Consider the following 247,847-nt stretch of genomic DNA (forward strand, 5'->3'; position numbering starts at 1 on the left):
TACGACGTCAAAATCACCATATTTGAAGCGTTGAAACCACTCACGACACGTTCTTTCACTAATAGCGCCCTTACCATACGTACCTGAGAGCATTCGATGAGACTCAGCCTCTGTTTTCTTCATATTGAAACAAGACAGTAACACCTCCCGGAAACGACGCGAATTAGGGTCGTAAAGTGACATTTTCAATCAAGAAAAACTTCATGATGCAGACACAAATCGACTAATGTTTGAACGAGGTTATGTTGACCGAGGTCCGAGCAAACTGCCTGACATCTGCGATCTGTTTGTTTCGACCGCTACTTACCGTTGTCGCCACCTATCGGCAAACGGCGGAAGCAAAGTTGTACACTTTGTATATATTTCAAAAATGCACTTGAGTATGGCTGTAAAGCCAAAATCATGATTGTGTCAAATAAATAAACTGTAACTTACAGTCAAATGGCGGAACTTTCTTCCAAAAATTCTACATGACCGTGGAATCCTTGAAGGAGAAACCAAACCATTCCATCGGATTGCCGCAAGGTACAGCGTGATTCGTCACTCCTTTCCAATTATCCACTGTCCAGTTTACACCTACTCAAACATTGCTTTGCACTGAATACAGGAATGTGTGGCATATGAAGAGCTGCTTAATTATTGTACCCCATTTTTAACTCCCTACGCACAGTCATTTGTTAGCTAGACTGCTAGTAGCACTTTTGAACTCACGGGTGACTCTTTCCGCTGATTCCATACTATCGTTTACAACCACCCCCCGTAATGCTCCACGGTCACAGTCCGTCAGTAAATGTCTGCCTGGTCCTGGTTTAGCAGTGGTTGTTCCTTTGTGTTTCCACTTCACATTCCCATCCTCAACAGTCGACTTGGACGGCTTTAGAAGGGTTAAAATCTCGCTGACAGATTTGTTACTCGGGTGACGTTCAATGACTAGTTCATCTTCTAAGTTGCTGCTGTTACTGCTTCTCTATTGACAACACAATATTCCTCACCTCCTTCTACACTGAAGGGTCCGCCTCTGATGACATCTAGTGGTCAGTTCTGCTTTGTATAGGCATGTCTGGGTAATTTTGATCAGATAGTGTGTGTTTCCCCGTTAGTCATGGCTAAGCTGTAGTAATTACTTGTCATGCTTTTCCTTTTGCTTGTACACTACTGGCGATTAAAATTGCTACACCAAGCAGAAATGCAGATGATAAACGGGTATTCATTGGACAAATATATTATACTAGAACTGACATGTGATTACATTTTCACGCAATTTGGGTGCATAGATCCTGAGAAATCGGTACCCAGAACAACCACATCTGGCCGTAATAACGGCCTTGATACGCCTGGGCATTGACTCAAACACAGCTTGAATGGCGTGTGCAGGTACAGCTGCCCATGCAGCTTCAACACCATACCACACTTCATCAAGAGTAGTGACTGGCGCGTTGTGACGAGCCAGTTGCTCGGCCACCAGACGTTTTCAGTTGGTGAGAGATCTGGAGAATGTGCTGGCCAGGGCAGCAGCCGAACATTTTCTGTATCCAGAAAGGCCTGTACAAGACCTGCAACATGCGGTCGTGCATTACCCTGCTGAAATGTAGGGTTTCACAGGGATCGAATGAAGGGTAGAGCCACGGGTTGTAACACATCTGAAATGTAACGTCCACTGTTCAAAGTGCCGTCAGTGAGAACAAGGGGTACCGAGACGTGTAACCAATGGCACCCCATACCATCACGCCGGGTGATACGCCAGTATGGCGATGACGAATACACGCTTCCAATGTGCGTTTACCGCGATGTCGCCAAACACGGATGCGACCATCATGATGCTGTAAACAGGACCTGGATTCATCCGAAAAAATGACCTTTTGCCATTCGTGCACCCAGGTTCGTCGTTGAGTACACTATAGCAGGCGCTCCTGTCTGTGATGCAGCGTCAAGGGTAACCGCAGCCGTGATCTCCGAGCTGATAGTCCATGCTGCTAGAAACGTCCTCGAACTGTTCGTGCAGATGGTTGTTGTCTTGCAAACGTCCCCATCTGTTGACTCAGGGATCGAGACGTGGCTGCACGATCCGTTACAACCATGCGGATAAGATGCCTGTCATCTCGACTGCTAGTGATACGAGGCCGTTGGGATCCAGCACGGCGTTCCTTATTACCCTCCTGAACCCACCGATTCCATATTCTGCTTACAGTCATTGGATCTCGACCAACGCGAGCAGCAATGTCTCGATACGATAAACCGCAATAGCGATTGGCTATAATCCGACCTTTATCAAAGTCGGAAACGTGATGGTACGCATTTCTCCTCCTTACACGAGGCACCACAACAACGTTTCACTAGGCAACGCCGGTCAACTGCTGTTTGTATATGAGAAATCGGTTGGAAGCTTTCCTGATGTCAGCACGTTGTAGGTGTCGCCATCGGCGCCAGCCTTGTGTGAATGCTATGAAAAGCTAATCATTTGCATATCACAGCATCTTCTTTCTGTCGGTTAAATTTCACGTCTGTAGCACGTCATCTTTGTGGTGTAGCAATTTTAATGGCCAGTAGTGTAGATCCACTTGAAGGGGGGCTGCTCTCATAGTTATCTTTTGCAAATTCAATATAGGATTGATTTATTTATTTGTGCGCAACAGAATTTATTTTTTTTATATCGCCCTGACTTGATCATTCGTTACAGCACGCCCCAACCTTCATCACGTACTACCAACCTCATAGTTATTGAAACCGTAAATCTCTATTTGATTACGTTGACTGAAATTCTGACCTAAATATTGAGGATCAATCAAAGCAGTGGGGATACGTGCATTTGGCCAATGAAAGATTTTTGTTCAAAACACCCAAGAAAATTATAAAATTTTTTTTTTTTTTATTGCTGCGTACTGTACAGCTCCATTTGAAAGGAAAATACATCCTCATTCAGATCCAAATGAAATTTCAACTATCATGATAATTTGGCTTTTTTTTACCATACATGATATTTCGTAGTGGTCTCACTAGCACACAAATCTACTTTCAATTACTTGTTCATTACGAAATGAATAGGAAATGAGATGGATTTTGTACATTCAGACTTGCTTACTAACAAATCTACATGCAGTATGCCTTAGCATGCACTGATCCCAATTCAAAATTAGTTTTTTGTAAAACTGTGCAACCTTCAGATAGCGGATGAGTTACTTACGCTTGTGGACACAGCAAGGCTCTAATAAATACGTAGGTAGTAATCGGTGAGCGTACACCACTGAGAGTAGGACAGGGCTGGGAACTGACTGTGTCACATGCAGACATTTAAAACTAATTACTCTTAACTTCGTGCAAACAGAAAGGGAATACAGTGATTGATTTATTTTTAGTCGATTACATGCAGCTACTGCGCACTGTGGCGGCTAGTACTCAAATACGCGTATTACCGTACTGAAATTCGCGACCACGTGGACGGATTTCCTTAGCAAACAACAAAAAATGCTACAAGTTATTGAAATCAAACCCCCGAATATGCGTGGAAGGAACAGTAATTTAGATTTGATACAAATAAACTGAATACTGCCCCCCCCCCCCCCCAAGACACTACGTTAATATTTGTCTGTGTCCCGCACTGAAGAATACGTCCAAGTTCCTCACAAACGAAAGCCCCAAAAAATATTGAAAAAATTTATCGTACAGCTAATACTACACTTTGTCACGAATAATTACTGAAATGTTTATCGTGGATTTCACTGTAATAGGACAGAATCTGGCAACAAAATCGCAAACGAAAGTGAGGCCTCCGCCCAAGTTATCATAAGTTCTTTTACCAAAAATACACGAAAATCTTATCGAACTCCTTTACAGATTTGTTAACGCACTTCGTTTGCTTCGGAAAACACACGCACAAGTAGTGAGCCTTTATTGGTAACCACACTTTTCATCGCTATAGTAATTTCGCGCCACAAATATTCTAAGTCCGAATCGACAAAGAAACGACCGAAATTATTGAACTGAACCCCATATAATTTACATCAGATCATTCCTAAACGAAAACACAATTAATTTTCAAAAGCATGACCACAAATAGCGAGCCTAAAAATTTAAATCGAACATTTCCTTTGCCACCCGCACACGCTATCATCACTGAAGTTTTATATCCCTTCTTATGACTCAAAAATTGAAATTTACACTTTATACCTATTGTCGTGGAGCATTATGGTATTCATACTCACATTTATTTCCAACAAAACACAAATGCACCACAATTTTTGAAACTGTTACCCATCTTTGAGCGATACTGCACAGGCACCGTCGTCCAGCTCTGCCCCAATCAGTGACCAAAAGCTCGCCAACCACTAATCGTTCCGCGACTTCAAAAGACAACCCTCCAGAGCGGGAAGATACCCCTCTAGCTGTTGCCAACTTGTCTACATGCTGACCGACGCTATCTTTGACTCTCCAACAAATGACAGTCACCTCACGCTCTCTCTTAGGTTGGCACAGCGCACTACAAGTCACGTCTACCATACGAAACTACACCCGCAAAATTTGACTTACCCCATTCACACAAGTTCATCCACACGAACTGGATGGGATGGGAATGGTAATGTAAAAATTGTAATATGATAAAAAAAGTAAGTCAACACATTGTTTGCCACCATTCAGAATAGCCACAGGGGTGATTACCGTAATGTTCATTGAATATAACAGCTTGAGAAAATTAAGAAATTAGTTAAACGTCTGACTAAAGTTGTCAAACATCATTTTAACACACATGAAGCGGCAATTAAGCCACGCTTCACACTGTTCAGCTTAATATGAAATAAATTCAAGTTGCCAGAAGCACCCACTTCCGTACTGGCACAGTTTATACTCTAGCACCCCTGAGCTCATTTGAGGCTTCCCCCAGTCTTACTTTGGCTCGTACGTCCCTCACGTCTTAACGATCTGTAAACCGAGACGCGACGCCACCAACGCGGCCTCGTCGTATTTCGGAGCTGTTGCACCATATACGACAGCCGCAGCGTCGGCGAAAGTCTTGAAGGACGTGCCGTGTTTGCAAATGGCGCTTGGTTTACTTCCACTTCGTGCCGCCCGGGCGAACTCATTTACAAGTTGACAGGAAAACTTTCGTTATTATCTCGCGCCAAAGGAAGATATCTGAGGAAAAGGGCGCACTCAGACAATGCCGCTACCCCACCACACTGGACCGTGTTCTTCGGTGCGTGTTCTAATTTCTGCGTTTGACAGAAAATCACACACTAGTGTAATTCAGTATGTGACGCTTTCTTAATGGCTTTCATTCGGTTTTTTTGCCGAAGAAAAAACAGGGTGGCCAACGGGAAGTAGTATATTTTCATTTGGTTATTACGAGTTCTAGCGTACATTTACATCAACATATCTCGTAGATAACTGTTCTACACACATTGTCGTTATCATAAAGTGAAACAGAAGTTTATTTTTTAAAAAGTACGTCACATAAAGGGCTTTCATCACTGTCGATGAAATGCTGAACACGTTCGCGTAGCTTTCCCATTACGCTCTCAGTAATTTCTTGAGCGGTGGCCTTTATCTCTTCTCGGATTACGGCTTTCAACTCATCAGTTTTATGCAGCCACCGAGCAAAAACTTTGTTCTTGAGGTGAACCTACAGAAAAAAAATCAGGGGCTGAAATATCAGATGGTCTCGCCGACCATGAGACATCACCAGATCGCGAGAGTTACTGACGTGGAAAATGTTACCTCAGTGGAGTTATTGAATTACAGACCATATGGGCTGTAGCACCATCTTGCTGAAACATTATCACGTTTTGACGGCAACGTTCCTGCAACTGTGGAATGAAGAGATTGTTACTCACGAACACATACTGCTTGGAATTGACACTCACTGGCAGGCCATTGTCTTCAAAAACGATTTCAGTGGACTATCCAGTACCACATCAGACGAAGACCTTCGGGTTGCCAGGTGCCTTTCCAAGAATGAGCTGTGTGCTTGTGCACGAGAAATTTCAGGGGGTTTGTTTTTTGACAGACACTTTCAGATGAAACTTAACCTCATCAGATGTCTAAAGATTTGTCAGAAATGTATCCTTGTCATCGATTGTTTCCAGTGATGTTGTGCAGAAATGACGCCTACTCCCTTTATTTTCCGAGCATAACTATTGAACCGCTTGTAGCTTATAAGGATGAAACTGTTTCACAGTCCTCTGTAAAGATGTGTGAGAGATTTGTAACGTTCAGGAATGGCGACGGACACATTGCTGTGGGTTTCGTTGTAGAGCTGCACGAACTCGTCGGATATTTTCTACCGTTCGAACTAACATTTCAGGTCCCTTATGCACAGAATTCGTCTCACACGATTCTTTTGTCCACTTTGATATTGTCGTTAGGTCTGGAACGCGGAAATGGCCGTCTCTTCCTCAGCGCGTAGCGCGCTGTAAGCACGCAACGATCTGCACACGACAGAACTACTCCACTGCTTCAATACGCAGCTGCACTGGTCGACGTTCCTACTGATCTTACTGGCTTACTTTGTGGGCCCAATTAAATGCGGTAGACGGCACGAGCGTGTCTGCATTCTAGCAGGCTGGCCAACTGAAAATGTACTATTTCTCGTGGGCCACCCTGTATAAACTGCTCGATGAAGTTTTGAACCACCTACATATCTACGAAGGTATGTGAGCTTAGATAAAAGCAGACCAGCGCGTAAAAGAACAAGCTTTATGAAACTGAAAGGGCAGCTTTACTGTGAAATAGAAACAAAACAATAACCAATGCAGAGGCAGTCTGTTCGAAAGTACGAATCTGTGGAATCAAAATCTGCCTACTGGGTAACACTGAAAACCATATTGCTCCGTTCCATACGTCTTACCATACCTGAGTTCTTCTTGACCTCTTGTACACACTTTGCTGCTCGAGCCAGTCACGCCGGAACGGCACCCCTCCTGAAGACGTCCACTGTGTGAAGGGGTCTCGCGACGATACACTGCATGTTTCAACTCGTCGCAAGCGTATGCAATCGAGTTCGTGTCAGTAGATACCAATGAGGGCTATTCGGGGGTAGTAGCTGAAGGGGTACTTCACCAACTTTTTTTCCTGCCACACTTACTATGACTGGTGGTTTTTATTCCAAATGTATTTCCCTCTTTTGTACTGCGCGGAACTCTTGCAGCAGCAAGCGCGCGAGTCTGAGTGGGTCAAGTGAAGTAAACTTTCTCATGGGCGGAGCCACAGGCCGAGCACAGCTATATGGCTGCTATAGCAATGTGACGACACCTGCTTGAGTTTGTCAGTGGAGGCGGAGAGAAGTAAGGTAGGCAGAAATTTTATTCCTGGCTACTTCCAGTTTCAGGCTGTAAAGCAGTGGTTGTGGTGTGCTTGGAGCTTTCTTCTGCCTGTAATACGTTTTGTGTTGTACGTTTTATTAGGTTGGTGCCTAAGTTGCTGGCGTTTTTGTTTTGCATGTTGCTACTCAGGTTGCTATGGGTCTGTTTATCGATTGCCGTTTTTTATTTGTAGTTCACTGTTGCTATACGAGTTTACTTTTTGTAATTTTGGCATTTGGAGATAATGAGTGGAGCTGTGGATGCTAAGAATGGAGTGCTGAGTGGAACATCTCCGACACACTCTTCTGGTTGAGTTCAGTAGAGGGATGACAGCAGAGGACGAAGCTAGGAAAATTTGCGCTGTGTGTGAGGATAATACCACTGGATAAAGCGCGGCAAAAGAATGGTTTTCTCGTTTTGAGGAGGATCGTTTTGACATTAGCGACTCTCCACGTTCAGGAAGATCTTTGACGTTTGATGAAAATGGTTTACACGCATTAATCCACACTGATACTGTACATGTCAGTATACTCGAGATTGGCATATGTGATGAACTGTGATCATTCCACCATCGTACGACATTTGCATGCCGTGGGGAAGGTCCAAAAATCGGGTGTATGGGTACTGCATGTTCTAAGCCAAAATCACAAAAATCTGTGGGTGGCCATATGTGAATCTCTGCATACTCGTATCCACTGGCTTGAGAACAACACCGGCCATTCCCATCCTGTATTGTTATTGGTGAGGAAAAATGGTTTTTGTTCTAACATAAGGAAAAGAAAGTAATGGTTGACCCAAAATAAAGCAGAAACGACCTGTACGAAGCTAAATGATAATTTTATGCATCTGGATCACAGCCGACATTTATTGTCAACAACTAAGACGTCTTGCAGATGCAGTCCAAGAATAACCACCAGCGAGACTGCATGTAGTGATGCTTCTCCACGATAACGGCAGCCCGCATTCTGCAGGCTGACAAAAAACGCTATACATGAGTTGGATAGAGAGTCATTCTGCAGTCACCTTACTCACCTGATCCTGTGGCCTCAGATTTTTGCCTTTTCCGCTCTCTACCGAACAGCCTTCAAGGAACTTCCTTGCCGGATGAAAATGTGCTCCGAACATGTCTCGACGAGTTATTCGCCGCAACACCACGCGATTTCTACTGTCGTGGAATCGAAAAATTACCCCAGCATTGGCAGACTGTTGTAATTCATGAAGAAGAATATATTACTGGTGACTAAAGTATCTAGTATGTGTAACTGTTGTGTTTATTAACCTTAGGGAAAAGCGCTACGACCTTATACACCATACCAATATATGCGAATCCTGCTTATGATATGCTGTGTACTCGTATCTTACTAGAAACACCCTTTCCACATTGTAAAGACGAAGATAGCGAAGTTTTAAATTGTGGGCTCGCTACCGAATCTTTCAAATATGTTGCACGAATGAAGCAGTGAAACGAAGCTTTTCATGCCCGAAGCGTATAAAAACACACTTGAGGAATGCATTTTCAGAACACTGACTTTCTCGTTTAGCGAATATATACAGATAAGAAATACACAGCCATTCTATGAAAACGTCACCGACAAGTTTGCAGCCTTAAAGGAACAAAGAATTGATTTGTTGTACAAGGAACAGTTAAATTCAGTTATTAATGTAAGCTTGTGCAAATATAATTACGATTTCTTTCCTGCTAGCTCTTCACCGAACTTCCCAACCACAAGCTGCCACTGGTAGGTACCACAGGCCATTCCATTGGATCTTTTCCCGCCTCTTAGACGAAGGTGTTCGCGAGGTGGACGCTGTGTGTTAGTGCATTGTGGTTTTGAAAGAGAGACCCATCACCAAAAGGTCTCCACACGATTAGTTTGTCCTCTACGTTAAGATAGGCAATAAAATGACAAAGTTTCCAAGTAGATACAGAATTAAGACAAGGCGATTTGTTACCACCTGTCCATTTCAATCTGGCACCAGAAAAGATAGTGAAGGATTTCAACACGGAGAATTTTCATCGTGTTCAAACCCAACAATGAAAATATTACCTGTCTGGTCCGTTGCAGATGACATTGCCGTAGGCCTAATAGCATTCACTGTGAAATAGTATTCATACCTTAAATGAGTGACATCAAGGTTTGGGCTACAAATTAGTATCGAAAAACACTGAGTACATGACCATAGGAAGAAAGCTTCGTAACTCACAAGATCTAACAGTGAACTGTCCAAGCTATAACCATGAGAAAGAATTTAATGTCTTGGGTCGATTTTTCCTGAAGCAACAACTACTGAAGCAGAGATTAAGGTAACATTGCATGCAGGCATCATATACCATTATTCACTATCTGGTACTGTAAGGTAGAAACATATTACAACTGTATCTAAGCGTACATAAAAAGTAATAATGCCAGTAACACTGTATGGCTGTCAAAGTTGGACCACACGAAAACAAGACCTTAACCAAATGCTTGCATTTGAGAGAAAGGTCCTCAGGAAAATGCTGCACTACAATACAGAAGTAGAGGAACTATGCAAGGAGCCTAATACCGTTCGAGTAATGAAAAGAAAAAAAATGCAGTGGGCTGGACACGTAGTGAGAATGGGAGAAACGAAATGTCCCACACTTGCAGTGACTGGATCCCAGCAGGCAGAGACCAGTGGCAAGATCTAGGAAGAGATGAATAGATGGGGTAACACAAGACTTACTGCAGCTGGGAGGCTTGGAGAACTGGAGACAGCAGAATACAGAAGCAGATGGAGAGCGTTAACTGACATTGTGCAATTCTCTGCAACTGATTACATAAAGTAAAATAAAGTAAATGTAAGCATAGGGTTCTGTAGCGATTGTCACAGTCAGTAAAATTCTTCTGAGTGTTAGCAAAAACACCCTGAGGCATTTGCAACAGTGGTCAAAATGTCAGAGAACTTTACACATTGACAATGCGGTGACATACCCTAAAGAATTTTATCGATTAAAGTAAAGTAAGTAAGCAGGTGTCCATTACCAACAACAATAGAAACTCCATATGCCATGGTGCATTAAGAAGGTTGACAAGAGAAGGCTTGGAATGGAACCTGGGTCAGATGCTGTTCACTGATGAGTAGGCCTACAGGAATGGTTTAACACCTGATGACTGCCATAGTATTGTCTGGATAGCAACAATGTACCAGTCCACGACAGAGGCATGTAGTATCATGGATTTAGGAGGACATGGGTTGGTCACCTTCTGTGCTGGTATCAAATATGACTGCAAGACTCCCTCCATTGCTAGCAGCGGTAACTTGAGGGCTGTGCAGTATTGGGATAGCATCTCCAACTTACTGTCTTTCCCCACCATGTGTTCTCAGTACATGAATATATTTTTGCCATTACTTCTAATTGAACTCCACAGTGCACCTAGATGTGACCAATCATTTCTCTTTATAGCAAACAGTCTGTTTACTCTAATATGAACGATCAACAATCTCAAATAGACGATTCAAAATCTAGTATAATCTGTTATTTCACTACCTCTGCAGTCCGAATCACAAGTATTTTGTTATGGAAATAAGCCACCAGTCTCCTTTTGTACTTCTACTGGCAAGCAGTGCTTGAAAACTAAAACTATACAGTATGCTATCTAAGTTTGACCCCTTCTTTGCTCATAAAATTAATAAAAATAATAGTAATATTTTTGAGGATATCACATACAGTTCCTAAAATAAAACAGTTTCAGAACATCACACAGGTTATTCTCAATAATATAATATAATAATAATTTATAACAATATAATATATAACATATTAATGTGAATATATATTTAAGTGTAGGATTTACCAAAGCAGTTATGCAGTTGTAATAATAAAGTTTTAAGTTAACAATATAGTTTTACCTTTGTTAATGTACAAGGACATTACTACTATTTGTGTATATATGTAGCTATAATACAGGTGTGAGCTTGCAATAAATTTCACATTAGTTAATGTACAAGGAGAGCATTAGAGTTTGTGTTGCTTTTATCATCTTAGATTAGTTGTTCAACAATGTCTCTACCTGAATGAACCTTACCATTCTTAACACGAGCTGGTCCACATAACATACCCATCAAGAAGATGGGAATTACAAATAAAAGAAACTCAAAAAATTGTTTTGTCAAGTTGGCTTTATACATAATAAACGCAATACTCCTTCTAGAATGTGGATATGTCTGGATTAAACAAAATGTAAACTGTAAATTGCACTGAATGATTCTCAACTGTAACAAATATGTTGAGTAATAAAAACACAGGGGCATCTTCAGATGCAAATCTGTATATAAGTGGAAAAACAGTTATGTAGAAAAATAAATAATCCCAAATCTAATATGAAACTGTAAAGAAAACTTTACTCACTAGAGTCAATTAATGATATTCATAACATATAATGGGAAAAAGCAGTGTTCGTAGTCAGTCTCGTGCAACAGATTCCCCACAAAAAGGTGTATGTTCACAAGTATAGTAGAGACTGCTCCCATAAAGTATCTGTTTGTGCTAAATGTACTTAACTATTTCTGATTTTATTTCTTTAAACTGTTTTTATACACAAACCTAACTTTACAATTCCTAGTATTGGGTGGACGACACCAACCACCCTACTAATAAAACAAGCTGACTGGGAATGGCTGTATACAACTCTGAAAATTTGAGACTGCTGGTGTTGAAACAAAATTGCCCCAACTAACCAACTCATATAATGTGGTTTTTCTACTTCAAAAGGCTTTCCTACAATAATTAATTTCTAACACATATTTTGTTATGTAATTATAAGTTGTTGTTGTTGTTGTTGTTGTGGTCTTCAGTCCTGAGACTGGTTTGATGCAGCTCTCCATGCTACTCTATCCTGTGCAAGCTTCTTCATCTCCCAGTACCTACTGCAACCTACATCCTTCTGAATCTGCTTAGTGTATTGATCTCTTGGTCTCCCTCTACGATTTTTACCCTCCACGCTGCCCTCCAATGCTAAATTTGTGATCCCTTGATGCCTCAAAACATGTCCTACTAACCGATCCCTTCTTCTAGTCAAGTTGTGCCACAAACTTCTCTTCTCCCCAATCCTATTCAATACCTCCTCATTAGTTACGTGATCTACCCACCTTATCTTCAGCATTCTTCTGTAGCACCACATTTCGAAAGCTTCTATTCTCTTCCTGTCCAAACTGGTTATCGTCCATGTTTCACTTCCATACATGGCTACACTCCATACAAATACTTTCAGAAACGACATCCTGACACTTAAATCTATACTCGATGTTAACAAATTTCTCTTCTTCAGAAACACTTTCCTTGCCATTGCCAGTCTACATTTTATATCCTCTCTACTTCGACCATCATCAGTTATTTTACTCCCTAAATAGCAAAACTCCTTTACTACTTTAAGTGTCTCATTTCCTAATCTAATCCCCTCAGCATCACCCAATTTAATTTGACTACATTCCATTATCCTCGTTTTGCTTTTGTTGATGTTCATCTTATATCCCCCTTTCAAGACACTGCCCATTCCGTTCAACTGGTCTTCCAAGTCCATTGCTGTCTCTGACAGAATTACAATATCATCGGTGAACCTCAAAGTTTTTATTTCTTCTCCATGGATTTTAATACCTACTCCGAATTTTTCTTTTGTTTCCTTTACTGCTTGCTCAATATACAGATTGAATAACATCGGGGAGAGGCTACAACCCTGCCTCACTCCTTTCCCAACCACTGCTTCCATTTCATGCCCCTCGACTCTTATAACTGCCATCTGGTTTCTGTACAAATTGTAAATAGACTTTCGCTCCCTGTATTTTACCCCTGCCACCTTCAGAATTTGAAAGAGAGTATTCCAGTTAACATTGTCAAAAGCTTTCTCTAAGTCTACAAATGCTAGAAATGTAGGTTTGCCTTTTCTTAATCTTTCTTCTAAGATAAGTCATAAGGTTAGTATTGCCTCACGTGTTCCAACATTTCTACGGAATCCAAACTGATCTTCCCTGAGGTCCACTTCTATCAGTTTTTCCATTCGTCTGTAAAGAATTCGCGTTAGTATTTTGCAGCTGTGACTTATTAAACTGATAGTTCGGTAATTTTCACATCTGTCAACACCTGCTTTCTTTGGGATTGGAATTATTATATTCTTCTTGAAGTCTGTGGGTATTTCGCCTGTCTCATACATCTTGCTCACCAGATGGTAGAGTTTTGTCATGACTGGCTCTCCCAAGGCCATCAGTAGTTCTAATGGAATGTTGTCTACTCCCGGGGCCTTGTTTCGACTCAGGTCTTTCAGTGCTCTGTCAAACTCTTCACGCAGTATCTTATCTCCCATTTCATCTTCATCTACATCCTCTTCCATTTCCATAATATTGTCCTCAAGCCCTTGTATAAACCCTCTATATACTCCTTCCACCTTTCTGCCTTCCCTTCTTTGCTTAGAACTGGGTTTCCATCTGAGCTCTTGATATTCATACAAGCGGTTCTCTTCTCTCCAAAGGTCTCTTTAATTTTCCTGTAGGCAGTATCTATCTTACCCCTAGTGAGACAAGGCTCTACATCCTTAGATTTGTCCTCTAGCCATCCCTGCTTAGCCATTTTGCACTTCCTGTCGATCTCATTTTTAAGACGTTTGTATTCCTTTTTGCCTGCTTCATTTACTGCATTTTTATATTTTCTCCTTTCATCAATTAAATTCAATATTTCTTCTGTTACCCAAGGATTTCTATTAGCCCTCGTCTTTTTACCTACTTGATCCTCTGCTGCCTTCACTACTTCATCCCTCAGAGCTACCCATTCTTCTTCTACTGTATTTCTTACCCCCATTCCTGTCAATTGTTCCCTTATGCTTTCCCTGAAACTCTGTACAACCTCTGGTTCTTTCAGTTTATCCAGGTCCAATCTCCTTAAATTCCCGCCTTTTTGCAGTTTCTTCAGTTTCAATCTGCAGTTCATAACCAATATATTATGGTCAGAGTCCACATCTGCCCCTGGAAATGTCTTACAATTTAAAACCTGGTTCCTAAATCTCTGTCTTACCATTATGTAATCTATCTGATACCTTTTAGTATCTCCAGGATTCTTCCAGGTATACAACCTTCTTTCATGATTCTTGAACCAAGTGTTAGCTATGATTAAGTTATGCTCTGTGCAAAATTCTACAAGGCGGCTTCCTCTTTCATTTCTTCCCCCCCAATCCATATTCACCTACTATTTTTCCTTCTCTCCCTTTTCCTACTGACGAATTCCAGTCACATATGACTATTAAATTTTCGTCTCCCTTCACTAACTGAATAATTTCTTTTATCTCGTCATACATTTCATCAATTTCTTCATCATCTGCAGAGCTAGTTGGCATATAAACGTGTACTACTGTAGTAGGCATGGGCTTTGTGTCTATCTTGGCCACAATAATGCGTTCACTATGCTGTTTGTAGTAGCTAACCCGCACTCCTATTTTTTTATTCATTATTAAACCTACTCCTGCATTACCCCTATTTGATTTTGTATTTATAACCCTGTAATCACCTGACCAAAAGTCTTGTTCCTCCTGCCACCGAACCTTCACTAATTCCCACTATATCTAACTGTAACCTATCCATTTCCCTTTTTAAATTTTCTAACCTACCTGCCCGATTAAGGGATCTGACATTCCACGCTCCGATCCGTAGAATGCCAGTTTTCTTTCTCCTGATAACGACGCCCTCTTGAGTAGTCCCCGCACGGAGATCCAAATGGGGGACCATTTTACCTCCAGAATATTTTACCCAAGAGGACGCCATCATCATTTAATCATACAGTAAAGCTGCATGTCCTCGGGAAAAATTACGGCTGTAGTTTCCCCTTGCTTTCAGCCGTTCGCAGTACCAGCACAGCAAGGCCGTTTTGGTTAATGTTACAAGGCCAGATCAGTCAATCATCCAGACTGTTGCCCCTGCAACTACTGAAAAGGCTGCTGCCCCTCTTCAGGAACCACATGTTTGTCTGGCCTCTCAACAGATACCCCTCCGTTGTGGTTGCACCTACGGTACGGCCATCTGTATCGCTGAGGCACGCAAGCCTCCCCACCAACGGCAAGGTCCATGGTTTATGGGGGGAGGTAATTATAAGTCTGATATTAAATCTACAAGTCCTTCATTAATATTACGGTAATATTGATTTGCTTTTCTTCCAAAACTTGGACACATGTTTTGATGTATTTTATGAACTTGAAATAAACTGATACACAAATCACAATTTACATATTTGTTCTATAAAATGTACTTATCTGCAGTTTGCAACCTTCCCAAAAATGTCAGTCAGTTTGGATACTGTTAATATTTATCTTTGTTTATCCCTATCTAAAACTGTTAAGTTGTAAGGTTTTTCACTTCTAGACAAATTTGCACAAAAATAAATTTTTTTTGTACTAATGAACATCTATTATTTCTTTTGATATATGCAGATAATTTGGATAATTATAACAGAAATAGCAATGTATGGTTTTGGTTTGCTTTTGTGATTGATATAGTTGTTTTCACTTTATAGTGCACAACCTTTTGCTAAATGTGGACATTGATGATTTTGTACAGTGAAATTAAATGAAGACATTCGCGGTTTTAATCAGCAATTTATGGAGGTAAAAGATAAACCCATAAATCATAATAATCAAAAAGTGAAAATGTTTACATCAAATCAATAAGTACTGTATTGCTGTCTCTAGTTCCTAACAAATGATGTGACCAAATTCGTAATGGATGAGACAAGACACACTGGTTGGTGAGACTTCAACCTGGATCTTGAAAATTCAGCCACAATTGAAGGAATATTTTGTAAATGCCTCAGGAAAAACACGGTATGGCCTGTAGGTTCAGTAGATGGAAGATACCAGGAATTAATGCCCTATTACTACACTATTTGCCATATTTAAAATACTGTTCTGGAAGCTGTTTAATAAAGAAAATATTAAAGTTTATAGAGGAGAGTAGGACATTAGGTACATGCTTCATGAAGTGCAAGTCTGCACACAGGAAATAGTATACTTTGTAATGGCTTGCAGAAATATTGGATGAATGAGAGAACATTTGCGGCTTATTTACACATCTTTTTTGTCATTGGACTGTATATGCCAGTGTGCGCTATAACAATTACTATGGTATGAAGAGCAAAGCTGCAGATTTTATAAAACCATATGTGGAAAAAGTAGCACAGACAAAGCATAATATCAACAATACACACACAAATATATGTATTCTGAATTTACACTAACTAAGTATGGAAATCCACATCAGTTCTGTAGCCATTCCTATTAATATCGGATGTAAATTATTTGTTTCAGCAACTAACAAGAATGTAATAAATTATGCAGAGACAACATTATGTTAAGAATATTTATTTAGAATAAGTTTAATACTGTGGTGACTGCAAGATTGATCAGTCGACTAAGTGCAGTACTGGTGTTGTATGAAGTGATATCTTTCTCTCAGTTTGCTTTTTCTTGCAGTCTTGTTAAGTTGCATATTATTAACAATCTGCTGAAAGTGTACAAATCTTCAATAAATTGCTATTAAGTTTTACATTTGTGATTAGAGTAACAGTAAAACTTAAACCCTATATTGGTGAAATACCAACTAGAACATGCAAAAAATTTAATGGCAAAATCAGCATCATCATTGGCACCAATAATGGGGAAACCATCAGTGCCACTTATTACAGCATGTAAAGAAGAAAATACATTGTTTTTCACTCCAACCATTTCAGCTAAGACTTCTGATGCACCACTGAGTTTCCAGAGCAATCTGGACTGGCAACGTACTTTAGTTCCTATAAACACTGGTGACGTGAAACTTCCACCATTCTGATCAACAAACAGTGAATTGCGGTTTCTTCAAATGGAGTAATTTTTCATAAACACCTAGTGCACAGCGACATCGACAAATATGTGTGAGTACTGTCAGTGATCACATAAAAAACATTAATGATATGTTACTTGAGCTATGATATACTTGTGTGAACACTGTTTCTTGCAACATAAAATTTGAAAAATCTACTTTCATTCCAAACTTATGTCCAACTGAAACCATATGACATGCTGAGGGAACTGCATCTGTTTGAGCATAAGAATCTCTTGACAGAAACTGCGTTATGTCTGACATGGTTTAAGAAAATTTCTGTACGAATATGATCCTTATTGGCAGTGGATACTAATCTGCCATTGGCAGACCTAGCAAAGAAGGTACACATAATGCCTAGTTACCTAGAAGGTAATGATTTTAGTGACCAAATTTCTTCATCTCTGAGAGCATCCCCATAACATGCATGCTGAAGAATGAAGTTGCTCCTAGCCCCAGAACGTGCATGACAACCTCAGCAGATGCTACCAGTGCTGCATTGTGTGACTTTATGAGGAAGATGCTGCAACTGCTATTAGCCAGCATCTCACATAGCAAAAGTCAGTGGCAGTTCACACATAGGGCAATACCTACAAACAAAGCTCATGTGCACAAAGGACAAAGCTGTGATAACAGTACAATTGCTTCACACAAAAAGACAAGTTGGTGTTGGGTCCACAAAAAGTTTGCGCACAGTGCCAATCAATGTACAGTGCCATGAGATTACCCAAATGGGAACAATGAGTGTTAGCAGATATCCATGCTCGTTCTACAGATAAACACTGCCCTGGCAACAACAAAAACAATCACAGTGTACAGCACAACAACAGTACAGTTGCAGTGCTAAGACATTCCAACTGGCTGTGTGTTACAGACACTACTGGATGCAGATTCCTGGTAGATTCCAGGGCAGAAATTAGTGCTTGTTCGTGCCACAGGTGCTCTGAACCAACATCAGCCACTCAAAATAATTTGACAGTAGCACACAATACCTGCATCAACATGTACAATGAATGGGAGATTTCATTACATTTCTATCCTACTTTCCACTGATGTGGAAGTTCCACATTTTGATGTCAGCAGCCCAGTCAAAGGAGCTGACTTCCTAATATTTTTCTATTTGATGCCAGATTGTGTTAACAGCTCTTTAGTGAGTTCTGACATAAACAGTTTCCTACCTGTCGTGTCAACCATGTCTGTTTTTAAAGAGTGCACAGAGCCTGCTCTGCCCCACATGAAGATTACTGTGATGTGTTCAGTGGATCCAAGAGTCTCATTCTTTAACAAATGCAGACCACAGACACATGTGGTATGCGAAAAGTAACCCATTCCTTCCACTACAGCCTGCATATGACCAGTGAACTGCGTGCCATCTCCAGTGACACTATCTCTGCACAGTTATTTAATGAATTTCTTGCACTGAAAGGCCCAGCTAATGCATGGGAAATATGCTGTCACACTATACAGCATCATGGCAAGACCATACCCAGACAGTCTGTATTTTGCTGTGCGTATTATCCATCTCCAGAGAAACTTGCAGCAGCACAAAAAGAAATGAAAGATGCCACCATGCTCAGATCACGAGAGAGGTCATGCCAGACTTAGTGCTCTAGGCATTGGGTTAATTAAACTGTCAGTACAACTGCTTCCTCCTACTTCATAATCATGCAAGGATAAACTATGGTTGGCTAACCAGGCATATGCTATTATTTGACATCACTGCCTACTTTCCTTGTGCAGGGCGTCAGTAGCTTATACTTCCTGCATCAGCTGGTAGAGGTTGGACACAGGCTCAGCTTGAGCAGTGTAACTAATTGCAGGCACCTAGTGGCCAACAACATGAACCACCCGTTACTTCTCACAGAATTTCACTGACTGCAGCCAATCCATTGCAGAACCCCTCTCCACTTACCTCTCTCACTGTTGCAGGAGCAGCAGTGATCCCAGCTGACTCATTCACACTCTGTGGTCGATGATCTTTGGGCTTGCAACACAGAACTGAAGCACACCATCTCAATGGCTGCGCAAACCCTTGTAGATGTGCAACACTTCATATGTAAACTGTCTACACTGCTGCACCTTGACAGAAGTGATGTGCCCGTTATGGCTCCAGCATGCCACCCTACCCTGCACCAACAGCATCTCAGGTTAGTGACCCTTGAGTGCTACCGACTCCTGCTCGAAATGTCCCCTTGTCATGTTTATTGGGTCAAATTAATACTATTACAAATGGGACAACACATAAAATTGTCATGACAGATGGCCCCCAGTGCGTCATAAAGCATGTCTCCCTCAACATAAATTTGTCATGCTAAGCTGCAGTGGATGAACTTCTGTAGGTACGCATTTTCAATGGTTGGACTGTAATTGATCTGTACCCATACACTTAGTCTGCAAGAAGGACAGTGCAGTGGACTTCTGTGGAGACTACCATTGTCTTAATGTATTTACTGTAATAGATAGTTCTTCTGTCCCACATATTCTGGACTTTGGCCAGTTATTTAGTGCAGCATGCATTTTTCAATGTTTTGGACTGTTGTCAGGTATGTTTACAAATACTCTATGGAACAGAGTTCCATACCCCAAACAGCTTTGATTACCCCCTTTGGCCTTCACAAATTTTGTTAAGTGCCTTACAGCCTCAAGAATGCAGCTCAAACTTGGCAACATTTCATTGACTCTTTAACTGGTCTTACTGCTATGCATATCTGAATGACATTCTCATTTTCTCCCCCTCTGATGAGGAACATGAGCTACACCTGGCCACATTATAGGGCTTGCTGGCTTGTAAGAGAATCAAGATCAATCACGATAAATCATAACTGCAACTCACCTCTGTTACCTTTCTTGTGTACACTGTCTCCTCTGAGTGTATATGTTCTTCACAAGATTGGATCAACTGCATTTGTGGTCTACCACTCCCTGTGACTTTTCGCAAATTGCACCAGTTTTTGGGAACTATCAATTTTCACAGACACAGCCTGCTGATGGTGGCAGCTATCCGAGATATCTAGATCCGGGTGTCTTACATTCATCACCACTGATCAAGGTAGGCAGTTTGAATCAGTGTTATTTAACAAACTCCGCTTGTTCTGTGATGTGGATAAATTTTGCTCTACAGCATACCGCCCTCAGAGTAATGTGCTCGTTGAGCGTTGGCGCAGGACTCTGAAAGCAACCCTTATATGGCACAGCTGTGAGTGGGTCAATGCCCTCCCCTGGGTCATGTTATGAATCTTATAAGACATCACTTGCTTATAAGGCGTCACTTGCAGAGGTCCTATATGGCTAGAGATTAGTCCTCCTAGCTGAGTTAGTTGACGATGCTGCAATCGTTGACCTATCTGATCTCCCCACTCTTGTTGAGTATGTCTGCGCACACATAGCTGCCATCCATATGCTTTCTCCATGACCACATACCTGCCTCCTCCCCCCCCCCCCCCCCCCTCCCCAGTTTCTTGCATTCAGCCTTGGCCTCATGAGAGTTTATTATGTTACAGAACAACATGGTCAAACCAGCACTACAGATAACTTACTCTGGGCCATAGAGGGTATTGGCATGCATGGCTAATAATGTGAACATCCTCATAAATAGCTGGCATCAGACTGATTCTCTTCAGCAATGATCAAGTAATCCATCCCACCACAAACTCTCGAGTCAAGTTCCCCACCATCACACAATTACCCCTGAACCAGTACATACTACCCATGCCTCAGGTTCAAAAACACATTGTATGTAACATTACATCATCACAAGTGCTGTTACCTGCTGTTCCATTCAGTGTGTTCTAGTGCTTGTCCTGAGAGACAATATCCCCTTCCCTTTCTCCTACTGCACCCCCTACTACTACCATTGATGAGATATCCTTTGCTTTTCCATTAATACTTCTGAGTGCCTACCAGTGAGCTTTCCTAATGGCTCCAAGTTGGATCACTCTTCATCCTTTGTGTGAGGGACACTCCATCCAATGACACACCAACTTCACATATGACCATCCCGTGCACAGTCTCCATTCCAGATGCAGCTGGAATAACAGTGGTACTCAACACCAACAGGATGCTCAAGATATGCATCCCACTCTTTGCTGCTCCATGACACTGTCACCTGTGTTGGCCCAGTTCACATGTGTAGGGTGACTGGTCTGTCATCCTTACTGGATGGGCTCTGTGGTGACTACTAATTTCCAATGATTCTAGAATGAGAGTGCTCTATCTTTGGATTAAGTGAACTTTGGATCATGTTTTGGACTATGTTTGTTTTCACTCAATGTGTCTGATTTTCTGGTTATTGTAAGAGAATAAAGAGTGTTTGATTGTAACTGTTGGTTATTTCCATCCAGAAACTCATCAACATCGATAGAAAATCCACAACACCAACAATATTATTGACCAAAAACTAAACAGACAAATGGACAAGGAATGTGATGAACTAAGTTAATGGAAATAATTATTTGAGACATTGACATCATGGACAACAAAAAATATAAATACTGTAACCTTCATTTTTTGTATGTGTGGCTTAGTAAGAGACAGGAATTACATCATGTGTATTATTTTATTCTTGGTGTGTTACACAAAAGTGTTCGAAATGGAAAGTCAAAACAAGGAATTTAGTCCATTTCCAAGCCAGTTTTACAATGACTCTATCGAAAAAGTTACAAAGTTTTTGAGTGAAAAAATTGATAAACTAAATAATGATTTGAGTAATGAGAATAAAGATCTGGATAATGAGATATCAAACTTTAGTAACCAGGTAGCAGAAAAAAATATTGCGGCAAAGCCAAGGCATAAGCAATCACATACATGATTTGGCAGATACATATGTGGTGTGTGCAGGGTGCACCCCTCCCCCCCTTGTGAGACCATCCTCATTACCACACGCACCACCCCCTAGTCAGCTGGCACACTATTCGTTGATTTTTTTCGTTAGTCAACATGACCGAATCAAGTTATTTGGTAGTTGTACTTTCCTATGTAGCTCTCGTGTCTCTGTCATTGTATTTTATATGATTCTGTCTGGCACATAGGGATCGACTTAATGGCTTAGCTCTGTTGAACACTCACCCTGACATTGATTTCCTATTGGTGATGTAATTAACCAATTTGCCAGGAAGAATAGGTGCATAGAATTCATCAGTTAAGGAAGAAAACCACAATTGTAACCTTTTTATATCATAAGATGGCATTGTGTTGTGTATGTGTATAATCAGTTTAAATAAAATTTTCTTAAACTTTGCACAGGACTTTATTTTTTATAATGGTAAAAGTAAAAGTAGCTCACGATATTTTTAGTGTCCGCTCCTTGAGGTTTTTCTGTACCCACCACTGGCAGGCATACACACAACATACTTAGCAAATGATATGATGTCAGTCGCAACCGATGTGAAAATTTTTAAAGAAAAATTTTGTTTGACTACTGTTTGTAACAATAAGTGACAGTGAGGTTAAGGACAGTGTGTTAGGTACTGGCAGACGGGGTAAACAGTTTGAATGCATATGAGGAGCACAGGGTTCTTAGGTACAGAACGGAGGAATTTAACAGTGTAGACAATTACAAAGCAGTAATTAAAGATGAACTTGAAAATGACTGTGGGCTTATATCTTATCTAGACTTAACATTGTATGATGAGGTGAATGACAACCAAGTTATGGACAACATGTTAAGGGCTTTACCCAATGTCTCTTGTAATGTGAAGGAGGAAGACAGTTCCAGGTTGATATGGCAGGTTGCTGTTGAATCAGAAGTGCATGCAGAGAGTTAAGGAGTGCAAGAGTGATCAGTGGTTGAGGACATTAAATTTGTATTGGTATTTGTAATTCAAAAAAATTAAAAATTCAACGAAATTAGTAAAGACATTAGTACAGCAGATTCAAAAATGGACAAAAATAATGTTGGTAGCATAAAGGTTGAAATGAAAGAACTAAGAGAGAAATTGATTTGATAAACACTGCCCAAAAAATCTTGGATAGGAAAACAGAATCTATAAAAAACAGTTTTTAAAATAGGTTAAGGAAACTGGTAAAAAATGTGGAGGCAAATTTAAATAATGTTAGCAGAACTTGTAAAGCCAACGAAGAAGGAACAGTAAATATATGTGAAGAGAGATTGTAAACTGTTGCTAATTCACATTATAACAATTTACAAGTATCAAAGATATTTTTTTCTGGCCATAGGGAAGAGGATGAAGGTCAAATTGATCAAATTAAGTCAGCTGAAAGCAAGTGTGTGGCCATTATGGAAAAGAAAATGGAAAAAGTTAATGAGGATGCACATTCTAAATTTACTGTAATTGAAAATAAAGTCAGAAAATTCAACGGGTTAAACAAGATGTTTCTACAGCATTTAATGAATCTTCTTTTGTTATTTATAAATTTAAATGTTAGCAGAATTGAAAATAAAATCAGAAAATACGAAGTGTTAAACATGGTGTTTCTACAGCATGTAATGTAGCTTGTTTTGTTATTTATAACAAATTTAACAATTTGAACCATATGGTGATGTACACTCCATTAGAGAATTTAAGATTTGCCTGAAAATAAGAGTGATAAAGAGAAAATGTGTTTTGTGAGTGGATTTTTTAAAAGAAGATTCTCATAGTTGTGCATTTGAAGTTGCAGAATCTTGTAGTTCATGGTAGGAGATTAAGAAATTATTTTTGAATGAATATTGGTCTACAGATGAACAGTAGAGAATTTTAAGTGATTTTTGTGGCAGGGTATGAAGGAAAGTACTATTGTAGGTTTTTGTCAGTTTTGGATTAATAAACTTAAATATTGGACAAAGAACTGGGTAGTGAATAAATAAGTATGAGATTACAAGATTAACTTCCTTGGAGGGTTAAGGAGCTGCTTTTTCTTGCTCCTAGGAGTAATATCAGTAATTTTCTGTATGATGTGGGAAATGTAAAAAGGGTCAGGTCGACAGTACAAGATAGGAGTATAAATTTTAAAGATAAGAATTACCTGAGGAGCGATTATGATATTACCATGAAAACAGAGTGAACAGAGTAGACTCTGGAAAGAATAGTGAAGGTCCAAGGAATAATTGGGTGGCCAGTAGTTGAAATAGAAATAAAAATGGCAGGAGGAATTCCAGTGACAGAAGTGTGGGGGATAATAGTAATTATGGACTCAATCATTTAAACTGGAAGCCCTCCAGTTGGAGTTCACACTTGGGCAAGACATAGTAAAAAGTCATCTGTAAATAAATGTACTTTAGCTTCAGAGCTTACCAGTGTAATTAGACATTATAGGGTAAGTAATGAACCTAAATCATTTAATATGGTAAGTAAAAGTATTTCCAGTAGCATAAAACCTAAAACATTGAAGAAGTAGGTATAATAACAGAGCAGATTAATTAATGAGGTCAAAAGTGTTTCAACTGTGCAGTCCACAGAATATTATGAGAAAAAATGTTAGGATATCATGAAAAAGTGTAACAACTGTAAAAAGCAATGCAATTTAACTGTCTTCCTTTATGGCTAAATAGTGATAGTAGAAGAGCTGATTAGCCAACCCTTTGAGGGTAGTGACATTGACAATAGTTCTGATCCAAATACCAGTTTAAGAGGTGGAAAAAGCAGTAAGGAGTCAGGTAGTAGTGAAGAGGGGGAGAAAGAGGAGATATTTGAACTTTTCTGTGATAGTGAGAGCAATATAAAACGTAAAGAGAGAATAAATGAGGACCTAACATACTAATAGTACTAAGGACAAAATGTAATGTTTTGAGATATAACAAGATAACAGTGTTGTATGACATATGAAATTAGCAAGCATGTCTTCATAGTTTTAAAATTTTTTTTTTTATGACCCAGGAAATATAAACTGTACTGCAGTTCCACAGAAAATTGCACTTAATTGTCCAGAGAAAGAAAATGAAAAACTTGAGAGCACAAAATGTGCCTTGCACATTACCTTGCCCAGGCTGAATGGGCTAAGTCCAACAGAGATATCATACCATAATAATATATTAATAAATGTAAACAATACAAAACAAAAATCATCAGTTTGCAATATCATTACACAAATTAGTAAAAAAACGCTGGTGGTGATATGATATAAAAGGTAGCAAGCAAGTCCTTCCTTTTTTCAGAGGACGATAAGGTAATATTTTGCTCTACTGAAAACTGTGTATGAATGAAAATTACAGTAGTTTTGCCTTTATTTAGGGTGTTTACACTGTCCCATGTTAGTTTAGCTACTCATTACTGTAGATCTGTTATGGAAAAAGGTGGTGTTGCAATATTTATAAAAAATAATATAGTGTATAAATCCCTAGATTTAAGCAAATACTGTGATGAACAACATTTTGAGGTGTGTGGCATTGAGTTAACAGCAGATAGTGCAACTGTTATTGTTCTGGCTGTTTACAGGGCACCTGCTGGAAATCTAAATGTATTTCTAAGACAAACTGAATCACTTCTGGTCCACCTATGTAGGAAAACTAAATCTATCATTGTTATGGGTGACTTCAATGTGGACCTTTTAACAGAAAATAGAAACAAGACAGATTTTGAACATTTAATGTACTGTTACAATTTAGTACCACTTGTGAACACTCCAACTAGAGTAACTGCCAGCTCTAGCACTTTAATAGATAATGTATTTGTAGATAAGGATATTTGCAATAATTTAACCATGAAAAATATTATAAATGGTCTCTCTGATCATGAAGGGCAATTCCTCACTCTAAACCAAATGAATGTACGAAGAAAAGAAAATTTCATTTGGAAAACATTTAGGATTATAAACAGACACACCACTGAAACCTTTAATCAGCAATTACAGCTTGTGGACTGGTCTCCTGTATATGCTACAGTTGGTGTTAATTCAAAATTTAATATATTTATCAATGAAGTTACAAGCCTTTTTGAAGAAGCATTTCCTAAAAAATCAGTGAGAGAAAACCTGTGCAAATCTGGAAACAAGCCTTGGATTACTAAAGGCATCAAAATCTCTTGTAAAACAAGAAGAGAACTATATGCTGCAGCCAGGAGTTCAAATGATAACAGTAGGATTACACACTATAAAATCTACAGTAAAGTTCTGAATAAGACAATTCAGGCAGCAAAGAACATGTGCTTGAAGGCAGAAATTGACAACTCAAGCAATAAAGTAAAAACTATCTGGAAATTTGTAAAGAAGGAAACCGGGAAAAATGCAGTTTGTAGTGAAAATATCCAAATCAAAAGTGAGGGTAATCTTGTTAGCGATCCAAAAACAGTTGCAGACACATTCAACTACAATTTTTTAACAGTAACAGAAAAAATAGGTTTACAAGGGTCCATGAAGCAAGCCATCAATCTTTTGAAAGCTAGAGTACCTGGTTTAGTGCAACACATGAAGGTAAAAACAGTCACTGTTCAAGAAATTGAAAGAGTTATTAAATCCCTGAAAAGTAAAAACTCTGCTGGAATTGACAACATTTCTAACAAATTATTAAAATACTGCTCCAGCCATGTAAGTAAAGTCCTTTGCCACATTTTTGATGCATCACTTAAGCAAGGAATAGTTCCTGAGAGGCTTAAGTATGCAGTTGTAAAACCGCTGTATAAGAAGGGGGATAAGACGGATACTGCTAACTATAGGCCAATATCACTACTGACAAGCTTTTCGAAAGTTTTAGAGAAACTAATGCATGCCAGGATAGTTAAGCATCTCAGTGAACACAATAGCTTCAGCAAAAGTCAATTTGGGTTTCAGAAAGGTTTGTCAACAGAAGATGCAATATTTGCATTTACTGGCAAACTCTTGGAATCTATCAACAAAAAACTGAAAGTGATTGGCATATTTTGTGACCTAACAAAAGCATTTGACTGTGTAAATCACCAAATTCTTTTACAAAAAGCTGCACATCTCGGTATAAGTGGTGCAGCAGGGAAATGGCTCGACTCATATCTGTCAAACAGAAAACAAAAAGTTGTAGTAGATAGTCAAGTTGGTGTCCCTATATCTTCAGAATGGGGTACCATCTCATGTGGAGTGCCGCAGGGCTCAGTTCTGGGCCCCCTACTTTTTATTATATTTATAAATGATCTTCCTCTCTCTACGGAATATTGTAGATTCACCATTTTCGCGGATGACACTACACTACTTATTGATAATTCGGAAGATAAGCTTGAGGTAACGGCAAATAAGATTTTAAATGAAACGGTGAACTGGTTCAACATTAATGGTCTTATTTTAAATTACTGTAAAACAAACTACATTCAGTTCCACAAAACATCCAAAGATGAGGAAATATTTGTAAAGGTAGGTGAGCAGACAATGAACAGGGTAGATTCCTCAAAATACCTAGGCTTGCATATTGATAGCAAACTGAATTGGTCCAGCCACATCGTGGATCTGTGCAAAAGACTAAGTTCAGCAACATATGCATTGCGCATTGTTTCTTCTTATAGAAATATGGAAACCATGAAGTCAGCATATTATGGTTACTTTCATGCAATTATGGCATTTGGAATTATATTTTGGGGAAATCAGCCACTGGCTAAAAAAGTACTGTGTGTACAAAAAAGAGCCATAAGGATCATGTGTGGAGTCAATCCTAGAGCCACATGCAGGAATCTTTTTAAGAAGCTTGAAATACTTACATCCACTGCGCAATATATATTCTCATTGATGTGCTTCATAAGGAAAGGAAAATCCATCTTTAAGCTGAATAGTGCATATCACAGTCACAATACTAGAAGGAAACATGATATCCACTATGAACAGCCAAATCTAAGTATGGTGCAGAAAGGAGTCCATTTCAGTGGCTGTAAGATTTTTAATGCCCTCCCTTCAAGAATTAAGTGTTTGATAGATGATGATCTCCTGTTCAAAAAAACCTTAAGGCAGTTCCTATTGCAAGGATCATTTTATACATTAGAAGAGTTCCTGAACTACAGTGTTTAACATCTCTTGTATTGTGAAATGCCCAAATTTGTGTTTGTAATACCGAATATTTTTATTGTGAACATATATTTTGCAATATTTATTTCTTTGTAACACTTATTATTTTGTAATCCTTATCTCTCTCTAAAATGTATTTTTGTAGTGGGACCTAAGTTACTGTTCACTGTTTTTTGTTTTGTAATCTCTATCTATATCTAAAATGTATTTTTTTGTAGTGGGACCTAAGTTACTGTTTACTGTTTTTGTTTTGTTTTATGTATTACCATAAATTCTGGCCAAAAGCTTGTAAAATTGACACGTTCCATATCCTGTGATACTGTCACAACATGGATCACCGGAACAAGAGATAAATAAATAAATAAATAAATAAATAAATAAATAAATGTCACTGAATGTTCTTTTGGTGTGCATTATTCCAGTTGAGGTGATTTTAATAAGTGCAGAAAAACTGATGTGTAGCTTTGTTGTGTTGATGACTTTATCAGCGGCAGCCTGGAAGTCAATAAAGCCCTTATCCTCCATTCTGAGGGCGTTGAATTGTAAACAAGGGTGTTCTGAAGTAATTACTTCTTGTAAATCATAAAGTACATAACACAACTACTTTCTTAAGCTTTTCTAGTAAGGCAAAGTTCTGTCACAAGAGAGGAAACTGTGGCCTAAAACCAGATACTTATGCTCTGCACAATCAAATGGGCCATGAGACACTATGAACACATATGTATTCAGTAGAACGTTGATTATCCGAAGTAATTGGGGGACATGGTTTGTTCGGATAATCGAACTGTACATGTTTATTTGCCAAAAAGAAGTACTGTACAGTAAATTTATTCATAAAAACAGGCATCTCTTTTAGTATTACAAAGTAACATACAAAGGCAACTTCAGTAGAAATGTATAGTATGCGGCACAGTTTATTAAACAAAAATATATACATATTACATACGCATTTTGCATGAACAATGCACACAGTATACAAAATTAAAATTGGATAAAGTGGTTGCAGATTCACCTTCTTCTAACCTTTTAATAATCTCGTACTTGTCCCTCATAGAATCTCGTGAAGAGATCATGAGGGTAAAATGAGACCATGAGGATAAAATTAGAGAGATTAGACCCCACACAGAAACATACCGACAATCCTTCTTTCGACGAACAATATGAGACTGGAATAGAAGGGAGAACCGATAGAGGTACTCAAGGTACCCTCCGCCACACACCGTCAGGTGGCTTATGGAGTATGGATGTAGATGTAGATATAGAAAGGACAACACGTTTACATTTAAGCATTTTGTATCGTCAAGTTCACTTCTTCACGCAGCAGCACACAAGTGGTCGTAACAGAGAACAGAAGGTGACTTTTTGCACTGTGGGAAGCTCTTATTGGGGGCACACAATCCTTCAAACTGTGCGGAGCGGCACGCCTCAACTCTAAGCTGGCGCAGCTGTTGCTGTGAACAGCTTTGATACTACCACTATTTCTACTGTCAGTGCCAAGCCGACAGAAGTGTGCTGATCATTGAAACACAGTGACTGGCAGCTTGGCCGGTCAGCAGCACCTTGTGAAGGCCCCATTAGAAGCAATGTTCCACCAGCAGTGGCCCAATGCGGCGACTTCTGTGGGAAACTTGGTTTGGGAGTGAGGGGGATGATGGACAGTAGGGTGGGAGAGTAACAGGTGAGAGCGAGTACACAGTTCGGTTAAGCGGTCGTTCGGTTGACCAACGTTTGGATAATCAATGCTCTACTGTACATATAAGTAAATGTTTTTTTGGTCCACAGTAATTATCACTCCAAACCACTAGTTTCCTTTTGTTACCACTTACACTAACAGTATTTTTAGTGCAAGTCAGGCTATGGAAGAGACATGATGCTATGTTGTTAGATCCATAAGACCCTTCCTTCATCCTCATGCCACAAATACATTATTGCCTTACTATTGTCATGAGCATAAACACAGAAGTTGTAACATGAAAGCTGGTGTAAGTATAACATATTTTCAAAATGCAAATAAAGGCAATACGCATAACATGTAACCTAAGACATAACGAATCATGCAGACAACATTTCAAAACAAACGACATTATGACACTGCCCTCTGCTTACATTTATAATATCGTCTCATTTGTCAAGTCATACCTGCTAAACAATGACTGCACATTAAAATTCAATGGAGATATTCATAACTACGCAACAAGGCAGCAATCTGACCTACATATAATTCAGTCCAGAACTACCTGCTACCAAAAAAGTGTTTTAAATGTTGGGATACAAATGGATAATATTTACCAAATGAAATCAAAGCAACAAAGAACCCAAGAGCCTTCAAACATAAGTTAAAAAAATATCTCTTGGACCAATACTTTTATGCAGTTGATCATTTTTTTGAAAGGGGTTAAAATTGTAAACAATTTTATAACAAATGTTCAGTCAGGTCTGAAAATTATATACTGTGCATGTCTATGAAATATACTGGATTATTATACACTGTGCATGTCTATGAAATATACTGGATTATTTTACTTTTACATTTGTATTGGCTGTTTGTATTTTACTATACAACATTTGTATTTATTGTTTTGTTAAAGATAGGCAATTTCCTCATTACAAAATAATCTAAAATCAATTTATTAAAAATTACCTGCAAATATTTTCTCTTGACCTGTCCAATATCATATGTACAACCATACATTTCTACGATTTGTATTGACTGTTTTGTTTAAGATAGATAATTTCCACACTACAAAATACTGTAAAAATCAATTTGTAAAAATTACTTGCAAATATGCTCTCTTGACCTACCCAGTATCATATGTACAGTTGTACAATACTATGACTGCCTGGATCAATAAAATACAATACAATACAATACATATTCAAGTTTGTAAGAGTTGGAACAAACAATACTTGTTCTCTCCCGATACAGACATACAATGCTTTCTGAGTAGAATATTGTCCTCAGTATATTTGGGGTTGTATGAATAACAATTACAATCCTCCTCCCTGAAATACAAAATATGTCCATGAATGTTTTACAGCAGGCTCTGAAATGACCACTCTTTCCAGCAGGAAACAAATATATCTCACTTCAATGATTATGGCTGTTCTCATGTTCATTACATTTACCACTGAGTCATCTGGAGACTGGTAGTATTTTTATTAAACCCATTAGAAATATGCCTTCAGTAGTTTCATTTTGATTATAGAAGATGTGAAATAACTTTCTTCTTCATGGATTTCACAAGGACTTGTGTTAACAAGCTACATCTGCAGTTCAACTGAAATAAATGCGGCACAGTACAGCTTTACTTTAGTTTCAATATATTTAAAAACAGTTTCTTATTACACTAAATACATCTCCATTGTAGATGTTTCACTAAAATAAACACTTTAATGCATATGTTCTACATTGTTTCCTTGTCACGTTAGTCAAACATATGAGGGCTGTTCAGAAACTGAGGACCGAGTGAGGTGGCGCAGTGGTTGGCACACTGGGCTCGCATTCTGGAGGATGATGGTTCAATCCTGCGTCCGGCCATCCTGATTTAGGTTTTCTGTGATTTCCCTAAATCGCTCCAGGCAAATGCCGGGATGGTTCCTTTGAAAGGGCACAGCCGACCTCCTTCCCTAATCCGATGAGACCGATGACCTCGCTGTTTGGTCTCCTCCCGAAACTACCCAATCCAACCCTCAGAAAGTGAGGTCCAATCAGTTGCAAAATGGAAACCACTGTGCATATCAAAAAGGTTTTATTTGCAACAGTTAGCTACACCTTCCACCTACTTCTCTACATAGCCACCAATATGACTTAGACATTTGTTGTAGCATTGTACCACCTTTCCAATACACTCACCACAGAAGACAACCACCTATGATGTCCACCAGTTCTCTACAGTGATCTACATCTCATTGTCTGTGCCAAAATGTTGTCTTCATAGCCAGTGGTTCATGTGAGCAGAGATGAAACTCAGGGGTAGCCAATTACAGGCTGTATTGTGGATAATCAAACAGTTCACATAAAAACTCTGCAAGAGCATCTTCATTGCCCTTGCAGAGTGTAGCGAAGAATTGTCATGAAGCAGTAAATACATGACAGTTATGTTATGTGGGTTGCATGACATCATGCAAAATTTCTCACCAGGCCCACATACTTGGTAGGAGATGCTATTTTCTGGGCATTTTTATGTGCTCACTGTGCACTCAGATCTGAAAAGAGTAACATGACCTGATTGATGGGTGTACTAGAGACACTGATTAACACATCTGTGCAAAGCTTTATTGGATTTTCACTATGACTTCCAATTGATGCCCGATTGGACATTACTTTCTGAACAGCCCTCATATTTCTGATAAGAATGGAACCATACATCATATAAATAAAATGTATACCTGTAACAATACTAGAGAAGGAAAGTTGCTACTCACCATATGGCAGAGATGCTGAGTTGCGATAGTCACGATAAAAAGATTCACACAATTAAAGCTTTCAGCCATTAAGGCCTTTGTCAGCAGTAGACACACACACACACACACACACACACACACATAAATGCAACTTGCACACACATCTGCAGTCTCAGAGAGCTGAGACCACACTGCGAACAGCATCACCAGTGCATGATGGGAGTCGTGACTGGGTGGGGGTAAGGAGGAGGCTGGGGCGAGGATGGGGAGGGATAGTATGGTGGGAGTGGCAGACAATCAAGTGTTGCAATTTAGATGGAGGGCAGGAGAGAAGGTGTGGAGGGGGGATGGGGTAAGTAGCGGAAAGGAGAGAAGTAAAAGAAATTAAAAGACTAGGTGTGGCGGTGAAATGACGACTGTGTAGTGATGGAATGGGAACAGGGAGGGGGCTGGATGGGTGAGGACAGTGACTAACGAAGGTTGAGGCCAGGAGGGTTACAGGAATATAGGATGTATTGCAGGGAAAGTTACCACCTGCGCAATTCAGAAAAGCTGGTGTTGGTGGGAAGGATCCATATGGCACAGGCTGTGAAGCAGTCATTAAGATGAGGGATATCATGTTTGGCAGCATGTTCAGCAACAGAGTGGTCCACTTGTTTCTTGGCCACAGTTTGTCGGTGGCTGTTCATGCGGACAGACATCTTGTTTGTTGTCATGCCTACATAGAATGCAGCACAGAGGTTGCAGCTTAGCTTGTAAATCACATGACTGGTTTCACAGGTAGCCCTGCCTTTGATGAGATAGGTGATGTTAGTGACCAGACTGGAGTAGGTGGTGGTAGGGGGATGTATGGGATAGGCCTTGCATCTAAGTCTATTATAGGGGTATGATCCATGAGATAAGGGATTGGGAGTGGGGGTTGTGTAAGGATGGACGAGTATATTGTGTAGGTTTGGTGGACCACAGAATACCATGGTAGGAGGAGTGAAAAGGATAGTGGGCAGGACATTTCTCATTTCAGGGCATGACGAGAGGTAATCGAAACCCTGGCGGAGAATGTAATTTAGTTGCTCCAGTCCCAGATGGTACTGAGTTACAAGGGGAATGCTTCTCTGTGGCCAGACTGTGGTACTTTGGGAGGTGGTGGGAGACTGGAAAGATAAGGCACAGGAGATTTGTTTTTGTACAAGGATGGGAGGATAATTATGGTCAGTGAAGGCTTCAGTGAGACCCTCGATATATTTTGAAAGGGACTGCTCATCGCTGCAGATGCGACAACCACGGGTAGCTAGGCTGTACAGAAGGGACTTCTTGGTATGGAATGGGTGGCAGCTGTCGAAGTGGAGGTATTGCTGACGGTTAGTAGGTCTGATATGGACGGAGGTACTGATGTAGCCATCTCTGAAGTGAAGGTCAACATCTAGGAAAGTGGCTTGTTGGATTGAGTAGGACCAGGTGAAGCAAATGGGGGAGAAGTTGTTGAGGTTCTGGAGGAATGTAAATAAGGTGTCCTCACCTTCAATCCAGATAGCAAAGATGTCAACAATGAATCTGAACCAGGTGAGGGGTTTGGGATTCTGGGTGTTTAGGAAGGATTTCTCTAGATGGCCCATGAATAGGTTAGCATAGGATGGTGCCATGCAGCTGCCCATAGCTGTACCATGGATTTGTTTGTAGGTAATTCCTTTAAAGGAGAAGTAATTGTGGGTGAGGATATAGTTGGTCATGCACATGATGTGAAGGATCCTGCGAATTGGGGGTGGGTGCATCCTGTAGGTCCAACTGCGTCCGCACAGAACCAGCAACAGGAAAGGTGCAAGGTAATCCATGCATGAGCCAATTCATCAGAGGCAGTAGCAATGCAGGAGCATAACTCTGGGTTATGAGTGTGTAGTCCATCGATCTGTTTGCAGACATCCGATAAATCAGAGAGGTGAGCTATAATATCTTTGAGCAGAGAAGCACATGTAGAAAGCATGGCCAAGGACGTCTAGAGCAAAGACATCCTGTACCCATTAGAGCACGGAACAGTAGAACCAGACATGTGGTGGAGTGTAGCAGACTGTAGATGGTGTAACTGCGACCAGGACGGTCGCGGGGTAGAAATGACGGAAAGTGTGGCGGGACCCGCGGAGGGGCCCGCGAACAACAACACAACGGGAGAGGACGGACATGACCAATAAAGGACAGGACGAACAACAACAAGATTGAACAATGGAGTCACAAGGAAACCTAACAAACACGTCCACTCGTGCACAGAAGAAGTAAGTAAGCTGTCTAACGTGAGGCGATGTGTCAACAGACGTACACAAGATTAGACTGGCTGGCTGAGCGAGAGGCAGGGCTTAAGTATGCTATCAGGGGTGCCGTTATTGGCCACTGGAACCTCGTGTTCCACTGTGGTGCCCTCACACAAAAAGCGGGCCAGGAGCCTCGCGCTGCCACAGCTTACGGCGGGATGGTGCAGAGACCTCTATGGGTCTTCGACGTCAATAACGTCTGGTGCGGATTCAAATTCTGTGGCGTGCGGTACCACAATAAATCCAGTAAAAGCTCACAAGGGAGTAGAAAGTCCAACCTGATCACAGGTTCATCCGCAATGGTGACATGGAAGGTCCAAGGAAATGTCGTGCCCAGGGACAGATGAAGCGACATTTTGATGAAGCTGAGGACCGTGATATGAGAGTGATTCACGGTGACCAGTGTGAGGTTAGCAGGAGAAAGCATGTTGCCTGCATGCTTAGCTGGGATAACACTGACATCAGCACCATTTGTGCAAGTGGTGCAGCGTCTCAAGGTAGGAGCCATTGATGGTCATGGCAAGACATGGCACCTAAACTTGCCCACTGGAGTCATTTGGGTATGTACAAGGCTCGCGGCAGTTGTGAGCAGCATCCCCGTAGGTTGCATGGTACCAGCAAAGCAGGTAAGCTTGGAGGCGAGGTGTTGCAGGGCGAGAGGGTGATGCAGCTGGCTGCGACGTAGCTCGAGAACACTCAGGCAAGAACGGCTGCTGTCGGGAGGGCACAGGTAGTACTTCCTGTAGGCCGCCAGGAGGCAGCTCCTGGGAGGTCTCTGAGCTGCTGAAGCATATGTGCTGACCTCTGCCAGCAGTGTGTGGAACCGGTGAAGCAGTGGTGCCAACAGAAGGCGAAGGCGATGTCGTCCTTGACGGGTGGTGTTGGTGACAAATGATTGCATAGGTCCGATCGGCCATGCGTAGACAGACCTTGAGAGGGTCAGTCACATATGATATCAGGTGAAGCTGTAGGTCTGATGGTAGTTTGATCATCCACAGAGTCTACAGCATGGCGTCAGGTAGTGCTTGGTCATCAATCAATGTATGAAGGCGCCGCCAGAGCTACGAAGGCATGCAGTCATCGAGATGCTCATCATGGATAGTGTGGTGGATGGCCTTGGCATACAATAAGCGAAGTTTTCACTATCACATACTTGAGCGAGGTGGGCAGTGAGAGCAGCAGATCACTGATTAGGTCAGCATGGTCATGGAGGTGGTTCACCAGGCAGACAAAACATGTGTCGTCATCCAAGATCCCATGGATATTCAGTAGATGGTCCACCAGGGCAAACCAAGTCTTAGGGTTGTCCTTTTGCAATGCAGGCAGCTTAGGAAATCTGCTGAGTAATACCTGTTGATGTAGCACAGGCAGACACAGATCCATGTCGGCGGTTGAGGGAGCCCCCCGACACCAGGAGTGCAGTAGTGGCAAGCAATTCATTGCCCAAGGTCTGTGTGGGGGTGCAGCCTCAAGCAGCACATGAAGAGGCATGGGCTGGCACAACCAACGGCACAATGTGTCCCAACTGCAAGCCTGGAGGCAGATGCGGCACGGTCGTAACAGCCGGTGCCAGTATAACAGTGGACGAAAGGCAGTCGCAAAACAGCCGGGGGGGGGGGGGGGGGCGATCCTGAAACCAGCACAGAAGAAACAGCCAGTGCTGTTATGGGAATGGGCAGAAAACTATCTTGATGTGACCATAGTGCGATGGTCGCAGCACCTGGAGTGGCTGAGGCAACCAGTGTCACCGATACAGTGTGCGGGGTGGGGGTGCAATGATGTCAGGCAAGTAAGGATGTGAGACCACATACATATGAGCTTTCAGAGTACAGCTCTCGAACTGTATCTGCACATCGAACCACCCTGAAAGCAACTGCTTAACTGGAGGGAGAAACACAACGCCCATCACATAATTATCGTTCACCATGTCAGTGAGCGGCGTGCACTGTCTGAGCAGCAGACCCGGCTGTGTAGTAGCATTTGACGGTGGCCATGTTGGGCCGGCAATGGTTAAGTGGTCACTGGCACGACAGGGGCCGGAAAATTGTTCACCAACTGTACATTAGGCACACTATTAAAAACACAAGCACAACTGATAGGGTGCAACACACTTGCACAAAATGACACTGGTAGATTCATTGTTTTCAATACAATGTGGACTGACACATTGAGTCCATTACTGATGAAAGTAAGCACAACATAATTCCCAAATGCACGATGTTGAGGACAGGGTCACCACTGTGGGTCTTACATGGCATAGAACTGTAATATACACTTTTAGAGTCAAAATGTACATTTATTTCAGCACTGAACAGAGTGAATACAGAAATTGACATTGAACATGGCGCAAGAGCACAAAGACAGAATGTAAATCCAAAGAGAATAACCAAAGACGTGTCACTTTGCATCAGAGATGACACACTGTCATTCAAGGTAAGACAAAGGCTTGGTATTTATTTGCCTATAGTCAGTCAAATGATGTGCAATTAGATTCAACAGCAAGAATAGGCTTTCCAATGTCGTTTTTCTTGTAGCACCTTTCAGTAGTACATAGTATTCCGTGTTAACAACCTTGTGCTACACAGAACACTCTCATAGAAAGTAGCAGCTATCTTACTGTGCATGAATCCCGCACTAAAAAGTTTCCAGTGTAAGGAATAATTATGACTCACAGTAATATTACTGTGTGTGGACATTAGTTTAGCTATTAAAATTGGAACCAACAAATAGGAACAATTTAATGCAAATATTTTAAATAATCAGAAATAGTAAATGTTAATGTGCCAATGCAGACAATTGATATGGTATGTCATCAGAATGGTGACATCATTAATGGCAGTCACAATATGGATATGATGGAATATATAAATGAGAGAATTTTCTGAGGTTATACTTCAAAGCAGACAGTTGACAGAATACCACCACATTCAACACCTGAAAGTATTTTTTCCCAGAGCAGTTATGAAAGGGGTATCGCAAAACAACAGGAAAATTCAATAGTCCAGTGTCATGTAAACAGGGAATTTTTATGAGTGGAGCAGCATCACAAACATTAGGAAACAGTGACTCAGCTGATGCAAACAGTTTGAATGGGATGGTGCAGTTACAATGGGATATGTTTCAAAAATTAGATCAAAAATTTAAAAATGTTGATCAAAAATTTGACCATAAATTTTCCCAAACATCAGAAGAACCAAGAGAAAACTTCAGCTGGGTAAGATGAGCTAACTGCAAAACTAGACAGTTTGCAAACTGTGCAAAATGAATTAGCAAAATCTGTGATGAAGGTTCAGGCAGAGGTTCCTGAACTGCAAACTGTTTGTCAAGATACAAAAACTGTCAGAGGAGGTTGGATTTATAAAGCATGAACAAAAACGTGTTAGTGCTGATGTAAAGGAATGAAATGACTCTGTAGAAGTAGGAATGTTTGACAGTGATTCCACACTTGCACAAAAAATTGTAATACAGCACAGAACTTAGTAATGAGGTGATTGCCACCTCATATTTGAGAAAAGCTAGTCACTATACTGGAGGCAGACCTGGAATACTTTCTTTCCACATTGTATGCTTGTGATTTAATTTACAAGGACAGTCAAGGCCAAGTGAATAATTCAAGTGGGTACACAATAACAACAACAATAATGGTCATGGTTGGCATCCATATGTGCTATCACAAGACAATACCGTGTTTACTCGATCTAAGCCGCACTTTTTTTCTGGTTTTTGCAATCCAAAAAACTGCGCACAGCTTAGAATTGAGTGCAAAGTAAGCGGAAGTTCTGAAAAATGTTGACAGGTGCTGCCGCAGCTAACTTCTGTCGTCTAATATATGTAACTCTACACGCATGCTTTGCAGGCACAAAGATAAATACTGGCACCAAAACCAATGCGTCAGTAAATAAATTAAAAGAAAAGGTAGAAGAATGTAAACATTATGCCGTGTATTCTTTCGTGTCTGCTGCTATCTCATTTAAATCCTGTCTGCCTAACGAACAACAGCAAACGCGGAAGAATATACATATAATGTCATGTTTATATTGGTGTTATAGTGATACAGTCAGAAATGAAGCATGAATCTAAGACGACTAATTTCTGTACAGAATATAACGTACTAAAGAGGCGTCTGCAAAGATTTTCAAACGCAAAAAAATTTTCGCTACACTCTCATTCGGAATAAATTCTATCATATGCAGTCTATTATTTGATTCTTGTTGATCATTATCAAAGAAAGCAGCAGTGTAAGTAAAAACAAAAAAGCAGTCTCTTGCCGTTATTTGCTTATGAGACAATTCCTCTATTTTTTTTTATTATGAGCGGTGGCAGCGTGCACAAAAGCAAGCCATGCCGCGAGCAGCGACACGTCATAAACATACTTTATCAGAATGCGACAAATAATGCGTGACACAGTACAATAATGCATTTTCAGCTTAGAGTGACATAAACCCCTATAACAAAGAGAACGGCATTTATCAGATCAAAGCAAAATAAGCAATCGATTCAAACCAGACGAAGCACATGAAAAAGGAAGGGTACCCATATAAATACGGACGGAGCGCCTGACACATAGCAATGGCCACTTGGTAAAGCTTAACTGTTAACTGACATGAACCAAACTACTGTAGCTGTATCTTCATCTATTCGACCTCAATAGTGTCTCATGTTACAATGGACCAACTTTGTTTCTATTTGGAGTGGCGGTCTAAAACTTTTCTCCCCCCTTGAATTTCGAGTCTCAAGTTTCAAGTGCGGCTTAGATTTGGTAAAAAAAATTTTTCCTTGATTTCGAGTCTCATTTTTCAGGTGCGTCTTAGATTCGAGTGTGGCTTAGATTCGAGTAAATACGGTAGGTACAGAAACCATAACCATCAATAAAATAATCATTATCACAGGAAAGGAGATTGTAGATATTATCCTGGGTACCCACATTCACCCAATCATAATAGGAAAAATTGGTGCAACCAGTGGCAAGGTAATATAGATAATAGACAAAGAAATAATGAAACACATATGAGTACAGGCCAATGAATACTGGCGCAATACAAGGCAGAGAGATTAGGCAACTGTACCAAGGTTTCCATAGCAACCAAGTAACAAATACAGAACACACTTTACATGTAGGAAGGTGGTTGACAATAGTAACACTGTTCCACCACTGCCAATGGAAAATTCCAATTGGTAATAGTAGGCTCTCCGACAATAACTGATAAAAGTAGTGGGGGCATATGAAATGAACATATACATTTTTTGAGACATGACCACGCTAAAGATATGAGAGATGAGTTGTATTCTGATGTAAGAGGTTACAGGGGGTGGGCAGATGAACTGATACATTCAATAATAAATGCAAAACTTGGGATTTATCTTACACATTATTCCTGACATGGGCACTTCAACAAATATAATGTCAGTTACTTTATTCAAAAAATCAAAAGAAATATATACGTAGCTATCTTCCATGTGGAAAACTGCAGAATTCTAACACCAATGGGCACCAATCACAAGTAGTGAAAAGAACAAGTACATATATGTATTAGGATAAATTATACTACAATAAGGTGTGATTTTCTTATCATCAAGAAACTAATAGTCAGCTGCCTTCTGGGTATGAATTCTTTTCAACAGTGTGGAGTGAAAATAGACTTACGTAAGGACTAGTGTTATTTTAAAGTTGAAGATCATACAGTCTCTCTTGATTTAGTCAAGATGAGGACAATTCAAGAAACCAATCAACATGAAACAGATTTACAATTCATTCTTCCAGATATATTTTCTCATATGAAACATATACTAACCATTCATCAAATACACCTACTGATGTGCGAGTCATACAGGATACCTATCCATGGCTCAAAGAAATGAATTAGGTGAACTACTCTTACAATACACGCAAGTTTTCAAAAAACATCCTGGTAATACAGGGTGATTCAAAAAGAATACCACAACTTTAAAAATGTGTATTTAATGAAAGAAACATAATATAACCTTCTGTTATACATCATTACAAAGAGTATTTAAAAAGGTTTTTTTTTTCACTCAAAAACAAGTTCAGAGATGTTCAATATGGCCCTCTCCAGACACTCGAGCAATATCAACCCGATACTCCAACTCGTTCCACACTCTCTGTAGCATATCAGGCGTAACAGTTTGGATAGCTGCTGTTATTTCTCATTTCAAATCATCAATGGTGGCTGGGAGAGGTGGCCGAAACACCATATCCTTAACATACCCCCATAAGAAAAAATCGCAGGGGGTAAGATCAGGGCTTCTTGGAGGCCAGTGAGGAAGGGCTCTGTCATGGGCTGCCTGGCGGCCGATCCATCGCCTCGGGTAGTTTCATAACTAACCTTTTTCGTAGGACTCTCCATACAGTTGATTGTGGAATTTGCAGCTCTCTGCGAGTCGATTTTCCTGGGCTGCGAACAAATGCTTGCTGGATGCGTGCTACATTTTCATCACTCGTTCTCGGCCGTCCAGAACTTTTCCCTTTGCACAAACACCCATCCTCTGTAAACTGTTTATACCAACGTTTAATACACCACCTATCAGGAGGTTTAACACCATACTTCGTTTGAAATGCACGCTGAACAACTGTCGTCGATTCGCTTCTGCCGTACTCAATAACACAAAAAGCTTTCTGTTGAGCGGTCGCCATCTTAGCATCAACTGGCGCTGACGCCTAGTCAACAGCGCCTCAAGCAAACAAATGTACAACTAAATGAAACTTTATAGCTCACTTAATTAGCCGACAGATAGAGCTTAGCTCTGCCTTTTGTCGTTGCAGAGTTTTAAATTCCTAAAGTTGTGGTATTCTTTTTGAATCACCCTGTATTATAGATTATGTGTATATGACAGAGGTGTACCCCCACCAAAACTTTTGTCATTCTTTGTATGCAAGGGACGAATTGTGTAAATAAATACAGTGATTAATAAATTGGGAAATAATTGAATCTTCATAGTCACAATACTGTAGCCCTCTTTTGGCAACTGTGAAAGTAAAAAATTTTTCCAGCACCCTGAAAGAAAAGTCAACTCAAAGTGTTCTTAGGCTTAAGATCCTGTTTCAGGAAGTTCTTGACAAATCAATTACTAAACAGTGATGCTCTAATGAACCTATTGAGGAAGAACAAAATGTGGTTGTGGACAACAATGCCAGAATGATTTTGATACAATTAAAGAGGCCCTAGTCAATGTTAACTTGTTACATCATCCTGATGTGAGCCAATACTTTCGTCAAAGCAAGGATACATCATTGCAGTGATTGGGGGCATGCCTATTTGAAATCAGAAAAATTGACGGAAAATCTACCATGTGCATGATTAGTTCCACAAGTAGAACCCTGACAGAATATGAAAGATTTCATTCAGTAACAGAGCTCAAAACTTTGGCAGTCATTTGGACATTTAGAAAATTTCAGTACTATTTATAGGGTAAGCACGCAATAGTGCTTTGCAATCATCAAGCCCCGTCCTTTCTACTAACCTGCAAACTGTTGCAAAGGAGTATTGTCCACTGGTTGGTTGGTTGGTTTGGGGAAGGAGACCAGACAGCATGGTCATCAGTCTCATCGGATTAGGGAAGGATGGGGAAGGAAGTCGGCCGTGCCCTTTCAGGGGAACCATCCTGGCATTTGCCTGGAGTGATTTAGGGAAATCACGGAAAACCTAAATCAGGATGGCCGGACGCGGGATTGTCCACTGGTGTCTTTTATAGCAAGAATTCAGTTTTGAGACAGTATACATAGAAGGAGAGCAGAATATTATATCAGATGCCCTTTCATGATTTCCATAAGGTGTAGGTGAATTTGGCAAGTAGACAAAAGAAACTTACAATTTTTGCATTTTTATTATATATGATGGCACCTACTGACTATATTACTTAGGGATGTGTCACAATATCAGTAAATTCGGTAAATTACAGGAGGAATATGCACACTGACTGAATGTAAAATAGAGACTACAAGAATACAACAGTGAAGATCTGGTAAGTATTATAATCTGTACCAAAAAGTACTGTTTTATCTCTGAACAATAGAGTCATCCCAGTGGTGCACATGTTTACTTTATCAAATACACCTACCACACTTAGGAACACTATTTGGTATCAAAGTGCACAGACAAGATCATTTTGTACTGTTGTTTTCCTAATGTCCACTACAGCATACACTGAGCCCTAAGAAAATATGACATTTGTCAAAAGGTGAAACACCCAAATCAATCAAGTTTAACAGACTTACATTCAATTATTCCTACTTAACATTGTTGGTGTCCCTAGATGAATCTGGCACCCTACTGCAAATAGACAAACGTTTGTGTTGCTGTTCAAAAGATAGAGAGATCATTACACTGAGGATCATGTATTCACATGTACTGAAAGTATTAAAAGTTGAGAGGTGCAAAGAATACCACTACCATAATGGAAAAAAAAAACATTTTTGGCAGAATGATGTGAGTAACATTGTCACCTCCTATATGAAGCCACATGTATATAAAGCTGTACATAGCATAAATAGTAATTAGCTAAACATTAAATTTCAGTTCAGTATAGAACTTTAATTTTTGTCTAAAATGGCACATTTCCATCATGTTTAAGCAAAATGTTTTTCCACTAGTAGTCTGTGTATCTATCTTATGTTGATTCTCATCTTATCCTTCTGATTCTGAAGAATAATTTAGAACACAAAGGAACCCATCTGAAAAAGGAAAGAGTTACGATTGCAACAAATGTTTATGAACAAGTTTGTGTAATAATATGAAATTCTGATGAGGTGCGAGAAGAGGCAAGTGAGACTGAGTGCGTATAGTGTATCAAAAGGATGATGGTCAATGCTATAAGGGAAACTACATCAATGTGAATTCCAAACATGTAGCATACTTACCAAACCATTTTCTTGCCAACAAATGCTGTGTCTTGTGTCATGTTCAGTTTCCACTGTGCCACAAGTGAACCATTGTAGCATGATGGGGATGCAACTGAAAGGCACAGGACAAAATGCTGTGCTTAGGTTGAGGGTACTGCTGCACACATTCAATTACGTTACTCAGCGAATTGAAAATGCCGAGAATTCCAACAGCCACCTCAAACAATGCAATACATGAAGACCAACCTTGAAACCAATGTGGCTCAAAATATCATAACTGAATTGTTTAAGTGACATGAACTGACCAAAACATAAACAAGTCAAAAGCATCAAATATGACAAAGAAGACTGAATAATAAAAACAGTGCTTGGTATAAGTCAGAATAAACATAACAATAATGATGAATACCTAATATTAAGCATTTTCTTTCACTGTATGGAGTGCTTTGTATAATTTCACTTTCTGTGCATATAAGTTTTATTTTTTAACTGGGTAAACACACAGCTCTCATGAGAAGAAAAATACAATAAATTGTTCATACCCTATCCTCTCCTCTGCTCCCATAGTAATAGTTACTTCACTGGAGCATATACATATACTACCCAAAGTTAAAAACCTGTGATTTTCAAAACCATATACAGGGTGAGTCACCTAACATTACCGCTGGATATATTTCATAAACCACATCAAATACTGATGAATCGATTCCACAGACCGAACATGAGGAGAGGGGCTAGTGTAATTGGTTATTACTAAACCATAAAAAAATGCACGGAAGTATGTTTTTTAACACAAACCTAAGTTTTTTTAAATGGAACCCCGTTAGTTTTGTTAGCACATCTGAACATATAAACAAATACGTAATCAGTGTCATTTGTTGCATTGTAAAATGTTAATTACATCTGGAGATATTGTAACCTAAACTTGACGCTTGAGTACCACTCCTCCGCTGTTCGATCGTGTGTATCGGAGAACAGTGATTGCGTAGGGATCCAAAGGGAACGGTGATGGTCCTTAGGTACAGAAGATACTGGAACAGCACATTATGTCCACATGCTAACACCTTTTTATTGGTCTTTTTCACTGATGCACATGTACATTACCATGAGGGGCGAGGTACACGTACACATGTGGTTTCCGTTTTCAATTACGGAGTGGTATAGAGTGTGTCCTGACATGTCAGGCCAATAGATGTTCAATGTGGTGGCCATCATTTGCTGCACACAATTGCAATCTCTGGCGTAATGAATGTCGTACACACTGCAGTACATCTGGTGTAATGTCGCCGAAGGCTGCCACAATACGTTGTTTCATATCCTCTGGGGTTGTAGGCACATCACGGTACACATTCTCCTTTAACGTACCCCACAGAAAGAAGTCCAGATGTGTAAGATCAGGAGAACGGGCTGGCCAATTTATGCATCCTCCATGTCCTATGAAACGCCCGTCGAACATCCTGTCAAGGGTCAGCCTAGTGTTAATTGCGGAATGTGCAGGTGCACCATCATGCTGATACCACATACGTCGACTCGTTTCCAGTGGGACCTTTTCGAGCAACGTTGGCAGATCATTCTGTAGAAACGCGATGTATGTTGCAGCTGTTTGGGCCCCTGCAATGAAGTGAGGACAATGTTTCAAGCGTGAACTTTAGGCTACAATATCTCCAGATGTAAATAACATTTTACAATGCAACAAACGGCACTGATTACGTATTTGTTTATATGTTCAGATGTGCTAACAAAACTAACAGGGTTCCATTTAAAAAAACTTAGGTTTGTGTTAAAAAACATACTTCCGTGCATTTTTGTATGGTTTGTATTAAACAATTACACTAGCCCCTCTCCTCACGTTCGGTCTGTGGAATCAGTTCATCAGTATTTGATGTGGTTTACGAAATATATCCAGCGGTAACGTTAGGTGACTCACCCTGTATATGCAAATTGTAAATTTTATAACCACGATAACATCTACTACTGCCTCCTGTCATATGCAAGAACTAATATATGCCCTTCCAGCAGACATGAGTGGAGGTAGATGCGATATCGCTTAGAAGGTGATAAATATTTTGTGAAAAAAGGTCATTCTGCGAATTTGTAAGAAGAAGCATGCATTTATTACTGAAACATAATTACAGTTTTATATAAGAAACTCAGTATAATTATCAAAATGACAGACAATCACTATTAGAAAATAAAAAAATGAATCTTTATGATATGTTTTGATTACCTTTCTGAGGTGGGCTCATCTCTTGTTCTGATGATAGGGATGTGAGCTGTAAAACCTCTTGCTTTGTATGAGAAAACTGAATAATTTTTGTATAGTTTACTTGCAAAGTATACAGTTCAAAATACATAAATACAAATATAATAGAGGGAAACATTCCACGTGGAAAAAATATATCTAAAAAAAGATGGTGTAACTTACTAAACGAAAGCGTTGGTATGTTGCTAGAGACACTAACAAACACAAACAAACACACAAAATTCAAGCTTTCGCAACTCACGGTTGCTTCACCAGGAAAGAGGGAAAGACAAAAGGGTGTGGGTTTTAAGGGAGAGGGTAAGGAGTCAATCCAATCCTGGGAGCGGAAAGCACAGGTATATACTCGCACACACACACACACACACACATATCCATCCGCACATATACAGACACAGACAGACATATGTAAAGGCAAAGAGTTTGGGCAGAGATGTCAGTCGAGGCGGAAGTACAGAGGCAAAGATGTTGTTGAGAGACAAGTGATATACAAGGGGTGGCAATTTGAAATTAGCAGAGGTTGAGGCATGGTGGGTAACGGGAAGAGAGAATATATTGAAGGGCGAGTTCCCATCTCCGGAGTTCTGATAGGTTGGTGTCAGTGGGAAGTATCTAGATAACCCGGACGGTGTAACACTGTGCCAAGATGTGATGGCCATGCACCAAGGCGTGTTTAGCCACAGAGTGATCCTCATTACCAACAAACACTGTCTGCCTGTGTCCGTTCATGTGAATGGACAGTTTGTTGCTGGTCATTCCCACATAGAAGGCTTCACAGTGTAGGCAGGTCAGTTGGTAAATCACGTGGGTGCTTTCACATGTGGCTCTGCCTTTGTTCGTGTACACCTTCCAGGTTACAGGACTGGAATAGGTGGTGGTGGGAGGGTGCATGGGAGAGGTCTTACACCGGGGTCGGTTACAAGGATAGGAGCCAGAGGGTAGGGAAGGTGGTTTGGGGATTTCATAGGGATGAGCCAAGAGGTTACGAAGGTTAGGTGGATGGCGGAAAGACACTCTTGGTGGAATGGGGAGGATTTTATGAAGGATGGATCTCATTTCAGGACAGGATTTGAGGAAGTCGTATCCCTGATAGAGAGCCACATTCAGAGTCTGATCCAGTCTTGGAAAGTATCCTGTCACAAGTGGGGTACTTTTGGGGTTCTTCTATGGGAGGTTCTGGGTTTGAAGGGATGAGGAAGTGGCTCTGGTAATTTGCTTCTGTACGAGGTCGGGAGGGCAGTTGCGGGATGCGAAAGCTGTTTTCAGGTTATTGGTGTAATGGTTCAGGGATTCAGGACTGGAGCAGATTCGTTTGCCAAGAAGACCTATGCTGTAGGGGAACGACAGTTTGATATGGAATGGGTGGCAGCTGTCAAAATGGAGGTACTGTTGCTTGTTGGTGGGTTTGGTGTGGACGGATGTGTGAAGCTGGCCATTGGACAGATGGAGGTCAACGTCGAGGAAAGTGGCATGGGATTTGGAGTAGGACCAGGTGAATCTGATGGAACCAAAGGAGTTGAGGTTGGAGAGGAAATTCTAGAGTTCTTCTTCACTGTGAGTCCAGATCATGAAGATGTCGTCAATAAATCTGTACCCAACTTTGGGTTGCCAGGCTTGGGCAACCAAGAACGCTTCCTCTAAGCGACCCATAAATAGGTTGGCATACGAGGGGGCCATCTTGGCACCCATGGCTGTTCCCTTTAATTGTCGATATGTCTGGCCTTTAAAAGTGAAGAAGTTGTGGGTTAGGATGAAGCTGGCTAAGGTAATCAGAAAAGAGGTTTTAGGTAGGGTAGCAGGTGAATGGCGTGAAAGGAAGTGCTCCATTGCAGTGAGGCCCTGGACATGCAGGATGTTTGTGTATAAGGAAGTGGCATAAATGGTTACAAGGATGGTTTCTGGGGGTAACAGATTGGGTAAGGATTCCAGGCGTTCGAGAAAGTTGTTGGTGTCTTTAAAGTATGGGAGACTGCATGTAATGGGTTGAAGAAGTTGATCTACGTAGGCAGAGATATGTTCTGTGGGGGCTTGGTAAACAGCTACAATGGGGTGGCCTGGATGATTGGGTTTGTGAATGTTAGGAAGTAGTTAGAAGGTAGGGGTGCGGGGTGTCAGTGGGGTCAGGAGGTTGATGGACTCAGGTGAAGGGTTTTGCAGGGGCCTAAGGTTCTGAGGATTCCTTGAAGCTCCACCTGGACATCAGGAATGGGATTACCTTGGCAAACTTTGTATGTAGTGTTGTCTGAAAGCTGACACAGTCCCTCAGCCACATACTCCCAACAATCAAGTACCACGGTCGTGGAACCCTTGTCAGCCGGAAGAACGACGATGGATTCGTCAGCCCTCAGATCATGGATAGCCTGGGCTTCAGCTGTGGTGATGTTGGGAGTACGATTAAAGTTTTTTAAGAAGGATTGAGAGGCAAGGCTGGAAGTGAGAAATTCCTGGAAGGTTTGGAGAGGGTGATTTTGAGGAAGAGGAGGTGTGTCCCGCTGTGATGGATGACGGTACTGTTCCAGGCAGGGTTCAATGTGGATAGTGTCTTGGGGAGTTGGATCACTAGGAGCAGGATTAGGATTATTTTTCTTCGTGGCAATGTGATATTTCCAGCAGAGAGTACAAGTGTAGGACAGTAAATCTTTGAAGAGGGCTATTTGGTTGAATCCGCGACCATGGTACTTGATAGTTGGGAGTATGCGGCTGAGAGACTGTGTCAGCTTTCAGACAACACTACATACAAAGTTTGCCAAGGTAATCCCATTCCTGGTGTCCAGGCAGAGCTTCAAGGAATCCTCAGAACCTTAGGCCCCCTATAAAACCTTTCACCTGACGCCATCAACCTCCTGATCCCACCAACACCCTGCACTCCTACCTTCTACCTGCTTCCTAAAATTCACAAACCCAATCATCCGGGCCACCCCATTGTAGCTGGTTACCGAGCCCCCACAGAACATATCTCTGCCTACGTAGATCAACACCTTCAACCCATTACATGCACTCTCCCATCCTTCATCAAAGACACCAACCACTTTCTCGAACACCTGGAATCCTTACCCAATCTGTTACCCCCAGAAACCATCCTTGTAACCATTGATGCCACTTCCTTATACACAAACATCCCGCATGTCCAGGGTCTTGTTGCAATGGAGCACTTCCTTTCACGCTGATCACCTGCTACACTACCTAAAACCTCTTTGGTACAGATTTATTGATGACATCTTCATGATCTGGACTCACAGTGAAGAAGAACTCCAGAATTTCCTCTCCAACCTCAACTCCTTTGGTTCCATCAGATTCACCTGGTCCTACTCCAAATCCCATGCCAGTTTCCTTGACGTTGACCTCCATCTGTCCAATCGCCAGCTTCACACATCCATCCACATCAAACCCACCAACAAGCAACAGTACCTCCATTTTGACAGCTGCCACCCATTCCATATCAAACGGTCACTTCCCTACAGCCTAGGTCTTCGTGGCAAACAGATCTGCTCCAGTCCTGAATCCCTGAACCATTACATCAACAACCTGAAAAACAGCTTACACATCCCATAACTACCCTCCCGACGTGGTACAGAAGCAAATAACCAGAGTCACTTCCTCATCCCCTCAAACCCAGAACCTCCCACAGAAGAACCCCAAAAGTGCCCCACTTGTGACTGGATACTTTCCGGGACTGGATCAGACTCTGAATGTGGCTCTCCAGCAGGGATACGACTTCCTCAAATCCTGCCCTGAAATGAGATCCATCCTTCATAAAATCCTCCCCATTCCACCAAGAGTGTCTTTCCGCCATCCACCTAACCTTCGTAACCTCTTGGCTCATCCCTATGAAATCCCCAAACCACCTTCCCTACCCTCTGGCTCCTACCCTTGTAACCGCCCCTGGTGTAAAACCTGTCCCATGCACCCTCCCACCATCACTTATTCCACTCCTGTAACCCGGAAGTGTACACGATCAAAGGCAGAGCCACGTGTGAAAGCACCCACGTGATTTACCAACTGACCTGCCTACACTGTGAAGCCTTCTATGTGGGAATGACCAGCAACAAACTGTCCATTCACATGAACGGACACAGGCAGACAGTGTTTGTTGGTAATGAGGATCACCCTGTGGCTAAACATGCCTTGGTGCACGGCCATCGCATCTTGGCACAGTGTTACACTGTCCGGGTTATCTGGATACTTCCCACTGACACCAACCTATCAGAACTCCGGAGATGGGAACTTGCCCTTCAATATATTCTCTCTTCCCGTTACCCACTAGGCCTCAACCTCTGCTAATTTCAAATTGCCACCCCTTGTATATCACTTGTCTCTCAACAACATCTTTGCCTCTGTACTTCCGCCTCGACTGACATCTCTGCCCAAACTCTTTGCCTTTACATATGTCTGTCTGTGTCTGTATATGTGCGGATGGATATGTGTGTGTGTGTGTGTGTGTGTGTGTGTGTGTGTGTGTGTGTGTGTGTGAGTGTATACCTGTCCCTTTTTCCCCCTAAGATAAGTCTTTCCGCTGCCGGAATTGGAATGACTCCTTACCCTCTCCCTTAACACCCACATACTTTTGTCTTTCCCTCTCCTTCCCTCTTTCCTGATGAAGCAACCGTGGGTTGCGAAAGCTTGATTTTTGTGTGTGTGTTTGTATGTTTTTATTGTGTCTATCTACCAGTGCTTTCTCGTTTGGTAAGTCACAGCATCTTTGTTTTTTAATATATTTTTCCCATGTGGAATGTTTCTTTCTATGGGAAACTGTCCTATGACTATAATATCAAAGAGTCATAGCTGGAATCAGCCAACTCACACAAATACCAGAGTGTAAAACTTAGTTGTGATATGAAATGGAATGATTACATAGGCTCATTTGTGGGTAAAGTAAGTGGCAGACTTCAGTTTATTGCTCAGAATACAGGGGAAGAGCAACTATCTACAAAGGACATAGCTTACACTCTAGAATATTGCTCAAGTGTGTGGGTCCCATAAGAAAAAAGGTCTAACAGAGGATATATATATAACATGCACTAGGTGTACAAGTATGAAATGTGGATTTTTTGTCTAAAAATATGTTAAATTTAGAAGAATGATGAATAATTCTTCATTCAAAATATGCTTTATTATACATTTTTCCCATCTTTTGGGTAGTTTGTGAATATCGTGACAGAGAAATTTTCGCCTTTTGCTGCAGACTGTACAATGAGCCATTTTTTCACATCTTCATACAAACCAAAGCACTGCTCAGCAAGTGCTGACCCACCAATGCAAACAAGTGGTAACTGGAAGGAATCAGACCTTATGAGTAAGCCACATGGGGTAGAAATTCCCAGCCAAGTGTTTCCAACATGTCACAAACCAATTTTCCAGTACGTGAAGAAGAAAAATGACTTTGTGTTGCCTCTTTCAGTATTGTGGGATTTTTTCAAGAAGCAGATGGTTCAAATCAGTCAAATGTTGTTGGTAACATTCAGTATTAACCATTTCCCCAGGTTTTAACAGCTCATAATAGACCAAGTCCCTCTGACCCTGCCAAACATAGAGCATCATCTTTCTGCCAGAGCAATTCGGTCTTGCAGTCAATGTGGATGGTTTGCCTGAGTCTACCCATAATTTTTTGCACATGAGATTCTCAAAATAAATCCATTTGTCATCTCTATAACTATATGATCCAAAACTGACTTCCTTTTCTGCAGAGCAAGCAAACTCTCACATATGTCTTTGCACTTTTCCATTTTCCTGTTGTTCAACTCATATGGTATCCATCTACTGATCTTCTGAATCTTTCCCATCTCTTGTAGCTGATTGGAAACAGCTTGTTGTCTGATGTCCAATGGTTCAGCAAGCTGTTTGTGTTTGCGAGTCATCTTCATTCAACAATGCTTCCAATTCCACGTCTTCATATTCTTGAGGCAGTCTTCCACATTCCTTGTCTGCAACACTGAAGTCATTGTTTTTGAAATACTTGATCCATCATTCACATGTATCATATGATGAGCATGTACACGATAAGCTTTTCAAAGTAACTGATATGATTTAGCAGCAGTTTGCTTTTTTTTTTTCTTCTAATGAAATCTAAAAATTAATGCTGACAATGAATGCTCTTTGTTTGGTATAAATTTCGACATATTGAACACAATAACACAACACTATGCACACACTTTTCCAATTCACCACTCATGCATGTCTAACACTTGATGATGCAATAAGTCTTTTGTTACTTTGTCTATAAAACTGCCATACAGTATTCATTAGTTAACTTAGTTACTAATTAATAATGTCATGTAATTGAATATATTTTTTCAAGATGGCACTCAATCACATGAACACAGGGATTCACTCTGGAGTGAAGATAATAGATCCATGCATTTTTCTAAATTTCTGACTAGCAACATTTTCTATAAATCAGAACCATATTAGTTCTTGCAGTTCATCAAAAACAGTAAATTGCAACCTAGCCAAATTTCAAACCCTTGTGCAGTTCTAAAAACAACAGATCTTACACCTTTAAATGAGCAGTTGGACATCACCCAGAATGGCCAACCCATGGTCTGAAAGTGAACAAGGAACATCTATGCTGAAGACACTCACACTGCCATCATGAAACTTTTGTGTGTGAGAATACACATTCATGTCACTACGGAACTCAAGAACTTTAATATTTAGTCTCTTAAAAGTGATTTCTGCAACCTAAATAGTTTTTTGAACTGAACTCTGTTTAATTAGTAGGAGAAAGTGATGTAAATGTCATCAGACTTAACTGTTGTTGGACTTCGTGAGTCACTTTAAGGATTGACTTAAATGAACACTGAAAGGCAATCACTTTTAATAAGTTACTAAATGACTGTCCCAGATGTGAACCATGTCATTTTAAAATAAATGTGAACTGTTTAAATTGTCCCACTATCAAACATTAAGTTTGTCACTGAATTGTGCATGCTGGCCTGAAGACTTGTGTCAATAATTAGTGTGTAATGTAATAACTGAACTTTGAAGGGAATAAGATGAGAATGTTCATGTCATCTAAAATATGGTGTCATGTACACCACTCATGAACACCATAACACACTCAATTAAACTTTCAGCTTTGAAGCAGTCAAGATTGGTGCTACCAAGGTCAAGACTACAAAATTCAGGTCAGCTTCATTGCATGCTTGACATTGCACTAGAAATCATCCCTGTCTAATCCAACTAAGGCAAGCATTTTTAGTGAGCCATAGAATGTCACCACACTGTAGAAGAAAGGCACAGAGCACGGATCACGTGGAACCAGTGTGAAGATGAGCACAACTACCAGCACTTTTTTAAGACAAAGGAAAATAACTGTGAACACTACTCACATACAGGAGAAACTATACCAGATCTCTGACACAATAGGCAGAGGAGGACTTTCAGAACAACATCCCAAGAGAGCTCTGTAGAGGACCTCTATAGCAGACAACTTTGTATGCAGCCCCCACTCTTCAGCTTTGTGGTGCTGATTGGAATCTTCATTTAAACAATAAGGACTGCACCATTACCTTTGCAGGGTATTTCAAAATGCTCCTGAATACAGAGGAATCTATAAAGAGACTTAACATCCACGAGCTCCCTTCTAGGAATCCAGATTGCACACCACCAACCAGGGATATTATCAAGAGCCTCAAGAACAGTGAGGCTTCATGTGAAAATGGAATAGTAGAGGAGATGTGAAAATGTGCAGATGAACAATTTGTATTGAGCATCCACCAAATACAGACACATGGGTAACAGAAATGTTACTGGAAGAATGGATCTCAGCTGTGATCTATCTTCTTCATAAAAAGGGTAGTAAGACTGACCTTGACAACTTCAGAGGCATATCTTTAATATCAGTCACCTACAATATTTTCTCTACACTGCTACTAACTAGAGTCACCAACCAATTTGTCTCCCAACTATGTGACCATCCTTACATGCTGGAGTCACAGCAGATACCCCTAGGTAATCAGCCCAGTGGACTTTCAAAAGGCATACGATGCCATACACATGCAGACTCTGATATCAATCCAGACCACTCTGTGGAACACCACCTACAATTTCAAATTTAGAGCTGAAATCTCTAAGTTTTACACCATTTAAATGAGAGTTAGACGAGGTGATGGCCTCTCATACATGCTCTTGACCTGCCTACTGTAGAAGATTATCAGAAAATGGACTGACACACTGGGAACTGGAATGAAGATTGAATCTGAGAAAGATAACTTTAGTGTACCCATCCTTGCCTTTGCAGATGACCTTGTCTTGTTAACTATAATATATAGGAGGCTACTCACCAACTACTGAGAGTCTGTAGCACAGCAGCTAAGACCAATGTGCCATGTGTCGCACTTTTGCCCAATTTGATATTAGTAGCACTAACGCAAAGGTTAGTTATATTAGCTATACTTCCTAGCAGTTTGTGTTCTTCCCTCTCTAGTTGTGGAAGTGTTCATCTGCCAGCAGTAAGGATATGGAAGGGAGTTCCTGCTTGGAGTCACCTTGGAAGGCAGTCACTTGCACACTCAGGAAGAGTTTTTCTGCAAACTGCGACTGCAGTTGGTTTGTACACACTGAGCAACTGTAGGCTACAGTAGTGTGGATTCTGGAGACAGTGCACACTGAGTTTACAACAGTGATTATAATGTGTCAATTCAAGTTTGAATCACGGAATGAAACAAGTACTGTGCCTTGGTGTGACCATATCACCATTTTCTAGTTACCACACACAGATTAAGAGTTAATTGATTTGGACATATATTATGTCCTCTGGTGCTATATAGTGATAGGCTTCACATGAGTGTATGTCATTAATGAACAGCTGTATGTTTACCTTTAACTGTTTCTATTAATTGGATGGATACTTTGATGTTTTTCTGTAAATGTTCTGTAACTGCAGCCTTGTAGGATGGCACAGTGTTGATGAGCAGTCAGCTTATTAAACTTGCACAAAATGGTGCTATACTTCCTGGACATGTCAAGAATTCTTAGTTTTCTGTTGATAACACTCAGATGTTTCAAGGTAGGCTGTGACCTTTCCTTATATGTATTTATTGGGCGACTGATGTTTCAGTACCAGGGTTATGTGACAGTGTTATTCTGATTGGAAATATCCAGGCTCCTGCCAATGACAGTTTCTTGCCTAATTGGGAAAGGTGACTGTCCCTCTATGGGCATTTGATCTTATAAACCCTGCAGGCTCACAAAAAGGATTGTCACCAAAACAGGTAGACAGAAAATTCTCCAAGAAATAAGGATCACCACAGAGAAATCAGATCTGGAGCAACTCAAAATTCCACTAGAAAAAAACAGGCTGGTCCATATTATGACATATCACTCCACATAGGGTATTCCCAGTGTCCGTTATAAGCAAAAAGAGTATGGCAACCAGCAGACCAAAGTGGACAGAGGAGAGGAAGCTTGCTCACAGCCAGAAAATGAAAACTTTCTGTGCTAAGAAGAAACATAAGACCCTTGTAAAGAATCAAAACAATCCCCATGGTCCTAAGTAACCCAGATAAAAAGAAGAAGAAGATGTCATTATTAATATGACAAAGCTAAGTGAAGTATGATAAGCACAATGGAACTTGGCACTTCACATAGACTTTGGAGGATGTAGGGAGCAACTGTAAGTTATCTCCAATTCCCACATATACTACATTTCAAGGGCAGGCAGCATTTAAAACAAGCATGTATTTGTGTCCGTATAAGAGCAGAGGCTACACAGGGCATTAACAATTGCTTAAATGAATTTTTGTAAACTAAAATATAAATCCTGTTCTACTAATAGTGAAACAATATTACACAATGTTTATTAATTCCTCTACTTATAGCCTACCTCACAAGAAGGGCCAAATTATAGTGTTTTTACTGTAATGTAGTCAAGTTGTAATCAATAGTCATTGTTTTATAAAGAACAGTCACAGAATTTTTCATCACTTTAGAGAATGGAATATAATTAATTGTGTTACTAGCATATTATTTTTGCAGTACCTTCACTCCTGAAATGCGCAATTTCAGAGATGGCGTGTCCATACAGTTCATAGGGCCACTTACAGAAGCCACCTTGTTTAGTCCCCTAGTGCAATCTGATGAATCACCAAAGAAACAATATTATTTAAACAATCATGAAACACTGCTCAGCCTATACTGTAACCTGTATTGCTATTCTCCAGTCATTGTCTTCAGTGCTACACACAACCTGTCCTTCATTGTATCTTACATGTTGCTCTGTATAATGCTATGTTCCATAAATCGTGTTTGTTCTTGCTTCACCAAACTTGGCTAAGAGTGAGGTCATTCTCCAGGTGTTAGTGTCAATGATTAGTCACCTGGCATACTTCTTAATAGAAGAAATACTCCAACATATCACTGCCGAGCAGCAAGCTTTCACAGAACAACAGTAGCCTCTTGCCACTGCTCTCAATCAAGTGGTACCTGCATGTTTGCAGCAGATTGCTCTCCCATCAGTGCAACTGTGACCTTTTCAGAATTCAATGATTCAGTTGAAGAGTAGGACTCCTACTACAATACATAGTTATGCCAACATTTCCAGGTTTTTCGTGTGGGCGATACAAACCCGTGTAGGGCTTTATTTCTTTCCTGGGTTTTACCATGCATTTATCAGTTGTTGTGCCAACTTGCACCTTTTCGAGAACTAGCCAACACGTCATTTGATGAAATGTGTAAGTTTCTCTCAACCTATTTCTGAGACAGAATGTGCCATTGCAATGCATGTAGGAATTTACTGTTTTCAGAAATGTCCAGACCAATCTTACAAAGCTTGGGCTGCAGAATCACATGGGTTGAGCCACTGTTTTAAATTTGTCACTAGTACTCATCACCAATCCTACACTTATCTCAAGATGCATGATACTATTCATCTGGCCCCGAATAGGGAATTACACAAAAAAGCATTTCAGTTTGAGAATCCAACACTTATGGATGTGCTCAGTAAGCAGTTCCATTCTTTTACATCCCTAACTCTGTCCAGAATATATTTGCCCCCTTTTTGTGCTATGATAAGAGTATTTTCCATTATGGTGGCTTTAATATTTGAAAATTATGAGACACTTACTTGCATTAGGCACATGGTCAGGTTTATTTCATAACAAAGCATGTTCTCAATGTAAAACTCCCATACATGAGTCTGGTAGCCACAAAAATTAATCTGAAATAAAGAAAAAATCCATCATTGATGTAGTGCTTAATTTAAAATTTTAGATACCGGAACACACATCTTCAACTATACAACCACACCGCACCCCAGTAACAAAAATCATAAGTTTTGAATCTGAAAACTTTTGATAAAACTTGCAGAGAGAAATCATTTTCTACAAAATAGTGTTCCAAAATTCAGGTTTTTAAACACAATTTCTTATAATGAAAAGAACAAAACTACAACTTATAATTTAAACAACAACTGCTACTGACTCTTTGTAGCAGTGTCACTTTGCTAGTTCTGCTCAGTACATAATGCTGCAGCATCAAATTACAGTTACGTTGCAATGTAATAAATGTGTACTATTTTAAATATCTGGTGACTATTTCTTCGACAAAGTTTAAAAAAATTCCATTGGAGGTGCCAGAATGCTGTTCCAGCTGAAGTTAAGCCCCAGAATTAAGGAGGCAGGAGCTTTGCACCTGACAACACACGAAAGGACATCTGCTCTTTGATGAAGAATAGTGGTTTGAAAAGAAATAATGAGAAATAACTGTGAACAGCAGAGCTATGAGTCTACATACAGAGACAATAATAATTGTGTGCCAACACCGACAAAATATGTGTGAAATGGAAATCTGCGCCATTTTGTATTGCAGTGGTCTGAGACAAGAAGAGGAATTCTACATTTTGGATATCAATGGTTCAAGACAACCATCACAGCAACACAAAGGGCAGACTGCATCATCACACAACAGTACCACAACTGAAATACCAGTTGATAGTGTTGTGGAGAATCGACCCAATAGTGCATGGATCAAAGATTACAGTTTTGAAAATGTGGCTACCAGAGAATCAGTAGACATGAATTATGTGTGAGTAAAACCTCATGCCACAGACAGAAAAATGGGAAGAACTATAGGGAACTCCACTTAGCAGTAAAGTTGAAGAGCAGTCACCTCTAGGTAGCAGTCAGTGGGATATGACAACACTACTGGAAGCGATAAGACAAAATCACGAGAAAACCGTCAAAGAAATATATTAAAAGTCAAAAATCAAGAAATATTATGAAAGAAACCATAAAACATTGAGAGAGTTGAAGAAAGGTAATAAGTAAATATGGAAGATGAAACTGGAGAGCAAAAGGGATGATGTTTGAAGAAAGACAAGAAGAGAAATGCAAACACAAGCAACAAATACCTATTCTTATGGAGCGTTCATTATCGGTGAAGTCATAACTAGAGGTTGTCCAGGGAACAGGGATAAATATTAAAGCTCTATAAAACACACAACATTTATTGAAAATGTAATGTTGTTTTCTACAAACACATTAAGTAACTTCTCCCATAGAGTGAAACATTCCACATTGGAAAAATATATCTAAAAACAAATATGATGTGACTTACCAAATGAAAGCGGTGGCATGTTGATAGACACACAAACACAAACATACACACAAAATTCAAGCTTTCGCAACCAACGGTTGCTTCATCAGGAAAGAGGGAAGGAGAGGGAAACACAAAAGGATGTGGGTTTTAAGGGAGAGGGTAAGGAGTCATTCCAATCCCGGGAGCGGAAAGACTTACCTTAGGGGGAAAAAGGGACAGGTAAACACTCACACACACACACACATATCCATCCGCACATACACAGACACAAGCAGACATATGTAAAGGCAAAGAGTTTGGGCAGAGATGTCAGTCAAAGCGGAAGTACAGAGGCAAAGATGTTGTTGAACGACAGGTGAGGTACGAGCGGCGGCAACTTGAAATTAGCGGAGGTTGAGGCCTGGTGGGTAATGAGAAGAGAGGATATACTGAAGGGCAAGTTCCCATCTCCAGAGTGCTGACAGGTTGGTGTTAGTGGGAAGTATCCAGATAACCCGGACGGTGTAACGCTGTGCCAAGATGTGCTGGCCGTGCACCAAGGCATGTTTAACCACAGGGTGATCCTCATTACCAAACGCTGTCTGCCTGTGTCCATTCATGCGAATGGACAGTTTGTTGCTGGTCATTCCCACATAGAAAGCTTCACAGTGTAGGCAGGTCAGTTGGTAAATCACCTAGGTGCTTTCACACGTGGCTAAGCCTTTGATCCTGTACACCTTCCGGGTTACAGGACTGGAGTAGGTGGTGGTGGGAGGGTGTATGGGGCGGTTACAAGGGTAGGAGCCAGAGTGTAGGGAAGGTGGTTTGGGGATTTCATAGGGATGAACCAAGAGGTTACAAAGGTTAGGTGGACGGCGGAAAGACACTCTTGGTGGAGTGGGGAGGATTTCATGAAGGATGGATCTCATTTCAGGGCAGGATTTGAGGAAGTCATATCCCTGCTGGAGAGCCACATTCAGAGTCTGATCCAGTCCCGGAAAGTATCCTGTCACAAGGGCAGCACTTTTGGGGTTCTTCTGTGAGAGGTTCTGTGTTTAAGGGGATGAGGAAGTGGCTCTGGTAATTTGCTTCTGTACCAGGTCGGGAGGGTAGTTGTGGGATGCAAAAGCTGTTTTCAGGTTGTTGGTGTGATGGTTCAGGGATTCCGGACTGGAGCAGATTCGTTTGCCATAAAGACCTAGGCTGTAGGGAAGCGACTGTTTGATATGGAATGGGTGGCAGCTGTCATAATGGAGGTACTGTTGCTTGTTGGTGGGTGTGATGTGGACAGATGTGTGAAGCTGGCCATTGGACAGATGGAGGTCAACGTCAAGGAAACTGGCATGGGATTTGGAGTAGGACCAGGTGAATCTGATGGAACCAAAGGAGTTGAGGTTGGAGAGGAAATTCTGGAGTTTTTCTTCACTGTGAGTCCAGATCATGAAGATGTCATCAATAAATCTGTACCAAACTTTGAGTTGGCAGGCCTGGGTAACCGAGAATGCTTCCTCTAAGCGACCCATGAATAGGTTGGCGTACGAGAGGGCCATCCTTGTACCCATTGCTGTTCCCTTTAGTTGTTGGTATGTCTGGCCTTCAAAAGTGAATAAGTTGTGGGTTAGGATGAAGCTGGCTAAGGTAATGAGGAAAGAGGTTTTAGGTAGTGTAGCAGATGATCAGCCTGAATGGAAGTGCTCCATCGCAATGAGACCCTGGACATGCAGGATATTTGTGTATAAGGAAGTGGCATCAATGGTTACAAGGATGGTTTCCAGGGTAACAGACTGGGTAAGGATTCCAGGCATTCGAGAAAATGGTTGGTGTCTTTGACGAAGAATGGGAGACTGCATGTAATGGGTTGAAGTTGTTGATGTACATAGGCAGAGATACGTTCTGTGGGGGCTTGGTAACCAGCTACAATGGGGGGGCCAGGATGATTGGGTTTGTGAATTTTAGGTTGAAGGTAGAAGGTAGGGGTGCAGAGTGTCGGTGGGGTCAGGAGGTTGATGGAGTCAAGTGAAAGGTTTTGCAGGGGCCTAAGGTTCTGAGGATTCCTTGAAGCTCTGCCTGGACATCAGGGATGGGATTACCTTGGCAAACTTTGTATGTAGTGTTGTCTGAAAGCTGACGCAGTCCCTCGGCCGCATACTCCACATGTCTATCAACATGCCAGCGCTTGGTTTGGTAAGTCACATCATCTTTGTTTTTAGATATATTTTTCCCACGTGGAATGTTTCTCTCTATTATATTAATATCATTAATTTGAACCCAACAATTATGTTTGTTATTGTCATTGTTGCATTTCGAAATCTTTTCTGTCATCTTACTTTCTCTTTCTGTTTTTGCAAGTAGTTTCACTTTGTATTCACCTTCTCCTTTTTACCGTAATCTACCATACAATTTTATCCCGCCTATGTATACTCAATAATACGTAACCCACTTCCAAACCATAACCAATTTTTTTTTCCTCTTTCAACACTACCGCTGCTATAAAATCCACCGTTTCTAGTTCACAAACAGTTCCTTTCACCTATTAAACAACCATTTCAGCTATTTCTAATAATTTTCGCTTTATTTGCATTTCCGTTTCTCCCACATCACTGATCGTTTTTAGCCACTTCCCACAGGTTTTAACGTCATTATTTCTTCGTCAGACAATTGTTAGCCTGATTTTCATAATCTGTCACCACAAAACCACACGCAGTTTTTTCGAAATTTTCCCAAATTTCTCCACCCTTTAACGTGTTTTGGCGGCAACACAACCACCTAACCTTTGTGCACATCGTTGTTTACCAACCCAAGTTTACCACAGGATCAACATAGCTCAGGTTTAACCAACACTTTTTCGACCTTTTTCACACCAGATCTCCAGTTGCTTTCTAGTTCACATTTATCTCTCCCCATATATTTTTATTTTCATTTTCATTTCAGCCTCATGTTACACTTTCCACCTTCTAATACCATGACACCCTCACAACATCCCCACAACGACCCCATTAAGTTTTATTTACATTCCCTCTGCAGACATGCCTTCGCCCTAGCCCAATTACGCTCCCATATTTCATTTATTCAGGCTTGTCTGACATTTGGCATTACCCCCAAAGGCCTCACACTTAAAGTTCCCATCTCTGGCTGTAACCCTTCTTTCCATCAGTCCCTATACCAGTTCCAAACTGAACAATCCATTGCTCTCACCCACCTAATCCTTCACCTACACATCAACTCAACCAATGAACACACCCATCAGCTCCTATCCTTAATAAAAGTCCTCAATCTTTCCTCTCCCACATCCACACCGGCTGTTCAGAGCATCCTCCTACAGGCCAACAGCAAATTATAACAGCATGCCACCCTCCACCTCAAAAAACTATCCAATCTCCTGATTTCCCACCTCCGGAAAGGCAACTCACTCACCCTTGAAAACCTTTCCAGCAAACCTCAACCTCCTCTCATTGCACACAGACCCAGTCTCTCCCATCTACTCAATCTCCCACTTCCAGCTCCATTCCCCCCAAAACCTCAAAATTCTAATCAATACAATCTGGAACCACAACACTCTAATTCAATAGTTAACCTTGCCTCCAAACCTCTCTCCCAATCCGAAACCTCTGTCCTATCCAAATGCCTCACCTTCAGCCCTACTCCCAGATTCAACCAAACAGACCTCATCAAAGATTTATGTCCTACACTCGTACTCTCTGCTGGAAATATCACTTTGCCACGAAGAAAAATGATCCTAATCCTACTCCTAATTATCCAACTCCCCAAGACACTATCCAAATTGAACCCTGCCTGCAACAGTTCCGTCCTCCGTCACAGAAGGACCCACCGCCTCTTCCTCAAAACCACCCTCTCCAAACCTTCCAGGAATTTCTGACTTCCAGCCTTGCCTCTCAATCCTTCTTAAAAAACATTAACCCTATTCCCAACATCATCACTGCTGAAGCCCAGGCTATCCGTGATCTGAAGGCTGACTGATCCATTGTCATTCTTCCGGCGGACAAGGGTTCCACGACCTTGGTACTTAATCGTCGGGAGTATGTGGCTGAGGGACACGTCAGCTTTCAGACAACACTACATACAAAGTTTGCCAAGGTAATCCCATTCCTGATGTCCAGGCAGAGCTTCAAGGAATCCTCAGAACCTTAGGCCCCCTATAAAACCTTTCACCTGACTCCATCAACCTCCTGACCCCACCGACACCCCGCACCCCTACCTTCTACCTACTTCCTAACATTCACAAACCCGATCATCCTGGCCGCCCCATTGTAGCTGGTTACCAAGCCCCCACAGAAAGTTTCTCTGCCTACATACATCAACAACTTCAACCCATTACATGCAGTCTCCCATCCTTCATCAAAGACACCAACCACCTTCTCGAACACCTGGAATACTTACCCAATCTGTTACCCCTGGAAACCATCCTTGTAACCATTGATGCCACTTCCCTATACACAAATATTCTGCATGCCTAGAGCCTCACTGCGATGGAGCACTTCCTTTCACGCTGATCACCTGCCACCCTACCTAAAACCTCTTTCCTCATTACCTTAGCCAGCTTCATCCTGACTCACAACTTCTTTGCTTTCGAAGGCCAGACATACCAACAATTAAAGGGAACAGCAATGGGTACCAGGATGGCCCCCTCATACGCGAACCTATTTATGGGTCGCTTAGAGGAAGCCTTCTTGGTTACCAAGGCCTGGCAACCCAAAGTTTGGTACAGATTTATTGATGATATCTTCATGATCTGGACTCACAGTGAAGAAGAACTCCAGTTTTTCCTCTCCAACCTCAACTCCTTTGGTTCCATCAGATTCACCTGGTCCTACTCCAAATCCCATGCCAGTTTCCTTGACGTTGACCTCCATCTGTCCAATGGCCAGCTTCACACGTCTGTCCACATCAAACCCATCAACAAGCAACAGTACTCCATTATGACAGCTGCAACCCATTCCACATCAAACGGTCGCTTCCCTACAGCCTAGGTCTTTATGGCAAACGAATCTGCTTCATTCCGGAATCCCTGAACCATTACACCAACAACCTGAAAACAGCTTTCACATCCCCCAACTACCCTCCCGACCTCGTACAGAAGCAAATTACCAAAGCCACTTCCTCATCCCCTTAAACACAGAACCTCTCACAGAAGAACCCCAAAAGTGCCCCACTTGTGACAGGATACTTTCCGGGACTGGATCAGACTCTGAATGTGGCTCTCCAGCAGGGATATGACTTCCTCAAATCCTGCCCTGAAATGAGATCCATCCTTCATGAAATCCTCCCCACTCCACCAAGAGTGTCTTTCCGCCGTCCACTTAACCTTCGTAGCCTCTCGGTTCATCCCTATGAAACCCCCAAACCACCTTCCCTACACTCTGGCTCCTACCCTTGTAACCGCCCCCAGTGTAAAACTTGTCCCATGCACCCTCCCACTACCACCTACTCCAGTCCTGTAACCCGGAAGGTGTACACGATCAAAGGCTGAGCCACATGTGAAAGCACCCACGTGATTTACCAACTGACCTGCCTACATTGTGAAGCTTTCTATGTGGGAATGACCAGCAACAAACTGTCCATTCGCATGAATGGACACAGGCAGACAGCGTTTGGTAATGAGGATCACCCTGTGGTTAAACATGCCTTGGTGCACGGCCAGCACGTCTTGGCACAGCGTTACACCGTCCGGGTTATCTGGATACTTCCCACTAACACCAACCTGTCAGCACTCTGGAGATGGGAACTTGCCCTTCAGTATATCCTCTCTTCTCATTACCCACCAGGCCTCAACCTCCGCTAATTTCAAGTTGCCGCCGCTCGTACCTCACCTGTCATTCAACAACATCTTTGCCTCTGTACTTCCGCTTTGACTGACATCTCTGCCCAAACTCTTTGCCTTTACAAATGTCTGCTTGTGTCTGTATATGTGTGGATGGATATGTGGCGTGTGCGCAATTGTATACCTGTCCTTTTTCCCCCTAAGGTAAGTCTTTCCACTCCCGGGATTAGAATGACTCCTTGCTCTCTCCCTTAAAACCCACATCCCTTCGTCTTTCCCTCTCCTTCCCGCTTTCCTGACGAAGCAACCGTCGGTTGCGAAAGCTTGAATTTTGTGTGTATGTTTGTGTTTGTGTGTCTATCGACCTGCCAGCGCTTTCTTTTGGTAAGTCACATCATCTTTGTTTTTAGATATATTTTTCCCACGTGGAATGTTTCCATATATATACATATGAAGAACTATATTTTCCATATGGTCATCCAGGGCCATGTGGCAATGAGCAATGTGCTTATTGAAGTTCTCAGTGATGCAATCACAAACATCCAGTGCGATGCCATTAATAACCATTTTAATTTCATCATTCAATTGTTGTGTTGTTTGTGCTTTGTTCACATACACTTTTAATTTCACAAATCCCCACAAAAAAAGTCACAAGGTAAAAGATTGCATGATATAGCAGACCATTTCTGGTTCCCACGCTAAGAGATAATGAAGAAACTTTTCATTCAGCAGAGCAATCATTTCATGGGATGTGTGACATGTTGCACAGTCTTGTTGAAACCAAGAATCATCATTTTCACCAACAAGAGAGTAAAAGCAATCATAAAGCATGTTTTGCTAATAGTCACCATTCACAGTTGGTCACCATTTTCAAGAAAGTATGGGTCAATCACTGTCCTCGCCAGAACCCACATCACGCAGTTGTGCATTGTAGATGCATCTTATCTTCCCCAGTCAATCGCTAATTTTCGTTAGCGCAAATTCTGAAATTCTGTTTATTGGCACAGCCACTGAGATGAAAGTGTGCCTCATCTGAGAAAATTATTCTTTTTGTGAAGTTCTTGTTCTTTGCTTGTCTAGCCAAGACCCATTGAGCAAATCGATATCTCTTTCCATGATCCACAGACTTCAACCCTTGTGTAAGTTGAGTTTGTATGCATGGATTTTAAGATCTTTTGAAAGGCTTTCATACAGTGAACTTGGTGATAAATTCAGTTGTTGAACCCATCTGCAAACCAATTTTCTGGGGATTACAGTCACATAATCATGCACAGCAGCAAAGTTTTGTTGTTTTGGAACAGAACATGGTCGTCCTGTTTTCTTAAAGTTTAAAGCAGAACCTGTGATCTCAAACTTCCAGATCAAATTCTGAACTGATGATTAGGTTGAAGCAGCACTGTGTCTGAGTGTCACATGGAATTCATGAATGGTTGCTGTGGGAATTTCACTATTTTTGTAATCACTTTTTATCACTTGGATGCGTTGCTCATTCATGATCTGCTCCATGACAAAAATATGCGTCATATAACAATGGTCATGACACAATAGCTATGCGGCTACTAATGGGAAGGATTGCAGATAACAAACATTGAAAAACCATGGCTGCCAACTGTTATATGACAAAATAACGCAAAATTCCAATTCGTTAGAAACACTGACTTGTGGACTGAGAAACATCACTCTGACCTTAACGTCTCATACAGAATGGCAGATACTGTAATCTTAGATGGCAAAACATCTAGTAAATGCACAGATGATAACACTACTGAACTGGATGGTAACATTTTTGGTATGGGTGCAAATGTCTTTTCAGGTGATAAGGAGCATACTTCTGAGCAGAATATTCAAGAAGAGGAAATAGAGTTCACTGTCACAGAAAAGTTGAAGAAAACTGTTACAAAACAAAAACAAGATTTAGAAGAGAAACGTTCGAGTTTCCTTAGATCGAGAGAAGAAAACTGAAGATATGCTGCTTGGGAAGCAAGAAGAAGGAATTTTGTCATACGAGGAGGTTAAGAAGATGTTCTTAGATAAATGCAGGTCTAAGACCATGAAAGATTTTATTTGCAACAATCCAAAACTACCAGATATGACAAAATGTACGCAGACTTTCTGGAAAAGGAATTAGAAAGGAATCAGTATTTTGAAGTATGGTATAAAGAGAATAACTCTGAATGAAGAGCAAGGCAACGGCTGATGCATCAAGTTCTTAGCGTTGTGTCTAGCCAATAATGAGAACTGTAAGGTAGGTGTGAAGAAGATCCATACAAAATGGGACAGAGAAGAAGCAGTGGGAGTCACGAGCAATTGCTAGCAAAGGGAACAAGAGAAGGCGTGACTACCACCGCAAAGATGCATAACTACGGTTCGTCAACTTACATACGGAAATGTAGGAAGAGATGGAATGATGGAAGTACAGTCTGCCAGTGTGCACAAACTGATGCCAAGCAGGATAAGCAGAGATGAAGTGACACATAGTCATTTGATCTCTTACAAGTATGCAAATATTATGCAGTGGAAGAGAAGGGAAAAAAATGAAAGAGAAGTCTACATGATGGGTTGTGGCTATTATATGCCTGCAAGAAATGTGTGTTGCACTTACAAATTAAAAAAACTGTCAAGTATTTATGAATAAGGATTTGTCTCATAATTACTGTGTATATGTATGGCTAGCAGCAATGTAGTCGATAATTGCAATGAATAGTGAAATTGTCTTTTTCTTTGGCATTTTGTAATTGCAAAACTTATGTTTTACTTTCATGTCAGGCTTACAGATGCTGAGCCATGCATTATTTACAAGTCTGAGGAGATGCTGAAATGACAGCAGAGGAGGCTATGACATTAAGCAGCTCCCCCCTTCCAACTGGCCATGTTCACTGCAGCCTGAGATGGGTGATGTGTGGAGCCATCTCATGCTGCCTCTGGACAGTCAGTGACCAAAACAATTCAAAACAATTTCTGCTGCCTGCTGCTGTAATACAAGAAATGGGAATTTTTGAAGAGCTGATAGCTATTTGACTACAGCCACACTTTTATTTTTTGAAGATGAACACTCAGCGTCAAAACAAACCACAGTTAAAGGCAGGTTGGAGGGGGCCAGTGGTGGCCATAAACAACAGCATCTTTTTCTGCCAATGTCAGACAAGAAGCCACATCCTCGAGGTTAGACACTGGTTGGATAGACCGAGGCCCATTTCCCAGTATCAACTGACAGTGCTCACATTGTGTCCCCACTCAAACTCAGTAGAAACTTTGCAGTCTGTACAATATATACAGTATACAGCATGTAGTGAAGTGTGAAATTACAGTTGTTTCGATTTGTGCAATGGATAAAATGGAAACTGATAGCGGATGTATAATTTTTGAACTTCGAGTTCGACCTTTTTTATAAAACATTCAAAATGCAGATTATAAAACCAGACAAAAACAGATGAGATGGTTCACCAGCTGTGACATCCAGTGTTGTTGTTGAAAGCTGGGACAAGATGTGCAAAGAAAAGAAAGAAGCTTTGGATAACTGTAGTAAAAATATTTAATTGTGGTAATAAATGCTTAAAAATATCTAAAATACATTAACTTTAATATTTGAATTTTATGAAAGTTGTCAGGTAAATTATGTTAAATAAGTACAATAAGTCACAATATATGTGCTTTATTAACTTACAGAATGTTAGAGATGTCTTTTATGCCAGCAGTCTTCTTTCACTCAGTAATATTTGTATAACAGTTTTGTCTGGGTACAGAATATGCAGCAGAACAGAAATATTCAACAAACTGATCCCTTGTTTGTGTTCCTTTCACGGTCCCTCCAGTCCTCTGTGTCAGAATGCTGTTCAAAGGACATGATAACCTGTCCTCAAAGTTGTAAACATAGTTTCTCTCACATAGTTGTGCAATACACAAGTGGTCTCGACAATGATATCAATCAAATTAATACTGAATTCAATTGGATGGTGGAATATGGGCCATTTATTGTACCAAATGTACACTCCCTGTACATCTGGCACCTGATGCATGGTAGTTAAAAATTTTTTTAATGTTAATCATATCCTTATCAACATACAGTTGTAGAAGGTTTTCACACAGAACAATGGCTTCATGTCCCAGGAACACATATGGCTGCAGAGTCGATTCTAGAAGTCAGTCAAGGGGGAGGGGGGGAGTGGAGCTAAGGGGGAGGGGGGGGGGGGAGGAATATCACTTAACAAAAGGAGAATTGGGGTCCTCCACTGACAAACTGGTAATATATGGTGTTGCTTAAAATAGTTTTTGGTAACTCCTTTGGAGGTAAAAAAATGTGTATTAATGAGTAATAAGATGCCCAGTTTAAGTTAAATGATATTTATTGATTTAGATAGTAAGCTATTTGCCACTCTTATTCTCTTGTTAAAATGTGTTTGAAATACATTGTAATCTATATTGCTACATAGTTATTTAAAAAATGATTGAATCTGTTAGAGTAATATATTCGCTGATTTCTGAAGTCATTTTATCCAGTGTAATATGATACTCTATTGGGGGGGGGGGGGGGGGGGGTCTATAGCCCCCATAGCCGCACCCCACCCCCTTGCCACCGCCCCTGTATGGCTATAATTGACCAGATGTATCGTTTGATAAGATGCCTGGTTATGGTAATAGTAAGTTACTGGAATACAGCTTCTTGCCAAAATTAATAATTTTCAGGATGTTTGAAACTGCTTCGTGTCCAGAGGCCCCAACATCTATATATCTGAAGCTGTAATCTTTATCAGCTACTGCCATTATAGCTACTGAAAAATATTTCTTGTAATTGAAGTATTCACTGTTCAGTCCCCATGGATTAATCACTCTAATGTGCTTACCATCAGTATATAGCATGCAATGCGGAATTCCTTTTTTTTTTTTTTCCAAAATGTAAACTAATATTCAACCAATCTTCAACAGTTAATTATTTCATATACTGGCCTTGCATTGTTTCCCAGATTGTTGAAGATATCTCTCGAATAATCTTTGAAATTGTTGAACATCCAAGCAGAAAATCAAAGTGTAGAAATGTGAGGGGATTGCTAATTGAGAGATACCTACGATGAAACACTTATAATGACATAAATGTAAATCAAATATCTACATAGAGTGTTTTTCTTAGACAAGGATGAGCAAAAAAAGTGAAGGAGCATTAAAGATTGCCATTACGAAAATTTAAAAAATCATGATGGCAAAAGTGAAGGTCTATCAAAAGCCAGAAAACATTACATTTATCACAAACAGCTGTTATTTCTCCTATCTCCAAGTGTAGAAAGACAGTGAGTATTGCACATTTGTAGTATTAGCGCATTTTTAGGTTCCTATTCATAAGCAAAGATCCTCATATGTTTGAGATAATCACATTCTTTGAATAATTTTAAACTGGAGGGGAAATCAAATGATGAAGGAAATGTAGCTTCTCTCACAAAAATATATTGCACAACCTTTATGAAATGCATAGTATGAAACGGATAGAATAAGTCACGACTTCATTATATATTAATATTTCAATAAGACTCTTTATTAAATAAGCAATCTAAAAAAAGAACAGTAGACAGTTTGCCTAGTGGCTAAGATCTAAAGATAATGATAATGTCTTCACCTGAATACCAGTATATCCTTCAATTTTTGTTGTCTTGGTAATAGACACCGTAGTAATATGTTAGTTGTTTGCATTGGTGTAGCCAAAAGGGAAGGGGGGAGTGGGGAGGGGGGGTTATTTGGGGGTTTACCCCCCCCCCCCCCCCAAATGTTAACAAGAAAAAGGAGGTGAAGTGCTCTTATGGTTGATTTCCAGAGTTCCCTAGTTCTCTCTCTGTGAATGCCAGAATGGTATATTACTGCCATTTTGTATTCCATTATAAATCTACTTTATTATTCTGTCTTGGAACTATCCTCCCCCTCCAAATAAAAATCCTGGCTACACATGTGATTGCCATGGTACCAAGGTAGTATACATATAGGCCAATATACAGGGTGATTCAAAAAGAATACCACAACTTTAAAAATGTGTATTTAATGAAAGAAACATAATATAACCTACTGTTATACATCATTACAAAGAGTATTTAAAAAGGTTTTTTTTCACTCAAAAACATGTTCAGAGATGTTCAATATGCCCCCCTCCAGACACTCGAGCAATATCAACCCGATACTCCAACTCGTTCCACACTCTCTGTAGCATATCAGGCGTAACAGTTTGGATAGCTGCTGTTATTTCTCATTTCAAATCATCAATGGTGGCTGGGAGAGGTGGCCGAAACACCATATCCTTAACATACCCCCATAAGAAAAAATTGCAGAGGGTAAGATCAGGGCTTCTTGGAGGCCAGTGATGAAGTGCTCTGTCACGGGCTGCCTGGCGGCCAATCCATCGCCTCGGGTAGTTGACGTTCAGGTAGTTACGGACAGATAAGTGCCAATGTGGTGGCGCTCCATCCTGCTGAAATTTGAATTGCTGTGCTTCTTGTTCGAGCTGAGGGAACAGCCAATAACACAAAAAGCTTTCTATTGAGCGATCGCCATCTTAGCATCAACTGACGCTGACGCCTAGTCAACAGCACCTCAAGCGAACAAATGTACAACTAAATGAAACTTTATAGCTCCCTTAATTCGCCGACAGATAGTGCTTAGCTCTGCCTTTTGTCGTTGCAGAGTTTTAAATTCCTAAAGTTGTGGTATTCTTTTTGAATCACCCTGTATTTTACACAGACACGTGTATATATAAAAAAAATTTTAACATTTTACTGTGGACAATTAGTTTTTCTTTTTACCATAGGACATCTGGGGATATGGCAGTTGATCTAACAGAAAGTATGCAAGATGCAGACAACTACACTGCACAACAAGAAGAGAACATGCCAACATCTGCAATACTACGTACTATATCCAAAGCCTCTCCCTCTGCTCGCAAAGATTGGGTTAATACTTGTTCCATAGATCATGAATAAGACACTTCGTAATGATGTGGAACGTGTCAGGTTAATAAAAGATGTCATATTACATTACTCAAAATATTGCATGACACTAATCACTAATGTTTAAGTTGTTGTTGACCCCCCCCCCCCCCTTTTTTTTTTTTTTTTTTTTTTTGCCCTCTTAATTTATATCTAAAAATTCAGAGAATGAGTAGAAGGAGTTGTCATCTAGAGATTCTTTTAATTTATTTTTAAATGTTAGTTGGCTATCTGTCAGGCTTTTGATGCTGTTTGGTAGGTGACCAAAGACTTTTGTGGCAGCATAACAGCATAATTTACCCCTTTCTGTGCCAAAGTCAGATTTAACTCTGCATAGTGAAGATCATCCTTTCTCCTGGTGTTATAGCTATGCACACTGCTATTACTTTTGAACTGGGTTGGATTATTAACAACAAATTTCATAAGTGAATATATATACTGTGAGGTTACTGTGAGAATCCCTAGATCCTTAAATAGATGTCTACAGGATGACCATGGGTGGGCTCCAGCAATTAATTCTGATTACACGTTTTTGAGCAATGAATGCTTTTCTACTCAATGATGAATTACCCCAGAATATGATGCCATATGAAAGCAGTGAGTGAAAGTAGGCATAATAAGCTAATTTACTGAGATTCTTATCACCAAAATTTGCAATAACCCTAATAGCATACGTAGCTGAACTCAGACATTTCAGCAGAACATCAATGTGTTGCTTCCAGTTTAACCTCTCATCAATGGACACACCTAAAAATTTTGAAAATCCTATCTTAGCTACAGACTTCTGTTCAAAGTCTATATTTATTAGTGGAGTTGTGCCATTTACTGTATGGAACTGTATATACTGTGTTTTATCAAAATTTAAAGAGAGTCCGTTTGCTGAGAACCACTTAATAATTTTGTGAAAAACATCATTTACAATTACATCACTTAGTTCTTGGTTTTTGGATGTTATTACTATACTTGTATCATCAGCAAAAAGAACTAACTTTGCATCTTCATCAATGTGGAATAGTAAGTCATTAATGTATATCAAGAACAGTAAAGGACCTAAGACCAAACCCTGTGGGACCCCGTACTTGATACACCCCCAGTTTGAGGAATCAGCTGTTGTTTTAACGTTACATGAACCACTTATTTCAACTTTCTGCGTTCTTACAGTTAAGTATGAATTAAACCATTTGTGCACTGCCGCACTCAAACCATAATGATTTAGCTTATCTAAAAGAATTCCATGATTTACACAATCAAAGGCCTTTGAGAGATCACAAAAAATACCAATGGGTGATGTCCAGTTATTCAGAGCATTTAATATTTGATCAGTGAAAGCGTATATAGCATTTTCTGTTGAAAAGCCTTTCTGAAAACCAAACTGACATTTTGTTAGTACTTTATTTTTACATATATGGGAGGCTACTCTTGAATACATTATGTTCTCAAAAATTTTTGATAGAGCTGTCAGAAGAGAGATTGGACAGTAGTTGCTGACACCCGACATACCCTCTTTTTATGCAGTGGTTTTACAATGGCATATTTCAGTCTATCGGGGAAAACACCCTGCTCCAAAGAGCTATTACATACATGGCTGAGAATCCTACTTATCTGTGGGGAACAATCTTTAAGTACCTTGCTGGAAATGCCATCAATTCCGTAAGAGCTTTTACTTTTCAGTGAGTTTATTATTTTACTGATTTCAGAGGGAGAGGTTGGTGGAATTACAGTTGTTTCAAACTGCACAGGTATGGCCTCTTCTATTAGTAGCCTTGCCTCTTCTAGTGAAGATCTAGATCCTATTTTCTCCACAACATTTAAAAAATGATTACTGAAAATATTTTCAATTTCTGATTGTTTGTTAGTAAACTTGTCGTTCAGTTTTATGGCACTAAAGTCTTCCTGTGCTCTTGGTTGCCCTGTTTCCCTTTCAATAATATTCCAAATTGCTTTAATTTTATTATCAGAGTTACTGATCTCAGACATGATACACATGCTTCTGGACTTTTTAATAACTTTTCTTAGTACCGCACAATAGTTTTTACAATATTGAACAATTTCGGGGTTAGTACTCCCTTTTGCTGTTAGATACAGTTCTCTTTTACGGTTGCAAGATATTCTTATTCCTTTAGTTAGCCAAAGTTTTTTATATGTTTTCTTGGAATTATGTTTAACTATTTTCTTGGGAAAACAATTTTCAAATACCCTTAAAAATGTATCGTGAAATAAGTTATATTTCAAGTCTGCATCGGGTTCCTTATACACTTCATCCCAGTCTAGCTGCTGTAGGCTTTCCCTAAAGTTTGCAATATTTATATTGTTAATTGATCACACTGCTTTGAAAGTCTGATTTGATATACTGCAAAGCCCAAAGGGATAAAGAAAGTTTGTTACCAAAGAAATGGAAACAGCAGGATTTTGTAAAAAGTTTCCTGGGTGTTCTGCAAATGAGTTTGCAGTAACGACAACCAAAGGAATCTGGAACTGATGATCCAGAAGAAACATAATTGCTTTCACAAATGGCCCTTTTTACGAACTTTATCCCAGCTGACATGATGGATTTTCAGTTCAAATATTTACAACTGATTCAGTCTTACGCACATGCACAGCTGTCCAGAATTACATCTGTAACCAACAACCGTTTCATTCCACAAGTAGCACACCTACAATGAACTTCAAGGAAGAATCAATCCTGTCCATTTTTCCACTGTAAACAAATAATAAAATAAGTCATAAAACTTTACCTACCTGAGAATAATTAATAGTTTTTCTTCAGCCCTTAAACAATCACATAGCTGAGTGTTTTTACCACTGATAGTGCTCGACATGTTAGATAGCAGAGTTCCATATCACTTAATAGACATCCTGTAGTACTCAAAAAAATTTTCAGGGTTTTCTTTAAGTTTGTTGTGTACTAGGTTGAATTTTCCTCTCTCTGATCTGTCATCAACTAGTGGATGAATCCAAAAGTGTCTTCTCTGTCTACGTCGTCTCTGTCAAACCAGTAACAATGCAGAACATATTATTGTTGCAAATCATTTACTTAATATATTTGTTTCTATATTGCAATGCTACGATGTCATGCAGACAGGTCTGAAATGCTACTGAGCCAGACATGGCCACATTCACATCTGTGGACGCTAGAACACATTACATTGAAAGAAGCTACTATATAAGTGGCCAAGTGTAACCACCACCAGATGAATTTTGAAGCAGCTACATTTGGCGCTGAGCATCCAGCTTCAAAAAACACAAGTGTGGCTGTAACCTTATGCAGAAAATTGAAATTTGTTGCTGTCTTTTGCAGAAAAGCCAGAATCACCTGCTATGTCAACCCATCACTGAGTCTGTCTTTGCTAACGGTGTTGTGCTGAAAAGTTGGCAAATCAGTTACGTATGTGATTGCAAGTGTATTGTTTCAGCTGACTAATATTCAACTTGTATTTTTTGTGTTAAAATTGTTTCTTGTTTCAACTTTAAGTACTAGACTCTTAAGCTATCTTTATCTAATTGTCTTATTTTTATTTATTTAGATCCCATAAATCCAATACAGTGAGACATTCACTTGGATGTAGGACATATCAGATTATTTCAAATTGTACAAAAAGAACACATAGAAAACCCTCTTGCAAGAGGTGATATAGATATAAGATAAAAATACTCATTCATAGGCATGGCCAAAATTACACTTAAAAAGTTCAAGTAAAAGTAGATCTTAATGGCTACATAAAAATGGTAATGTTAATAATGATTCCAACTATCATCATGCAAAACAGTACATCAAATTTAATTAAAATAAAAAATCAATTACAGTTAACACAACTGAAATGTTCTTTAACTGACAAGTGATTTCAGTGATGGTGGGAGGGCATTGAACATCTTGCAGCTCTTGTTATGGACTCCTTTTTGTACAATACTAACGTTTTTTAATTCACAATGGAGGTCCATGTTTCTCCTGGTATTGTGGGTATGATATGAATCATTGGTTTTGTATAGTTGCTCATTTTTACTAATGAAACATGACAGAGAGTAGATATATTGACATGCAGTTGTCGGTATCCCTAATTTTCTAAAAATGTTTCTATAAGAATGTCTAGACTGGATCAATTCATTATCCTAATAACTCTCTTTTGGACACTGAATATTTTTTGGAAAATGGCTGATTACCCTAAACAACTATGCCATACAAGAATAGTGCATGGAAGTACCTAAAATAAGCAGGGGGTATGATATGAATCATTGGTTTTGTATAGTTGCTCATTTTTACTAATGAAACATGACAGGGAGTAGATATATTGACATGCAGTTGTCGGTATCCCTAATTTTCTAAAAATGTTTCTATAAGAATGTCTAGACTGGATCAATTCATTATCCTAATAACTCTCTTTTGGACACTGAATATTTTTTGGAAAATGGCTGATTATCCTAAACAACTATGCCATACAAGAATAGTGCATGGAAGTACCTAAAATAAGCAGTTTTTGCGGTGTCTTGGTGGAATAATACAAATAGTAAATGTTGCTGAGCTAAGTTTTTTGAGAAGTTGTGAAATATGTTCAGATCAGTTTAGATTGCTGTCAGTGTTTTAACTTGTAGTAACTCAGTACCATTACATTTAATGTTTAATTGGTCCTCCACGTTTTTAATTACTTGGAAATAAATCAACTGGGTCTTGTTAGCATTTAGTGATAACCCATTATTTTCAAACAAATTATGTACTTCATTAAAGACAACATTGGTCGATTGCTCAAGATTGTGGTTGGGAGTTTTGTTGATGAGGATGGAGGTGCCATCGGCGAAAAGAGTAAAGAGAGCCAGTACACAGTGGACAGCTCATTGATAAAGATGAGGAAGAGAAGGAGGCCAAGTTCAGAGCCCTGAGGAACACCACAGCCAATAGAGCCCCAGCTAGAAGACACATTGTGCCCTTCAGAGTTGTTCAGCAAGACCTGCTGCTTTCTTCCACTTAGGTAGGATTTAATCCATGAGCCAGCTGATCAACTTCTACCATAATATTCAGCCTTTGCTAGAGTATTGCATGGTTAATACTATCAAAGGTCTTAGAAAGGTCACAGAAGATACCAGCAGGAGATAATTTATTATTAAAAGATTCTAAGATTTGATGGGTGAAGGATAAAATAGCTTGTTCCATTGATACACCATGCTGAAATCCAAACTGGCTACAGTTCAATAACTTATAATGAATGAGATGGCCAATAAGTCTTTTATGAACCAATTTCTCAAGAATTTTAGATAAGGTTGTTAAAAGGGATATAGGCCGAAAGTTGGTAACGTCAGTTTCATCACGTTTTTTAAAGAGAGATTTGACAACAGCATACTTTAGTCTCTCAGGAACAATCTCATACTGGATGAATAATTCATTGAATACATGGCACAGTATTTTTCTTATTGGCCTCTAACATTTCTTCAGTAATTTGAAAAGATACAACCAGTGCCAACAGAAAATTTGCTTTTCATCTCTCTAATTATATTCTCAATTTAATGTACTGTGACCGGAGACATTTTAATCTGCTTGGTTTTTTTGTTAGTAGCCTTTTCAAGGTATAACACAGCGTCATTAACAGATCATGTTTTTCCAGTTTAGGCTGCTGATGGCAAAATGAGGTTGTTAAAAATTTCAGTAATTATTTCAACATTTTCATGAATGTTATCATTTGTTTTAATTTCTATGGTGTTTTCTCTGTGTCATAACAACTGATATTCTCAAAGTTGATGGCATAGCATCCATCGTAGATGTATAAATTCTTCTTTTTCTTGCGGTTTTTTTTTTTTACACAAGTAATGATAATTTGTTGATTCCTTCTATATACTGACATTCATCTTGCATAGGCTGATCAGTGCCTGACCATAGAGGTATCACAATTGCTGAGTAGAATTGTTTGCTAATGATACTGGTTTTTTTTTTTCTGACCAACTTGTGCTCATAATTTCTGTAGCTATATTCTGAGATACATTTAAATGGACTGCATTATGTGTTTTTGGCATCATTTTCATGGATGTCTGTACAAAAGAATTTCAATGTTGTTCTTACTAATTAATCTAGTTATTTGACTTCTATGTATGTTCATTGCCTGCTCATCACATAAACAAACAAAAATGTTAGGATTGTAATTTTCGGTGTAGGGATGTGATAGCATGAAATGAGTGTGATACACCAATTTCAATATAATAACTCAGGAGGGAGTTGTTCGTGGTGTACTTGTTTTGTGGGGATCTTGTTGCTTGCTCAATATTTTTGTGGGATTTCTATTTTCTTTTTCTTCAGAGTTCCAAAAGCTTTCCAATACTGTACTCCTTAGTTATCGCTGCCTTCTGGAACTTATCTTGCTGTATAATGACAACAGTGTCCCAGTGCTTGTGATCCCATGCCAGTTTGGCATGAGCAGGAGAGTCAGTTGAGCTCTTGCATGGAAAATTCACTTGCAGCCATGTCATGGACAGATGGTATGAATAATTTGGTAGAAAGATGAATAAGAGTTACAAGTGTTATAGCACATCATAGAAGAAAAGTGTTTGAGTAATTCAGTTATTTTACAGAAAGACATGTGGGATAAATTACGAGATTTGTGGTTGAAACAGCATCGGGTTTGTGAATCAGTAGTTGTTGTGCAGAAATATATTGATAGTAGAATGTAAATGAGTAGGCCTCTGTGATCAGTGATTACCTGTTTAATTATTGTGGAAATGAAATGTGGCAATAGTTATTTCAGTGTAAGTAAGAACCAAGCATATCTATTAAATAAGACTGGCTGAGCAAAAGCATTGTTAGGGAAGTGTATTACATGCAAATGGGACAATAAAATAAAGTAATTCAACTTGTAAAGCTATTATTTCCAAACAAAATTTTCCATTGTTTAACTGAATAACTTTGATATTTGAAAAGTATAAAAGACATTTGCATTAGGTGCAGGGTCAGGTTTATTTTACATGGAAGCATAGTCTCTATATAAATCTCACATACTTGAGTGTGATAGCTGCTCAGATTAATCTAAAATAAAAAAAGAAAAGATATCATTAATGAGACAAGAGCTTTACAAGCTCTGTCTTTCAGATGAATTTATCCTAAAAAAAGGCCTAATGAAGAAAGTGTATGTTACTGGGATAGGTTGGATACTGCTTTGGTCAGACTGGATGCTTCTGACAGTCAATCACGCAAGTAACATCTTACCAGAAGCTTTCAGATGTAATCCATGCTGTGTGTCGTGTGACAAAGTGAGGGGTGATGAAATAGTCTCATGCTGAGTGAACATTTCTCTTCCCTGAGTGATATTCCAAGCCCTGCCTTAATACTTTGCACAGAAAATTTCATCAACAGTTCATCATACTGCTCATAGAGTGACATGAAAATCGACACTACTATGAGGAACATTCTCAGCAATGTGCCTAATGTCATCCTCTTCTATAATTAAGGTAATTGTTCAAACTGTCATCTGCACTGCCTACTATTATTATGTCACCATATTTTCCAAGATCATTCTCCAAAGAGCCTACATCACACAATTAGGTTCTCTGAAAAACAGCGCAAACAGTTTCCCTTTGCTGGGGCACCTGGACCAGTGTCTACACAATTCTGACTCACAAAGGCTTTCTTTTGCCTATAGCATTTATTTTCTGGCAGAGTCTCACGCACAAATTTTAACCAAAGAATTCTGAAAGAAATGGGGCGCATAGAGGGTGTAATGCAAGAGACCAATATTATCCAACTGAAGGATATGATACATATAATTAGTTCACATCATGATACATTTTCATTTTTCATAGCTACTCTTTCAGTTCTCATATTCATGATTTTTTCATAGTTGTTATTTTCTCTGCAACTGTAGTATATACTGTGTCTCAGAAGAAAATTCAGTCATCAATTGCACCAGTATTTTTATTTTGCTTTTCTAGTTTCAATAGATTAATCTGTCATCTTCAGAAGCTTGGTATTGATTTAGCAGGTGTCAATATCTTCTTCACAGAAGTATAGTGTGCCACAACATATTCAAAATTGGACATATCATATGTGATTATCATAAAGTCAGATTGACAGATTGATGATTTATAGTAAATGGAACACATTTAAATACACAGTCAACTTGATTCTAATTAACACTTGTAACATGTACATTTCTGAACATGTCATGACATTATGCTTCTGTGAAGGAGATGTTGACATCTGTTGAACCAATATTGACTTTCTGATGATGAAAGATTAATCTTTTGAAACCAGAAAAGCGAAATAAAAACATTTGCACAGCTGACAACTGAATTTTATTCTTAAATTTTATATTGCTTCATGGTATTACATTGGAGCTATTCAATTATGTTCACTTTCCTTTAATGATTCTCTTATTTACATTCATCATTCTATAAATGAAATGATAATCAGATGAAATAGTAATATCGGCATGTAACAAAAATAAACTTTAGTGCGCCATAATTCACATAATTTTTATTAACCTTAATTTGTAAAAAGCTAAAATTATTGGAAAGATGTTCATGCTTACTAATATTCTAATTCTTGTGGGTAAATGTTGAAACACAAATAAAATAAGAGAAAATATAGAAAATATTAAAATAAGCTATATGTGAAAGGTCCTGTGATTTCATGAAAAAATTAAAATAAAAAAAAACCATCATTGTAATAATATTAATTTAAAACGTGAAGCAAATTTTAACAGGAGCTTTGTAGTGAAATTACTTGTGGTATTAAATTTTAATTTCTACACAATCTTAACAAAGAAGTGAACACTTTGTGATTGTCAAAAAATTATAAAATTGATTGTGGCTGTAACTACAGCTTAGTGTTTTGGTGGGAGTCAGTCAATCAGAGTTGGTGTGTTACAAAGGGTCATTGTGAATAAATTAAGAATATTAAAAGACTGAACAGTTGGATGATGGTTTATAAGTAAAATATGAGATAACAGAAAAAATAACATCACCTCAGAACTTCAGCAGCTACAGGAATGATATCTACATATGACCAACAATCATCGCCTCCGAATCAACAAGATACATAACTAATTATTTGGATGACATTATCTTTTTCAAAATATTTTTTTATTATGTTGCAAAAACCAAGATATTATAATGTGAATACTGCAAATAATTATTATTTTTAGTGAGAATTTTGACTTACTTTCTTCTACATTGTGAGCAGAAGCATTGCAATGCTGAGGAGATATAAGTAACATATCCCAACCAGGTTACTTTATGCTTCCATTCTTTTCTCATCAGTGTAGATTGATTCTGCAATGTTTAATTTAACAATCCCACTAATTCATTCATACAATTGCCACTTTCTGTTTGTTACTAACTTTAATGATGTTGATGATGTTGAGTCATTAAACTACCACATCAACAAATAATTTACTATCTCTAGCATGCATCAGGGAATATGAGACGGGGAAGGCCCTTTACTAGAAGAAGTGAAGCAACAGGATGGAAGTGTGAAGAGACCACAAGCAAAAGAAAATGCGAAATAAAATATAAATGTGAAAGCATCTCACTTACACATAACTAACCCAAAATGAGTGAGATTAAACAACAAAAATGAATAGAATTTATACGTACAAATTTTAATGGAATTTGTCAGTGCTTTTATTTTTGTTGTGTATTTTAGAATATGATACTAGCATTAAAATGATGACATAATAACCAACTGAATCAAATTCATAATTATTACTTATTATTAACCTGATAGCATAAATTAGTATTATATTATAAACAGAAATGAAACCTGGTGTGACACTTGATTCTCAGAAAACATAATTATTTTTCGTATATAAAAGTTAAAAGGCTTAAGGGCTCCAGAAAACCCTGTCCTTACAATGTTAAAATAGCTCTTATAAATTAAATGTTTTCTCACAACGTATTTGGGCTTGGAAGTTGAAATTTTTACAGGCTATTTTTTGGAGTATTGGCTACAACTTAACATACAGATTTTTAAAAATTTGAAATCAGTTGTTAGGAATTTAATTTTTTCTATTGAAATAAAAATTTGCTACTTTTTTGTGCCATTTGTTATTTACAAATTCAAAGTATACAGGTTTTTGGAGAAAGGCTGTGTTGCATTATGCAGAAGGAACTGTGCAACATTTGCTGAAAATCTGAAGCAAATCAGTTTGGTAGATCCTGAGAAAACGTAATTTCTATGAAAAAATAAAACTTTTGGGAATCAAGTGACAAAGTTTGGATTACCTTTTCAGTGCATTAAAGGTGCACAGGACATATTGTCTTCATATTCTGCAAACTCATCTTACAGCTTCCACTTTGTCCTCCTCCTGTTTACTCCTACTTGTATTTTTGGGCTATTTACAGCCCTGTCAGCAGGCTGAAGACATTCCTTGTCTAAAGCAAGCATTGTCCATACTCTGTCGAAACCTGTCTTCATTCTCATATTTCGAAATACTTTGCACTTTACAATGTTCCCATCACTGAAAGTAGCAATAGCATCATGCACACCAAAGCGAAATGTTGCTATTCCAATGAACACAGTCTTGGAGATTCTTGACCATATAACACTATTTAAACTTTCACTGAGGTTTTGAGTTTTTCCATGAACACACCCAACAGTTCATGTGCTGATAAATCTCTGAAAATAGGTTTTATCACCTCCATTACCGCTTGAGGCAGATTATGTTTATAAGGGTACAGTTCACCAGTTGGTAAGGCCTTATTGTACGTACACTAACTGTTTTCTTCTATGGGACACAAGTAATGATGGAGACTTTCATAGGTTGTAAAAAAATAAAAAAAAGAGCCCAAAGAGCCTTCTTCACTTCACTGACATTGTGTGTGTTTTGCCTAATAACCTTTCTGTAATAGTTCTGTATTTTGTCAATTACACTGTCAGTTAACCTTCCCTTCCCATCCAGTCTTTTACCATCACTGAGTTTTTGTTTTTTGTGTGAATCTTTCAGTCACCATGTCTTTGCCCCATTTGTTTCTGCAAAGTAAAAACCAACTTCTGTAGTCAAATTGTAATTTAGAGTTAGAAGAGATTGAAGGTCACTATTGCTTGACATACTGGAAATCTTGCTTAAAAAGAAAATATGGGTTGTACTAGGGAAAATGGTTCTTCACTGAAGAAATGAGAATATGTATATTTTATTTCTTTTGATGAAAAACATTTTTGCATAATTGGACTATGCACTTCCATGCTGTCTTGATATTAATAAAGTTCTGTGTTTAAATAATGTCACTTTCTGAAAACTTTGTACTGGAATATGCATTTTATTGTTTTTTCTTGTAAATACTACAGATTTTGAGTCAGATATATTTTACATTTTCTTGTGTAAAGTTTCACAGAAAGAGGAATTAGACACAATTTAATGCAGTTTGCAGCACAATTATGCTTTCTTAACCAAATTTGGACGTATCTCAAAAAAAAACTATACTATTATGAAATGAATTTTACAGTTACTTACAATTAAATATTTTGAAGAAACGATGTTATTTTACATATTTTATGATTTTTGGGCTGTCTTGTTTCAGGTTTGTACTTGACTTTGGATGTTCTAGGGGAACTCTACTGTTGTATCTCTGGGATTTGAATTTGCTTTAAAAGTTAATGAGAGACAAGCCAGACATAGTAGTCACTGTTGTCACATTGTATATTCACAGTCGGTATATGAATAGTTATGGAAGAACTGAAATACTTTTCAAAGTCTTATTATGAATAAAAGCTTTTGAGATAAAATTTCATATATCTTAACTATTTTTAAATAGTTATCTCAACAATATTATTCAATGAATGACAATAAGAAAGATAACTTTTTCAGACCACATAGATAAGCTAGCTTTTGAAAATTGTAATAAATGAAAGCTAACCATAATTTAGTAAGTAAAATTTATTAATGATAATAACATTCTGAGAAAATGTGAACATGTACTACAATTAATTATTGACTGTATGATGATACACCATGATGGGAATGTTTTTGATGACAGTGAGCTTTAGGTTAAGAACTATGTTGTGATATTGTGTTAAAGTGGGATCTTCATGAGATACTGAGGAAATGTTTATAAGAGAGGAAATACAATAATGTTTTTGATGATGTTGTATGATGATGCTCCTCATGTTGACAATTTTGATGCTGTATAAGATGGAGATAGCTAAATTTAGTGAGCTTACTTCTAGCGTGTGATATGTTCATTTATGTCAAAGAATACATATTGGTGTTCGGAAATATGTTGAGAGTTCATTATATGTTTATTGTGGCTCTGATTCTTGAGAGAAAAGTTAACTGAAAACACCTAACGACTTTTGTGATAAAATGTATCTTGACAAAACAGAAATAACAGTAAAGTAGAGGAGTTTGGTGTAAAAAATATTTACAGTGTTAGACGTTGCTGACTACCATTTTATACCACCACAATGTCTAAAACATGTCTGACTATTTAAAAAGAGTAAGGTGTAATCATAACTAAAGAAAGATACTTGAAATTGATTTTCTATATCTTACAAAATTCTTTGAAACTATTTTTCTCCTGTAAACATTTTTTCTATTGTTACACTATACCAAAAAATCTCATAACCAAATAGAAATGGGAAATATAATTCTGTATGTTATTTAAATTTTGCTTTTGTGTTTGAAAATAATTACTTGTGCCAGTTTTGGATTATTCTACTATCAAATGTTGTATAAGTAATTAGAATGAATAGCTTCACATAAAACTCCCTGTTATAGTGAATGCATTGCACATTATTTAAATTATTTTGATATTTTACTTTCTTTTCATAGTAATGTAGACATTGTGATAGTTTTGTGTAGAAATTTGTTAGTTATGCTATTTTATCTAATTAATATGATGTACTAATAATAATATGATGTTGTTGTTGAAGAAGTATGAAAAATACAATATGTACTTGAATTTTATTTATTTGCAGCATGGTGCATGAACTTAAATTACTGTGAATTTTACAAATTTCTTTGAACATATTATGTTAAGGAAAATTCAAATTTCATTTTGTTTAGTGTACAGTACTACTAGTAGTCACGTTGTCAATTAGTTTAAAATTTTGGTAACTTAAAGATAGGAGATATTTTGGATATGATACAATTAGAAGTAAAAAAATTATTCTGTTTGCCAATTCAAATTTATTGATAATGTTACTTATCTGTTATTATTGCACACATTACACATGCTCTGTTTGTCAAAGAATTTAATTATTTCTATATTTTTCCAAATTTGAATCTTGGACAGTTCCATTATTTTGGTATCATAATTTTGCTCATATTTACTTGTGTACAAATTGATTGGTAAGGTACTGTAATGGAACTGTTAAGTGCTGCCGGTATAAATATTGTAAAATACAATACTCATATTACGTTGATGACGCATTCCAATTGAATCAAATTCATAATCTGTATTTATTATAAATCTGACAACAAGTCCATTGTGTCTTACGGCATAGTGTTCTGGGGTAAAACTAAATCAAGCTTAACAGATATCTTCAAATTTCAGAAAAGAGCTATACGAATCATAACACATAACTCTCCAAGAACTCATTGTAGGCCCCTTTTCAAAGAACTGCAAATACTCACAATACCATCACTGTATATTTTTAAAAGCATTCTGTGTACAGGAGCACATATGAAAAATCTACGTACAAATGAGGACTGCCATAATTATAATACTAGAACTCGTAAGAATTTGTATATAGAAAGGGTAAGGACAACACAAACCCAAAAGCATGTAAGTTATTTTGGAATAAAACTCTACAATGCTCTGCCAGTGTACATGAAGGCAATAATAGATTAAGTAAAATTTAAGACTGAGCTTAAAAATTACCTTTTAAGCAAAACTTTCTATGACATAGATGAGTACTTTGATTGTGTGTAAATTTATTGCCAAAAAGTTTAATTTATATGTCTAAATTTGTACTTTTAAAAAATGCCTTGAAAGTGATATTCTATTATTATGTCTGTAGTACTTGTACTAGTATGATAACTTTGTTGTGACAATTCCTACATCATGTAAATGATATACAGGAAGATAATAAAATGAAATGAAATATGAAATAAATAACTCTTATATTTTTGGAAACAGAAATCCAACCTACTACTGACATGAGATCTGATTTTCACAACACATAATTATTTTCACGCTTTCTGTTTAATTTGAAATTTCATTATTTTTGAAATTATTAGCATCATTCGAAAATTTGTTCTGACAATATTTGTAAAACGAGTATGTGAAACTTTTTGAATGTAAAATATCAATGTATTGTAAGATTGCTGGAGTGCAACTTCTTGTATCACTGTTCTTGTTGACTTGAATAACATGTAGTCATGATATAAATGGCGTGAGGAGTAGTTGGTCTGTTTTTGGAGTCACCGGTTGTCTGAAGTTCAACTTGTACTGTTATTATTTATTACGTATATGGAAACAATAAACAGACATAAGGACAAAATTTCATTATGCAGCAGTGCTCCTATTTTATAATGAAGCCCAATAATACTGCCTAGAAGTAAGAATGCTAATTTCAGTGTGCAGTGTTTTCAACAATCCACAGAGTCAGCGAGTAGCAACAAGAATCAATACTGAGTGACTTCCCTTTTAGTCTATTTAATAGCTGCATACACCTAGCAATGTAAGCTAGAACGTTTACAATGCACTTGCTCCAAACTTTAGATTTCAGTTGTTCTGTACAATAGCTAGAGGGGATTGTTGGCTCAAATTGTGTTTTGGTGATAAAAATTTAGGTATCTAGCCCAGCAAACTTCAGTTACATCAGCTTCATGTACAAGACGGCTCACTAGACGCATGTATCGATAATTATTGGAATCGAGTACTGCACAAATATGATTTAATATAATCGTCATGTTTAAAGCAGGAAATTATCATTTCTTAAAATATGTAGGCCCTAAGGTATGCAGAAACACAAACTTTGTGGAGATGTAATTCTTGTAAAGAAATGTATGGTATGGTATGCATTTAAATATTCATGGTACAAAGTTCCTGAGCTCTAAAATAAATCAAATGGTTGAAATTATGAGCACAAATAAAGATGTTATGGGGAAAATGGAGAAATGAGTTCACTGGTGATGGAAATATAACAATAAACAGCAACACAAGCCCAAGCACCACCAACAGCAGCAGTAGTGAAATTAGATATTGGAAACAAAGCTGTGTGAGTGGAGGTACCACAAGTAATATGTCAGCTCACTCATTCCAGACATTCACCTCCACAATTAGATACTGAAAGCAAGGCAACAGAAGAGGCAGAACCTTAGATAAGGAGGCACTACACTTGGTCCAGACATCCACCAATGCAATTGGGCACTGGAAACAATGCAGCTCGAGAGGGGGAATCACAAAAAGAGGTGGCAACCCACTCTATCCAGCCATCCACCTGCATGGCATGAGAATTTTTTGTGACCCCATATCAAAAGTGCTCCACAAATCGTCTAAACAATAGTCAGTAAATAAACAAAAAGAGGAGCAGTCAGTTGTAAAGGTTAGCAATGAAGTAAACAAGCCAACCTCAAAATTCATACTGTTTCACCAAAATAAGCAGTCGCTATCAAGTGAAGTTAGTGAGATGGAAATAATGTAATCAGATGAACTGAAAGAAGTCTCAGTTGTAAGGGTTTGTGAACACCGGTTAACAGAAGATTCTTTGGCACTTACAAGAAAAGAAGATATTACCCTCTCATCAGTTTTCTGCAGGTAAATCCTGACTCATTGAGGAATTTGTATACTATACATACTACTTAAGAAAAGCCATCACACGCCATTCCTTCAAGAGACGTAAGAACAACTGGCAATAATGCTGGATATTTTGTAGTGATTCATTAAATATTGCATTCAGGAGTTTATTCTAGCTGACGAATGCCCTAATGTCTGGTGTTGAAAATTTGAGTAAAATATAAAAATGCAATTAAACTTATTTGAAAATAAAAAATACTCACAGTTCAATAATTTTAGAAAAATACAAATTACAATGAAGAGCCAGAAAAACTGGTACACCTGCCTAATATCATGTAGCGTCCTCTTGAGCATGCAAAAGAACTGCAACACGATGTGGCATGGACTCAACTAATGTCTGAAGTAGTGCTGGAGGGAAATGACATCTAGAACCCTGCAAAGCTCTCCTTAAATCTGTAAGAGTATGATGGGGTGAAGACATCTCCTGAACAGCACGCTGCGAGGCAGCCAAGACATGCTCAATAATGTTCATGTTTGGGGAGTTTGGTGATCAGCGGAAGTGTTTAAACTCAGTATAGTGTTCCTGGAGCCACTCTGTAGCAATTCTGGAAGTGTGGGGTGTCGCATTATCCTGCTGGAATTTCCCACGTCCGTCGGAATGCACAATGAACATGGATGGATGCAGGTGATCAGACAGGATGCTTACGTAAATATCACCTGTCATAGTCGTATCTAAGCGTATCATGGTTCCCATATCACTCCGACTGCACATGCCCAACGCCATTACAGTGTGTCCACCGCCTTGAATGGTCCCGTGCTGACACCCAGGGTCCATGGGTTCATGAGGTTGTCTCTATACCTGTACTTGTCCACCCGCTCAATACAATTTGAAATGAGACTCAAACGACCAGGCAACATGTTTCCTGTGACCAGCAGTCCAATGTCACTGTTGATGGACCCAGGCGAGCCATAAAGCTTTGTGTCATGCAGTTATCAAGGGTACACATTGAATGGTTCACACGCTGACACTTGCTGATGGCCCGGCATTGAAATCTGCAGAAATTTGTGGAAGTGTTGTACTCCTGTCATGTTGTACGATTCTCTTCAGTTGTCGTTGGTCCTATTCTTGCAGGATCTTTTTACGGCCTCAGCAATATCAGAGATTTTATGTTTGACCGGATTCCTGACATTCACAGTACACTTGTAAAATGTTCATAGGGGAAAATACCCACTTCATCACTACCTCGGAGATGCTGTGTCCCATCCACATGCGCGAACTATAGCACCACGTTCAAACTCACTTAAATCTGGATAACCTGCCATTGTAGCGGCAGTAACCGACCTACCAACTGCGACAGACACTTGTTGTCTTATATAGACATTGCCGACCGCAGTGCCGTATTCTGCCTGTTCACATATCTCTGTATTTGAAAACGCATGAATATACCAGTTTCTTTCGTGTTTCAGTGTATTTTGCGCAAAAATTATTGCAGTGGTTCTCAATATATCGTGGGATATCGTTTTGATTTAATCATTGCCTTGATTCTGCACAGGACTGAGTCTACCAAATTTCGGAGATCTGGTTTCAAATCTCTGAATCATGAGTTGACGATGGCCTACAGCAGCTCTTTATTGTATCTGGGATTCTGTCACGAAACCATAATTGTCAGCTTTGACACAAATTCTCAGTCGAGTTGAGGAAGGGCCTGTTGTGTCTAGACAAGACAGCCTAGACACAATGAGAGGTAGCCGAAAGACACGCGCTTAAACTCACGCAGGCTGGCGTGAGGTCTGAAACGGGATACGTAATGAATGCTATAAAGAAAAGTACGTAGCTTCTGGAATACTTAGCTTTAATCCACATTTGTAGAACATCGCTCTTGATCATACATGTTATACCCACAATATATATAGCAAAGGATTATGGCCCCTTGCTAGGTCGTAGTAATTGTAGCTGAAGGCTATGCTAACTATCGTCTCGGCAAATGAGAGCGTAGTTGTCAGTGAACCGTTCCTTGCAAAGTCGGCTGTACAACTGGGGCGAGTGCCAGTACGTCTCTCTAGACCTGCCGTGTGGTGGCGCTCGGTCTGCTATCACTGACAGTGGCGACACGCGGGTCCGGCGTATACTAATGGACCGCGGCCGATTTAAAGGCTACCACCCAGCAAATCTGGTGTCTGGCGGTGACACCACAGGGCCCGTTGCCAGGCCAAATCAACAGAGTAATGCGATGGTTAGCGAACCGTTTCTTGTTGATTATAGCGCTGACATGGCGTACAGCCTTGGCGAAAGATGTGTAGTTACCTTGAAACAAATCACGGATAGACGGTAGCAATTTCAACACTAAGATTTTTTTGGTAGTTTTGGCGTTGATATTCTCTTTCAACACTTGCAGGCAATCTACGCCAGGTCTTGGGATGCACCCCACACTATGATACTGATGGGGTGCTTCATACTACGAGTATAATACTCAGTGTCCGCAGCTCGTGGTCGTGCGGTAGCGTTCTCGCTTCCCGCGCCAGGGTTCCGGGGTTCGATTCCCGGCGGGGTCAGGGATTTTTCCTGCCTCGTGATGACTGGTTGTTGTGTGATGTCCTTAGGCTAGTTAGGTTTAAGTAGTTCTAGGTTCTAGGGGACTGGTGACCATAGATGATAAGTCCCATAGTGCTCAGAGCCATTTGAACCATTTTTTGTTATACTCAGGAAAAAAGTCTTCACTTGGTCAAGGACGAACAAACTCAGCTCCACAGCTTTCAAGGAAGCTGATGTTAGTCTAGTCACTCCAAAAGATTCCAGCCTAGTCACCCTGTTTCCACTCCCTTTGTGCTAAAGCACATTGGAATTTCTTCAGATCAGGTTGCTTTCTTGAGCCCTCGTTCGCAGGCCATTGTTATAAATTTTTTGTCTGACTGTACGCTCAAAAGCTTCAACCCCTGAAGTCTGCAAAGTGGTATTTACATCTTTTGCAGTACAGGTACACCGCCGACCCTGAAGATAAAAAAGGCAGATTCTGCGACAGTCTTGATCAATCAGTACTGGCTTTGGCTGACCCTGTTTCTTCATACCGCTTGCAGACTTCCCCCACACCCTACTTTGTAACGCCTTCATCCAAGCTTTTTGCCATTTCTGCATATGTATAACCATCTTCATGAGGTGCTAATTGCTCCTTTTTACTCGATGGCAATTCAGCTCATTTCGGTGCTGGGAACGTTGTTTTCAATAATCTCTTCTGTTTCAAAGTGTGTAGAATTAATGTCACTAACGTACATTATTCAGAAACTTTCGGCTAAAAACAAGATTGCACTTGTTCACCATCCTTCACAGCCTAGTCGTCGGGCTTAGTTCTGTGTTTCTTCCTCTTCACAAAGATTAATCTCGGGTTGAAGATTTGATACTGTGAAGGAGATGCAAGTACAATTATAAAGGGTACTAAACATTCTAAGAAAGACAGACTTCCAGGATACATTTCAAAAGTGGTAGGAACGTTGGTATATGTGTATTCGCTCCCAAGGAGACTATATTGAAAGTGATGGAGCAAAATAAGAATTATGTAAGGCGTATTTATTTTAATTAAAATATCTCGTGAACTTTTAGATACCACCTCGTACTTACCTCTCTTAGCCAAGGGACGGTGTACACATGAAATTGCATCCGATTTCATGAATTATCTCATACAAGCACTCTCTGACAGATCATTGATAAAAAAAAGACGCAAAATATTCAAACACACCTAAGAGATATTCCACAAGGCACATTTTTCCCCAGCCTTGTTAAATATATTCATAATGGACTTCTCTGACGTCATAAGTACAGTGTACCGCTTCTATATTACGCTGATGATCTCTGTATTTAAAAACAGAGTGCAATGTCAGCATAGAGTCTGCTTAAAATAGACCAGTAGATGGCTAAATTATTCTCATGGTTAATTAGAGGTTAATGGAGTATGACTATCGAATAGTTAATGTTTCGTAGTCGTACTTGCCGTGCACTGGATATAGGAGAGACGCACTCTGAAAATAGGACCGTAACTTTAATATTCAGACAGTGTTCAATATTCTCAGTTTTTATACTGTCAACCGTTTCGTTTTTATGATAATGGAATTTTAAGTTATATCCTCATGCTCGCAGAAAAATAATAATGAATTAAATACAGTCAGGGTTCGCCTTTTCGCAAGTACGGGTACACAGTTACTGTTTTGTTTTAAATATTCAATCACGTTTCACCACAACTGTGGCATCCTCAACGGGGTTTCTTCCTTTTACTTTTTTCTGAAATACGTACATAAAGGTTTTATTTAGGTTAGTAAATATGTTATATCAGACTTCGTTATTTAGATTAAATATGTAATACTTTACATTGAGTGTGACAGTCATGTGGCTGACAACCAAAATCAGCCACAGGTCTAAAATAATATACCATGTCATCTGCATGTTAGGGCACCGTTTGAATTGAACTACCATATCGATAAAATACAACGCTCAAAAATGTATACTCTGGTAAAATCGTGTCGTATAGGCCCTACCACATTCTTAGGCTTACCACTGTTGCGTTTATCTTTTCCTGAGTTGTGGCTGGTTTCTGTTTGTCTGCCGAATTGTTGTTGTTTGTGTGATTGTTGGAAACTGAAAAATTTGATGATAATGGAGAACTATTTGGTGTAGTATATTATTTACAGATTATGTTTAGTATGTTAACAGCGTTTATTCACATTTTCTCCTGCTTATTGGTGAATTGTTATGTTTCTGTCGCTTGGACACAGATTTCACTGCACAAACTACGTTTTTTACGTGCTTATTGACAGTCGTTTGTTTCGTTCTCTTGTTTTCGATTGATCTCCGTGAAGTTTGAATTTGTTCCGTCTGTTTTCATTCTGTGTGTGTGTGTGTGTGTGTGTGTGTGTGTGTGTGTGTGTTCAAAAACAGGAAAGAAGTTAGTTTAGGGTTTACTGTTCCGTCGAAATCGAGCTGATTTGATAATTCGTTTAGAGTGGTGAAAGTGAATAAAGTTTTAAAGCTAAGAAATATACAGCAATCATTCGCTAATAATTAATGTGTGTATTGCTGATTTAGTTTTCAACAACTGTATTAGAAACTTGCTACGAAAGCAAAGAGAGCTTCAGTGCAAATTTGGACGTAGCCAAAGCCTCACACTGAACGAAGCGGAAATTAGCATAAGGAGAGTCTTGTGTGTAGTTGTCAACGAATTCGAAAATAAAATTCCGTCTACCGACTTGAGAGAAAATCCTAAAAAGTTTCCGTCTTACTTTAAATCAGTAAATGGTTCAAAGCCATCCGTCCAGACATTCTGTGACCAGTATGGCATCGACATCGAAACGTATTATAACACAAAGGAGGCCGAAATACTAAACTTTTTTCTCCAAAACTGAGCTAGGTCGCGCTGTAGTTTCTCTTTCAAATCATCGCACGAACGTCAAAATGACAGACAACGAAATAAGTAGTCATGAGATAGAAAGGTCACTGAAACTGATACACTGTCCATATGTTTCCACACAGAGTATGTGAAGCTTCTTCCTGCTCTTCTAGCAGCAGTGTGCTGTAGAACGCTGGAGGAGCGAAGCATTCCTAATGACTGGAAAAACGCACTATTTCCGTCTTCAAGAACGGCCGTCGAACAGACGCACGAATATCTGTGGGGTCGATCTTTTGCAGAATTTCGGAACACGTTTTGCGCTCGCATATTGTGACATTTATAGAGACCGAAAAAGTCATCAGTAAGAATAAAAATGTGTTCCGAAAACAAAGATCTCGTGAAACCCAGCTAGCTCGTTTCATCCCTGAGACCCAGAAATAAATAGATACTAGCGCCCATGTTGATGCTGTGTTCCTCAACTTCTGGAAGACGTTCGATACAGTTTCGTACTGCTGCCTAACGAACAAAATATGAGTATCATATCAGCGGTGTGATTGGATTGCTGAGTTTCTAGGAAACAGAACACAGCATGAAACTTCCTTGCAGATTAAGGACCAGACTCGAACTCGGGACCTGTGCCCTTGCTTTTGCCCTCGGTAGAGCACTTGCCCACGGAAGGTAAAGGTCACGAGTTCGAGTCTCGGTCCGGTACACAGTTTTAATCTGCCAGGAAGTTTTATATCAGTTCACACTCCACTGCAGAGCGCAAATTTCATTCTGGAAACATCCTCCAGGCTGTGGCGAAGCCATGTTCCCGCAATAGCCTTTCTTCCAGGAGTGCTAGTTCTGCAAGGTTCGCAGGAGAGCTTCTGTGAAGTTTGGAAGGTAGAAGGCGAGGTACTGGCGGAAACAAAGCTGTGAGGAGGGGTCGTGAGTCGTGCTTGGGTAGCTCAGTTGGTAGAGCACTTGCCCGCGAAAGGCAAAGGTCCCGAGTTAAAGTCTCGGCCTGGAAATTTTTGGAAATTTGTCGTAAGTTCCTGTGGGACGAAACTGCTGAGGTCATCGGTCCCTAGGCCAAAACACTACTTAATCCATCTTAAACTAACTTAAGCTAAGGACAATACACACACCCATGCCCGAGGGAGGACTCAACCCTCCGACGCGGGGGAAGCCGCGCGAACCGTGGCAAGACGGGCCAGGCACACGCTTTTAATCTGCCAGGAAGTTTCATATCAGCGCAAACTCCATTGCAGAGTGAAAATTTCATTCTGAGAACACAGAATGTTATTCTCAACAGAGACGTCTTCAGATATAAAATTGACATCGGGCGTACCCCAAGGGAGTGTTATAGGGAAATTGTATTTCACGTGGTGAGCTAATAGGCAAGTTCGGAAAGTCCATGACGTTCTTCACAGAAGATGCTGTTGAATACATAGAAGTAGCAATGTTAGAAAACAGTAGCGAAAGACATACAGAGAAGCGACCTTGGTGCAGGGATTGGCACTTCATCTCTAACCTAAGGAACGTAACGTATTGTCCGTAAATTGCACACAGACGCAGTATTGTTGGACTCCACTATTACAGGACAGTCACTGAAAACAGTTATATAAACAATATATCTAAGTGTATGCGCAAGGACAGCAGCGAGTTTCGTTACAGGTCCACTTAGCAAGTGCGAAAGTGTATAGACAGCCAACTCCAGAGGCAGATGCTGCAAGAGAGACGTTCATCATGGTATGGTTTACTACTAAAGTTCCGACAGCGTACGTTCCTAGAAGAGTCAGCTAATATGTTGCTTCTTCCTATATACACTCCTGGAAATTGAAATAAGAACACCGTGAATTCATTGTCCCAGGAAGGGGAAACTTTATTGACGCATTCCTGGGGTCAGATACATCACATGATCACACTGACAGAACCACAGGCACATAGACACAGGCAACAGAGCATGCACAATGTCGGCACTAGTACAGTGTATATCCACCTTTCGCAGCAATGCAGGCTGCTATTCTCCCATGGAGACGATCGTAGAGATGCTGGATGTAGTCCTGTGGAACGGCTTGTCATGCCATTTCCACCTGGCGCCTCAGTTGGACCAGCGTTCGTGCTGGACGTGCAGACCGCGTGAGACGACGCTTCATCCAGTCCCAAACATGCTCAATGGGGGACAGATCCGGAGATCTTGCTGGCCAGGGTAGTTGACTTACACTTCTAGAGCACGTTGGGTGGCACGGGATACATGCGGACGTGCATTGTCCTGTTGGAACAGCAAGTTCCCTTGCCGGTCTAGGAATGGTAGAACGATGGGTTCGATGACGGTTTGGATGTACCGTGCACTATTCAGTGTCCCCTCGACGATCACCAGTGGTGTACGGCCAGTGTAGGAGATCGCTCCCCACACCATGATGCCGGGTGTTGGCCCTGTGTGCCTCGGTCGTATGCAGTCCTGATTGTGGCGCTCACCTGCACGGCGCCAAACACGCATACGACCATCATTGGCACCAAGGCAGAAGCGACTCTCATCGCTGAAGACGACACGTCTCCATTCGTCCCTCCATTCACGCCTGTCGCGACACCACTGGAGGCGGGCTGCACGATGTTGGGGCGTGAGCGGAAGACGGCCTAACGGTGTGCGGGACCGTAGCCCAGCTTCATGGAGACGGTTGCGAATGGTCCTCGCCGATACCCCAGGAGCAAGAGTGTCCCTAATTTGCTGGGAAGTGGCGGTGCGGTCCCCTACGGCACTGCGTAGGATCCTACGGTCTTGGCGTGCATCCGTGCGTCGCTGCGGTCCGGTCCCAGGTCGACGGGCACGTGCACCTTCCGCCGACCACTGGCGACAACATCGATGTACTGTGGAGACCTCACGCCCCACGTGTTGAGCAATTCGGCGGTACGTCCACCCGGCCTCCCGCATGCCCACTATACGCCCTCGCTCAAAGTCCGTCAACTGCACATACGGTTCACGTCCACGCTGTCGCGGCATGCTACCAGTGTTAAAGACTGCGATGGAGCTCCGTATGCCACGGCAAACTGGCTGACACTGCCGGCGGCGGTGCACAAATGCTGCGCAGCTAGCGCCATTCGACGGCCAACACCGCGGTTCCTGGTGTGTCCGCTGTGCCGTGCGTGTGATCATTGCTTGTACAGCCCTCTCGCAGTATCCGGAGCAAGTATGGTGGGTCTGACACACCGGTGTCAATGTGTTCTTTTTTCCATTTCCAGGAGTGTAGTTACTAATAGCTGCTTCTCTATGTTAATATATGCTTTGAGTTGTTCGGCATGCATGGATGTTCTTCTTCAGACAAAGATCTACGGAGCACGATCAAACAATGAATGACTGACTGCAGCAGAAATTTCGCTCAGATGAATACGTTGATTAAATTTAGAAACTTGTGAAAATGAAGATTGCGGTTAGCACCAGACTTGAATAGGGTTAAAGGATGCATTTGCTGTCACACACACAATATGTGTTTCGGCCTATAGTGATTCCTTGTCAACATAGCAGCACTGACCAAGTTAGTCCTTTCTTTGTCCTTCAGGTAGAGCGCACTCGACTGCATGTACTTGCTGTGACATTTCCCGCTCAAGGGCGTAGCATTCACGCGAGACGGATCTGGAAAAGCCGTCATGACGGCAGTTGTGCCACAATCACCATTTCGTACTGCGATGGCGACGTCGATGTCCAACACTGATCGTGATACTGGTACGTTTACGGCTTCAGATACTATTCAATAGTACCAAACATATGTGAAGAGAGATTTGCAGTTATTTCATTCCATGGAGAGCTCCTTCCTTAAAACCTATGTGTTGCGGCTTTTACATTGCAATAACTACTGGCTTAGCGTAGCACCTTGAGCCTAAAATAATTGAATTGCCAGACTGATAATTGTACAATAGATAATACACTGATCAGTTAGAACAGTGGTGAGCAAACTATTAGTCAAAAGAGAGAATACTCACAGTTCAACGACTGAAATATCTTTTGAGAGACAGTTTTTTTTAACTTATACTATATACCTAAGTAAATTGTTACTAACTTAATTAGGGTACTCCTAAGCTACAATGGCTAAATATGTCCTCTATTGAGGTAGTGTCGTTGAGATCGCCTCTTTCCAACTCTCCCATCCACATTCTTCTTGCATACTTGTTCCGTCTTTCTCCATTCGTTCATCTTCTCGGTATGTCCAAACCATCTCAATACACTTTTCTCAGTACTAGACAATACACCTTCTTTCACTACTTAATGCTCCCTAAAATTAACTTCATAAACTGTACTTGTACTTTAACTAAGACTGAAACGTTATGTTTTTGATATCATACTTAATAATGACATTATTTATTGATGAAATTAAATTGTAAAGTATCCGTAAAAAGAAATCATGACACTGGCCGACGAAAACTAATGTGAACAATGGCCTCGAATCTCCTAGGAAAGTTTAGGTAAATCCGGTTTGTATATTTTAGTTTTTAATTTTAGGCACCATTCCTAGTTCTCATCAATAAGACTTCTCAATTCACTCTTGATAAGGTTCATGTTTGAAAATGATTGTTCACATGACTACATAGATCGAAATACAGAGAGAACAGCAAAGCTAGTTTTTTCGATTGATTTTGAGTTTGGAATACCATTCCTAGAGTTAAAAATCAACATACGTTCGCTTCAGAGTGCTCACCAAAAGATAACAGCGTGCAAACACCAGATAAGTATGTAAAATTTTAAAAAATAGTCAGATTCGAGTAGGAGTAGCCCCCGGATGGTTCCGTATAAACTTAATCATGAATGTAGGCACTTCGTCCATCCCAGGAATTGAGGATCTCGACGATTTTTGCGTGTTATCGAAATTGATACTGGCATGATATCGGTCCCAGAAAATACAAGACTTTTGAGAATGTTTTAATTTAAAGTTTGAGGTTGGATAATGAATGGAAAAAGAAATGTTTTGTTTATGTGACATAGTTACAAATTAACAATTTGGTGATTTTTTTCCTATACTTTTACTGTGAAACATTTCTTCGTGTCAAATTTCGTGGTCCTTAGTCAAGGAGAAGTATCCTGTAGGTTTTAATGAGTGAGTTTGCGATTATCAAAATAAGTGACATAAATGGACGTATCTTTTGACTGGATTGACTTAGAAGCTTCACGTTTTTACACCACCAAAGAACTATAGCCCTCAATGTGTGGCCTAGATTTCAACTTGATGCGGCTACTCATTCCTGAGAAGAAGGAGTCCCCACGAATGGACGAACAGACAGTCTGATAACAAATAAAAGAAACTTTCTTCCTGTGATATAATCGCAAAAGTGAAACCCTGCTTCCTTCATTTTTCTAAACAAACAGGAAACACCCTATAGGAGTTGATGAGTGAATTTGGAAGTATCAAAATACACTCCTGGAAATTGAAATAAGAACACCGTGAATTCACTGTCCCAGGAAGGGGAAACTTTATTGACACATTCCTGGGGTCAGATACATCACATGATCACACTGACAGAACCACAGGCACATAGACACAGGCAACAGAGCATGCACAATGTCGGCACTAGTACAGTGTATATCCACCTTTCGCAGCAATGCAGGCTGCTATTCTCCCATGGAGACGATCGTAGAGATGCTGGATGTAGTCCTGTGGAACGGCTTGTCATGCCATTTCCACCTGGCGCCTCAGTTGGACCAGCGTTCGTGCTGGACGTGCAGACCGCGTGAGACGACGCTTCATCCAGTCCCAAACATGCTCAATGGGGGACAGATCCGGAGATCTTGCTGGCCAGGGTAGTTGACTTACACTTCTAGAGCACGTTGGGTGGCACGGGATACATGCGGACGTGCATTGTCCTGTTGGAACAGCAAGTTCCCTTGCCGGTCTAGGAATGGTAGAACGATGGGTTCGATGACGGTTTGGATGTACCGTGCACTATTCAGTGTCTCCTCGACGATCACCAGTGGTGTACGGCCAGTGTAGGAGATCGCTCCCCACACCATGATGCGGGTGTTGGCCCTGTGTGCCTCGGTGGTATGCAGTCCTGATTGTGGCGCTCACCTGCACGGCGCCAAACACGCATACGACCATCATTGGCACCAAGGCAGAAGCGACTCTCATCGCTGAAGACGACACGTCTCCATTCGTCCCTCCATTCACGCCTGTCGCGACACCACTGGAGGCGGGCTGCACGATGTTGGGGCGTGAGCGGAAGACGGCCTAACGGTGTGCGGGACCGTAGCCCAGCTTCATGGAGACGGTTGCGAATGGTCCTCGCCGATACCCCAGGAGCAACAGTGTCCCTAATTTGCTGGGAAGTGGCGGTGCGGTCCCCTACGGCACTGCGTGGGATCCTACGGTCTTGGCGTGCATCCGTGCGTCGCTGCGGTCCGGTCCCAGGTCGACGGGCACGTGCACCTTCCGCTGACCACTGGCGACAACATCGATGTACTGTGGAGACCTCACGCCCCACGTGTTGAGCAATTCGGCGGTACGTCCACCCGGCCTCCCGCATGCCCACTATACGCCCTCGCTCAAAGTCCGTCAACTGCACATACGGTTCACGTCCACGCTGTCGCGGCATGCTACCAGTGTTAAAGACTGCGATGGAGCTCCGTATGCCACGGCAAACTGGCTGACACTGACGGCGGCGGTGCACAAATGCTGCGCAGCTAGCGCCATTCGACGGCCAACACCGCGGTTCCTGGTGTGTCCGCTGTGCCGTGCGTGTGATCATTGCTTGTACAGCCCTCTCGCAGTGTCCGGAGCAAGTATGGTGGGACTGACACACCGGTGTCAATGTGTTCTTTTTTCCATTTCCAGGAGTGTATGTTGCATACATGGCTGCATCTTTTGAATGCATTGACTTAGCAGCAAACGTTTATTATACTGCCAAGGGACCATAGACCTCAGTATGTGACATAAATTTCAACTTCATATGTCTATCCGTTCCAGAGCAAAAGAGGCCTTAACGGACGGAAGAACAGACAGACAGACAGTCTGATAACAAATGACAACAAAAATTTTTCGTGTGATATAATTACGTACTAACAACTTCCAGATTTTTTCAATTGGTTGTGGTACGAAACCTTGCTTTTTGGCAAGTTTCGTGGTTCTAGGTCAAGGGAAAAGCTTTGATGAATGAGTTTGCGAGTATCAAAATTTGTGACATAAATGTATCTTTTGATTACATTGACTTAGAAGCTTCACGATTTTACATTGCTAAGGGACCGTATATCTTAATATGCGACTTAAATTTCAACGTGATACGTCTACCCGTTCCTGAAAAAAAGGATTTTGAACAGCTGGACAGCCAGGCAGACAGACAGACGGCAACAAAATGGTCCCATCAGATTTCTGTTTCTACCCTGAAAATAAGAAAATTAGCCATATTTACAAGTAATTTACTTGTTATTACACAAGGTTATATTTCTCTGTCACTATCAACGTCTGTTTCACTTACTGCAGACTCAGAGTTGTAATTAAATCGCTTTCGAAGTAGTGGTTTTTACCACACTTCACGAGAAACGTTTCCACACCCTTCAACGGAATAGATATTCCTCCCACGGCTTCATTTTACATGAGATCTATGCGAGAGGCGTTCAATGAATTCGAAAGTAAAGTTCTATGTACTGACTTGGCAGAAAATCCTAAGAAATTTTGGTCTTATATCAAAGCGGTAGGTGGAGCAAAGCAAAATGTCCAGACACTCTGTGACCAAAATGGTACTGAAACATAGAATGACAGACTAAAGGCCGAAATACTAAATACCTTTTTCCAAAGTTGTTTCACAGAGGAAGACTGCACTGTGGTTCCTTCTCTAGATTGTAGCACAGATGACAAAATCGTAGATATCGAAATAGATGACAGAGGGATAGAAAAACAATAAAAATCGCTCAAAAGAGGAAAGGCCGCTGGACCTGATGGGATACCAGTTCGATTTTACACAGAGTACGTGAAGGAACATGCCCCCCTTCTTGCAGCGGTGTACCGTAGATCTCTAGAAGAGAGTAGCGTTCCAAAAGACTGGAAACGGGTACAGGTCATCCCCGTTTTCAAGAAAGGACGTCGAACAGATGTGCAGAACTATAGACCTATATTCTAACGTCTATCAGTTGTAGAATTTTGGAACACGTATTATGTTAGAGTATAATGACTTTTCTGGAGACTAGAAATCTACTCTGTAGGAATCAGCATGGGTTTCGAAAAAGACGATCGTGTGAAACCCAGCTCGCGCTATTCGTCCACGAGACCCAGAGGGCCATAGACACGAGTTCCCTGGTAGATGCCGTGTTTCTTGACTTCGCAAGGCGTTTGATACAGTTCCCCACAGTCGCTTAATGAACAAAGTAAGAGCATATGGACTATCAGACCAATTGAATTGAAGAGTTCCTAGACAACAGACCGCAGTGTCATTCTCAATGGAGATAAGTCTTCCGAAGTAAGAGTGATGTCAGGTGTGCCGCAGGGGAGTGTCGTAGGACCGTTGCTATTCGCTTTATATATGAATGACCTTGTGGATAACATCGGAAGTTCACTGAGGCTTTTAGCGGATGATGCTGTGGTATATCGAGAGGTTGTAACAATGGAAAATTGTACTGAAATGCAGGAGGATCTGCAACGAATTGACGCATGGTGCAGGGAATGGCAATTGAATCTCAATGTAGACAAGTGTAATGTGCAGCGAATACATAGAAAGAAAGATCCTTTATCATTTAGCTACAATATAGCAGGTCAGCAACTGGAAGCTGTTAATTCCATAAATTATCTGGGAGTACGCATTAGGAGTGATTTAAAATGGAATGATCATATAAAGTTGATCGTCGGTAAAGCAGATGCCAGACTGAGATTCATTGGAAGAGTCCTAAGGAAATGCAATCCGAAAACAAAGGAAGTAGGTACAGTACACTTGTTCACCCACTGCTTGAATATTGCTCACCAGTGTGGGATCTGTACCAGATAGTGTTGATAGAGGAGATAGAGAAGATACAACGGAGAGCAGCGCGCTTCGTTACAGGATCATTTGGTAATCGCGAAAGCGTTAAGGAGATGATAGATAAGCTCCAGCGGAAGACTCTGCAAGAGAGACGCTCAGTAGCTCGGCACGGGCTTTTGTTGAAGTTTCGAGAACATACCTTCACCGAGGAGTCAAGCAGTATATTGCTCCCTCCTGCAAATATATCTCGCGAAGAGACCATGAGGATAAAATCAGAGAGATTAGAGCCCACACAGAGGCATACCGACAACCTTTCTTTCCACAAACAATGTGGGACTGGAATAGAAGGGAGAACCCAAGAGGTACTCAAAGTACCCTCCGCCACACACCTTCAAGTGGGTTGCGGAGTTTGGATGTAGATGCAGATGTAGATGTACAACTTCAGCATATTAAAAATTAACTCACGCAGCTGACCTTCGAAGCATTATCCACCACCCACTTAACGATTGTCACAAGCAGCAAAAGCGGTGCGGGTGGCAGCAAGTGCACGAAATCTGCCTGGTATCCTATCCCGGCGACTTTAAAAGCCCGCCCGAAGCCATGGACCTCGATGATAACCGCTAGACGACACTGCTGTAATCTGCGAGCGCCGCTGTCGCCACTACAGCGCTGTCTTCGAAACCACGCCCATCCTGCCGGCCAATCAGCGCTCGCGGCTGCCCTTTAAAGCCAGGAGCGTAGCCCCTCAGTCAGTCAGTCTTGATTTCACAGTGCTATTAGACTGATCCCGTTACACATCGTTTCTTGGTTTCTGATTCGGAGCGTCTTAATCTGACTTTGGAGTACTCGCTGAACTTGTTCTTCCACAGTGTCGTCGCCATTGTTTGTACTCTGCTGTTGTCTGTCTGTATGCATTCAGCGACATGCTATCGACCCCTTTCGGCCAGTTGGCCATCCATGCAGGTTCGAGAGTTGTTTCTAGTCTCGTCGTCATAATGTGAGTCCCGAGAGAAAATGGCAGTTTCACCTACACACCCCGTCTAACGCCTGTTTTTCAAAATAGATTCACCCAGGCCGAAAACCGACTTCTCTGCCTGGGCCACGAAGTTTCAGTCGCACCGTACTTGCGCGCCCGCACGTGGTACTTTATAGAATAGTCTCACTTAAGGAGCCAAAGAGCCACATGGTTCGTAAGCTGCAGTTTCCTCACCAATCAGCTATAATATCGTTATCATCTCTAATACTGAAGAAGATTACATTTCGATCACCTATGAAATACATCGACGAGCCAAAATATGATGACCACAGTGCAGCAGAGATTCTGCGTGGCATGGATTCGATAAGTCCTTAGTAGGTTTCCGGAGGTATGTCAATACACAGGTCATGCCTTTCCCGTAAATTACGGACTTGTGGTCTGTGGGCTCGGAGCTGGTGCCCATTAGAGCTCCAGTGGATACAGGGCAGCAGAATATGACATTGAAGATATCAGTGTAACTTCACTTTCACGCTCTCAGACCAATCTGGCAGGATTGCGGCTTTATGACACAGACAATTATCTTGCTGAACGATGCCATCACATGAAACATGTGTTCCACAATAATATTCATGTAGTCCACAGCTGTTATAGTCCCTTTGATTACCACTACAGGTAAACTCAGTCAAATATCCCCTTCCCCCCCCCCCCCCCAACCATAGCATAATACTACTTCCACCGGCCTGTGTAACGTGATAGTTGATTAGAACACCAGTTCGCCTGGATGATGCCGTAACCTGGTGTAACAAGAATCATGATTCATTAGATCAGGCATCACCTTTCCATTGATCCACAGTCCAATCTTGATGATCGCGTGCCCACGCAAATCGTAGTTGACACTGTCGCTAAGTCACCGTGGAAACACATAGGATCTGTCTGCAATGGGTCCCATATTGAACAATAAAATCTGAAAGGCGTGTCCCAAAACACTTGCGCCTGGGCCAGCATTGTATTCTGGCCACAGATCTCCGTCAGTCCCGTTTTATTTTATTTATTTATTTATATATTTATTTATTTAACCTGATCAGATTAGGGCCAGCAGGCCCTCTCTTACATCGGACCAGTGTTCCACACATGCAGCATTTCACACATCAGAGTTACAGCATGACAATACTTTAAATAAGAAAATTAGATTACTCTAGTCACAATATGAATAAAGAGTAATGACTAAAACCTAATAAAGTAAGTACTGGCAGTATTTTACAACAGGTGCTATACATACAAATTATGATAAAAGTAATAATAGTTACAGTAAAAAAAAATCAAACAATAATGATAAACATGAGGCAAATTGGCAATAGTAATGAAGATTTGTGCAGATTTACTTTAATATCTTGGTGTGTAAAGTAGATGTTTACTAGTATAGCGAGTTTTGGGGGAGGGAGACTTAAGGAGGGGGAAAGAGGGAAGAAATGAGGTGAAGTGCATTCGTGTACAGAGGAAGGCATTACTGTTGCTTAAGTAGATATGTCATTAACTGTTTTTTGAAGCCGGACATGTTTTTATGTCAGAGCCTTTGTCTTGCTGCGTCAGTAATCTCTCCATCATCCAAGTACTGCTTCCCACAGAGTGCATCCTCCATTGCGCCAATCAGAGGAATTCGGATGGTGCGAGATTCGGGCTGAAGAGTGGATGAGTAAGAATAGTCCAATGAAGTATCGTGAGCTCCTCTCGGGTGTGCAGACTTGGGTGAGGCCTTGCATTGTCACGGAGAAGGAGAGATTCGTCTGCATTTTTGTGGTGACGAAAACGTTGAAGTCGTTTCTTCACTTTCCTGAGGGTAGCACACTGCACATCCACAGTTGATCTTTCCTCCGCGAGGGAGGACATCAAACAGAATAACCCATTCAGAGTCAGCCCCTTCCGAGTCTCAGAAGACCGTAGTCATGACTTTATTGGCTAAGGGTGCGGTTTTGAACTTTGTCACGATAAGCCTTGTAACGCGCAAGCAATTCCGGACAGATGGTGCTTCGTTGCTCTTTATGGTCTTCTGTTAGACAGCGAGTTACCCAGCAGACACACACCTTTGAGTACCCCAACTAGTGGACGAGTGTGTCAGTACTACCAAGAGAGAAATAAAGTTGCACACCGAGGTGTTTAATTGTGATCCGTCGATGACGCACATTCCAACACTGCAGGAGTCACAGCTGTATGTGGCCGGCCGGCACGCGATAGTAGGACAGGTTTGCACGATCTTGTTTCAGTGATGACACACAGCGCTTTTGTTCACTTACAGGTCTCCGTTGGCATTCTGGAAGCGCCTATTAGTATCTGCAACGCTCTGGTTTTCCATCAACTGAAACTCGATGACAGCTTTCTGCTTGAAACGCGCTCCCGTTACAGGCGCCATTTTGAAGGTTATGTATAACGCCGCCACCTATCGGAACATAATGATACTATAGGGACTGAAGTGAGATTGTTCCGCAAAAAATTCCGTATTTTTTCAACCGAAACTGTCCGAGGATAAAAATATGTTGCATTGTTTATTGAAAATGGAAATGTCGTGTGGCTAGGGCCTCCCGTCGGGTAGACCGTTCGCCTAGTGCAGGTCTTTCGATTTGACGCCACTTCGGCGACCTGCGCGTCGATGGGGATGAAATGATGATGATTAGGACAACACAACACCCAGTCCCTGAGCGGAGAGAATTTCCGACCCAGCCGGGAATCGAACCCGGGCCCTTAGGATTGACAGTCTGTTACGCTGACCACTCAGCTACCGGGGTGGACACATTGTTTATTGAACACACTTCATAGCTCCGTTGAGCATAGTATAACTTCAATTTTACACTGAAGCACCAAAGAAACTGGTATAGGCATGAGTATTCAAATACAGAGATACACTGTTTGATCAAAAGTATCCGGACATCCCCAAAAAATACGTTTTTCATATTAGGTGCATGTGCTGCCACCTACTGCCAGGTACTCCATATCAGCGACCTCAGTAGTCATTGGTCATCGTGAGAGAGCAGAATGGGGCGATCCGCGTAACTCACGGACTTCAAACATGGTCAGGTGATTGGGTGTCAGTTGTGTTATACGTCTGCACACGAGATTTCCACACTCCTAAACATCCCTAGGTCCACTGTTTCCGATGTGATAGTGAAGTGGAAAATTGAAGGGACACGTACAGCACAAAAGCGTACAGGCCGACTTCGTCTGTTGACTGACAGAGACTGCCGACAGTTGAAGAGGGTCGTAACGTGTAATAGGCAGACATCTATCCAGACCATCACACAGGAATTCCAAACTGCATCAGGATCCACTGCAAGTATTATGACAGTTAGGCGGGAGGTGAGAAAACTTGGATTTCTTGATCGAGCGGCTGCTCATAAGCCACACATGACGCCGGTAAATTCCAAACGACGCCTCGCTTGGTGTAAGGAGCGTAAACATTGGACAATTGAACAGTGGAGAAACGTTGTGTGGGGTAACGAATCGCGGTACACAATGTGGCGATCCGATGGCAGGGTGTGGGTATGGCGAATGCCGGGTGAACGTCATCTGCCAGCGTGTGTAGTAATAATTGGCAACCAATGCTGTACAATCGCAATAAAGTCTTGAGATGTTTAATTGACTCTTTTATTAGAACATGTTACACGTTTCGAGATTACACCCATCTTCAGACATCACAAACTTCAATTCCTTCCTAACCAACCAGGCGTACAGCCTTGACAACTCAGAGAAAGTGCTCAATAATATATGACTATAACTGCGACACAAGCAGTCTTGAAGCAGAGCGTTTACTCAAGACTGCTTGTGTGTGTTATAGAATATGTTACACGCGGCCTGTCTTCACTACTTCAACCAGTCGCCTGTACGCCTTAGAATCGTGGCTGTAGGTGTCATTCGTTGCGACATTAGTGAGAAATCGCAGATGATTGCATGCTTCCTGTGCAATAAATAGCCGCCGACAGAGTCCAAATCTCGTCTCAGATGCAACCTGACTGTTATTTCCATAAGGAGCTTCATCATCTTCGCCGGCCGTTGTGGCCGAGCGGTTCTAGGCGCTTCAGTCCGGAACCCCGCTGCTGCTACGGTCGCAGGTTAGAATCCTGCCGGTGGCGCAGTGGTTAGCACACTGGACTCGCATTCGGGAGGACGACGGTTCAATCCCGTCTCCGGCCATCCTGATTTAGGTTTTCCGTGATTTCCCTAAATCGTTTCAGGCAAATGCCAGGATGGTTCCTTTGCAAGGGCACGGCCAATTTCCTTCCCAATCCTTCCCTAACCCGAGCTTGCGCTCCGTCTCTAATGACCTCGTTGTCGACGGGACGTTAAACACTAACCACCACCACCACCAGAATCCTGCCTCGGGCATGGATGTGTGTGCTGTCCTTAGGTTAGTTAGGTTTAAGTAGTTCTAAGTCTAGGGGACTGATGACCTCAGATGTTAAGTCCCATAGTGCTCAGAGCCATTTGAACCTTCTTTTTTTCATCATCTTCCTAAAGCTGGCGCACCCAATGACCAGCAGACACATCCTTGGCCCTTGTCGGTACCTTTCAGTGAGATCAGCCCTAGCCCCAAATAGACGAGGTGTCCCTTGCTGCTTCATATTTATTCAATGAACAAGACCTCAGACCTGTTTTTGAGATACATGGGGAACCATCTTCGCCTTTCGTCCAGAACCCTATTACTTAACGACTATCCTGTGGTATGCCATTTACGCCCAGGCGAATGTGAACTGATCCGCTCAAGTGTAACACAAGGTGCTGTCACATTCTTAGCAATGTTAGAGGTGCCACAGCTTTTGCTGCCGGGGGCTCCCCAGTACCGATATACTGGGCAGCACGGCAGCACCCTGAAGCATGTCAACCGTGGCCAGCTGAGCTTCCGGCTGGTTCCAGGCAGTCGCCAAGTACCCCCGCAACGGTATACAACAGACAGTCCCTGTCCACCTTAACCTCTCTTCAATTATATTGTCAAGCCGAAAACACACCCAAGTTCAAATCGAAGGCAAGGTCGTCAGTGAAACTCAAGACTTAGAACAGAAAGCATCTTTATTACTGACACTAACATGTACCCAGACAGAATTGTCCTTCTGGATGAAGAGTGCAGCTATTTATGAAAACTTGGAATATTCCAGAATTTACACACAAATCGAACATTCCAGAATACAGAAACATTTCAAACATAAGATACAAGTATTTCAAGAATCTTCCAGAAACGGTAAATATTACCAATAACTGCTTATGGTCGAGTTTGAACTGGCGATCCCATAGCATACCAGCCAGCTATGCTAACCTCTACACCAGACTACATGCACCTAGCTCACAACATTGCTCCCTCTCCTGAAGAAACAGAGACACACTGATTCAGAAGTTCTCATTGAAGCCGGTTACTGCACCCTGAATCTAAATTTAGTCAATGGTTGTCTGTATAGCAACGCTGACGGATCCTTGCGTTCTAGTCATATCGCTGCGTCGTCTTCGCTATGATAAGCATGGAAGGTAGCCTCTCTTCCCATCGAAGCTTTTCAACCGTTGAGTTGAGTGGGTCTTCATTTCCATGAGCCTCCAGTGTCGATCTGTTCCTCTGTACCGTAGTAGGGCTTCACACAGAGCACATGGACGAGGTCTCTGCGCCTTTGCCTTGTTGATGAAGTGTCATAACCCTCAGCTTCGGACGTGACGTCCGACAAGTAACAAAAGATACGATATGGCCCACAGCAGCACTTTGGAAACTTTACTGAGAGTCTCACTTCCTGCACATGCGTAAAAATCTGTACTAAGTCCTAGGCCGTATCACAATGGTCGTTACTTAGCGTTGGAGTACTCTCGATCCTTCTCTTGGGCGTCTATGTTCATATGCAAGCCAGCTGCCATGCTTCTTTGGTCGTGGTGATGTGTTTCACAGCTGAAACGGAAACTGTATATCCATTGTCGTTTCAGCCTCACGACCATGGAACAGAAGTAACGATGTGGAGTCTGTAGTGTCTTGCTTCGCTGTGTAGTGTGTGAATGTCACGGAAGGCAGTATTGGATCCCAGTCTCCCTGTTCGACATCAACATATATCGACAGTATATCTGCCAAAGTCTTATTAAAGCTTTCTGTGAGGCCATCCATCTGTGGATGGTAGGCAGTTGTCATCCTGTGGGCGGTGTCGCAACCTGAAACTGTCTCTGATGCTACCTCAAATGAAACACTTTTCCGTGATCGGAGAGCATCTCAGGGTGCTACGTGCTTTAAATGTTCTACGAGGAATAGTGCCGTTTCTGGAACTTCGGCAATTGGCACGGATTTCCTGACAACATAGCAGGTGAGGTAGTCAATGCAGACTATTATTCATCGATTACCATTTTTCGAATTCGGGAAGATCCCCTACAGGTCGATTCCACTTCGGCGGAAAGGCGCTGCTGCAGACAGGATTGAGACCAGACGGCGTGGCGGTAATCGCTGCACATGCTCCTACCATTGGCATTCCATACAGTGACTCACATACTATCTAAAGGATTAAAAGAGACCAAGCCAGTGATACCCTGATTCCGCCAAGGGTCTTCGTGAATCCCATATGATCAGATATTGGAACGTCGTGGAAGTGCTTTAGGATAGCTACCCGTACATGAGCTAGGATGATGACCAATGATTTCTGCCCCCGTTCGATCGTAATTCTTCTTATACGGTGTTCTGTTCATTAATTGTAATCCTCCTGTGATTAGTCCCCTCTTCTTCAAGGCTTCAATGGTTCTCAGCGATGACTGATCTTCCCACTTTTCAACAGCTATGTCATTTAGTGCAGCCGATGACAGAGGTCTCGTTCATGCTGCAGTGTTTTATCAAAGGATTCCTGAAAGACATTCTTCATCCTTGTGTCTGTGTCCACTTTAGTATACCACTGCCACATTGTATTACTGAAGCCTCAGTGCCCACTTCAAGAGCCAATCCAATGGATCCTTCAAGCCAGCCATCCAGCATAGAGAATGGCGATTCATCACAACGGTAAAAGGTTTGCCATATAAATACGGCTCAATCTTGTTGACGGCCCTAGCAACTCCAACGTACTCTTTGTCGGTTGTAGAGTAGTTCTTCTTAGATCTGTAAAGTACTCTTGAAGCATAAGCTATAATCTTTTCAGCATTTTCGTAAATTTGCACTAGAGCTGCTTCTATCTCAACACTGGTTTGGTTTGAAGTTCTTTCTCATCGTTCTCGTCACACAATGCTAGAAATGATGAAGATGTTAGCACCCTCTTAAGGACAACGAAAGTTCTTTCTTTCGTCTCGCTCCAGAAATATTTTCGTCTCCCTGCAGTAGTTCTTGCAAGGGATATGTCTCGGTACACAAGTCCTTTATGAATTACCGTTTGTTCGAGCACAAACCGGGAAAACGTCTCACATCAAGACTGTGCCGAGGAATCGCAAAATGTGTGACTGCTCTTATTTTCGGTATTGTGATGGACTCCTTCGCTATTCATTAGGTGCACCAAGATTTGTATTCCTTGGGAGACTAAGAGGCACTTTCTCGGATTCAGGTAGAGCCCAGAAGTTTTAGCGCACTTCAGTAGCGTTGTCAGTAAGCTTGAATGTCCTTCAAACGTCTTCGAAAAAGCGACATTGTGTCCAGACAGCAAAGACATGTCGTCCATTTAAGGTGTCGAAGCAGGTCGTCCATCATACGTTCGAAGGTGGCTGAATGATTACATAGCCCAAAAGGTATACATTTAAACTCCCAGCGGCTGTCAGGAGTTATGAATGCACTCTTCTCCCGATCAGCCTCGTCAACCTTGCTTTGCCTGTAGCCTTTCTGAATGTCTGTAGTTGAGAAATACTTTTCTCCTTTCAAGCAGTCCAGGATGTCATCAGTGCACTGCAATGCATAAACATCTGTCCTAGTGATTCCATTCTGTCATCGGTAATGGACATAGAAACGCCATGCACCACTCTCCTTCTTCGCAAGGATTGCTGGAGACGACCAAAGACTCTCTGGTGTCATCTTGCATCATCATCTCCACTCCTTCCTGGATTATCTGTCATTCAGCCGGCTACAATCTATAGGAGTGCTGGCTAGTTGGTGAAGATTCTCAGTGTTTATAAGGTGTTTTATCACTGCCACTTAAATCCCCTTTGGATCTGGAGGCATCCGCATATTGACCAAGAATGGTTATTACTCACCTACGGTGTTCCTTTGTCAGGCCAGATCCTATTGTCAATTCGACAGTAGCTTCCTTCGCTGTGCTGTCTGTAGTGGAAGCGGAGCACGATTCTTTATCGACCCTTGCTAGAGTGACTGCTCGTGACAATTAATGATTGAGTATGCTCCTTGACCCACCACAACGCTTATGATCGTTGCTGGTATGCAGACTTCCTTTGTGAGCCTGAATAGCTTTTTGTAATCGAGAGATGTTTCGCAGTTTAATTCTGCATCTCGAGTGACGACTCGAACTCCCCTCGTTAATGATGGCAGAAATAAAAACGTATTCAACGCAAACAAGCGCCCAGAGCAATCTTCGTTATGCTTCCTTGTTGTAATAGCTTTCTTAAGGTGGAGCAGTGATCTTCCACTATATGTGATTACTTATGATTCCTGCAAGAAATCCCATCTGAGAATAACATCATGACTACATTCTGTTAAAACGACAAACTCGAAGGTCTGGGCTCTGTCATTGATAGTTACTATTGACTGGACGTATTTCTCATTTGCGACCTTCAGCACAATCACTTTCATATCACAGAAGATGATCTTTAACTTATGACGACGAGCTTTCGACATTACAGAGAAAGAAGCAGTCAAGTCGACTAGTAGCCAGACTGGTTGGCTGTCGATGATGACGGCGATGCGATTTCTGTATCTTGGAAAATAACATCCATGGAGGGTTGTCATCCATGGTGCCCTCTCGTCCATAGCTGTCCACCTCAGTTTTCCTGAAATTAGCAGCTAGGAAAGCAGCTAGTGCCTTTGTAAAGCGATGAGGAATGGCTATGTCATGGTAGGAAGTGACATCGTCCAGGGCATGGGGTGAGGCTTGGTCCTCTGATTGCCTATAACCGTCTACAGTTGACTGGTGTGATCAGGGCTGTTTTGATGGTTGACCTCTTGCAGCGTAATAGTTGTCGAATATTGGTCTTCTTTCTCTGTAGTAGTGCAGATGTCTGTTCTTCTGCAGGGCGTTTTGCTTGCTACAGGGGTTCGTTGTACCTGCATTGGTCGGACGCTAGGTTGAGATTTACCGGCGGCGATTGTGTTGGTCGAGTCGATTCTTCATGGCACATTCGAATGGTTGTGGAGATTGGTACCAAAGTTGATACACTTATTGTTCAACATTCTCTATTACCTACTAACATATGAAGTCGACGTTCATGGTCGCTATCTCTTGTGCACTCGGTCGGAAAGTTCTGGCGGCCATAAAATCTTCGCGAAGAGAGTTCATAATGGTTTCCTCCAACTAACATAGGGACCACACTCGGGAGCCGATCATACCTCTTTAGTCAGACTCTTTTTCTACATCTACATCTACATCTACATCCATACTCTGCAAGCCACCTGACGGTGTGTGGCGGAGGGTACCTTGAGGTACTCAAGGTACCTCTATCGGTTCTCCCTTCTATTCCAGTCTCGTATTGTTCGTTGCATTTCCTCGATATTCCGGCACCGCGTGTTGAATTCTTGTATTGTTATGATATCTTTTACCGGAAGAGCATGATATATCTCTTCTGTGACTCCTTTAAAAGAATGTGAAATTTTGTCACCCGTTGTCATATTCGGAGTCAGAATTTGCAAAACGTCAACACATTCTGTATATATGACTGTATCATTTCGCCATCATGTTGGGCCCCACTCTTCACTTGTTCTTCCGCTAAGCGGACTTGCTGTCTACCGTCACCAAACGTTTTCTTCAGCTCGGCCTGTAATTCGTCCCTTCTATTGAGCTTTCTAAGTTGTTCTCTAACCACTGCTGGACTGTGCCATCCACGTATACATACCATGTTATTCCACCTGTTGTCTTTGGCGACACGGTCTAATTTTTTCAGCCATTTCGTCGCGTCCTGACCAGGGTCTCCGGAAAACAATGATGGATGCCTGAAGTGCAGCTGACATACTGCTGCTTTCTAATCAATCTTTTTGAATATACGCATCTTGGGAGCGACGTGCTGTTTGTATTCCGGTCCGTGTCAGTGTAGACCGACAGCTTTTACATTGCCCAATTGGAACCACGTTGATGGAAATCTCTTGAAGTACAAAACAATGGCACGCCAGAATCTCACTAAGCCCGAATCCGAAAGCAGGGCCGTCAATGACGCACAACGGGACTGAAAGCACGTTTATTACTGACACCAGAAATGAACTGTACTCCTGCACAGAGAGCGCAGGTATTTATACAAACTTCGAATATTCCAGAAAGCTAGTATTTCTATATACATCGAATATTGCAGATTACAGAAACGTTGCAAACATTAGGTATTTCAAAAACCTGCCAGAAATGATAAATATTAAATAATAAATAATTTTTTGTGGTTGGATTTGAACTGGTTACCCTTAGCAGCACGCCAAGCAGCGACGCTCCCCGTACATTACACTACCAGCGTCATTGCTCACGGCAATATATATGAAATATAATTCTAACGATAACACAAACAGTTGCTAGATACAATCGTAGTATCTGCTGCTGCACGACTCCTACATCACAAAGTCAGCACACGCGGCATTAACACTGGAAAAATTGATACGTACAACTCAGCACAGATAAGCGCACAGTTATTATTTAGTTCATCACAGAAGCATGTAAATGCCGTATTTAGAGTAAACAAAGGGACCGCGCCAACTCGTCATTACTGATTTGGTTCAAATGGCTCTGAGCACTATGGGAGCTAACTTCTAAGGTCATCAGTCCCCTAGAACTTAGAACTACTTAAACCTAACTAACCTAAAGACATCAAACACATCCGTGCCCGAGGCAGAATTCGAACCTGCGACCGTAGCGGTCGCGCGGTTCCAGACTGTAGCGCCTAGAACCACTCGGCTACCCCGGCCGGCCATTACCGATTTCATCCAAATTTATTGTGTGCTGACCAGAAACGAAGGTGTCAGAAGTTGGAGCTCCAGGTGGCGTAGCGCTTAGAAAAAAATAGCGTTTTTGGCCCGGAACAGGCCAGGTCTGAGCCATTAGGTTGGCAGATTTTCTAGGCAGAGATTGACGCAACGGCAAGACTACTGAGAGGTAATCCGAAGGTCTTGGGATCGAGTCTCTATGTAGAATCTATTTCTATCTTCAGTTTTTACGTCACTTGCACTAGAAGTAAACCGAAATAATGTTTACTGTGCTTCTTAATAAATTCACCAAATGGATGGAAAGGAAAGGTAAGGGAAATTTGACTTGCACTACTATATCCAGGACGGGATTGTAACACGTGAAAGAGAAATGCGAGTATAAAATTAGGTACGTTTATTATTTTGCAGTTGATGATTTACGTGTGTTGGGGAGATATTAATCGTAAAAATAAGGGAAGCAATAATTTTCTCGGCATCTTGCAAACCTTTTAAACGTCACATTTTTAAAATCACATTGTTTTTTTTTTAATTACCATAGAAAAAGAAATATGATTCTCATTCATAAAAGGTTCTCCCTCATCGGACAGTTTGTCAGCAAACCACGCATAACGAAATCCTGTACGCTTTTTCAATCCCTTCCTGGAAATTTATCTGCAATCCTAAATCTTCCTTTTCTTTTCTTTTTCACGCCTTTTATGGAAACTTTTGTAAATACAGTATATTGAGTATTAGTTCGTCATATATGAGGTTCAAGTAACGTAAATACTGAAAATAAAAAAGTGAGTCGACCCCAAGACCCGGACTCTTTCCGCAGCACCGAACGCTGGTTGGAAACTACACTAACGTAAATGGCTCAGGCCTCTCCCGATCTGCGCCAAAAAGGCTAATTTTTCTAAAGGCTTGGTCATCTGCCGCTCCCACTTCTGTCTCTTTCAGTTCTGCTCAAGCCCTGCACAAACCACAAAATTTGGACGAATTCGGCCATGACGAGTAGGCTGCTAGCGGCTGCTCTCGCTTCAGCTACCGGAGCTCTACAACAATAACGTAGGTTGAATCGTGCCATGTTTTTCCCAGGTCTCACACAAACTGACGGCGCACCCTTTCCGTGGCCATTTCATGCGACGTTTCGCTTTGCGTAAATGGAAGTACTAGACAGCCGTCTTGCCGAACAGCCTCGCTTCATTGTCTCGTGATACAGCTGTGTGAAGCTGTCCCGTGAAACAAGTCTCGTGTAGTGTAAACACACGTTTAGAGTGCGTTTTATGAAAGTGTTGGCACACAGAAGAGTGTATGTGTATGAAACTGAAGCGACTGGATGGCATGGGACTGCACTGCCGGCGGAAGCACAATTGAGGCAGTGCCTACCAGGCTCTATGGAAGTAAACAACTATTCATTTTTGCATGAAATATTCTCGGACTTCTTGCCGCATCATTCAGGGTGAAATCTCGAGCTTTCGACTACTACTACCACTGCCTTCGTCAGGAGCAGCTGACTGTTTTGGTTGCTACTGTAGTGGGCTTATATAGCCTATGGAGGACTTCTGATTGGTCGGTTATTAAATCATGCTGCCATGGGTGGTGTTCTCTCGTCAAGAGCTCGCTTCTAAGCACCACTAAGATTATAGTCGCTGCTCCAGTTGAAGTTGTTCTCGTGCATTCCTTTTTCTCCCGCGCTTTAATGACAGAATTCCAGTACATAGAAGCAAGAGACAAAATTTTTCATTAAACAGTATTTTGTGTTTATTTGTTAGCCTATGCTCAGCACCTGCAGATTTATCAGGTTCCTCGTTTTTAATGTGCCTTTGATACTGTGGACAGACATCGGTAACAGTACGGATGAACTGATCAAAGTAGTTGCTTCAGCTCTTACAGGGGATATAACAAATACCAGAGATCCTGAGGCTGAGACTGTCCTTAACTGAGACACTTAATCTTCTTAGGAGGTCGGTTCAGATGGTTCAGATGGCTCTGAGCACTATGGGACTTAACATCTGAGGTCATCAGACCCCTAGAACTTAGAACTACTTAAACCTAACTAACCTAAGGACATCACACACATCCAGGATTCGAACCTCCGATCGTAGCGGTCGCACGGTATCAGACGGAAGCGCCTAGAACCGCTCGGCCACACCGGCAGGCTAGGAGCTCGGAAAATATGCCTTATTCCTCGTCTTCCCATGACTCGGTCAGTTTTGCAAGACATAGCTTCGCAGAAAGTAAGGTGCACAATCGGTGGCTCATAACATGAATCTTCCTCTTTTTCTTTTGCCTCTGTCTTGCATCTATGCGGGTTCAGTATGATTGTTATTGGATTTGGCATGAAGACTGGCCGGCACACCGATCCTCGTCGTTAATCAGCACGGCGGATTCGATCTGGGGTCGCAGCAACGGCCCCAATCTCAAAAACGGTGTACTAACAAGCGCTGCTGTCCGTTCAGTATTTTCACCATTCCGATATTATTAATGAAAAAAAATTCTTGAGATGGCAGACCGACACAAATATTGCAGTATCATTGTACAGGGCTATTACAAATGATTGAAGCGATTTCATAAATTCACTGTAGCTCCATTCATTGACATATGGTCACGACAGCGCAGTGAGACAAAATGGCGACAGGAGCCGAGAAAGCGTATGCCGTGCTTGAAATGCACTCACATCAGTCAGTCATAACAGTGCAACGACACTTCAGGACGAAGTTCAACAAAGATCCACCAACTGCTAACTCCAAGTCGACTAATAAAGCAAGCATGAGCTAAACGTACCACAGCCGACGGTTTGGGAAATCTTACGAAAAAGGCTAAAGCAGAAGCCTTACTGTTTACAATTGCTACAAGCCCTGACACCCGATGACAAAGTCAAACGCTTTGAAATTTCGGTGCGGTTGCAACAGCTCGTGGAAGAAGATGTGTTCAGTGCGAAACTTGTTTTCAGTGATGAAGCAACATTTTTTCTTAATGGTGAAGTGAACAGACACAATGTGCGAATCTGGGCGGTAGAGAATCCTCACGCATTCGTGCAGCAAATTCGCAATTCACCAAAAGTTAACGTGTTTTGTGCAATCTCATGGTTTAAAGTTTACGGCCCCTTTTTCTTCTGCGAAAAAAACGTTACAGGACACGTGTATCTGGACATGCTGGAAAATTGGCTCATGCCACAACTGGAGACCGACAGCGCCGACTTTATCTTTCAACAGGATGGTGCTCCACCGCACTTCCATCATGATGTTCGGCATTTCTTAAACAGGAGATTGGAAAACCGATGGATCGGTCGTGGTGGACATCATGATCAGCAATTCGTGTCATGGCCTCCACACTTTCCCAACTTAACCCCATGCGATTTCTTTCTGTGGGGTTATGTTAAAGATTCAGTGTTTAAACCTCCTCTGCCAAGAAATGTGCCAGAACTGCGAGCTCGCATCAACGATGCTTTCGAACTCATTGATGGGGACATGCTGCGCCGAGTGTGGGAGGAACTTGATTATCGGCTTGATGTCTGCCGAATCACTAAAGGGGCACATATCGGACATTTGTGAATGCCTAAAAAAACTTTTTGAGTTTTTGTATGTGTGTGCAAAGCATTGTGAAAATATCTCAAATAATAAAGTTATTGTAGAGCTGTGAAATCGCTTCAATCATTTGTAATAACCCTGTACATTATATGTTGGTGGTGAATCGCACCAATGCTAGGTACTTCCTGATCTGTTCTGTTCCCAAATGGAAAGAACCTTTGCTCGCCTGCGTGGTCTTGTGGTTCATACTGAGGATAAACAACAGAAAAAGAAGGGAAACCATGCTTTACCGTCCCGTCGACAACTATGTCGAGCACAAACTCTACCGTGTCCTCATCATAGAATTATGCTGCCATTTTCCTCATGCAATTTATGGAAACCAAACAACAGGAAACCTAATCTAGATCCATCTAGGGGCAACGTAAGAAGATGTTAAGAAAATATTAGTAACAGAGTTTTTTTTATGGAACTCACAGCCGAAAATCAAACACGGTTCATTTGCAATATTTAGCTACAGCTTCCAGCTGCTTCTCTACACAGTCGCCGCTTCGACTTCGATATTTGTTGTAGCGTGGTACCAACTTTCCAATACCCTCGCCTGTGCTAGGCAATTCTCTAAACTTGTCTGCAGCTTGTTGTCTGTGGTTAATATGAGCAAACAGAGGAACATCAGAGGGAGCCAAGTCCCGGTTTGGAATTGTGAAACTGCCGTAGGCTAGAGTAGACTATCATGAGTAGGCGTAGACTGCGGTTGGTCAGTTAAGTTCATTACCGCATCACCTGTACGTTAAGTATGTCGCATACCTATCGGGTGTCGCCTTATTTCAATCGTGTTGTTTACGCATGCATCTCTTACTAGATTCCCCTAGAAACATGAAGCGGTGAACCATCTAGAAACTAAGTGAGAATATGGAAAAGGCTCTGTAACATAGTCATCCTCCTGTCTGTTAATTAAAAATAATCAGTATTTACAGCAAAATTGAAACTGTGAATGTTTAATTCCCGATTTATACGAAAATAGTCGATTTGTAACATGAAAAAGAGGGATGACGTAGCAAAAATTTTTTAAAAATACATATTTACCATATAGCGCTAGGAAACGCAATTTCCTAGAAACAAGGTATAATTTAAAAAATGCAAAGCAAAAACATTCCAAACATGGCTTCAAAACTTCGTCGAGCTTATATGCAACATGTTTCTGTTACTCATAAACAACTTTTACACTTACCTGCTATAACAGGAAATTCCTGCATTTGATCAAGATGAAGAACGCTCTGTTGTGAACAAAATAACAGTAATTACATGGCAAAATCTTGAGGTTGAAAAAATCAGCCAAACAGTTATAAAACAAAGGTTTATTAGCCGTTGACCTAGGTTTCGATATTTCTAAAAATATCTTCTTCAGAAGGATTGTGCCTTCTTACATCACATGATGGTACATTAGATTAGCTGAAGCAGAGCGGCTCTTGTCATATATGAAACTGACAAAACAAGAATCATCCCAAGCCATTCATTCTGAAGAGCGCTAAATGTAATCTGGATGCTAACTAAAGCCATGGCTTGGGATAGTTCTTGTTTTGTCAATTCTATATATGACAAGAAACGCTCGGCTTCAACTAATCTAATGTACATCGTGTGATGTTACAAGACCAACTCCTTCCGAAGAAGGTATATTTAGAAACATCGAAACCTATGTCAAAGGCTAATACATCTTGTTTTGGAGCTGGTTTGTTGAGTTTTTCAACCTTTTCATAATTACATGGATTTTTTATGTGTGTGCACAAACAAACGAACGAGAAAGCGAAGAGAGGTCGTCGCTCTCAGTTTCTCACTCATTCATTTATGTTTCTTTGCTTACCGATCCTACCAGTACTTCTTGCAAAGTACCATTTACTACATCATTTATGTACTGTATCAAAACTACCGAACCGTAGTTTAGGTACAATGCAACTTAATCCGGCTTGTGTGGTAAGTGACAAAATTCCTCTTCGCTTATTCTGAATTTCCCTTCGTAGACGTTGAAGAATCACATTGCAGTGATGGTCGCGCCACGTTCTATGAATTCCACCAATCCCCAGAACACAGTAGCATACTCTTTCGGATGGAGAAGGTTCGCTCGCACTTCTTTGGTTTACTCGGGGAATGAGACTGCACCCACTGTTTGGATTGCTCTTTTGTTTCTTCATTTCCATGCCTCGTCCCCTATAATGCGTTTGTTCAAAAACTCTTTTGCTTCACCGAAGGTGGCGCCCATCCGTCGTATTTTGCGATGATCGGACAGCACCTTAGAAACATATGTCTCACAGAGTTTGCGGTGCTGAGTATCTCGCTTAAGAAGGAATAAAGAGCTGACCCTGAAATTTCGGAAAACGAATCATTCAACAGAGAAATTGTGAACTGATTTTCTCGAATTGCCTGATTCACTCGCTAAACAAGATCATTGGTGACACATACTTCCCTCCCTGACAGCCTGCATCATGAATATCAGTACGTCCTCCTTCAAAGTTGTTGCACCATTGCCGCACTTCGCTGTCACTCACGAAAGTTTCAGCGTATACTACTCATTTGTCGATACGTTTCGGCTGCAGTGCACCCCTGAGCATGGAAAAATCGAATGACAGCACGCACTTCACTCTTGGCGGGAGACTCTACTCTTCTTCCATCTGCTGACTACTCTCTCGAAACTGACAAGTGCAACGTGACCTGATCGACAGGCATAGTGGAGACACTGCGCAACACAGATGTGCAAAGCTTCATCGGATTTTCATTGTTGTTTTACTTTCGCGACCGATCGGAATTTGAAGAAAGATAACTCTCGTAATAATATCAATGTGAAACGTAGCCACGAATGGCAGCGTCAGAATGAACAACTGTTTGTTTCAGTTGTAAGTGAGACGTACGTACTGGCTAGCGATGGTAAAATGTAATTTCAGGTAAGACACAGCCGCCGAAGAAACGTATCCGCTCGATGTCGCTCTCTACATAGTGACACAACACACGTTCATACATACACAAAAATTTCATTTTCGTCTGTGACAATGGACAACATTATACGTGAAATAGACTAAATTAATAGTTCCAGCCCCCAGTCCGACAAAGGTTCCCGGGAGATTTCCCGTGGTCATCAGGAGTAACCTGAACTGGAAATACCCTCCTAATGATAGCCAACTGGGGCTCCCTCGCCCCACTCCCAGGCTGCTGGTACTGGCACGTTTGTTTGAAAAAACGAAAGCCCACCCTCTCGTATGGGTTGTAAACGAAAATTTAAAAAAATGTTATAAATTACAAAATTGCACCTCCTGAGGGACTACCCGTCTCGTCAGCTCCGTGACACCACAGGGATCACGCTCTTGTGGGATCGCTACTGCCATATCGCCCGCCTTTTTTTTTTTTTTTTTTTGCGAAGGCACAGCAGTCTACCAGTAGGCTCACACGGGTCCTGGGCCATCAAGTGCATCACTGGCTGACCACTCATTGGCCTGACTTGCTGCAGTAATGAAACCCCTCCACAGCAACCAGAGGATGACCTACTTCCACATGCCAAACCACAAGTCAGGTTGCGCTGTCTCCCGTCAGTCTCCCAACCAACCGAGTTTCTTTAGAATAGCATTGGCTTGCTTGGCCTGCACCCTGCCCACCCCCCTCACCTCTCCTCCCGAATTCAGGAACTCAGGAAGAGCTCGCTCCCATCAGCGTCGTCAGCACTCCAGGCAGTCGATATCGGAAATTCACAGTTCACGGTTCTCTGTGCTTAACGCCGACCCTAGGGACAGTCGGTGCATAGGAGTTTCAGACGGTGCTGACATTTGTTCGCTAACACGTCTGCAACGAAGTCGCACCTGATCTACACTCACGCTCATAAATTAAGGATAATGCTGATACATGGTGAAACAAAGCTCTGGTGGGCGGCTTGCGGGTTTAAATCACCTAGGGGTACGACCATGCAGTGCATCTGACCTGCGGTCGTCGCACGGTGGCGCTGGCAGGAGTGCGCATATGCAGAGGTGTGTTGGTGCATGTCAGAGTAGGGGCAGCGAGTGAGTGTGCAGACGTTTTCAGACTTGCTAATGGTGACTGTGTGTTGAAAATGGCTCAAAGAACACATATTGATGACCTTATGAGGGATAGAATACTAGGGCGACTGCAGGCTGGTCAAACACAGCAGGTGTTAGAACAGGCCCTCCGTGTGCCACAAAGTATGATCGCAAGATTATGGCAACGATTCCAGCAGACAGGAAACGTGTCGAGGCGCTACAGTACGGGGCGTCCACAGTGTACAACACCACAAGTATACCACCTTCAGTGCCCACAGACGGCCTATGAGTACTGCAGGTAGCCTTGCTCGGGACCTTACTGCTGCCACTGAAACAGTTGTATCCAGACACACAGTCTACAGACGACTGAACACACATGGTTTATTCGGCCGGAGACCAGCAAGGTGCATTCCACTGACCCCTATTCACAAAAGAGCCCGTAAAGCTGGTGTCAAGAACACAGTACTTGACCCTTGGAACAGTGGTCCCAGGTTATGTTCACGGACGAGTCCAGATATAGCCTGAAGAGTGATTCTCGCCGGGTTTTCATCTGGCGTGAACCAGGAACCAGATACCAACTCCTTAATGTCCTTGAAAGGGACCTGTATGGAGGTCATCGTTTGATGGTGAGGGGGGGATTATGATTGGAGCATGTACACCCCTGCATGTCTTTGACAGAGGAACTGTAACAGGTCAGGTGTATCGGGACGTCATTTTGCACCAGTATGTCCGCCATTTCAGGGGTGCAGTGGGTCCCACCTCCTCCTGATGGATGATAACCTACGGCCCCACCGAGCTGCCATTCTGGAGGAGTACCTTGAAACAGAAGATACCAGACAAATGGAGTGGCCTGCCTGTTCTCCAGGCCTAAACCCGATCGAGCACGTCTAGGATACTCTCGGTCGACGTATCGCTGCACGTCTTCAAACCCCCTACGACACTTCAGGAGCTCCGACAGGCACTGGTGCAAGAAAGGGAGGCTATACCGTAGCAGCTGCTCGACCACCTGATCCAGAGTATGCCAACCCGTTGTGCAGCCTGTGTATGTGTGCATGGTGATCATATCCCATATGATGCCGGGGTACATGCGTAGGAAACAGTGGCGTTTTGTAGCACATATGTTTAGGGACGGTTTTCTCAACTTATCACCAACACCGTGGACTTACAGATGTGTGTTGTTTGTGTTCCTTATGTGCCTGTGCTATAGCGCCAGTTTTGTGTAGTGCCTGGTTGCGTGGCACCACATTCTACAATTACCCTTAATTTATGAGCATGAGTGTAATATTCTGGACGAACATATTTTGAAAAGTAATTCTTTTATTGTAAGCAGAGTGTCTGTAGACGTGAAAGTACGTGCTAATTTGAAATTCAAAGCCTCTCGCGGGTAGCTCACTATCAATTGCGCCATTCGGGCATACCTTACAAATCGACTTAAGTTTCACCTATTGACATGATCATCCTTTTTTTGTTAAAAAATAGACAACGGAGAACGATCTCAAAGCTAATATAACTTCGTAGGCGTTCACGACCAGAGTCAGTTGACATAAGGTTGTCTAAGTACCGTGCCGCATCATAATGTAAAAAAAAATCTATAGAGGGGAACCAAAGTTTCAGCAACGGTTACAGTGGCCTTCTTCTTCAAAGCTATTCAAAAACTGTGAAATCGGTGTCAACCTAAGATACGTTATTTAGAGGCCTCTGTATCTCATGTGGGCCTGCAAATACACTATCCAGTCAAAAGTATCTGGACACATGATATGGTTTCCGGTATGTGACAGGTCCACCCTTCCCCTTCATGACGGCTTGAACGCTGCTGGGGACACTTTCAGTGAGGTAGGTGAATCTCTGTGTGGAATGACAGCCGAAACCAGAGAAGGTGGTGACGGACGCTGAGGTTTCGAGCGGTGTTCTGATACATCCCAGAGGTGTTCCATCGAGTTTAGGTCCGGACTCTGCGCAAGCCAGTCTATTTCACAAATGTCATTCCCCGTAAAGCATTGCCTCACAAGGTACCTCTTTTCTGAGAGGGTGCGTTGCCATGTTGACACAAACATTGTCTCCGAATGTTTCCTCTCTTGTACGCAGCACATAATGTTGTAAAATGTGTTCATATCCTACCGCGTTACCATTTCCTTAAGAACCATAAGGAGACCATACCATAACCACGAAAAATACACCCATACTGTAACCCAACTTCCTCTGTACCTCACTTTGGCACTGGACACGATGACAGATAACGTTTTACAGGTATTCGACAAATCGAAACCATTCTATCGGATTGCCACAGGGTGTAGCGGGGTTCATCATAGCGAATCACTGGTTTCTAGTCATACATTGTCCAGTGGCCCCGCTCTTTACAACACCTTAAGCGTCGCTTGTCATTGACTACAGAAATATGTGGGTTAGGAGGAGCTGATATACCAGTATTCCCCATTCTTGTTAACTCCCTACACTCAGTCACTATGCCAGCTGGACTGCTAGTAGCATTTCGGCACCTACGAGCTTTCCCCAGATTTAATACCGATTTTTTTGCAATTGCCCTGTGCAATTCTCTACAGTCCCTGGCAGCCAGTACATGAGGTCTGCCTGGTCTGGGTTAAGCTGTAGCTGCCGGCCGCTGTGGCCGAGTGGTTCTAGGCGCTTCAGTCTGGAGCCCCCGACCGATACGGTCGCAGGTTCGAATCCTGCCTCGGGAATCGATGTGTGTGATGTCCTTAGGTTAGTTAGATTTAAGTAGTTCTAAGTCTAGGGGACTGATGACCTCAGATGTTAAGTCCCATAGTGCTCAGAGCCATTTTGAGCCAAGGGGGAAACCAGATGGCTCTATGGTTGTCCCGCTAGATGACGCTGCCATAGGTCAAAGGGATATCAACTGCGTTTTTTTAATAGGAACACCCATTTTTATTACATATTCGTGTAGTACGTAAAGAAATATGAATATTTTAGTTGGACCACTTTTTTCAGTTTGTGATAGATGGCGCTGTAATGGTCACAAACATAAGTACACTGGACTCGCATTCGGGAGGACGACGGTTCAATCCCGCGTCCGGCCATCCTGATTTAGGTTTTCCGTGATTTCCCTAAATCGCTCCAGGCAAATGCCGGGATGGTTCCTTTGAAAGGGCACGGCCGACTTCCTTCCCCGTCCTTCCCTAATCCGATGAGACCGATGACCTCGCAGTTTGGTCTCTTCCCCCAAAACAACCAACCAACCAACCATAAGTACGTGGTATCACGTAACATTCCGCCAGTGCAGACGGTACTTGCTTCGTGATACATTACCCGTGTTAAAATGGACCGTTTACCAATTACGGAAAAGGTCTATATCGTGTTGATGTATGGCTATTGTGATCAAAATGCCCAACGGGCGTGTGCTATGTATGCTGTTCGGTATCCTGGACGACATCATCCAAGGGTACGGACCGTTCACCGGATAGTTACGTTATTTAAGGAAACAGGAAGTGTTCAGCCACATGTGAAACGTCAACCATGACCTGTAACAAATGATGATGGCAAGTAGGTGTTTTCGCTGTTTTCGCGGCTAATCCGCACATCAGTAGCAGATAAATTGACCGAGAATTGGGAATCGCTGTTGAGAATGCTACATCAACATCGATTGCACCCGTACCACATTTCTATGAACCAGGAATTGCATTGCGACAACTTTGAACGTCGTGTACAGTTCTGCCACTGGGCACAAGAGAAATTACGGGACGATGACAGATTTTTTGCACGCGTTCTATTCAGCGACGAAGCGTCATTCACCAACAGCGGTAACGTAAACCGGCATAATATGCACTATTGGGCAACGGAAAATCCACGATGGTTGCGAAAAGTGGAACATCAGCGACCTTGGCGGGTTAATGTATGGTGCGGCATTATGGGTGGAAGGATAATTGGCCCCCATTTCATCGATGGCAATCTAAATGGTGCAATGTACGCTGATTTCCTACGTAATGTTCTACCGATGTTACTACAAGATTCTTTCACTGCATGACAGAATGGCGATGTACTTCCAACATGATGGATGTCTGGCACATATCTCGCGTGCTGTTGAAGCGGTACTGAACAGCTTATTTCATGACAGGTGGATTGGTCGTCAAAGCACCGCACCGTGGCCCGCGCCTTCACCGAATCTGACGTCACCGGATTTCTTTCTGTGGGGAAAGTTGAAGGATATTTGCTATCGTGATCCACCGACAACGCCCGACAACATGTGTTGGCGCATTGTCAATGCATGTGCGAACATTACGGAAGGCGAACTACGCGCTGTTGAGAGGAATGTCGTTATATGTATTGCCAAATGCATTGAGGTTGACGGACATCATTTTGAGCATTTATTGCATTAATGTGGTATTTACAGGTAATCACGCTGTAACAGCACGCGTTTTCAGAAATGATAAGTTCACAAAGGTACATGTATCACATTGGAACAACCGAAATAAAATGTTCAAACGTACCTACGTTCTGTATTTTAATTTAAAAAACCTACCTGTTACCAACTGTTCGTCTATAATAGCGAGCCATATGTTTGTGACTATTACTGCGCCACCTATCACAAAGCGAAAAAAGAGGTCCAACTAAAACATTTATATTTCTTTACGTACTACACGAATATGTAATTAAAAATGTGGGTTCCTATTAAAAAAAAAAAAAACGCAGTTGATATCCGTTTGACCTATGGCAGCGCCATCTAGCGGGCCAACGCGGTCCAACCATAGCGCCATCTGGTTTCCCCCTTCAAGCTGGACAAGTTTTGGACAAGTTTCGTTCTTTGTAGTTTTTTCGTTTGACGTTTATTTCGTGAGATATTTGGCCCGGTCACGATCATTGGACCACCATATATATATAACGCTGTAGCTGCCGGTCGCTGTTGCCGAGCGGTTCTAGGCGCTTCAGTCTGGAACCGCATGACCGCAACGATCGCAGGTTCGAATCCTGCCTCGGGCATGGATATGTGTCATGTCCTTAGCTTAGTTATGTTTAAGTTGTTCTAAGTCTAGGGAACTGATGACCTCAGATGTTAAGTCCCATAGCGCTCAGAGCCATTTGAACCATTTGGCAATCACATCACTAACAGTCGACTTGGTCAGGTTTAGAAGGGATGAAGTGTCCGCGATGGATTTGTTACTCAGGTGACATCCAATGATTGGTCCACGTTTGAAGTCATTGAACTGTCCTGAAGACTCATTCTGCTGTTACTGCTTCCCTACTGACAACACATCGCCATCCCGCCTCCTTTCATACTGATGCGTCCGCCTCTCGTGACTTCCAATGGCCAATTCTGCATTACATAAAGATGTCGTGTTGTTTTTGATCAGACAGTGTATGCTACATGGTATTTCACACAATCTATTCCTGCAAAATCTGTGTTTAATTTATAAAGAAGAGCTGTTAGGTCTTCAGAAACATACAGTGGGTATTTCCAAGCTAGAGTTTCCGTTGACAGGAAGTAACTGAATATTAAACGCATTTTTCTCTTGATCTGTTTGTACACATCCAAAAATCGAAGTTATCCTGCTGTTTTTGATTGAGAAGTATATCATGTTCAAGAGATATCAACAATACTGAGACAAGTATTTTTGCAGCACACTGAAAGACCATTTGGACTGCTGGACATTTCTCGTTAATTGACGATGAATAACGATACGAACTTGAAACGTGAAGCACTCAAGACGAAATTACAATAATCAGTTATAAAGTAAGTCATTTATTAGTTGCCACAGCAACAGAAAAGGCCGATGCAAAAACAGAATTTAAAATTTCGCCTAGTAAAAAATTAGCTGACTCTGCTTCCTACATAACGAAGATACGTAATACATGATTTTGTAACAGTCTTGTCTGATATTGAGTTTCAGATATGACTTATCACATACCGCTTCTATCAGGAACGGTTGCTGATAGACGGAACGTGATATGTGTCTCGTATTTTAACGATAAGATTAAAGCTTTGTGTAGCGAACAAACGTCGCTTGGTTGAGGTGTTTAGTATCGAGTTAGGCGCGATTTGTTTGTGGGGAATAAGAAAACATTATAGATATCTCTCATTTTACTATCATCCCTCTCTGCACTTAGGTAAGTAATAAAGTTTTCTTATGTCGACAATGAAATCTAAAGTGATTGCGTAATATATCTTGAGTCTACTTTTGTTTCTGTATGCCTGTACTTGAAAATATTGGCAAGATCTGTAAATAAACTCCCTTAACACTTTCTAATACCACTAAACTGTACCATCTTTTAAAATTCGTTTTTAAATAGCTTACTACTTAGTTTTCACTATTCTTGTTCGTATTATTTTTTAGAGTGATCTACAGGCATCCCATGCAATTTTGTTTATTCTCTTCAGAGTATGAAACACTCTATCTTCCATAAATCAAAGATAAGAAACAAAAATGGCAATAACTCAAAACGTCACGCATTGGACATCAGATGAAGGGTAGAATAAACTAAATAAAATAAGCTTAGGAGTATAGCATACACCGTCCGTCCATGATTTTAACCTGTCGTATATCTGACGTCAGTGCAGTAACTACGGTGGGAGCCTGAACTAACAACAGTAAACAACAGATGAGCATGCTGCCATTCAGTTGTTGAGCAGGCAGTGTTAAGTAATCGACATGCGGCAGTAGGTTGCCCACGCTGTTGCGTCACAAATCGCAATAGAGCAACATATTTGAATCAAGTGTTCAAGACACTCTCCATAACGTTTTGAAGAAGAGGAAAGCGGCTGCAAATATTGTATCGAACACCTTCCCTCCCGAAGACAAACAATGGCACGCGGACGCCTCCCGCTTCTTGACTGAAATGCAAAGTAGAAATGCAAAGCAGAAATTCAGATGAAGGGTCACCGCTTTGACGACATAACCGACATTCAAACCAATGTGACACGACAGTTGAACAACATACCAAAAGAAGGAATACACTTGTTGTATCTGGGATTCACAGTCACAAAAATTTTTTTGAAGGACATCATCTTTATGCCCCTGACTGTTATAAGTTTTTATTACAGTGCTGATATTAGCATGTCAGCTTACATTACGTTGACATTGCTTAAAGCCATAATATCAGCACTTTATAATGACCTAAGACCGAAATTGCAATAGTGTAATAAAAACTTATAACAGTCACTGTCGTAAACATGATGTACTTCGTACCAAAAGAAGGAGTTTCTGATAGTTTCTGAGTGTTGTACTCAAGTGAGGGGAAAACTACGTAGAACACCTGAAGCATTAAACCAACACCTTATCTCTGTTTTTTATTAATCCAGACTCGAAACTTTTTGGATTGGCGGGATACGGTATACGTAATGGTTAAACAAAAATTAGATGACTTATAATGTTATGTATCGAATTTATCTGAAAATTTGTCCGCTGCATCCAACAGTTCGACTCCACTTGCAGAAACTCCGACATAGTGTACATGTATGTACCCCAGGTGTGCATAGCGTGGTCAGTTTTAGTTCAGCGGTCCATTTTCGTTTTATAGCTAGTTCATCTTATTTTAGCACTCGAAAATAGTAGAGTAAAATTCGTTCTGTGTCACTTTTGATATCAAATTGGTACGAGAATTAATTAAATTGTCACACATCATTGATTTATGATCATGACCTGTTTTTCATATAATCCCTCCCCTCCTAACCTTAACTTATTGTTCTGTTCATTGTGATATGAGCCTCCTGGGGATAATCCGTCCTTCTGAAAAAACTCCACCTTCCCCCTTCCCTTCCACCTCCCTCGTCACTGTACGAAATCCCTTCACTGATACAAGCTTGGCTTGTTTGGGGGAAGAGACCAAACAGTGAGGTCATCGGTCTCATCGGATTAGGGAAAGATGGAGAAGGAAGGCGGTCGTGCCCTTTCAGAGCAACCATCCCGGCATTTGCCTGGAGCCACTGATACAAGCTCACCTTTGATGTCAAATTAATTGACTAACTGAGTAAATCAATAAATTAAATAACCCCTCCTCCTCTGGGAATTCCCCCAGCCCTCCTCACTTCCCCACCTGGAAATTGGTGGGAAAAAGACCCAGCCTGTGCTGGAGAGGAAGGATTTCATGACACGAAATTCAAATCAATGTCAATTACACACAAAAAGATATATTTTTAGTTGCAAAATTCAGTTTGCTGGGATTGGATCTCTCTTTTATTTGGCGAGAAAAGCTTATCATGCTCTGTTGTTTGGAAGATGCATGTCTTGTAAAATACATCGAAAAGAAGTAATTAAAGAGATTGCATTTTTCTGGCCATGCAAGGACTATCGTCATGAAGCACTCACTGGGTGTAATTACAGTGTTAAAAATTTTCCGATCACATATTCGTACTGACCGCAAGGCAGACGTGCCTTCCACCTCGCGTATTCCAACAAATGCAGGTTGGGAGAGAGGCCCACACACATTGCCGACTTGTGTGCCGTGCAGACCAGAAGGCGCGCTAATCCCCGAACAAAGCATTAGGTGGCGGCAACTCTTTGATATTGATAGCTGAGAAATTCCTGTGGAACTAGCTGAACGGTCAGCGCGTTGGATTACCACGCACGGGGGCCCGGGTTGGATTCCCATCTGGGTGGGGGATTTTCTCCCCTCAGCGACTGGGTGTTGTGCTGTCCACGTCATCATTTCATCCCCACTGTCGACGCGCAAGTCGCCCAATGTGGCGTCGCACTCAATAAGACTTACACTTGGCGGCTGAACTTCACGCCTGGGAACGAACTCCTGGCCACTGGCACCATACGATCGTTTCCATTGTCCTGTGGAAACACATGCTCTCTGCTCTCTCTCTCTCTGTTTCTCCCCCCCCCCCCCCCCAATCTCTCTCTTCCCCTCTCTCCCAAGTGACTACATTCTGGCCCAGTGAGTGTCTGTCGTGTACTGTTGTTGTTGTTGTTGTGGTCTTCAGTCCTGAGACTGGTTTGATGCAGCTCTCCATGCTACTCTATCCTGTGCAATCTTCTTCATCTCCCAGTACCTACTGCAGCCTACATCCTTCTGAATCTGCTTAGTGTATTCATCTCTTGGTCTCCCTCTACGATTTTTACCCTCCACACTGCCCTCCAATGCTAAATTTGTGATCCCTTGATGCCTCAAAACGTGTCCTACCAACCGATCCCTTCTTCTAGTCAAGTTGTGCCACAAACTTCTCCTCTCCCCAATCCTATTCAATACCTCCTCATTAGTTACGTGATCTACCCACCTTATCTTCAGCATTCTTCTGTAGCACGACATTTCGAAAGCTTCTATTCTCCTCTTGTCCAAACTAGTTATCGTCCATGTTTCACTTCCATACATGGCTACACTCCATACAAATACTTTCAGAAACGACTTCCTGACACTTAAATCTATACCCGATGTTAACAAATTTCTCTTCTTCAGAAACGATTTCCTTGCCATTGCCAGTCTACATTTTATATCCTCTCTACTTCGACCATCATCAGTTATTTTACTCCCTAAATAGCAAAACTCCTTTACTACTTTAAGTGTCTCATTTCCTAATCTAATTCCCTCAGCATCACCCGGTTTAATTTGACTACATTCCATTATCCTCGTTTTGCTTTTGTTGATGTTCATCTTATATCCTCCTTTCAAGACACTGTCCATTCCATTCAACTGCTCTTCCAAGTCCTTTGCTGTCTCTGACAGAATTACAATGTCATCGGCAAACCTCAAAGTTTTTACTTCCTCTCCATGAATTTTAATACCTACTCCAAATTTTTCTTTTGTTTCCTTTACTGCTTGCTCAATATACAGATTGAATAACATCGGGGAGAGGCTACAAACCTGTCTCACTCCTTTTCCAACCACTGCTTCCCTTTCATGCCCCTCGACTCTTATAACTGCCATCTGGTTTCTGTATAAATTGTAAATAGCCTTTCGCTCCCTGTATTTTACTCCTGCCACCTTCAGAATTTGAAAGAGAGTATTCCAGTTAACATTGTCAAAAGCTTACTCTAAGTCTACAAATGCTAGAAACGTAGGTTTGCCTTTTCTTAATCTTTCTTCTAAGATAAGTCGTAAGGTTAGTATTGCCTCACGTGTTCCAACATTTCTACGGAATCCAAACTGATCTTCCCTGAGGTCGTGTACTGTGGTAACCCCTTTTTCTTGTCTTGAACAAGGCAGTGGTTACCTGGTAAATCCACAGATGTGAGTGTCTTCGCAATATTCCAACACTCTATAACACTGACTGACTAATTAATTAAATCGATATCCTTTGTGCGTGGGCAGTTTTTCCTTTCATGCTAATGGTATTTCTGCGGCATTCGATCCTGCCTCTGCCTGGTTTACAAACACTACTTTTCCCTCTTCCTGATTTTTTCCCTTGCCTCCTATTGGTGGATAGTGGCACAGTTAGGTCATTTGGTAGGAAGTCCATTACATTGAAGGTAGCTGAACATTTCAAATTTCAGTTCAGTTGCATGCCATGTCGTCCTTAAACAGTCTTCAGGGGGGGGGGGGGGGTGAGGGAGGGAGAGAGGGTGTGGATTGGTGTGTGCGTGTGTGTGTGTGTGTGTGTGTATGTGTGTGTGTGTGTGTGTGTGTGTGTGTGTGTGTGAACACTCATAATGCCTGTATCAGAAACAATAAATTGAACAATCAGAAATTTGATGTTACGATTGGGTTTTTAAAGCACTGTATAATCCTATACAATACCTAAACTGATTCTTTTAGATACACCAGGATGAAAAATGAGGAGGAGAGAAGAGGAGGGGAGGAGGAGAAGGAGGAGGAAAGGTCTATCACGTGATTGGATAGTAACAACAACAAAGAATAACACCTCCATCTTTCTGCTGCAAGACAGAGTCCACCGGACTGTACTGAGAAGCATACTTAAGCCACATTCCATTCCATAGTAGTATTTGAATGATTAGATGTTGGAGATCACTAAAACTCTCAGGCATCCCGTGCGCTCATGTCCCAACGCCCAAAGTCCACACATAGTGCCCCAGACACAGACATACAGAAAATAGAGCAAATGCACTGCAGCTGTAGAATATGTGTTTGAAGGTGATAGATGCATTCGAGTACTTTAGTGCTTTACTATACCGTCCGCCTAATGTGCTGTTCTATCTCGTAGATGAGAATGTTACTCATGAAGGACTGATTGCGTCCCTCCATCCAATTGACATCTAGCACACAAAATAGCGTGTTTGGGATGGTCATGCACTGTCATTGTGGATCCTTAAAGTATAAAAGGATGTGTGATAGGCGCAGCAGAATGCATTGAATGGTTGTTACTGCTGAAGGATCTAGACAATCTTGTTAGAAATATTGGTAATGTAAATTATGTAGGAGATGTTATGCTCTTTAGCAGAATGAACTTAAATGTGCTTACGCTTGCTGCAGATCCGTTTTGCAAAGTGTGTTTCACTATTTGCAGAGCTGTAGCACTGTTTAAAATTACTTTGAAATCGAGTCTTCAGTATTGATAATATGTGTGCAAAGTCTTTATGTGCATGTATGTAGAGCTGTCAGCGATGGATGGTTGTGGTTCAGACACATAGCTTGCTAATTGTTTATCTATAAATGACGATGTCGGGAAGATGCACTCAGTAGGTAGAGAGAGAGAAAAGGAAAACTCTTATGGCCCAAGATGCTATCTGCAGTCAACGCACTGTCAATTAACAACTAACAAATAACTTATTATGTGGGTATTACAAATAAATACCTAAAAGCTACAGTTTGTAGATGTCCTGAGAGAGTTTTGAGTACATATCAGTGTTGAAAATTATAAAGTAATGCAGCACATCTGGTAAGCAAGAAGACCATATACTTACCGGAAAAAAATTGAGCAGCAACAGAAGTCAACTTTGTACACATGTCAACTCCCTGTTTTAGATCCCTACGTGATGAAATGGAAGTCAAATGAGCGTGCAGAACTGTTTCCTGACTTTGAGTTTCCATCAAGTGCAGCGCTACATGAGTCTGCAGACAAGCTCGCAGATGGGTCAGAGTAGTACACGGAACTGTTTCCAGACTGCAAGTTCACAATACATCCGTCATCTGCACCACTCGTTGAGCCTCATATAGTAACAAGTCGACTGTTACTATACTTTTCATGCTCGTTCTATCCAAAAAGCATGCATGTGGACCATCAGAAAGAGAGGAAGTCAGGATTTTTTAGTAGGTTTGTGTGTAAGACACGCAAATATTCTTGTAGGGAATCAAACGACGCATGGGTATGTCAGCAATATGACCACACACATGTGAAAAACTGTCGAAAAAAGATTAAAAATGATGTAAAGTCGGTAAAATTCGAGTCAAACCTGGTATAATCACGAAAAATTGATATGAGAAACGAAAATTGAGGGAAATACGACGAAATATGTAAAATCGCAAAAACCTAGCAAAATTACAGAAATTGACTGTCATCACAAAACCATGAAATGGACACAACGAATTCTAGAGAGTGGACTGATGCTTCATATACACACCTTGATAGTGGAAGAAGAGGCATTCTAGAGACATAGTGTCAAGATAAAACAGTCATACTATCCCGCACATGTGCAAGAGAAAGGTTATCTGGGGTGGTGGTGAACTGCGATAAGACTGTTACATCTCCTCTGGCTTCTGATCGTGGTATTTATTTCCTCATAAGATGTCACTGTTTCTTCGTGTGCATTTTTGGCTGCCAATGATCATTTTTTATGACTGTTGTGAACATACGGGGTGACAATTATTGAACTATATTAAAAGAAGCGTAAATTAGTTACGATTTACGAGGTGCACACACTTTATTCAAAATGTAAACGTCACTACATATATTCTGATTTAGGTTATGACATATTAGATATGCCTGCCATCATTGGCGATGATGTGGCGCTGATGAATAGCGAAATTCTGCATGTCCTGCTGAAGTGTCGAAACATCGATGCTATCAATGACCTCCTGAACGGCTGTTTTCAGCTCAGCAATGGTTTTGGATTTATTACTGTACATCTTGTCTTTAATATAGCCCCACAAAAAGGAGTCGCATGTGTTCAGATCAGGAGAATATGGCGGTCAATCGAGGACCATGCCAGTAGCCTCTGGGTACCTCAGAGCCAGAATGCGGTCCTGTGTTCCTCCAGGACATCAAACACCCTCCTGCTTCGATGGGACCGAGTTCCGTCTTGCATGGACCAAATCTTGTTGAAATCATGGTCATTTTGGATAATGGGGATGAAATCATCTTCCAGAACCTTCATGTACTGTTCGGCAGTCACCGTGCCGTCAAGGAATATCGCAGCGATTATTCCGTGACTGGACATTGGACACTACACAGTCACTCGTTGACGGTGAAGACACTTCTCGATTGAGAAAGGCGGATTCTCAGTCCCTCAAATGCGCCAATTTTGCTTATCGACGAACCCATCCAAATGATAGTGGGCTTCGTCGCTAAACCAAACCATACATGCGCATACTAATTCCCATCATGCCCCTCAGCCAACCATGCTGTTTGAACGTCCTAACGTAAATTGTCTAGAAGTTATGACGATTTTATTTCATGTAGTTCAATAATCGAGATCCTGTATCATAATTTCCGAACCGTAATCGGACTTGAATTTCGTAAACAGCAGGCGTCATAACCTTTGCAAATGTAAGCAGTCTTTGTGTTACAAAGAATCGATGTTTTCTTTGGTGTGACAAGGTAGAGTATTATCACTTTATAGTATGTCACCGTAGTTTATCGAAGAGAGAATGTTTGTCATGAGCTGGAAGTAAGTTTCTTACATTGGAATATTAACAACGTTGCTTTCCGCATGGCTAATAGGCCAAAAAGCGCACTGCTCCAGCATTACAGTGTGTTTAAGTGCAGAATCATGTAGTCCTTGGAATGTGTTTGCGTTCTATGATCATTTCTCTCTTTCCCATACTTTCTTGGTATGGACCCTAAACACTAGAGCAATATTTCAGAATTTTTTAGCACAAGTGATGTATGTTTCAGACTCCTTTTCTAAGTAGTGACGGTTGTTTCAGAAGTACTGCAAAACCTTGTATGTACATTTGCATGACAGTTGGGTGTGGAAGAGAGTTAGTGCAGTGTGGTGTGTAATTTCATGTGTCAAGCGCAGCTGCTATGTATTTGTCTATTTCCTCATGAAATGTAGCTGTTTGATGCATTTTTCGTTGATGATCATTTTATAGGACTAATGCGAGCACAGCATAACTTCTGAACCGTAATATGGTGTGAAGGGTGGACGCTGTACATCTCCACAGTGTGCTTGTGTGTTCCTTGAGTGAACTGCGACTTGCTAGTCATTTAGTGTAAGACAGTCGAGACAGCAGGTCGCGAGTGGACGATGGAATTTACCAGTGTAGAAAAATCAGACATGCTCGTGATGTATGGAGGATCAATGCGGTTCGTTCTTGTACGGTGTATGCGGCAGGATATCCCAATAGACGTCAACCATCTCGGTAATTACACTACTAGCCATTAAAATTGCTACACCAAGAAGAAATGCAGATGATAAACGGGTATTCATTGGAAAATAGATTATACTAGTACTGACTTGTGATTACATTTTTACGCAATTTGGGTGCGTAGATCCTGAGAAATCTGTCAAACGGAGCTTGGATGGCGCGTACAGGTACAGCTGCCCATGCAGCTTCAACACGATACCACAGTTCATCAAGAGTAGTGACTGGCGTATTGTGACGAGCCAGTTGCTCGGCCACCATTGACCAGACGTTTTCAATTGGTGGAGAATGTGCTGGCCAGGGCAGCAGTGGAACATTTTCTGTATCCAGAAAAGCCCGTACAGGACCTGCAACATGCGGTAGTGCATTGTCCTGCTGAAATGTAGGGTTTCGCAGGCATCGAATGAAAGGTAGAGCCATGGGTCGTAACACATTGAAATGTAACGTCCACTGTTCAAAGTGCCGTCAATGCGAACAAGAGGTGACCGAGACGTATAACCAATGGCACCCCATACCATCACGCCGGGTGATACGCCAGTATGGCGATGACGAATACACGCTTCCAATGTGCGTTCACCGCGATGTCGCCAAACACGGATTCGACCATCATGATGCTGTAAACAGAACCTGGATTCATCCGAAAAAATGACGTTTTGCCATTCGTGCACTCAGGTTCGTCATTGAGTACACCATCGCAGGCGCTACTGTCTATGATACAGCGTCGAGGGTAACCGCAGCCGTGGTCTCCGAGCTGATAGTCCATTCTGGTGCAAACGTCGTCGAACTGTTCATGTCTTGCAAATGTCCCCATCTGTTGACTCAGGGATCGATACGTGGCTGTACGATCTGTTACAGCCATGCGGATAAGATGCCTGTCATCTCGACCGCTAGTGACACGAGACCGTTGGGATCCAGCACGGCGTTCCGTATTACCCTCCTGAACCCACCGATTCCATGTTCCGCTAACAGTCATTGGATCTCTACCAACACGAGCAGCAATGTCGCGAAACGATAAACCGCAATCGCGATAGGCTACAATCTGACCTTTATCAAAGTTGGAAACGTGATGGTACGCATTTCTCCTCCTTACACGAGGCATCACAACAACGTTTGACCAGGCAACGCCGGTCAACTGAAGTTTGTGTATGAGAAATCGGTTGGAAACTTTCCTCATGTCATCACGTTGTAGGTGTCGCCACCGGCGCCATCCTTGTGTGAATGCTCTGAAAAGTAATCATTTGCATATCACAGCATCTTCTTCCTGTCGGTTAAATTTCGCGTCTGTAGCACGTCTTCTTCATGGTGTAGCAATTTAATGGGCAGCAGTGTATTTATCAACCTCTTCTACCAGTTACGTGAAAGTGGTAGTGTAATATCTAGACAACGTAACAGAAGAAAACAAGTTTGCAACTGATCCTACCTCCCGCGCAATCGCACAAGGGAGTGGTTTGAATAAGGAAAGTGTCCTATGCACTCTCCATCGACATAGGTTCCATCCTTATCACAGCTCTCTCCATCAAAAGCTGCTTGGAAACGATTCTGAGGATCATGGTAACTTCTGTACATGGGCATTATATCAGGACACTCCAGATGCATGACGTACTTCGTTTTCTGATGAAGCCACATTTACCAGTCATGGGCCACGTGGAGTGGCCGAGCGGTTTGAGGCGTGATGTCACGGACTGCACGGCCCCTCCCGCCGGAGGTTGGGGTCCTCCCTCGGGCATGGGTGTGTGTGTTGTCATTAGCATAAGTTAGTTTCAGTAGTGTGTAAGTCTAGGGGCCGATGACATCAGCAGTTTGATCCCTTAGTAATTCACACATATTTGAACTTTTTTTCCACCCATGGGCAGGTAAACAGTCGAAACATGCACTATTGGAAATTCCCGTTGGCTTCGTCAGGTAGAAGGTCAGCGTCCATGGAGTGTAAACGTGTGGTGTGGGATAGCAAACCACCAGCTCATAGGCGTTTGTTTCTTAGACGGAACATTGAATGGGCACAGTTATCACAGCCTCCTAACAGACTGTATTCCAGAAATGCTAGAAGACGTTCCTCTGCAGACAAGGAGGAACCTGTGGCACCATCATGATGGCTGTCCAGCTCATAATGCAAGAAGTACTACAACATGTCTTCAGGATTTTTTTTTCGAAATCATTGGATTGGACGCAGATGACGTGTACCATGGCCGGCCCGTTCCCCTGATTTGAGATCTATAGACTTTTTTCTGTGAGCAAAGCTGAAAGACACTGAGTACAAGGACACAGCAACTACATCCTATGATATGCAATGATGTATTACTGCAACTTGCTCGGATATCTCCGCTGAAAAACTAGCACGTGTGCAGCTGTCGCTCCATACCAGACTGGAAGCGTGTATTGCCGCTGCCGGTGGTCATTTTGAACACAACCCGTGACGGTCAGTTGCCCCCTTATTGGCCAGAATCAACATAACTAGTGTATATACTGGCGTTGTTCTTTGGCGTGTGTTCACAAGTATTGTACAAGTTTTGATGTGGGAACTTTTCAAAATAAGGTACCTCATAAGCGACTCGAACTATAATCCTACAATAAACACAATCGACTTTCTAATTTGTGCTATTTTTAGTTTGTTAATGTCAGTAGGCATTGTTCCATTTAAAAACTGTATGTTTGCACAAAAAATACAGTTTCTAAGTATTATTACAATCTATTTATTGGCTAACAATACGAGTCCATGACTACCAATTTATTCTATGAAAACCGCAGATTAATAGTACTTTCCATTTCTGCAATATACGTGTTGCAAGTTTTAGGTAATTCACCTTGTGTATAGGATGTTTCACAATTCCTAACTCAGGCTTCAGGCGTTGTAAAGGGGACTTAGTAGATAACATTTTGATAGGGAACCCACGCCCAGAAAATCACAGTTTGGATGTAAAATATGTTTGGCGATTGGGTTACTTTCAAACCTCCCTCTTCACGGTACACACAGTGTCAACAATCAGCTCTGCCCTGTGCACTCTACAGGAGCCAATGGCATGGGCAGTGTTTCGATCACTCGGATGAAACATTTCCGAAAGGGCCAAGTTCGTAAATTATTCGCGTGCCGTCGTGATTAGTGGTGAATACTCAGTATTGTAGAACACTCAGTATAATGTCGTTTATTGAAACTGAACTACACTGTTCGAACAATCACTATATACACACAAAATCAAATAACTTGTAGACGACCTTTCATCAAGAGCGTCGGTGAAGTCTGTCGGAGCTGGTCCTAGCTCGGCGAGGAACTGGCTGTACTGCTGCTGCACTGGCCTTATAAAGCCAGCGGAGGTCGGCGGAGTACTCCGACTTTCCCTGTATCTGTGAGGTGACCTCTGCAGAAAAAGGTTCAGATCAGTCTCTAGCAAGTTCTGTTTGTTTTGAAGAATTGTTTTCCTCTTGGTTGCGCCTGCAAGTTCTTTTGTATGTTATATGGTACACAGGGGTGTCTTGAGTGTAGTCTGCCTGTCAGGGGCCGTCTGTGGCAGTCGTAACAGTTAGTGTACCGTGCATCACAAACTGGCGCTATCCAAACTCATCGCCGAGACAACTGTGGTGCACCATGCACCACTGATGACTGATTCAGCGAACGTTGCTGCATATGGGCCTCAACAGCAGGTACCTGCTTCATGCACCCGTACTGACTGCCATTCATCTGCGACAAAAACAACTGGGCGTCGACTTGAGTGGCAATAGGTAGCTGTTTTAGATGAATCATGTGTTGTGCTTGGCGTGTATGGTGTGAAACGCCTGAAAGCATAACCTGAAAACCAAGGGTCCAGGTCAGAGGAGGAAATGTTATCGTATGGGAACTGTTTTCGTGCCATTTCCTGTGTGATTTCGTAATTCTATAAGGCACAATGGGTCAACACAGGTATTCATCTATCCTTGGGGACAATTTCCATCATTATACACATCTTCCAGCATGATAATGCAATATGTCACACATCTCGCATTGTATGTGCATGGCTCAGGGAGCACGAAGATGAGCTTACTGTACACACTTGGCCGCCAAACCCCCTCCGGATTTAAACTCAGTCGAGAGTCTGTGGGACCACCTAGATCGGGCAGTTCGCGCCATGGAAGCTCAACCGAGAAACATAGCGCAGCTGGCCACGGAGTTGGAGTTGGCATGGCTCCACATACCGCCCATAACCTCATTTACTCTCTTTCCATACGTCTGCGCTGCAAAAGATGGCTATTCAGGCCTTCGACCAGTGGTCGTCACATTAACGTGACTGGACCGCGTATTCCGCAGTAACGCACTGTATGAACGTCCTGTACGTTGTACTCGAATGAAGCATTAAAATCATCACCTTAACGTTTCCCTACTTTTTATTAATTCAGACTCAAAATATTTTTGACCGATTGGGTACATTGTTCTAGTCTTATCAGGCCTACTTTCCAACTTGCTCCTTAAAGTTCTTTCATACTTTACTGAAGTCCATCTGCAATGGAGTCAAACAATACATCTACATCTACATCCATACTCCGCAAGCCACCTGGTGGTGTGCGGCGGAGGATACTTTGAGTAACTCTATCGGTTCTCCCTTCTATTCCAGTCTCGTATTGTTCATGGAAAGAAGGATTGTCGGTATGCCTCTCTGTGGGCTCTAATCTCTCTGATTTTATCCTCGTGGTCTCTTCGCGAGATATACGTAGGAGGGAGCAATATACTGCTTGACTCCTCGGTGAAGTTATGTTCACAAAACTTCAACAAAAGCCCGTACCGAGCTACTAAGCGTCTCTCCTGCAAAGTCTTCCACTGGAATTTATCTATCATCTCCTTAACGCTTTCGCGATTACCAAACAATCCTGTAACGAAGCGCGCTGCTCTCCGTTGGATCTTCTCTGTCTCCTCTATCAACACTATCTGGTACGGATCCCACACTGGTGAGCAATATTCAAGCAATGGGTGAACAAATGTACTGTAACCTACTTCCTTTTTTTTCGGATTGCATTTCCTTAGGACTCTTCCAATGAATCTCAGTCTGGCATCTGCTTTACCGATGATCAACTTTATATGATCATTCCATTTTAAATCACTCCTAATGCGTACTCCCAGATAATTTATGGAATTAACTGCTTCCAGTTGCTGACCTGCTATATTGTAGCTAAATGATAAAGGATCTTTCTTTCTATGTATTCGCTGCACATTACACTTGTCTACATTGAGATTCAATTGCCATTCCCTGCGCCATGCGTCAATTCGTTGCAGATCCTCCTGCATTCCAGTACAATTTTCCATTGTTACAACCTCTCGATATACCACAGCATCATCCGCAAAAAGCCTCAGTGAACTTCCGATGTTATCCACAAGGTCATTCATATATAAAGCGAATAGCAACGGTCCTACGACACTCCCCTGCGGCACACCTGACATCACTCTTACTTCGGAAGACTTATCTCCATTGAGAATGACATGCTGCGTTCTGTTATCTAGGAACTCTTCAATCCAATCACACAATTGGTCTGATAGTCCATATGCTCTTACTTTGTTCGTTAGACGACTGTGGGGAACTGTATCAAACGCCTTGCGGAAGTCAAGAAACACGGCACCCACTTGGGAACCCGTGTCTATGGCCCTCTGAGTCTCGTGGACGAATAGCGCGAGCTGGGTTTCACACGACCGTCTTTTTCGAAACCCATGCTGATTCCTACAGAGTAGATTTCTAGTCTCCAGAAAAGTCATTGTGCCATCAACAAATCGACAGCGGTTCAACATACACAATGGTCCATCCGCCAGAATCTACCTTAAGCATATCGGTTCAAGTAACTTTAGACGAGCATGGCATATGTTTCCGTCAGCCGATAGTGAAAGTAAGCGTGCGTTAAGCTTTTCTGAACCAGGAAAGACCTGTCCACTCGCATGCCCGATTTATTGATCGGCTGGGTGACAAAGATCGGCAATCAAACGCTCAGAAGCTTCTAAAATGTGGTGTTACAGGAGACTGTTGAAACTTCGATGGACGGATCAAATAAGGAACGATGAAGTTCTGCAACATAACAAGGACAAAATACATGTAGGACAATAAAGAATATGATGAACCGAAGACAGAATGGTTGGGCACGCACTAAGACATAAGTCGTACCACAGAGAAATTGACCAAAACGCACACAATAGTACAGATAAGCGTGGATTTTCAAGCGGTAGAATGCGTATGCATTTCTTCTAAAACTGAGACAGAAATAATGGTGGAGAAAATGGTAGATTCATCAGTTAATAAGTGCAAGGACAAGTGAAAGATCGCCGGCCGGAGTGGCCGTGCGGTTCTAGGCGCTATAGTCCAGAGCCGAGCGACCGCTGCGGTCGCAGGTTCGAGTCCTGCCTCGGGCATGGATGTGTGTGATGTCCTTAGGTTAGTTAGGTTTAATTAGTTCTAAGTTCTAGGCGACTGATGACCTCAGAAATTAAGTCGCATAGTGCTCAGAGCCATTTGAACCATTTGAACAAGTGAAAGATCAATACGTTAGGTTTTGAAAAAATCTGGAATCAAGCCCATCGAAATTCTGAACCTGCACGACTTTGATAGGTTACAGTTATTTAATTACATATTATGTAACAATGTCGTTCATGATAATACTTCAAGTAGTTAAAGGCTTTTAGTTGCTTTAATATACGTAGGCCTACAAGTGTGAAATGAAACACACTCTCCGTTTTATTCAAGCGGCCGACTAAAATCAGCATTTTCTCGGCCAGTCACGCTTAACTGTATGCGGGGCTCCTTCGCCGATTATCATCGGCCGATAATTTTGTGTTTTGCTACAGATCTTACTATCGCTCGAGATTTCGATCGTCCATACTTTCACCTCTGAACAACGTTCTTGTCGTAACAAACGATACTGTGACCAGCCGATTGAAAAATCGTTCATGCCTCAAACCACCTTTGTCGTTTCTATGGCAAACAATATGTGTGTGACAAGGTTAGCTCAAATGAAATTATATGATTCCAGAGACCTTTTCAAGTCTCAGACATCTATGACGTATATATGCAGACTGAAACGATGAATGAAAATTTGTACTAAGACCGGGTTTTGAACCCCGTATGGGCTAACCACTACACCACTCTGGCATAGTGGCCTTGCACCCCTGTACAGGCTAATCCAGCACTCCTCTCTGAGGTGTGAATGGCACAGGCCAGCCTGTGCAGTTGTGCAATGCCACTGTGTCGAGTTGGTTTAGTGGTTAGCTTATCTGCCTAATGAGCAAGAGACTCAGGTTCGGATCCCAGTCTTGGTACAAATTTTCATTCATCGCTCATCGCTTCAGACTGCATATAAGGTTAGTTCAGTTTCTAACAACTGACAGACAGTTAGTAATGCAGCAACTCAGTCGCCAGTTTCTTGATGGGCAGAAAAAAACGTGTAAATACACTCCTGGAAATGGAAAAAAGAACACATTGACACCGGTGTGTCAGACCCACCATACTTGCTCCGGACACTGCGAGAGGGCTGTACTAGCAATGATCACACGCATGGCACAGCGGACACACCAGGAACCGCGGTGTTGGCCGTCGAATGGCGCTAGCTGCGCAGCATTTGTGCACCGCCGCCGTCAGTGTCAGCCAGTTTGCCGTGGCATACGGAGCTCCATCGCAGTCTTTAACACTGATAGCATGCCGCGACAGCGTGGACGTGAACCGTATGTGCAGTTGACGGACTTTGAGCGAGGGCGTATAGTGGACATGCGGGAGGCCGGGTGGACGTACCGCCGAATTGCTCAACACGTGGGGCGTGAGGTCTCCACAGTACATCGATGTTGTCGCCAGTGGTCGGCGGAAGGTGCACGTGCCCGTCGACCTGGGACCGGACCGCAGCGACGCACGGATGCACGCCAAGACCGTAGGATCCTACGCAGTGCCGTAGGGGACCGCACCGCCACTTCCCAGCAAATTAGGGACACTGTTGCTCCTGGGGCATCGGCGAGGACCATTCGCAACCGTCTCCATGAAGCTGGGCTACGGTCCCGCACACCGTTAGGCCGTCTTCCGCTCACGCCCCAACATCGTGCAGCCCGCCTCCAGTGGTGTCGCGACAGGCGTGAATGGAGGGACGAATGGAGACGTGTCGTCTTCAGCGATGGGAGTCGCTTCTGCCTTGGTGCCAATGATGGTCGTATGCGTGTTTGGCGCCGTGCAGGTGAGCGCCACAATCAGGACTGCATACGACCGAGGCACACAGGGCCAACACCCGGCGTCATGGTGTGGGGAGCGATCTCCTACACTGGCCGTACACCACTGGTGATCGTCGAGGGGACACTGAATAGTGCACGGTACATCCAAACCGTCATCGAACCCATCGTTCTACCATTCCTAGACCGGCAAGGGAACTTGCTGTTCCAACAGGACAATGCACGTCCGCATGTATCCCGTGCCACCCAACGTGCTCTAGAAGGTGTAAGTCAACTACCCTGGCCAGCAAGATCTCCGGATCTGTCCCCCATTGAGCATGTTTGGGACTGGATGAAGCGTCGTCTCACGCGGTCTGCACGTCCAGCACGAACGCTGGTCCAACTGAGGCGCCAGGTGGAAATGGCATGGCAAGCCGTTCCACAGGACTACATCCAGCATCTCTACGATCGTCTCCATGGGAGAATAGCAGCCTGCATTGCTGCGAAAGGTGGATATACACTGTACTAGTGCCGACATTGTGCATGCTCTGTTGCCTGTGTCTATGTGCCTGTGGTTCTGTCAGTGTGATCATGTGATGTATCTGACCCCAGGAATGTGTCAATAAAGTTTCCCCTTCCTGGGACAATGAATTCACGGTGTTCTTATTTCAATTTCCAGGAGTGTACATACCTGTACCGAACAAGTCCCTTGGTATTACCAAAGCTAAGTCCCCAAATGAGTACCTCTGGCCACCGCTCGTAATAGTGCACAGAAACATGGTCACTCGAAGCATAAGCAATAACATACTTTTAACATTAACAGCTCCACTACAATTAAAACAACTTTTCTTTTCTTAAGGTGTTTGTTTCGGGATACTGGTTCCATCTTGAGGCCAAATATGCTAAGACACACCGCGGAACATGGTATTTAAGAAGAGTCATGCGCTTTCGTAGGTCGGTATCTGCTACAAGAATGAAGACAGAGACTTAGAGCGACTTTTAACTTATGCATCAAAACTAAATGCTTACCTCGGTGCCAATTGTAAGTTTTGGTTCATGTGATTACTAGCAGTTGTCTCCGTGATGCAGCTAGCACTCTCGCTCGCTCGTTCATAATCTAATGTGCGTCATAAAGAGATGGCAATAACACATCAACAAAAGGTGTTTTGCGTTGACTAGTGCAATTTAGTTAGAACCGCAACAAGGGCTTTTTCGTCTGGAATACGGCATTGCACCTCCTACTGCTCAGTATATTCCAGTGTGCCATCAGCAATTCCCGGACGTTGGTCGTTTATGTAAGGGAAAATTCATATGTTAGTCAATGTGCTCCTTCAAGGGGCGGAGCACATTCAGTAGAGTATCACACGTACTCCACAAAAATCTACTCGTTGTGCCAGCCGCAAGTTACGCATTTATAATGTATCAGCGTGTTTATGTTTCAAAACGTTCAAGATTCGATTGCTACATGCGCTACACGATGGTGGTAAGCAACGTATAGAGTTTTGTCAATTCGTTTTGGGAGTGGAGGTGGAAGAAAACAATTTCCTTTCACATTTGATGTTCAGTGATGGGAAAAGTGAACCGCGCCAACGTAAGAATATAGGACACACAGCAGTTACAGGTAGTAGTCAACCATGAGAGAGGCTCTCTACGAACATCATGTGTTTTGCTACGTTTCCCGAGAAAAAGAAAAGAAATTTACAGCTCCCCCTTGTTTGCAAAAGAAAAAAAGGATTTAAGCCGTCGTCTCACGGTACATGAAAACGCATGTGGACGATGTGCTGGTGACGTCACAATGTGGAATTCCACGTTCCACTACACCGCGGAGCGTGAAATAAAGATTCTGGCATGTAAGATTTGTGCCTCTTGGAGAGAAACGTGGCCAGTGAGATGCGAAATTCTGTTCACGTCACAAGCAGAACTTAGGAGGCGCCATATTATATGGCGTTGAACGCCATTTTTGTGCATTTTCGTTATCATAGATTACGTGGTATGAATGCAAGTTGTTTCAAAGCATCAGCAAACTGAGTATATCTCGAAATGCGTCGTTTTAGCTGTGATTTATTATAATAAAGTGACAGCCTAGCTCTTCCGTTTCGTGCTGCAGTGAATGACGGGAAGTGAGCACCGTATGAATAGTAAGTCAGTTGTCAGTCAGAATGTTCGGTCGTAATTGCTTGCGGTTTGTAAATAAAGTCAACTATTATTTTATTCTATTAGTTTAAAATTTAACCATATCGTCGGAATTATCGGCAAAATAAGACATACAAATAAGCTACTGCAATGAAGAGCATAAATGCATCTCAGGCTACACTGTACGTCAGTCTACTACGCCAATTACAGTTTTGTGTTGAGTTTCGTTGGCTTCGCCAGCTCTAAACAAAACAGTCACATTCCAACTTAACCTCATTCTCGGGCTTCATTACAGGTCAGGCTTTCAGCACACCTAGTCATCTTTCCGCTCTCCATACCGAAACCAAATTAAGGAATTCGCATGTTTAGCAGAAATAAATCATTACAATGAGTGATTATCATTAACTACCGAAAAGTGAATCACGACTTGTCTCGTTCATTCTGCATCACTCATCGTACAGTTTCCAGCTGCATCACACTACGGAAGAAGCGGGTACAACGTAACTGCACCTTAGCACTTCCTGTAATTGCATTTTTAGTGTTATAACTTCTCTGTTGTGAAAGTATACCGTTTCAAAGCTACAGTACAATGATGATCTGTCAAAATCGTGTCTTTTTGCTCAAATCACGACATCTGTAGACACTGAGTCCTGGTTGCTATGTCGAAGTTACAGCATAGTTGATAGCATTGTGAGTTGTGTGCAGTGAGCCGGCCGAAGTGGTCGAGCGGTTCTAGGCCGTACAGTCTGGAACCGCGCGACCGCTACGGTCGCAGGTTCGAATCCTGCCTCGGGCATGGATGTGTGTTATGTCTTTATGTTAGTTAGGTTTAAGTAGTTCTAAGTTCTAGGGGACTGATGACCTCAGCAGTTGAGTCCCATAGTGCTCAGAGCCATTTGAACAATTTTTTGTGTGCAGTGAAGAGAAAGATAGCAGGTTTGCGTCCACTTTCTTCAAAAATTTTTTTAATCTTTGGTTTTTACAGATTCTGGGTCACTTTTATAAATTTAATAGAAATATTATCTGCAGTAGTCGGTGTTATTTATCGTAAATAATATATTTGCTGCAATTCTTGTTGCAAAGGCCAACGACTGAAATCTTAACGTAACAACCAGACTATGCCAGAGATTAGACACAAGTTACACACTGGAAGTTTTTTCTATTACAAAACTTTTTGTGAAACATATGTACCTGTCTCTTCGTTTGATAGACTGCCTCATCTTGTGTCTTGCCGGTAAGTATCTTTCTCAGTGATGGTGAGCAGCTTCGAAAACGTCTCCTCTGTCATTCAAATGAAATTATGAAACGAATCTCGATATTGAAATCTATGTGATGACGTACGTTACTTCAGAGTGATGGCAGTCAATGTAACGTCAAACCCATGGGTATTATGCATGCATAAACTGACATTACACAGTATACTTGGACTATATTCAATTTAAAACCGAAAATTGGATGAAGATTCGATTGAGTTGAGGAATAACTTCTACTAGTATGCATCTCAGATCGTTGTACAGCATTGTGTAGTGCTCCTCTGCCAGGAGTTCGCGGTTGAAGCCATCGACGCGTCCAGAATCTTCTTTGCGTTTTTCTCCGCAATTCCTTGACAGTTGCTAAAAGAGTTAACGCAGCTATGTCCATTATCGTAAATAAACTGTGTAATGTATGCGCCAGATGCAGCCGGGAACTGCCGCTGGAGATCACCAACATGGAAAATCACGATGACAAGCACTTTGTGTTCCGAGAGATGTAGCAGGCCGTTTCAGAGCATGCAGATGCGATGCGATGAGAAACACGTCCCGTGTGAGAACGGCTTTAGAATCATATGGTTCAAATGGCTCTGAGCACTATGCGGCTTAAGTTCTGAGGTCATCAGTCGCCTAGAACTTAGAACTAATTAAACCTAACTAACCTAAGGACACTACACACATCCATGCCCGAGGCAGGATTCGAACCTGCGACCGGAGCGGTCGCTCGGTTCCAGACTGTAGCGCCTAGAACCGCACGGCAACTCCGACCGGCTTAGAATCACATACCTGCATATATTGCAGATGTGACTTTTTCCACCATTGCGAGAACTTGCTGAAAATTTCGTTTTTCTGCAATACGGAGCACCACTAAACAGGTACCTGCATGTAAAACATTTCTTAACAATGAGCTGGACCGGCTATTCCACATTGTTCCCCAATGACATTTGATGACACGGCATTTGATTTTCTTTTTGGTATGTCTACGAAAAATTCCTGTTAATCCAATGAGATCCTATTTAAATACTCCCTGATTGCTGTGAAATCAGATTTAATACACATCAGCTGTATGTGGATGTGGAAGACCTCAAAAGAGTCTTTTTAAACTGGTATGCCGTTTTACTTCTTTTTCCTCTTACGTGGCACGTAACACACCTCTTTGTAACATTCTCGTTATACTCAACAAAGGCCTTACCATAGTGGTAACACCGGTTCCCGTTAAAGATCACTGAAGTTAAGTTCTTCAGGCTTGGCTAGCACTTGGATGGGTCATCGTCCGGGCATGCCGAGCGCTGTTGGAAAACTGGGTGCACTCAGCCCTTATGAGGTCAATTGAGGAGCTACTTGATTGAGAAATAGTGGCTCCGGTCGAAAACTGACAACGGTCGGGAGAGCGGTGTGCTACTACATGCCCCTCCATATCCTCATCCAATGACGCCTATCGGCTGAGGATGACACGGCGGTCGTTCGGTGCCATTATCATCACCACTATCAATTTTCTTCGCCTTGTTAGTTGTTTACTAATGTCAGCTACCGCATGATACACATGGGATGTGCTTTGTTTTAGAATACACTCAATAGCCTGCTTAGCTGGGTGGTAACGTGCTTGCCTCCTACGCAAGTGGGCGCGGGTTCGATTCCCGGCCGGGTTGGAGATTTTCTCCGCTCGGGGACTGGGAGTTGTGTTGTCCTCATCATCATTTCATCCTCATCACCGGCGCGCAAGTCGCCCAATGTGCTGTCGACTGAAATAAGACTTGCACTTGGCGGCCGCCCTAACCTGGATGGGGCCTCCCGGGCACGGGTGCCAAACGCTCATTTCCATTTACCTATAAGCTGAACTCCATGCATTCGATGGTGAAGCCCACATATGCAAGCGGATCTCTTCATAGGGTTTAACTAAAAAATGTTCAAATGCGTATGAAATCTTATGGCACTTAACTGCTAAGGTCATCAGTCCCTAAGTTTACACACTACTTAACCTAAATGATCCTAAGGACAAACACACACACCCGTGCCCGAGGGAGGACTCGAACCTCCGCCGGGCCCAGCCGCACAGTCCATGACTACAGCGTCTTAGACCGCGATTTAACTAAAGCTCGTCATTTTATGCATCTGGGCTAACTGTACAGCAACTTCTGGTAAACTGCGTCACCGCAAATCACATTAAACATTTGTGAAAGATAAATGAAAAACTTGATCCTAAAGGTAATTGTAAAAAGTACTCCAATGTTATGTCTGAGGGCGTATAGAAAATATACCCGTACAAAAACATACGGTTCTCAAGAAAACTAAAACTCTGTAGTTCTAAAGTAAATTTAAATTCACCCCAAAGTTTTATCTTCAGTCGTGTGGAAGATATAGTCGTACGAAATCTGATGAATTGTTTGTAGCAACCTGCACATGAAGCAGATTTCAATGATTTTGAGAAATAATCGTTTTTGTGAGAATTGTTACGTGTTGAACATTCCTACAATGTCTCATGCTTTCTCCTGTTGCAGGATACCTCTTCAAGACGCCATTTCATATAGTCGACCGTCCAGTTTTTCAGCACCACCCAAAGATGGGAGTATTGACGGATGCACTGTGGCCTGATCTGTGCTTCCTCCTTTTCGCCTTCTGGACTATGGCCTACGTATACGCCTCGCGGCATTTCAACTTCTGGATCAAGCAAGATGTTCCCTACATAAAGCCCCTGCCTTTTCTCGGTAACTTTGCGGACATTGTCCTGTCGCGCTTGAGTGTGGCCCAGCTGCTCAAGAAAGTATACGAGGAACACGGGCACCAGCCGTATGTGGGCATGTTTGCCTTCGATCAGCCGTTCCTTCTCGTGCGTGACTGTCGTCTGGTGAAGCACATCTTGAGCAGCAAAGTCTCAGGCGCCTGGGACTGGAACAGTGCTGATTGTGACCGGTGTCCTCTGGGACCCAGAAACATATTTGGCGCGAGTGACGAGAGGTAAGTGTACTAATTATCGTTCATAGACTGCTAAACACATTAAAAACATTACCACAAAGCATTAGCTTATTTTTGTGACGCCTTTTTAAAAATTCGCTCTTCAATATTTCTATCAACACCTTCACCACTCAACTTTTTAAAGAGCTTTCAGTCCAGATTCCCAGTCCTTTCGCCCTATATTACTTCTGTTGCCTCTTAATAACCTTTAAACCCCAACAGTTCTTATCACTCGTGCCCCTTCCACAAGGCAAACTCTCAGAAAAACTGTGACAGACAGCACTGCTCGGAAGAAGCTGAAATGAAAAGGTATCATCATTGCGGATGTCCCTTCCGCAGACAAATTTTCATCCAAGGATTTTCTTAGCTGACTGGTAACTCTTTTAACGACTGGAGAACAACTATGTACGATTACTCTATACAAACAATTTATGTAATAACGTAATTATAAATGACTAACAAATGTGGAGACGCACACTGAGGTGACAAACGTCACGGGATAGAGGTACGCACGCACACAGATGGCGTTAGCATCGCTGCACAAGGTATCAGAGAGTAGGTAGTGCATCGGCGGAGCTGCAATTGTACTCAGGTGATTCATGTGAAAAGGTTTCCGACGTAATTATGGCCGCACAACTGGAATTATCAGATTTTTAACGCGGAATAGCAGTTGGGGCTAGACGGCTGGGACATTCTGTTTCGGAAATCGTTAGGGAATTCAATATCCCGAGATCCACAGTGTCAAGAGTTCGGCGAGAATACACAATTTCAGGCATTACCTCTCACCACAGCCTTCACTTAATGACCGTGAGCAGCGGCGCTCGCGTACAGTTTTCAGTGCTAACAGACATCCACATCTACATCTACATCTACGTGGATACTCGGCAAATCGCATTCAAGTGCCTGGCAGAGGGTTCATCGAACCACCTTCACAATTCCCTACTATTCCAATTGCGTATAGCACGCGGAAAGAATGAACACCTATATCTTTCCGTACGAGCTCTGATTTCCCTTATTTTATCGTGAAGATTTTTCCTCCCTATGTAGGTCGGTATCAACAAAATATTTTCGCATTCGGAGGAGAAAGTTGGTGATTGGAATTTCGCGAGAAGATTCCGTCGCAACGAAAAACGCCTTTCTTTTAATCGTGTCCAGACCAAATCCTGTATCATTTCTGTGACACTCTCTCCCATATTTCGCGATAATACAAAACGTGCTGCCTTTCTTTGAACTTTTTCAATTTACTCCGTCACTCTTATGGTGTGGGCTGTGTTTAAATGGACTGGACTGGGTCCTCTGCTCCAACTCAACCAATCACTGACTGTAAATGGTTATGTTCGGCTACTTTGAGACCATTTGCAGCTGTTCACGGACTATGCGTTTCCGAACGACGATGAATCTTTATGGATGACAGTGTGCCATGTCACTGGCCACAATTGTTCCTGATTGGTTTGCAGAACATTCTGAACAGTTCGGGCTAATGATCTGGCCACTCAAATCGCCCGACAGGAGTCCCGTAGAACATTTATGGGACATTATCGAGGGTTCAGTTTGTGCACAAAAGCCTGCACCAGCAGCACTGCCGTAACTATGGACGGCTATAGAGGCAGCATGGCTCAGTACTTCTGCAGGGGACCTTCAACGAGATGTTGATTCCATACCACGTCGAGTTACTGAGCTAAGCCGGGCAAAAGGAAGGTCCGACACAATTTTACGAGATATACCATGATTTTTGTCACCTCAGTTTAATGTTATAGATCACGAAGAGATTAATGCAACAATTACGTGTACATAGTGTAGCAGGAATACCTTTACAATCTTTAGAGAGAGATTCCTTCGACAAAACAATTAAAAAGAATCTTTATATATCTAAAGATCCTTTTGTTTTTTGGGTTATTGGTGAAAGTTTATGTTCAATGCATTTTGAAAAGACGTAATACTCTCTGACCAAAACATCAATAATTCACATTTAGAATCAGTCTTCTCATACAAATACGTGGGTGTAACAAATTGCAGGGATATGAAACGGAATTATCACATAGGGTCAGTAATAGGAAAGGCAGGTGACAGGCTTCATTTCACTGATAGGATACTGGGAAAATTCAAGCACCAACAAAGGAGACTGCTTGCAAAAGACCTGTGGACCTGTGCTAGAACATTGCTTAAATGTGTGTGACTCATATCAAATAGGTCTAAAAGAGAATGTTGAACATATACACTGCCTGACAAAAAATGTGAAGCACCCAGAAGACATTGTGGGCTGGCAAAGTAACTTCATACACGTACGTACCATTACTGGGCATGTATATGTTTAGAGTTGCATTTCTCTATGACAGGGAGAATGGCCAGGAGAGTGCATTACTGTTGTTCGTGTTTAGAGTTGTCATCAGGCCTCGTAGGATATAAAAGTAACGTGAACAGCGTCAGATGTTTAGTGATCCCTGTGAAGGACACAGAGATGCAGCATATTAGTGTGAGACAGCGTTATCAGCACCTCACTGACTTTGAAAGGGACCTCATTGTGGGTCTCCATTAGTTATCTATCCAAATCTGTGAGGCATTCAGACTTTATAGAGGAAGATGTTGAACTGCAAGGGAACGTGAGGGGAGGCATACCCATCGCCAAGATTCTGGTCCACCATAAGGGAGGATCGTTGTATTGTGCACCAAGCACATCGTAACCCCTTTACATCTTTGCCTACCATCAGAAGACAAGTAATGCACTTCCTGCAACATTCTGCGTCGTCCAGCACCATTGATCAGAGATTAGCAGCAGCCAAACTGAAGAAATACCAACCCAGGCATAGCCTGCCATTAACACCACAACAGAAACAGCTGAATTTGGAGTAGTGCCATGACTGAAAAGCATAGACTGCTCATTAATTGCATCACATTGTGTTCGGTGATGCATTGAGGTTCTGGGTATCCCAGATGACCACGGTTGATAAGTACAGCAGCGACCTGGGGAGAGGCGCCATTTTTACAATGTGTTAGAGAGGCAGCATGGTGATCATTATGGTGTCATGGTGTGGGGAGCCTTTAGGTATGAGTTCAAGTCATATCTGGTAGTGGTTGAGGGAACTCTGATGGTCCAACATTACATCACTGACATCCTTCATTCTCACATATTACCTCTCATTCGATAGTATTTTGGTGCCATTTTTCAACAGGACATGCTCATCTGTACATGGAATTTGTCCCTATGTGTGTTGTTGAGGTATTCTTGTGGACAGCAAGGTCCCCATATCTGTCCCTGATAGAACAGGTACAGGACCAGTTTGGACATCAACTCCATCCTAGTGCCAGCATCCACTACCAGTTACAATAGTTGTGGGGCAGTTGGATTGGTTGGTTGTTTGGAGGAAGAGACCAAACAGCGAGGTTATCGGTCTCATAGGATTAGGAAAGGATGGGGAAGGAAGTCGGCCGTGCCCTTTCAAAGGAACCATCCCGGCATTTGCCTGGAGCGATTTAGGGAAATCACAGAAAACCTAAATCACGATGGTCGAACGCAGGACTGAACCATCGTCCTTCCGATGTGGGCCAGTTTCCCTCAGGAGAGGATGCAAAGCTTTCATGATACCCTCCCAACAGAATCAATTCATGCAGCCAGGCCATAGGAGGTGCAACATCATACTGATAAGTTGGCCCATACTGCAAAGTTCTTTGTAAATTTTACTCAATTTTGTAATCACTTAAATAACATCACATACTCTCACACCCACCAAATTTCATTTCGTTTCCTCCCCTCCTTCTGGGTGCTTCAGTTTTGTAGTCGGCTGTGTATAAAAAAAAGGCAGTGCAAACACTGACAGGTTTGTTTGAACCGGGAGAATATCACATCAATGCTGTAAAATCAAAACTGACACGTGTTTAAAGATAGACATCAACTGTCCCGCCAAACCCTACATTCGAGGTTTCAAAAATCATTATTAAATGATGAATCTAGAGATATTTTTCAGCCCCTGTGTTATGTGGACAAGATCAGACTAATTCAACCATGCACAGAAGCATTGAAACAGTTACCGTATTTACTCGAATCTAAGCCGCACTCGAATCTAAGCCGCACCTGAAAAATGAGAACGAAATAAAGGAAAAAAAAAATTTCCCGAATCTAAGCCACACGTGAAATTTGAGATTCTAAATTCGAGGGGAGAGAAAAGTTTTAGGCCGTACCTCCAAATGGAAACAAAGGTGGTCCATTGTAACACGAGACACAATTTAGGTCGAATGAATCACGATTCACCTACAGTAGTTTGATTCGAGTCGTAAGCTTAGCACTTAAGCTTTACCAGGTAGCCATTGCTATACGTCAGGTGCTCCGTCCGTATTTATACGGGTACCGTTCCTTTTTCACGTGCTTCGTCTGGTTTGAATCGATTGCTTATTTTGCTTTGACCTGATAAGTACCGTTCTCTTTGTTATAGGTGTTTGCGTCACTCTAAGCTGAAAATGCATTACTGTACTGTGTCGTGCATTGTTTGTCGCATTCTGATAGTGCATGTTTACGGCCTGTCGCCGCTCGCGGCATAGCTCGCTTTTGTGCGTGCTACCGCCGCTTACAATAAAATAAAAGAGAGGAATTGTCTCTAACCGAAACAACGGCAAGAGACTGCTATTTGTTGTTACTTACACTGCTGCTTTCTTTGATAATGATCAACAAGAACCAAATAATAGACGGCGTATGATTGAATTTGTTCCGAACGAGAGTTTAGCGAAAAATTTTCTCCGTTTCAAAATATTTGCAGACGCCTCTTTAGTACATTACATTCTGCACAGATGTTAGTCATCCTAGATTCGTGTTTCAGTTATGACTGTATCACTATTCAGCATAAGAATAATACGAATATAAACATTACATAATATGTATATTCTTCCGCGTTTGCTGTTGTCTCACTCTAGTTTCGTAGTTTATTACGCAGACAGGATTTAAATGAGATAGCAGCAAACACGAAAGAATACGCGGCATAATGTTTACATTCTTCTACCTTCTCTTTTAATTTATTTACTGACAGATAGGTTTTGATGCCAGTATTTATCTTTGTGCCTGCAAAGCATGCCTGTCTAGTGCTACAAGCTACATATATTAGACGGCAGAAGTTAGTTGTGGCGGCACCTATCAACATTTTTCAGAAGTTCTGCATACTTTGCACTCGATTCTAAGCCGCACGCGGTTTTTTGGATTACAAAAACCGGAAAAAAAGTGCGGCTTAGATTCGAGTAAATACGGTATTCTCCCTGTGCTCCATTCGCAGTTGGAACAGGGAGATATTCTATTATGTGGTAACATGCTAATTATCTTTTGCTCTGCACAACACAGTTCTTTGCAACGTATGTATCTAGATATGGTAGGAGAGGTAAAATCTGACAACTAAAGCTTGTAACCAATAATTAAAATCCACGTTCTAACATAACCAACAAGAAGGAAACAGTAAGAGACTAACCAATTACGCCGTGTCCCATCTGTTGGCTCACCACAAAACAGTTACTCAGTTGTAGAGAACGGTTGCCTCCTCCTTCAAAACGTCCAAAACAGGTAAATGTATCACTTTTCCCACCACAGACTGCACTGGCACTATCTATACAAGTCAATCTGCCGATGCAGTCATTGTATGCTCGATGCTGATGTGACGCTGTGAGCAAGTACCGTAATTACGTTTATTATAGGTCCATATGTACACACAGCATATCTTACAGGTGATATCTACAAGGGCTCTTGAATACTCTTCCAGACATACTGAACGATGCACTCTTCAAAATAAAAGGAGGGCACATGTAATGGGGTGATCACACATTTCACTCACATTGTTAGAAATGCATAGGATCAGTGCTCTTCCTTTTTTTGGGTGGAGAACGCTGGTAGGGGAGGGGGGGGGGGGGGGGAGGTCTAAGTAAGCTTTTCTACACCCGAAGTAACTTCTTTGCAATGTCGGAAAACTTAAAAGCTTGCGAACGATTTATTTCACAGTGTAAATCAGATTTATTTCAATCGCATTGGTAATCGCAATATGAACAGTGCCAGTGCAGTCTGTGGTGGGAAAAGTGATACATTTACCTGTTTTGGACGTTTTGAAGGAGAAGGCAATCGTTCTCTACAACTGAATAACTGTTTTGTGGTGAGCCACCAGATGGGACACGGCGTAATTGGTTAGTCTCTTACTGTTTCCTTCTTGTTGGTTGTATGCTTTATTGTATGGTGTGCTCAGCCTTTCGTTACAAGTTAGTTTGTTGTAGAGAATTTCGACAAATGTTGTACCTGTGTAGGGTAGGTTTATCCCCAAGGTTGAGGGTTCCATGAAGTGTTGAAGATTGGAAATGTATTGCTTTCATATAACAAGTGGTGTGTATTGTGTGAAAATTTCTGTGACAGTCAGAGGCCTCATGTGTTGTCACATTGTATATGTTGCCGGAAAAAAGAAGGTCAGATATATCACAACAGGGATACTGAGAAGTGCACTCACAACTTAGTGTGTGCTAGCCCAGCCATTCAGAGTGCTGTTAGTATGTGTACGAACTTAAAGAATACCTCAGAGAACACTGTTGCAGAGAATTTTGATAAATGTAAAGACAGTAAAAATTAACTCTTATCAAAAACAAGGCCATTTAACATCCTCTTAGCGTCATAGCAATCTTTCTGCAATTGCACCAATCTTACTACAATGTCACATGAAGTGTATTCATCTTGCTTACTGATCCAACTCTGAGAATCAACAGCTGTGGGTACGACAGACACATGCCACCAACATCTGATCAGCACAGTCAGCAACTGCCCCATCTTCTGACAATGGCAGTGCTGTGAGACAGAGAGAAAATCATTCAACTTAAACAGCAAAGTACCTGATTTATATGTTTATATGATACAGTGTAGTAGGCTATGATGGTAATTTTTTCTTTTTAAATAACGTGCTGCTGTAATTTTTCATCATATTTTCATGTGGACCACAATATGTGTGTGTCCCATATGCACATCAGGGAGTAGCATGCAGTGATACTTAAATCACATAGTAGAGAGAGAGAGAGAGAGAGAGAGAGAGAGAGAGAGAGTGGATATTGAATGCATATGAGAGATGCATCGTGAGGCAGCCTTGCAATGATGACCGTAATGAAACATAAACACGTGTCATGCAGTCTCAGATATATTCTATGGGTGCAGACAAGTGTGTCAGTAACTCTCTTTCACTCTTCAGATAATTGCAGTGAGAAGAAGAAAAAGCTACTCTACAGTTCTACTAGTAGACATTAATAAAAGATGACTGAATCCACAATATCATTCTCAGATTTTTCTTTCTTAAAATGTTGCATTCATTGGTGCTAAATATATATTAACAGCTATTGACAAATCGCACACTAAGTTGTGTGGGAACTGACAAAGGCTAACCATGTCAAGGTGTTTAACTTAGCACAGCTGCTTTGTGTGCAGATAATGCTGTTTAATGTCAGTTACAGTTTAAACATGAGTGCCTGTAAATGCACAAGCATAGGAATGATGCTGGATCATGCATTTTCCAGTAGGGTATTTGAAAATCTGTGACATAGTGACATGAAAGTAGTATTACCCCTAGGTGAGAGGAATCTGATTTATTCCACAGATACAACTTCTCCCCTCAGTGATGCTCGGTGATCGTATTATCACAGTAGGAGATTTCTCATGAACAGCTGTTCAACTATTCAATGAGACAGTGTGCACTCATCTGCTGAAGCACTTTTAAGAACTTAATGTAATCCAGTAATACAATTCAACATGCTCCAGACTATCACCAAAGTTGGCAGCAATACGTCTATTGATTCTAAAGAGAAAGTGGAGCACACTGTTGGAAATGTTGAGCAAAACTCCTCACCCATCAGTAGAAACCATTGTTCAAGTCTATGATTCATGTTGTGCACTGATACAAGAAGGAAGGTATGAACAATATACAGGCACAAAACTACAATCTCTCTTATATACCTTCATAATTATACCCTGCTGTGAATAAGAGTTTATGGACAAAGAAATGTAGTGTTTTCTTATTTCTGTACAAGCATCTTGTATAGAAATGAAATTGTACAGTCATCACCATGACTGAGTGGATGAAACCCCATCACAAGAGCCTCATAATAAATGACTTGTTCTTCAGTGATACAGGGTTGGGATGGGTTATTTGGGGGCAGAGACCAAACAGCGAGGTCATTGGTCTCATCAGATTAGGGAAGGTCAGAGAAGGAAGTGCCCTTTCAAAGGAACCATCCCGGCATTTGCCTGGACCAATTTAGGGAAATCATGAAAAACCTAAATCAGGATGGCCGGACGCAGGATTGAACTGTCATCCTGAATGCGAGTCCAGTGTGCTAACCACTGCGCTACCTCGCTCGGTGTGATACAGGAAACAGGGAGAAGAAGGGGAATCATTCACTATTTCTTAATAACATAGGTGACCTGATTATTGGTCCATCTGACTGAAAGAAGGTGTGCTCACTGTTAACACATCCTGAGGAGATTCGCTTTGAGCAATATATTTTCAAAAACCCTGTTTCAGCCCAAATACCAGCTATTGTGGTAGATTCCACATGTTATTGATGGAGTAATCTGCCAGACATTTAGCAAAAGCAGCAGTATTGCACCACCTGAGAAAGTAAAACCAAAAGCGTATTCACATTTGATGGTATCATCACAGAATAGACAGTACAGAAAGGAAAGCAGAGGGCAGCTCCTTTGATTTGTAGGAAGTCAAGTTTCGTTACTATTCATATATGTACTGCTACTGCTTTTAACTTCAGATGACAATGTTTTGACTTTGTTTTGTAAATACTGGCTTTTTTCCTTACAGAAATTTCATTTTACTTATTACTTTTTTTCTTTCTGGGACTTCAAGTTGATTCCAACAGAGACAGCTGTTAATGGACACTTTGCAGGAGTTTTAGTGTTTGTACCAGTCCTGGAATTTTCATTCATGTTTTGAACCTGAAAGTAACACATAGGTATTATTTACTTGCGTTTCTGGATGAACAGTCATTAATGACACTTGACAGTCATCTGAGATTAATTCAAAATAGATTTGAGATCACGGATAGCCAAAATGGTTAAGGCAACTGCTCATGATAAGTGGGAAATCTGGATCTGAGTCCTACTCGGGCACAAGTTTACACATCTTTTAACAGGTAGTATATCTGATGCCAAGATTTTTGCAGTCAGCAAATTTATTTTCAATGAACACAGATATTACTTTAAATGAAGACAGCAAGTTGCATTGAAATTTAATTTGTACAATCACATTGAATTATACCCAACCTGCAACTTCACTCCAACATATTATGTAACATGGATCATATTCATTTAGTAAATGATGCTTGATAAATATCACAAAGAAACTTTTGTCAAGTGTTGTCCTAAATATGAAATGTGTTTCAGCTTTTCCATTATGTAACTGTTGGTGTGGAATGTCTTGTTCTTCATCATTTTCCACCAGCAGTAAGTACAATAGTAAATTGTGATCACTGATTTGAGAAACGTGCATTTACTTGCACAAACTGTTCATGATTGCACTGCGGGGTACTGGCTCATGACGACATCAGGCAACACCTCAAATAAAGTACTTTAACTTCCATTTTATCCATACTGTAGTGAGATGTGGCTTCCCTTCCAACGTTAAAAACAATTTCAATATGTTAGCTACATTTGGTACTTAGCAACATGTCACCCAAAGTGAGCCTAATGTAAAGTAACCAGCAACCACATGTTTCACTGCAAACCCTTCAATTTCTATGCAGCAGAGTACTAGTAAATTAAGTAAACAGTAACTACAACCAATATAAAAAATGGACACCTCATTGTCAAACTGTGATATGAAATTAAATGATAAGAAAGAAATCAATTTTGTGAACCACATAGTTCCCTCAAAAACAAATGAGAGGTATTATATACCATAGTGAACCAAACATGCAAATGCAAAACAAGTCTTTTTAATTGTTTGAACGAAAGGAAGAACCTCTATTGAAAAACTAATTCCAGGAGTTTATGTAGCTTTGCTTCATTTACACACAGTATTTTTTACAGTTTAATGAGCTTTTACTGTTTACAGCACAAAAGTCGGAAAACTCATTTTTCACATGTACTACTATCGGTAGCTTTATGGGAACCACTCATTACTTTTCTTTGTGGTCTTTTCTCTTACTACTGCTTATTATATATTTCTGACTTTAACAGTACCTACACCGAAGAACTGTTTACTTATAGGTAAGCCTAGCAGCTAAAACACACAATTAATAAAAATAACAAAGCATCTCGTTTCCAACACACTTGACTTCATGCATGTGCAGTGAATTTTGGTGCATGGATTGCAACTGAGTTTCTGTTCCGTATTCTCTCTATTCTGTGATATTGTAATGGGAAACCAGGGTCAGATACCAAAATATTTTTGTTTTGGGCATCATATGAAAGCTAATGTCTCTTATTTGAGCCAGACATATTCCAGGATTCCAAAGCAGTTGGTAAGGGATAATGCAAATCTTATTATCACATTCAAACAGGACAATATGAATTTAAAACTTATTTACCAAGTGAATGAATGAATGTCGTGTGACTAGGGCCTCCCGTCGGGTAGGCCGTTCACCGGGTGTAAGTCTTTTGATTTGACGCCACTTCGGCAACTTGCACGTCGGTCGGTTGGTTGAGGGGAGGGAAGAGACCAAACAGTGAGGTCATCAGTTTAGGGAAGGATGGGAAAGGAAGTCGGCCATACCCTTTCAAAGGAACCATCCCAGCATTTGCCTGGTAGGCCGTTCACCGGGTGTAAGTCTTTTGATTTGATGCCACTTCGGCAACTTGCACGTCGGTCGGTTGGTTGAGGGGAGGGAAGAGACCAAACAGTGAGGTCATCAGTTTAGGGAAGGATGGGAAAGGAAGTCGGCCATACCCTTTCAAAGGAACCATCCCAGCATTTGCCTGGAGTGATTCAGGGAAATCACGGAAAACCTAAATCAGGATGGACGGACGCGGGATTGAACTGTCGTCCTCCCGAATGCAAGTCCAGTGTGCTAACCACTGTGCCACCTCGCTCGGTTTGCGTGTCAATGGGGATGAAATTATGATGATGAGGACAACACAACACCCAATCCCTAAGCGGAGAAAATCTCCAACCCAGCCGGGAATCAAACCCGGACCCTTAGGATTGACATTCTGTCGCGCTGACCACTCAGCTACTGGGGGCAGACTGTTTACCAAGTACATGTAGGAACCATCATATTGTTCAATAAAATTTGTTAACATATGTGAGGAGTGCTGGAATCACCTGCTGTGTGGGTTTCTGGTAATTGATAAAATGAGGAAATTGAATGAAGGTCCATATAGGCAAAACTTCCAAAAGTTTCTACTTAAAATATACTGTACTGATATGTCACTGTAACGTGTGGTCAGCACACCACTCTCCCGGTCGTTATGTTGGTTTCCTTTGACTGGAGCCGCTACTATTCGGTCGAGTAGCTCCTCAATTGGCATCACGAGGCCGAGTGCACCCCAAAAAATGGCAACAGCACATAGCGGCTGGATGGTCACCCAGCCAAGTGCCGGCCACGCCCAACAGCACTTAACTTCGGTGATCTCACGGGAACCGGTGTATCCACTGAGGCAAGGCTGTTGCCAGTATACTGTAGACTGTGCACAAATTCACATGCATGTCATACCCTGATTCTGAGAGTGAGAAGCAAAGGCCAAACATATGTATATATGTAGATAGAAAAATCGAGACTCTTAACACAAAATTAATGGAACTGAGAAGTCTTATCGAGGCAGTAACTAGAAAATGTGAGATACTGAACGAGTTGAAGAAGTCAGTGCAATACTGACTGATGCACTTTGTTTTATCATGACAATAGAAATGACATAGTCTCAGATTATAAGTTATATGTTATCTCAAAGCCAGTTTAGTATATGACAGCATGTCAACAAATTGTAAAGATATTCAGGCAAGAAAGGCTATTTGGCAGAAATTGTGATTCCTAAAATTAGGACAGTTGCAAAATAATAGTCTTTCTTAGAAACTTTTAAACCAGTAACTGAAACTGTGGATGGAGCCAGAAGAACAAAAGGAGAAAAAGAGGAGGAGGATGAATTAGAAGGAAACACTGTTACAAATTACAGTAATAAACATAGTGATAGAGAGTGAGACGCTATACATGGTGTCAGCAGGGATGAGCCATATATGTTTGGTAGCCACTCTATATGTTTAATGAAGAATACAATGCAGGTTGGGAACCTAAAATTTGAGAGAACATCTGGGTTATTAGAGCTAATATTCTTCAAAGCTTTAAGTCCTGAAATCAACCAAAAGATAAGCAAACTTATGCATAAATATTATGTATGACTAATGCACACATGGAAGACAATGCGCCAAAAGGACAAATGAAATGCTGCAAAATGCTATTAAGCCTGCTGTAAAAGGTACATATGTTGCAGGCAACAGCATTGACACTCAGTGGAATAGAGTGAACACCCTACCACTGGAGTATATATACTATAATGACTCAAACAAAATTCATAGAGTAGCTGTAACTGCTCACAACATCAGCCACAGCAGGGAATACAGCTCACACAAATGAAATCATATCAGTCCCTCCAGAACTTTGAGAAAGACATATCATTGAGTAACTATGCAGACATCGTTCATGAGCCCCATAAATCTGTGCACAAAACATCCCCCTGTAGACAGATCATAATGCAAGGTTTAGAGGGTTTATAACAGGCCAATCTTGATTATACGAGTCACTACTCATGATTAGATAGAGGTTTAACATACATTTTAATGGTCATAGATACAGATTCAAAATTTGCTGGGCCCTGTCTGTGAAGACAAAGACAGGGAAGGAAACTGCACAGGTGTTTGAACAATTGCTGCAGACATGGATGAATTGATGTCCTGACTATCTTCAAACTGACCAGGGAGGTGACTTTTACAGTAGATATTTCAAGTTAGTACTGGAACGATATGGAATAAACCACTACTTGACATTTTCTCATGTAAAAGCAAGCATTGTGAAACATTTGAACTAGACAACAATCTTTGGGAGTAAAAACACAGTCAGACATTCTCTCACAAAAAAGTGAGCTGTTCTCCCACAAATAAATGAGCATTATAATTGAACTAGGCATCACAGACTTCAAATGAGACCTGTTGGTGTGTTATAATGGACTTTTAAATACAGCATACAGTCATATTAAAATGGTGGAACCACGCAAGCAGAAATTCAGTGTAGATGATTTGGTACATATTTTGAAATGTTTGAGAGGTCTTATCTCCCAAATTGGTCAACAGAGATATTCACAGTTTCCAGACTGCAATGCACAAATATGAGAACTTAAATCATATAGGACAGTGGAGGTGCAGAAATTGGTGGTTACAGAAAATCTCTGAACTACACGTGTTTTTTGTAGTGTGTGTTAAAAGACATCAAGGGGACAAGACTTTAGTGAAGTGGCTTGGTTTATCATCCAAAGCGGATGTAGTTTGTGTATAAGAACACTGGCTAACTAAATCTGAAATAGATATTTTTTGTTCCTCTAGGATATTTTGTGGCAAGCGTTAAGTGTACAAAAGAGAAAAAAATGGTGGAGTTGTATTTTTCTTAAAGATAGTCTGAAATTCACAAAAGTTAATGTAAGCAGGTTTTGTTCTGAAGTAGTTTGTGAGATAAGCTGCACAAAGCTGATAGATGAGAATATGATAGTTCTAGATCTCTATAGATCTTGGAATGGAGTGGTAGAAGTATTCTTGAAAACTTTTGAACTTGTGAAAAAAAAATTAAGGAAAAAAGAAAATATTGCTATCTGTAGTGACTTCAGTATGGAAATGGCAAACTCTGACAAGCAAGTTCCAAAAACTTTTCTCAGTATTTTAAGGTCATGAAATTTATTCTGTACAAATAAAAGTGCTACTCATAAAGGAGCCTGCTCAGATAAAATTATTGTTAACTTCTCTTGCGAGATTTTTACTGTTAGTCCTGCAGATGGATGTTTCTCTGACCATGAGCCATTACTCCTCATACTCTACAGCAAACTGTCTTGTCACGTGAATAACACCACCCTCAATGGAAATGACATGACTTGGGTGAGAGGGCAGGAAGATGAATTTGTGAACTTGTTTCCTGATAGACTAAATTGTATAAAATGGGACCTTTTTAATGAAACAGGTTGGACAAACTAATGTTGAAACTTTGCTTGACAGATTGTTTAGCAAATATACACTTGCTCACCCCTAAGAAAAACTAATTTTAAATGTAAGCCTAAAACGAAGTTAGCAAACTGGTATACTGAAGAACTTGAAAACATTAGGGAACAAACATTATTATTGTGAAACGCATATAAAAAGAACTTTGTGAGTGACAATATATGGGCTGATATAGATTATATGAAGTATGTGAAGAGTAAAAATGTTTATGAAACCAAGCTTCTTAATGAGAAAAAATTAGCATATGAAAGGTTACAGAAACTGCACTAAACAAGTGCAAAGCAGCTTGGCAGATTATCACACAACAACATTCCCCTAACCTCACATGGGAAGTATCATTTGAACCCAACCAACTGAATAATTTCTTTGTCTTCAGTGAAAGAAATTGGAAACAGAATAAACATGGCCAACACATCTGCAAGTGTACTAGTTGGTAAGCAGCTGCCAGGGAAACAGTCTGTGGCGTAGAGCGCCATAAAAATCGATATTTGTTCTGTGCGTAAGTGTGCTATCTTTGAGGAGAGGGCTTTGGAGAGCATGTTGGATGCTAACGGCAGTTAGCCTCCGGACTTGTATCTGTGTAGACGCTAAGTGTGAATAAATCTGTATATGAGAGAATTCTAGTTGTTTACCTACAACTATATTGTATTCCCTCACTAGTGACCTCGTTTTTGTGTAATACGCGTCCGAGTTACCGCCTGAAGGTTATTTACGCGCCTACCGCGTTGGGTTTCTCCGCGATCGCGAGGGCCTTTGTTCAGCTCCAGACAATGGCCTTTCAGCATTCACCGCCGCCCGGATTCCAGCAACATCTCTCCAGCACTCCTGCCGTCATAGTTGACGTGCGGCAAGAATCTTCAGAATCCTTCAGCCAGAACACGCAATGGAATTCATCGAGTGCCGCCAGTTTCTTCCAACCGCCAACGGTCGTGGACTCTGGCTTTGTTAGCTGGGACCTTCCCACGTGTTCTCCACAGAGTGTTGGTCAGAACATTTCTACTCCTGTGTCGAACACACAATTCAATACAGTTCGTGGCGTCGAGCGAGGTTTTGCTACTTTGGAAAATCAAGTAGTAAATTCAAACTCGAATCAGTTCCCGTCACGTGTGTATCCTTCCGCACCGGCTAGTCAACAGGTGTTCAATGCTCGCCAAACAGCAAATATCACATCGAGTGTGCATCCTAGTGTACGTGTGTGGGATCCTTGTGTTGCTTCTAATCAGATCAACAATTCTGTGCTGGACAGTAATTACTCCGACATCTACAACCAGCCCCACTACTCACGGTCGAGTGAATACTGTGTGCATAACGGACATTCACTGGCGTACTTAAGCACTTGTGGCTTCTCTCCGAGCTACCACGTCAATGAGAATGCACATTTTGACTATGATCCTCACACCGTTCGAGCGTCCATCGCTTCTCAGCCGTCCCCCCGGCGTCAAGTGAATTTCGCGATTCCCGCATTACGGGACGCCAATAATCCGGACTCGCAATCTTCTGCATGCTCTACTTCCATCCGAAGTAATAGGCGCACCTCCGCAGTGACTGCAGTGCCGAATCTGCCGAAATTACCAGACTTCAAACCCACTCACCCGGAGTTCTGGTTTAACCTGGTTGAACAAACATTCAATGTCTGTGCTTTGGACGACGACACACGCTTCGCCTGCCTCATCAACCATCTTCATGACCGCGTCGATTTAATTTATGATCTGGTCAAAGCACCCCCCCTAGCAGGGAAGTATGCTGTGGCGAAACAAACGATACTGGAGCGCGTCTCTAAAACCAGGAGAGAAAATGTGTGACAGCTCATCTACGAAGAGCGTCTCGGCGACAGGTCTCCGTCCCAGCTGTGGCAGTGCATCCGTCTTCTCGTCGATGAGCAAGTTATGCCTGATGACACGTTCGCAGAAATCTGGACTGAAAAGCTGCCTTTGCCTGTCCAGACTGCAATCTCTGCGTTTGAAGATAGGCCAGTAAATGAACGTTTACGCCCCGCTGACAGAGCATACTCCGCCAGGCAACGTGAGCTCCGTGCACTGCATTCTGGACGTGACCGCACTAAGACGCTTTCTGACGCCACGCCCTTGTCTGGTGCTGCTGATAACAAGTTTTTTAAACTAGCCGCCCTGCTTGCACCTTCAACTCCTCGCAACGACAGTGCATAGGCCTCTGTGGCACATACTCCATCACCTAGCAACTACCCGCAGGAGCACAGGCCCGCCCAACCTTACTGTTTCTTCCACGCGAGATTCGGGGAGTAAGCTCACAAATGCCAGTCACCATGTTCTTACCCAAACTCCAACCACAGGTAGGCTACGGTGCCACCTCCTGCGATGTAAACAACGGGCACCATCCCACGTTGCACTCCATTTCGGACAATAACAGTAAGTGTGGTCGAGTCTACGTTCGCGATTTACGATCAGGTGTATGTTTTCTGGTAGACACTGGCGCAGACGTCTCTTTGCTGCCGGTTCGCCTAGCAACCAATAAAGTGCAACCACACAAAACAGTACTTCGTGCAGTGAACTTGTCTACCCTACAGTGTTCGGGTTCCACTTTGTATACAGTGAAACTTTCGCCCGAGTGCAAGCTGGAGTGGACGTTTCTAGTGTCAGCAATTTAAGAACCTATTCTCGGAATTTATTTCCTCAAGCACTATCAGTTGTCACTAGATTTTGTGCAAAATACTGTGTTTTACACCTCCCTTAACAAACATATTCCTTTCGCTTCGCTGAGTGACAGTTCGGCTAACACCAAACGTGTGCTGTGCTAAGAAGTGTGTAAACCTATCCTTGGAGCTGCAATCTTGGACAAACAAGTGGCTAGTGGAGTGCGCCAAGTCTTCTAAGTTGCGGATGGAACGCATGGAAATGCTGCTGCATCTCCGCGACATACACCACGAGTTGGCCTCCACACAACAACGCCTCGCGGCACTACAAGCAGACGACTCGTTGGCTACAGACAAGGTCAGTCCGTGCCAATCTGGTGTTCCCGTGCCCGCACACGTTAACGACAATGTTGTGAACTCTAAGCAGACGACTCGTCGGCTACAGACAAGGTCAGTCCGTGCCAATCTGGTGTTCCCATGCCCGCGCACGTTAACGACAATGTTGTGAACTCTGTAAACTGTGTCAGCACCCGCTTTTGTAATGATAGGGTATGCCCGAGTGCTCATGCTCCTTGCGTTCCGAATGGACAATTAACTTGCCAAGCTCGTAGCAATGAACTACGGCCATCTGCTGTCCGGCCGCGCCCACTCGTGCCTACAGTGCTCGTAGCGGCACGGCCCGCTACCAAGAACCAGTGTATCAGTCTCGCCCATGTTAACACGTGTGCGGCCTTTACGCAGCCTACGAGCGGGTGGCACACCTGTACTTCCGTGCCCTCAGCGCCACAGCTTGGCCCGTCCGCCACTGCCTGCTCCGCTTCACGGACATCTGACTATCGTGCCGCGCCACGTATTGCAGTAGTCACTAACAGCACAGTTCATTGATTATGTCTAACCGATGGGCCGCCCATATCGCAATGTCCACGCCGCCTCAAGCCGGAATTTATGAAAATTGCAAAAGAACAATTGGACGATCTGTTACAAAAGGGAATAATTGAACCTTCTTCCGGTTGCTGGGCTAGTCCTATCCTGTTTGACCAAAAGAAAGATGGTACTTGGCGTATGGTCGGAGACTAGAGGCATTTAAATGCTCGCACTATCATTGATAATTATCCGGTCCCACACATCGCAAACTTCAATCATGCGCTCGCAGGTGCAAAGTACTTCTCTGTTTTGGACTGTAAGCATGCATTTCATCAGATTCCTATGGCTCCGGAGGACATTGAAAAGACTGCCATAACCACTCCCTTCGGGCTGTTCCAATACAAATTTATGCCGTTTGGGTTGAAAAATGCCCCCCAAACGTGGCAGCGTTTCATCAATCAAACTTTATCCCATCTAGACTTTTGTTTCGTATACATGGACGACATATTGGTTTTTGCTTCTACTTTGGAACAGAGTGAGGAGCGTGTTCAAGTTGTGACAAATATTTTAGCAGCCGCTGGTATTGAACTGAACAATAAAAAGACTCAATTGCACCAGTCATCCGTCACATTCCTAAGTTATGTTGTGTCATCGGACGGTCTGACACCACCACAGGACAAGATCAAGCCTGTTCTGGAGATGCTACACCCTCAGACCTATAGGGAATTATGCAGGTTCATCGGAACAGTTAATTATTACCGGAAACATTTGCCAGCCACTTTTGCGGTGCAGGCTCCTCTCACAGATGCTCTCGCTGGCCCACAAACTTCTGGCACCCGCCAGGTACCATGGACACCAGACATGGACAAGGCATTTAATGAACTCAAACAGCTGTTGGCCTCCGCTGTCACTATTGCTCATCCACGGGTGGATGCCACAATGTTTATCACTACTGACGCTAGTGACAATGCTATCGGCGCAGTACTGAGTCAGACATACAACGATGTTACGACCCCCATGCAGTTTTTCTCAAAAAAGCTAAACAATGTGCAGAAGAAATACTCAGCATTCGACAGAGAATTACTTGCAGTTTACGAGGCCATAAGACACTTCAGAACTGATGTTGAGGGACGAGATTTCTATGTGCTCACTGACCACAAGCCGTTGGTTCCTGCCATAAAAAATCCTGCAGCTGATCCGCCCTCACGACGCTTTCGTCACATCGATTACATCTTGCAATTTACTAATGACATTCGCTACATCCGAGGAGTGGACAATGTGGTCGCTGATTTTCTCTCGCGTGTTGGTGCTGTCACAATCCTAATTGACTGAACAGACCTACCTCGGTTGCAATCGGCAGACCCCGATACCATGCAGATAATTTCAGACCACAGCTCCTCTCTCCAACCGGTACGCTCTACTTTCTCTGGCATATCTGACTTAGTGTGGTGTGATGAATCGACTGGTATGTTGCGGCCATTCATTCCTAAGCCACTTCAACGCCAGGTCTTTGACAAACTACATTCATTAGCACACCCCAGTGTCAAAGCTTCCACCCGTCTGGTAACTGAACGGTTTGCCTGGAGAGACATGCGCTGTGATTGTCAGTCTTGGGCAAGGGCATGAATGGTGTGTCAACAGAACAAAGTTTCGAGGCACATTTCTCCACCCCTTGGCTGTTTTGCCCAACCGCCAGGCCGGTTTCATCATGTTTATGTCGACCTCGTAGGCCCTTTACCCCCCTCCGAGGGTTTCCGTTACTTGTTTACAGCTATTGACAGGATGACTCGGTGGGCTGAGGCTGTGCCTATTCTGAACATTACCTCCGAGACAGTAAGTCGAGCATTATTAGATTCGTGGATCTCTAGATTTGGCTCATCTGTTTACCTCACCACTGACCAGGGGCGACAATTCGAGTCTTCAGTTTTCTCTGACTTATGTAAAATGTGTGGTATTGTCAAAATTCATACTTCTGCATACCACCCCCAAAGCAATGGGCTTGTCAAGCGATGGCATCGCACCTTAAAGTCTGCCCTGCGTTGCCATGACTCACTATGGACAGAGGCACTGCCCTTTGTGCTTCTTGGCCTTCATGCGGCTTTCAAGGAAGACCTCAAGGGTTCCGTAGCCGAGTTTGTGTATGGCCAACCTCTGGTTTTGCCTGGAGAATTAGTCACTCCGACCCCACTTCCACAGCCCTCTGAACTCCCTTCACTTCTCGAGCGGGTGCACTTGCACTGCAGCAAAATTCAGCCGCCACCTCCGGCTGCTCATACACCTCCGCGCGCATACGTACCGCGCACGCTAGACTCTTGTGAGTACGTGTTTCTCAGAGATGACTCAGTCAAAGCCCCGCTTCAGTCACCCTACACAGGTCCTTACAAGGTCATCAAACGCTCTAAGAATAACATGGATCTCCTCATAAAAGACTCTGTAACCACGGTCTCACTCAACCGAGTGAAACCAGCTTTCATTGAGCCTCAGGTGAACCTCCCTGATTCTGCCCCTATTTTCCCACTCCTGCTTCGAGCGGCCATCCATCTTCCCACACCATGCATTTGGCTATTGATTCTCCACAGCGTGCTTCTCTGCCGAGAACTATTTAAGATTGACATGTTTTGCACTGATCTAGTCTCACATTTTTATGGATTGCTAGTATAGGACCACTGTACACATATAGGTGATGTACTGAAGATACAAAAAAGTGTCATAAGACAAATGTGTGGGCTGGACCAGCAGATCACTGCCAACATCTGCTTAGAAAACTCTATATACTTACAACTATAAATCTGTGTATACATGTACCAACACTATACATTTAAACAAACATCAAATACTTTCGTATAAGAGGAGATATTCACTAGGACAACACCAGAGAAAAATTAAAATGGGTACTCCAAGTCACAGGCTAGTCAAAACAGCCCACTCATCCACACTCAGCTCCCTAAAAATCTTTAACAAATTACCACCCTCAGCGTGGTCCACATCTTCTAAATTATTTCAAAGAAAACTGTACAACTGGCTGGCTGAAAATCCATTTTATAATATAACAGAATTTTGCAATGAAAAAAATTTGAACATATCTTAATAATTAAAATATATGGCTAAATATTTGTAGTTGTGTGGGTGATTCAGTATAAAGGCTTGTAATTGTGCATATAATTAAGTATAAGTGTTTGTGATTGAGCATGTAAAAAAGTTTACCAAACATATGTTAAAACTTAAAGTGCACAGTTAACATCTGTAATTGTGATATAACTAAACATATCAGTATTATGTATAAGACATAAAGCCTGTTCCATTATGTTAATGGTCAATTTCAAATGAAGATGAATAAAACACAACAGTTGGCTGAACATCCACAATTTTGTATATAAACAGGAAACATAATCCTCATACTATGCAGTAGTGTGACGTGAGTGCTGGAAAGCACATGAGAGATTATGGTAGTATTCTCAGTAAGTTAACAGTTTAATTGCATGTCCCTGGATAGAACTACTGTGGACCTGGTACAAAGCTAAGAAAGCATCCAGCATATGGTAACAAGGAAGTTAATGTTCTTCCGCCATTGCTGATAGGTGGTGACAACGGTAAGTAGCAGTTGAAAGAAACTGATCAAAGACATCAGGCAGTTAGCTTGGACCTGTCAGCATAACGTCATTCAAACATTAGTCAATTTGTGTTTGCATCATAAAGTTGTTCTTGATTGAAAATGTCAGTTTACGAGCCTAAGTCTCGTAACTTGTGGGAGGTTTTACTGTTTTGTTTCAATATACAGAAAACAGTGCCTGAATCTCATCAAATGCTCTCACGTATATATGGTAAGTATGCTATTAGTGAAAGAACATGTCATGAGTGGTTTCAAGGCTTCAAGAATGGTGATTTTAATGCCATAGACTGGCATACTGGTGGAAGAGAGAATGTTTTCAAAGATGCAGAATTGGAGACATTGCTGAGTGAGGACACCCATGAAACTCAAGAAGAATTGGTGAAATTAGTGGGAGTGACACAGCTAGACATTTCAAAATGTCTCAAGACTATGGGCATGTTTCAGAAAGAAGGAACTTCAGTCCCATGTGATCTGAAACCAAGATATGTTGAATGGTGTTTGTGTGTTTGTGAACAGTTGCTTCAGAGGCAAAAATGGAAGGGATTTCTGCATCGCATTGTGACTGGGGACAAAAAATGGATTTATTACGATAACCCTACATGCAAAAAATCATGAGGATATCCCGGCCATGCTTCCACGTTGATGGCCAAACCGAATATTCACAGCTCCAAGATCATGCTCTGCATTTGGTGGGACCAGCTTGGCGTCATGTACTATGAGATGTTACAACCAAGTGAAACAATCACAGGCACTCATTATCAAACACAATTTAAAGCATTTGAGCAGAGCATTAAAAGACAAATGGCCACAATACAACGAGCAGCACGATAAAGTGATTTTGCAGCACGACAACGCTTGACCCCACATTGCAAAAGAGATCAAATGTACTTGGAAATGTTAAAATGGGAAGTCCTACCCCACACACCATATTCTACAGACATTTCTCCCTCTTACTATCACCTGTTTAGATCAATAGCACATGGCCTGGCTGACTAACATTTCTGATTTCATGAAGAAGTCACAAATTGGATCGATTGGTGGATCGCTTCAAGAGATGAACAATTTTTTCGACGCGGGATTCATACACTGCCCGAAAGATGGCAGAAAGTATTGACCAGGAATGTAAAATACTTTTAATGATACATGTGTATCCAATTTGTTTCATTAAAGCCTCAAATGTTGGGGAAAAATGGCAGAAGCTAAGTTGTACATCTAGAAGGTGTTAAAGTTGTGGAAATACCTCCTTGTTCATATGATATTGTTGATGTCAATGCATCAATAAAACATTTTGAACATGTAAATATTAATATGTTTTAAATAGAGACAAAAACAATAGAAGAGACAGTAGACTTCAGGCATGGAGATTCTAATGGATCACTGCTAGGTTTCTTGAGGAGCCAAATGTTGAAGTAAGTTTGTGATGAAATTTACAAGACAAATCAACAAGTGGATATTCAACCTGTTAGCATGATCTTTGTTGAGTGTAATATTTCTATGAATCTGTACGTTAATCAATGGTTAATAGAATCTATAGATTTTTTCCTACAATGGGTCCAGGTTACAAAATTATTGATGTGCCTAGGAGTCCAGTTTACCTCATTCAGACATTAGACCATCTACATTTGAATATCATAGATCAGAATGGGAATCTACTTAGTTTTCATGGTGGGGAAATTATTAGACACCTTCATCTGAAGCAGCAGCATGGGTATAAAGTATAAATATTCCCTTTGTTAGAAAAGTTCAAGGACAGGTTTTCTTGAAAATAGAAAACTGCACTTACCAAGCAATTGTCCTAGCTCCTATTGAAGTAGTCCCCTTGGCTATCAATACACAGTTGCCAACATTTCTGGAGAGCTTTGAAGCAAGCAGGGAAATTTTCAGGTGTGATTCTTGTAAGCTCATTTGTCAAAACCCATTGTATGTCTATGATATTTTGACAAAGCTTTCCATCCAGTTGCCTTTTCACTCACAGAAACAAGAAAATATCACAATGTGAGAGGTCAGGTGGATATGGGGGGCAATAACAGAATGTCTGGCCAGATACCTGGTAACAGATAAAGCTGTATGGGATCTTGTACTGTCATGCAGCAAGAACCAGTCCTTAGGATTCTACAAACCAGAGCAGTAATGTCAAATTGCTGCCGCAAACATTTCAAGACTTCAATGTAAAAAATTGGGTTCCTGTTCAACCTGGAGGAACATACTCATGGTGAACTAATCATTTACTATCAAAGAATGAGATCAACATTGTCTTTGTTCTCAAACATTGTCATTTTATTTTTTTCACAGCTGGTGATCCAGGGCTCTGCCATTCAGCAATTTGACATTTTATGTGACGACCACACTGGTAGCATCAGTTTTCATCCCCAGTGACAATCTGTGTCAGAAATGTAGCAACATGTCTGGCTCCGTCTCATAGTTCAGCAGAAATTCATCATCTTTCCTCTTTCTGTTCATCTGTTAGTGTGAGGGACGAGTTTTCCATTAAGTGTCTATTTCCCTAAATCTTTGCATAAAATCTTATGATTCAAATTAAGCTCTTCTGATATTGCACACACAGTTACATGACAGTCTTCTTGCAATAACTGCCTTACACATTCCATGTTTGCCTCGGCATGTGCTGTAGATGAGTGACCAGCTCTGGGATTGTCTTGCAGTGAATCTCTGCCTTCACAAAACCTTTCATGTCACTAGAAAACATGTCTTCTTGGGAGTGCCCCACCTGTGTATGCTTGCCTAATTATTGCCCATGTTTCACTTTGGGTTTTCCCGTGCTTAATGCAGAACTTAATGTTCACTCTTTGCTCACAATCAGCATCCATTGCATCACCATAACTAATGTGCCAAGAAATGAAACAATGTGTTGCTAAGTACAGCCCTGCTACCTAGTGAGTTTGCGAGGAAACATGGCCAAGGTCATTTCAAGGATGCACACATACCAGGTAACATAAAAACAGCATTTGTTCCTTTTTAGTATTGAACTCTGAAATATAAAAACCTGTCCTGTAACTTTCCTGACAAAGGGAGTGCAATGCACACAGTTATTGTAACACCACTTCACAAAGGAATAAGAACATGACAACATGCGAGAATTATGAGTTTTTTAAATCGATGGACTGAAACCTTGCAAAAACTTAAAATGTGCATCTCCACATCAACTTTGGACCTGAATGCATTACGAAATGAAAGATGGTTCATGGATGAATCGACGGATGTTCACTGTAGTGCCTGCATTCTGCACAAAATGTTAACAGGCTTCTTTGAAGATAATAAACACATCATATGAATGCCAAACAGGAACTGATTACAGTTTGATGTGCTATGGACAATAGCTCATGCATTCCAGGAGTGTGACAAGAAAATAAAATTATGCTGGATAAATTGGTGTGGATAGTGCCTCTTATTTCAGTATCAGATAAAGAGGACCTGAAACTTTTACATTTGTTGAATCTTTCTGATCATGAGAACTTTACAAGTGCCCAACCCTTCTAGTGACATCCAGGCAAACATGGACAATTCAGACATCTGTTGAACTGGAAACATTTTTATTTATTATTCCAGAACTGCAAAAGACAGGAGGGGAATCAAGCGTATTTGGCAGCTGTAAGCTAACAAGTGCTGGAGTGTACCTAAAATACAAGTATTTTCCATATGATAGCTTACAATTCAGCTATGATACTGACAATACAACTATTGTACAATATATATGCAAAGTTTTGCTCTTCTTACTATGAGGGCAATAAATTGGGATGCATGCTCAGTCTTAAGAATTAGCAGCCATAGTTGTGACCGACAGCTTGAAGCAAAATGCGCTTGTGAAATCTGGAACTGTAGACATATGCATTGATTTTCAGCCATCACAAAGTGTCCCTCCAGGCACAGTAGTGTATGCATTATTACTACACAAATGCACAAATCAACTACTCCCTTCTCACAGGAATTGTACAATGTATAGTGTAAATGTAGAGGTATTGCACAATTTGCAACATATTTCATAATGACATCTCACAGTGCAAACATCATTGTGGATGTACAGGGATTTTACAATGAGTTGAACAATTTGTGTTTAAAGGTATGTTATTTACTGTTCCCCAAAGCTGGACAAGTATTAACAAAGTATTCCACAACTGTTACTTTGCCCAGACTGTTTAGTACAGTACATCCTGCTAAGATTTCTCAAACTATTGCATGGCTGACTCAATATCATCATTGAAAATGGTGTAATGATGCAGGAGCATCGCACAAAAATATGGTTACATCACCCCAAACCTGTGATCATAGAGACAGCATACCTTACATCAAATGCTGTGAAAAAGTGTTGTGGCTGTGTGATGTCTCCAAGAGTGTATCAATAAGCAATCTTGAGGAGCACAGCCACCCTCCAGTTGAAAGACTGAAACAAATGTATAATGACAACAGCAGAAATTATATGTATGTTCCAGAAAATGTACAAATACCTTTAAGTTAGATTATCAATAAATGGTATTGTCTTTTCAAACTATGAATATTTATTTCCAACTGTTTCTATCATCACATACTGCCTATGTAATTCATCAAGGATGGGAGATATAATTTTAGACACCTCATCTATAAGATATCAAAAGCAGCAGTAGTCAATGGTTGCTTGCAACCAGGTTCTCATGCAAGTCTCTCTGTATATGATACTTAAAGGCTACAACCATTTACTCTGTGAACTGATGTACATTCCTCATTCAGCAAATGAATTTTTCTTCTTCTTCTCCAACTCCTTCTCTATGTCCAACCACTCTGGGTTCTCAATAAGTGATATTGTCTTTTAAAAGCATGTATTTATTCATTCATCACTTATAGGATGAGTATTCAAGCTATGCATAGCTACAGACATCCACCACTCCCTCAAGTGTTCAGACAATGTGCCACAAGGCTCGCTTACATCAGCGACACACATCTCAAGTTCAAAGGGACATATCATGACACACATATATGCAGCACATGAAGGAACACAACATCTGTGAAAAATTGCAACATATGTACACCAAGACCAGTGGGGTGTCCCACCAAGATTCTGTTGCTGAGGTGTGCAGAAAAAAAAGATGCAATCATGTGCACAGCAGGTGATATACCACAAGTCAGTACACACATGCTGCCTCATCTGTAATGAAACTGAGCTGATCAGCTCCAGTTCCAATTCAGTATGAGCATTGATTGCTGTATCAATATGAAGCATCAGTCTGACTTTGTTAGTGGTAATGGCACCAGTAAGCAAGTCCATTTGCTGTGTGTTGTCGACATTGACAATTTGGTTCCAACCATATCATCACTACTCTTCAACAATCAAACAATGGCTTCCCTCAAAGAAAATTTGGGAGAAGGTGGTAATGATCTGAATACTGTAATACATGATTGAGATTCACAATTCTCAGTCCAAAGTTCATGGAGTTTTGCTCTGATCGTGGAGACTGGATATGTAAGTAATATCAAGTCTTCTTCAGATAATTTTATGCTTGCATGCAATATTAACTGTGTGTTTTTGTTCTGAATGCACTTGATGCGAACATAGTTGCACATGTAAATGCCAATTGGACCATAAAATATTGGAATATACATGTAATATGCTGAATGATGATGAGTAGTTAAAATAACTTACTGGTGTTGGTGAACCACAATATAAGTATCAGAAATTATTATAATTATTAATGACAGGTGTATATGTCTATTGTGTGTGTGTGATACTTATCAGTCTTGCTTTTTCTTCCTTTTTATGTGAGTATTGGCATTTTATGGAGGAGGACTTGCAACTCTTTGGCCAGAACCGAGTATGATGCACTTATCATCATCCCAGCCCAAACTATCAAACTGATCCCCTCAAACACCTTGTGCTATCCCACCACCCCAGCCTTGACCTCCAAACTGGTATCTATAAACACCACAGACACTGTCATTGGGGTCACCCTGGTGTGGAATGTTACATTAGCTGTGCTTTGCAGTTGAGCACATTGCCACCATCATGGCAGTACCCTGGTACAAGCGACATCAGTCCAATTGCCCACCTTGTTAATGAACACCAGGTACATGGCACAATGGATTGTACTGCTCTGTATTTGCTGGTATTTTTGGGAATAGGATCTTGCGATCCTTCATTGATAACCCTAATGTGGGGTATTGAGATCTGGCTCCCTTCCTTTATACTTGCTGAACAGTGTTGGAAAGAGAGCTCCCTGAACTCATCAATGACCTGCAGTATCCCAGCATCAGGTGCAAAGCAGTTCTGCACTGTGAGCTGCCACACCCCCAAAGAAGGCATTAATCTTGAGGAAATATGGTGTGATATCAGGGAGTGAGCCAGTTATGGAGTGATAAGGAAACTTTATGGACAGCATCGTACTGAGCTGTTTTTCCAAAGTGCAGGAAAGAGGCTCTGGTAAGGTGCTCAGCCATGTACCCCATCTTGATGTGCACTAGGATGTCTTTGATCCATTTAATAGGGGTTCCAGTTTCATCCCTCTTCCAAAAGATATTGTGGGTAGAAGGGCATGTATTAATGTCCTGAATACCAGAAAGGGGAATAAATAATGCTTTGCGTGGTCGCTTCTGGTGTGCAATAGAAATTACCCAATATGTGCAAGTGCCAAGCACACCTAGCATTGTGGGTGGGCAGGGTGGGGGGAGAGGGGGGGGGCGTTATGAGGTACATACTGCACTGCAGTTGAAAGTCGGTTGAGAGGGACTGAAACTGCACACGTGTGTGTGTGTGTGTGTGTGTGTGTGTGTGTGTGTGTGTGTTTCTGGTTGTGTGCTGCTGGTCACACACATACACACTAAAAACTGTACATACAGAAAAAAATCATGGTAGTGGTATTTTAGATTCTATTAGTATTTGCATGGGAAACAGAGTGTCTCTACAATCTTTCTGTTTTAAATGTAAATAATGTATATTAGTTCTCAGTTTAAAACCTATAAAACATTTTTATGATTAAAGGGAATACACTGTTTCATTAGTTTAAAAATTGTGTGTAGATCATCTTATTTTACAGTTCAAAAAATTCTCCGAAAATTATTTTCACTGCTGTGTATAAGTCAACCTTTTATTAATTTTACAAAACTGTACATATGCACCTTTAAAGCTCGTAAAACAATTATTTTCAGTTATATAAGCACAAAAGAAATGAAAAAACATTTTTAATAAAACCATTTTATGAAACTTCCTGGCAGATTAAAACTGTGTGCCGGACCGAGACTCAAACTCGGGAGTCCGAGTTCGAGTCACAGTCCGGCACACAGTTTTAATCTGCCAGGAAGTTTCATATTAGCGCACACTCCGCTGTAGAGTGAAAATTTCATTCTAAAACCATTTTATATTTTTTTTTTTATTTTGATAAGAACCTAATCCCTACAAATGATCAGAGGAGATGAAATTAATTTGAAAATATATATATATATATATATATATATATATATATATATATATATATATAAGTAAGTTAATTATTACTCACAATGCGCTGTTACATCTGCATTGAACACATCTTTTCTACAAGAATAGATGCATTTACATATCAGCCATAAAGTTCAGTATCAAACTGAAATGTAAAAAAACAGGAATCTGTGGGCCAAACATTTCAAGGTGAGTTCTGAGGTGGCCAGTCAAACACACGCTGGCTGTGGCTGGTGGCTATTACAGTGTTGAAGAGCAGAATCAGGTGAGAAGGATGCGGCAATTGCTGTGTTACAACACCATCTCTGCAGGTCTTAGTTGGTGGGTTGGTGGTCTGGGGTGGTCTGGTGGGGGTGGGGATTCCTTTGCACCCTGCAGGTGAGACTTACCTGCCCACCTTATGGACTCCAACAGCGGTGCCACATGGTGAAGAGTTAATTGATCCACCCCATCAACATGCTGCATGCAGCCTCACTGCTCAGCGCATCTTGCCAAAAGTGACTTGGGCATGTGAACACTACCTGTGATATGTTTATGTGCATTTGAACCATAGGATTGGGTTGGGGTGGGACAAACAGTTGCTTTCTGCATGGTTTCAATTCATCTTGTATAGCATTCAATCCAATAAGTGCCACAACATACATTGAAATACCATTGATGAATTCTGTTTCAGCGGACTTCATAGTTCTAATTTCTTCATATTTACACTGTTCTCATGCAAATAGTCCACAAAATCATAGTTTGCAGCTCTTACTTATGGATGACAGCATGTTAGTCTGCCTATAGCAATCATTAGTGCACAGTATGGATCACTGAAATTCACAACACTTTCCTGTTTTATGTAAAGGCATGTGTTCCCTGAAGTTAATTAAAGCACATCTTCTAAAGACGTATCAACTATTGAAACCTTCCTCCCAAACGTATGAACATTATTTGGTGGGTGAGATGGATTGAGATGCTGCCATCTTCTTCTGTACTCAAATCCTCATACTGCTCAGACAGATCCACTTTAGCACCAAAATGTTTAACATTTTCTAGCGCAATCACTGCTTCAGAGTAACTGTCAGGTGCAAGGTCTATATTCACACATTTAGATCCACTAACACTCAAATTATATGTGTTGGCAAATAACAGTACTCTCAAGGGACTTAGCTGAGGCTCTTTGAGTTGAGAAAACTCCAGTGGCTATGCACCATAGTTCAAATGATAGCAGGTGTGATAAACTTGGAAGGCTATCTGTGTGTTGCTGCTGTATTTCAGCTGGGGTCCATTGCACTGCTGGAAAAAGAATAAAAATAAGTATAATCAAACATATTAATAGCAGTAATTACATTAATGATTGATCAATAAATATTTCCTTTCAGTCTCCTCCTACTTTTTAGCTAATTTCTGCTATAGAGCCCCATGATGATTCTTTCAGTACTGCATATGGACATCAAATGATCACTATTGGGTGAGATCAAAGTCGAGGTGGGAGAGGGGAGGGGTGGGAGTGACCTTGACATTAGCCAACAGTGACCTTGGATATGACATGCACAGTTGCATCAGCTGTAATATGACACCAAAGGTCATATGCAGGTTGGCTCGTACCAGCAGTGATATCCTACTAATATGTACCTACAGGACAAGTGGCCCATAACTGAAAATGTGTCTGGATGATCTCTCTAATGGCGAATGATTCTGGATTAGCCCCCATTCAGATGTCTATGAGCATACTCCCAAAAAGGAGATGAAAATGAGAAAAAGATTGACTAACCAACAAGAGGGTGACATTCTATGAGTTGGGGTGTGGTATGTCAGAAGTCTAAATGTAATAGGGACACTAGAAAATCTGAAAAGAGAGATGCAAACCTCAGGCTAGATTTAGTGGAAAGAAGATAAAATTTCTCATTAAATGAGTACACACTAATACAAAGTAATATCAACAGCAGGAGAAATGGTGAAATTTGAGTAGATTTCATCATGAATAGGAAGGTAGCTAGGGTAGGGGGTAAGTTACTGTAACAGTGATAGGATTATTCTCATCTCAATCAACAGCAACAAGTGCTAACAGCTCTAGTTCAGATAACTTATATCTACATCTACATATACTCTCTGCAAACCACCATGAGGTGCACAGCAGAGGGTATATCCCATTGTCCCAGTTGTTAGGGTTTTTTTCTGGTGTCATTCATGTATGAAGCATGGGAAGAATGATTGTTTGAATGCCTCTGTACATGCAGTAATTGTTCTGATTTTATCCTAATGATCCCTATGTGGGTGATACGTTGGGGATTTTAGAATATTCCTAGAGTCATCATTTAGATCTGTTTCTTGAAATTTTGTTAATGGATTTTTCACGGGATACTGTACACCTATTCATGAATCTTCCAGCTCAGTTCCTTCAGTATCTTTATGACTCTCTTCCATGGATGAAACCAGCATGTCACCATTCATGTTGCCCTTCTCTGTATACATTCAGTATCCCCTGTTAGTACTATTTGGTACAGTCTCACACACTGAAGCAATATTCTAGAAGCAGTCCCATGAGTGAATTGTAAATAATCTCCTTTGTAGACTGAGTGCACTTTCCCAGAATTCTACTGATAACTGAATTCTGCACCTGCTTTACCCATGACTGAAGCTATGTTATTTCATTTCATTTCATATTCCTAAAAAGTGTTATACCCAGGTATTTGTATGATTTTGCTGATTCCAACAATGACTCATTGATATTATAGTCATAGTATACTACTTTTTTTCATTTTATGAAGTGTACAGTTTTACATCTGTGAGCATTTAAAGCAAATCTTATCAAGATTTGACTGAATATTTATGCAACTTCTTTCAGATGCTAATTCATCATAGATAACTGCATCATGTCCAAAAAGTCTGAGGTTGCTACTAACATTGTCTGCAAGGTCATTAATATACAACATGAACAGCAAAGGTCCCAACATACTTCTCTGGAGCAGATGTGAAGTTACTTCTGCATCTGACAATGACTCTCTATCCAACATGACATGCTGCATTGTCCCTACCAAAAAGTCCTCAATCCAGTAACAAATTTCACTTGATACCTCATATGATTGTATTTTTCACACTAAGCATAGGAGTGGCACTCCATCAAATGCTTTCCAGAAATCAAAGAATACAACATCTAACTGTCTGCTTTGATCCAAAGCTATCATTACATCAAATGTCAGGTTTCAAGTGGTTCAAATGGCTCTGAGCACTATGCGACTTAACTTCTAAGGTCATCAGTCGCATAGAACTTAGAACTAATTAAACCTAACTAACCTATGGGCATCACACACATCCATGCCCAAGGCAGGATTCGAACCTGTGACCATAGCGGTCGATCGGCTCCAGACTGTAGCGCCTAGAACCGCATGACCACTCCGGCCGGCTCAGGTTGCACATGATTGATTTTTTCACAATCCATAGTAGAGGAGGTCATTGTGATCAAGATACCTCATTATGTTTGAGTTCATGTTCGAAGATAGTACAACAAATTGATGTCAAGGATAGTGGATGGAAGTTTTGTGGATCATTTATACTACCCTTCTTGTAGACAGGTGTGACCTGTGCTTTTTCCAAGAACAGAACATGGTTTTTTGTTTGAGGGATCTACGATAGATTATAGTTAGAAGAGAGGTTAACTCAGCTACAAATTCAGTATACAATCTCACAGGGATTCCATCGGGCCTTGGAGCTTTGTTCAATTTTAATGATTTCAGCTTTTTCTCAAGTTGTACATTATGACATCACAAGCAGAAGAGGAAGATGTATAAAAAGTGTATGAAGACACTGAAAGGGTAATTCAGTATGTAAAGAGAGATGAAACTCTAATAATCATAGGAGCTGGGATGCTTTAGTAGGGGAGGAACTAAAAAGCAAGCTACAGCAGAATATGGGCTTTGTAGTAGCAATGAGGGAGAAGAAAGACTATTTCAGTTATGCAATAAAATCCTGCTAGTAACAGTTAACACACCATTAAAGAGTCACAAGAGAAGGACGCATACTTGGAAAGGGCTTACAGACAGGAGAAGTTTGCAGCTAAAGCTTAGTGAGACAGAGACTCCAAATTAGGTAGTGGATAATAAGATATACTCAGGAGTAGATATACACTACTGGCCATTAAAATTGCTACACCATGAAGATGACATGCTACAGACACAAAATTTAACCAACAGGAAGAAGATGCTGTGATATGCAAATGATTAGCTTTTCAGAGCATCACACAAAGTTGGCACTGGTGGCAACACCTACAACGTGCTGACATGAGGAAAGTTTCCAACCGATTTCTCATATACAAACAGCAGTTGACTGGCTTTCCCTGGTGAAATGTTGTTGTGATGCCTCATGTAAAGAGGAGAAATGCATATCATCACGTTTCCAACTTCGATAAAGATCAGGTTGCAGCCTATCGTGATTGCAGTTTATCATATCGGGACATTGCTGCTCGCGTTGGTCGAGATCCAATGACTGTTAGCAGAATATTGAATTGGTGGTTTCAGGAAGGTAATACAGAATGCCATCCTGGATCCCTACAGCCTCGTATCACTAGCAGTTGAGATGACAGGCATCTTATCTGCATGGTTGTAACAGATCGTGCAGCCACGTCTCGATCCCCGAGTCAACAGATGGTGTCGTTTGCAAGACAACAACGAAAGTTCAATGACGTTTGCAGCAGCATGCACTATCAGCTTGGAGACCATGGCTGCGGTTACCCTTGATGCTGCATCACAGTTAGGAGTGCCTGCGATGGTGTACTCAACGATGAACCTGGGTGCATAAATGGCAAAACATTTTTTCAGATGAATCCAGGTTCTGTTTACAGCATCATGATGGTTGCATCCATGTTTGGCAACATCATGGTGAACGCACATTGGAAGCATGTATTCGTCATCACCATACTGACGTATCACCCGGCATGATGGTATAGGGTGCTGTTGGTTACACGTCTCGGTCACCTCTTGTTCGCATTGACGGCACTTTGAACAGTGGACGTTACATTTCAGATGTGTTACGACCCGTGGCTCTACCCTTCATTCGATCACTGCTGAACCCTACATTTCAGCAGGATAATGCACGACCGCATGTTGCAGGTCCTGTACAGGCCTTTCTGGATACAGAAAATGTTTGACTGCTGCCCTGGCCAGCACATTCTCCAGATCTCTCACCAATTGAAAACGTCTGGTCAATGGTGGCCGAGCAACTGGCTCGTCACAATATGCCAGTCACTACTCTTGATGAACTGTGGTATCTTGTTGAAGCTGCATGACAGCTATACCTGTACACGCCATCCAAGCTCTGTTTGGCTTAATGCCCAGGTGTATCAAGGCCTTTATTATGGCCAGAGGTGGTTGTTCCGGGTACCGATTTCTCAGGATCTAGGCACCTAAACTGCATGAAAATGTAATCACATGTCAGTTATAGTATAATATATTTGTCTTATGAATACCTGTTTATCATATGCATTTCTTCTTCATGTAGCAATTTTAATGGCCAGTAGTGTAGATTCAGATCACAATTTAGTAATAATGAAAAGTAGCCTGAAGTTTAAGAGAATCATTAAGAAAAATAAATGTGAAAAGAAGATGGATACTGAATTATTAAGGAATGATGATTTACATTTGAAGGTCGCTAAGGTAGTAGACACTGCAATAAGGAATACTACAGTAGGCAGTTCAGTTTAAGAGGAATGGACATCTCTAAAAAGAGCAGCCACTAAAGTTGGAAAACAAATATAGGTAGGGCTACAAGGAAGGTAACTGCAAAGAAATCTTGGGTAACAGAAGAAATTCTTCATTTGATCAACGAAAGCCAGGAACACAGCAGTGTAAATCACTCAAAATGAAGTGAATAGGAAGTGCAAGGAAGCTAAACTAAAATGGCTACAGCAAAAATGTGAAGAAATTGAAAAAGAAGTAATAGTCCAAAAGACAGATACAGCACACAGAAAAGTCAAACCAACTTTCAGTGAAGTTAAAAGCAAAGCCATCAATATTAAGAGTGCAAGAGGAATTCTGCTGTACAATGCAGACAAGACAGCAGATAAGTGAAAAGAATACATTGAAGGCCTTTATGAGGGGAGGAACTGTCTGATGAAGTGGTAGAAGAAGAAATGGGAGTTGGTATGAAAGATATGGGGTATCCAATGTTAGAGTCAGAATTTAATAGAGTTTTAGAAGACCTGGAATAAAATAAGGTGGAATGCATAGGTAACATTCTTCCAGAATTTCTGAAATCATTGGGGGAGTGGCAACCAAATAACTATTTAAGTTGATGGGTAGAATTGATGAGAATGTAGGTTTACCAACAGACTTTCAGCAAAATTTCATCCAGACAATCCCAAAGATAGCAATGGTGGATAAGCATGAAAACTGTCTAACAATCACTTTAACAGCTCATGCTTCAAAGTTGCTAACACAAATAATACATAGAATAATGGAAAAGAAAACTGAGGATCTGTTGGATGATGATCATTTTGGCTTTTGGAAAGTTAAAGGGACCAGAGAGCAATTCAGAAAAATCGAGACACGTTTGTAGGATATTGTAGTGGACTGGCCAGACAGCCAATCCACTATGACCGGTAGCCGAAACGCACGCGTTAAGCTCACGCAGGCTGGCGTGAGGTCTGGAACATTACAAGGAAATGAGAACTTAGAAAAATGGACGTAACTGGTAGAATACTTAACTTTAATCCACAATTGGTGTACATCGCTCTTGACGGTACATGTTATAACCTCAATATAAACTGGTAATGGCGCCTTGCTAGGTCGTAGCAAATGACGTAGCTGAAGGCTATGCTAACTATCGTCTCGGCAAATGAGAGCGTATTTGTCAGTGAACCTTTCCTAGCAAAGTCGGCTGTACAACTGGGGCGAGTGCTGGGAAGTCTCTCTAGACCTGCCTGTGGTGGCGCTCCGTCTGCAATCACTGACAGTGGCGACACGCGGGTCCGACGTATACTAATGGACCGCGGCCGATTTAAAGGCTACCACCTAGCAAGTGTGGTGTCTGGCGGTGACACCACAGATATGTTGACCTGGAAAAAGCATTTGACAGTATAAAATGGTGAAATACTGTTTAAAATCAGAGTAAGCTAGAGGGAAAGATAGATAATAAACAATATGTACAAGAACCAAGAGAGAATAATAAGATTGTAAGACCAAGAACAAAGTGCTCGAATTAAAAATGGGGAGTATGACAGGGATGCAGTCTTTTGCCCCTACGATTTCATTTTTACAGTGAAGAGAAATGATGGAAATAAAAGAAATGTTCATGAGTGGGATTAAAATTCAGGATGAAAGGCTGTCAATGGTTTTGATATTCTCAGTGAAGGTCAAGAAGAATTACAGGATCTACTGAATGAACGAACAGTCTAATGAATACAGAATATGAATTAGGATTAAACCAAAGAAAGCCAAAAGTAATGAGAAGTAGCTGAAATGAGATTATCAATAAACTTCACATCAGAGTTGATGGCCACAAAGTAGGTGAAGTTAAGGAATTCTGCTACCTATAATTGAAAATAACATATGATGGACAAAGTAAGAAGGACACAAAATAATGAAGTAGCACACACAAAGAGGGCATTTCCAACTTAAAGAAGTCTACTATTATCCACTAATGTCCTTTATTTAAGGACAATATTTCTGAGAATGTCTATTTGGAGTGCAGCATTGTATGGAAGTTAATCATGAACTGTGAGAAAACAGAAAAGAAGACAACTGAAGCATTTGGAAATGGATGGACTGATAGGAAATGAGGAGACTCTAAACAGAATGAGCAAGGAAAGCAACATATGGAGAACACTGACAAGTAGAAGGAACAGGGTGATAGGACATGTGTTACAACTTCAAGGTACAACTTTCATGGTAGTTGAGGAAGCTCCAGAGGGTCAAAACTGTAGGAGAAGACAGATATGGGAATACATCCATCAAATGATTAAGAATGTTCCATGCAGGTGCTACTCTGAGATTAAGAGGTGGGCACCAGTCAGAAACTCCTCAAGTCCATGTGACTCACTGTATATTCTTCACACCCTCAATCCTCTTTAATTATTAACAGATTTTGAGATTCATACATCACATACATGCTGAATTTACCCCCTCCCTTACTCTGACAACAGAATAAATGAAAATATGAAAATAATAATGACCAAGAACTGAAAACATTAATTACAATTTGAAAACTCGCTATCACACATTAACTAATTTACACTGTTGTGCAAAAAATACTATTAATTAAGTATTTAGCAACAAAGTGTTTAGTTTAAGTTATCCTTTAACTATTTAAAAAATATATTAATGTGTTAGGATGGTGCTTTCAAGTTTTATAATGTACATAGTAGATAATTTTGAATAACTCCAAAATTATCAGAAGTATGGAGCTGAACCTCATACAGAAGTTAACTATTGTTTTTTTAAGGTTACTGAAATTTCTTAGCAATCAGCAGATGGGAAATGACTTTATTAATTTACTGGTTGGTGTGTGATTTAAATTACCTACAAAAAGTACTAGGCCTCCAACTGGCAGGCACAAAGATGACAGATCACAATTTTTCAGTGTGGGAATGCATTCTGTAGGGTATGGAACCATTTAGAAGAATCTTACAATTTCCTAATCATCAATACATATTGTTACACCATATTTTAGCAACATATTGTCATTTTTTTCACATAGTCACCATCATTTGCATGCATGTTGCCAAGAGCCTGTACACCACACACATAAAAACCTGAAATATCTGAGGTGAGCCACTGTGCTATGCTTTGATGACAGATATCTGCATCTAGGAAAGTTGGCCACATAATCCATCTTTCACAGGTTCAAAGCGTAAGGTACTGGATAAGAACTGTAAGGTGGGCGTGGTAAGGCAGTCCATCCAAATTTGGCACTTAGTTCCAAGGTTGTAAAACTGTTGAAGGGCCTGGAGTTGTCAAGTGGTAAGCAGATGTCTGTCTCCTTCAAGAGCCAGGATATGGAAATTGGGGTCTTTAGACCTGTCAGTTTAATCTTGTAGCATTTGAACTGACAGTTGTTTTAGGCTACAAGACATAAAAAAACAACACCCTGTTATTTCAGAGTACACCAGAGTACTGTGTACATCACTTCACTTGCAGATAGCTGTGCCTTTAACTTATTCTTTGTCAAACAATTTGCACATTGCTACACATTGGAATATTTTTTGGGTTCCAGATCATTGTCGTGACACTCTGCTGATGATGATATTCATAAAATTGTCACTATTAGCCTTGCATCGGTCCATGAGGTTCAGACAGATTTCCATTTGATAAAATTTTTGGTCTTGTATAAGTGTTTGTGGGATCGTATTGCACACAACGTGCAGTTAGCATGGTTGTGAGCATCTTGTCTAAGCCATTACAGCTGATATTCAGCTGTACACAATTCCTTGGTCATAGTCCAGTGGCAACGGATGAATTAATTGAGATGCTATTTATTATGAGGGACAGCAGATTAGCATGGTTGCACACCTTTTTCTTCACTACTGAAACACTGTATCCACCATGTCACATTACTCACATCAAGTGTATCATCTCCATATACTTTTAACAAGTGTCAATGGATTTCAATGCTTGTAATTTCTTGAGAAGTGAGGGATTCTGTGACAGATCTCTACTTTACATGTAACTTGAAATCAGACACCATTTTTGGAATCTTTCCCTGATGCTACTATCTCTCAGAGGAAAATGAAACCTACAGGATATTACTGGCAAAATTCAAAAATTAGTAGTACAACAACACAACCTGGCTCAGACACTCAAAGCTAACACAAAAATATAGGCGTATTAGTTTCATAATGACCTTTGTATTCAAGTTAAATTCATGGCCATGGCTATGGAGATACTATATAAATATTACACCAAGAAGCACTTGTTTTCTAATCCAAATTAGACAGTTATACGAGGAAGCAATGGGGATGGTTAGTTATCCCAGTCCTCATCTTCCCTTCACTTGTGACAGCCAATGTGATGTCTCTGGCCCAGTCTGACTTGGTTTTTGACTCCAAGCAGACAATGTTACCGCAGTCTCCTTTCTGCCACAAGTGTTGTCCTGGTGGTACCATAACAAGCAGTGAATGTCAGACAACAAAGAAATAGTGTAGTAACGAAGAATAAGAGGATCTTCATTTTTATTCAACTTTTTAAATTATGAGTATGTATGTTGTATTTTGTGAATTATATGTGTGCTTTTGTAATAACAAACAAGCAATTGATAAATTTGTTAACTGAAATTAAATGAGTGTATTAGCTAGCCACATTAAGCTCCAGTACTAATTATTTAAGCTTATAAATAAGCTTACCCTTGTAACGTTACCAGCTATCACTGCCACAGGAAAACCTATAGTTTATAATTTTCTGTGTTACTTCTATGAAATAAATGATACAGCTGATCACAAACTTGATAAAAATAGTAATTACGTGTTACTAAAATAGAGAATGATGCTCATCTTCCATGTTAACTTTCACATTGACAATGAGGATTACCATCTCTTTGCTGCAGCCTCTGTCCATTTCTTCTTCTTTAAGTGCCTCATTCTTCAACACTGGTGATCAATAGCATGACCTGTTGTTTGTCAAAAATGGTTCAAATGGCTCTAAGCACTATGGGACTTAACATCTGAGGTCAACAGTCCCCTAGACTTAGAACTACCTAAACCTAACTAATCAAAGGACATCACACACAGCCATGCCCGAGGCAGGATTCGAACCTGCGACCATAGAAGCTGTGTGGTTCTGGACTAAAGCGCCTAGAACCGCTCGGCCACAGTGGCCGGCTGTTGTTTGTCCATGGCTTTCTGAACACTGATTATGTGATCAGTCCAAACCATTTACTTAAGTTCCTTAGCCAGTAACTTCTTCTGTGTCCCCAACCAAGTCTTTCAGCAATATTTTCTTGAAGTATTAGTTGCAACAGGCTGTATTTGTTGTTGTACATATGTAGCCAAAGTTTGCAAGGTTTCTTCCCTTGATAGTATTGAGAATTTCTAAATCTTTGTTTGTATGCCACAGTAGTGCCACATTTGTGACTTTATCTGTCCATGGTGTCTTTAATATCTTTGACATGTCCACATTTCAAATGCCTCTAGTTTCTTAACCTATACTGCAGTACGAGTCAGTGATTCAACTCCATAGTGTAGGATGTTGAACATTTAGCATCAATATGTAATATTTTTGTCATGACTAGTCAGAGCTTCCTTCACATTGAGAAAAGTCCTAGTTATTATTGATTAGATACCTCAGGTATTTATATGATACAAACATTTTGATCTTGTCATTAGTGAGTGCAAAAGTTCTCTGAATTTCATCTCAGTTTCTGTTGACAACCACCTGTTTTGTCTTCTTAATATTTAAATGTGGCTCCATGATATTGCTCTCTTTGGTAACAGTGTTTAGCAGTTCTTGCAGGTCTTCCAGCCTGGTTGCAAGTAAGATAGTGTCATCAGCATCTCTGATATTGTTGATGATAATTCCATGAACCACCACTCCTTGATACATTCCATCAAGAGAATCATGGAAAATCTTTTCAGAACAGGTGTTGAAAAGAAATGGGTGAACTCCTTTCAGAATCAATACTACTGATAGCTGAAAAATGGCATGCAAACCAACACTTTGTTTCCAATAGAGATTTCCACTCAATCAGATTTCATAACCATCCAGCCATGGTTTACTTAAGGTGTGCATCAGTTTGACAAACTGAATGATTTCAAAAGCTCCTTCTAATTGAGAAACAAACATAAGTGCTAATGTAGCCCTAAGCATCATGACATCACTGAATCAATATGTGAAAACTGTGTAATGCTTCCCAAGTCCCAAAACCAATCCTGAATCTGACTTAGAGTCTCCAATGTTATCCTCATTTTTACAGTACATTGTCAAATGCACTATTTTAATGAATAACTTGAGGGTATGACTCACTAAACTGACCATTCTATAGTCACTGAAGCACTCTGGAGTGGACTTTTTTGGAGGTGGTGCAAACATTGATTTGAGCTAGTCATATAGTATGAGTCTGCTTCAAGAGATACTGTTGAACAGACCAACTAGCAATCAACTTAACTGCTTATCCATGAGTAGCTTTAGTACTTCAGTGCGGGTTTTGTCAGGACCTGAAGCCCTCCCATTCTTTGATATTGTTATGTCACGCATGCTCTACTTCTGCTCTTGTGATGTCCAAATCATCACTCTCCCAGACACCAAGATCAATGCTTCTGTTGTCCCTGAAACGATTTTCAAAGTATTCATTCCACTCACCCAGTTTCTCTCCAGTACAAAGGACGATGCTGCCACCTTTTCTTATAAGGAACCCATTTCCTCTGCTGTTTCAAATTCTTCCTGCTTACCATACTTTCTTGTACTTGTTAAATGAGTCATACTGTGCATTCAGTTTTCCTATTTAACTTCAAGCACTTGAAAGAGGTACCTTTGTGTTATGTATTTCCTTCCATATTATTTTCTGCAATTCTCTGTGTGTTACCGAGTCTTCATTGTTGAAGGCTCTTCCATGAACCATCAGTTGTAGGTCCCCATTTGTCATCCAAGTCTTGTTTTTCTTCCTTTCTGTGTCCTTTAGTTTTTCTTGGTTCATTTCATTCACTGTAGATGTGGCTTGGTTTCAGGTGCCTTTGACATTGTTTATATCTATGTTTGGCTGGATGTAATCCAGTCTCAGTATTGGAACTTGGACTTATGGCTCACAGTTCAACTGCTTTGTTGTGCTGGGGTACATTTTTTCATCTTTGTATCCCTTCTGGTTAGCAAAAGGTTGTGCTCAGAGTTAATATTGGCACCAGGATATGTTTTCAAACTTCTTCTGGAACTTTGGAATCATTTGTTGATGAGGATGTATTGATTCTTGACATTTTTGTCAATGTTTGAGGTTTTGTGTAGAGGCAACATGGAAACAACTGTAATGAGTGTTCACTGTTTTGAACTTGTCATACTGGCATAAATGGACCAGCTTATCACCTCGATCACTGCCAGTCCCTAAAGCAAAATTACCTACTATATCAGGGTGCAATCCATGGCTTACCTTGACACTGAAATCACCCATCAGCATGGTATTCTCAGTTGATTTGCTGAAAGACAGGGCTGTCTTGGCTTGGTTATAAAAAGTTTTGATGTTATCATATGGTACAACACAATTTGGGGCATATACCTGGATGAAACACAGCAGAATGGGTTTTGCACTGAATAATTATTTTTGTAAGAAAATGATCCTATCAAACACGGGTACAAATTTCTTGACAGCTGCTTTGATAACAGAGTATACTATGAACCCTTCCCCATTGAAATGGTATGGATGATTGTTGCCTGCATTATACACTCAAAAACCATTAATGTTACAATTTCCCAAATTATACCATTACATCTAACTGATCCAAGGATGTCAACTTTCAGTCCCTCCAACTCTCTGATGGCACTGTGAATCTTCCCACTTTTAAATAAGCTGTGGACTTTTCTAGTTGCTATTCTTCTCGTGACTGGCCCTGAGGTTCTTAGCATCCCTTGCCCAATTGGAATGCTGATGGGGATTGTGGGCCTTGGCTTTAAATTTTCCAGACACACTAAAGTTCTTTTTTTCTGAGGAATAAGTATGAATTGGTTTCCCACTGTCTTCCTCACATAGTATTGAGACAACTTAGGGCACTATGGCTGTACTCCGAAATGTATGCCACAACACCAGACCAGCTGATATCTTGACTGGCACCAATGTACACTAATAGCAAAGCTGCTGCTCTCCACCACTAAGCTGCTGCCTTCCACCATTATGGATTCCGGTGGGATTTCCTCTACTGAGGAATGATATCCCTGAAGATAAGATTAGTGAATGAAAATGAAGGGCATCCTCAGACCTCGCATACTAGTACTATCAGGGTCAAGAAAGCTACAGTTGGCCAAAAGAGACTGATAGGAAATATAAGGGTCCATGTGGTTGCTGCCCATATACTCCCAAGAAGGGAGCCCCTTAGAGAGGACTACTCTTTGTCTGGTTACTCTCCTAGTGACAAGACTGGCATGGATGATCCAACCATGAGCATAGCTCCAACCAACATAGCTCTGTGGACCATTGAGACACACAAATCCTTTAACATTCTAATTATCTGACAAACACACTACTTTTAATTTGATTGAAATACTATATAGTTTTCCAAACAACACAGCATTTTGTTCTGTATCAAATGAGTTGCCTTCATGCAGTGGTTGTGTAGACTTAGCCACTTAACTATAAATATATTTTTATCAATCAAAACCAGGACCCTTTTGTTGATATTACAATTTTAGTAAAGTTACAATTACTCTTGACAGGATGAAGACCTACACTTTTGTAAATTTGTTCAGCCTAACTATAGAGTAAATCAACTCATTATATTATAAGTTTGCTTACTGCATGTTTTCTGTAATTTTCAGATGGAGAGTAACAAGAAGCAGATTAATACCCACATTCACAGTTGATGAAATGAAACAAATGTATCATCTCCTAAACGAAATTGCCATAGATTTTGTGTCTTCATTTGAGACAAGTGTTTTAGCAGGTATTAAAAACCTTTGATAGCAGCTAAACAGTAAACTAATCTTTCAGTTTTTTTGCTGGAAATAACAGTTACACAGCTACACATGTTTATTTATGTATTTATTTGCTCACAGATAGTTTCAGGATCACAGCACCATTCTCAAACACACATTTGCCTTTAACTGTGGAAACTGTTATTTCCAAGAACAATTACTTTAACAACTATGGACACACACATGAAAATCTTCCTTATAATATAAAGGAGTAAATCATGAATTATTTAATCAAAATGTAATGTAAAAATTATACATATAATTTTCATGACAGATGAGATGCATCATCTTACAAGCTATCAAAACTACTGGAGCAGGACTGACAAGCATGAAAATTTAAAATATGTTTAAATCTCTAGCCTTCAGAATTTATTCCTTCATTAGTTAATCAAACATTACCAGATTCTAGCAAGGGCATGGATATTTCTTTGATGGATTCTACGAAACCCACTAGCTGCACATGTGTGTTAGTGGAGGCACGACCTGCGGGCTTTAACTCACACTTCTTGGAACTGGTGATCCCTCCATGTCAGGTGGACACACATATATGGATCAGTGTGACAGGCAAAATAAGAAAGTCCATAAGTTTTCAGGTGACAGCAAATGTTAGTTGCTACAAGTATAGCGGAGGAATGGACCAATTATCACAATGAAAAGCTACAATTGTAAAGTGAAATACCTTGTTTGTGGGAATTGGCCTGTTGCAAAAATCCACTTATGTTTGACCAGCTATTGGGTTAAAGAAAGTAAAATTGTTAAGGAACAGGAAATAATATTGCCATATTATTATTTATTGATTAATAAATTCTGAAAACTAGAGATTAAACATTATTTTTTAAAAAACAAGGTTCATTATTGTTTATTGTTTCTTTTAATTCAGGAAAAGTGCACCTTTATAGATAATTAATATATCAGCAAAAATAATGAATATTCATTTTTGGAAGTATAAAGTAACTAGATAGATACGAAATTTATTAACCAGGTGGCAGCAGGAGAACATACACATACAAACATTAATGAAACTGGATGGCTTCCAGTGTCACAGGCACCTTCTTCTGCCAGAAGGGTTGAAGGGGAAGAAAGAGGGACGAAGAAATGGACTGATGAGGTTTAGGAAATATGGAAAGCTGGGAAAAGTCGCCCTGCACTCCAGTCATGTGAAACTTACCGGCTGGAATGAGGAGAAAAGACTGATTGCTGGCTAGATTTTAGATTTGGAAACCTGAGAGCTTAAACAGGGTAATAAGCAAGACAGAGATTACTAACAAAGCACTGTATAAGAGTTAATAATAGTGAAAATCTAAGTGTGTTGTATATGTTATGAGTGGGGGGAGGGGAGGGGGGAATAGACAGATTATAAAATAACAGAAAATGAAAAGCAAATGAAGAAAGGAATAATTACTGAGAAGAAATGGAGAGACTGGCGAAATTAACATAAATTAAGGCCAGGTGAGTAGCGAGAACCTAGGACATGTAATATCAGTTCCCACCTGCAGAGTTCTGAGAAGCTAGTGTCTGGGGGAAGAATCCAAATGGTATGTGTGGTAAAAAAGGCAACAAGGTCATGACTGTCATGTTGTAAAGCATGCTCTACAACAGGATATTGTGTGTTGCCAGTGTACCACTCTGTCTATGTCCATTCATTGTGACTGATAACTTGATGGTAGTCATACAAATGTAAAAGGCTGAACACTGTTTACATAACAACTGGTACACAACATGTGTCATTTCACAGATGGCTCTCCCTTTGATAGTGTATGTTTTGCCTGTTACAGGACTGTATAGGTGATAGTAGAAGGGTTCGTGAGGCACGTCTTACAGTGGAGATAGTCACAAGGATAGGACCCATAGGGTAGGGAACTGGGTGCAGAAGAGGTGGGGGGTTGATGGAGGGGGCAACAGAAAGCTATTCTATGTGTGGTGGGCAAAATGACAGGCAGAATGGAACTCACTTTAGGGCATGATTTTAGTAAGTCAAAGTAGTCTTTTTTCATTATTTTCATACATCTTTTTTGTACATTTTTTGGATATTTTTCTTTGCTTGTCTTCCTTTTTCCTCTCCTTTTTCTCCCTTCTGCTTCATTTTTGCAGCTCCCACCATCTCTAATACTCCAAACCCTCTCCTCTCTTAGTTTGATGAATCCCATCACATATTATATTCAGTCCTTTAGAAAACATGTTTATCACTGGGAGTTACCTTCAAAGGCCTAACATTGAATGTCTCTGTTTCTGTATGTAATCCTACTCTATACCAGCCCCTCTTACTGTTTCAAATATAGCAGTCTCCTGCACTTACCCAGCTAAACTGTGACCTATATGCCTCATCTGCTGATTTACACTCCACCACACTTCTCTCCTTCTACAAAATCCTGCAGTTATGTATCACTCACATTTCTTTCGATGGTATCATCTGTGAAGGCACCTTCAAACTGCAACAACCAGCCAGACTTCACCTTAAAAAGCTATTCCACCTTCTGATGAACTACCTCAACAGTGGTGTTTCCCCTTCCCATCCCTCTCCAGCTTACAAGACAGCCATACCATTAAGTGCCACTCCTCTCCTAAAGACCGAGCTTGGCCAACCTTCTAAACATCCCCCACCCTATACCACTACCTCCCAGAGCAATGACAACTCATGATCACAAGAAACAGCCTCATCAGAGTAGTGTTCTCAACCTCTAATCTAAAGCACTATCCCCTCCCAAATTATCTGTATTATCCAAGGGTCTCACTTTCGGCCCTAAACCTGCATTTAACCATGCTGCTTTGATGAAGAACCTACTTTCCTTCACACATATTGTCACCTGGAAATATCATTTTGAAACCAAATCCCAAAATGTTACCAACAGCAAATCAGACATTGAACCAGGCCTTGAAAGTTCTGATCGTGATCCAAATTTGATCCACCACCACTATCTCAAAATCACCTCTCAAAGCCTTCCAAGAATTCCTAATATCAAGCATTGCTTCACAACCCTTTCTCAGGTCCCTTCGACATGACCCTTACCTGTCCTCTGCAGAACTGCAGGGTCTTTGTTCCATAAAAACATGTGTCTATCAGCACCGTTCTAGAGGACAAGAGGTCTACCACTGTGGTATTTGACCAATGGGAGTGTGTAAACGAGAGTCTACATGAGCTGTCTGACACCTCTACATACAGCATTTGCCATCAAGATCCCATCCTTGTGATTCCACTGATCTGCACTCCCTCCTTAAAAACTCAGAACATTCACAAGGACTAACACCTCAATCCACAGAACTTCTTACCCCACCCAAATCACACACACCCACCTTTTAACTTCTTCCTAAGATATACAAACCAAATAACCCTGGCTGTCCCATAGTTGCTGGCTTCAAAGCATCTGCTTAACTCTTGCAACCTACCAATACAAAGACTTATTCTATATTAAAGACATCAACCATTTCCTAGACCATCTGAAATATGTGCCCATCCCACTTCCATCACACAACTTACTTGTCACCATTGATGCCACCTCCCTCTATATCAACCTCCCCCATGTACATGGACTGTCTGCTGCTGAGTGTTAGCTCAGCTAGTGCACATCTGATTCCAAACTTACGACATTCTTCCTTCTCACCTTAATCAACTTAACACTTACCAGTAGCTACTTTATCTTTAAGTGGCATACATACAAACAGATCAGCATACAGTCATGGGAACCAGGATAACTCCTCCATATACAAACATTTTCATGGGTTGCTTGGAGGTGGCTTTCCTGGGATCTATAAGCTTTCAGCCCCTAATCCAGTTTAGGTACAATGATGACAACTTTGTCATAGGGGCTCACGGTGAGACTAACCTACTAAAATTTTTTGAAACTCTAAATAATTCTCCCATTTAAATTTCAGATGGTCCTATTCTGAACTCAATGCCACTTGCCTTGATGTTGACTTCATTCCCACTCAGAGCCAGCTACACACTTCTGTTCACATTACACTTACCATACAAAGCAGAAGAGGAAGTGTGCTGACTGCCCACGCATTAACACACGTAGCATAGGACAGATGGCGTGCCATGCACTACAAGCAGCATTGTGTCTTGACTCTTGTCTTGGTGCATTTCTGTATGACTGTGTACTTTGTGTGCTTATTTTGTGCATTTGCTTGCAGTGCTGTGTTGAAATGTGAAGAGTTGCAGTCTGCTGTTATAACTTCTGTTTACTCACATTCTATTTACTAGTATTTACATCTACAACTACACTTTGCAAATCATTGTGAGGTGCTTGGCTGAGGGTATGTCCCATTGTACCAGTTATTAGGGTTTCTCCCTCATCCATTCAAGTAAGAAGCGCAGAAAGAATGTTTGAATGCCTTTGTGCATGCAGTAATTATTCTAATCTCATTCTCACAACCCCTATGCCAGCAATATGTTGGGTGTTTTAGTATATCCCTAGGGTAATCATTTAAAGCTGGTTCCTGAGACTTTGTTAATAGACTGTCTCAGGATAGGTTATGTCTGCCTTGAAAAGTTTTCCACTGCAGTTCTTTCAGCATCTCTGTGACACTCCCCCACAGATTAAACAAACCTGTGACCATTCATGCTGCCCTTTTAGTCCTATCTGGCACTGGTCCCACAGACTTGAGCAATATTCTAGAACCAGTCACACAAGTGATTTGTAAGCAATCTCTTTTGTAGACTGATTGCACTTCCCCCGTATTCTACCAATAAACTGAAGACTACCACCTACTTTACTCATGACTGAACCTGTGCTATCATTCCATTTTCTATCCCTACAAAGCAATACACCCAGGTATTTGTATGAGTTGGCCAATTCCAACAGCGACTCATTGATATTATAGCCATAGGATAGTATATCTTTTTTTGTTTCATGGAAGTGCAAAATTTTACATATCTGAACATTTAGAGCAAGTTGCCAATCTCTGCAGCACGTTGAAATCTTATCAAAAACTGACTGAACATTTATGCAGCTTATCTCAGATAGTACTTCATTGTAGATAACTACAAAAGGCCTGATTTTACTATTAATATTGTCTCAAGGTCATCAATATAAAACATGAACAGCAAGGGTCCTAACACAACTAAAGTTACTTCTACATCTGATGACGATTCTCCATCCAAGATAAAACTCTGTGTCCTCCCTACCAAAAATTCCTCAATCCAGTCACAAATTTCAATTGATACCCCATATGATTGTATTTTGACAATAAGCACAGGTGCAGTACTGAGTCAAATGCTTTTCAGAAATCAACAGACACAGCATCTACCTAGCTTCATTGATCCAAAGTTTTCAGTATGTCATGCAAGAAAAGTGTGAGATGGGTTTCACATTTAAATGAGAAGAAGAGGGGGAAAAAAGTTCACATGTTAGTTCCAGTGTACAGATCCAGTTACAGAGAAAGTAAAGGCACATATGTTTCAGATATCTAAAAGATGGAATAGAATTTTTAAAATCACTGAGAGCTGTTCTTCCAAAATACAGAAATCTGACTCCAAATTGATTAGTGTGTGGTTCAGGTTTCTTCAAAGAACTTTGTACAAAAATGGAAATGTTTATCATCAGCCTCAAACAAGTTGAAATTCCAGGACAAAAAGCGAGTCTCTAAAAGTCAGAGTTGTCCCCAGTTTCCTTGTTTACTGTCACATCTATTTAAAATATTACACAAAAGAAAATTTGCCAGTAAAACACTTGCATAAAGCCCAGGATATTGTAAACCAGAAAAAGTTGTTATCTGTGCAGAAGTTTCAGCAAAAACAACACAGAATTGTAAGAAACTGGAAATTGTGTGACTATGTAATAAACTGAGAACAGAGATTGCCAAAATAAATCTAATGCAAAAGCAGCTCACAGATTAAAAACATAAGATGACTGTATGAGACCTTCTACAATCTATATCATTCTAAACTCAGTAACAATCATAGTTGACACCGAGTGAGGTGGCACATGTGGTTGGCACCCTGGACTCGCATTCGGGAGGATGACGGTCAACCCACGTCAGGCCATCCTGATTTAGGTTGTCCGTAATTTCCCCAAATTGCTTTAAGCAAATACCAGGATGGTTCCTTTGAAAGGGCACAGCTGACTTCCTTCCCCATCCTTCCCTAATCTGCTGGGACTGATGATCTCACTGTTTAGTCCCCTCCCCCCAAATCAACCAATCATAGTTGGCACAATATGAAGGAAATGGTAATGATAAGTAAAGAAGTCTGCAGTATGATAACATGTTTACTTTTGACACCCTACTTTTAAAAACTAAGTAGCCAAAAGGATGTAGGTATTGTTTGTAGCATGGACCACTTTCTTAGCAAACAACTCAGAAATTTATTGAACTGTTTCAAATAGACATACATAATTAATACGCATTCAGTGGAAGCAACTGGGAATTATTACAAAATGAAAATAAATGCATAGGCATGCTGATTTTTCATGAAAATAAGATCCAAGAAAAACTGCAGTTTAGTTATAGCTGGCTGATAGTTGATGATTTCGTTAATTTAGGGAAATATTCTACAGACAATTGTAAGAGTAAGCTTTCAAATCTTGCTCTTCTGCTCCACAGCACGATTCAACTTTTGCAGTGTATGTCAGTCACAACACTACTTCAGGTGACATTGTGTCACAGACACTGATTCAAGTGATTATCCAACTTGAGTAAGCCAGAACAAGAATTATTGCATTCACTTCTGATGACAATCAACCAAATAAAAAGGTCTGGTGGTGTCTATGAATTGGTGGCATAAAAAAATAACATGTTCTATACCAAATCCAATTGACAAAATCAGAAGAATGTAGATGTTTTCAGACACTATTCATGTAATAAAGTGTGTAAGAAATAATTTTTGTGATAAAATAAATGTACATCTTAATGACAAGTGTATCATTTATAACTTTATCGACAAACTGATCACAAGGGTAATTGCCCTGAATTCAAGAAAAGTGAAAGTTTGCCACAATTTAACTTGAACTCAGTTGCATCCGGCACCACTTCAATTAAAGAACGTATATCAGCTCTGCATTGTTCAGTAGCTCAGTAGCCAACAGCACAATATTCTTGAGGGAAAAATAAGCTACAAGAAATTAAACTGATTACTCATTACACAAAGTCCTCAAAAAATTTCAAAGTATGCCTGGAAACTAATTTAAACTATCTGGCATCTGATGTTCACTGAGGTATGTTAATTAAATCCACTTGTTTTTCATTTCATTGCATAACATCCTGTTTGTGAATAGTGCTTCATGTGTTGCAATCGCTGCAATAAGTTGTGCTTCCTTGGGTCACAAGTGGAGCAACTGACATCTCACAGTGGAAGTGGTCAACTAGAGAAGTCAGAACACTTTCTCTTCTACTCAGTATGCACCTACCAACAAACAACATACTTGCATTTTGACAGATGCCATCCCTGCCATGTGAAGCATTCCGTTTCATACAGCCTTGACATTTGAGGCAAACATTCTCATCTCAGCCTTCACTGGAAATAACTACCCCACCAGGCTAGCTCAGTAGCAGATCTCATGGACCACCACATCCAATCCTGATACTGCTGATCCCTCCATTAAATAACCTAGGAGTACTCTCTTGTCACACCATATTATTCTGGTCTTGAATGTACCAATCAGCTGCTTCGACAAGGCTATGGCTTCCTAAAATCATGTCCTGAAATGAAGTCCATTCTGCCCACCACACCTAGAATAGCTTTGTGTTGCCAACCCATATCCCCCCCTCATCCACCCACCCATCCACCCAGTCTCCACAATGTCCTGGTCATATTGTACACTCCTTCTGCACCCATTTCCCTACCCTATTGCTCTTACCCCTGTCACTGCCCCCCCCCCCCCCCTGTAAGACTTGCCTTACACACCCTTGTACCACCTCCTATATCATTCCTGTAACTGACAAAACACATACTATCAAAGAGAGATGATGATGTTTGGTTTGGTTTGGTTTGTGGGGCGCTCAACTGCACAGTTATCAGCACCTGTAGAGATTCCCAACCTTTGCTCAGTCCAGTCTTGCCACTTTCATGAATGATGATGAAATGATGAGGACAACACAAACACCCAGTCATCTCAAGGCAGTTTAAAATCCCTGACCCCATCGGGAATTGAACCCGGGACCCTGTGCTTGGGAAACGAGAACACGACCTCAAGACCACGAGCTGAGAGCCACCTGTGAAATGACACATATTGTGTACCAGTTCATAGTATGAAGGCTTTCACGACTGGATGATATATCTTCTGGTAAACCTTCCGGGATGTAAGGTCGTGGTCCATGAAACTCTTCAGCTCCTAATGTTTCGTCCAGAGCTGCGCTGGACATCTCCAGAGGGGTATTTCTCTTCCGGTGAGTCTTGCCGACTGACGGGTCGGACGTCTGAGAGCGACTTATATATCGTAGAAAGTGGGCGTGACCAGAGTTACACGTGACATGCAGAGATAACCTTTGTCAGAGATAAAACTTAATTATTGATCGTAATCTCGTCACGGATAAAACTGTCTAGCAATTCTGTAGTGCTACTGTCCAAATATCACTAAGTTTCATGGTCTCTTCTTTCCGATTAAAATTATCCCATAGGGATAATTTTCCCATAGGGATAATTTTAATCGGAAACAAGAGACCATGAAACTTAGTGATATTTGGACAGTAGCACTACAGAATTGCTAGACAGTTTTATCCGTGACAAGATTACGATCGATAGTTAAGTTTTATCTCTGACAAAGATTATCTCTGCATATCACGTGTAACTCTGGTCACGCCCACTTTCTATGATATATAAGTCGCTCTCAGACGTCCGACCCGTCAGTCGGCAAGACTCACCGGAAGAGAAATACCCCTCTGAAGATGTCTAGCGCAGCTCTGGACGAAATGTTAGGAGCTGAAGAGTTTCATGGACCATGACCTTACATCCTGGAAGGTTTACCAGAAGTTGTGTACCAGTTGTTATGTGAACAATGTTTGGACTTTTACATTGGTATAGCTACCACCCAGTTTATCAGTCAGAATGACTGGATATAGGCAGATGGTGTACTCTGGGAATACACAATATCCTATTGTAGAGAATGCTCTACAACATGACAGTCATGACTTTAGTGCCTGTTTTACCACTCGTGCCTTCTAGATTCTTCCCCCAGACACTAACTTCTCAGAACTCTGCAGGTAGGAGCTGGCATTATATGTCCTAGGTTATGACCAACAGTCATGCCTTAATTTATGTTAATTTATTCAGTCTTCATTTTTTCTCAGTAATTGTTCACTCCCTTTTTATTTTCTATACCTTTTATTTTCTAACCTGTCTATTCCCCCTCCCCCCCCCCCCCCCCACCAGTCACACATACAATATACTTAGCTTTCTGCTCTTATTAACTCTAGTATGATATTTCATCAACAATCTCTATCTTGCATATTACCCTATCTTCCACCTCTAAGCTCCCAGGCTTTCAGATATCTAAGTTCTCACATTTTCAAATCTCATCTGCTGCAGTCATTCTCATCCCACCCAGAAAGTCCCCTCCTGACCCAGGGTTCAGGCTCTCTTTCCCAAACTCTCCACTTTTTCTAAACCTCAGCAGTCCTTTTTCTTCATCTCTCTTCCTTCCTCTTCAGCCCTTGTAGCAGAAGAAGGGGCTACTGTCTCCAAAAGCATGCAAATTTACTAAACCTTTTTATGTGTGCGTTATCCTGCGGCCACTTAGTAAGAAGATTTTTTATCTATTCTGTTACATTAATATTTTATTATTTAAATAGCAATTAATAAATTAACAATCATAAGTGTTGTCAAAAGTTAATTGTAGTTACAGAGTGATGCCAGCTTCCTAACAGTTATAAATTACCTAACATTATTGTTTCTGTGACTAGTGCACAAGATGTGTCCAGAAAGTTATGCAGTTATTTTTTTCTGGAGCTCCAAAGTCATGGTTCATACGCAATTATGTCTTAAATAATTTTTGCTATGGATATGATTGCACTATTTTTCATGCAGAATTTGTAGTCAAGATAATACTTTTTTACTCTGGAATATGCAAGTCAGTGAATCTGAATGCAACAGCAGTTTGGAAATTTTGAAATAGATCATTTTCAAACCTCTGTGATAATATTAAAAAAGGAGCAATGGGAAACTGTGGGTGGCCAAGAGACAACCCAATCAGTAAATTCTTCCAGGGAAAAAGTGCACAGCAGAATCTGGACTGATGTCAGAGGAATTACTGTTGTGATATCATTATTCAATGTTGGATGTGCCAGGAATGTGTCCATGACCAAGAGAGAGTGCCCTGTAAAAAATTAAATTAAAAAGGTTGTAATTTTTGTGTTATGGAATGTCAAGGTGAAAAACTGCTACTTTCTCATGAACATATTTTTTGTCTATCAGACATTCTTGGTTATTAAAAAGACAATTGATAAATATGTCACAACTTTATCATGCAAAGAGGGGCTTATAAATAGACAGTGATGTTTTCACTCCTTGCTACTGTTGCTATTTTATGTGTACATGTTTCTCTTATATCCAAACTGGCACTAATTCCTAATGTTGTAAATCTCAGGAAAGCCTGTGAAGGTGCAAGAAACATTGACAGAACATACAGCACATAAACTTTCCAAGTGTATATTTGGAGCCCAGGGTAATACACAGAATGTTCCACAATCCATTTTGAATTCTCACCTTTTTGATAACAGAAGACCTTCTGTCATCCAAGGAATAAAATATGCTGCCACTTTTGTCATGCCTTTTATTATGAAGCCTTTTGAAAGCAGTGATGGGGATACAGGATTTGAATCAGAATTGGGTAAAACCATTGCAGACAATTTTTCAAATCGTGAAAAACATGGTTTAACACAAGATGTCTTCCTGGAGCTTCTGATCCAGATAAAAAATAAGAGACATGTTTCTAATGTGAATGAGCCAACTAGGAGAAGGAAGCAAACTGAAAGCTACTCAAGGAATTCCAGTAAGTAGACTTTGATCTAAACACCTGTCATATTGGACTTCTACAAACTGTTAATTTATTTTATAAGTGACTTGTGTTCTTTATACTTCCTGCCCTCTTTAATATCTGTGAAACCATTCTCATGACACTGAATGCTTTGTAATTTTAATGATAACTGTATAAATGTGTAACACACAATAAAAACACACTCATAATGCAAAGGATATAAAATTACACTAACATTTCTGTAAATTGTAACACCAAGAATGATACGAGGTTTGGAACTTAAATAGTGGCAACTATTTATTCACAACTGATACAAAAGAGTTACATGTTTGCACCTGTTACTGTTCTTCAAAGTAGTCACCAGCATTGTGTAGAACCCATTGCCAGCAATGTGGAAGGCTGAGCCTGTTCTGTTGATGGTATGAATGGAGCTGTCTACCGCCTGTCGAATCTCTGTAACAGTTCTGAAATGAATGCCATGAAATGGTTCCTTCATCTTCAGAATTAAATCAAAGTCACAAGGACGTAAGTCTGGGGATGGTACAGTACTTCCCAGTCCCATCGACCGAAAAGAGCTGCCACAGCTAGCGCTGTATGTGCGCATGCAATGTCGTGCAAAATGATGGGTGGGTTACACAGGAAGTGTCGCTGCTTCTTTCGCAAAGCTGGCCACACGTGATGCTCCAAAAACAAACAGTAATACTGTGCATTGACAGTCTGCTGTGGAGGAACATAATGCGTTAGGATAACACCATCACAGTCATACATGAGAATCACCATAACTTTAGACCGCTCCATTCACAGCATCAACAGAACAGGCTCAGCTAATGGTTCACTATGCCTTCCGCATCACTGGCAATGGGTTCTACACAACGCTGGTGACTACTTTGAAGGACAGTAACAGGTGCAAACATGTAACTCTTTTGTATCGGTTGTGAATAAATAGTTGCCACTACATAAGTTACAACCCCTGTAAATGTGACTCAAATTAATGTTACACCACAGATTAAATAGGACATACTTGACAGTATACAACTGGGTAGGATTACGGAACTGTATAAGCATTCTTCAGTCTGTAGAATATTTCTGATGTATTGACAGTCCTCAATAAGCAGGAGTCAATATCACATATACTTCCAGCTGACATTCCAAACTGCCACAAGTACTATCCTTTCACTATGCTGTCTAATAATGCTGGCTACTACACAGAGGTCACCTTATAATTATTTAATCCATATGTGATCCATCCTTGCAGAATAGGTGGAAGTCTGTATCATACAAAAACATAACATTTTTGCCACACAGTGTTCCTGTGTGGGTTTCCTGAGTTTATTGCAGTCTGAGACAATGGTGGCTTCAGGACAGAGGGAGCTGATCAGATCGTATCCATGCCATCAGCCGATCCCTCAGAGAATAATGTCAAATTACTCAAGCATCCAGCTCCAGCTTCAGTAGCTCTACACTATTTGCAATACTCTGGTTTGAAGCCAACTCTAAGGGTGATAAACTGTACACTTTGTTATAGTCATACAAATAAGAAGGCAGTTGTCTGGTCACATTGTGTGGTCCAGAACCCACTTGTCACAATGTAAACCTCTTTTCCTTCCACTGGCTCCATACACACAACATCGTAGCAGCAGCAATTCCTTTATAAGACAGTTGTCAAACCATTTCCCAGAGTTCAGTATCTCTATACATTCAGGACTCATCTACATGCTGACATTTCAACCTCTGACTTCTAAAAAGTTATATCAACATTGGCTTTCACAATTTAATTTTGACAGCTCTTCACTGGATGGGCTTGGTGTAATACTGACCTACTCAGACAACTGAGTAGATGCTGCTGAGTACATTCCATTTCTCTGCTATCTTCCTACCTTGCTGCATGACCTACAAGTTAGTATTTATTTAGAGTGTTGTTTCAGGGTGTTGAAGTTTTCACAAATATTTTTGTATATGCACAAAATTGAAAATATGTCGAAAATTTGGAACAGACTACATAATTTTAAAATTAAAAATAAATTCTCCAGAAAGGGAATTCTGTTGATTAATACTGATAACACCGTGGTTTTGTTGATTTTTGTGCAACTATAATTTGAGAGTTGTTGTTTTAAATGTAATTGTGAGCTATGTATGAACTCCGAGAGGTTGTGATAAAAATGAACAGAAGTGAAACAACTGCCATTGGCACATAAAAATTAGTAAGACATTTATTCATTTTACAATGCTGTTGGACTGCGCAGTTTAACATGACAATAAAAACATAATCAAACATTCACAGTTCCACTCATGCAAACAAATTACTTACAATCTAGTATGAAAAGGATTCATATGTTGTGTATAATGGTCTTTTATACATTTATACCTTCTATCAACTGAGTGATAATGTCATAAATAATTTTTCAATTGTCATTCCCTTCTCATCACTAGCACTGCATACACCATGCACACTGCACATACTTCATCCACACTTTCATCTGACCCGAGGACCATTACATTCTTCAGGCTTCCCATGGGTCCCTTTGAAAAACTGTGTCAGCAATGCTCCTTAATGAAGGAGGCATTGATCTCAGGAAGATGAAAGGAGATTAGTATTATCCTTCACTGATCTTAGGAAACAATTTTCCAATATGTGCAGTATACTTTGAAAGTATATTGTGGAAAACAAAGGTGTTCTACTGTTTATTTATATTGCACTTTTACTAAATCCTCCTTTGTACTATCAGCATTATCATTTACTTTATGGTTGGTACATTATTTAAGAGGTATAAGCAAACTGCCCTTGCTTTCAATAAGTTTTTGAATTTCCAACTCATTTAGTACAACCCATATTATTGTTGATGAGGGAACAATATGCTGATGATACTCATTTTGTTAGTAGCTTGACACTCATTTCACTTAAGCTAGTAGTGAACTTATGCTTGTTACATAATCTGTAGAATTGTCTTATACAGGATTGTTTCCTCTGTCTAAGATAAAATTCATGTTGTTTGGTTTTTGTATTTTAATTGTTGACCTATTGCATTTGGACGTATTGTAGATGTTGCTGAGGAATCCACATTCTTTCTCTATTGGATATTTTGATGTTTTGTCTATGATTATAACATTCCTGTCATTGGGAAGAAGAAATGTCTCTATATGTAACACTGTATGGAACATTTAGAGCAAGCTGCCATTTAGCACACAAATTAGAAATTTTGTCTAAATATCTTGTATCCTCCCACAGTCACTCAACAATGACCCATTTTTGTGCACCCCAGCGTCACCAGCAAACAGCTGTAGGTTGCTTCTCACCCTGTCTGTCAGATCATTTATCTGTATAGAGAATAACAGTGGTCCTGTCACACTTCCCTGAGGCACTCCCAGTGTCACCCTTATCTCCAATGAACACTCACTGACAAGGGAAATGTACTATGTTCTATTACATCAGAACTCTTTGAGCCTCCTGCATATCTGGGAACATATTCTGTATGCTCATACATATGTTGACAGTCTGCAGTGGGGCATCATTTCAAATGCTTTCTGAAAATTTTAAGAATATGAAGTCTGCATATTGCCCTTCATCCATGATTTGCAGGGCATCTTAATGGATAGTTGAGTTTCACAGGAATGATGCTTTCTCCTGCCCCAGCAAACTATAATGAACTGGTGCAAAAAGAAGAGCCAGTTCTTTCATGTAACCTCCATAGAATTCCATGGGTATCACATTCAGACCAGACGTCTTTCTGCTTTTGAGCAACTTCAGGTGATTTTCTATTTCCATGATCATTTAACTCAAAAGTTGCCATTTTGGCATTTGTGTTATGACTGAAAGGAGGAGTGGTATTATGATTTACTGCAGGGAATCAATTTAACAAGACTGAATTCAACATTTTGCCTTTCTATCTGTTATCTTCCATTTCAGTGCCAGCATGGTCATTGAGTGTATGATCCCAATCTGCTTACTGATTTTATATAAGATCAGTATGTTTGAGGAGTTTTGATCAGATTCACAGGCAAAATTTTTTGTTTGAATTCACTGAATCCTTCTCACATTGCTCTCTTTATACTCATTTTGGTTTTGTCCAGCTTTTGCCAACAAGGTTTTTACTTCACCGAAATCTATAATGAAGCTCTATTGGCTTTCATGGCAGGTTTCTAACATGGCTACTTAGCCACAGTGGGTATTTCCTATCGCTTACAATCCTGACCAACTCAATATGGCAGGTCTAATCAAAGAATGGGAACACATGTTGGGATATCAACACTTAAAATATAGATTGCTACTCACCATAAACAGGACACACTAATTTGCAGACAGGCACAATGAAAAGACTGTCACACATTTAGCTTTCTGTCAAAGTCTTCTTCAGAAAAAAACCACACATACACATATATATACATATACATTTGTTCACACAAGCAATCACACCTCAAGCACACCTGACTGCCATCTCCGGCAGCATAGACCCGAATCCAACTAACATGTGGAACAAAAGCAGCAATCTGAAGGTGGCAGGAAGGGGAAGGGATAGCAGGGTATGGGAGAGAAGAGTACTTTGTAGTTGGGCATGCAGGTATTAGATGGAGGCATGACAAGATGTACAGTAACCTAATATTACCACACCCTTCACCCAACAGTTTCCACCCCCTCTATCCTACCACCTCCTCCCTAGTCATGTGAATGAATGTGTATTTCCTTTTCTGAAGAAGGCTTTGGCCAAAAGCCAAACATATAACAGTCTTTTCCTTGTGCCTGTCTGCAAATCAGTCTTTCATCTTTACAGTGAGTAGCAATGTATCCTGTTTCTCACATGTAAGTACAAGGCATATTGCACAACATTTTCGAATCTTATCATTTTGTGCTCCAGAGGTGAATATTTGATACTGACTGCTCTGTAGTTTGTTTCCTGTCACTCTTGCTACGTAACATATTTTCACACTGTTCTTAACAATCCTTGTCATACCTTTAGTCATTGATGCTCCAACTGTCTTATAGTCATGGATTCCTTCCTCTAAAAGTTCAAGTCTGGTAGTTACTAGGAGGTCTAATACATGTTCCTTGCAATCAGTTCTCCAATTTCACTGGTGGACATTAAAACCGCAACACCCTGTAGACACCATACAATAAATGTCAAATTGAAATGAAAGGTACAAGTGTGCAATGCAAATGGTTGGCATTTCAGAGCAGCTTCATGAAGTAAGAGTATCACCATCTATATTCTTTTTATAAGAACTGGAAGCAGGAGTGGCTCCATGTGTCTGCCACTGCAAGTCCCAGTTCTGCATATAGTATCAAGATGAACATATCCATGTGCGAAGGCTCCAAGAAGAAAGCACATTGCCAGATTGCATTTGTTATTGTCATACAGCCCCAGCACCTGGTGTGATGGTTTAGTGTACCACTGGGTACCAACACGCCTACCTTTGTTCCATGTGTGCCTTATGTTACAGGTCCTGAGATAATGCAAGATGATATGTTTGCTATATAGTCTTGATCTTCCTCAATAGAGACAGTGTATGATTGTTTCCTGGACCAGCTCATTCTCCAGGTTCTTGTGCACTGAAGGTAGGAAGACAGGATGGAAGACTGGGTTTAACATTCTGTTGAAATCAGAGTTGTTAAAGATCGAGCACAAAGTCGGATTGTGCCAAGTATGGAGACAGAAATCGGGCCCGCCCTTTCAAAGGAACCATCCTGGCATTTGCCTGGAGCAATTTAGGGAAATCATGGAAAACCTAAATCTGGATGATTGGACAGATTTGAGTTATCGTCCTCCTGAATGCAAGTTTAGTGTGCTAACCACTGCACCACCTCACACAGTTTGTGCACTGACAACATTCGATTATGGGTCACCAAGAGCCTTGCACACCACCAAATGCCAGCCATTATGAATTACAAACTGTGGAATATAGCTGAAGCAGTGTGGAATAAGACGTCAGTTCATGTATCAGCCAAGCTTAAGTTCTTCTTGATCAATAGCCATTGTTGTTGCCAGATGGGGCAATTCTGTTTCTATATTTTTCGCTCTGTACATCCCATCACCAACAAATTTACTTGCGTATTCTTCCTACAATACTGCGTAAAACTAAAAAATAAAAATCTCATTATATGTAATCCTTACTGCTGTTGCAGTATCTATAGTCAGTAAATAATTGAAATATTTTTCAGAAAAAAAATTGAGAACAATCTCACATGAACCCTGTCTCTGGTACCAGTTTTAGCCCTACGACTCTCCCATTCTGTTGTTGTTGTGGCCTTCAGTCCAAAGACTGGTTTGGTGCAGCTCTCCGTGCCACCTTATACTGTGCAAGCCACTTCATCTTTGAGTAACTACTGCAACCTACATCCTTCTGAATCTGCATAGTGTATTCATCTCTTGGTCTCTCTCGATGATTTTTACCGTCCACACTTCCCTCCAATACCTAATTGGTGATACCGTAGTGCCTCAAGAATTTTGGTGTAAATTCTAGAAACAGTCGACCTTTAACAGTCTCAAACACCCGATATTATAGGTACGAGTGCGGGAGAGTGAGAAAGTTTCTACCGATCCACCTGTTTCTATGTGCAAGTTGGAAGTTTGTTATCAGAAGACTGTAAGACAGGCGAGTCACTGATGACAACAAGTGTTTGCCACCAGCACCACAGAAGATGTAATGAAAACTCAGAAAATAATTATGTAGTATTCTTTTAGTTGTTAGTGTTTGTGTTGATTGTAAAAAAGACTAATGAACAATTGAATATAGATTTATATACACATTCATGTACTGGACTCACTGGGGACTAGAGACTTTTATCTTACTTCAAGTCTTAGCTTTGGATGAGACAGGACACATGTGATGTCCATAAATTATTGGATTTTTACATCCTATGATATTGTACTTGTGTTTATCAAGTCTGATGTTTAAAGAGACCAGTTGACTTACCAGAGTTTACTTACTTATGTGAAAAATAGTAAATGTTGCTTTGTGTTGAGAGTTGAAAATGTACCATGAATGAACTGAAAGTGTCCCACGAGTACACAAATTATTTCAAGAATAGAGAAGTAGCTTAATAAATTCCTGTAACCCTCTATACTCTTTGGAGAAGATGCTTTTGGGAGATCGATATAGCTGATTACCTAGAGAAGAGGATCGGCTGCACACAATATGCAAGTCAACTGCGAGAGACATGAGTCTTGCACTCCAGTACCACACTGTCTCATGTTGTACAAAAAACATTAGAATACCTTGATGACTCAGAACGTGTCCTACCAACTGATCCCTTCTTCTAGTCAAACTGTGCCACAAATTCCTCTTCTCCCTAATTCAGTACGTCCTTATTAGTTACACGATCTAGCCACCCAATCTTCAGCATTCTTCTACAACACCACATTTCAAAAGCTTCTGTTCTCTTCTTGTCTAAACTGTTTATCATCCATGGTTCACTTCCATATGTGGCTACACTCCATACAAATACTTTCAGAAAACACTTCCTGATACTTAAATCTATACTCGAAGTTAAAAATTTCTCTTCTTCATAAATGCTTTCCTTGCTATTGCCAGTCTATGTTTTACATCCTCCCTTCTTCAACTATCATCAGGTATTTTGCTACCCAAATAACAAAACTCATCTACTACTTTAAGTGTCTCATTTCCTAATCTAATTCCCATCAACATCACCTGATTTAATTTGACTACATTCCATCATCCTTGTTTTGCTTTTGTTGATGTTTATATCTCGTATCATCTTTTCAAGACACCGTTCATTCCGTTCAACTGCTCTTCAAGGTCCTGTCATCAGCAAACCTCAAGGTTTTTATTTCTCCTCCCTGAATTTTAATTCTGATTCCAAATTTTTCTTTTGTTTCTTTTACTGCTTGCTCAATATACAGATTGGATAACATCTGGGATAAGCTATAACTCTGTCCCACTCCGTTCTCAACCACTGCTTCCCTTTCATGCCCCTCAACTCTTATAACTGCTATCTGGTTTCTGTAAAAATTGTAAATTGCCTTTCACTCCCTGTATTTTACCCCTGCCACCTTCAGAATTTGAAAGAAAGAATTCCAGTCAACATTGTCAAAAGCTTTCTCTAGATCTACAAATGCTATAAATATAGGTTTGCCGTTCCTTAACCTAGCTTCTAAGATAGGTTACAGGGTCAGTATTGCCTCAAGTGTTCCTACATTTCTATGGAATCCAAACTGATCTTCCCCTAGGTCGGCTTCTACCAGTTTTTCCATTTGTCTGTAAAGAATTTGTGTTACTTTTTGCAGCCGTGACTTACTAACTGGTAGTTAGGTAATTTTCACACCTGTCTGCACCTGCTTTCGTTGGAATTGTAATTACTATGTTCTTCTTGAAGTCTGAGGGTATTTTGCCTGTTCCACCAAATGTAAGGGGTTTGTCATGACTGTCTCTCCCAAGACTATCAGTAGTTCTAATGGAATGTTGTCTATTCCCAGGGCCTTGTTTCAACTTAGGTCTTTCAGTGCTCTGTTAAATTCTTCACGCAGTATCATACCTCCTATCTCATCTTCATCTATGTCATCTTCCATTTCCAAAATATTGCCCTCAAGTACATCGCCCTTGTGTAGACCCTCTATATACTCCTTCCACCTCTCTGCTTTCCCTTCTTTGCTTAGGACTGGTTTTCCATCTGGGCTCTTGATATTCATACAGGTGGTTCTCTTTTCTCCAAAGGTGGCTCAAATGGCTCTGAGCACTAAGGGGGGTAACTGCTGTGATCATCAGTCCCCTTCTCCAAAGGTCTCTTTAAATTTCTTGTAAGTGGCATCTATCTTACTCCTAGTGATATATGCTTCTACATCCTTATTTTTGTCCTCTAGCCATTCCTGCTTACCCATTTTGCACTACCTGTCCATCTCATTTTTGAGACATTTGTATTCCTCTTTGCCTGCTTCATTTACTGCATTTTTATACTTTCTCCTTTCATCAATAAAATTCAACATATCTTGTGTTACCCAAGATTTTCTACTAGCCCTTGTCTTTTTACCTACTTGATCCTCTGCCAGCTTCACTATTTCATCTCTCAAAGCTACCCATTCTTCTTCTGCTGTATTCCTTTCCCCTGTTCTTGTCAATCATTCCCTAATGCTCCCTCTGAAAATCTCTACAACCTCTGGTTGTTTCAGTTTATCCAGGTTCCATCTCCTTAAATTCCTAGCTTGTTGCAGTTTTTCAGTTTTAATCTACAGTTCATAACCAATAAATTGTTGTCAGAGTCCTCATCTGCCCCTGGAAATGTCTTACAGTTTAAAACCTGGTTCCTAAATCTTTGTCTTGTCATTATATAATAAATCTGAAACTTTATGCTGCCTCCAGGCCTCTTCCACATAGACAACCTCGTTTCATGATTCTTAAACCAAGTTTTGGCTGTGATTAAGTTATACTCTGTGCAAAATTCTACCAGGCAGCTTTCATTCCTTACACCCAGTCCATATTCACCTACTACTTCTCCTTCTCTTCCTTTTCCTACTGTTGAATTCCAGTCTCCCATGATTATTAAATTTTCATCTTTCTTTAAGTATCAGATTAATTTTTTCTTTTGTCACATCATACATTCCTTCAATCTCTTCATCATCTATGGAGCTAGTTGGCATAAAAAATTGTACTACTGTGGTAGGCATGGGCTTCATGTCTATCTTGGCTACAACAATGCTTTCACTGTGGTATTTGTAGTAGCCTATCATGTTCCTACTTTCTTATTCATTATTAAACCTACTCCTGCATTGCCCACATTTTATTTTGTATTCGTATCTCTGTATTCATCTGACAAGGAGTCCCTTTCTTCCTGTTACCAAACTTCACTAATTCCCACTATATCTAATTTCAACCTATTCATTTTCCTTTTAAAATTTTCTATTCTATGTGGCAGATTAAGGGATCTGACACCCCATGCTCCAATCCGTAGAACACCAATTTTGTTTCTGTTATTAACGATATCCACCTGAGTAGTCCCTGCTGGGAAATCTGAATGGGGGACTATTTTACCTCCAGAATATTTTACCCAAGAGGACACTATCATCATTTAACCATACAGTAAAGCTGCAGGCCTGGGGAAAAATTACAGCTGTAGTATTGCCTTGTTTGCAGCTGTTCACAGTACCAGCACAGCAAGGCAGTTTCAGTTGATGTTGCAAGGCCAGTTCAATCAATTATCCAGACTGTTGTCCCTACAGCTACTGAAAAGGCTGCTGCCCCTCTTCAGGAACCACACATTTGTCTGGCCTCTCAACAGATACCCCTCCATTATGGCAAAACCAGTATGGCTGTCTGTATCGCTGAAGAATGCAAGAAGCTTCCCAACCAACAGCAAGATCCATGATTCATGGAAGGGGGGTCTCCCATTTTATAGCTGATAAACTGAAGCTTTCTGCTGTTGCAGTAGCATGATCTGGAAACTTATTTGCAGAATTCTCAAAGTTTTCCAGTTCACTCTGCCACTGCAACTCCTGAAATGCTTGACCACTATTTCTGACCCACCTTTGATGCTTATCCTTACCCAGGATATTTCGCATTCGGAATCTGTAATAACCTCAAGGTATACTATAGAATTATTTACAGTAATAAATACACTGCCACCATTGGCAGGCTAGAGTGAATTTAAGATTTCAACATTATTCATTTCTAGTTCCAGTCAGCTTTCAGTTCCTAAAACTATGTGGTCATTGTTACCTTTAATACATGGAACAATCCTGTAGTTGATTTACACCACATTAAAATTTTCTTGTACTGATCTGTAAGGATGAAATCTTTTTTCTGAGAACAATGCGGCTAAGCTTTCTATGAATATCAAGTAAGTTATCATTGACCCTACTGAGGAGCTTCTCTAAGCCTAAAAAAATATGTGTGCATTCCACACACACTCCTTATGAGGGGGAGATCTGAGTAGAGTTCTTCACCTAATAGCATAGGTCAAAATATCCGTATCGAAGATCATCATATAATTATCTGAACCATTGGTTTAAACCTATGACTTAGCTCTAAACCAGAGGGCTGTGACTGATTCTAGGCACAATTCTACAAATAGTGGGTTGTGCTTTGACCCCATGAGCACCAATTCACCCAACTGTCTAAAGGAACTGAGGATAGCCTCAGAACACAAATGTCAAGCATTATCTATGTTGACATGAATGCGCCCAATGCATTCAATAGCTGTCATCAGATCCTCCTTCACATCTCAGATGAGATGTACCAATGAACTTACATAGTGCACACTACCCTTCCTTCATGAACTGCCTGCTGTTTCCTTGTGGCATCCATTACCCACCTAAGTTTGAAGCTCCCAATAATTGACATATCCACCATCTGCGCTTGTCTGGACTTGATAAGAAAATCTTACATTGCCTCTATCTCCTAACCTGCTCACTGATCTTTCATTTTTTCATCACACCTTCAGAAGCCCACTACTATTGATGGAACAAGTGACATGTGTTGGCAGCACATATTTACTTAATTATGGCATTCTGAACTAACAAGGGGAGGCCGCCAATTGTGAAATTCAGATTCAATTCATACTGTGCATAATAAAAGCTCATGGCCAGAGGTGTAGTGTGGCAAAGTACCAAGATGCACTTCTCAGCCGTTGTCGAGAAAATCGACAGTTAAAAGAAACCGTTGCAGTGAAATACTCTCTATGCTTATTAGTTTTCTACAGCGTCGTGGCGCAGTGGTACGCGCTCGGGTTCGTAATCCAAAGGTCGCCGGATTGAATCTCGCGCCGTGCAACTTTTTTTAATTATTTGTTTTTTTGTAATTCAAATGTATATACACACACACGAAATAAATTCAATCCATTGTCCACCACCAATTGTCTTCTCCGATTTTTGCCGATATGATACGATACGCGTGGTATGCATCAAACCTGATGAACGATAGAACAATTTTTCAGAATGTCAATCACGTGTGTTTCCGAACAGATAATTTAAAAAACAATTGTAAAAATGCATCGTTTATCAGATGTGCTCGATGTCATGCTGTTTTCTGCTCTCCATGTTTCTATGATAACTATCACTCTAGTTCGTGCGATACTCCAGCTACTTCTGGTCACTAATTGTTAATTATGTGCGAATGTATACCGAACTTTTCAATAAATTGTATCCACTTGAATATTATTTGTGATATTGTGTTTTATTTCAAGTTTTATTTTTCCACGACGAACGACTTTCAACAACTTATTATATGCATAATTGTTGCAACTGATTGCCGTGTGTGTGTGTGTGTGTGTGTGTGTGTGTGTGTGTGTGTGTGTGTGTAAAAAAAAAAAAAAAAAACAAATAATAAAAAAAAGTTGCATGGCGCGAGATTCGATCCGGCGGCCTTCGGAATACGAACTCGAGTGCTTACCGCTGCGCCACGACGCTGTAGAAAACTATTAATTGTAGAGAGTATTTCACCGCAACGGTTTCTTTTAACTGTCGATTTTCTCGACAATGGCTGAGAAGTGCATCTTGGTGCTTTGCCACATTACACCTCTGGCCATGAGCTTTTATTATGCGCAGTTTGAATCGAATCTGAATTTCACAATTGGCGGCCTCCCCTTGTAAGTGTGAAATCTGCAGTTCACAATTTATGGTTTTGCATAGGTTGTGTCACTATAAGTGGATATCCACTAATGAATTTGATATGTTTAGTTCATGCTAGGACCTTGAAGTGCCTTTGTTGGGAGAATGGCAGCATTTATGAGTGTTTTTCTTATTACATAGTTCACAGATTCATGCTCAGAAACAATACGCACAGACTGTCTTCCATCTTGCATTGTCATCCCAGTTTCACAGCAGTGAATTCAAACCTGAAAATAAAACAATCTTGTTACAAGCACCTACTTTAAGCACTTGGTGCATTCTTTTTCCTGGTTCCTAAATCATTTAAACAATTCTTAGTTTTTGACAATGAGAAGAATTGTTGATGGGGAAATGACAAATATCTAGGTTAACTGATGTTACAGTATGGTAAACGTTTGCACATGGTTTGGTTAAGGTACCCAGCACATTGATCAGTTAGTGACCAAACATACTAATTTAAACTGTTATTTTATTGCACTTTTTGTACATTTTAAATTGTTTTCCTTGCTCTGCACATTGATTCACAAAACTGATGCCACAACAGAAATGGCACATGTGATAACTTTATGTAACTCCGGGCCATGTGTTGCTATAATGTAATGTGTATCATTACAGCCTCATGACTGCAGTTCAATTTTGGGGGCAACTAATATTCTATATCTACATCGAATATTCATCTCTAAAAATGTTGTTGTGGGCTTATTGTGTATGAAGTGTTCATTGTGACTAACTGAATTGTACTTTTTCTCTTTCTACTTAAGTCCACACTGATGATTTCCTCTATATATGTGAACAGTTTATCAAGTTTTAATAGTATGTTGATATATGTTGGCATTTCATTTGCTCATAAGCCTTTTGCAATTTTCCAACTACTATTTATTAATAATTTTCTTCTTCTGCCTACATTTGCAGAGCCTGAAGAACATCAATTGGTGGGCCTGGACTGTCTGTCTCTATTGGAAGACTTCAGTATATCATTTCACATAATTGATTTCACACTATATCACTTGGCACTCAATCAAGAACTGCAGTCAAGTGTGAGGACAGAAGTTCAAAAATATAACACTTCACCTACATATGAGACTGTGATCAGTATGAAGCAACTGGATATGATTGTAAAAGGTACTCCCAATTCTCTTCTCTTAGAGTAATAGCTCAAGTTTTAACAAATAAGAACAACTTTGAGATTTTATCATAACAATGTTCATAAAAAAAGCTCGTTCTCTTTACTGCACAGACAAATACTTATTTTATCAGTTACATTTTTTAAATGTGTACATAATAGAACAATATATTATAAAACAGTAATAGAGGAAAACGGATGTGAAGCATTAATATTTAGAAAGAAAGATGACGAAAAATTCCTAGTATTTGAAAGAAAAACACTAAGAAAAAAATTTGGTTCAGTATCTGATGAAGATATCGTGGAATGGAGGATAATGAAAAATGAAGAATTAAGTGAGCTGTACAAACACCGTAATGCCGTAGATGTGCTAAAGAAGATAAGGTTAACTGGGCAGGCCATATAGCAAGAATGACAGAAAACAGACTACCTTAAATAGCATTTGGAAGGTTAATAAATGGAACAAGAGGAAGAGCAAGACCCAGAAGTAGGTGGAGAGATAACATCTGGGAGGACATGACTAGGATGAACACAAACACTGAATGCACAAACAGTTCACTCAACAGAAGAAAATGGAAGAGCAGGCATATGGTCAATAAGGGTCTTGCCACTTGTAAATAATAATAAATAACAGGGAAATTAAGACTGAAACATTTGGATTTTTGGAGTCTTCCTGCATAAGAAGAAACTTAGTGAGGTGACACAGTAGTAAGACATTGGGCTCTTATTTGGGAAGACAGTAGTCTAAATCCCTTTTGGGCCATTGAGATTTATTTTTTATGTTGTTTCCTCTAAATCATTAAGGTCAATTCCTGCATGTCATGTATGATGGCTATAGTCATGTATGTACTTCAGTTGACAATTAGGTTTAAAATACCATTGTATTTCATTGCACATCCTCGAACAAAGATTATCACTACAACTATAGCAAATACAGAGAATCTGCAACTGTGTTTAAATTGAAATTTATCCTTTATTTCACAGTCTCAGCTGTACATTTATTTTTATGATGACTAATTTTGATGAGTATTTCAATATTTTGAGAAGGAAAGTTGATACTCGCCGTATAGTGGAAATTCTGAGTCGCAGAAAGGCACAACTAAAAGACTCTCACAATTATAGCTTTCGGCCATTGAGGCCTTCATCAACAATAGACATCTACAGAATAATAGAAATCTATAGAATAGAATCTATAGAATAATAGAAATCCAATATCTATTGTTGACAAAGGCCTTAATGGCCGATAGCTATAATTGTGAGAGTCATTTTGTTGTGGCTATCTGCGACTCAGCATCTCTGCTATATGGTGAGCACCAACTTCCTTCTCATAATATTGTTACATTCCATCTTGGATTTTCCACTGTTTGATCAATATTTGTTCATTAGTTTTCTACTTCCATTGTTTTACACTTGTATTATTTTACTGTTAATTTCATTTTACATTCTGTAATTTTATCATAAGTTTATCTTTTTTAAACAAGTTACACAAAAAAATTATTCACTGCATGTAAATCAGTTACACTCATGTGAGCCTTCTCAGTCTTTCTTCCTGTCATCTCTTGCCTACCCATTTTCCCTTACTCTTTCTCCCCAACCATCACCTCCTGCCATTTATGTATTTATATGGTGTGATCAAAAAGTAAAGGAAATATTTTAATTTCACAGGGTTTATATGCCTGATTTTCAGGAAAAAAATCCTGTTGGTGCACCTGTTCCTGATGTATGTTTGCATTTTCAGCTGTCTTGAATATTTAAGATGTTTTTGGCAGTCAAAATGGTTATATGTAATTCTGAGAGCTTGGCGAATTTTCACTGTAAAATATGGATCAAAGAATTTATATTAAATTTTTATTGAAAAATGAAAATAAATGCACCGCCACCACCAAAATGTTTACTGTGGCTTTTGGCAGGTCTACTTTGAGTAAGATGAGAGTTTAAAGTGGTATAAACATTCAAAGAGGGTCGAGAAGATGTTGAAGATGACAACCAACCTGCCATAGCGCAACAATTACTGATGACAATGTTGAAGAAGTAAAGAAAACGGTTCTGGAAAATCAATGAATCACCATCAGAGAGGTTTCTGATGATGTTGGCGTATCCTCATGCCAAGCAGTTTTTTTGGAAGTTTTGGCCATGAAATGTGTAACAGCAAAGTTTGTTCCAAAATTATTGAATTTTAACCGAAAAAAAGTTGTGTAGACATCACTCAGGTATTGCAAATGAAGATGACAACAATTCAGAACTTCTAAAGAAGGATATAGCAGGTGACAAAAGTGGGTATATGGGTACAATATCAAAATGAAGGCCCAGTCATCTCAACAGAAATTTCCTGAAGAGCCAAAAACGAAAAAGTTCAACATGTCAATCACATATAGAGGTTCTTCTCACTCTTTTATTCAATTACAATGGGATAGTGCAACATGAGTTCCTGCCTTATGGTCATATAGTCAGTAAAGAGTACTACCTGGAAGTTAAGCACTGTTTGTGTCAAGCAATGCAAAGAAAATGACCAGAATGTAGAAAAAACCACTTGTGAAAATTGCATTAGGATAATGCTCCTGCTCACATCTCAATGCTTGTTCATGATTTTTTTTTCACAAAAAAACAAAACCATTATGTGAATCCCCTTGTTTTTATGAACAGTAAATCTTGATGGTAAATTAAATGATTTTATTGATTAGTGATTTAATTCATTAATGCTTTATGTCAGATGCTGCAGAAAAATTAAGATAACAAAAATTCGCAGTCAAAGTCCAGACTCTAGAACGGATTATTACAAAATCTGCAACAGAATATATCACTTTGATGTTAATTATTGAGGAAGATATTTAGTTTTAGGTAATTTAAAATCCTTTACAGGAAAGTTGGAATGCTTAACTTTCAAATAGTGTAGGTCACTCTTCTCAAATATAAATACTAGCTCATAGGTCTTTGCATGTAATGAACTGTAATTATAACTTCAGTTAACAGTAACTTTTAATTAACAGTGGCCTAGTGGCAGTGGACCTTTCCACAAATATTGTACCCATCACTAAAACTTTCATATGTTACCATAAATAGTACTAACCAACATATTCCAGATGTTCTCTCTTTCATTACTTCTGCTGCTGCGCAACCCTTTTATAGATTTCATGCTTGCTGGTTGCTTCAGATCGTTAACAATACTTTTAAGTACTTCCACATTTTTGTATTCTGATTCCTGTTCTGTTTCATATTTACATTGCCTTTTGGCTGGAAGAAATTTATTATGACTGGCACAAAATTCTCCTTATTATTACTATACACATAAACCAAAAATAATATGTCATAAAATTTAGCAAAATGTATTCAATGAGTATTGCGTATGCTTCCATCCTCTTATATTTCTTACCTCATCATTAATCCAGTATAAACTAATACCACAAAATAAACTTTACTCATACACATTCCTATAGCTAAAATCACACGAATGTTGAAGACAATTACTGGTCAACTTCAAAGAGGTTGAGTGATTCAGAAAAGAGCAAGAATGAAATCAGACAGTGAACCCATACTTATTGGTGTTTTTACAGTTAATTTGACCCGCTGCCCTTCTAACTAGTTTTGAATTACTAAATGAACTTCCACATTTACTCTATAAAACATTTGGCAGACGAATACAAACACAACAAAATTTCTGAACATTCGACCTCCACCAAAGACAAAAGCAATGAACATTACATCTACTTTAACAGGTGCCCTCTATACATTCATCCTGAACATTACTCTTTGCATTTTTACACTGAAACTCATTTTTTGAAAACTGTCTACTTTGCTGTCAATATTAAAATTTCTTTCCAACGGCACATTCCTTTTCAGTTTTACTGACACATATCTTTGCATGAGCTACCCAAAAATACAGTTAAATCTTACACATTCCTATTTTTCTCATACATAATATATAAATTTCATTACACTTTTCTTTCACCCAAACAGGATAAACTATTTTGCACAAAATTTCCAATTTTTTCCACACTGAATCAGTAAATAGGCCACCTCTGCTGTCTATCCAAGCTCTTCCATTTCACTGATGAAGTCATCCACTTGTAAGGTACGTGATCATTCAGAGGTGGCATGTAGTAATTCCATGGAAACGTATTGATCACTAAATACTTTATATATGATGTGCTTCAAGTAATCATCTTCACATAACTGTGGCCAAAATTAACACAAAATTAGGAAAGCTTATTAATAACTACTACAACATCAATGAAACATCAGGAACAAAAGTAAACATTGAGTATAAGTACTTAGGATATATAGGGTGAGTCAAACAGGACTGTAAAACTTGGAAATGATATAGAAATTTATTGAGGTAACTTACAGAATTGTTAAATGTGTCATGTTTCAGCAAAGAACCTCAAGTTTGACATAAAAGCTTCAAGTGTCATTTGGGCTTAATGTAACTACAATTTGTGATGTGGCAAACATCCCACCAGTAATCAATTTCTTCCCACACTTGTTGCACCAAACTAGGCTTAACTTGTGCAATGGCAGCATAGATTTGATTTTCTAGGTGGACTAAATTGTCTGGTAGGGGAGGAACATACATTACAGTCTTTAACAAAACCCCAGAAAAAGAAATCCAGTAGTGTGACGTCTGAGGAGCAAGGTGGCCATGCAATTGGCCCTTCACAGACATTTTAATTGAGTAAGATGGTGGGCACTCCTGGTGGTGGAATGGGGTAGTGATGCACTTTGTGAATCAAACTTGAGGTTGTGTGCTACAAAACATCTACCGATACTGTAAGTTATCTCAATAAATTTCTATATGATTCCAAAACCTGATCATAAATAACTAATTTTGTAACTTGGTAGGGTGGACTGGAGATAGATAGTGGTAGGGGAGGGAAGGGGGGGGGGAGGGGGGTAGGACTAAGGTCAGGGAAGAAGCAGATAAGGTGGAAGTAGGATATGGCAGGCATCGAGAGGAAAACAGGCAAGGGATGGTGGGGGGTAGAGGACAGGGGCAGGAATAAGGAATTGGAAGGAAAGGTAGCATGACGGGACAGGGAGGGAGGAATGTTATACCAGTGATATATTTTCACTGAATTGTATATAATAAACATAATAACACTTAAAATTATATTAAAACATAATGGGTATGTCTTTTCCAGTAGATAACTTCCCAGATACATATTTTTTTATCTGTATGACAGACAGGGATCAATATATAAAAACATGACTATATATTGGTACATAGCACTTTTCCAAGTACATTACCATTTTTTATCAGTATGACATGCAACTTCTCCATTGGTTAAGTAACATGTAATGCACCCTTTGATTAGGAACAATATTTAAAAATGGACCAATAGGCCAAAACCTCATGAATATGTTTACAGGTATAGGAGTATCATTGAAGATGTTACTGGGAGGTGGATTAGTGTCAAGGTCTGGTGTGCTGGCCCTTCCGTGGATGGTTTTTAAGGTGGTTTTCCATCTACCTTGGTGAATGTGGGCTGGTTCCCCTTATTCCACCTCAATTCCACTAGTCGGCGATTGCTGTCCAAACACTGTTTCTAAGTACGTGTGCACCATAATTTCTCTGCCACGCATTGGAGTTACACTCATCTGGTGTGAGACATTCCCAGGGCTGGGAGGGGGGGGGGGGGGGGGGGGGTGCCCATTGGGGGCTGAACCACATAATAACCCTGGGTTCGGTGTGGGGTGGCAGTGAGGTGGGTGGACTGCTGTAGCCTGTTGTGTACCACTAAAAGCTATGGCAGGGATGAAGCCTCTCTGTCATTTCTAGGTCCCCATTCAATACAATACAATGTAACTTTTACTACACATGTTCTCATGCATTGCCTTAAAATTCATATCATGTTGTTTCATGAACTGCACCAATTATAAATTCACATACTCTTTCCCCAGACTCTTGCTGTTCTTCCTGATACTCGTTATATGGTTCTTGCTTAATGTTAATTTGTTCTATCAACTTGGAACTGTCTTCCAATTTTACACAATTGCAGTCAATGGGTGAAGCTCTTGGAATTTCATCTGTAATTGGACTAGTATTAGCCTCTTCATAAGAAGTTAGGTCTAGCTGTATCTAAACCCATTCTTTCAAGTTCTTATTTAATTGCTACTTAATACTCACCTACAGAGTTAAATTTATCCATTCTGTCCCTAAGAACATTGTCTTTCTCATATCCATCCACACCTAAAACACTGCCTTTTGTCATACTATTACTTATTTTTACTAACAATCTCTGTAATCAAATACAATGTCAGTTTACCTTTCTAAGTTTCCACATGAGTTGTGATTGCTGTCATGTCATCTGATAGATATGTTACACATATTACCGGATTGTCTCAGCTATACTGCTTTGTTGACATTTGATATACTCTGCACTGATTGGCTGATGATGATGTCTGGCAGTCCTGCTCTGCCACTGGTCAAATTTTTTTCTCTGTATAATGGCACCCACTTCTGTTTGTACTTCAAACAACACAATATTGCACTTCCCAAAAATGGATGGTGCACTTTCCTATCCACAGTTCAAACACAGTGTTAGTTCATTTGTGCCACTCTAAAATGTTTACGCTGTCCAAAAGTCACTTCACGACTGTTCATAAATATACTGTCCAAAAAATAGTTCTCTGCTTTGCCAAATTTTGCAAAGCATATGAGTCCTAACTGTGCCAGGGTGGAAAAATCCTCACCCAAAAAGGGCAGCATACATGACAAAACTGACCTGAATTCCGTAGTCTCGACCTCAGTAGCACCAGTCTTCTTTGCCTTGAAGTTGAAACTAAATGATTGCAGGATGGTGTTTGCTCACTGATGAACATGACACTGTATTTTAGATAAGATGAACACACACATTTTATTCCCTTCAAAGATCATTTACTAATTATATCAACCAGTTGTTACACTAACCAACAATTTATTAGTACAAGTTTACAGGACAGCCCACATGCAGTGGCATAGTTTTCAATTGTGGCACACACAAAAAAAAAATTCACATTTATCTAAAAATGAGACAGCTCACATTTACCCTAGTCCTTTAGTGATTTGTCAAGGATGATTATACTCTGAGTAGTTCATTTAAGTGAGTCCATCACACAAGTCAATGAGTCCAACAACAGTTCACTCCAGAAGGTTTAATGGAACTAAATTTCTTTCTTGGTGAATGATTTCATGCAATGAACTTTCACAGGCTAAAATAGTGTACCAGATTGAAAATATGATGCAATACTCACAAATGGTAGCTGTCCCACATTCTGCCTCAATCTAACTCACAATAGTTCATCAAGAATATTTAACACAGTGAGCTAGAAATAAAAGATTTCAAGTCTTGAAAAATCCTCAAGATTGTGAGAAAGCAAATCTGTGAAACAACTATTCTCTAACCTAACAGTGCTAGCCTGGCAGAGTTCATTAAGGAGCCTCTGTAATGTTAGAAACTGAAGAAAACAAATAGCTGCAGAATCAATTGCAAGAATAATGTCCATGAAGATCAGTTTCTGGGTTTATTTCAAATCAGGCAAATATTTTTGCCTGTCCAGGAAATTTTAACTTGACAAATATTTCTCCAGAGGTAGAAGTTTAACTCCCAAAATCCTATTTGTCTGTGGGAAAATTTCCATGATTAAACCTACCATATTTTACTTCCAGTTGTAAATTAGAGAATACCATCAGATCAGTCTTCAAAAACCTTCTCTGAAGTTTCATCTGGAGGGGCTTGATGATTCTACAGGTGATGACTTGGAGTGTGGGCAGGAGGACTGCGACACTAATATGCTTTCTACACACACAAAAAAAAGAGGATAAACCGTGTAAAGACGATAACTATATTGCAGTCAGTTATAACAGACAACTCTGCCCAGTCAAAATTGTTGGTTCTGTCACAAAAGATGGAATCATAATTATAATTCATGTCATTGGGTTCCTGTGCTATTCCTTGGCCTGATAAAATAGCATACCATAATTATAAACAAGAACAAGAAATTTTGAATATTGTACCATCTGTCTCCACTAAAATCTGGCTTTCAGCTTACAAATCCATATGGTGGCAAATATTTTTAAGATGAGGGCTGTAGTGAAAGCTGAAAGCTAAGTCTCAAACAACAGTGGAATGGTCAAGTGCTGTGCTTTCATGCTCGGGATTGATATTTTCACTGCAGAAATGAATTCTTCACTAAACCATTTTTGACTATGCTGCCAGCAAATGAACACTGACCTTTCATATAAAATGTGAAATTAATATATTATCACTTTTTTACTCTATAATAGGTTCATCTATACATATCTTCATTCATCATAATTCAGCATTTTCCAGTTTTATTATAATGGTGCTTATACATTGAGAAACGTGACAAGCATCACGCTGCCTTGGGTAATATGGTAGGGAACCAAAGCTGGATTACAACCACATACTGCATTAATAACCATTGATCTGATACACCAGCCAGGCTTTGTGTGTGGTTTTGAGGCAGTGTTTTTCTCTTCCCTGGCAAATGCTTGACTGATTCTTGATTTCCATCATAGAAATATAACATAGGAATTGTTAAAATTTGAAAACTTGCAGTACAAGCCTGGGTTTCAAAATAACCAAGGAACCTATTACCCATTCAACATATATCTCACATAATGACTATGATGGTAAAATTAGACACATCTGATCTTAGACAGAGTGATGCTAACAGTTTTTCTTTTCACCTACCCCTTGGAATGGCATAGGAGAAAAGGGGGAGCAGGGGGGGGGGGCAATAGGGCTCATGGTAAGTCTCCCTTGACCAGTGGTTCTGGGTGACTTTTCCATGACTCCCCCCATTTCTTAAAACTTAGCAGTCCTTTTTCTTCAACCCTTTCCCTTCCTTTTCAACACTTCTGCTAGAAAGATCAGCCACCGGTTCCAAACGCTTACCCATTTCCTTGACTTTTTTGTGTTTGTGTTTTCTTCTGCCGTTGCTTGGTGATCAGATATTTTTTATCTATACAATTATATTATATTTAGAAAACATAACTCAGTTGATGCACCTTCTTCTTCTTCTTCTTCTTCTTTCTCAATAGCTCAAATGAGAAAATATAGATAAGATGAATATTAAAATGACAGTATGTGATCATCAAATTTATTTATTGTAATCTTGTATTACTAAAATTATAACAATACTACATTATTACAGAGACATTGCGCATGTATCCAGTCTTTGGCTTTTTGGGGTGTAAGACTACAGCAGACTGCAAATTGCCTGGAACTGATGTAACAATCCCCGCTGGCACATGGGTTGCAGTTTCTGTTTGGGGGCAGCATATGGATACAGCATTTCATCCTAATTCAACTACTTACAACCCTGAACGCTTTTCTGAGAAAGATAAACTACATATTGAAGAATATACATACATGCCATTTGGAGTCAGGAAGAATAATGATACAGGTATGTATAGACTGCTATGTGAAATCTGGAAAGCGCGATATTTTAGATTCACATGCAGTATTAGGAGCAGCAGCAGCAGCTTTATTCATCTGTAGATCTCTTTTTACAAGGATATACGACATGTCACAGTATTTACAAGTTTAGATCAATTTAAAATAAGCTAATTCATATACACATATATTTACAGACTTCTAGTTAGAGACAATCTATAGATTTACTCCTGGTATACAATACTTTTTTTACAAATAACTTATTAAATAATGTAATGCCACATTGTTCACTCATATCTCACTATAAGTCAATGCACACACTATACACACATTGTTTCATAACACTTCATTCACTGACTGCAAAAACACACTCTCTCTCTCTCTCGTGATCTCTGGGCCACTTTCTGTACCGCAACTTCCCATTTACTGTCCTGAAAAACTGAGTCAGCATCCCTCCATAATGAGTGAGCTCAGAAAGGAGTGTTAGTATTGTGCTATGTATAGCTTGGGAGTAAATATTTCTAGAAAGCAAAAGAAAAAAACATAAGGTGAAGATGTTACGTGGAATGTTGAATGTTTTATAATCATTATTATTATTATTATTATTATTATTATTATTATTATTATTATTATCATCATCATCATCATTATTTGTATAACATTTTTGTCAAACCCCTACTCTGTTTTATCTAAGTAATTCTTCAATGTATAAAATGTATTGCGTAACAGGTACTTTTTAGCTGCCTTTTTAAATAAGTGTATTTTTGCAATTTCTTTAATCTCTTCTGGTAATTTATTGTACGGTTTTATTCCTTGGTAGAAAATGCTGTTTTGAGTTTGTTTATTTTTTCTTGGTTAATGTAAGTTGAGTCTATCTCTTGTTGCATGGTCATGGACAGAGCTGTTTGTGTAGTAATTACCAATGTTATTTTAGATGTGTACAACTGACTGATAAATGTATTCCCATGGAGCAGTTACAATCCCCAGTGTTTTGAACAGATCTTTAAAATGAGCTCAACTAGTATTTTTGGTTATTATTCTTATGGCTCTTTTCCAGAGTTTGAAAATTGTGTTCATATTTTGTGTGTGTGTTCCCCAAAAAAGAATGCCATAGCTAAGAATTGAGTGTACACATGAATAATATGAAACTAAAAGACACTGCATGTTACACACTGATGACAGGTTTCTAAGGGCATAACATGCTGATGACATTCTGTTTGCAAGTACCTTTGTATGTTCACACCACTTCAACTGAGAATCAATATTTATTCCTAGAAATTTTGCATTTGTTACACAGTCTATAGAGGTGCCATCTACATTTAATTTAACATTGTCATTTTTCCTCTTCAGACTGAACTTCATGGCATTGGTTTTCTTTATGTTCAATGTCACTTTATTGCTTATTGACCAATCATAAACTTCCTTGAGAGTTTCATTTGCTTTCTTGGCAAGCGTGTTTTCTTGTTTTCTCAGTGACTATAATATTGCTGTCATCAGTGAAGAGAATTTTTTCCACCAGGAGTAACAATCAGATAGTACATAGTTGGTGTGAATATCAACCATTTAAGCAGACAACACCAAAACTGTTTCATCACTATCCTATCCTTTGTCACTATGGCTTCTCTCATTTATATTCCTTTTACAAATAGGTCGCCCTCACTTTAGGTGTTTCCCATACATACATGTTGAATTTTAATATATGCTGTTATTGGGAATACTATGGGTACTTTTATCATACATTTACCATAACTATCTGTTAATATACCTGATATCTTGTCATGTGTTCAACATCTCCACACCTGTGACCGAATATTCACTTTGTTTCAATGCTAAGTGGAACTGCTACTCATTCTACCCCCTTTTTTCATTTCTTGCTCACTGCTTTTATTTTGTCTCCTTATCAAACTGTTTGTTGTAACATCTAATGATGATTTTTATATTTAATTTGTTGTTATGAGGTACTGTTCCACTTAGTTACACAAAATATGGATATCAATCAAACATAAGCCAGACACATAGCACATGAACAGATTTAGCTGTTTCAAATAATTGTTTACTGGTTATGCAGTACAACTCTAGTTTATTTATTTTATATAAACTATTAACATCAATAGCATGCAAAATGCTCTGAGAGGAACTAGATAAAATTAAGTCAGTTATTCAGACTATGCAAATTACAATTACTTCCATTCATTTTGCAGGAATTATGCTGGGTCTAATGCACAGTAAAATTGCTCTTGTGCATGTTTTATCAAAGTACTCCATCGATATCTGTGAAGAAACTCCAGAAATACTGAACCTCAACAGCACATATTTCTTAAGAAATGCAGCCAATGGGATTCCTCTCAAATTAAGGAAAATCTGTTGAGATCTCAGTCATAATGGACAAAATCCTCAACACTGAATGCAAGTGTGATTCTAAGATGAGTGTTTCCACAAAAAAACTGCATGAAAAGAATTGCCATCATGGACACTGGAGTGGAATTGTTCAGTGAAGTCAAGAAGGGCTGGCTGTAGAAATTCTGAAGAAAAAAGTAACTTACTGTCGACAACCGTGCAGGAAGTTTGAAACTACAGTTGTGACTATGTATATTAATGTTGTTGACAAACTGTGTATGTTCTACATTCTCGCCCAATTCATCAATCTATTGTGGGATTCCTTCCTTCCGTCCGTCCGTCCGTCCTTCCTTCCTTCCCTCCTCCTCCATCTTCTTCTTCTTCTTCTTCTTCTTCTTCTTCTTCCACCAAAAAAAAATTGGAAAGTTTTCTTTTGTGGACAAAGGACAGTGTAATCCAATCGAGGAGCAGATTCAGTAATATGGCAGGAGTTAAGGAAACCAGTACAAAGTAAAGCATGTCTTTCTGCACTATGTTCAAAATTATATTATTGTGTTGTATTGGTTCTCTAACATACAGTAGCAGTATGTGCATCACATACTGGACAAGTTTAGCTACATACAAGGAAAGTGCAAACATATAAGATCAAGGCAATCAGATAGCTGCAGTATTTCTAGGCGCCTGAAAAGAATTTGACTCAGTAACATATCCAACCCTATGAATGAGAGTACAAACCTGTGAGGTATCAACCAAAATTTATGACTGAATTGAGGATTTCTTTGTACTGAGGGCACAATGTAGCAGCAGCTTGAGGCACGCCTCAAGAAAGCATGTTGTGACACTTACTGTTCACAGCATACATTAACAGCCTGGCAGACAATATTAACTGCAACCTCACATTGTTTGCAGATGATTCAGTTAACCATAATTAAATACTAAATGAAAAAGGCTGCACAAATATTCAGTCAGATCTCAAAAGAACTTTGAAGTGGTGCAAAGATTGACAACATGCTTTAAATATTCATAAATGTAAAACAGTGCACTTCATGAAATACGAAAAAGTAATATCCTATGACTACAATATCAATGATTTACAACTGGATTTAGTCATCTCGTACAAATACCTAAGTGTACCAGTTTGTCAGGATATAAAAGGCAATGATCACATAGGCGCATTCACATGTCAAGCAGCCGACACTTCCATTCACTGGTAGAATACTGTGAAATGCAATCAGTCTACAAAGAAGAGTGCTTACTACACACTCGTGCATCCCATCTTAGAATGTTACTTAAGTGTGTGGGACCCATACCAAATAGAACTAATAGTAGATATTAAGAAGCGGTACACAGTCTCACAATTGTCTGAACCATGTGAAGTGGCCAAAGTTTAGAGGTAGACATTAACAATCCCATAAAAACCTATACATGACACTGCAGTGAGGTACCACTTTTCCCTAAGCCTGATGTAGAGGCAGTATGGGTATCATTTGACATAATAAACATAAATGAAAGTGTCTGGAACTCATATAAAATGGCCCTATACTGTAACGACATGCTGCAAATGGTAGCTGCCAGTAGTCATCAGTTAAACAAATGGTGCTCGTCTAAGTTACCCTGCTAAACTTACAAAGACTTACTTTGTCACTGTAGAGGAGAGCAATGCATGGTCTCACACTTAGGCATCTAAAACCAAACTAATTGCCACATCAGTTATTTACCCTACTAGAAAAGTATTATTGTAGCTACTTCAAGACCACTCAATATCATCACCTGCTTCCATAAGAATAATTTAATTTTAAAAGATTTTTTAAAGCATTTTCAATACAGAATGAGACCAAAAAAAGGGTGGTTGTCGATTTTTAATCTTTTATTATAACCAACCAGTTGGCAGAAACATCCTCAAGTTCCACTAACACTTCCTGAATATCTGGACTGTATTTCCTGGAATTCATGGTCAAAATCAAGTGCAAATTTTAATGGATACAGACACCCCCCCCCAAAAAAAAAATTATATATATATATATATATATATATATATATATATATATATATATATATATATATATATATATATATATATATATATATATATGGTTATAATAGAGGGAAACATTCCACGTAGGAAATATATATCTAAAAACAAAGATGATGTGACTTACCAAATGAAAGTGCTGGCAGGTCGACAGACACACAAACACACACACAAAATTCAAGCTTTCGCAACAAACTGTTGCCTCATCAGGAAAGAGGGAAGGAGAGGGGAAGACGAAAGGAAGTGGGTTTTAAAGGAGAGGGTAAGGAGTCATTCCAATCCCGGGAGCGGAAAGACTTACCTTAGGGGGAAAAAAGGACAGGTATACACTCGCACACACGCACATATCCATCCACACATACATACACAAGCAGACATATATATATATTAGTTTCATACAGTAATTTTCTTACAAATTTTATTTGAAAGTGTCCTTAAGTCTGTTGTTAATCAGAGCTTCACTTGTTTCTTGATTAAAGTACCGTGAACTGGGGCTACATTGGCCCAATTATTTGCAATTTCTAATTTAATTCTGTAATGTTTCAAATAAATCTGTAACAATAATTTCACAAAAAAAATTGTTTTATTTAACAGATGTTTACTCAACTATTACACCACATTAACGCCTTCTGCAGACCTTTTTGGTAACTGATTTTATGTTTTCAAAAAGTGGAGCTACTTTGTCCCAATAAATTTTTTTCCTAATTAATAACCCTTTTCATCGTTTTGGGTCAATTGTACATCTGATTATAGGGAATTGTGATAGTATAGCAACAAAACATAACATTTCAAGGAATTTTAGTTTATTTACAAGAAAATTCTGAATCGAACAAATCCATTACCTGTACATGCATACAACAAATATTATAGCTGCACATTACAAAATTAATTAAAAATGTTTAAACAAAACAGTGGGATCCTTTACACTATATCTGACATAAACTAACTCAGGCACTTGAAAAAATCCCCTCTTGGAAAGCAGTTATGGGGAGGAAATTTTTCTTGCAACAGATGTCATTATGTCTTTCTTGTGGGGCCACTTCCAGCATTTCTTACTTTTCTCCATGCAGTCCACTGTAGGGCCTTCCAGAAGGTCTATTTTTAGGATCACTCCAGGGTATTCTTGTTCATCATAAATAACTGTCACAAAGTCACCCACTTTTGCAATAGTCGACAAATCCTCTCTTGGTAATATAGGGTGAGTCGTATCTGCTCACAGATTTCTTCCTCAGAAATTTCCAACTCTGATAATGAATCATGAATGCTGAAATTATCAGATTCTGACTCTGAAGATTCAAAGGCTTCTATTATTTTTCTTCCCTTCTTTTTTGGAATAGAACTGTCGTCACTCAAAACAGAGGCAATTGTACCTGAAGTTAGGGGTGAATCATTCGAGTCTTATGGGCAGATACTTTTTCCTGGTGGAACATTTAATTTCCTGCGTCTCCTCTTTTCTACTCGTGTCTTATATTAATTCCTTTTCTGAATCAGATGCTGTATGAAAGCGTTGCTGACACCCTCTACTGCAACTTCTTCATTTGGCAAAGAATTCAAAACAGCATTTCTATCAGAGATGTATTCCACATTTACGGAAGCCAGAAATTAAACTTTTTGCCTTTCCACTGTGTTTCATCTCTGACATTAGTTTCCTCAAAAGTTGTGGGAACACATCTTTTGGCAGCACTTCATGTTTCTTTCCACCTGGAGAGTCCTTCCACTGTCTCAAAATATATCTCCAAGCTTTCTTCATTGGAGCAAAATATGCTACATCCAGAGGCTGTGTGAGGTGGGTGGAGCTAGAAGGGAGACACACAAATCTAATGTTATTTTCCTCACACTGTTGTAGGATTTCTGGATTAATGTGAGTAGACAATGTCACCAATCACTAATTTCATGCCTTGCTGTTTGTTGAGTCTTGGTAGCAAAAGAACCCTAAACCACATATTTAATGTGGTCAAAATACTCATTAATGACAGTCTTGTGAATTGCTGCTCTCACACGTTTGATATTGCTACAAAATCGTGTGGTTAGTTCTTTATGCCTTCTAAGGATTTAATAAATTCGTAACCAGGCAGATTGCCTTTGAAGCAGTTGATCACAATGCCTTTCTTGTCCAAATAGCTTTTAATAACAAACCTAAGATCAGTTTGAACAAGTGGGAAGCCAAATTCAGCCATTTTACTGATGTGATCCACAATAATTTTCTCCTCCTCAGGGCTGAATGTTGTTGGGTGACCATGTTTCTTACTAAATTTCCCTTTCAGTTTATTCTTTAAGGTGCTTCTTGGAATTCCATATGTATTTGCAGCAGTTCTCTGACTTTTTTGACCTGACCCAATTTCTTCCAAACACTTTTCAAGATCTTCTTTTGTACAATTTCCGTAATTTCTCGCCCCAATCTTCCTTTTACATAGACAAACCATATTTATAATCTGATATTAAAAAAAAGAAAAACAAAACATTGAAAAACAGACCTAAGACAAGTTGAGAACCTACAGCTAATTTACCTGGGGCTACTTTGGCCCCGGACAAAGTAGCCCCAAAAATGGTGCCAAGTAGCTCACAATTTAATCATTTCCGAATTAGCCATGAACTACAAAGAATTAATCAACCTTATCATCTCAGTGTAAGAATAAATGCCTTAGAGGATAAACTGTCTACTTACCAAATTTTTCTCGCTTGTGCTAGTCAGTCTACAATACAAAGTAGGAACAGAACAAAAATCGTACTTCTTTGTTGCAGTCAGAAAATGACAACACTGCACTCTGGTGGACATTGTGGTACGTTTTTGCGACATCACAAAAGGTAGCAGGTGCTGCCACCTATGATGTAGTATAAGTACTAAGAGCAATTGTTGATGTGTTTGCACACACTGAAAAATCAAAAACTTTATTTTCATTGTGGGCCAATTAGCCTCGCAAGTGCCAATGTAGCCCCAGTTGACGGTAGTGGAAACTTCCTCATCTTCTGAGAAAAAAATTTAGTTACCCTTGTCTAAAATCTAACGGTGCCCCATACTTGTTTGCCAGGCCATGCCTAACAGGATATTCAGTCTGGCCAATACTAGCACTTGTTTTATTAATACTCTAACATTTCTTCTCTATCTGCATTTCCAGAGGCACCCATTACCCTAAAAACTTTAACTCATATCAGTGAAAGCATAGGAAACCTTTTGTTCTTAATTTTAAATAAGTTGGGGCAATTATACTCAAATTGCTTGTTGAGTCAAGTACGATATCTTATTCTCTCACCTACAGGTCTAAACACCACCGGGTTAGGGTTTACAGGCTACACACACTATAATCGACATAATTGTCTTTAGAAAATTCAGCAACTGGATATGAGTAGATACTATTTAAGATAATTCTCATTTATGGTCCTGCCCCACTTATTCAATTCGACCCACAGTGATCGAAACATCTAACTGCATTAAAAAAAGCATGCAGCTGAGGCAGAACATTAAATGAGAATTACTTAAATGTTCCCAGAATACATCTTTCACCTTCTTGTATTTCCACTGTTAGCCACTGACTATTTTTGAAATTTTACGAACCAAACACAGTCCCTTAAGTCAGTCGGTCGGTCAGTCAGTCTCTCTCTCTCTCTCTCTCTCTCTCTCTCTCTCTCTCTCTCTCTCTCTCTCTCTCCCTCACACACACACACACACACACACACACACACACACACACACACACACACTACTTTTTGAATTGAAATGTATTCTTATCTACTTTTTGAACTGAAATATATTCTTATCTGATTCTGAATTATATCCATTTGTCTTTACTTCCAATTTAGGCCTCTTATGTCTATTAGACTTTATTTTTGTTATTATCTTGGCCTTCTAAAGTGCCTAAATGTTCTATGAATTCCAACAGTAAAAAAATCTTTTGTTCTAGTCCCTAACAACTAATTATTCCTATCTTTCTGAAGAGTATTCTACTAATTAAGACTTCAACTGGACGCACATAAATGTGTCTCCCAACATACTTAGCTCTGTTTAAATAACACTTCATGAATCCTGCTGATTCCAACACTTCCGATCTGAATTTGTTTTTAAGAACAATATCTAGATTCTGTTCAATTTTGAAAATTTTCCTACGTTTTTAATTCTGTCTTTATCAGTACTCCCAATTGAGCAGCTGCTCCCTTCAAATATTTTATCATGAAGACTACCTCCTCTTCCACTGATTTCAAATAAAGGTAAGATGCTCCTACAAGCCTTCAAAAAGAATAGCAAAGAGTATTCATTACCAAAATGTGTGAAAAATTGAAAATTACCACCTAAATCTCCTCCTAACTAAAATTTAAATTCTGCCAAAATTCAGTTCCTATTGGCATCCAGCCATTTCAATACATCCCCACCCCGCAAAAAAACAATTACCTTTGAACAATCACTGACATTTTAACAACAGCAAGAACCAAATCAAGTGTAGCAAGAAATTATTGTAGTACTAAACACATTCTTCAATTCAAAAATCAGGATTGTGTGAAAACAGCCTTTAGTAGCAATGGAAGATTGAATTTGGATTTTTACCTCATTGTGGAGCGAATGGCAGAACTTCTTGTCATATTATTACCTTTAATGGTTCAACATAACCGGGATGAACTGCATATGCTTTAGTTTTTTCGAATCAGTCATTAGAGAAACACAGCTGCATGACATCACACCTCACAGGTGGGAAGTCACCACTGTAACCACATACACATATCAGATGTGTGGAGCACATCAATAATGAATGACTGTTTCTTGAAAATTAACTGAAAAAATGTATCATATCTGAATTTTATTGTTTCTACAAATGTGGCATTTGCAACTAAGTGTGGGAGTTATTTCAGCACATCCAATATTTGTTTAACATACAAGGACAGAAAATCTTAAGTATGATCATTTTGCCTGATGTCAGCATATGCAGAACAGGAAAACTATTGGAACAAATGCCTCATAATTCTAACTCTGACATCCATGGACATTTCCTCAATGTATTTGTGACTGATAACATCAGAGTAAATGCTCAGGTCTAAAGGAAACAATAACATTCTTCTGGTAGTGTATCCCTGCTGAATGAACTATCTCATCAATGCTTTAGCATTTAAATTTCCTAAATAGGCTTAAATGTTTTCACAGATTTATGTCCACTTATAGATAATTCTGTCAGAGATTATGATACAGCCCCAACTCCCAGTTCCAAAGCTTTACCACCAGGAAATCTTAAGTACCACTTAGTTGACTAATGTATCAGGCTCTGCTTCGACTGTCTATTTCTACTGCTATAAATCCACACATTTATGAAACTGTTGACCCATTCTGTTTAGGCATTTGTGTTGGTCATTTTCTCTCTTTACTTGTATCAAAGGGAAATTAACTTGACAAAAGTAAAAAACTATGTGAAAGAATTGATGTATGGTACTTACACTTAGGAGGCACAAAATTAGTGCTGCTGTTAAACACACATCAAAGCAGATGTAATAAAATCTCAACTTTTGGATCAACCAGCTCCTTCAAAGAAGGGATGCAAATGATTAAAAAAGATGAGCACATCACTCAGACCCCAGGGCAAGGGGGATCACCTGTTGTGAGCAGGAGGGTTTGTTCGAGTTCTCCCTCACTACAGGTGGGTCCATCTCATCCTTGGGTCAGAGTGACCTCCCCGTTTTAACCATTTGCGACCTACCCCTCCCTCTTCTCTCATTAAGGAACTAATGGTAATGGAAGCTACGACTGTATAGTCACTTTTTCTTTTTTGTTTATCAAACATTTCACCTCCTGAAAGTAAGCACTGGCCACAGATTCTCTACTTCACTACCACATTCACAGTTCACGCACCAACGACTACTCCTATTCCATCAACTTCTTCCACAATGAAGGCTACTCTCCACTCCATTATTTGTTCTATTTCTTTCAGGAAGTCTTCAGTTTTAGACAACAGCGCCTGATGAGTATAAATAGCAGTTACAGAATACAACATATAGATTATATTTTAAGTCGCATACGGATCTAGGTTTGTCAGGGAACACTTCCCAGTTTCTATTTAATGCTTCATACAGACCTGTTTTTTGATCTTGTGAGATCATGAGTTTTATTTATGATTTTGTAGTGTTCATCTTCCTTGTGATTAACCTAACACACATGGTAGTTTTCACATCAGCTACCTTTTTTCATTTTTGTCAGTCAAGGTTAACACGTGCAATGATTGGTGCTGTGACACACAGCCATTGAGCTTTTTTTGGTCAAATTTTTGAGTGTAATATAGACATGACCCGCTGTAAATTACACAATAGGCATTTGTTCAAATTTTCATTGCCAAACTAAGAGTGGGAAATGGTAAAATGGGGTATCAAATTGTCCAGCATGAGATCTAAAAAACAAACAAACAAACAAATAAATACATAAATATTAGTTTCATTTGCTTGAAAGAAATCAGGATGATTATGAAAAAACTTATTGACCTGTGTGCTGCTACCACTGTTAACTAAGTACCACAAAGTTAATCCTTTCAAGGTTTAACTGTTTCGTACAGGAAAATTTGCATTGGTGTGATATTTAACTGTCAAAATGGCCTCCTTCAGTCCAAGCACAAATTTCAGGACATTTCAAAACAAAAAGACACTATGAAAGCAATTTTGTTAATGTCTTTGTGGTAACAACTCAGTGTTGTTGCAGCTATGTTGGTAACTATTGTTTCTCCTAAAGCCATCACTACATCACAGTTGTAAGCTGGCAATTGTATTTTCAGGGATGATCTTACAGACTTGGTTATATAATGTCTCAAGCATCGCCATAACATGTTCTCTGCAGCTCAGCCCATCATGTGTCCTGATGCAATTCTTTCCAACCCACTGGCATTAATTTCAGTGACTTCCCAAAATTGTGAAAGTGACTATTAGGTCAAATTCTAAGCTGCAAAAGTCTCAAAGGTAATGTATATATTTACTGTATGACAGATAATTCAAATATGTTATTGCCTCCGTTCGGCCCTCCAGTTATCTGATAACAATTTTGTACTTGTTTTTGTAGTACATTAAAATACACACACCATCATTTGTGAGTGCCAGCAGGCAAGAACAGCTGTTTTAAGGTATGTAGCAAAATACTGTTTACGGTTATGAGATGATTATTTATCTTCTATGATAATTATGGTTGACCACCAGTTGTAACCATGTTCATTGCATATTTAGCTAGAGATGGATCCATCTACAACTGGGCTGCCAGTAACAAGGAAACAGAGATGTAGTACGCCATTAGACAAGGGACTATGCTACTACCTAAACTGCTATCTATCTCACTCACTCACTCACTATATTGACGGGCCTGCCTTGGCCCGAGTTAGCGGAGTTTACGCTGTTTGAGCTGTTCCTCCTGAAGTCCTCTCTGTTTGGAATGTTTTTCTTCGCGTGTTGGTCTGGCCTCTGGTTTCTGTGGATGCAGGAGCGTATCTGCCGGCGGCTTCTTCTTCTTCTTCTTACTGCTTCCTGGCTGCCCGAATTCTATTTTCTTCAGGCGGGAGTAGTCCACTGGCGGCATCTGTGTCTGGATGTACTCAACTGCTTGCTCAGTCATGTATTTCCAGTCCTCGTCTGTGAAGATCGGGTGCTTGTTTATGAGTTCCAGATCTGCACACCTGACGAGTTCCCTCCCTTGCAGCTTCTGATTCAAGGGTTCGCACCCTCAGTGGAAAGGATAAGGTTTGTGAGGAAGGGGAGGGATGTTATCTACCGTGAAAGGGTAAGGATGATCATGATGGGGGTAGCTACCGTCTCGCAGGGAATCGGCGATCTTGGTGGGCACCTCCCTCACACAGTTCTTGTTTGGGAGGGGGAGGCACTCGAACGGCTCGTCTTCTTCTTTTCACTCGGTCTCCATCGGCACTTCCTGTGTCGTCTGCGTTTCCGCAGAGACAGGAGTGACGACTGCTTCCGAGGGGGCTGTCTCCTTGTTGTCGGTGGTTTTCCCCGACTGTATGACCAGCTCCCTAGCAACCTGTGTTGCCGCGTCGGCCAGGGAGGCGGTCGTTTGTGTTGCCGCGTCTACCCTCGTACAGGTGGGGGTTGGTGCCACATCCGTCGTCGTGCGGGATGCGAGGTACAAGGCGACCCTTAGTTGAGTCACCTCCTGGCAAGTCTCTTCGAGTTCCGCTCTCAGGGCCGCTCTCTCCTCTGCCATGGCAGATTTGAGTGCAGTGATTGTGTCCTCATTGGCTTCCCGCAGTGCTTGGCGGAAGGCATCCACGTCGTCTTGGTGGCGCAGCCCGCTTCCCCTACTAAGGCAGGAGGGCGGGTGACCACCATTTCTTCTTGTTGGGCGACCTCTTCATGTGTGGTGACCAACTTCCGCTGCTTCCACGTCTTCAGGTAACTGCAGCTGCGCGCGTTTGAGACGTGCGAGCCACCGCAATTTACGCACACCGCTGCAGTATCCTTTGGTTTGGTGCAGTTGCGCGTGTCGTGCGGTTTCCCGCACGTAACACACACAACCACACCATCGCATTCCCTGGCTATGTGTCCAAGCTTTTGACACTTATAGCACTGTAATTGTGCCACAGGCTTCCGCTTCTTCTTCTTGTTGCCGCAACTGTTGCTCCCAACTGCATTTAACAGGAGCTCCGCAGCAGCAGCAATCTTGCCTCTTCCTCCATTCCTACTTCTTGGCATGGCGTTGGGCTAGTGGCATTGGCGTGCGCGAGCGACGATAACGATGTGAGCCGCAGCGAGTCGAGCAGCGGAGTGCGACGCGTCGCGTCAAAAAATGAAAGTGGCTCCAATGACTAAGACATCTCACCTGCATCTGATGATGACCCAGTTTACAATCCCCAAGATTTGAGATTCTCTTCAGATTTAAATGTAAGGTGTTATCACTCCTATTTTAATGAGGTTCACGATAATGTATGTAACTCTAATAATGTTTATGGCATTGATGAAAATAATATCCCAATTTGGAAATCAACTGGACAAAATATAATGTATCTAATTTGTAATTAGGATTTGGAAATTAATATTTCCACTAATTTTGACATCCCTTCTGATGTTTACAAAATATTGGTAACTTAAGGTATTTAAGAATACGGTGTTGGAAATCAAATGCATATGCAACACGGAAGATGCCCAAAACACCAAGCAAAAAGGACGTCAACTGGACAAGTTGATAGATAAAAATATGCTTATCTGTGGAACAACATGTCCAAATAGAGCAGGCCTACCCAAGGATTTGTGGAGAAGCAGCTTAAAAAGGGGTAAATAAGTGGAGCAGAGAACAATAATGGAGTCAAAATTATTTACTGGGAGGACAAAATGAGAGTTCTGATGATTTCAACAGTTCCTGGACATATTGACGTTTTAGAGGACAATGGGAGAAAGAACAGAAAAGGATAAGTTACAATGAAATCAAAGGCTGTGCTGGAGTACAAGATAAAAAAAAGGCACTGACCCCAGTGACTAGATGTCTTCGTATTATTCACCATTGAGAAAGGAGCTGAAATGGTGTGAAAAAATTGCAATGGAACTTCTACTAGGAACCTCTGCAGTAAATGCTACAATTCTGCTTTAAAAAGCACTTTGAGGAAAGAATGTCATTTTGAATTTTCAAACAGTCCATTGCCTTACTTTTACATGGAAATCTGCCTGTGCCACTCTTCCATGAAGCAAGCAAGCCCATACTTTGGAGGAAATTGAGACACTGGCAAGAAAATTTCAGCAACACTGCATGCTGTGCTACAAAAGGATCTTCACTCAGAACAGCAAACAAGCAGTGAACAACAAGGCCAAGAAGAGCTACAGCCTTCTGCAATGACTGTCCAGGACAATCTGAAATGTGCATCAGTTGTTTCTATGAAAACCACATCAACGAATGACTTTCAGATTGTAATGTTTCAACGGTGCAAAGGTTATGTTAATAACTATTTTTTGTATTGTTTGTACAACTTGTGTGCGTGTTTTGCAAATGAATTAGTATGGTAAAATGTCCTTCAACAATAAAAAAGAAAACCAAGAAAGACAGTTTAAGATTCCAACTGTTAAAGAGTGCAACATTTACGTGAAAATGATTACTTTTTTTTTTACCAATGACCTCGCTGTCTGGTCTCCTTCCCCAAACAACCCAACCCCAACCCAAATAATCCTTGGTTACCACACCTCCACAAAAAAGGAAGATTTTTTTGTGTTGTTTCCTATAGGATATGCATTTACCAAATAAAACTGTATAGCAAAAATGTCAAAAACTGTTTCGTGGTCATTTCGGGGCCTAGCTGGCCACTACTGCAGCAGTTTATGCAGCAATATGTCCCCTTCACTACAGACCGCCCAGCACGCAACTACATGGTGAAGTGATGTCATACAGAGGTATACTTACACTGGAGTCATTCAGAACACTGATGACCCAAGGTGTATTTCAGTGACATTTTTGTAAGGTCACCCATGGGCTGATACGCAATACAGGCGGCACATTCCTCCCAGGGAATGTGTTAATAATACTAGAACATCAAGAAAAAAATGGTCAAATGTTTTGTGAAATAACTTCTTTAAAAGCAAGAAATAAAACATATCAAGAGAGGCCTTTGCTGTGTCTGAATGCTGCTCAAAATCATGTACTTTACCGGGAAAACTGAGTGAGCAAGAATAATGATGGCATCAGCACTTGTAAGGGAGATGTTATTCTTTGCACCACAATCATTCTCTTTTCTGATACAGGTATTTTAAGGATTCTCCATTGGAACATTTTTGAGACTGAAAAACTGTACAATTTTTTCACCCTCAGGTGTGTATCATAGAAATATGTATAAGCTACACAACAGTAGTCTGCACAGTCTACATAATCCACCGGACAAATATCCTCCTGTACTACTTAAAATTGTACAATCCTAAATTAAACATTTAACACTAAATTCTCAACCAGCACCTCAGTTATTGTACAAGATCAGAGAATCATTCAAAGGTGCAGCAAATGTTTCTTTGATGGTTTTATGTGATGTATTGTGACATTTTTCCCCAAGGTGAAAAGTTAATGTAGCATTTCAGGCAAAAAATTCCCTTAAATAGACATTAAAACATAAGGAGAATATCCTAATGCACAAATATGGTAATTCAGGAGTATATACAGTAAGCTGTCGGAGCATGTATATTGGCCGAACTGGAAAAACACTGCAATTTCAATTAGAGACGTATGTATATTATTGCCTAGTTGGACCTAGAAATTTTCTTGAGTGTCACAGTCGAACTTGCTATAATACACAATTTTTGTGAAAGAGTTGCTTGGTATAGGCTCTCTCTAATGTTCTGTAGGATACTGTTTTTTTGAAGAGGGTAATTTGGATTTTGTCACATTTGTAGCCAGAGAACAAAAACTGGAATTTAGTTCCTCAAGATACTGTAGAAAAAGTGCTTGTCTGTGACATCTGAAACTTCAACCTTCACAGTGTCATGAAACCTGTGCTCACTTGGTATTTTAGAATCAGTCTGTTCAAGCAGAATGTGACAAAATCTGGACTAATTTTTATTACTTATTAGTCAACTTGCAACTGTAGGGAACTATAACATTTATTTACTGTATTCTATGGATTGTCAGCCTCCCCCCCATGAACCATGGACCTTGCCGTTGGTGGGGAGGCTTGTGTGTCTCAATGGTACAGGTAACTGTACCGTGTATGTGAGAGAGAAATGGAACAAATAGATGTGGATGAAACCCAACTTGAATTAATGATGAAGGGAGCTTTAAAACGACCAACAATCAAACAAGTGTGTCAATGGATAAAACAATCATGATCTAGAGTGAGAGAAGACATTATTGTTAAATCTTCCAAGAAGTGTGGCATAAGTACTGCTCTTTATGGCAGTGAAGACCATCTTATATATGAAGAGGACAACAATGGAGGAGGAGAAAGTTAGTATGACAATTTCCAGTAATTTTAAAGGTCAGTTTGGTTTTATAAACTAAGAATGCTTTTTAGTCTGACTTTTCAATCTAATAATAATAATTGTAAATTATTTATTTATTTATTTTTTAAATTGCATCTTATAGTATGTAGCATCTGACAGTCCATGTTGTTGTTGTTGTTGTTGTTGTTGTTGTGGTCTTCAGTCCTGAGACTGGTTTGATGCAGCTCTCCATGCTACTCTATCCTGTGCAAGCTTCATCATCTCCCAGTACTTACTGCAAACTACAACCTTCTGATTCTGCTTAGTGTATTCATCTCTTGGTCTCCCTCTACGATTTTTACCCTCCACGCTGCCCTCCTATACCAAATTGGTGAACCCTTGATGCCTCAGAACATGTCCTACCAACCGATCCCTCCTCCTAGTCAAGTTGTGCCACAAGCTCCTCTTATCCCCAATTCTATTCAATACCTCCTCATTAGTTATGTGATCTACCCATCTAATCTTCTGCATTCTTCTGTAGCACCATGTTTCAAAAGCTTCTGTTCTATTTTGGTCTAAACTATTTATTTTCCACGTTTCACTTCCATACATGGCTACACTCCATACAAATACTTTCAGAAATGACTTCCTGACATTTAAATCTATACTCTATGTTAACAAATTTTTCTTCTTCAGAAACGCTTTCCTTGCCATTGCCATTCTACATTTTATATCCTCTCTTCTTCGATCATCATCAGTTATTTTGCTCCCCAAATAGCAAAACTCCTTTACTACTTTAATTGTCTCATTTCCTAATCTAATTCCCTCATCACTACCCGACTTAATTCAACAACATTCCATTATCCTCGTTTTGCTTTTGTTGATGTTCATCTTATACTCTCCTTTCAAGACACTTTCCAATCCGTTCAACTGCTCTTCCAAGTCCTTTGCTGTCTCTGACAGAATTACAATATCATTGGCGAACCTCAAAGTTTTTATTTCTTCTCCATGTATTTTAATACCTACTCCGAACTTTTTTTTGTTTCCTTTATTGCTTGCTCAATATACAGATTGAATAACATTGAGGATAGGCTACAACCCTGTCTCACTCCCTTCCCAACCACTGCTTCCCTTTCATACCCCTCGACTCTTATAACTGCCATCTGCTTTCTGTACAAATTGTAAATAGCCTTTCGCTCCCTGTATTTTACCCCTGCCACCTTCAGAATTTGAAAGAGAGTATTCCAATCAACATTGTCAAAAGCTTTCTCTAAGTCTACAAACGCTAGAAACGTAGGTTTGCCTTTCCTTAATCTTTCTTCTAAGATACGTCGTAAGGTCAGTATTGCCTCACGTGTTCCAACATTTCTACGGAATCCAAACTGATCTTCCCCGAGGTCGGCTTCTATCAGTTTTTCCATTCGTCTGTAAGGAATTCGCGTTAGTATTTTGCAGCTGTGACTTATTAAACTGATAGTTCGGTAATTTTCACATCTGTCAACACCTGCTTTCTTTGGGATTGGAATTATTATCATCATACTAACTTTCTCCTCCTCCTCCTCCTCCTCCATTGTTCTCCTCTTCATATATAAGATGGTCTTCACTGCCATCAAGAGCAGTACTTATGCCACACTTCTTGGAAGATTTAACAATAATGTCTTCTCTCACTCTAGATCATGATTGTTTTATCCATTGACACACTTGTTTGATTGTTCGTCATTTTAAAGCTCGCTTCAGCATTAATTCAAGTTGGGTTTCATCCACATCTATTTGTTCCATTTCTCTCTCACATACACTTTAAATGGTTTGTTTATCGAGACATCAAAAGGTTGCAATTGTGAAGTAAGTAGTCCTGGAATAACAGCAAGCTCTGTATTTCGTTGTCTCAGTTTCTCTTTCACAGAAGTTTTCAAATGACTACTAAACTGATCTAGCACAAGAAGAGAACTCTTCAATGATGCACCTTTCCACCTCTCCCACACTCCATTAATCCATAATTTCATACCAGCATCATCCATCCGACCCTGTCAAGTATATCAACAACAACAACAACAACAACACCTGGCAGTATTTCAAAAGATTTTGGCACTGTTTTGTGCTTGAAAATTATCATTGAATTAAGTTCAGTATCATGAGCACAACACGAAAGGACAACAGTGTAGTGCATTTTTTCATGTCCACTTGTTTTTAATAGTTACATTTTAGCAACTTTCAAGGCAAGACTGTTTTTATCCAGCACATCAAATGTCAGAGGAGTTCTGTCCATATTCACTATTTGGCATAGTTCCACACTTCTTCATTCTCTTGTGACATTTTGTGAGATGTTTTGGTTTGCATGCTATGTCCATGACACTTCATAAACCTGTAGCCAACCAACTCCACCCATAAAGCCTTTTAAGTTCCACTGCAGCACTAGCTTACGAGTGTCTATTTGCATCATTTTTGTATCCATTCCAATGCATTTTAACGGTGTCCTTGAATCCATTTCAACTGTCATCATCCAGTTTTGGCCATTTTGCATTCAGTCCTCTATCTGGACATTCAGTCTTCCCCATTTTTTTTCAGTGCTTCTTTGTCAGTCCACCAATTGTGAATGGTTTTTTTTTCTGTTGGTGAAGGGCCAAAATGCTGCTCAGTTGCTTCGTTTCCATGTTGTTCTGCATTGTGTTGTTAATTTCAATTTATAGCCCACTTCACATGAATGTCTGCGGTAGCTGAGTGGTCAGCGTGACAGACTGTCAATCCTAAGGGCCCGGGTTCGATTCCCGGCTGGGTCAGAGATTTTCTCCCCTCAGGGACTGGTTGTTGTGTTGTCCTAATCATCATCATTTCATCCCCATCGAAGCACAAGTCGCCGAAGTGGCATCAAATCGAAAGACTTGCACCAGGCGAACGGTCTACCTGACGGGAGGCCGTCGTCAACGACCATTATTTATTATCACATGAATTGCTTCTACTTTTTTCCATTACAAAACCAGTTACTAACAAAAATATTGTACTGTTACCCATAAAACAAATCACTTTCAATTCAAGCCACTGGCACCGTAGACTGCAATGACGCATCACAGGCTAGACAGTGTTCTGGTTTTCTGATGGCATGGCAGGAGGGAGACAGTGTTGGCAAGATGGTGAATCCCCACAACTCATATTCATTGCAATCGGTGCATTGCTACTGCCAGTTGAATGCAATGTTGCCAAATAGAGACAGGTTTCCCTTGGCATTGAATATATGGCTAAATACTGGCTAAGACTGGTGGAAATTTTAAATCAGACACTGGATATTTTTATATTAATTTAGAGTATAAGGAGCACCTAAATTCTGGAGGCAATGTTTTGAAGAAAGAAGTGCATCTTACAGTCCGTAAAATACGGTAGTAATCATTATTTCAACTTATAAGATGTGGAAGCCTTTGAACAAGAACAGTTAATGAATAAATTGAATTATTCCTTTAAGTATTCATCCCATGCTGCCTGCTATTACTTGTTTTGGTCTATTATCTATTAGCGAAACAGCATACAGGGAGAATTTACAAGATAAGGCCCTCTTTTGGAATGTGGTGCAGTTTGCATGGGGACTCAAAAGTCAGAACATGAAACTTCAAATTGGATATTATCATGAGTTATAGAAGACAGACAGACTAATGTGCAATGAACTGCATTACTACAGCATCCAGAAGCAGACATGGCAGTAGCAGAAGCACCAGTAACAGCAGCAAAAACCATATGACATCAGAGATACAATGCCAGAGTAGATGTCCAATCACATAAGCACCAACAATGATAATTTACAATTGTTTTGCTTTTCAGAACCAAAACCAATCATGGAGGGCATCAAACAGCTACTTAGTTTGTTTGGGTCAGACAGGAAGGGGAGTTCAAATTCAGACAGAAAAGGAAGCAGTTAATGATACTGTAATTCTGATACTATCACAATTGGCACTGTTGAACCGAAATGGGGCAACAGAGAGTAAAATAGAAATGGATATCAGGAAAATTCTGGATGAGAAAACTAACTGGGTTAAAACACGAAACAGGTAAATTAGATACAGTGATCAAATAACAGCAAGGTCAACAGTGTCAAAAATTTTTAAGGGGATGCTTTGATAAAATCAAAAAGTCAGAGATGGCATTCAAGGAGGAAGTAGGATGGGGCACTTTCTGAAGCGCAAGCACTTAGTTGCATCGAAACATGACAAAGTAAAGGTTAAATTGTTAGTAACTGTCCTGTGATTTTAAAGATAGTGACATGGAGTTTCTGAAGGATGATGTTGCACGGCTCTAGCAATGACGTGGACTTTGAGCAAAAAAAAAAAAAAAAAAAAAAAAAAAAAAAAAAAAAAAAAAAAAAAAAAAAAAAAAAAATAAATAAATAAATAAATAAATAAATAAATTTGGGAGTTCAGTCAGAGAATCAAAATATCTTAGTCTTTCTTTTTAAGTTGCACACAAACGACCTGCCAAATATGAGCCGAATCAGTTTGCCATGTCTCAGGCCTTCCCCTCATGAGACACTATAGCTGAAAATATGGTAAAAATGTGCAGGATTTTTAGCATAGGTTTTCATATTACAGCTCAGGGCCCAAAGAGTTAACACAAAACCGTCAATGTCCTGATCTTATGTCAGAATACGACAATAATTCATCCTCAAAGGAAAGGGTAATGCTACATCAACATCTGAATCCTCATGGCGTGTATTAACCATGATACTTTCACATACAAAATGCTGCATCTTTAGATGGAGATTGTTGTGCTACACCTCCGTTGTGCTGCACATGCTGGACACTAGTTTGTCACCACACTGTTTCACAAAACAGCAGGAATAATGTACCTAGTGTATTGCACTGTGACTTAAAAGGTGAAAGGATATTAGTAAATTGACACACTGCCTCAGTAAGTGTGTGATAACTGCCTTCCAAGATT

The 247,847-nt window shown here is 40.6% G+C and overlaps 1 protein-coding gene across 1 annotated transcript; it reads left to right on the plus strand.

Annotated features, from left to right (window-relative positions):
• The first annotated feature begins 70,947 nt into the window (after nucleotides 1-70,947).
• On the plus strand, nucleotides 70,948-236,315 carry LOC124775866 (cytochrome P450 6j1-like). Its single transcript, XM_047250700.1, has 6 exons — nucleotides 70,948-71,035; nucleotides 149,012-149,468; nucleotides 203,389-203,660; nucleotides 217,106-217,315; nucleotides 226,470-226,721; nucleotides 236,209-236,315. Exons 1-6 carry the CDS (start codon nucleotides 70,948-70,950, stop codon nucleotides 236,313-236,315), a joined length of 1,386 nt encoding a protein of 461 aa, XP_047106656.1.
• Nucleotides 236,316-247,847: the final 11,532 nt, after the last annotated feature.

Source organism: Schistocerca piceifrons, chromosome 2 (assembly GCF_021461385.2).
Source record: "Schistocerca piceifrons isolate TAMUIC-IGC-003096 chromosome 2, iqSchPice1.1, whole genome shotgun sequence".
Lineage (NCBI taxonomy): Eukaryota > Metazoa > Arthropoda > Insecta > Orthoptera > Acrididae > Schistocerca > Schistocerca piceifrons.

What these genes read in the sequence shown, in the direction of transcription:
- LOC124775866 (XM_047250700.1), top strand. Translation starts at nt 70,948, where the DNA reads ATGGCAGTTGATCTAACAGAAAGTATGCAAGATGCAGACAACTACACT. An exon ending in GCCAACATCTGCAATACTAC is followed by an intron (nt 71,036 to 149,011) that starts GTACTATATCCA and finishes CTCCTGTTGCAG; the next exon opens with GATACCTCTTCAAGACGCCA. An exon ending in TTTGGCGCGAGTGACGAGAG is followed by an intron (nt 149,469 to 203,388) that starts GTAAGTGTACTA and finishes TTTTGATAACAG; the next exon opens with AAGACCTTCTGTCATCCAAG.